Source organism: Pelophylax lessonae (genome assembly GCF_965119305.1).
Source record: "Pelophylax lessonae genome assembly, chromosome: 8".
In the NCBI taxonomy this organism is placed as follows: Eukaryota; Metazoa; Chordata; class Amphibia; order Anura; family Ranidae; genus Pelophylax; species Pelophylax lessonae.
In genome coordinates, this window is record NC_138775.1 from 225,429,006 (window position 1) to 225,717,363 (window position 288,358).

The 288,358-nt window shown below is 42.5% G+C and overlaps 2 protein-coding genes across 2 annotated transcripts; one reads left to right on the forward strand and one right to left on the reverse strand.

The window, feature by feature from the left end:
- The first annotated feature begins 15,150 nt into the window (after positions 1–15,150).
- On the forward strand, positions 15,151–78,237 carry LAMC2 (laminin subunit gamma 2). The gene is made up of 23 exons (XM_082266582.1): positions 15,151–15,340; positions 22,393–22,590; positions 26,515–26,632; positions 27,789–27,890; positions 30,538–30,674; positions 32,775–32,903; positions 35,833–36,022; positions 37,357–37,469; positions 39,318–39,536; positions 39,624–39,806; positions 43,385–43,630; positions 47,699–47,835; positions 48,666–48,819; positions 51,813–52,018; positions 54,788–54,867; positions 57,922–58,047; positions 61,567–61,711; positions 65,413–65,562; positions 67,554–67,668; positions 68,621–68,820; positions 71,008–71,166; positions 75,253–75,352; positions 77,394–78,237. The coding sequence occupies exons 1-23, from the start codon at positions 15,256–15,258 to the stop codon at positions 77,645–77,647; spliced, it is 3,546 nt and encodes a 1,181-aa protein (XP_082122708.1). The 5' UTR covers positions 15,151–15,255; the 3' UTR covers positions 77,648–78,237.
- Positions 78,238–83,569: 5,332 nt separating this feature from the next.
- On the reverse strand, positions 83,570–199,859 carry NMNAT2 (nicotinamide nucleotide adenylyltransferase 2). Its single transcript, XM_082264748.1, has 11 exons — positions 199,586–199,859; positions 137,710–137,798; positions 107,448–107,515; positions 103,948–104,026; positions 102,756–102,882; positions 95,403–95,483; positions 91,486–91,530; positions 91,309–91,385; positions 91,070–91,171; positions 89,697–89,764; positions 83,570–83,947 (listed from the first exon to the last, which is right to left on the reverse strand). Exons 1-11 carry the CDS (start codon positions 199,668–199,670, stop codon positions 83,845–83,847), a joined length of 924 nt encoding a protein of 307 aa, XP_082120874.1. The 5' UTR covers positions 199,671–199,859; the 3' UTR covers positions 83,570–83,844.
- Between the last annotated feature and the right edge of the window lie 88,499 nt (positions 199,860–288,358).

Here is a 288,358-nt window from a genome sequence, read left to right on the forward strand (position 1 = left end):
AATCCCAATGAACACAGATAACAAACAAAGCTCTAGCTGCATATACACTAAACTTGGCGAGGAAAAAAATCCCAAGCTAGTAGAATCGCCCTCTAACCTCCCTTTACACTTACCTGAGTTCTATCTCAATCCAGCGCTGTACCTGTCTGCAGTCGTGCTGCTCTCGCTCTGCTCATGGGCACAAAGACAGCAGCAGGAACCATTGGCTCCTGCTACTGTAAGTTAAATCCTGTTGTGAGGAGTGAGCAGGGGCGGTGCCGAGCCATGCTGTCTGTGTCAATGGATGCACACAGCCCTGTTCGGGAGCAAGTCCACAGGTGCGGCACCATAGGAAGCTACGAAGAAATCAGGAAGGTGGTGGCACTCCACACTGAATAAAATCAAAACTTCTTTACTGATAATGTCCAAGTTAAAATACAGGCAACACATACTTTCCCAGGACAGCCAGTCCTGATTAAGCACTGATGCGTTTTCACACAGAATTACTCAAGTAATGATTAAGCACTTATGTGGGAAACGCATCTACTACTGGCTGTTCTGGGATTTCCTGCATTTTAACTTGGACATTATCAATAAAGAAGTTTTGATTTTATTCAGTTTGAAGTACCGCAACCTTCGTGATATCTTCATGCTGACCACGGCTGCGGACTGGACTGACGATTCTTGACTTGTGGATAGCGCTATGGGGGGTTTTGGAGCAGTGCACACTTGGTGTATTTCTCTTACAATAGAAAGCAAACAAAGAAGAGGAGGAACCAAGAGCACCAGCAGGGGACCCCAGAAACGAAGGTTCGGGCTGCTCTGTGTAATACCATTGCACAGAGCAGGCAAGTAGGTAGAATATGTTTATTATTTTATTATTTTTAAAAATTACTCTTTACAACTGCTTTCATTTGTTATTCGCTTATGTAAAGTCTATCTAAATCTACTAGGCCATCTATTACCCCTCGCCAGACAATGCTTTTGTCCATAAGTGCCCATGCATACAGGAGCCACCCTAAGACAGGGTCTGTATCACTAGACAGATCACCAGATGAAAATAAAGGAAAACAAAATGCCTTAAAAACAGAAAACGAATGCAGCCACCACATCTAAGAATTGATTAGCTGCAATGCATAAAACTTTTATTTTTGGGTTTAGATGCACTTTAGGGCTGGGTCTATACATATTTACTGTACATATTTAAAGAAATTGCTTATATCTATACAGAAAGTGCTTACTTTCTTGTTTCATTTGCCCTCGCTAACCTTGATCTTTTATGAGACAAAAAAACAGACCGGGGCAGAGAGAGGTTTTACATGAACACCAGCAGCAAATCAGGACCTGTAACGGAAGAAGTCTATACAATTTCCCATTCTTTGCAATGCTCAGAATGGCATCATCAAGCAACTGGTGAGCCAGAATCATTACATCATTAATACTGTTATAAATTTAATCTATATTGTAAGCAATCCAAACATGGATGAGTAATATACTACATATTTTCAGTGACAAATACAGCACTGTTCATTCTATTGTATTTTAGATATATACAGCAATATCGAGATAAACTAAGGGTGCACTTGCAGTGCCACTCTGAACCGGTCCTGGGCGTGGTTCAGTCCATTGGGCCAGTTTGTGTAGTGAGTGCTCTGAACCATGCACAGGACCACTTGGAGGAGGTAGTCCTGGGCATAGTTCACTTCTGATCTGGTACAGTTTGCTGCAGTGTGAGATTGTATAGATTACTAGTCTGGTTAGCAGGAAGCACGCCCAGGAACACTTAAGTGTTTCGGAGCCTCTTCCTTACAATCCAGTGTTGGTGCAAAGCAGCAGGGGGGTAGGGATGAGGGACGGTTCACTCAAAATAGTCCCAGTGTGAACACGCCCTAAAGCCTGGTACACACTGTTCGATTTTTTTCCAGTTAACCCAGAGGGTTGAAGGAAAAAAACTGTAAGCTGTGGTCAGAGCCGCTGTACTAACGATCTGAAATTAGTAGAGTGAACTCTCCCACTGAGCTGATGTGCTCTGACAGGGGGGCACCCCTCCAGCCAGAACACTCTGGTCAGCGCTCTCAACCATTGGCTGAGAGCACCGATTGGGAGCTGTTCGGCTGATAGTTTTTCAGCATGCTCGTCCGACAGAAGGCAGCCAAATGGCCAGATTCTGTTGGACTGGCTGGCAAACACATGGGCCAAATCTCGGCCATTTTTTTTAACCTGCCGATGTCGGCCGGCATTCGGTACATGTGTACAGGGCTTAAGGGTGCACTCAAATCAGTCATTATTGAACTAAACTGTGCCTGAGTTCTATTGTTCCACTCCCCTGCTGGCCTGAACTCACAGTGGACCATAAGCAAGTTCTTCAGGGCACACCTACACCATCGCCTCTGCCAACCAGATCATAGTGTTCCCTCCAGGCTCTGTAGTCAGAGAAGCAACTAATTAAGCACAATCTGTGCTTGATTACTTGCAGTGCAGGGCAGAGTTGACACAAGAAAACCCTTGATGTTTCCATAGGAAGAATCTGTCACCTGCCCATGTTATTATCTAGGTGGCTTGTTAGCCCCACATCATAGCAATAAAGTTACATGAAAAAAAAAATATTTTAAAATTGTAAACGCAACCTGCGACCTCATGTAGACACACAACTGCAAACACACATATAGTGCATGCACATGTATGTTCACAGCATTTGTGCTACACCTGTGAGGTATCATCACAAACATCGGAGTAAGAGCAATAATTCTGGACTATAATTCAGTTAACTTTTTTTTTTTATTGTGCAACTGCCACAATTTTATTCTACATGGCATCTGCTTTCAGAAATTATATCATTATTTGAGAGTTTTAAATAATTTTCTAACAAAAATGCAGATTTTTAACGTGTGTGAAAAATGTAAAAAAAAAAAAAAAATGCAGTGGAGTTCAAGTTGTTAAAGAGATTCTTAAAGAACACCACAGGTTGATACATACATTTGCTGCACTCTCCTGAAGATCTGTTCCTCTGTATGGAAATACCTGAGCTTCTGGGTAAGGAGGAATTTGTGACCTCCTCCTAAGATCAGTTCTTGGGCTTGAGTAACCAGTTTCCAGAACTGAATGCTGTCACATGAGGAAGAAGAAATCAATAATGGCTAATTCTGCCTTTTGCAAAAAATAAAAAAAATCACAGAAATTTGCATTTATTAATCATTTATTAATTTTTGCATACGAGTCTGCAAAGCACTGCAATCACAATCAGTGGATTGCTAGGGCCTTCCGCTCTATGTCCGTACTGAGATATGGACTTACAGTAAAGCTGGCTGTACACTAGTAGACTTTTGTTCAAAAGGTTTCGTTTTCAGAATGTTCATCAGATTTCTTTTTTTCAAATTGTTAGTGGAGTCAAATTACCTTTCATTTTTTACTGTAGTGACAAGAAAATTTGAAGAAGGACAGAAAATGGCCTCAATGTAATAATTTCCAGCACAGTATGTGGATTTCATTCAGTAGTCCATTCACTCCAAAATCTAATTTTAAAAGCAAAAATAAATTTTGAAGTACTTTCAATTGGCATTCATCAAGTCATCAAATGTACATATAATTTTTGTATGAATTTTTCCTACGTACGTTCGAAAATCTACCAACGTACGGCCAACTTTAAAGAGCTGAAGGATGTATAAATAGACTACAAGTGTGGTGATCACTGTACCTGTGTTCCATTGAAACCTACAAGTCAATCTGCCTTGGTGGCAGATGGGATTTGTAGTTTATTTATGCATGGATCTCTGTTACTGAATGACGCAGCTGTGTGGACTAAGCCACGCACAGCCATCCCAATTTCAGATCTGACAGCTGCTGCAGGGAGAAGAACTCTCGCACACTTCTGGGGGGGGTGTTCTGTTTTGGTGGTGTGGAGGGTACACATGGCACCGTGTTACATGTTATTTCCTTAATATGGGTATACCATTCAAAATGATGGAGTTATTCCTCGTACACACGCAACGATTATTGGCCGACCGATGGTCCGACTTTTGTCCAGAGTGGTGTTTTGTTGGTTGGAATGTGCTCTAGACTGCACATGAATTTTCTCGGCCAACAAAAATCTACTTCTGAAGTGATGTCATGTGATGGTTTACTTTCCGTGTGTTTTTTCTTCTCTGAGCATGCCCAGTCTTGCTCATCAGATTTTTGTCTGCCGAAATCTGTACTGACTGACGGAAAATCGGGCGTTCTGTTGACGGCCAACAAAAATTTTATAGCCTGCACACCAGATTTTTTTTCGGCCGAAAAGTCGGAGTCGGTTGTCAGAAGCATCATACTAACAAGCCGAAAATTGGCCGATCGGACGTTGGCAGAAAATTCACGCCCAATAAACGTTGCGTGTGTACGAGGCATTAGTCTTTAGTCCATTGTAAGCTAAAACACAGACTCCCAGCTTGACACAGGAATAGAATGGCAAGGGATCACGGCAAAGATTATCAGACGATGGAGTGTTGTTTTTTAGAGAGGACCTGTAACTTTGCCTCAAATTGGAAAAAAAGTCTCTTTATAGAGCCAGCCTATTATAAAATAAATGTTATTTTAGTTACACAGTAACTAGAGCCTGTGGGATTCTTATATGTCTTTGATACTTCAACAGCAAGATCTCCCTGCCATAGTTCCCAGCTCTGTTCCTGTCCACCTAGGAGGTTTGAGTTTTCCTACCATTCTTCTGTTGCTTCCTCAACATTATAAAAATGAATCCAAATATACAGCAAAGGGAGTAGGAACCCCTCCTAGGGCTCATGCACACTGCATCTCAAAGAAGCTGTTCCTTCAGGCTTTGAGCTTTTTTGAGCTCTCGTTTTTTTTCTGCCTGAAAACTCCCCTCCATTTTAGCCAATGTTTTCATGCACACTATGGCTTTTTCAGAATTGTCTCTCTTTTTTGTTTATAGCGCGAAAAATAAAAATCGCAGAGGTGATCAAATACCACCAAAAGAAAGCTACAGTGTCACACGACCGCGCAATTGTCCATTAAAGTAACGCAGTGTCGAATTGCAATAAATGGCCTGGTCATTAACCACTTGCCGACCGCCGCACGACTATCTACGGCGGCGGTCAGCCCCTCACAGGCAAAGTGACGTAGGTCTACGTCACTCGCCTGTGAGGGTTTAGGGAGCGAGCGCGCGCCGCCGGAGGCGCGCTCCCGCTCCCGCGTGGTCACGGACCCCCCCGCGCGTGTGACCGGCGGACCCGATCGCCGCCGGCCACTCTGCGATCGGCGGGGGAGAGGGAGAAAGTCAGGCAGCTTGTGTAAACAAGCTGCCTGTCATTCTCCTCTCTGTATGAGAGATGATCACATGGATCTACTATGTAGATCCATTGATCACTCTGCATACAGTTGAAGCCACAGCCAATCACAGTTAGAATCACGCCCCTAGGGACACACACAGCCCCTCCCTCTCAAATAAAGTTAACCCCTTCACTACCAGTGTATTTTTACAGTAACAGTGCATATATATAGCACTGATTACTGTAGAAATGTCACTGGTAACCCCAAAAGTGTCAAAAATGTCAGTCAAGGGTCCGATCTGTCCGCCGCAATGTCGCAGTACCGCAAAAAAAATCGCAGATCGCCGCCATTACGCGTTAAAAAAAAAAACAACAAAAATGACAAAAATCTTTCCTTTTGTTAGTAAACGCAATAACTTTTGCGCAAACCAATCAAAATACGCTTTTTGCGATTTTTTTTACCAAACATAGGTAGCATAAAACAAATTGGCCGAAAATATTAAAAAATTTTGATTTTTACATTTTTTTTGGGGGGAATTTCATATAAAAAAAAGGGAAAAATATTGCTATTTTTGAAAAATTTACGCTCTTTTTTTGTTTATAGCGCGTGATCAAAAAACCGCACAGGTGATCAAATACCGCCAAAAGAAAGCTCTGTTTGTGGGAAAAAAAGGACGCCAAATTTGTTTAGGTACAGCGTCGCACGACCGCGCAATTGTCCGTTAAAGTCACGCAGTGCCGAATCGCAAAATACCCTCTGGTCGTTTAGCAGCCAAATCCTCCGGGGCTTAAGTGGTTAAGGGGGCAAATTCTTCCAGTCCGGAAGTGATTAAGCTCAATAAAAATGCGCACGAGAGCACAAAAAAAAGAACAACCTTCTTTAAGCTTTTAGGCAAAGAAATAAAAGCTCAAATGCCTGTAAAAGCAGCTTCTTTTTTTTTTTTTTGAACTGCAGTGTGCATGAGCCCTTAAAGTGTAATTCCACCTTAACACTAAAATTGCTACATCTACAGACATCCTCGATCTAACACTAACCTATCTAGCCCTGCAAAAAATAAATCAGTCTACATATCTTTTCTTAAGCCGATCCGACCTGATCCCAAGCTGAGCTGTCAGCGGTGGCTTCGCTGTGTAGGTGGGTGCATAGGACACAGCTGACAACAGAAGCCCCTTAGTAAGTCTATGGGTGATGTCACAACCCATTCATTCCCCAGCCATTGTCTGCTGTGTCCTCTGCAGAGCTTCCACTGCTGGAGACTGGATCGGATAGGCTTAAAAAAGGTATGAATACTAATTTCTTCTTTACAGGGCTAGATAGATTAGTGTTGGATCGTGAAGGTCTATAGATGCAGGGATGTTAGTTTTAGGCTCCATGTACACGGGACGTTAGAAAAAACGTCCTGCAGAGCTATTTCTGACGCCGGGAAAAAGCAGCTGTTAAACGTGCTTTCAGTAGCTTTTTCCATTTGCGTTATTGCACGTTTGGCCACGTTGCTTTTAGCAGCGTTTTTCTGCCTCCATTCAAAATCAATGGTTCCCTATGGGAGCCTATTGATTTGAATGGAAGTCGCACCGCAAGTCGGATCCGACTTGCAGCGCGACCTGCACTGTGAGAATCTTGAGGGGGAACTCCACACCAAAAATGGGAAAAAAAACTGCGTGGGGTTCCCCCCCCAGGTTCCAGACCAGGCCCTTCGGGTCCGGAATGGAATTTGAGGGTAGCCCCACGCCGAAAAAACGGCGTGGGGTCCCCCCCAAAATCCATACCAGACCCTTATCCGAGCATGCAGCCCGGCAGGCCAGGAAAGGGGAGGGGACGAGCGAGCGGCCCCACCCCCCCTGGACCACACCAGGCCACATGCCCTCAACATGGGGGGGTGTTGGTGCTTTGGGGCAGGGGGAGCTCTGCACCCCCCACCTCAAAGCACCCTGCCCCCATGTTGATGAGGACAAGGGCCTCATCCCCACAACCCTGGCCGGTGGTTGTGGGGGTCTGCGGGCAGGGGGCTGATCGGAATCTGGAAGCCCCCTTTAACAAGGGGGCCCCCCAGATCCCGGACCCCCTCCCTATGTGAATGGGTATTGGGGTACACTGTACCCCTACCCATTCACCCCATAAAAGATAGTGTATGTAAATAATGACAGGAGACGTTTTGGAAAGTTTATTAAAAATCTTCATCCGGCTCTTCGGGGTCTTCTCCTCTCCTCTCCGGGGGTCTTCTGCTCTTTTGCTGTCCGCCCTTCTGCTGTCCTCTCTTCTTGTCTTCTCCTCTCCGGGGGTCTTCTGCTGTCTTCTCTCCGTGGGGTCTTCGGCTCTTTTGCTGTCCGCCCTTCTGCTGTCCTCTCCTCTCCGGGGGTCTTCTGCTGACACAAGGGGCGTGGTCTCCCGATGACGTCATCTGGCGGCCACGCCCCTAATGGCTATATAATAAGCTGCAGAGACCAGAGGCCGGCATAATCGCTGGAGACGTCGTCGGAGGAGGACCGGAGGAAGAAGGAGAGCCGACAGCCGACAGCACAAGAGCAGAAGACCGGAGAGGAGAAGACAAGAAGAGAGGACATCAGAAGGGCGGACAGCAAAAGAGCAGAAGACCCCACGAGAGAAGACAGCAGAAGACCCCCGGAGAGGAGAGGACAGCAGAAGGGCGGACAGCAAAAGAGCCGAAGACCCCACGGAGAGAAGACAGCAGAAGACCCCCGGAGAGGAGAAGACAAGAAGAGAGGACAGCAGAAGGGCGGACAGCAAAAGAGCAGAAGACCCCCGGAGAGGAGAGGAGAAGACCCCGAAGAGCCGGATGAAGATTTTTAATAAACTTTCCAAAACGTCTCCTGTCATTATTTACATACACTATCTTTTATGGGGTGAATGGGTAGGGGTACAGTGTACCCCAATACCCATTCACATAGGGAGGGGGTCCGGGATCTGGGGGGCCCCCTTGTTAAAGGGGGCTTCCAGATTCCGATCAGCCCCCTGCCCGCAGACCCCCACAACCACCGGCCAGGGTTGTGGGGATGAGGCCCTTGTCCTCATCAACATGGGGGCAGGGTGCTTTGAGGTGGGGGGTGCAGAGCTCCCCCTGCCCCAAAGCACCAACACCCCCCCATGTTGAGGGCATGTGGCCTGGTGTGGTCCAGGGGGGGTGGGGCCGCTCGCTCGTCCCCTCCCCTTTCCTGGCCTGCCGGGCTGCATGCTCGGATAAGGGTCTGGTATGGATTTTGGGGGGGACCCCACGCCGTTTTTTCGGCGTGGGGCTACCCTCAAATTCCATTCCGGACCCGAAGGGCCTGGTTTGGAACCTGGGGGGGGAACCCCACGCAGTTTTTTTTCCCATTTTTGGCGTGGAGTTCCCCCTCAAGATTCTCACAGTGCAGGTCGCGCCGCAAGTCGGATCCGACTTGCGGTGCGACTTCCATTCAAATCAATAGGCTCCCATAGGGAATCATTGATTTTGAATGGAAGAAAAAAACGTATAACGTGGCTGAACGTAGGTTCACCACGTTCAGTCACGTTTAGTCACGTTCGGCCGCGTTTCTGCGTTTGAAACGTCGGGAAGCACACGTTCGAACGCAATATAATTGCGTTCTAAAAAAAGTCCCTGAACGCAACTGCCTGCAAATGACTGTAAACTACCATGTGTACATGGACAGATAAGATAACATGGAGCTGCGTTCAGGGACTTCTGAAAAAAACGCCCAACTGCTCCTAAACGGCCATTTCCAGCGACCCGTGTACATGGAGCCTAAGGGTGAACTTACACTTTAATGGCCACAGAAGGTATTTAAACTTACAACTCCAGTAAACAAATCTTACAAATAGAGTCCCCAGGTGATAAAATACAATGTAAGGTGCTTTAAAGAGGAACTGCAGTCTGCTCACATAATTTGTAATAAAAACATCTTTGCTATTCTGAAGCTTCCATCCAACCACTTTGCATATTTCTTTATATATACTGTGATTCTCTACTTGCCAAATATGCTGCAGAAATCTCCCTCCACTAAGTCTGGCTGCAGCCATTTTAACAGTGGGCAGCTGAAGCTGCTGCCTGTTCACTTCCTGGATTTACACAGACACACAGAGGCACACATATATATATATATATATATATATATATATATATATATATATATATATATATATATATATTTACATACATATACACACACACACGCAGACACACTCACACCACTGCCTCCCTGCACATTTCTCCTCATGGATGTCTGCAGTCTCCTGTTATCTCCACCCTCATCCAGCCCCCTCCAGCTCTGCAGCTCTCCTTGGCTTTCCTATGACTCACCCTCCCTCCCTTGGCAAAACTCTCACAAGAGTTAGAAAGAAAGCTGTGTATGATGTCATTAGCCTAGGCTAATTACCAGTCAAGAAAGAGGAGGTGGGCCGTATAGAGTATTTAAGGGCAGAAAATTTTTTTTTTACTATCCAAAGTTAAAACAACAAGGGCAGAAGATTAATAGATGGAAAGATGAAAAAATTACTGAAGATCCGCTTTAACTCCCCATCATCTTCCAAAAATTTAATTGTATGGTTTGTTTTTTAAATTGGTATTAAAGTCAAATATGTTTTTTTCCTAACACAGATAAATATAAAAAAACTCAAATGCATTTTTTATTTTTTTTATTTCCTCCTCAGAGCTTCCATATCAATTGTCCCCTGGCAGTGCCACTATATTCTCGTTCTCTCTGTGCCACCAGGACCTATGGAGTCCTATAGATAAAAATTGATTCTAAGACCACTTTAACTTTTGCTTTTAAATAGCTTGTAAATCTGAGTTTACCTTACAGTGTTGCCATGCGACAGGCACATTCTGGCAGGGAAAGTACATTCTATGCTGTAATTGCCTCCCATTTGCTGTTGACTTATTTATTTTGTATTACCCCAGGCAAGTCAGTCTGCGCAGAAAAGGAGTGTCAAGCCGCAGCCCAGTCTCCCTGCCCTGCAGACATGTTCTGTGGCTCAGCCAGGCGTCATTCTCTGACCTCTACACCAATCATTACCTGAGGTGTCTGATTCACAAGAGGCTTCCTGTCTGTAACACACACAGCTCTATCACTCACAATTACATCTGAACTAATAGAGCAATCAGTTTACTTCCCAATAGCTACAGTTCTATTCTGATTCCCTAGAGAGTGTCAAAACATTAGATACAAAATGACAGCCAAGCTTAAAGCTGAAGCTTGCGTATGAATGATTGTGCATAGTTACATCAGTCCTACTTGGACCAATGTAAGTATGTACACTATATTACCAAAAGTATTGGGACACCTGCCTTTACACACACGTGAACTTTAATGGCCGTCCATAGGATTCAATGTTGAGTTGGCCTACGCTTTGCAGCTATTACAGCTCCAACTCTTCTGTGAAGGCCTTCCACAAGGTTTACGAGTGAATCTATGGGAATGTACAGTTTGACCATTCTTCCAGAAGCGCATTTGTGAGGTCAGGCATTGATGTGGACAAGAAGGCCTGGCTCGCAGTCTCTGCACTAATTCATCCCAAAGATGTTCTATCAGGTCGAGGTCAGGACTCTGTGAACGCCAGTCAAGTTCCTCCAACCCAAACTCACTAATCCATGCCTTTATGGACCTTGCTTTTGCTCGCTGTTGCACTTTGGGTGGCACTGCTACTGTTTATGTTGACCTGGGTGTTACATCCAATTTTATGCTTAGCCCTTACTGTTAGCTATTTTGTTTGCTAAACTGTGCTACTGCAATTGCCAATTTATTTGTATTTGCCTGGTTATGAACTTTACTGATTTATAATACATTAAGATTACCTTTGCTAATCGGTTTGGCACCTAATTTTGATATAACGCTATTATTGGGTGATAGAAATTATTTTCCTGTGCTTTACTGTGTTTGCATGCTTTTTCACTCAACCTGGTGTGTCAGAGGGGCTGAGGCCCTTGGGGAGGTTGAGGCCAAGAGCAGAGAACCGGTCTTATTCAAAGTCTGTTGCAGGGGTAGGGCTACAGCTCCATAATCTTACTTTCTAAATTTCCATTTTTCACTTTCTCCGTAATTTTATATTTTCATTTTCCACTTCCACATCAGTCTCCACCACCAAAATGTACCAAGTATTCCATAGAAAAAGTTTGGGGCATTATCTTTTTATTGTTTGCACAGCGTATATGTGCAATATAAACGCTTGAAAAAAACCATGAAATACAAAAAAAGCGAAAAAACCCTCTGATAGGACTTTTAGGGACACTACACTAAGAACCACGGTAGTAATAAAACATAAATTTATTGGTACATGCAAAATAGTATAAAGTAGAAAGAACATCAACATTCACAATTTACATAATAAAAGCATTGCAACTTTATGTGGAAAGTGACCATGTTGGGACATAGTTGTGTGGACAATGTCCCAACATGACCACTTTCCACATAAAGTCACAATCCTTTTATTATGTAAACTGTGAATTTTGATGTTCTTTCTACTTTTTACTATTTTGCATGTACCAATAAATGTATATTTTATTACTACCATAGTTCTTAGTATAGTGTCCCTTAAAGTCGCATCAGAGGGTTTTTCTGCTTTTTTTGGTGTTAAGTTCAGGGATGTGGGCATACATCAAGTTGCTCTTATTTTTGACCTAACTGTTGTCAAAAGCCATGAAATATGGCAAAACATTTTGGGAGCACAGGGGAGTTTATAGCATATTTTTCTTGGAAGCATGTTGTGAATTTTAGTGGTGGAAGCTGATGTGGAAAACAGATGAAAGGGAAAGTGTAAAATAAAAATGAAAAATTAGGGCGGAAGATCAAAAATGGGAATTTAGAGAGGAAGATGATGAAAACATTTTAGTATGCAATGTCAATAAAGGAAAGCATAAATATAAGAAAATACCGCAGATAGGTAAAAAATTAGTGCACATAAAAGATCTAATTGCAAAAAGATTTTTTCTATACAAAATTTGGAAATGTATTTACAATAAAAGGTATGTTTTACATTCAGTTGGTCTATAAACGTGAAAGTGTAATGCACATAACATTGACTAATAATATAAGAAGGCTTTACTGAAAGTAATGTAAAAGTGAGCATAACATTTTTAATACCTTACATAGGTCATTTAAATTTCAGGTGGAGGTAACTCTTCCTCTATAATCTTCTTCATTTTAATTGTAATACATTCCCAGCAGAAGCAACATACCATCATTGAGTTCTTGACGAAGGAAGGATATAGGCGGTCGGACCTCCAATGAAGGCTGCAGAATGTGATGACACCATTGACAAGAAATACCAATAACAAGACATTGCTCTTGTCGATGGTATCATCTCCAAAAACACTCTGTAGCCTTTTGTTAATGTCAGAGACCCTGAACCCCTCCTTTGTCCAGAACTCAATAGCAGCACGTTGCTTCTGCTTGTAATCTATTATTTTCCTGCAATAAAAAAGAAGAAGAGTTACTAAACAGCCATGGCCAAAAGTTTTGAGAATGACACAAATATTAATTTTCACAAAGTCTGCTGTTTCAGTGTTTTTAGATCTCTTAGTCAGATGTTACTATGGTTTACTGAAGTATATTTACAAGCATTTCATGTTCCAAAAGTCTTTTATTGACAATTACATACATTTTATGCAAAGAGTCAATATTTGCAGTGTTGACCTTTATTTTAACAGACCTCAGCAAGTCGCCCCGGCATTCTGTCAATCAACTTCTGGGCCACATCCTGACTGAGGGCAGCCCATTCTTGCATATTGCATAATCAATGATTGGAGTTTTTTGGAATTTGAGGGTTTTTTTTTTTTTTGTTCAACCGCCTCTTGAGGATTGACCACAAGTTCTCAGTGGGATTAAGCCCTAGGAATTTTCCTGGCCATGGACCCAAAATTTCGATGTTTTGTTACTCAAGCAATTTAGTTATCATTTTTGCCTTCTGGCAAGGTGCTCCTTCATGCTGGAAAAGGCATTGTTCATCATTAATCTGTTCTTGGATGTTTGATAGAAGTTGCTCTCGGAGGATGCTTTTGTGACGTTCTTTATTCATGGGAGTAAGCCCCCTCCTTTGACTGAGAAGCAACCCCACACATGAATGGTCTCAGGATGCTTTATTGTTGGTGTGACATAGGACTGATGGTAGCGCTCACCTTTTCTTCTCCAGACAAGCTATTTTCCTGATGCTCTAAACAATCGGAGAGGGGATTCATCAGAGAAAGTGACTTTACCCCAGTCCTCTGCTGTCCATTCCCTGTACTTTTTGCAGAATATCAGTCTGTCACTGATGTTTTTCCTGGAGGGAAGTGGCTTCTTAGCTGCCCTTCTTGACACCAGGCCATCCTCAAAAAGTCTTCTCACAGTGCACCTCCCTGCTGTCATTCCTGATCAAGCTCTGCACTGGTGGTGCCCCGATCCAACAACTGAATCAACTGTAAGAGACGGTCCTGGCGCTTGCTGGACTTTCTTGGGCGCCCTGAAGCCTTCTTCACAAATGCAGTGGAGATGTTTTTTTATGGGATTAAGTTGATTGGCAAAAAGGGACTTTGCAATTAATTTCAATTCATCTGATCACTCTTCATAACATTCTGAAGTATATGCAATTGCCATCATAAAACTGAGGCAACAGACTTTGTGAAAATGAATATTTGTGTCATTGCCAAAACTTGTGGCCACGGCTGTAGAGGAAGAGTTACTCTACCAACATGTGAAATTTGAACGACCTATGTAAATTAATATAATAAAGGTTATACCCACTTTTGCATTACTTTTGGTACAGCCCCCTTATATTCCTACATTTTGATATTCTGTTTTGGTGATATACCTCATATATAATAGTCAGGTGACAATAAATACTAGGAAAAAAATAGAGGGTAAATCTTCCCAGCAAAGACACATATGGCATTAAAACTTGGCAGGGTTGATAACTCTTACCTACTCTATCCAAAATAAAAAAAAAAGTTTTGGTTTTAAATAGACTTAAAGTGTTTGTAAAGCCACTGTAGCATAACCATACAATCCCCTCTGCTAGATAACATTATGTGTCCCAGGGTCTGTGCTATATAAAAATATGCCAATTTCTACCTTATTTCAGAGCACCTCTCGGCGCTCACGGGATCACTTGCCGCTCTCCTCTCCCGGGCTGACAACTACAGCGAGAGGGGCCGAGAACTCCCGCTGACCTCCACCGTGGAGAAGAGAGGGAGGCGGTCATGTGAACGCCGAGAGTCGCTCTAATATAAGGTAGAACTCTGCATATTTTTTGTATAGCACAGACACTGGGATACATAATTTTATCTAACCAAGGGTATGGTATGATTATAATGCAGTTATTATAGCAGCAGAAAGGGAAGGGGCGGGGAGCAGAGCAGCACTGACACAGCTGACAGGTGGGGGTGGGGGGGAGAAAAGAGCTGTGGATGGCAGAGGCATGTAAACTGACCACAGTGTCAGGGCTCAGCAGCCATGATTATCCATGGTCAGTTTACAGAAAGGAGGGCAGAACCAGGCAGGATCAACCAGGTATATTAGATGATAAAAGGGACCAAATTACACAGCACAAGCACTGTGCTGTATAACATGCTTTCAGAGAACAGTATATTTATATATATATATTTTTATTTTTTTAGCGCTACAAACACTTTAAATTCACTTAATATTGAATACATTTGGCAACAAAGATATGAGTTGCAAGTCCAAAATGAAGGTTGTCATGTGTATGTAGGTACATAGTGGCACCTGAGTGGACAGGCCAAATGAACCAGGCACTGATTTCACTCCATATATACAGTACAGTGCTTTGCCCTAACAAGAACTCTGCGGCGAGGCTATGTAGTCTATATATGTGGAAGGATCTTGCATTTGTATGTGAGAAAGAGGGAAGGGTTGGGCTGTTATTCAGAGGGTGAGTCACAACAGAGGATCTTTGTGTCTGCAATGAGTCAGGTTACAGAAAACTCATAAAACACACCTGAGGGAGCCTCGTACAGACAGACAACGAGCACAGAGAGGGAACACCAGGTACCCAACAAACCAACTACAACACAGGTCATCTCCTCCAATTATGACAAGGTTACGTCGGACCTGGTGTCCAGTGCTGCTTCCCTGGCTGTGTGCACTTTCAGTCATTTCAGGATCAGCCATAGATGGTAAGATTTGTGGTTCTACTCAATTTAACTCAATTCTTGTGCGTTACCATTTTAACTACTGTATTTCCTAATCTTTAATGCAATGTATATATTGGTTAGCGGGAACCAGTGACACCAGTTGCTGTATCAGAAAAATCACATTTGTTTCTATTATTTTTATTTTTTATTTTTTGCATTTTCTTTAATGCATTCAAGCAAAAAATAGAAACATTCCTTTTTTATACGTCGTGCTTTAGATTAGTTTACACTTACTGTCTTTTTTTTCTGCTAGGGATCCTTCCCATTATATTAAATGAAACGTTGACAGAAACATTTGCTAAGAGTGGAACACAGAAATTGCCAATAACTGACTTCTCTCTGAAAATGCTAATTGCCTGGCTGTCATACCGATTCTCTTGCCTTGATACTTTGTGGCACTGACCCAAAATAAGGGTACATATATGGAATTCTGATTTTGCTCTGACGTTCCTCATCTGTATACATGTTCCACATAGGAGCTGAATCCAGGTGGTCAACATAACAGTCTACTGGCGATTTTAGAAGGAGGTCAGTAATGGCAGTGTTCTTCTAAGGACAGGCTTAGCTTGCACAGTGTGAGTTAGGAGATGTATTTCCAGTGACAACTTTTGCATTGATGGAGTATGGTATGGGGTTGACGTTTCATGAATTGATTTGTTGCAGATATTTACGATATATGTCAAAAAGTTGACAAATGTATTCCTATGAGATGATTATATCTAGGAGGATCTGTAGCTTATAATGAAAATAAGTTCTGATAACTCTCCATTCTTGATGCAATTGGTAAATACCTATGTTAGCCACATCCACACCTACTACTGAAGTTGCAGATCAAGCCTGGTATGCCAAGTCTGGAATCTGCCAGAAGGCATGGCGTGTCCAAAAGTATTTTTGGGCTGGATTAACTCATGTGGTGAGCTCCACCTGGTAGACCCTATTTTAATAAATAAGAAAAAGTAGCAACAATTTATAAATGTCTTCAACTGTATAATGGTGCCATTATATGCGCTTTTCAATGGTGCTACCCATTTTATATGTTTTGTTACTTCTTTATAGCTTTTTTAAGCTATTTTGTACTCTATTTTAAACCTGTCCCGACACTAATCACCAATACAGGGCATTTAGGTTTTGATTCCTTTGCATCATGTGACATTCCCCTTGTCTACGGGCACCAGACAAAACCCTGATCATGTGATTTTGGAGGAATTAGCGATCACGGTTTTGTATTTTTTCAGCTGATTTTCATTGCTTTTCCTCCAAATAGGCCAAAGGGTTTTTGGCTGTCTCTTGTCTCCTCTTATCTGGAGAATAAATTGAGTCCGAATGTCTTCCCGTGTCTTATATATGGCCAGCTTTACTGTATTTTTGTTTTCATCAAAGACTCCACAAGGGAGAGTTTGCTGTATTTCCTTGAACATGGCAAAAATGTGGATATGCCTATATTGCCAATACAAAAATGAAATCTCAACTGCTCACGCTGATTACTGTGTGGAGTAAGAAGAGGGACTTTAAATGTGCCATAAACTATACACCAAACATGCCTATATTGCTCGGCTTTGAACCAATCTCTTTTACACACGAAATACAGAACTATGGCCTCACAGCTATAAAAGTATTAGCAAGAATTTTGTACATTTACTAATATTATGGAGGGTTCAGTAAAAGGGATTACTGATAAGATAATGGAAAATCCATGAAATAGCACTGGGAGTTTTTGTGGAATAACACATTTCTGTCACTACAGCATGGGTGCTCATCCTGTGGCCCTCCAGCTGTTGCTGAACTACAAGTTCCATCAATCCTCTGTCTTTGAGAGTCATGCTTGTAACATTCAGCATTGAAATGCATCATAGGACTTGTAGTTCCGCAGCAGCTGGAGGGCCACAGTTAAGCACACCTGCTTTTAGAAGAAGGAATATTAATTTTCAGTTACTCTATATCAGGGGTCTCCAAATTGTTGCCCTGGGGTTTTGCTTGCTTTTATCTGGCCCTTGGGGCTCTATTCCATCCACTGACACCAACAATGGAACATCATTCCTTCCACTGACACCAACAGTGTGCCACCAACAGTGGGGCACAATTCCTTCCACTGACACCAACAGTGGGGCACAATTCCTTCCACTGACACCAACAGTGGGGCACAATTCCTTCCACTGACACCAACAGTGGGGCACAATTCCTTCCACTGACACCAACAGTGGGGCACAATTCCTTCCACTGACACAAACAGTGGGGCACAATTCCTTCCACTGACACCAACAGTGGGGCACAATTCCTTCCACTGACACCAACAATGGGGCACAATTCCTTCCACTGACACCAACAGCGGGGCACCATTCCTCCCACTGACACCAACGATGGGGCAGAATTCCTCCCACTGACACCAATTATGGGTCACTATTCCTTCCGCTTACACCAACAAAGAGGTACTATTGCGCCCCCCCCCCCCCCAATTTCAAAGATCGGGCATTGTTTACTCCTATTAAAGCCAGGGCATTTTCTTCTCTGACTTCCCACAGTCTGGCCCCCTAAAGTCTGAAAGACATTTATATGGCCCTTTGTTTAAAAAAGTTTGGAGACCTCTGCTCTGCTTTATGACTACAGAATATAGCTTTCCATGCCTTTAGAATGCAGTCACCCTACAATGTATAATCAGTAGGCATGTTATTAGTACTAGTGTGAATTGTGTGCATTCATCTAAAAGTGCTGTTATCACCTTAAATCGGAGTTCCAGTTTCCCGAGTCAGTTTTTTTTTAATACTCTGCTGTAGTTTGGTCCACTTTATCTGCAACATTTAGATAGTATCTTTTATGTAGTTCTTTTAATCTATGTTTAAATAAAGAAAAAACTACCTGGATCTCAAAAGCTGGCAGGGTCCATGTCCACTGTGGGCATCTTGTATCTATTTCTGTGATTCGGTGCAGCTGGCTACCCAGCATGCACCTCCCGATCTCGCGCCTGCGCAGTAATGCCACCGCGCAGCGCTCCTGATACATTGCCATAGCAACAGACTGGAAATAACGCGAGAGTTCGTCACTAGGCGATTCGCAAACACTCCTGGGATACATGATGCTGCTATCCCAGGAGTCCTTGCTGAGCGCGTTTTGATGTAATCGCCTAGGCAGCCGCAACTGGTGGTGCTGTCAAAAACAGGAAAGAAAAAAAAGGTATTTACTTGCAAAAAAAAAAAAGTTGCCATTTGTGAAAGCATTTGCAAGGCTTTTACCAGATGTTGCAACAGTAAAAAATGGGTGGAACAACGCTTTAATTGCTTGATGATTCATAATCATTATTCCATTTAATACATGTTCAGAAAATGTGCTAATGCACATTAACCTCGCTGTGTGCTACAGGTTAGGAAGAGAGTAAAGGGCCATACACACTATAAGATTTTCTGAAGACTTTTTCCTTCAGATTTACCTTTTCTATGTAGTGCAAGGGCCTGCCGGATTGCATACAAATTGAAAGTGTTTAGGTTTGACCTCATATTATATGGTTTTGGTAAGTCTAAAGGAAAAAGTCTTCAGAAAATCTTATAGTGTGTATGGCCCATAAGACGAGAACTGCTGAAGAAGCACCCATAGAAACTCAGCATTTTCACAGTTATATGCAAAAGTAAGAATGAGAGCTTGAGGTGGAGAGGTTGTGAGACAGGCTTATTCAGTGAGGTGATGCAAATTGTTTGATAATGTACAAAGAGTAGCAACACAGAAATAGGATGGGAAAATCGGATGCAAAATACCACTTTCAAAGCGATCCTGCAATAATCCGACCTTTAGTACACAACGTTTGAGAGCCGATCACAACTGTTATCCGAAGGGACAAGCATGACATTTTTCTCGTATGATACCAGAACTAACGATTTTCGTCTAATTATTCCAGTATTCTTCCAAAAAAAAATTGAGTGATCAAGACTGCGCATACTTTACAATACAATACAAGACATCACTTCCGTAGTTGTACTGTATTCTGTCCTATGACAAACTGTAACATTTTTTATTTAGGGCATGCTTTGAATGTAACTGTTTTTTGAGACTGTTAAATCATTGAGTTTAGTTCTGCTTTATGATTTACTGCTGTTCAGGGAATCTGGGCTTCAGCAAAATGGCAGCCTCCAGCAAGAAGAAACAGAAGCAATACTGGAGGCAATTTACAGCACACGCTAATTTTGGTAGCAGAATTATTAATGTGGAATGTATGTTCTTGGCTAAAGAACATTATTTTTTATTAAATTGTTATGGGTAAAGTTCAACTTTAACACATAAGCTTAACTGTTTCCCAAAACAGTTACATTCTTGGAATGCTGCCGGGATTGCTAACTGTCACATTTGCTTGTGTCCTCAACCAAACTGTCAAACCATAATAACTGATCACATGGCATTTGCAGATCAAACAGAAGCCGTTTCCTTGGCTGTAAAGGATAGGAGAGCTTAATTTTGCTTTAAGGCTGTCAGCAGATCTGCCTCTACTATCTCAGCATAGTCTACAAATGGAGAGAAACTGAGCATGTGCAGAGCAGGGTGAGACAGTGTATTACTGGATTTCAAACAGTATAGGCACTTATTTTTAATGTTTTACATAGGTAAAACGTTTTTTGGTTTAAAAAAGATTGTTTAACATATTTTGCTACCATGGCTAACCTATTTCAGTATTCACATGGATTTTGCTCGGATAGGTGTAAGCTTCACCACTTACAGTACCTTTCCAATGATCAGATGTTATACTTATATTACAGTATATTGCCAGGGTTTTATTTCGAGAGAGTTGTTTAGATAATATGGTGGTTAGCATGCAAAGAAATGAGCATAAAAACATTTCTAATGGCCTGTGTTACCACTCCTAACCTATATGAATTCAGAAGGAGAATTTAATCACTTGTGTCTACAAGGGTGGGACTGGCTATTATTTCATATAATGTGAGAAGAACTGCTCTTATTGGATCACGTCTAATGGGACTGGAATGTTATCATGTTTCAGCTTGAGTCTCACCTCTGCTCAATTACCTCAGAGTCTGGTTTGCAAATGGCTGCTTGTAAGGAAGACTAAACTTGCTTAAAGGAACTCTGTAGTGAGATAGTTTAGCCCTGATTCATAAAGCTACTTTAGCACTTAGGAAAAACTAAATAGTAATAAGGCATTCTAAAATGGACATACAATGCCAATGGTTGAGAATTTAAGCATGCCCTAAGCACCAATTAGCATTTTTTAGTTGATATTGTAGCCAGGCTGTGGACTACAATAATCTGAAGACTGAGATGTTACCTTATTATATCTTTCTTTTCTTTCTGAGATAAGGAAGACATGTTGCACATTCTCCCTCCAGTCAACAGGGGGAGAACTAAAGCTAAGAGAACTCATAAGCCTGTATGTAGGATGCTGGAAATTATGGGAGGTGTAATCCAAAGCAACAGCCATGTACTGTAATATAGTGACTAAGCTTCCTACGTATTCCGGCATGCTTTGGGGGCAGAGGAGGAGCCAGAGGAAGCTTGAGCGAAATAGGATGGGAAAAGCCACTCTCCTGATGACACAGGAGTCTGGGGTAGCCAGAATTAATGGGTGTGCAAGCTCCCTGCTACAAATCACTGGATCAATGCAAACTCCTAGTAGGGCTGAGGGGGCCCCTTCCATTGCCAGAGCAGAACGCTGAGTCCAGGAGTCAGTGAGAGGGCTGTGAGCCCATGTTTTTTGTTGTTGTATACGAGACCTGCTGAAAGCAGGATATCCACACAGCAGAGACCCATGCCTGCTCAATCACCCAGCTATTGACATTGCCCTACACCTGCCTGAAAAGTGTCTGTGCTGCAGGAAATGCTACACTTCCACTGTTACTAACTACAGTGTTGGAGGACTGTACTAAAACAGCTGGTGTTTCCTGCCCACTCTGGCTACTGATAAATTCTCAAAGGAGACCCTTCCCAAGTTCACCAGCATTTAAAGGGCCCCAATGGTAGCCAGTCAATTATCCATGCTATAGACTGTCCCTCCCGATACTATTATTACTTCTCTTTAGTTTCCACTTAGCATTTAGCCATTTCATGGTTCACTACCCTTTAGTCAGCTTAGGCCTAACATAGCCATCATTAGAACACGTTGGCAGCATAGGCTCATCTTTTAGTAGTTCCAACCTGTCCGCTGCTCTTTAAACATCAATATTGGTTGGTGGTTAATGTTCAATCCATGTGGTATCTAACTGGTCATCTATTGCTTGCATTCACAATACAGAACGCTGTGTTTTACTATTTGACTTGATGCCTGTCTTTCTAGTGGAAAATTTTCACTGGGTGCAAATACTGCCTGGCAAGTTTGTGCAGTCATACAGGCCTCCACCCAACCAGGGGTCAGAGCCGTTGAGACATCTGAGGAGTCCAGAGCAAAGAAAAAATAGACCCATTCTATTCAGCAGTTCCTACCGGGGTTTTGCTACTATATTGTAATTTCATTAAGTGCTACATTGATGACCTCTGCATCTGAAATCTCTATCTCTGTCTGTAATGCTGATTATAGGGATTCAGTGCATCTTAAGCACTGCCAGGAAACAAAAATGGAGATCAGTAAACTGAATTCACCTTGATTTTCTGATCTGAATGCTTTTTTGGGGACAAAAACTTAAAAATGTTGAAGCTAGATCAAGTCAGAAAGCTAGCATTTGCAGAAGTAGGTCAGCAATGTAAGCCCTGTATCACAAGTGTGTATTGTGTATGCCCTGGTAGTGGTCATCTAAGACAGAGTTACATTTATTACAAGCACTCCCTATCTGTGCCTAAATGTGTTTCCAAGCAATTCTATATATCTTTTTATATATGGATAATTATTTGCTTATGCTCAAAACTATTTGTATGCATTACTCATAAGAAGCAAAAGCCCCCCTGTTGTCATCAGAAGTATCCTTAGGGTAAATGTACCAGTGGTTGAGAATCAATATTCTGTTTTGCTGACAGATAAATTATGATGGCTGTGGATGACTGCAGATAAAAAAGACTGAAAATCTTTAAATAATAATAAACCATACATTGTTTTTCTTCTTTTTCAGTCCATATCTCAGTCTGCAACTGTAATGGGTGGTCACAGCGCTGTGTGTTCGATACAGATTTGCAGGCCCAGACTGGTTCTGGATTCCGCTGTTTAGACTGTAGTGGGGGAACAGAAGGACCTAACTGTGAGCGATGCAAAGAAGGATATTATCCACAGCCTGGTGGAACCTGTGCACCCTGCCAATGCCATATTACAGGTATGTATCCATTATACCTATGAATGTTATTGTCTATAGATGGAGAGGTTGGGGGTGACTAGTGACTAGACACCCCTAGTGTTTGACCTATGTTGTAAAAAAATGATAGCATTTGGCTGTTAAATATCCCAACCTTCTAGGATGCTTCTTATCACTCCAGAAATGCTTGCTTTTGGATGTTACGGTTACATGGAAGGGTGACCCAGAAAGGAGCACATGATGAATTTCTAGCGTAGGGGAGAAGGAAGACCACTTGACACTACTTGCTTTACTCTCCTTTTTTTTATCCTAGCTGTAAGTTCACTTCTCTGCCCCTTTAAGAACATTAACTATATAAAAACTATATAAAACGAATTTAGAGGGTTGTACCACACCTCGTAATCCTCATATTAATAAACCACTGGAGAAAAAGACAACTCATGGTAACCAATCACAAAACAAATGTCATCAATATGATTAATATTTTTTTTGCTTTGTTCTACGTTCCTGAAGATACATAAATACACATATCATTTAGAATATAAGTAATTAATTTGAACAAAAAACTTTCTGTTCCCTCTTCTTCTGAACCATAATTAAAATAACATTCATGTCTTCCTTAATATTACCAAAGTGACATTACCAGTAGTCTGATATATCATTAGGTCTAATTTTCCTGGATTATGTCTACAAAATAATTCTGCACAAGGACCTGTTGTATGTTTATAGCATGTACTATATGTTTTATTAGTTTATAGACATCTGATTTTATTGTGTGTGTCAAGGCAAAAAAAAAAAAAAAAAACATATATAGTATATCATATCTCTGCAATACATCCAAATTTCCCCCATGTTTTATCCCTTTTCAGACTCTACAGATATAGAAAAATAACTGTTGAAGTGCCAGGAATGCACTCAGCTCCCAAGTCGTGTTTTGGGATGACAACACACAGCATTTTCATAGACTGTGTTGTCAGCCCTTCTAGTTTTCTTTTGCTAAACTACTCAAACTCACCCCTAGGCTATGATGCACAATGTAAAGGCTAATTGATCTGTAGTCCCAAGATAAGAACTGGAAGGGTTATCCAGAATTTTTGGGATAACTTTTTTTTTTTAACATTTCTGACAAAATCAATGGGTATATCTATGCACTTATCAAACAGATATATAACAAAACACTATAAGTGGTAAATTTAACAGACCAAGAGAGAGGAAATAAGAGAAATTAATTATTATGGTTTGCATACACTTTAATAAAGATGCACCAAACATTGATGGTGGCTTTCCAGCCACTCTATTTTTGTCCTGATGATTCCAAAAGCATAGCCAAAATCTGTTTTTTTTTTTTTTTTTTTTTGCTGTGGATAGAGAAGAGAATTTTTAAAAGCCCTGTATGTTTTTTTTTTTTTTTATTTGCCACCTGGGGAGATTTTTCTATATGTCCTACCCAGTAGAAGCAACGGGAAGTGAGAGGAAATCTTTCCAAAATAAGGGAGATCCTGTTTCAAACAATTGTCATTCCAAGTGTCCCCATTTGAACATTCTCCTTTATTCTTGTTCAAATGGAAACTTAACATTTTGGATTTTCTAGCACTTTAGTTTAGATGACAGTAGGCACTAATAAAGTAGAGAGGATGAATCTTTCCAGCAAAGAGACAGAGAGCAATAAAAACTCAACATGATCGCTGACACATCTCTTCCAATAGTGTTGTCTTAATTTCCCTTCATTTACCAGAGAAGCAGCAGAAAGTGGCAAGTAATCTCTTCAAGGTTAGGGAAATGTCTCTTTTAGACAGTTGTTGCTGGAAATGTTATCCTCATTGGAGGATTTCCCTTCACCCCTTGTACAACTCTAACATTTTGGATTTCCCATTACTTTCAGTCTCAATGACTATGGTCAGCAGTACAGATAGAAAGGGTGACTCTACTTAGCAGCAATAAAACCTTGATGAAGATACTAATTATTCCCTCTCTCTCTAGCCAAAGCTATAAAAAATCGTGTCTATGCATAAATATGTGCAAATTGCTTCTGGAACACTGAAGAACTATTACTGTATACCTAATTTATGCCATTAGGTTGCTGTTTTTATGCACAAGGTAATGGATATATGACTAGGTCTTCATTGCAATATATGTTGTGCATACACTTTATTCCAAGAAGAGTGACATCTGAATAGTAGCTGTGATTATTAACATATTTTTTTCTGATGTAGCACCCTCCTAGGTAGGTGCTAGGAAAAGTATATGTGTGGCCCTGTCTGCTTATCAGGGGGGCCTGATCATTTAGTGAAGCTGTCATGTGTTTCCAGGTGTAGTCTTTTGAGTCTGGGGAGTCTCCCCACTGCATCCAATGAGGGCTCTTGTTGGACAGTGGAGGAAGCCTGGCCAATAGCGCACCAGGGTTTATGGCTGTCCCAGTGGGCAGAGTTCACCACAATGCACCCTGGGATTGGGTATAAACCTGGTGGGAGCATGTGACAGGGCGTCTTTGGCGGGAAGCAGAGTCCCAGGAGGAGGGTGACAGCTGTCTCTCCTCCTATCAGAGCAGTGAATGTCCTGGGGGCGGTCAGCCTGAGGGACTGGAGGTTGAGCTGGGCTGCAGAGAGGGATCCAGAGTGTTGCTAACCGAGTGGAGCTGCTGGGCAGAAGTTTCCAGGAAAAACAGTGTCGTGAGTACTCAAAATCTGCCCAGGGGTCTGCCTAGGAGAGGGGGCCACTCCAGAAGGTCAAATGGATCCAGGAGCCAGCTAACCAGTAGTTGTGGCATAGAAAGGGGATGCCAAGTGTTAAACCCTGAAGAAAAGGGAATGAAAGGGGGCGCCAGTGTGGGCCCTGAAGCGGTCAGCAATGCAGCAAAAGTGTACAAGCAGATACCTCAGGAAGGAGTACCTAAGGCAGCTAAGAGAGGGTTTCTTTAGTTGAAGTTAAGCTACAAGAATAGTTCAGTGTTAACCGGCATCCGGCCAGTGTTAACCAGCGTCAAGTCAGCGTTGACCGGCATTCAGCCAGCGTCAAGCCAGCATTAAACAGTATTTCTTAAGTGTCTCTGCCAAATTGTGCATAGTTGAGTTAAAGGACTTTCCCACTCATCCCTTCTCCCATCCAAGTTCCTAAATAAATCAAAAATCCAAAGATATTGGACTGGTCATTGTCTCAGTGCTCACACTTGGAGAAACATGCTTAAATGTGCTGTTGTTGTTAGCGGTAATCTAGGGGGACCCATATCCAGCAAAACGTCTGGGAATTGTGCTACACTTATAATGTAATAAATATGCCTCAATAATTATCAAAGATCTAACTTGGGCTGAAAACTTTTAGATCCTAGCGGTGAACCCTTTCAACCCAGCCATATACTGTATGTTGCAGTCTGACTGTGTAATCTCCATACACTCTCCATTAGATGTGCCAACAATGAAGTTTGTAGCCCTATCTAAACCATATGTTTTGTGTACATTCAAATAAGCATAGACTTTCTGTTGGTAAACCCAAAGCTGGCCATAAACTGGTAGATTTTGTATGAATGTTTGTATGAAAAACCTCACCAGTACACTCAATAATGCCTACAGAGACTTGACAAATGTAATTCAAAAGTGCTTTGAAATTTTATTTGCTTTTAACATTGAATTTTGGAATTAATGTAATTTCCCATACTAAAACCACATCCAGAGTTAGAAATTTGCAATTCCCATCCTGCTCCTTCAAATTTTCTCATAACTGTGTTTGAAAACAAACACTAATTTATATTCTCTAGCAATTAAAAAACCTTCAGAAAACAAAAATGTTCTTATAAGCGTATAGTCAGCTTAAAGGAGAGCACAAACATATAGTAACTTGTGTGGCTAGTTATATTTCTGTTCCAACCACACTGCTGACTACTTACCCTACTAAAAAAAGAGGAGACACATTCATGGTTTTATTGTAACCTCTATTATTCGACCCTTGCAGGTTCCCTCAATACCCAGTGTGATAACTATGGACGATGTAGCTGTAAGCCTGGGGTGATGGGTGAGAAATGTGACCGGTGCCAACCTGGTTTTCATTCCCTTTCTTACAGTGGTTGCAGGTAAGTTTGTAAAACATCAACCTTAGGAATATTTTTGTCAGTCAAGCAGGCAGTAAATCATATAGATAGTTAGATGTCCCAGGTCATATATTTATATTTTTACAAACCAAGAATCAGCAATTTTTGTCCTATTATGATTAGGTTCCTTCTATGCCAGGCATGTCCAAAGTCCGGCCCGCGGGCCAATTGCGGCCCCTAGGCCACTTTAATACGGCCCCAAAATCTGGACGTGCAGGCTATAAAATTTTTATCGTACGTCAACACAACATCCGATTTTCCTTTAATTAGTACAGTTATCGTCCGGAAAATATAGTAAGAGCAAGGCATGCTCAGAAACGAAAGAACACATACAAAACAATTCAACACATGAGATCACTTCTGAAGTAGAATTCTGTCTTACGGAATTTTCGTATGAAAGTAACCTCTTCACTTTCGATATGAGACTAGCATGCAACAAAAATCGGACGCAAGATCGTTCGCTAATCTGATCGTGTGTACGAGGCTTTAGCCGGATAAGGGAGCATTAAAAAACACAAATAAATTTGGCGCTAGTATGACAGGACCAGCGCTCTCTCCATGATAACTGGCATAACACCTGTTTGGATTTGTCATCCATGCGACAAAATGAAAAGTATGCCGTTTGCAATAAACTTTGCATAAAATAGTTAATTTGCATTTAATTTTAATGGTTCAAATAATGCCAGGCAAAATGGTCGGCCCTCACGCATGTTCACTTCATCAAATCTGGCCCTCTTTGAAAAAAGTTTGGACACCCCTGTTCTATGCATTCCCGTTACTAACCACCTAAAATGCTAACCAAAGGTTCTGGGACACTGGATATACCCAGATTTTTCTGTAACCAGGCGGCTGACTCCATTATTATTTATAGATTAGATTTAGAATTGTTTTGTTAGAGCATTTGATCTTGCTATCATTAAAATAGAACTATAGGCAAGGGTTTTGCTTCATAGTAGAAGGGGAGCCTAGGAGGGCCCCTTGAATTTACAAGAGCACAAACTTGAAGTTCAGAAACAATATGGTACTGGGGTCTAGTATCAGTATTTCAATTAACAGGAAAAAAAAATAGTTTCACATCAATGCAGGTTATTAATAAGTCATCTTAATTAATATTAATTCCACTTCTCACTACGTTTAGGCGGCAGGGCTGCTTTTGTGACCCAGCAGGCAGCAGCCAAAGCTGTGACCAGGATGGCAAATGCGTTTGTAAACCTAATGTCTCTGGAGAGAGTTGTGACAGGTACGTGGAGATTTATAGTCTGCTCTGTGCTTATCTGTGATAACGCAATAAAATAAATGTATGGATGATTCGTGGGGTTCATTGATTGATCGGATGGGATAGAATGACACATGAAAACAGGACAGTATGACATAAATGGGGGTCTGCATTTCAGAAAATAGTCAAGCATATATGACGAAAGAACAAAAAGAAAGCCATGGTATTCATATAACTTACGAATTATACATATTAAGTTGGCCACACACATTACAATCCTATTGTAAAATGTATTACCGATAGGTTGAAAGTACAGCAAAAAAAATACTGTAGATGGCTATCGAAATGTGGGAACACTGATTAAAGGAATATTATGTAAAATGTGTATCCAGCTTTACAATTTGATTAGAGGAAATAAAAACCGTCTTTCTTTATTTTTTGATACAACCTCTTCCAAATTTTAGGAAGTCACACACATTTAGATTTCTGAACAATTCTGTCTAAACATACTGTAATGGATTGTGCAAAACGATTGTAAAGTTTGCGTCCAGCTTTATTTGCTTTCAAATATGATGCTGTAAATGGGGTTGAATTTGAGAGCTGTGATATTGCAATGAGAAGGTATGTTAGTATAATCAGAAGTAAGTCTGAGCATAAGATTAATAATGAGGAGCATAATAAACTATATATATTATATCTAAATGATGTATGTGGGACAACATATCCATTCTGTTGTTCCATTTACTGTGTGTATATATACTGTACACAATATTTTCCATGAAAAATAATAACTGCATTACTCTGCCATAAATTGTATATATATATATATATATATATATATATATATATATACACACTATATTGTAAAAAGTATTTGGGACCTTTACACGCACATGAACTTTAATGGCATTCCAGTCTTAGTCCATAGGGTTCTATATTGAGTTGGCCCACCCTTTGCAGCTATAACAGCTTCAACTCTTCTTGGAAGGCTGTCCACAAGGTTTAGGAGTGTGTCTATGGGAATGTTTGACCATTCTTCCAAAAGCTAATTTGTGAGGTCAAGCACTAACGTTGGATGAGAAGGCCTGGCTCGTAGTCTCCGCTTTAATTCATTCCAAAGGTGTTCTATCGGGTTGAGGTCAGGACTTTGTGCAGGCCAGTCAAGTTCCTCCACCCCAAACTCACTCATCCATGTCTTTATGGACCTTGCTTTGTGTACTGGTCCAAATCATTTGGTGGAGGGGAGATTATGGTGTGGGGTAGTTTTTCAGGGGTTGGGCTTGGCCCCTTAGTTCCAGTGAAGGGAACTCCGAAGGCAGCAGCATACCAAGACATTTTGGACAATTTCATACTCCCAACTTTGTGGGAACAGTTTGGGGATGGCCCCTTCCTTCCAACATGACTGCGCACCAGTGCACAAAGCAAGGTCCATAAAAACATGGATGAGGGAGTTTGGGGTGGAGGAACTTGACTGGCCTCCACAGAGTCTCGACCTCAACCTGATAGAACACCTTTGGGATGAATTAGAGCAGAGATTGCGAGCCAGGCCTTCTCGTCCAAAATCGGTGCCTGACCTCACAAATGCGCTTCTGGAAGAATCGTCAAACATTCCCATAGACACACTCCTAAACCTTTTCGACAGCCTTCCTAGAAGATTTGAAGCTGTTATAGCTGCAAAATATGGGCCAACCCAATGTTGAACCCTGCGGACTAAGACTGGGATGCCATTCAAGTTCGTGTGCGTGTAAAGGCAGCCGTACCAATACTTTTGACAATATAGTGTATATATATATATATATATATATATATATATATATATATAATTTATGGCAGAGTAATGCAGTTATTATTTTTTTCATGGAAGATTTGGTGTTACCAGTGTGATGGAAATAGATGTCTCAGACTTTATCCAGGTTACAAATTGGTGATAAACTTCTGTAGGCAAACAAAGACCTATTCAAGTGTTGAAAAAGAATGCCAGGCAAAAAGTGAAAGCCAACAGTGAACTGCTAATTATGTCCAAGGAATACTGCCACTACGCTAAGGCTATTATCAAATTTTTATTTTTTTCTACTCAGACTTTTATATAAACCATTGCAATCAGAATTAGCATTTCTTTAAGCCAGTTTATGGGCAGTACTGCAGCCTCCTGCCATATGACCTTACCCCTTTTATGCCCCAGGGTGTTACTGTACCGTGCATTTTTGCAGTTTCAGATTACAAGAAATTTCAGAAAATTAGGGTAACAATAATTCTGCAGGTCAAGTGTACAAGATGAATGACATGGTGAGCATTAGAGAACCTCAAAAGACAGGCTTCATCCCCTGAATCACTTAAACAAGGTTGACATGTGGATACCCTTGAATATCTCATTAAAATTAATCAACTATATAAATCCATTTAACTTTATTTATGTATTTCAAAAGGTATAATGCAGCAGCTGTTTAGGCAGACAGGAATTGAGCACCTGCAAAGTCCTTTCTACACACAATGGCTAGGGAAGGAGAGCAATATGTGACTTTGAAGCCAAATCAGTGGACCTTCTCTATAGAAGGATCTGGAAGAGATTCCAAACAGTGTCATCAATATTGTGGAATTAATTTGCAAGGCAATCCAACCTATTGATATATTTTCCATTTCATTTGTGTAAATCCATTATGTTCTCCTTCAGATGTAAACCTGGGTATTACGACCTGCAAGCTGGCCGATCAGAAGGATGTTTGCAATGTTTCTGTTATGGTCACTCATCCAATTGCCACAGCTCCACAGATTACAGCATGAACAAGATCACATCTCTCTTTGAGAAAGGTATGTTACCATTTTATGTGTCAGAATACCTAGGAAGAGATTTTCACACACATTTAGGACAGTCATGCAACAGTCTCACTGTGTGCGCAAAACATACACTATTGTGACTGCAAAACAATCCTTCTGACCTGTGTGAGCTTCATATTAGCTTTATGTAAACTTAAGGTGCTGTAAATCTTTTCTCTCAGAACAAGTTACTGCATAAATATGTTATCTATACATTCATAAAGTTGTGAATGAGAAGTAAAAAGAAAGGACTGAAATAATGCTTTATAGGCACTTGATCATGTGACCTCTACGAATGGGCAAGTTCACATACTGTATATACAGTACAAGGAGAGCACCAAATAAATGTCCAAGAATCCAAGGTTTTTGTAATACAATAATTTCATAGGAGAAAAAAAAAAATTTCAGGCGCCAAACAGACTAAGGATCGACCGATATTTTTTTGTTTGTTGCCGATACCGATATTTTGAACCCATCGCATATCGGTATCTGCCCGAGACTAGTCTTCTCCTCCTCCAACCATTAGGTGGTGATGCTCATGTAAATGATGTCACATAGCATAATTCCGTTTACAAATATTATTGAATATGCCATTCACATATGTACAAATAAAGATATAAGCAATTCCAAATTAGCAGATCTGCTGGCAGATCGGTATCTCTCACCCACTTGCCGTAAGTTATACCCGGGTAATACCACTCCGTTCGGCATCCACTCAATACTGCTCTGTCTCTCACCCGATCCATCTCCCACCCACCCAATACCGATCCGTCTCTCACCCACTTGCTGTAAGTGACACCTGGGTGATACCGCTCCGTTCGGCATCCACTCAATACTGCTCTGTCTCTCACCCGCTTCATCTCCCACCCACCCGATACCGCTCCGTCTCTCACCCACTTGCCGTACACCCGAGTGATACCGCTCCTTCCGACATACGATCTCGGAGGCCACGAGAACCCTCAGAAGTTGCATGGACATCATACCTTAATGTTATACAATGCAACTTGTGTGCAATAGTTGTCCATTAAAACTGGTCAAAGCCAAAGGCTTATCCAAGTTGCATTCAAAGTTGCATCCAAAAATGCGTCAAAGTTGCACTCCAGAGTCGGCGCAACTTTGGAGTCGTAGAAGTGTGAAAGGGGCCTTAAGATTGCACATCAGCTTCTGTAGAATACTGCTTGACATAGGATTTTTATATAGTCAGCCTTGTACGGAAAATAGATAATTAAACACGAGGACTGTAGAGGTCCAATGTTATGAAAGTGTCTGATATAAAGCTTCGGAACAATCAAATTCCCTTTGTACAGAAAATCAGGCTGTCTCTGATTTTAAAAACTGAAGCAAAATTGGAGATTATACCTGTAGCAACCAGTCAAATTTCTTGATTATGTTTACTGTAAGATGAAAAGGAACTGCTACAGTGTTAACAACCCATCCACCTCAGCATGAGCTTCACATATACAGCTCTATACCATTGTGAGGTTACTATATTTTAAGTGAATTAACTCAGTGTGAGCCTCCGGTATGGTTGACTATACCATTGTGAGCTTCCAATGTCTTCTATATGTCATTGCTGTGTGAACTTCCTCTAGACATGTTATGTTAGGAAGCGAGTTTCCTATTCACCATACTGATTTAGTGTGAGCTGCTTAGGATATGTTTGTCTCAGTGGGTAGGTCTTTCATTTCATTCTATCCACACTGTAGCAGAGCGCATTTTACTTATCAGAACTGCAGATAATTTGGATAAACCGCATAAGAGTGGAAGTAAACTTATTCCCCAATTAAACGGATATTATTATTAGCTAGTCTCTTCCAAGACTTTGATGTTGTGAAAAAGAAAGTTGTAGGCAACTACTAAAGATAGACTTTTAATAATCTTTGGGAATTGTTTAACATGTTTTTCTGTGATATTTTATCATTGACTCATTCTGTAGGGCATTTAGTGCTTATGTTAGGTTTATGGGTAATTTTTTTGCCTTTCAGTTGGTTAAATGCTCTGTAGGTACCGTATACTCTCCCTGTCGATATTCTCTGCTTCAGGCAATTCTACCCTTCTGTCTGTCTGATATTAAATATCTTCTATTTCCTATAGATGTAGAAGGTTGGACAGCAGTCTTTAAGGATGGTTCTCCAGCATCAGTCCCCATACGGATGTCCCGCCACCAGAAAGAGGTGTATCTTGCATCACGACAGCTGGAGCCCCTCTATTTTAATGCCCCAGGTAGGGTCAAAGTACTTTGTAAAAATGGAGAACAATTTAGGTACTTATTTGTGCTAATGGTAGATTTTCCATATGTTTGGTGCTTTTCTTACATTTGTCTCAGGAGTTCAACCCTGAGAACCCTTCCCCTTATCAGGTCAGGAAGCATTATCTGACCTGATGCAGAGAGAAGAGTTATTGAAATCAAAAGTATGTTTAGATAAATTTGTTCCCTTACATTGTTGATTCAGTGCAGCTCCATGGCTGAATCCACATGGTATCTTGCCGTACCTTGTCTCAAATTTGACAGTTATAATGTTACAGCTAAGGTAATATCTGATATTTTAAAATTAGACCAATCCCCCTAACAATTTATGTTTTGTTTAAAAAAAAAAAAAAAATAAGCCAGTGATGAGTTCCTAAGATTTTGCCACAGTAAGGATGCCAAGATTTTTTTTATTATTTTCCCATTATAATGAATGAAATGGGGGTGCAATCTCTTTTTCTCATCTATTGTCTCTGCAAGTAGGCACAACAGGAAGTAAGAGGAAATCAACCCAAAGTCCTCTTAATCCAGCCATAGTCAGATCAAAATTCAGCCTGTTCCTGCTCAACCACCTGAATGTCGATCCATCTATCGGCAGGCTGCTTGTACTGAAATATCTATCGATCGACTTCAGTACAACCAGCCTGTCCATTTTTTTTTAGTTCGATCACTGCCCACATCTCTAGCCGCCATTAGTAATAATTTAATTCTGATGCCTGGGAAACTTCCAGCCGTCAGAATACAATAGCCCAGTGGGAGGGACTCCCCCCATCAACACTGACTGTGTTGATGGGGGGATCTAGCAATTTTCTTTCCTTCAACTGGTGATTGAAGAAAAAAAATTGCATAATGTATGGCTGGCCTTAGACAGTTGTCACCAGAACAAATGTCCCCATTGACAGATTTCCTCTCTATTCCTGTTCTGGGGGCAACTCCAACTTTTAGATTTTCCTCACTTTCAGTTCTAGAAAGGGGGTGAATCCCCTTAGCAGGAACACAAGCGTCAAACAAAACCCTGACAGGGATTCTAACCCTTCCCACTGTATAAAAAATGTTTTTGCCTTTAGATACACTTTGAGTGTCCCCAGGAAATAGAAGAATGCAACATGATGTTACCAACCATTGGGGTAATATATCAGTTTGGGTGCAGTTGGACTTTAAAGGCTAAGTTCACCTTTTGCATAACAAAGGGTGAACAAGGAAGTTCACACACCAAGGGCAGGGGTTACCTCTAGAGGCTTGACATTAAGGGGTTTATTAACTAAAGGCAAATAGACTGTGCGCTTTACAAATTGCAGTTGCACCAGAGCTTGGTTAATATGCACATGCTCTACTGACTTCCATCATCCAATCATGTGCAAGCAAAAATTTATTATTTTTTTTTATTTTTCCTCGCGCGTGATTGGGTATTCTTTGCAAAGTGAAACTTTACCCCATTTACCAAGCTCTGGAGCAACTACACTTGCAGAGTGCAATTACACTTTGCCTTTAGTAAATTAACCCCTAAGTACCAGAGTATATAAAAAATATAAAAATATAAATATAAAAAATATAAATGTTGTTAGTAGTCACAAGGACACATTTAGCCCCCGTTCACATTAGGTCGCTCCGACTTCGGGGACGACCTGTGAAGTCGCGTGCACCGCGTGACTTGCACAGACTTCATATACTGAATGTCTATGCAAGTCGCCTCCAGGTCGCCACGAAGTAGTACAGGACCCTTTTTTCTAAGTCGGAGCGACTTGTGTCGCTCCTATTAGAATTGGTCCTGTACTACTCAATGGACCCGACGGTGCGCGACTTGCCAGGCTGACCAAGTCGCCTGGCAAGTCGTAATAGTGTGAACCGGCTCTTATGGATGTGTTTTTTTTAAAATCTTTTTGTAGTTGTATAATCATTCATAGGTCGTTGTGACAACTAATAACATTTATATATTTTTTTATACTACAGTAATTATACTCTGGTACTTAATGTCGAACCTCTAGATGTAACCCCCACCCTTGGTGTGTAAACTTCCTTGTTCACCCTTTTTTGTGCATATCCTTTTGGTTATGTGATGATACGCACACTGTGTGTGAATTGATAATAGTTATATATAGCTCCTTTTGTAGTTAATTTAATAATTAAAGTTCGCCTTTTCCAAAAAATGCAGTCCAGGGTCCAGTTATTAAAAACTGAGCAGTTTTGTAAAATGTTCATTACATTTAATGTCATACCTGTAGGCTATTTGGGCTTCCTCAGAAGCTTGGCTGAAAACAGCTAGTAACTCACGCATTCTTTCTTGTTGCTAGGACGTGAAAACTGTTGTGTTGTCACGTCCTAGCAACAGGACAGGATGTGGAGATTGCTAATTCAGAGGTTTTTTTACATTCTTTATTTATAATTTTACAAGTCATACAGGAGTAATCAGGACCTTCATACTCCAAGACAACAAACGGCATGGGCAATGGGTATGTTACACATACAGAAGTGAGGCCAAAGCAGAATAAACAGCATAGTGGATAGTTACAACATGCAGAAAATGCTTGTGTACAGACCACTTTAGCAATAACAGTGCTAATTCTGAGTTTTTCAGTCAGGCTTAAAGGGGTGTCCAAATGGCCTACAAGTATGACAATAAAACGAATAAACATTTTACAAAGCTACAAAGTGTTTTAATAACTACTGGGTCACTTTGAGTGCATAGGTTTTTCTAAAAAAAAAAGGCAAACTTAGCCTTTAAATGTGTGAAGCCACTGAAATACAAATATTAGATCTACTGAGCCAGGTAGAACGTTTATATCTGTTCGTCCTTTGTATCTAAGAGTATGCTGCTTTACTGGCTGAGTAACTGACCTTGTTCTGGGTGAGTAACTGACCCGGTTCTGGGACGTCATCCTCAATCTAAGCCTCGTTTTCTTACAGGAACATTCTTAGGGGACCAATCTTATAGTTATGGTCAAGTGCTGACCATCAGCTTCCGTGTGGATCGAGGCCGTCATAGGGCTGGTGTTGAAGATATTATACTAGAAGGAGGAGGCCTGAGAGTTACTTCCCCTCTTACCTTATCCAAAACTGCCCTTCCCTGCCGATTACCCCAAACCTACACATTCAGGTGAGCTGATAGTATTACCATGATAGCATTATTTCTTCAGCTAGCTGTAACAATCGTATTATGTGTCATTCTATGCATCTTTTAATGTCAACCTGTCTACTCAAGCTTTACAGTGTTATAATTAGTTACATTTCTACTGCTACATTATTAATCTGTGACTACGAACGTTATTCATTTAACATTACATTGTAACCCAGGGATGTGGCTTTACAGAATCAGAGACCTGGAAGGAGTAAGCTGTAAATGAGTGTCAGAAAATGGCCCTATTCCTTGTCTCTATACTCAATCCAGGCCACTGACTCAGAAAGCATTGAAGTCAACAAATTCATATGACAGTCATGGAACTCATTTTCCAAAGTGGATGCTAGCAGTGGTAGACCACAGTTCTCTCTTGACAGGTGCATTTTAATCACCGCCAAGAGAATGAGTGCCAAGCAGATCATCTTAAGACCAGTAAAAGCTCCAGGTGACCTTGGAAGTAGCATTGAAAATTTACACCTTTACTGGTCATATACTGATGAGCTTCCTGTAATTTCTCCTCCACCGTTCAATGAAAATAATCCTTTAAAGCTAGCCGCAGGGCTGGGACAAGGGGTGGGCAGGAGAGGCAGCTGCCCCAGACATTGTGGTATCATGTGAGGTGGGGGGCACCACAAGGAGGTTTGGAGGAGCTGATTTGTGTTTGGAGGAGGAATTTGAGGGGCGGCAGGGGATATTAATTGTTTTAGGAGGGGGAATTTGGGAAGGTGTGCTAGGAGTGTGGATTTGAGGGGATTTGTGTTGGGAGGGGGGATGGGGGAAGAAGATTTGTGCTAGGAGGGGTAATTTTGAGGGGTTGATGCTAGAAAAGGTAATATGGTGGGAAGAGGGGTATTTGTGCTAGGATGGAGGATTTGTACAAAGAAGGGGGAACTTTTTTATTGGGGGGGGGGTAGATTTGTCCTGGGGGCATATAGGAAATTAAAGGATTTGAACCGGGAGGAAACTGGGGGGGGGGGGGCAGAGATTAGTGCTGGGAAGGGGATTTTAGCAGCGGGTGGATTTGTAGTGGCAGGAGGGGGATTTATTTTTAAGGGGTAAGCATGCAGATTAGTGCTCAATTTTTATTTTTTTTAATGGGGGAGGCGATGTGCAATTTGGCATGTCTGCCCTGGGGTCTAGATGAACTTGTCCCGATACTGGCTAGCCAAACAGTATATATTATACAGTCTGTGCAATGAGAGAGGATAAGCAGCAGTGTGTGACAGAGGTAATAAATACTTTGTATGTTGAAGCTGCAACACATTGTGGCATATTGTATTCCTAATTGTCTCATTGATTTGTTGCTGTAACAGATTGGATGAGCTGTCTGTCAGCCCTTGGACTCCTCGAATTAGTCACTTTGAATTCCGGCGCCTTTTAAGCAATGTGACCGCCCTGCATATTCGTGCCACTTATGGAGAATACAGTAAGTAATGAAAACATTTATCATATCATATTTGTCACATAAATGCATTGGGGCTTATTCACACCAGCCAGCATGCTGGAACGCGTGCACACTTGTGTACAGTGAGGGGCAGTGTGATGTGCTGTTACAAAGCATCGCATTGTTTGTTTACTTTTTTCAACTTTATTTATTGTCACAAAATGACACTTCATTTAAGTCTATGCACAATAGCATGGTGTTGATCTATCAGATTTTTAACATATGTGCTTCCATTCACATGCCGTGTTGCATAAAGTAAAATTATTACAGTACACATATACAGTATATTGTATATATACAGTATATAGGTAACTATGCATATGTATATTTATACATGAGACATAGCCATATTTGCCATATTTGTCCATTACATATGCAGGCACTAATTCCTGCTTTATGTAGCTCTATCCAATGGATGCATGTCACTGCTAATCTCTCTCAGTTCAAGCCCATGGGTCAGGAGTAACCTACCTAAAAACACTGTAGGTATAAAAAGACTAAGTCCGGGGTCACACATATGCTGCCACAGGTTCTTGCCTGGGGTCCAGTGCGCCCCTGTTCATTCGTTCAGGTGCGAATCATGTCTGAATTTTTGCCTGAATTGGGCCCAAAGATGCGCAGGATCCTTTTTGAATGCGGACCGCGGCTGCCCCGGACCTGTGTGAACCGGCTTCATTGAGAGTCGGTCACACTTGCCTGTCATGCGAATTGGATGTGGGGAAACATATGTGTGAATCCAGCCTAATTGATCTTCTCAGCAATCCTTAAAAAGAACCTGCGAGTATTGAAATGTTGTTGCTGCCATTGCTGATGTGCTTTTTAAAGGTAAAATGTCCAGGGCTGTCATCTTGATTCTGAATTCACTCTCTAGTAAGTCACTGACCTTCAGTCATTTAACCAGTGAAGCCTTAAAGGATAAGTTCACCTTTTAAAACATGTTACATTCTACACCTGTATTTAGGGTGTAACATGTTACAGCGCCCTTCTAGGTTGTCCCTCCCTGTGACATTGGGCAGGGATTCTTCTCCCCGGCAGCCGCTGTCACATTTTAAATCAGTGCAGCTGTGCAGGGCTCCACCTGCACGGCTGTGTCATTCATTCCCCAGGGATCTGTGAATGCATTAAATACAAGTCCAGTCTGCCACCGCAGTAGATGACTTGTAGTTCTCAATGGATTACGAGTGCACTAATCAGCATGATCATGGTCCACTCACACTTCTTCCAGCTTTCTAACTGAAAGCCTGAGCGGAAGCTTTATGTACTAGTTTGCGCTGCATATTAGCACACACACATATATATATATATATATATATATATATATATATATATATATATATATATTTATATATATATATATATATATATATATATATATATATATAGCACATGCGCGGCTCAGTGTACATTAAGGCTGACAGACAAGGAGAAGTAGTTAAGACAGGAAAGACCAATATAGTCTCTTTTGTCATAAAAATAGTTTTTTTTGGTTTTTTTTTTCTTGTTTAATCCTGCTTTAAATGTCTTAATTTCTGTTGAACTGGTTTATTCCAGACCAGTTACTCACTAGGGAGTAAAGCCAGGATCTGGGTGACACTAAACACTGAAAGAATAGAAAAAGGAAGATATATTTTCAGAATCGTATTCCCTGATGGGAATTGTAGTTCCTGAACAACTGGAGGGCCATAGTTTGAAGACCCCTGTAGGGTAAAAAGATTGAGAAAGACTTATCCATGACCATTGTAGAACCTGGTCCATACTGACTTAAGTGTGCCTATTAGGCACAGAGTACTGTTTCTGTGGTGTAATCTCTGTCCTTCTTACCCTTCACAGGCACTGGGTATCTCCAAAGCGTCACCCTTGTTTCTGCTCGTCCCGGTCCTGGGGAGCCAGCTCCATGGGTGGAGAAATGTGAATGCCCTGTTGGATATAAGGGCCATTTCTGTGAGCAATGCGCCCCAGGATATCGCAGGGATTCTCCTGCACTTGGACCCTTCAGCCCTTGTGTTGCATGCAGATGCCAAGGAGGAGGTCTATGTGACCCAGAAACTGGTAAATATAGAATTGTTTTTTCATCTGCTGACTACTTTAGTTATGTTCACATTTACTCATATGTTTCATCTTGGAAATCTTTATTAGGTGACTGTTACTCCGGAGATGAGAATCAGAATAATGACTGCGCTGACTGTCCTCAAGGGCAGTATAATGACCCCCGTGACCCCCAGAGGTGCCTCCCATGTCCATGCAGCGCTGGGGTTGGTTGCTCGTTGTCTCCAGAAACTCAAGAGCCTGTGTGTGACAGCTGTCCTGTGGGACTGAATGGTAAGAAGGAATACAGTACTTAAGAAATGTTCTTATTTTGTGTTAAAGTGGTAATAAACCCCAAAGCAAACATTTATTATATTGTAGCTTACCAATTTTTTAGATGTGATGGCTGCATTAGTTTTCTTTTTTATGATTTCTTTTTATTGTTGTCACCTGGTGATTCTGCCAGTAGATTTGTTGTTTTCCAACAGAAAATGCGCTTACGCAAATGTATCAGATAAAGTGTTGAGACAAAGCGTTTACCACTGACAGGGGTGCTTACAATGATCAGCTTTTATTTATTTATGTAAAACCTTTATCCCAAACTGAAATACAGTTGTTGTAACCATAGGTGTGCACAGCCTATTGCATTAGGGTGTGCACCTCAAACCTCAAACACATATGCGTGTGTGTGTGCACGCATTTGTATACATACTGACAGTGTCAGTAGGGCAGGGATTGGTGTCAGTATGGGAGTGGATGGTGTCTGTAGTTTTTTATTTTCATTATATTAATTTTTATTACTTTTTCCAATTTTATTTTATTTTTGTTAGGGGGCTTTGGTGAAATATCAGGGGTCCAAACAGGGGGAATCTGTGCCACACAGGGTGATTAGGGTGTCCCCAGGCACACCTGGCACACCCCCTGCGCACGCCTATGGTTGTAACTGCAATGTGATCTGAAGTTTATCTTTAGTTTTTTAGTGTATCTAAATCTGCTAGTCCATCCAACACCCCCCACCCTCCAGATTACCAGTGCTGCTATCCAAAGGTGTTTCTGTTGCTTCTTCATCCAGAGTGGGGGCACTCTATTATTGGAGGTGTGTTACTGGCCAGATCGCCAGATGAAAACAGAGGGAAAAAAGGCTCAAAATAGAAAATGAATGCAGCCATCACACCTAGTGATTGATAAACTGCATATATACACACTCAAATGCATGCATCATTTCACCCTATTAATTGTCTTTTCCAAGCAGTCCAGTCTTTGGGTGAGCTGCAAGTTTGTATTATAGCACACTCTAGTGGGTGAGATAGGAATTACACATAAGCACAAGGGAAGTGATAAGAAACTTGCTCTGAAGGGAATACAGTATGTAGTCTGCCAGGCTGACCCTCTTCTTTAAAAAAGAAAAAAATGCTAGTTTCCTTGCTTCAATGCTTTCTGAATCACAGATCTGAAATTAGTGTGTGGCCGGTAAAATCTTAACATTCCATCTGTAGGAACGGTGACTTACTGTGGTGGTTCACTCAAAAAAAAAAAAAAAAAGAGTAAATCCTGTAGCTACTGACTTTTAATGAAATCAACTTACCTGTCCAGGGGTCCAGCGTCCTCACCTGTGCTAGTTTTTCTCTAGTCTTCAGGGTTTCTGGTATGGGCATCTTAACTGTAGGCAGCCGGCTATGGTGCTTACAGCTTTACAGCCGGCTGCCCACTGCACATGTGCGAGCCGTGCTGCACTTTGTGAATGGTCCCACAGTCTTCTGAGACCTGTGATGTGTCCCAGAAAACTGCAGGGAGGGAGAGGGGAGGAAAACTTCTGCTCAGGGTGGAAGCAGTACCTGCCAACAATCTTTGTATTATCTTCTTTAGATTTACCAACAACTTTGCAGTGCCAAGAACTAATAACTTCAATTTATACTCAGTCAGGTCGTCACTCACATTACATAGTCATTGGTAAAAGTCAAAGGACATTGTACAATCATATTGTAATGTTTGACAAGGGCGTAACTACAGGGGTTGCAATTGCAACTGGGCCATTTACTCCAGGGGGCCTGTGCGGCTCCCCTGTACACCTGGATAGGAGGGGCGGCGCGGGCAGCATGTAGAGAAATCACTATCCTCCTTTTTCCTCCTGTAGCTGCAGGTGGAAAATGGAGGAGATTGGTTCCTCTGTATGCTGCCTCCGCCACTCCTCCTATCCAGTTCACTTGTGTTCTGCTGTCTCTGGGCCCCTGCGTGCTCCCCTGCCCCCCCTCCCCCTGTGCACCCTCCCCTCTCCTGCCGCTGCAGCAGGGGATGTGTCACAATAGAGAACCAGGAAGGGGTCAGTAAATATGTAATTTACCAGCTCCTTCCTTTTCTGAATGGACAGAGTCATAGTCAGTGACATTGTAAAAAAATTAAATAAAATGATAAAAAATAATACAATTAAAATACCAAAAAAATAAAAACTACTGACACCAGGGGTTCGGGGGGCCCTTCATGGTTTCTTGCACCGGGCCCTGAAGGTTCTAGTTAGGCCTCTGATGTGTGACCAACTTATAGTGACAGCAGAACACAAGTGAACTGGATAGGAGGAGTGGCGGAGGCAGCATACAGAGGAACCAATCTCCTCCATTTTCCACCTGCAGCTACAGGAGGAAAAAGGAGGATAGTGATTTCTCTACATGCTGCCCGCGCCGCCCCTCCTATCCAGGTGTACAGGGGAGCCGCACAGGCCCCCTGGAGTAAATGGCCCAGTTGCAATTGCAACCCCTGTAGTTACGCCCTTGTCAAACATTACAATATGATTGTACAATGTCCTTTGACTTTTACCAATGACTATGTAATGTGAGTGACGACCTGACTGAGTATAAATTGAAGTTATTAGTTCTTGGCACTGCAAAGTTGTTGGTAAATCTAAAGAAGATAATACAAAGATTGTTGGCAGGTACTGCTTCCACCCTGAGCAGAAGTTTTCCTCCCCTCTCCCTCCCTGCAGTTTTCTGGGACACATCACAGGTCTCAGAAGACTGTGGGACCATTCACAAAGTGCAGCACGGCTCGCACATGTGCAGTGGGCAGCCGGCTGTAAAGCTGTAAGCACCATAGCCGGCTGCCTACAGTAACCAGGAAGGGGTCAGTAAATATGTAATTTACCAGCTCCTTCCTTTTCTGAATGGACAGAGTCATAGTCAGTGACATTGTAAAAAAATTAAATAAAATGATAAAAAATAATACAATTAAAATACCAAAAAAATAAAAACTACTGACACCAGGGGTTCGGGGGGCCCTTCATGGTTTCTTGCACCGGGCCCTGAAGGTTCTAGTTAGGCCTCTGATGTGTGACCAACTTATAGTGTATCAAAATCCAAATGTAATACAGTATATTGCAGCTTTCCAGTCTGTAGATGTGGTGGCTGCATTTATTTTCTTTTTCTTTTTTCCCTATTTCCACCTGGTAATCCTGCCAATAACACCCTTCCTGTTCTAGGGTGACAATGTTCACTCACTGTATCGTATCTATAGAGGAGCACTGTTGTCACCCCTAGACCAGAAATATGTAAGGGCTACAGAACATCCCCTCATAATTTCTATAACATCGGAGGAGGTGTTCTGTAGTTTCCAGAAGATAGCTGGAAGGTTTGTAAATTTTTGTTGGGAGATTTTGGTTCAGAGCACAGGAAGTGACAGGGCCACAAGATTTCTTGCAAAATCACCAGCCGTTTTTCTGTATTTGCAGCAAATGTACTTAACCTGATAAATAAAAATATACATGGTGACCACATATAAGGAGTGGTAAGCTGCAATACATAACATTTCTCTTCTTAGGTTTAAATATTCTTTAATGTTATGTAATGATGAAAAGCTCTTATAACTGTCCCCTATGTCACTAGGTCCTCGCTGTGAAATATGTGCTGATGGACATTTCGGAGACCCCCAAGGACAAAATGGACCTCCTAGGCCATGCAGACCCTGCGCCTGCAATAACAATATTGATCCCACAGTGGAGGGGAGCTGTGATCGCGTGACTGGAGAGTGCTTGAAATGTCTTTATAACACAGCTGGATTCTACTGCGACAGATGCCAGGAAGGATCCTATGGTAACCCACTGGATCCAAACCCAGAACGCAAGTGCAGAGGTATTCCATTATGTCCCCACTCCAGCTTCTTTACAAGTTTTGTGGTATTCAAAGATGACTCTATCCAAAACTAAGATGATGGTTTGGGTGATACTGGCCAATTAAACCACCTTTCTGTATCTTATTGCTCTTGGGTGCTCCTTTGGTAATAAAAAAAAAAAAAAACCTCGCTAGAGCTTGTGGGACTGCACACCTACTGTGGTCACAATGAGGGCTTCCTGCTCTTTTTGCTGGATTGTTAGAATATGGAGAGTGGAACAGACGACTCTGGAAAATTGAATGTTTTTTTGGGAACAGCCAATGACTCCCAGTTGGCTATGAACATAATTAAACTTTTCAATGGACTAATCCTTTAACTCTTTTTGGGATATACAAATAGCTACAACCAATATAAAATATGTATAGAACTCCAGAAAAATAATTGGAAATGTTGCTGTTACCAGCCAATCAGTTTTAAAGTGGTACTAAAACTCCTGAAAATACCTTCACCTTCCAGTGATGGGGGGATTCCCTCCCTCCCTGACCACAGGCTACTTTCAGGTGCTGAGTTGTTGGCTTTTTGATTGGCCAATGGTTAATGCAATCATCCCATGCATGTGCAGGACAGATATTCATTCCAGCACAGCTGGGGGTGTGCTGGGAATGCACGATGAGTGTGCATGCGCAGCTCAGTGTACTTTCAATAGAGGACTGAGAGCAGGTAGGTGTGTGGTATTGCAGAAGAGAAATAGCATGCTTCTTCTGCAATGAAAGCTGCCTACTCTCAGTTTTCTAAAAGTTAGGTTTAAGTTTTAAGGGATCTGGGTCCACCTAAAGGTGACATTTCCATTTTGCTTGGTTTGCGAACTAAACCCACCAATTTTTTGGTTTCCCAAAACAGTTCAAGTTAGCCTTCACCCTAAATGCCGTCTTGCTACTGCTAGGAGGTCTCACCTACTAGGCTTTGGTATGCAAGAAACTGGCATGTAATTTATGTTTATTTTTATTTTTTTCATAAAAGCATGTAATTTAAACATAGGTGTGAGCACAGGGTGAGCCGGATGTGCCTGGGCACACCCTAGTCACCCCATGCACATTACTATTATCGCTCTGTGTGCAAGCAGGAAGATGGTAAAGATCTCCACCTTCCCGGCTCTGCCATAAGAGAAGTTCTTAGGCACTTCTCTTTCACTGTGCCGGCAGAGTGATTGATCTCAGTGTACTTTCAATAGAGGACTGAGAGCAGGTAGGTGTGTGGTAATGCAGAAGAGAAATAGCATGGTTCTTCTACAATGAAAGCTGCCTACTCTCAGTTTTCTAAAAGTTAGGTTTAAGTTTTAAGGGATCTGGGTCCACCTAAAGGTGACATTTCCATTTTGCTTGGTTTCCGAACTAAACCCACCAATTTTTTGGTTTCCCAAAACAGTTAAAGTTAGCCTTCACCCTAAATGTCATCTTGCTACTGCTAGGAGGTCTCACCTATTAGGCTTTGGTATGCAAAAAACTGGCATGTAATTTATGTTTATTTTTATTTTTTTCATAAAAGCATGTCATTTAAACATAGGTGTGAGCACAGGGTGAGCCGAATGTGCCTGGGCACACCCTAGTCACCTCATGCACATTACTATTATCGCTCTGTGTGCAAGCAGGAAGAGGGTAAAGATCTCCATCTTACCGGCTCTGCCATAAGAAAAGTTCTTAGGCATTTCTCTTTCACTGTGCCGGCAGGGAGATTGATCTCGTGTGCTTGCACTTTATGGTGCACAGCCTGATGCAATAGGCTGCGCAAACCTATGAATTTAACCCAACAAGTCAAAGCTGAAATATCAGATTTAGATACAGCTTGGCTTTAGAAAGTCATAAAAAAGTATTTTTAATGCAGATATGATACAGGAGAGGATAAACTATAACCTCCTCTGTAACACATCTAGGATCGCAATGTTTTTATTGTCAGCCTATTAATACTGGAACATTACAAACTTACATGCTTTACACTCACTCAGCAAATTTTCAGGGAATGTAAAGTGCTGGTGAAGCAGAAAATACATTGGGATTATACATCTAAGTCTATAATGTTCCTGTTTTAATAAGCTAGTAATAAAAGCTGTGTTTTATTGCTGCTATATTCCCACCAGTTGTATGGTGTTACATAAGATTGATCCTTGTTTCTTTACTTTAAAATCTACCAAGGAAAACAAGAAATAGACTCCTGCTGATTGCTGAAAGTAACATAGACATGATCTTTCCTCAAATTTGAATAATCACATCCAAGATAAATGAAATATTCCATTATTTTGTCTAATGCTAACTAACAGAAACTCTACTGGACACAGAGGGGATTTACTAAGATGAACTGAACCTGTATGCATACCTCCCAACTTTTTGAGATGGGAACGAGGGACACCTACAAGCAAACATATTTAGGCATAGGACACACCCTGCCAAGCCTCCTTAAAGGAGAATTATACAAAAAATGTATTAGTTAAACCCACAAGTGCTTTTTGTTACCCCTAATATTCCTTTATATTGGCTTTTGAAATTTACAAATGCAGCAATTTAGAAATTAGATGAAAAGTTTAGCACTGGGAAACACTTTTTGAAAGATTAAATGTGAATTTTATATTTAACTGTATAGATCAGACCACGATTAAACACAAATAAGAGGGACAGAGGGACTTTGTTCCAAATCATGGACATTCCCCCGAAATTGGAGACATTTGGGAGCTATGCTGTATGTGCCGGCTGACCTTTTTATTCATGCTGATCCAATGGCTTTAGAACCTTATGAGATACTGACATGAAATAATTATGCAGATCAGAAGCGCTGATTTCACTTGCTGCATGCTTATTCAGGATCATTGGGTTGAGACTAGGGATTTTCAGGTAGCTAGCATTTTGGGAAGTCTGCAATTTAAAGGGGATCTGTTACTTTGCCTATTCAGGGCAAAGTGGTAGATTCATTTTAGAAGTCTCCCTCCCCCCACCAATATTCACCTTTCCTCTGCTACCCCGTTGCCCTGTTCACCTGCTGAAACTGTGGATATAATCCCTGTGTAAGATCTGTATTGGTCTCTGTTGTTGCCTTGTTAATTGCCTTCTCTTTTCTACCAAATCACAGTGTTGGGACCTGGTGATTTGCAACTCCAGCCTGAGCACTGCATCCTGAGAGGGGGTGGATAAGGTCATATGCTTCCTCTATCTGAAAATATAGGGTATTTCTGGGGACTCCAGCAAACAAACACAGAGAAAGGGGAGCACGGAAAAGCTGATTACCTACAGGGGGGAGTGTTGTTTAAAAAATTGTCATTTTGCCCTGCCCTGGGCCAAGTGACATATTCTCTTAATACAAGGCTATTCTCTGAACGTCTCTATTCAACATTACAATTTCCTAAATTGCCACAAGATGGCGATATTCTATTAGTGTCTTTGGGTGTTTAACAGCTTTCATTAAACTAAGCAGATAGAACTATACTATACTATACTATACTATACTATACTATACTATACTAATGTGCCTAAAGACATAGAAGTAATTTTGCCCTGTCAGGTTGGTTATGGTGGTATTGTATAGACATCCCAGATTTGAGCCTTCTGATGCATTGGGTATTGGCCAGCTGGGTTTTGGATCTTACCAGTAAATTATTAATGTCTTCCCCCAAGAAAGGCTGGTTTAACAGATGTTTACTGAGTGTACCCTACCTTCTCTTGGCAAAAACATGCACATTGCCCTGGCTGTCATTTTAACCCCCTGGTTTTGATACTTTGAGTTGCTGACCCCAAGCAAGAATCAGATGAGGACACATGATTTTCCTCTGACTTTCCTGATCTCCATACTTGTCTCAGATCAGTGACTTGGAAAATTTGAAGCCAGTGGTTCAGCATGACAGCCAGGAAAATAACATTTTCAGAAGTATCTTAGTAATGATATTTCTCACTTCTGTTAAGAAGTCATTTATGTGCTGCAAACATAATATTTATCAACAAATACAGCGTAATGAAGTAGCTTCTATGTAGTTTATGGTTCAGAGGATGCAAATGAAAGTTAGAGTGTAACCTTTGTTGTAACCCTCTGTGTGTTTTCTTTCCTAGAGTGTTACTGTCACCCTGTTGGTTCTCAGCAAGGTTCATGTCAGGATGATGGCTCATGTCTGTGCAAACCAGGATTTAGTGGGGAAAATTGTGATCAGCCGGAGTGCCCCAGCTGCTATGACCAAGTCACTGAGATGGTGAGTTCCTTGCACAGTGGCTCAATGGGTAAAGTGGACCTGCATTCATCAAGCTATGCTAACAATCTGTGCTATTAATCTGGGATAAATAGCGGATTAACAGCAGAGCTGATATACTTACAATGCCAGGGGAACAGGCTACATGTTCCCTTGACTAGAGCTTGTATGTGATCTTTGCTGTAGGAGGTGATCAGAGGGCAGGAGGATTTTCTTCCTTGGCAGAGATTAAAGCTGAACTCCAGCTTTGATCTTAATTGCATTCTTACATCGGTTCAATTTAAGTATGTATTTCTCATACCTGAGGGACTGCAGGGGAAGCTGACAATCACTGTAGTAATCAAAACTACTACAGTCATTGCCATGATCTTCCAGGTCCTATGCCAAGTGGCAACACCACTGCACACTGACTACAGGGGGGCACTCGCTTGGCACTGCCACCATTTACTGCACACCTTGTATTTTTTCAATGGATACAAGGCTTTCTCAGTATAAATGAGGTGGAGATCGTGACATCCATGCCCCTCCTTTTCACCTTGTCCAATCGGAGAATACCTTGTATGCATTGAAAAAATACAAGGTGTTCTGTAAATGGTGGCAGTGCCAAGTGAGCAACCCCCAATGTAAGTATGCAATTGAGCCATTGAGGTCATACCTGGAGTGCAGATACAAGTCACCAAATTCTTTGGTTGTGTAAGCAAGGAGGGATGTTTTCCAGGAAGGGAAATTTTTTCTGCCCTTCGATTACTGTTTATTTACCCAACCATTGAGCACTGAGATATTTCAGGCTGTGCCCCTATTAGCAACTTTGACATTTGTATTTGATTATCCAGATGACATCATACAAGAGACAACTGCACCAGTTGACTAGTTCCATCAATGGCAATGGTCAAATGCACACCCAAGACCACCGTTACCTGGAAGAACAGATGAGGAAGGCAGAGGAGAGATCTAGGAATTTGTTAAGGGAGGCTGAATCTGCTCATGGTGAGATACAACTAACTCTCACTGGAAATTTGTGTCATTTCTAACCTTTTTGTGGAGCTATAATTTATTCATGAGTTAGAAAAATGTACATGAAGAGGTTCTTTAAGAAAACATAACATTCTTTCAATTGACAAATAGGGCGGTGCTTCAGTATTGCTGCTCATCATATTGTAGGGGCCATAAACATAGACTGAAGCTGTACACTGTCATTGAGTTTCATCCAGTATACATCCAGTATACATCCCCCCCCCCCCCAGAAGTGAAGTGTCAATCCACCCATAATAGCATTTCAGTTTTTGGTAAATGCTGAAGGGTTAAATCACTTGACAAATGTTTACACCTCTCAGGGACTCTGTTGGGGAAATTTCTTTGCCGAGTTCCTTGGTCTGTATGTGGCCCTCCCTCCCTATTTGATTTTGCTCTTGAAGTATCCAAGATATATAAGAAACCAAAGGATGACTCAGACCTTTAGAGCCGGTTCACACAACTCCGACTTGTCGGGCGACTGGGTCGCTTGACAAGTAGCGCTCCACGCTGTGCAATGGAACCGTTCTAATCAGAGCGACTCAAGTCGCTCCGACTTAGAAAAAGGTTCCTGCACTACTTTTGGGCGAAGTCGGAGCGACTTGCATTGACTTCTATTATGAGAAGTTGTTTTCAAGCCGCGATGAAGTCGTGCTGCACGGGCGGCTTCAAAGTCGGGGTGGCTTTGAGTCGCCGCGGTGTGAACCGACTCTTAGACTTCACCTGTAACTAAAATATTACTTCGGATGGACTGAGCTTTTTTTTATTGAGTACAGCTGAGCTAACTCCTATTGTTGCAGATTAAAACATTCTTATTGTAATCTACTCTATTATGCCTATATATTTGGTAGGGGGTGACAACTCCAACATGCATCAAAGTCCAAATGGTTTGGATGACAGAGGTTGTGTTTCAGTGGCTACATTTCCATACCCCCCAACTTTTTGAGATGGGAACGAGGGACACCTATTAGCAAAAGTATTTAGGCATAGGACACACCCCCTGTCACATCCCCCTTAAAGGAGAATTATGCAAACCACTACTATTCCTATGGGGAAACATAAAAAGTGCATTATATATACAACTATATAGACCAGACCAAAATGAGGGACTAATGAGGAGGAAAGAGGGACAAAGGGACTTTGTTTCAAATCAGAGACAGTACGGAGCTTTGCATTTCCCTGGGTCTGTGGTCCTTCATTTGTGCTATTGTCATCCCAAAATGTGGATGTTTGGCTGCATATTGAATACTTATATTTGTCAAGTCTTGCCGTACATGTGTATTCCAGTAGCTATCACTTGCCTGGTCAATGGACAACATTGCTTAAATTACAACGAAAGGCTAAACTTTTTTTTTAGTATTGGACAGAGTGGAGAGGGATTAGAACCGTTGTTAGTTTTTATTGCTTTCTGTGTTAACGTTAGGGATATTCACCCTCTCTATTTGTCCTGTTTACCATTCTCTTTGAAACTGAAAGTAAAAGAAAATTCTAAATTTTGAGTTGTCCCCAGAAAAGTAATAGAGAGGGGAAACCTTCCAATGGGGACATTAGTTCTGGTGACAAAAGGTATTCCCTAAATTTGCAGAGATTTCCTCTCACATCCTGTTTTGGCTATAAGACAGGAAATGAAGAGCAATATCCTCAAAGGAAGAGGAAAATAAGAGTTTGGGACTGTAAATGAGGAGGACAACTAACAATGGGTAAAATAAAACCTGGAGACATATGAGTTCGTAAACAAAAGTATGAGTAGTATAAGTCCCCGTTCACACTGGGGCGACCTGTCAGGCGACCTGGTCGCCTGACAGGTCGCCTGCCATACAGAAGCTGTGGACCCGTTCTAATAGGAGCGACACAAGTCGCTCCGACTTAGAAAAAGGGTCCGGAGCTTCTTTGGGGCGACCTGGAGCGACTTGCAATGACTTCAATGATATGAAGTCCGTGCCGGCCGTTCCGAGGTCGCCCCAGCAGGTAGCGTTGCCCCAGTGTGAACGGGGCCTAAAACCAATATTTATTCAATAGTATTTACAAAAGTATACATACAAACAGATACATCAAATGGGCAAAATTGCATCACATGTATATAAAAAAAAAAAAACAGTATTAAAAGTTGGTTACATACAGGTTCTGATGATTATAGATGAATATTAAGCAATAGACAGCAATTGTAGTACAGGCCAGTATATATGAGTACAAATAAGTACTGTATAACATTTTGCATCCTAAATAGCCCAATGCGTATCGTGGGGTACAACTCACTTCTTCAGGGGCCGGAGCAGTCAAATATATCTATAAAAAATATTAAAATTGATAAATAGCAATATAATTGAATTCTCGGCAGAATTTAGTATAATTGGAAATCCATTGGAAAAATAAATAAGTGAATTGAATAAATAAATAAATAAATAAATAATGAAGAGGGGGTAAAGGTAAGGGGAAATCTACTCAATGGGACACAGATGGCAAAAAATAAACTGACAGGGTTTATGAACCTTCCTTACTCTATCCAAAATTTAAAAAAAAAAGTTTTGAATATAGTTCTTCTTTGAGTACGCATCCTACTGATGCAGAAATACTGAATCCATGATATGCTAATCTAATGTGCCATAAACAATCCCATATGTATCTCCCAGTGTTGTACCCAAGTCTGTAACTATAGCCATAGCAGACCACACAACTATAATGGGTGCCAGAATCTCAGGGGGCCCAGAGCTATCCGGCTCTATAATGATTTATGCAGATAGCAGTAGATTTTGGTAAAGAGTGTGTGATCCTCTTTATGATTTCTATTAACTAGTATTTTGTCTGACTAGAGTATTGCCTTGAGACAAGGCTGCTTAATGGTTTTGCTCTGGTGCCACATTATTCATAGTCATGATGCCGACTATATCCATTAATTATGATTCTCCCTATGTTAATTGATTGATGTGTTAAGGAAAAACATATTTAGTAACCATGTTCCTGTCCATTAGCTACAGAACAATCCCTGCAAAGACAGATGTCAGCACTGCAGGGGTTACAGACTGATACCCAGAATGACTTGGTACATGCGCAGGCCAAGATACAGCAAGTACAGACCCAGACCGGAGAGTACCAGAGCCGCCTGCAGGAGACCAAGATGAAGATAGCAGTGGCAAGGCAGCAGCTTGAGGGGGGCCAGGCCGAACTGAACCGAATGGTGAGTTGCATCAGTCGCCTTATAAAAAATCAGGGGATTGCACAGGTTGTGTTTTTAAAAGTGCACAATGATTATTTTTAACCTCTTAATATTCACTTGTTGCTATTATTTTATTGAATTGTATACTTTAAAACTATTGTTTTTTAAAGATGGACTGCATCAAATCCAGTCTTTGGGAAGTGATTGTAAACGATCACCTTGTATAACTACCCATTTAGTTTAAAATAGAAATGAAAGGCAAAACATGTTTGTATAGATATTAAAAAAAAACATTATAAACACCTTTTTCCTTTTTTTTATAAGATATCCTATTCCCTCTGTTCTCAGCTGCATAGGAGCTTGGGTGAGGAGAAGCAGCAGCACACTGAGCTTGTGTGTTCAGATGAAAATAAATCACTTAAGTCCAAATTCAATAAGTCCATTGTGGTCCATTTATTTTCATCTGAAGGATGTACCGTAGTCAGTGCTGTAATTTGGCCTAGGCCGACAAGGCCCAGGCCTAGGGCGGCACTTTGCAGGGGGGCAGCAAAAAAGCCACCCCCTCCACCTGAGACTCTATTGGCCACTGGTTGCTAGAGCTGTCGCTCTCACCCTCTCTCTCTCTTTCACTCACCCACCCATCTCTCACCCTCCCTCTCTCTCACCCCCCTCTCTCTCTCACCTCCCCTCTCTCCCTCACCCCCTTCTCTCTCTCTCACTCACCCCCTCTTTATCTCTCTCTCTCACCCCCTCTCTTTCTCTCACCCCCCCTCTCAATCCCTCCTCTCTCATCCCCTACTCTCTCTCTCCCCCCCTCTCTCTCTTATGCCCCCCCTCTCTCTCTCACCCCCTCTCTCTCTTTCTCTCTCTCTCATCCTCTCTCTCTCTCTCTCTCTCACCCCCCCTCTCTCTCACCCTCCCTCACCCCCTCCTCTCTCTCTCTCCCTTCCCCTCTCACCCCCCCCCTCTCATGAGATCTCAGGGGCTCATGCTGGGACTTGTAGTCCTTCAACTGTGGAGGGAGTCACATCCATTCAAAAGGAAGGAGTGGGACAAATTTACATATGAGGGGGTGCCCAATTTTAGTCTTGCCTAGGGCAGCACAAAACCAAAATACACCACTGACCGTAGTTGCGCTCTACATCTTTGTTTTTTTTTTTTTTTTTTGTTTGCTTGCTAGTCTTATTGCTTTTTTTTTTTTTGATGGATTAAAAGTAGTTTTAAACTCCAAAACAACAATATATTGCAGCCTACCAGTTCTAAGATGTGGTGGCTGAATTAGTTTTCTTTTTCTTTATATCACCTGTGAATCCAGCCAGTAATGCACTGTCTCAGGGCTGGTTCACACCTTCCTGTGCTATTCACATGCAGTTCTGTGTGCTGTGATTTCAGCCAATTAATTTGGAATAGGCTAAAATCGCACAGCACCAAAAGTAGTGCATGCATTACTTTTGGTAATTCACTGCATTCCAGATTGCATGGTACTTCTGGAAGCACAGCACACTTGGCGCATGCTCAGTAGGGAAGCGGCTGTGAGGCACCCGAGAGCCGATTGAAAAAACAGCTGGGGTGCTGACATCGCGGGACCCCTGGACAGATAAGTGTCCTAATATTAAAGGAGTTGTAAAGTCAGGAGGTTTTTTATCTTAATGCATTCTATGCATTAGGAAAAAAAGCCTTCTGTGTGTAGCAGCCTCCCCAGCACCCTCTAATACTTACCTGAGCCCCATCTCTGTCCAGCGATGTCCACAAGTCCCTCGGCCGTCCGGGATTCTCCCTCCTGATTGGCACAGCTGCATTGCCATTGGCTCACGTGCTGTCAATCAAAGTAAGTTAGCCAATCAGGAGATAGAACGGGCAGGGCCGAACTGCAGCTCCGTGTCTGAATGGATAAACGGAGCTGCAGCTCGGCTCTGGTGCCCCCATAGCAAGCTGCTTGCCGTGGGGGCACTCAACAGGAGCGAGGAGCCAAAAAGGACCCGAGAAGAGGAGGATCTGGGCTGCCCTGTGCAAAACCACTGCACAGAGGAGGTAAGTATAACATATTTGTTATTTAAAAAAAATGACTTTACAATCACTTTTAAAAGTCATCAGCTACAATTTTTGTAGCTGCTGACTTTTAATTTTTTTTGGGGGGGGGGGGGGGATGGGTGAACTGGTGGGTGTCTGTATTCTGGATGAAATAGTAAAGCAGATGGCTTTAGGGAGCAGATAGGGAGAGGATAGTGTTAGATGATATAGATGGACTTGACTGACACATTGAAGCTCAACTCCAGCTAACACTTTCTAAGCAGTAACAACAATCGTTTTGTTCCTTTTGGGATAATGGTTTTACATAAATAAATAAAAGATGCTTAATTTAGGCACCCCTGTCAGTGGTAAATGGTTTGCCTCAACCCTCCAACTGTTACATTGTTTGGAAAGCATGTTCTGTTAAAGTAAGTTGAAAAATAACAGACTTACTGGCCAGATCACCAAGTTGAAATAAAGGAAAAAGGCCCAAAAAATAAAACCAATGCAACTGCCACATCTAATTATCGTTAAGCTGCAATTCAATATATTATTAAATTTTGCATTTATTACAACTTGAAGCTAAATGTTCTCTGGAGTTGGTCTATACTTCTACTTGTGCTCCTAAGATTTGGTGTTTGTATGGTACTGGCCCTGCTTTGGTTTGTAATTTTCCATTGTTCTCACTGTGAAATCTTCGTCCCATAAATCCTTATGTTTCAGTGATTTTTGAGATTCAGAAATATATTCTTAAGTAATTATATTGTTTTTGCATAACAGACTTTTCCTTCTGAGAATGCGAACTGGAATTCAAGCAGATTTTCCGCACTTGGTCAAGAAGCGCAGAGAATAGCAACGAGGTAAGATCACATCAGGTACATACGTAGAGAAATATTGGTTTACTTTCCTTGCCTCACTATAGCAGGGCATGCTAGAACCCATTGCGTCCCTTCTCTCTCGTCTCTTTCTTGTTTCAGACAACCAGCCTATGCCAACAGAATAGTATTGTGCAGTAGTAGTAATACTGCTTCCTGAACCCTTAAAACAAAAAAATCTACTTTGTGTGCACCAAATGCATTTACAAACCCCGATATCACCTTATATAGCAGCAGTGACATCATCACTTTGTCACTTTGCTGTACATAGCCTGTGCAGGAAGCAGAGCCATGGGAGGGGCCCAGAAGGCTCCACCCACTACAGTCTGCCTGCAGAAAATGACAGGAAGGGGTGGAGACAAGACCCGTCCCTGCACAAGGAGAGAGCAGCAGTGACCGCCCCTTTTGCAGGATGTTCCTGCTCAGCAGCAAAGTTTCATACTGGATTACTGTACAGAAATTCACAAAGAACACCAAGATTCAAAGAAGAATACAAATGACTCTTGTATTTACACAATATATGCTTATCCTGGAGTTCAGCTTTAACCACTTGCCAACCGTATAACTTACACATACAGCGACAAGGTGGCACTGCTGCACAGGATCAAGTACCTAGTACGTTATCCTGCACTTCCGGGTAGGGGGCGCGCATGTGCACCGCCGGTGGCCTGCTCCCACTGGGATTATACACAGAAGAAGCTGATCAGTGGGTACCGCGGACTCGCTCCTTCACAGGGCTGCTGAAAAGGCAGTACAGCCAGCCGTCCTGTACTGGGTCCGGACCCCATCAGTTCAAAAGGGGGGCCCGGGCACCTGCTGAGCAGAAGGGCCGGCTGTACTGTCTTAATGCAGACTCCAATCCTCTTCAGCCTCCCCCTGCAGTGCTGTACTGCACGGGGATTGGTAATAGCACAAGTGCACCTTCCATCTGCTGTCCAGGCTCCCTAAGTGCCCCTTTCACCCACAGTGCTGCTGGCTTCCTTTCTCTCCTCTCCCGATGGCAGCTGCTAGGGACACATAGGGGAATGTTTCAGGATGAAGAGCAAGGAAAGATAGATACCAATCGATCATATGTTCATTCATCATGGAAGCGTAGTAAACTGTGTTTATTATGCTTTAGTTTGAGCAGGAAGCCTCAGAGCGCTTACTATTCATTCACCTGTACAGCTGAGGCTGCAGAGAAAGGGACTGGTAAATCTATGTCCTCAGTCATTTTCAGCTGGGAGGGCCATTTCCCCCTTTCCCCCCACAGCGCTGCTGGTTCCTTCCTCTCCTCTCCCGATGGCAGCTGCTAGGAACACATAGAGGGATGTTTCAGGATGGAGAGCAGGGGAAGGGGCCATTAAATATGTAATTTACTGGCCCCTTCCTTTCCTGAATGAACACAGTGAGCAATCGATACCAACCTATCATATGTCCATTCATCACCGAAGCGTGGTAAACTGTGTTTACTATGCTTTAGTCTGTGAATGAGCAGGAATAATCAGAGCGCTTACTATTCATTAACCTGTACAGCTGAGGCTGCAGAGAAAGGGACTAGTAAATCTATGTGCTCAGTCATTTTCAGCTGGGAGGCCATGTCAGGTAGACTGTATGGGGCCTTGATTTCCAACAGCAGCCCAGATCCTTCAGTACTGAGGGGAAACGGTGGTCTGTCTATGTAAACAAGCCGGATAGCCGTTCTGTCAGTACAGAAGGCATGGATACTGTGCTCCTGCAAAGCAGGGACATGGATCAGTTCCTTCTCCTGGTAAAAACAACTCCCACACTACACAAAATCACTAGCTAGGCACACAGTTAACCCTTTGATCGCCCCCGATTTATCTCCTTCACAGTCAGTGTCATTTGTACAGTGACCATGCATATCATTTAGCACTGATCACCGTATTCGTGTCACTTGTCCCCAAAGAGTGTCAGTTAGTGTCCGACTAGCCACCGCAATATCGCAGACACGCTATAAGTTGGTGATCGTGGCTGTTACTAAAGAAAAATATCCCATAGTTTGTGGACACTATAACTATAACCGATCAATATACGCTTATTGGGATTTTTATTACAAAAAATACTGTATGTAGCAAAATACATATTGGGCTAAATTGATGAAGAAATAAGATTTTTTTTCAATTTTTTTTACTGAATGTGTTTTATAGCAGAAAGTAATATATATATATATATATATATATATATATATATATATATATATATATATAATTTATTTTTTTTTTTCAAAATTGTGGACTTTTTTTGTTTATAGCGTAAAAAAATAAAAACCACAGAGGTGATCAAATACCACCAAAAGAAAGCTCTATTTATGGGAAAAAAGGGACATCAATTTTATTTGGGTACAGATATCAAAAGTTGTTGTGGATGGTGGCAAGATATTTTTTCATTCTGAATGACACACACTATGCATATTTAGACTGGTAGAGTTGGGAATCCCCGTGCCTAATTATAGGTTTAGGATGATAGGTGTTCTGTAAACAGTAGAGATTCATAACCGAGCATTGCCAAATATGCAGGAAGAGGGGAAATCTGACATGCCCAGATATACAGCTCTAATGCCGCTGCATCTACATGGCTATAATCAGTTGTCTATATATGATGAGGTCAGGGGTGGATGGATGGCTTTACCCTTTTACAGCAGGAAGTTTTGTCTCTAATATTAATGAATCCTGACTTTTTTTGTTGTTTAGATGAACACATAGAACACTGTGTATATTCAATCAATGTATCCATGACGACAGATGGAACCAATCCATGTGCTTTGTGGCAGAGAGCAAGCCATACCCCATCAATAATGACATAATGTACAAACTGTTATGGCAGCTAATTAATGGTGGGAGTTTGGAGGATGTTAGAGATAATTCGGTTTTACTGTGTTTGATTGCCAACAATGTGATCACGTCTCATTTTTTAACTGAATTTCTATAAAAGAACATAAAAAGAAAGATTAGTCCAACTGTAAGCACCATTTCCATCCTGATATTTCTTCATGCTTCCTTTGTATCTAATGGAATCCTTTCCTCTTACTGAACTCAGACTGGAACAGGAGGCTCAGATGGTAGCACAGAGCTCAGGAGACGCCCTGGCGGATACACAAAGATCGATGCAGATTCTACGCTCAGGAGACGCAGACCTGGATGCTGCCGAGAAACTGAGATCAAGGTATAGGGTTCTATAATGAGATGTAGAAGACACAATGGGGCAGATGTATCTAGGGGTTGAGTTACATGACACTTTACACTGTAAAATGCACTTATACTCAAAACTTTACACATCTACATCCTGCGCTGTTCATTGAGGACAGTCACATGGTCACAGTAGAGCTATGCTTTCATCAGATAGGAAATCTTAGTTGATATTCAAGAAATATTTCAAACATCTCATTCTTATGGTGTTCCGTTTGCCTGAGGCTGACATTTGGGATAACTACAGAATTATCATCCCTACCTCCTTTTTTAGAAATAGAAATAGTTCCTATATTTGTTCCTTATTTTAGACATGTTGGAAATTCTTTTACATCTGCCAATCACTGTAATATTAATGGACATGGCTTAGCAGATATAGGATGGGCTACACCTGTACCATTAAAACCATAGGTATTAAAGCAGAAATTAAATTTTATAAGGTAAGGGAGAGTTAAAAGTAACCCCTGTCAGGGTTTTTTTTTTTTTCCATTGATGTCCCATTGGGGAGATTCATCCTCACTTTCTTTCCCATAGCCAAAACATAAAGTGAGAGGACATCCATCCATCCAAAGGAATGGAATTCCTGGTTGTCACCAAAACTAGTGTCCCCATTGGAAGATTCCTCTTCTATTCCTGTTCTGGGGACAACCCAAAATTTGGGGTTTCCTTGCACTTTCAATTTCAATGATAATCGTAAATAGTACAAACAGAGATGGTGAATCTCCCTAACAGGGGCACGATTTCTACGATATAGGGTATACTTCTATCCCATGCATTTCCTCTACCCCTGTATTCCATCAGAGACTGGGGGAGAGAATTGAGTCATATAATTACTGCAGAAGAATGGAATTAATCTTTCTTGCTAACTTTCAAATCTAGTTTCTCAACTTATATACAAGAGAAGAACTGTCAAATACTAACTAGATGTATAGATGTCCAGTGAGGTTGCATAGAATATCTTTATTCTACCCTGATAAGATATGGTGCTGCGGGAGAGAAGTAGGCACAATGATCCACATATGGCGAACCTGCCGCCGGATTAAAGCATTTTGGGAGTCTGTTTTTAAAATTTGCTCCTCTGTCACTGGCATGCCGTTTCAGAAGTCTCCAGAATTAGCTTTACTTTCTATTTATCTGGACCTCATGCGAGAGATTAAATAAGGACTACTTCCCTTCCTCCTCTCCGCATGCACAAATACTTTTACATAGAGACTGGAGTACACGAGCTGCTCCCACTAACGAGTGGGTAGTTGAATTGAACCATTTGAAAAGAATGGAGGAAATAATGGAAAGTAAACAGGAATGCTACCCCAAGTTTTTGGCTGTGTAGTCATCCCGGATTAAATTCTCAAGCTCTGACATGCTGAGATCTTATCTGTGAATAGCTTCTTTTTTTTTTAAAGCGTGGCGTGGACCTAGGCTGGTAGCTTGATTGGACTATCTTTGGCCAGGAATGGGCTCCCCAAATGTCTGTGTTGTTGTTTGTTTTTTTCTTTTTCTTCTTTTTTACCTTTTTGGGGGCAGTTCCTTGCCCACAGGGAAAACTTGAAAGCACAGTATTGACGTTATGGAAGAACAGGTAGAAATACACATTTATAATTTCTAGCTTGTATAAATTGTTATATAGGATTGATATATAGCACTGTCCCCGTAGGTCTTGCTGTATGATCATGGGCCTCCTCTGATTACCTGCAGACAGGCACTTAGGGACAGTTCACTCATCCATCCTTACTCCTAATTGCTTGTTACTCAATAAACAGTCCAGGGGTTTTGACTTTATATTTATTGTGGAACTTGGATGGGAGAAAGGAATAGTGGGATATTCCAACTTGAACTATTTACAGTTGATAAGGACAACTCTCACTTGGCCTCACTAGTTTTTTTTGTGGAAGCAGTCACACTGCTTTAACCATACTGCCACTTGTATGGAAGAATTAAATCTTCTTGTTCTCTCTAGCAGCAAACTTGTTGCAACTTCTTTATCTTCAGGACAATCTCTAGCATCCCCTTGACTGACACCTGTCCACTGACTCTTCAGGCCCCACAACACAGATCTGTACTCACTGTAGGCAGAATCAGATCCTCTCCAGTGTCTCCCTTCCAGTCAGCTCTGCAGGACATCTGGGTTCAGCTCCTCTCTGACTCTCCGACCCTCAGGTTGACCACCTGAGGCCGCATGGCAGCTTCTATAGAGAAGGGGCAGCCGCCCTCTCCCTCCGGGACCCCTCTCTCCAGCTAAAAGACCACGAGCACATGTGCCCTTGGCATTTTTACAGTATCCCAGGATGCACCGAAGAACTTTCCTCTGCCAATCACCAGGGCTGTACTAAATGCCTGTGCACTCATTTGTCAGGTTTCCTCCAACTGTCCAATATTCCTCCCTATTGGACCAGTGTGAAACACTTCAGGCAAACTGAGCTGCACCTGAGCACCATGAGCAGGCCTCACTGGTAGGCAGAGAGCAATATAAATTAATCTGCCAATCTCTCTGATAAGCACAAAAGATCCAAAAAACTATATCCTAGAAGGGTGCTACAGATATAATCCCTGTTCTAATAATATAATGGTATGTGGGAAAATGTTGTCCCTGGCTCTGTGTTTTGAGTGTAACCCTTGGCAAAATATTTAATACAATTTAATAGTTAAAAAAAAAAACAGGGGCACAGACTGCAAAAAAAAAAAAAAAAAAAAACCTGACAGGTGTTCTACTGTTTGCACTCTAATTGGATATATAGTATCAACAGCTCAAAGGCACATGCTGCAGCTGTAAAGCAAAGCATCATGGCTGCAGCATGTATACGCTCCCAGGCACTGCCCTTGCAGTTAAAGGGGGTAGTCCTCCAACATGTCCCCTCCCAGAGGTCATCATTTAACCACACCTACTTTTTAACCACACCCACTTTTCACCGTGACATGCTAAGCATGCGGCAGGATGTTGTCCCCCCGAAGTGTCCCTCATTCTCAAAAGTTGGGAGGTATACTTACATTAGGAGGACTTACAGCAGAACTAGGTAATAAGAGTAAATCATTGTTTGCAGCAGCTGTCCACAGATACCATGGAAGGTAGGTTTCAGTGCAATGTTGTATGGGCTGTGAGGAACACTTGCATTGTTTATGCATTGAATATAAAGGCTTTTACCAGAGTTCTCCCTTAGTGTACCTATAGGCCAGAAGAGGCAGCTGACCATACAGCTGGAAGTAGGAAATCACTTACAGTACACTGCGTTGGGTTGAGTGACACTGCTAACTGACCTTTGAGCCAAATGTAATCTGCAATATAAGGGGTGGGGGTATTTTTGGATAGTAAATAAGGCAACCACTCAATTTATAACTAATAGTTTATAATATTTTTGTGTCAGAGTGTGTTGAAGAATTTTTGTGATAGCTCTAAAGATTTTTGGATAACCTAAGGCCATATTCTGTAGCTGCCTTGCTCCAGCCAAATCAATAATTTGCTTATTCTGAAATTGTCTTTTGATGTATTTTGTCTTTACAGACTATATGATGTCCGGACTCAGGTTAGCACATTGGAGACTGAGGCCATCCAGGCTGCTGCCTCTGCAGAGAGATCCTACCAAAAGAGCTCTCAGACTGCTCGGGAGCTAGCACAAGCTTCCCTTGGGCTTCCTATACAGTTCCAGGTAATGACAGGACTCACGTCACTTGATGGATGCTGCTGGTACTCCTATGACACCGATAACACTTATTTGTGAATGCCGCTGGAAATGTGATACGACCCTGAAAATTGCTTGTTGTGCACTGATGAATGGATTAGTATTCCTGGAAATCTGAAAGACGACCAAGAGCAGCTTCATCAGACTTCCAGGAATTCACTTCTAGAAAACAGAACTAACGAGTCCTAACTGTGTACGGTCTTCTATAGTTTACATATAGACAGCCATATATTCTCATATCAGTTTTGTTACATATATTGTTTATGTATAGCATTTGGGACTTTTTTGTTTATTTTATTTATTTTTTTTATAACTTTTGCTGCAACCACTTTAATATTTATAAAAAAAAAAAATGTTCAGGGCTATTTATCCTGGGACACTGCATGTATATTTGTTCAGGTGCGAACAGAGGCAAAATTGAATGTTATTTGGCAATTTTTTCATCACGGTATACAGAATAAATCAGGAAAATACCACATTATGGTCACTTGATAAAGGTAATGAAAATAGGAAATAAATACTTATTTCCTATAATCATCAACTCCATCTAGTGAGTGGGATTAATGCAGTATTTCAGTATTTTTCTAATTCTCTCTATGCAGAACATTTGATTAATATCAGATTAAGGGGTCTATTTATAAAAAAAAAAAAAGATTTGCTTTTCAAGTGTCTTTGCATTTTGGCAAAAAGCCACAAATATTACCAATAATGTTTGCAATATGTGTTAAATGTCAATTCCTATTTGCTGCCTTTTGCTGGGCAAATGTAACATTCCCTAACATTTGATCCTAAGAGGAAGAAGCCTTAGGCTGGGTTCACATATGTCTGGCTATGGTTTGGAGTCCAAAGCCCAGTGCAGTTTTGTTCACCGGTTCAGGTTCGATTCAGATGCAAATTTTTACTTCTTCGCATCTAACCGGACCCAACATTGCACAGAATCCTTTTTAGAAATGGACCGGACATGTGTGAACCGACTCCATTGAAAGCCGGTCCAATTCACATGTTATGCAAATTGGATGCAGTTAAAAACGCATCCAATTCGCATACGTGTGAACCGAGCCCTAAAAGCGGACAACGGAGTTCTGTCTTTGCAACACTGCATTAATTCCGTATAGCTGTTCAGTCTCTACAATAGCTGATTCATTACACATTCAGTGTGGGGTACACAGGCCCTGGGATGGAGGGGCCCATTGTGCTTGCAGACATTGCACAACATGCGAAAACGTCGCTCCATTCTGTATCTTTGCTGCAGTTGTGATTTTCACCCACAGCTGCAGCAAAGATCTATCCAGTGCTTGCTAGATGATCAGGTGCCAGTACTCTGCGCCACCTATTCCTGAACCCTGCGTCACTTACTATTGGCTAGGGATCGACAGATTATCGGCAAAGCCGATATATCGAGGGCCGATATGCACTTTCCCCAATATATCGGAATTTCCCCCCGGAGGTTACCGATATTGCCAATATTTAGGGAAAGTGCTGTAGCGGAGTGATGCCTACAGCTAATGGCATCACCCCGGTACCGGTGACCATAGCTGACGGTTGGCTGTCTTGTAATGACAACCAATGCGGCTGAGAAGCCGCTCGGCTGTCATTACAAGGAGCGGGAGGGGATGCCCCCCCTCCCGCCGCATCCCGTGGCTCGCCCGGGTCTCCCGTCCCTGCACGGCCGCCGAAGACCCGATCAAAGCCGCATTTGGCTCTGATCGGGTCTCCATGCAAAAACCCGGAAGTGATGTCATAAGTGACATCACTTCCGGGTACTGTCTGATGCCAGATTTAAAAAAATTACAGCATTCAAAACAGCCAAACTTGGTGTTTTGAATGCTTTTAAGTGCAGAGGAGGGGTTTGGGGTCTTTTAGACCCCCAGATCCCTCCACAAAAGTACCTGTCAAAAAAAAAAAAAAAAAAATACAAAAAATATCGGCCAATATCGGCCGGTACCGATATGCATTGGCCAAAATATCGGTATCGTTATCTGCAACGAAAAACCAATATCGGTTGATCACTACTACTGGCCCCTAAATTCTACGTCACTTATTCCTGACCCCTGAACTCTGCGTCACATACTACTGACCTCTGAACTCTGCGTCACTTCCTACTGAACCCCTGCACTCTGTGTCCCTTTAACCGCTTGCCGACTGTATACTGTATATATACGGCGCAAAGGCGGTTCTCCTGTGCAAAATCACGTACCAGTATGTGATTCTGCACTCCTGGGTCTGGGGTGCGCAAGCACTCCATCGGTGACCTGCTCCCGTTGTGGTTGGACACAGCACAAACCAATCAGCTGATCCAGCGGACGCGATGTCTGCCGGGACCCACCAATCGCTCGGGACACAGGCAGAATTGTGCAGCGCCGCACGACTGCGCAATTGTCAGTTAAAGTAACGCAGTGCCGTATCACAAAAAAACGTCCTGGTCATGAAGGGGGGTAAACCTTTCGGAGGGCAAGTGGTTAAGCCACAGGCAGTGTTCAGCACAATAAAAACTACAGCCAGTTTTGCCGTGGCGTATTGCATTCACTGCACTTTCTTTATCTTAGACAGGAGGGCCCAACTTAACCTACTGCACACAGGCCCACTGCTTTCAGAAAACACCCCAAGTTTATGGTGATCACAGGAATCTTCATATGCTTTAAAGAGGTTTCCTTCATATTATTTCCTCTTCTGGCCACATGTTTTCAGCCTGTAGTGTTAGTCTCTTTCTCTGTTGGTCGAATGTTCTTTACCTCTTCTAGTTGAAAATTCTTAGGATCAAATGTTAGGGAATGTTTCATTTGCCCTGTAAAAAAGCAACACATAGAAACTGACATTTCACACTTATTACAAACATTACTTATTCGTAACTTTTGGTAAATGCTGAAACATTCATACAGCATTTTTTTTTTTTTTTTATAAATAGTCTCCTAAATGACTCTTCCTCCTCTCCAGCCCATGCAGCAGGAACACTTAGCTGACACAAAGCAACACAATTTAAATACAGATTTCAGGGTATTAGACTGGCTGAACCTATAATTTTGTGACTGTAAAGGATTACATGAAAAAGAGTGGACGATTTAAAAGCAGTAGTAAAGTCCAAAAAAAAAAATTGGCCCCTGCGTGGTATAAGTCATAATGTGCTAGTATACACCACATACTAGCACATTGTAATAGACTTACCCTAAAGCGAAGCGCTTTGTCACCACTGTCGGCGCATCTATCTTTACCTGGTCTTCCTTCTGTGTTCACGGGCTCTGGTCATTTGAATGGCTGAGCTTTGATGACATCAGTCGCTGCACATTGCTCCCAATGGACGCCATACTCTAATATGCCATCCATTCAGAGCGCAGTGCGCATGCGCCGGTGGTATCACCAACCTACGTACACGTACACGTTTAGGAGATATTCATTGTCCCTACAGGTAAGCCTTATCATAGACTTACCTTTAGATACAAGTCATAAAGCAGACTTTACTACTGCTTCAAGTATTTGCCTTCAGTTCATTCTAAATAGTGACAGTTGGCTGTTTCCGCTTGTTAGGTTTTTTTTAAAAAGAAGTCGACTGCATGTTGAAAAATATCACTCAGTATTAAAGCATTCAGTTTCAGCAACATCACATGAGAGCAGAACATATTCTGCATGTGGGAAAGTTAAGGCCGCCACTGATGCATCTTTTTAATTATCAGGAAGAGATGGAGCGTCTTAGACGAGAATCTTCATCCTTGAGAACTTCAGTAGAAGCAGAAATATCTCAGAGCAAAAATTTACAGAATAAGTTCAACGTCTGGGAGCAGAGTGCCGAGCAGCAACTTTATGAAGGGCAAAAGTACAAACAGGTGAGAACATAAAATAAATTAAAACCACCCAATATCTGATTCACTGACAGTCTGGGAATATAAATCAATATTGTTTGTGTGTGAGTCACAGTCTCTCAAAGGGATACAATCGCTGTACAATCTCCTTTAGATTTACCAAAACATTGTATATAGGAGGACACACCTAATCCATTCAATTTGTATCAAATCAGGTTGACCACTGTACTACAGTTGATGGTATATCTAAAGTAGATTGTACAATAAGATTGTATAATGCAGTGGTCTCCAAACTACACTCTGTGGGCCAAGTGTGGCCCTTTCCTAGCCTTTTTTCAGCCCTTGGAGCAATATTCTTCCCACTGACACCAAGAGTGGAGCATAATTCCAGCCACCAAAACCAACGATGGAGCACTATTCCTTCAACATATAGATGGGGCATTATTCCTTCTACTGGCTTTGGCACTATGTCATTTCTATACTTCCACTGACCTCAAAGTCTGTGGCATTATTTATTCCCATTGAATCCATGATATTTTCTCTCCCACTGACCATAATCCGGCCCCCCTAAAGAAGGACAGTTAACTGGCCCTTTGTTTAGAACATTTGGAGGCCTCTAGTATAATGTATGGTCACCTTTGATAAACCTAGTGGGTAAGTATATTGTATATGAACTGCCAAAACACTTTACCGTATTTATGTATTGTATAACCTACAGACAACTTTGCAGGTTATACATTATGCAATATTCTTGTACACTTTTCCTTTAGATTTACCAAAACCATCAAGCCTAAATACTTTCAATGTGTATGCAATCAGTCAGGCCCTTGCTCTTCATAGTTGAAGGTAAATCTAAAGGAAATTGAACAAGAAAATTGTATAATGTATCGCCAGCTTTAGAGACGTTCGTAAAAAGGTGCCACATGGTACACATGTTGAATTGTTTTGACATTCAGAGTCCATCTATGAAAATTATAAGTACATTTTGGTAATTTTTTACTGATATTTAGGCTTTTTTAGATTTAATCTCAATTTAATTTGTACTATCCAATTGTAATCTGGTTTACCTAGAGACAATTATAATACACACACAACTGTTGGAAGAAAGTATTTGCAAATTCAATTGAAAATTTAAATCAGATCTAAAAACCTGATGTGTGTGGCGAGGGTAAGACTGAGAGTAATAAACCACACCAATCCGGAGATTATCTTCCCTACAACAGCCTGTCTAGTTTCTGGACCTGATCTGACTACATGACATATTTCATATATAATTGGACGTTTTTTTTAATAATACAAATATCTGGACACCAAGATTCCTCTGTCTTTGATGTGAAGTCACCATACTTCACATGGAAATATACATATACTGTATAAAGTCTGATTGGCTGCTTTGGGTATTCATGCTTTGTACACAATCATTTTGCTTTGCTGTTTTATTAAAGCAAACCAAATCTGACACATAGTAGTCTTCCCTCACATCCCATTAGCGAGGTGTGCAATATAGAGTGCCAGAATGTCAATTTTAGTGGTGGTTGTGAAAATCACATTAGAATTACTGGTTTTCTTTTTAATATATTATTTATATATTATATTATTAATTATATTATCTTTATTTAATTAAAATGTATAATAAAAAAAAAAATATATATATATACAGTATATATATATATATATATATATATATATATATATATATATATATACTGTATATACACACATATATATATATATATATAGTGTATATATTATAATAGTATAATAATCTTTAAATATTTTCCTTGTTATTTAAAGACGCTTTCTTAGTTTTGTTCGAAAATAATTTTTTGGGGGCATGTATGATCTAACTAATAATAATCTGTTAAATTAGAGAAAAAGAGTCCTTTATATTTCATAATAAGTTATTATAAGAGAAAAGCTGTTTCAGACAGATGTAATGGCTTGAATATTCATGAGCGTGGAAATACTGATAATAAGTAGTATGTGATGTCTTGATGTCATCTATTGTCTTGCAGGTGGGGGATCAGCTGTTGTCACGGGCAAATGCTGCAAAGACTAAAGCCAATCAGGCCATGCTGTCGGGGAACGCCACATACTATGAGATCGAGGGGATGCTCAGTAGCCTGAAGGGTGGGTATGGTTTCAATTGTCTAACAGTTTTAGCAAAAATACTACAGAATATTTGTAAGACTTATTCAGAGTACTTGTTCGTTCTATCATAGGCCAATTTCTACACTGTAAGGTGTTTTTGGCAGAGTTTCCATTCCTAGTGTTTCCTCTATTTGGGTATGATATAGTATATAATACTGTAAACAGCTGCGTGTTGGTGCCATATAATATAATAAGGGATGGCACCTTTAGAGAAGGGCTTCTTGAGCTGTTGCTTTGGCACACGAATGTTTATGCTTTAAGTAGAACTATAGGCAAAATTTTATTTTCCATTTGGATAGAGCAAGGTAGGGTTATAAATTAATCCCTGTCAGGTTTTTTTTTTTTCATTCTGTATCCTATTACAGAGATTTCCCTTTACTTCCTGTCCCATAGTCAAAAAGTTAATTGAAAATCCCTGCAAATTAAAGGAATTCCCAGGTCACCAGAACTAGTGCCACCATTGGAAGATTTCACCTTTATTCCTTTGTTTGGGGACAATTGAAAATTCAAGATTTTCTTTTACTTTCACTTTTATTGATATATGTAAACAGGAAAGTTTGAGAGGGTGAATCTCCCTAACAGGGGTACAGATGGCAATAAAACCTGACAGGTGTTCTAATCCCTCTTGACTCTATCCAAAACTAAAATGTTTTGCTTTCTTTAGTTATACTTTCATATACTCTTATATTTTTTTTTGCTTACTTTAGTCAGTCCCTTCTGGAGTTCAAGTGTTAGTTGTACGGCTTAACACATTAATGTATTTATTAGCTGTCTAGGTACGAGGACGTATACTTTCTACATAGTGTTTAGAGTTTGTGTGGCATTTTGGGTACTGGAGGGGACATGTGAAGGGTACCCTGGTTTAGGTTTTACATTAGGTTTAAAGAAACCAAGCTCCACCTTTGCTAATAACTATATTTCTAAAATGTAGGGTCTGGAAACCAGGTGGGAGATCGACGCAGAGCAGCAGAAGAGGCGATGAGGCTCCTCCCCGAGATCCAGCTACGTGTACTGGGAGCCACAAGTACCACCGAAAGAGCAAGTACAGCACTCATGGGTGCAGAGAAGGATGCTGATATGGCTGTAGAGAATTCTGAAGAAGCTCAGAGTATCACAACTACAATACAACAGGTAAGTGTTCTGATTGCCAAGAATGATAAAGCTTCCTGAAGTCTGAAAATTGTTAACGCATACAAAATCTGCCACAGGCCTGCTAAAATGATCTCATTGAAGGTTATTCCTCACAGCACCAGTATTTAATATGGGTTTTAGATGCTGGGCTGAATCATCCTCCAGCTTTTTATAGCATATTGGACCTTCACACTAGAGATCCAGCTATATTGACTTTACTATGAGTGCCATGGAGCACCTCTTCTGTTGCAAAGTGCACAATGCAAAGTCTGTCATGGAAGTTTGGGAAATATTGTGATGGCCACAACTAGAGGGTCTAGGTAGAAGACCGTGTAAAAAGATATTGCTGGGGGTTCCCAAATACATATGTAGTCTGAAAGTGTTTGAACCTGCCAGTATCTACCTAAAATGAAGTATACATTTTGGCATGGTGAAGTTATGGTTTCCATACATTTCCAAATTCTGTTCAGATTTGACAGCTTGTTGTGAGGTTCAGGCTGAGAAGTTGTGATGGATCCGATCCTTCCATTATGAGCCGCTTGCACTCCCTAACTAAGCCACAAGTTAAAGAAAATAGAAAATACTGTATAGTTTATAAATAATGAGTATATGTTTCAGTTATTATTACAATGTTTACCTTTTAGAGTACATTTTTAAAAAATGTTAAAATTTTTACACACGTAGTTTTTTTTTAAATTATAGTAATTTTAGAATTCGCCACTAGAATGGCTCAGTGCATTTACTCGCTCTGTATAGCATAGTCATCATATATCACTGCAAAGCAGGAAAAAGAGCCTTAGTATATAATAAGCAAATATGTCTGTCTCTTGTTATATATAAAATTTTGCATTATAGCAAGTTTTCTTACAATATTACCGTAAAGTGTTTTGATTGGAACAAAGTATCCTCATTGGATTATTTCCCCTCTATTCCTGTGTTGTGGACATCTCAACCTTTTGGATTTTCCTTTTACTTTCAGTCATAGTGGCTCTGGTCCAGTGGCGTAGCGTGGGGGGTGCAGGGGGGGCAAGCCGCACCGGGCGCAACATCTGGGGGGGCGCATCCACAGTGTCACTCTGTCTGTCTGACTCTGACGTACGCCCCGAACCCACCCATTGTGTGACAATAGCGAATTAAAATTCGCTATTGTCACACGGATCCTCCTCCTGGCCAATCAGGAAGCAGGTCTGAGACCCTCTTCCTGATTGGCTGAAAGGCAAACTCATGCCATTGGCCGAGGAGGAGGCGGGAGGACTCGAGGAGACGAGGAGGACTCGAGAAGATGTGGGGAACTGAGGAGAAGCCGCCACTGCAGGTAAGTCTCTCTGCAATGAAATGGGGCACGCTGGTCTCTCTGCATTGAAGGGGGGCACGCTGGTCTCTCTGCATTGAAGGGGGGCACGCTGGTCTCTCTGCATTGAAAGTGGGAACGATGATCTCTCTGCATTGAAGGGGGGCACGCTGGTCTCTCTGCATTGAAAGGGGGCACGATGATCTCTCTGCATTGAAAGGGGGCACGCTGGTCTCTCTGCATTGAAGGGGGGCACGCTGGTCTCTCTGCATTGAAAGGGGGCACGCTGGTCTCTCTGCATTGAAAGGGGGCACGCTGGTCTCTCTGTATTGAAGGGGGGCACGCTGGTCTCTCTGCATTGAAAGGAGGCGTTGGTCATTCAAACTTGTATTTAGATGCATTTTACTTTAATTACATCAGTATTTTCATAACAAACAATACATGTGCTTACGGGGTAAGGGTTTCTTTAACTAATCTAGTGGAAGAGACTCGAGTGCTAAAATCCTGCGGGTTAGGGGGCGCAAATTACTTGCCTTGCCCCGGGTGCTGACAACCCACGCTACGCCACTGCTCTGGTCACCAGGACAAAAACATAAAGTGCAAATGGCCTTAATAAAGACAAACACAGCAATAAAAACCTGGCATGGATTCTAACCGCTCAACGTTTGATCCAAACTGCCATTACTGTTCTCTCCTTCAAAAAATGCAAATAGTTTGGCTTTAATGCTGATCCAATGGTGTGATTACTTTCTGAGTCACTGACCTGCATCAGGTTTGCAGGTTTCCCATTGCAGCACATTCACAGTTTTTTGTGGTCTGTCTGTGTTTCTGTCTGTCTTTTGGACACAACCCTTGGACCTTAATAGCTGGTTAACTCCTTGTACTGTGCTTCCCAGGACATGCTGCGAATGAGCCAAGATGCAAACCGTTCAGCTCAACTGGCCTTGACACTGGAGAATGAGTTTGCCGAACTGCAGAAAATGGCTAGAAACACAGCTGGAGAACTGGACGAGAAAGCAAAGAAAGCAGCAGAAGACAGTGCAGCTACACAGTTGGTAAGAAACATGTGTCTATAGGCAATAAAAGTCCTTAAAGCGGTATCAAAGCGGGTCAAACCCAAACACAAAAATATACAATATATTGCAGCTTACCCATCCTTAAATGTGGTGACTTCAGCAGTTTTATTTTTTTTAACTTTTTTCCTTTATTTTTACCTGGTGACCAGTAACATGCTTCCTGTCTTAGGGTGTCTCCAATCTGGATAGAGGAGAAGCAATGTAGACACCTTTGCACAGCAGCATTGTCTATCTGGGGAGAGGGTTGTGTTATATGCACTAGTTGATTTAGATGGACTTGACTAACAAATTAAAGTCAAACTCTCGCCAAAATTTTTTAAGTCTTTATAGCAACATTTTTTTTGTTTTACATAATTAAATAAAAACTGACCATAGTAAGCACCCTTGTCAGTGTAAGATGTTTTATCTCAACCCTCTAACTGCCACTGGACAGCATGGTCTGGTAAAGGAAGTTGACAAATAACAGACTTATTGACAGGATCACCACATATAAATAAAGGAAATTAAAACAAAAAAAACTTTCTTTTAAAAAACAAAAAGAAAACGAATGCAGCCACCACTTCTAAGAATTGGTACGCTACAATATAATACATTTTTGTTTTAGGGTCATTTGCGCATTAAAGAGTAACTGCACATATTTAGGAAAAAAGCCATTCTGTCTGTGTAATCAATGTACATTGCAGAGATTTTAGCAAGCTTTGTAGTAGATTTCTTCAATATGTTGCCCTGAAGAAATAGCAGTTTGTTTCACCATTTCCTTTTTTGACGGATTCTGAATGAGAATGACTGTTTCATTATAACTAGCCGGTGCATTCTCAGGGTTCTAATGAGGAAAGCTGCAGTGTTTGCATCTCATTAGAAGTATTTAACCTGATCTGACACATACTCAAAAGAATAGATTGAATGTATAATAAACGTTAAGGTAGTACGGGACTTTGAAGGTGCTGGAATAACACAATTACATACACATATTCGGTAAGAACGTTTATCAACAGTTTTTATAAAAAAAAGTCATTAAAATCAAAGTTAAGTAGCATTCAATGTATAAATCCATTTGGATTCATATTGTATTAGGAGTTTATCAATTTTACCTTCTCTCTCTTGTGTGGAGATGTGTTCTAGAACGGCAAATTTAATTTTACTAAAACTAAACATATGATGAAGTCCTATACAACGGCTTATGGGAATCTCCATTTTTGTTGAAATGAGTGACACATGGTCCTTCATACGATGGAAAAATGCCTAAAGTCACGAGGACGCCATTAATTTTGCCTGTACTTATCAATTTTACAAATCTCTCACAAAGGCAAGATTTCTATGTGTAGCACTGCCCCCTTGAAGACCACTGGAGTATTCACCTTGGGATCCCCCTGGGTTACCGTTAGCAACGGCAGCATGCACAATAACTCTTTACTCTCTGGCTCAGTCAATGAACAGTCTGAGGAGGGGATGTAGTTGTTTTTGTGGTTTATTTAAATTAGGGATGGGAGAAGGGAAGAGTGGGATACTCCAACTGGAACTATTCACAAGACTCCTGTCTGAGGATGCAGCCAGGCTGCAGATTCACCTTGCCACTTAGATGAATTCAGGAATAAGTCTCTATTGCAGATGACTTGTTAGGATAAATTATCTTCGGGATACACACCTAGTACCCCCTTTCACTCCACCTGCTGACATCCATCCTCTGACTATCCTACAACGGGATGCCCCCCCCTGGTCAGGCCTCTAGACATGATCCCCTGTACTCACGATACTGTGTTTTGAGGGTCTCCAGTGTCTCTACCCCCTTCAGTCAGCTCTCATGGACCTCTGGGTTCAGCTCCTTTCTCCGGGACTCTGCTCTCCAGCCAAAGACCCCGCAGCACATGTGCTCCTGGCTTTTATACCACACCCCACAATGCACCGAGACAATCAGTCTGTGCCAATCACTGGGGCTGTATCAAAGCCTACGTATCCATTGGTCAGATTTCCTCCACTTTCCAATATGCCTCCCTATTGGACCAGTGTGAAACACTCCCTAGACCAGATGAATCACACACTGAGCACTATGAGCAGACCTAACTCACAGATCCTGCTCTCTGGTAAGCAGAAAGCAATGTAGATTTGCCTGCTGGCAGCCAGAGCCAAAAACGATTCTCTCTCACTAGCACCTACCTAGGAGAGTGCTACATATGTGTGGCGCCCTCTGATAATTTTCCATATATATGATCTTTTTTCCAGGACCTTCTATTCCCCCTCTGGTCACCATCATGCCCATTTACTCATTTCTTTACCTCATGGGCTTAAACATCTAAATATATAGAAGCTAGTGGTTTCCTTTGAAAAAAGTTTGAGGTATTTCTTGGATAGTCTTTATGATACGGTAACTCCTGATGAATCCACATACACGGTGAAACATGTTGAGAATGTAACATCACTGTAACATGAAAAAGGTTGACCCAACTATTTTCTGGAAAACAAGACCATGATATGGTTATGTGTTTTTAACTATGATTTTAAATAAAAGTTGTTGGTAAACTTTGTTACTGAATATGTGTATGTAACTATTCTTTTATTGGGATTATTATTAGGAACCAGTATTCTAGCACCATGAAAGTTCCGTACTACCTTAGAGTTTATTATTAATCTACTGGGATGTGGCACATGAAATAACTCATCTTCCACCTAAATCAAACATTATAATAGATTGGATGTGTTTAATAAGACCTGGTTTTACTGGCATTAGTTAAGGGGCCTTCTAGCATGGCCTTTCCTCATCCCCTCCCTCCCCAACTTTTTTTTCTCTTCTTTCATAGCCCCTGAGGACTGGTCCAATAGATCGTTATCTCTGCCCATTACATCTCCTCTCTTCCCTCACTAATAGAGAAACTATTTAGTCAACCTGGTGACAAATCCTAGGACCCTCCCAAATCACTTTGCTGTATGCAACATCCCCATATTCTTCCCCTCCTTATCTTTATCCTTTTGTTTTATTCATAATGGTAAACCCACACAATACAGTTGAAGAGATTTCCAGCGCTTAGGCCTTAGCCTACTTTCAAATGTCTACTCCTGTACAAAGAATGGTTTATATTGGAATACCTTACCTTAATGTGATACAAAATTTATATTCATTTATCTTCATTAGTCACTTTTTCCACTTTTTGTCTCCACTGAGGCTATGATAATGATGTAATGCCTTTTGAATAAGTGGTCTTTACCTCTCCTGTACTGTACGCATGGTAACAAATAAAGAATTAAAGGGTTTAGTTTACCTATTCAGAAAATATGAAAAGGTGAACTAACACTGTCCCTCCTCCCCAACCCTCCTCCCAGTCCCTGCTGTACTTACCTTCGTAGGTGATGAGTTGTCAGTGCCCATGCAGCTGGTGCAGCTACCCGGGGATTGAAATCCCCACTCTTCTTTCTGCAGCACTTCTGGGATGGAGGGATGCTCTGTGTCAGCACTGACCAATCAGAATTCTTCTGATCTGTCCTGGAACCGCTGCAGAAAGTAAAGGGAGAAGAGCAGGGATTTCAAATCCCTGGAGTGCTACACTGGCTGGATGGACACTGATAGCTCATCACTGATGGAAGTCAAAGACTGGGGGGGGGGGGGGGGGGGGGATGGGTGGACAGTGTTTGTTCACATTTTCATTTTTTCTAAAAAGATAAACTTACATATTAAATTACATCATGGCTTGTACACCAATTGCATATGCTATTTTTTTTTCCCCACAAAAGTTGAGTTTCCCTTTAGGTAATCTTTGAGCATCCAGCTTCTGCTATGTCTCTGACCAACGTATCCTATACTTTGTGAGCCAACGGTGTCTCATATGTTGCTTGAAATTTCTGGAATGTATTCATTGTACAACCTGTGTTTATAAAACAGGGCAACCAATCAGATATCGGTTTAGAGGTAGCAAGACCAACTAGGAGACCATTTCTGAAATATACCTGGTTGCATTATGATTACTCACTACATGCCTTGACTTATATATCAGCTCAATAATGTTTACGTGCATTGGAGAAGAGTCCTAAAATGCTCCTTATCCTGTAATTTACATGCCTGCTTTCTGCCTTCAGATTGTTGATAGTGCATCAGAAGCTGAATCTCATGCCGGTGATACCCTTAATGCTGTCACAGCTACACTGAACGCCCTTGATCGTGTTCTCGGCTTATTAGGTAAGCATCTGGCATAATCGATTCACACAGGGTGCTAGTTCTTGTATTATAATGCACTGATTGAATTACAGACCTATTAGGTGTTCAACACAGGCAGAATCTTTGCATCCATTACCACCATAAGTGACATCATTTATAGATCGCAGATGTAAGCTTAGCTGAGGTTACATGGATGGATCATGCCTCCAGCTGTGGCTTATGGCTGAGTGTTTAATGGTCACAACATTGTCTTATCTCAAGTTCTACCATCTTCTTCTATATACATACATACTGTACATATTTTTTCTGCACACATTAAATACATAGTTCACATGTCTTCTCTGTCACAGCACGGAGAGATTTCACATATGTCTGCACTAGAATAAAAACCTACACAGGAACAATATTTCCTGGATAAATGTAAAGATTTGTTGAAGATGGCAAAATGTTTTAGTCGTATTTCCCAAAAATGTTGGAACGATCCTATTGTACTTTATATACAGATCTGGAAATTCTTCTAAACACACTAATATCTATGAGATGATAAAGGCCCTGTTTACAGCTTCAACCTTTCTTTTAAATGAAGGAGAAAACTTCTCTTGGCTGTCACTGGAATAGGTGTCTCCATTGGAAGTTTCCCTCCTGTACTGCTGACTACTGTAAAATTTTTGATTTTTCATCACTTTTTGTCCTAGAGACTGCTGTCATGTCAGTAGGCAGGTAAAATCTCCTCAGCAGGTATACAGACCTAAGCCTTCTCCAGTCTTTTCAAAACTTTTTAGATATTCTTTAACTGGAGTTTTCTCTTAAAGCGAAACTAAACCCTTCTATCCTTACAGCCAAGGAAGCTGCCATCTTAGCCTATGTTTCATCCCAAGGTTGCCATAGTGCTGTACATGTGAGCAGTTATTATATCAGCTATTTAATGGCTCGACATAGAGCAAGAGCAACTATGACAGTTATCATTCATGGCATGCCTTGAACGAAAGGCTGGGTACACACATAAAGTTTATTTCATTCAACCCAGCCAGCTAAACAAAATAAACTGACAGATTGCCATTAGATTAGTTAGTACAGCAATCTCTTCCGCTCTGCCTTTGTGTTCTGACATGGGGACTACCCCCCCCCCCCCCCCGCCAGAACATTGCCCATTGGCTACCAGTGCTGATCGGATGCTGGTTTTCCAGCATGTCCCTTTGACAAAAAACGGTTGTTAGCATGGCTTCCGTGGGAGGGCAGCTGTACACACTGACTGAATGTTGGTCGGTTCCTGTTGAATTGGCAGGTACCGGCCAATATTCATCCCGTATTTTGCAAAACAGTTGAATCAATGGCTTTGGTTCCGCTTTAAAATGGAATTAAACCTCCTATCTTGCCCAAGATGGTGCCATCTTAACCTTTATTAAATTTGCAGTTGCTATGGTGCAGCATACATGATTAGCTATAACACTAGCCATTTGAAGGCTTGACATAACCACACAGGCAACAGTGACAGTTATCCCTAAAGGCGTGCCTTTAATGTAGCATACGCTGCACATGCTTTAGCAGGCAGAATGTAAATAAATCCTGCTGCAGTGACAACATTGGTAGGTTTGATTAAGCGCCATTCACACTGGCGCGACACGACTTGCTGGCGCGACCTCGGCGCGACTTGAAGGGACTTCATATCATTGAAGTCAATGCAAGTCGCCTCCAGGTCGCCCCAAAGTAGTACAGGACCCTTTTTCTAAGTCGGAGCGACTTGTGTCGCTCCTATTAGAACGGGTCCTGTACTAATCAATGGCGGGTGACCCACCGCGACTTGTCAGGCGACCAAGTCGCCTGACAAGTCGCGCTAGTGTGAATGGGGTCTTAGGCATTAAATATCAATTTTTAAACGTTTCTAGCTTTCTTCTCAGAAACTGAAATTGGTGGGTTTAGTTCTGCTTTACCCCTTACACTAATATAAAACATACCTACACAAGCCATCATCTTTTATCTTTTTTTTGACTGTGTACCTTTTTACTAGCAAATGTTAGAATGCTTCAACTGTATGACTGAACTGTCACTGTGTTCTATGCAGACCAACCCATTGAAGGAAATGAAGAGGCGTTACAAGCTCTAGGGAGCAGCATGGAGACGGCTCGCAAACAGGTCACTCAGCGCCTCAGGCCAGCTTTACAAGAGCTGGAGTTGTCATTTAAAGTTCAAAAACAGAGGATTCTAAGTCTGGATAAAGAGATTCAGCAAACAATGATTGACATCCAAAACCTGAGGGATATCAACAACAGCCTTCCACCAGGGTGCTACAATACAGCACCTATTGAAAGACCCTGAAACCAAAAAGGACAGAATAGACTCCACAAAGCCAATAACTATTCACTTTTACTTGTGCCGTGCATAAGATCTGCATGATGTATGTGAAAAAAAGATCTCATTTGGACTTGTAATCGGACTCACGGCTGACGGGTGCTAAATAGAACCATGAAATTTATCTGTCTTAAAAACTGTACCATATTTTGTCTTTGTACCTTTTGTATTTATTTATTAATAAATATATCATTGAACATTACTATTTTATTTTCTGGTGACATTCATGCCTGACACAGCCATTTTCTAGCAAAGCAAAATCTTTATTGGTAAAACAGCAACAACAGAATGAATAAAACCCAATACACTAGTCTAGGAATGGTTTACTCAACCCCCTCCTGATCAGCAAAGACCCAGCATTATGTTATATTAACATTGTTACGTGTTTGATGTTATGTCATCTCTTAACACTAGCTGGTTTCTTCTGATGTTTAACAGATGCTTCTTTATAATGCGCTTAGAAATTGCTAGTCCTACGGTTGTCTTCTAAAAGTGGGCCAAAAATATTACATTATATAGACTGGTTTTAACTAAAATTAATAATAGGGTTTCAGATCAATTAACTATTTATTGATTAAATGTTGAAAATGCATTAAAAGGAGACTGTAACCTGCCCATTCAGGGGAAAATAATGGTGTCTCCTGATAGCACCACAACAAGGTATACTCATCAATTCTGACTACCGCCATGACTACCTTCTGCAGGAATCCATCAAGTAAACCCCAGTGTCAGATGGTGTGTCAGGTGGATGGAACAATGTGACAGTGTTTAGGGCTGGTGATTGGCCACCTGAATACACAGGGAGGTCATATTGCTTCCCGTACCCTGCTTTGGTATAGCAACGGAGTGAAGACTCTAACAGGGATATTCGGCGAGGGAGCAAGGATGGGTGAATATACTTTACTGAGGGTGGGCTATCAGGAGACACTGAATAGGAAAAGTGATTGTGTCTCTTTAACTGCTGTGAAAACGCATGTCAAAACAATTATTAGATTCAAAGATGTAGGCAACTAAATATGCAAGTTTCCTCCAAGCACCACTATTTCTTCTTTAATACAACATCCAGATGACAGGGGTGTGGCCAAGATTAGCTTTAACAGGAAAAAGGTTAAAATTTGCATATTATTTTAATTGCCTATATCTCTTTATCAGCTTGAATTGCCCACATTTATGACAGGTTTACTTAAAAGTGTTGCTTACTCTTTGAGCAATGAATACTGTTCACTATAATGCAACCTATCAGTATGACTGGAAAGGTTATATTTGTATAGGCAAAAAGTACTTTCATGCCTGTTTGATAATATTAGCACCTAGAAAAATGGAGACCTGGCACAATGTCTATATAAGGTATCAGCCCAGAAAAAAACTTTGATAACACAATCTGTATTTGTTCGGTTTTCATTGTTTGTGTCTTCTGCCCACCATATGATCTATAGGACTTGAAAAATAGACATTATTGTTATCAAGATAACTTGTTTTTTTTTGTTTTATAAGCCATGTAGTTTATTTTTTTCTTAAAAAGCTACATCTCTACAGAGTGGTTAGAGGAACAGCTTGAATTGGTGCAACACTACTTGTCTTCACAGCTGCATAAGTCACTGGGGGATTTAGCCAACAAACTCTTCAATGCTCAATTTCCTTCTAGGTCTGAATATTGCTTTTTTTTTTCTGTAGCAAAACCTTTATGTTATGTACAGAGTGATGAATGTGAATTTAATACAATAAAATCTTTGCTATAAGAATGTTACATGCTGTACAGCAAGCTAAGGTAGCATGGTATATTGGACGGGGTTGATGGAAGCATGGTTATCAATGAGCAAGCTTTATATAAAAGTTCATTCTTGCATTTTAAAGCAGATATTATAGAATCAGGTATAGTTTATGTGGTTCTCTGCAACTGAACATGAACACCAGGAGTCAAAAAGATATACAATAAACTCCACAGACAGGTTTAAGGGAAACTTGTTATGAGGGAAATATTTTGAAAATGCTAGCTGCCTGGTTATTGAGCTTACCTTCAAAAGCTGGAGTCAACAAGCTGATACATATAGTATTTCCTGACTTTACTCTGACTTTCTTGAATTGAAAACTTGTACCAGGTGAGTGTTTCAGAAAGTGCTAAAGCTGGAGAGTCTGCATTAAAGTGAGCAAGCGTGCATTTTCAGAAGCAGATCATCATTGGCAACCCCCTATTTCTTTTATTAACCTAAATGCTAGGGGGTGATATAACCCATTGTTGGCAACCAGCTACTTAGTTGCATCTTCAACTGCTTCAAATGATGTGACTACCAGTGGGTGATCTTAGCGCTACAGCATGAGATTAAAGTCATCTATGTACCTTAACTCTGTTTCCATCTACAAGATTAGGATGAAAAACTGCATCTAGTCAATGGCTAGTGGTTTTACATACCAGAACAACAAATTCATTTTGAAGGGTAAAAAGAAACATAATAGTAAATGAATGTTTGTGGCATCCAAGATCCATGCTCAGCATTAGCCCTTTGTAAACTCATAGTATACTACGTACATTGTAGCACAACTGGCCTTAAAGTAACCCTGTAATTTCTCAAAAATAATCCATTCAGCTCTACCCTGTAACACAGGTTGCTGAATATGTTCCTCTCCATCGAAGAAATCTTTGTCCTCCTTCAGAGCTAGTAGCACCACTACTATTCAATATGTGGTTATGTTGCATTGCGTGTCCCTCTCTGAGTGCTGTGATTCCTCCTGCCAGTTATGTACTGATGTAGTGGCAGATGGGAGGAACTATGGTGCCCATGGGGGATATGCTATCCAGCACACCCTGCAGTGTCAGATAGAAGCAGTGCTGCTACCTCTACGTAAGAGTGAATATTTCTCTTGCAGAGAGAAATAGAGGTAAGTATTCAGTCTCTTATATTACAGGGTTCTGCTAAACATTTATCCAGCTAGAGTTATCATTTAAAAACTTTTTTCTTTCTCAAGAGAGATATGGAGGCTGCTATTGCTAATCTCCTTCTGAAAATCCTAACTGCCTGTGCTATGTTCACCCATTAGCTACAGTATTTTCTGAGCCACTGACCTGGAACAGTTGTGCAGATCTAGAATGGCAGAGTTAACCTGGAAGTCCTTATCTGCATATTTGCTCTGTTTAAATGACTCAAATTAATAAAGCAAGAGACAACCAGCACTTGCAGAATGAAAATTGCAGCCTCCAAGTTTAAGTCCAAGCTCCTTCAAGTGAATATACAACCTTCTTTTACATCCCATAACATAGAAAAATACTAGACTCAAGCATGTTCTAATCATGTGACAAAGACCTAAACTGTTTGGATCGAACACAGTGTGGGACTCATGTAGTGCAACGGAGGACTGCACCCACTGTACATAAAACATATTATTAAACATTATAAATACACCTTTAGTATTAGTTTATTGGTACTTGAGGCTACAACTGAATTTTTATAACAGTGCTTGCATCGTTTTCAACTAAGAAAATTTGGTACGATGGCAACATCAACTTCACCTAAAACCACTAAAATCACAGCAAAAACTACTAAGATTTTATTATAGATGCTCTACAAAATTGTATAAGGCTGTGAAAATATACCGAATTAAAGAAAAATGTCTGACCAAAACTACTGATTTTATATTGGAGAAAAGGTAATGGGGGACCTAATTCAAAGTTTTGCTATCATTAAAGCTCTGGTCCAAGAATGATCACCTCCACTTATCTACTGCTCTAACCTGTCAGAATCTGGCTTCCAACAAGAGTTAGTATAAAGTGAGGGTCTGGATCTATGCAGACATTAAAAAGCGAGTTTACACGTAACCTCGTCCTAAAGCCATCTGTGCAAAGTATGATTTTCACTGGATAATGCATCAAATTTATTAGGTCTGTAATAGGTGCTCCAATAATAAATAACCCATTTGGATGAAAGCAGTAGGATAATAAACATTAGATACCTACATCAGCCTAGACACTTATAAATGAACACTGGTTATTCCTGCTACCAATGACGAAAACAAGGAAATTTTAGGCGCCCATCTCCTGCTGCTTCCTAATAAATGTACAACTAAGCGGCTTCATCCGTAGCTGTGTTTTATTTTTACCCTATCCCACTTCTTGCAGGTCAGTGGTGCAGGTATACAGATACTTACTGGGGTTATTTTAATAAATGCAAATAGCAAGTTCAGTTGCACTCATTTCTCCCAGAGTTTAGTGAATGTTGAATAGCTTCACTTTGTAAAGAATACCCAATTAGGTGCAAAGAATGTAACAAAAAACAAAATTTTCCCATCACATGATTGGATGGTAGAAACTAGCAGAGCTTCACTACATTTACTAAGCTCTGAGGAAAATGAGTGCAACTGCACTTGCAAAGTGCATACTCTATTTGCCTTTAGTAAATCAACCCCACGGTCTCTACCTCCCATTACATACTTGTTGGTAAAATTAAGCAATTCAACTTAAACTGTGTTTGGTTAGTGTTTGCCTCCTCCCAAAATATATTAGAATAAAAAGAGAAGTTGGGACTTTGAATGAGAGACATTGCAAGGCTGATTGGACCAAAATGAACACATTTATTAGTACATATAGATATGCCGACATGACAAAATAGTGTATAAATACAAAGTAGTTTGAGAGCTGGTAAGTAATCCCCAGATCCAGATACAATACAACCAACAAGGCAAAAAATTCCGAAGAGTACAGTACTCTACGAGTAGAGTTCATGATGTCATGATTTGTATTTCAATACTTTTATACTCTTCGGAATTTTTTGCCTTGTTGGTTGTATTGTATCTGGATCTGGGGATTACTTACCAGCTCTCAAACTAATTTGTATTTATACACTATTTTGTCATGTCGGCATATCTGTATGTACTAATAAATGTGTTCATTTTGGTCCAATCAGCCTTGCAATGTCTCTCATTCAAAGTCCCAACTTCTCTTTTTATTCTCATTGAATTAGGGATGGAGGTGCATGATACAATCCCCCCGTGCGCCTCATACAAAGTCCCACACCTCCCTCCTCTCTTCCCAAAATATATTAATCACTAATAAATTCATAGCTTGAGTGGAAATGTTCTTTAAAGCAGAAATGCCTAAAACGAAGGGGCCATGTGTTGCCCTCATTACTGAGCCCCATGCTGACATGTCTTGATTCAATGAGTATATATGTATAAGTGAACAACTAGCATCATCTATCTACCTAAATAATTGTTGATTGACAAAATATATTGTTCATGTGTTTAATTAGAAAGCAGTTATTCTGAAAGCTACACCCTTGCTTTTAAGTATTCCCTGTAAGACTGTGGATAATCACATGCCTTGTCCTCCTGGATAGAAGTTTAATAAAGAATATGATAACACCATGAAATAGAAGCACAGGAAGGCATGCTAACTGTGGGCACAATGCTTATGTAAGTGATGCAGAAATGTTTCCTAGTTCCTGGTAACCACTACCCTCTAAAAATTGAGATGGACAGAAGACAGGGATGAGGTCTTTATCCCAGTTGAAAAAGAGGTACTGCGGATTGCTAAATAATAATACATGATTTATAAATAACACCCTCAACCAATAAACGAACCGGTAGGTGGGGAATGAATAAATACCCATTTAGTGTAGCACGATGAGCAAGGCACCCAATGGGTTAACGGATATCCCAAAAAATCCCCCCTTCCCCCAGAAGAGTAGGTATACAACCTCTTTTATGTTTAAACACTCCAGAAAACAACACTGCCCCAAGCATTTTTTTCACTAGTACAGCGAGTGCCCTCTCATCTTGGGCTTTGAAGTGAGAATGTCTTAAAGTATATCTGTCACTCATATTCAGTGATGGAAGCCATTCTGTAGACTGAACCAATATTCAGTAGGAACCAGGGACATCACCTTAGCACTTTGTACCTTCTGTCATGGTAATATCACAACGTACTAGTGAACTGGGAAGCTGCATTCTTTGAAATGTTGATGCCAGAAACAGATGGCTGCCTTCATATTAAAACGGTGACAAGTACCCTTTAAGAGAATGAGTAAGGCAGAGAGGTGAGTAGGGCTGTAATGAGTGGGGTAACAGAGATATCATGATCTGTGGAGAGATTGTGGTGAGTAGTGAGTAATAACACATTTTATTGTGATGATGAAGGTAGCAGATAGCTACACCCCATGCTGAAACACACAAAGTCAACCGGATGTATTGATATAAAGCTGACTTTTCAGGACATAGTCAATGACAGGTTGTGTTAGGTAATCCACCACATGTCCATCTCCATGCTGCAAGGCCAGTCTGAGGAAAAACAAAGATCTCATCAGCTCATGTCATTTAAATTCACATTTAACAAAAAAAAAACAGAACCTATAGCAATTATTATGTATTGTTGACACCGTCCTCTTACCGAAAGTCTACATCATTGATAGGATATAACATATACACTTCTAAATCTACCATTAAACAAGTGCTGTCCCAAGTAAAAATGCAGAAACTGCCACTGCTCACTTGCTTTTGATTTCAGGGCCGTCAAATTTTCCTTGTTTCACTTTTTGAAGAGTCACTGATCCAGAACAAGCATGCAGCTAGTAAAGTGTTGGAGCACCTAACATGCTCATGCTCATGCTTGCTCTGGGTGGGCAACTCATCAAGTAGAAAAGTAAGGATCAAGCTTCTAAATGTACACTTTCAATATCAGCTGTCACTGCCCATGTACAAACCTGGCAGATTGCTTTCAAGCCGCATAGAGGTGTAGGTGGAAGACTGTTCTATTTTGCACCAATTAATTATTTGCCTTTAGAGAATAAAGATAATTGCAGTAATAATAATAAAAATAGTAAATGGAGAGTTAGGCTGGCCATACATTATGCAATTTTCTTTTATAGTTTTCTTTAGATTTACCAAAACCATATAATATGAGGTCAAACGTAAACATTTTCAATTCATATGCAATCAGGCAGGCCCTTTCACTATATAGTTGATGGTAAATCTAGAGGAAATTGAAAAAGAAAATTGTATAATGTATGACCAGCCTAAGAATGAGATTTCTAGGGAAATGTGAGCTTTTTAAGGTACCTGTAATGATTAGAAGAACACCACCAAATTCCTGCTAATTTCAAAGTCGTTAATCACCCTCAGCCTACTGATCTTGGAGAAAAACACCACCTATACTCCATTGATTAATCCTCTAGGACAGGGGTAATGAATTAAAATTCAAGGAGGTCCGGCTGCTAAAACTTTCTTTGGGCCGAGGTCCGAATCTGAAGTCTGTGCTATGACTCAGCAAGATAGGCAAAACAAAACGTATCCATCAGCATTGCTCGCTTAACATAAAATATGCCCATTAGAGTGCCCCTTAACATAAAATTTGCCCATCAGCGTGACCCTTAGCATAAAATTTGCCCATCAGCGTGACCCTTAACATAAAATAAGGGGCACGCTGATGGGCACATTTTATGTTAGGGGGCACTCAGATGGGCATATTTTATGTTAGGGGGCACTCTGATGGGCACATTTTATGTTAAGGGGCACGCTGACGATGGGCAAAACAAAAGGTGTAAATCAGTGTTGCTCTTAACATAAAATATGCCCATTTGATTGCCCCTTAACATAAAATGTGCCCATCAGCGTGCCCCTTAACATAAAATATGCCCATTAGAGTGCCCCTTAACATAAAATATGCCCATCAGCGTGACCCCTAACATAAAATATGCCCATCAGCGTGCCCCTTAGCATAACATTTGCCCATCAGCGTGACCCTTAACATAAAATAAGGGTCATGCTGATGGGCACATTTTATGTTAGGGGGCACTCTGATGGGCAAAACAAAACGTGTAAATCAGCGTAGCTCTTAACATAGAATATGCCCATTAGAGTGCCCCTTAACACAAAATATGCCCATCAGCGTGCCCCTTAGCATAAAATATGACCATCAGAGTGCCCCTAACATAAAATATGCCCATCAGAGTGCCCCTTAGGATAAAATATGCCCATCAGCGTGACCCTTAACATAAAATAAGGGGCACGCTGATGGGCATATTTTATGTTAGGGGGCACTCTGATGGGCACATTTGGGCAAAACAAAACGTGTAAATCAGCGTTGCGCTTAACATTAAATATGCCCATTAGAGTGCCCCTCAACATTAAATATGCCCATTAGAGTGCCCCTTAACATAAAATAAGGGGCACGCTGATGGGCACATTTTATGTTAGGGGGCACTCTGATGGGCACATTTTTTTTTTTTTATGGGGCACTCTAATGACCACTGCAAAATATGCCCATCAATCCTCACACTTTAAAAACCTCCCATCAGCTTTAAGTGCCTTTTTGAAGTTGGGGACCACATTGCTTTCTCTCCTTGTGCTCCACATACCTGGAGCCAGGAGCCGAGCCAGAAGCCGCGAGCAAGGGCTGAAAGTCACGCCCCGACTCGCTGCCTGGCTGAACGGGAGCCGCAGTCAGAAGCAGGGGGCGGGGCGCGCGCTTGACGTCACACCCCTACTCGCTGCCCGACAGGACACCGGCCGGGAGCCACAGTAAGGAGGGGGCGTGGCGCACACACAGAATGTCACTGGTTGCTGGGACACCCGCGGTCCCAGCAAACCAATGACTTAATACAGGAGGCGGCCTCACGGTCCGGGCGAAAGCACCGTGTGGTCCGCCAATGGACCGCTGGCCACCATTTAGTGACGGCTGCTCTAGGAGAACATCAGAGTCCAAGCTGAATCATGTATAGAAATAAAGCTGAGTCAAGCATGCTTATGCAACATGAGACTGCAGACATATGTACTGCGCTGATGTGCTTGCATCTTTGGCTTTTACAGCCAGCTATGGTTTCTATATGACAGTGCTGTAATTAAAATAATCTATTATGTTTTCTGGGTGTTTTTTACATTTTTAAAATAACAGATGTAGCCAGGTCGCACGGCTGGTATTGTTTACATTGTTATTGTTATTAAAGTTCTGCAAGACAGTGACTTCGGCATTATGGGAGATGTAGTCTGGGAGGAGCCAGGATCAGAGACTGCTGAGACAGAGAGACCCTTCTCCCAGGGAGCAACAGGACGAGCAGAGCTTGCTGGGAGTGGTTATATAAAGGGAGACGGGACTTTGCTTCGCTCTCTTGCCTCGAGGACAGCGCACTGGACAGAAGGGGAAGAGCTGCTGCGGATCGCAGGAACTTAGGCCGAGGCCTAGTGGAGGATACCGGAGTGAAGCCGGCAGTGTGAGTGTGCGGAGGAGTCTCGGTGGTGTGACTGAGCGGAATTTTGCTGACAGGCGCACGAAGACGCTGAGCAGAGCGGATCCTGGTCGCAGAGGGAAGCGGATCTCTCGGTTTGGTTGACAGACATCCAGTATCTACATCTCTATTAAATACAGACCTAGGATGATTCCAGTGAAGGGCAAATAGACTGTGTACTTTATAAAGGCCATATCGACATTTAGTTGAACCACTGGACACTGCAGATACAAATATAGTGCGAGGTGGGTGAACTAGGCCTTAGGCCTAAATCCAGTCCCAGGCTGTTAATCTGTCATGAGCATAGGATTTGCTACAGTTGTTTCTTTGTTGATTACAACTACTGATTGCCTTGGGGAATATAATTCATCATCCCTTCCTTTGTTGGATTACAAATACTTTCCTCGGATTGTTGGGATTTCTTTGCCGGTGAAGACAGTAAGGCCTCACTCTCCAGGAGACTCTTGCAGTTCCTACTAAGGGAGCCCCCCGTTAGTACACAGAGTGCACTCTGCTAGTTGTTTTAATATCATTATAGTGTTTATTTCGCAATTAAGTCAATGAGTGTAGTCATTCTTATCTGAGGTCACTCTCAAACCACATATGACTAGTTAAAGTATTGTTGATTGTTGCTGAACGCAATCCTCTGGCATACATACACATTTATTTGTGTATGTATGTGTGGCCTGTGTTCCGGATCCTGAGTGCTAAACTAAAAGGCCTAAATCCTTGGTTGGGAATTCAGGATCCATCTCCTTTGCAACAACTGTGTTATTCCTGGTTTTGTTTGCATATTGTGATTTTACTTTAAAAGCCAAAAGAGCAGTAAACTGTTTATTCACTGCAACACTTGTGGTCTCAGTTATTCACAATGACAGAAATAATAGTGTTAGATGGGTTGGAGCAGGTTCAGGGTGCAAGAGTTGAAGAGGACACCCATGCAACAAGCCACCCCCAAGGGGGCAGGGCTACACATGATATATATGAAAAAATATCCCCAGAGCACTATACAGTGCCTTGCGAAAGTATTCGGCCCCCTTGAACTTTTCGACCTTTTGCCACATTTCAGGCTTCAAACATAAAGATATAAAACTGTAGTGGAACGAAATTTATTGGATATTTCAAACTTTAACAAATAAAAAACTGAAAAATTGGGCGTGCAAAATTATTCAGCCCCTTTACTTTCAGTGCAGCAAACTCTCTCCAGAAGTTCAGTGAGGATCTCTGAATGATCCAATGTTGACCTAAATGACTAATGATGATAAATAGAATCCACCTGTGTGTAATCAATAAATGCACCTGCACTGTGATAGTCTCAGAGGTCCATTTAAAGCGCAGAGAGCATCATGAAGAACAAGGGACACACCAGGCAGGTCCAAGATACTGTTGTGGAGAAGTTTAAAGTCGGATTTGGATACAAAAAGATTTCCCAAGCTTTAAACATCCCAAGGAGCACTGTGCAAGCGATAATATTGAAATGGAAGGAGTATCAGACCACTGCAAATCTACGAAGACCTGGCCGTCCCTCTAAACTTTCAGTTCATATAAGGAGAAGACTGATCAGAGATGCAGCCAAGAGGCCCATGATCACTCTGGATGAACTGCAGAGATCTACAGCTGAGGTGGGAGACTCTGTCCATAGGGACAACAATCAGTCGTATACTGCACAAATCTGGCCTTTATGGAAGAGTGGCAAGAAGAAAGCCATTTCTTAAAGATATCCATAAAAAGTGTTGTTTAAAGTTTGCCACAAGCCACCTGGGAGACACACCAAACATGTGGAAGAAGGTGCTCTGGTCAGATAAAACCAAAATCGAACTTTTTGGCAACAATGCAAAACGTTATGTTTGGTGTAAAAGCAACACAGCTCATCACCCTGAACACACCATCCCCACTGTCAAACATGGTGGTGGCAGCATCATGGTTTGGGCCTGCTTTTCTTCAGCAGGGACAGGGAAGATGGTTAAAATTGATGGGAAGATGGATGGAGCCAAATACAGGACCATTCTGGAAGAAAACCTGATGGAGTCTGCAAAAGACCTGATACTGGGGCGGAGATTTGTCTTCAAACAAGACAATGATCCAAAACATAAAGCAAAATCTACAATGGGATGGTTCACAAATAAACATATCCAGGTGTTAGAATGGCCAAGTCAAAGTCCAGACCTGAATCCAATCGAGAATCTGTGGAAAGAACTGAAAACTGCTGTTCACAAACGCTCTCCATCCAACCTCACTGAGCTCAAGCGTTTTTGCAAGGAGGAATGGGCCAAAATTTCAGTCTCTCAATGTGCAAAACTGATAGAGACATACCCCAAGCGGCTTACAGCTGTAATCGCAGCATAAGGTGGCGCTACAAAGTATTAACTTAAGAGGGCTGAATAATTTTGCACGCCCAATTTTTCAGTTTTTTATTTGTTAAAAAAGTTTGAAATATCCAATAAATTTCGTTCCACTTCATGATTGTGTCCCACTTGTGGTTGATTCTTCACAAAAATTACAGTTTTATATCTTTATGTTTGAAGCCTGAAATGTGGCAAAAGGTCGAAAAGTTCAAGGGGGCCGAATACTTTCGCAAGGCACTGTAGATAATCAAAAAGACAGCCCCACACAGCTTTCAGATATGCAATCTGAAGATGGAGCCATATTTACTCTCCATTATAATATATTAGGAATATATGTACAAAACCAATATATATTCACTCGGACAAGTATTACTGCAAACATTTTCTAAAATAAATATATATATATTTCTAGCTACAGGAAAACATATACATAAATGATCACAATACAGTACTGTCCATTACCTGCTTTTAGTGGAGCTCACGTTGGACATAGGATGGTTGGTATCATCTTTAATCACAATGATGTTATTCTGAAGGAATAGAGAACCCTAGGTTAACACACACAGTTGTGAATGATATACCTGCTGATATATTTTTATCCAGAGGGGTTCCCCTTTGGTGCGGCAGGGAAGGGGGAAAATGATGTTTGAACCCCTTCTGGGGGCGACTGGTCTTACTTAACCACCTACAACTAATAATGCAATTATATATTTTGTTACAGGCCCATTACACACTATCTAGGCTCTTTAACATGGGTATTCTCTTAGAACCCACATGTAGCAGGTGCCAAAGGGAGCACAGGGATCTCATTCACCTCTTATGGCATTGTTCCAAATTGCATTCACTGTATATTGAACTGGGGTGGTTAATACTTTGAATAGTGCGTTTACTGTTAGTCTATCGATAAATCCTAAACAATGTCTTGTAGGGATCTTAGACTCCCTAGATCTCCAGGATTTCACAAAAGAAGCCATTTTGTGGGCGCTGTTTCCGGCTCGTAGACTCATTCTTTGTCATTGGAAGTCTAATATACCGCCCACCATTAATGAATGGATTAAACAGATGGGTGACACTTTACGGCTGAAACATATTATTTACCAACATAGGGGCCGCCCAGCTAAGTTCGAAAAAAAATTTGATTGGCCTGGTTAGATACCTCTGGGCTTTGCCCACTGGACTTGGTAGTCGGAAGGCTAGGCATCCCTGAGTAGTCCCTATGTAAAATGTATTTTCTACCCTGCTGCTTTACTCTCAGAACCCTCCTAGATTGGCACCAGAGGACGATATACAGAGGCTCCCACTGCTGATTTTATATAGAGGGAGTATACATTTGATCTGCATTCCATTTTTGTTTCTTTTGCTGCATAGTGCAGATGATATTGCTGAATCACGATGGTCTATAGATGGTGCCTGTATGTTTATTATTGTTTTTCCTGTATGTTGTTGCATGCATGCATACATTTTCTAAAAAAAACATTTTCTTATTAAAAAAAATGATATACCTCAAATTTTATTACCGCTAAAACATTGTCAAGACCAGATTAATATTCTGGCAATTATATCATTTGTCAGCTTATTTTTTTGGTCAGATTGGTTTATGTTTTTAGGCATTTACAGGGGTTAGTGAGGAATACTGTATAATATCATTAGGGATTTTCTGAGCATAACCCCAAAGCTATTGCTAATTTGCATGGGCTGCTCCTGTTTTCCAGTGTAGTTTCTAATAATAAATTAATTTCTGTGGACTGCTATGTAACAGTTCATCGCTGCCTGAAGGCTCAGTCTAGTTATCAATGAATGTCTCACCTCAGTTACCTGATAAAGTAAGAACACACCTTGTATTTACGGAGCAGAGACGAGTGACTCATGATTTGCTCAGTGTCTGTTGCATCACGTGGCACAACTACAATGCCAAAGTCACCCACAATCACCTCCATCTGCAGGAAGAAAAACAGACTGCCATGAGGAACAAATAGGGTGCAGCAAACACATGACATAACTTAGGATGCCAGTCACACCAGGGAGAAGAATGATAATAGAAGGGAACCTTGACTACAAAAGGAACAATACTCACATCGGACTCATTCCAGAGGCCAGGGATACAAAATGACTCAAGCAGGTCACTACCACACAGGAGCAAGATCCGTAGCTCTGGGTAGGAAGGACAGTAAGTGTATGAGCAAGAGGACAAATCAAAGTAGAATATTAGCGATAGTGTGTTACCGCAACACTGCCTCCTGATGGCACTTACCTATTTCTTCATACCTCATCACCGTACCCAAATTAGCATTCTCATCTGCAATAAATCAATACATCAATCAATCAACCAATTGATCAATCATACAGTTCGGAAAATGACACGACCGCAACATTTCTATAATTGGTAGCTAGTAAATCAACCACGGTACTAGTTCACCAGAGAATATCCACCCCTACAACCATGATGACCCTTACACATTAGTAGCATTTCTTTCTGGCAGTGCCTGTTAAGTTGTCTAATAAATAAATCGTGAAGAAGAGGCCATTTTAACCTTCTTAAATGAGTTGGAATGTTATAACGGGATATTTAAGCAAATAAAAAAGACACATTTGGAATAGTTTGTCTTTAGACCTTTATCATTGGGTTCTCCTACACTTTCACCTACCCAGGCTTAAATTCTGAGACGACCAACCGATTATACAAGCTGGCCCAGGAAAAATATGACTCTCTATCAGCTTTGTAAAACAAAATGTATTGTCTACATTTCAAACAAATTTCACTTTCTTAGGATTTTTAACATTTTATATTTTTGAAAAAAATGTGAGCAATAAAATCAAGATTAAGCAAGAATTATTGAGAGCTCGAAGGGAAAATAAAATGCACTTTTAGTTCATACATATTTTGAGGTAATATTGCAATGCTTTTAGCTTGATGTAATTTTTATGTGACTTTCGTACTTCTGTTACTGTATTAAATTTAGCTATTAGCTACTAGAAAGAGCAAACGTTCAGTTTGTAATCTGTCTCTCTTCCTTTTTAAAGAAGAAGTATCGCCAGAAGTTGAAAACCATTTTTGAATCCCCAAGGGGACCCAGTGCACATAGTACTTGGTCCTGTTTAGATCTGTAAAGTGATCTTGAAATAAAATTCCATTTGTTTTTTGCGCGACTTTAGGGTGAAGCCCAAATTATCAGCATTCCCAAGGGGGAGTTACACACAGCACTAAAGCATCCTCTCTCACTTCGTTCTGTAGCCTTAAACTCAATCTTGCAGTCCTGTGCCCCATCTGTTACCTTTCTGTACCTTAAATACTTCATGGTATTGAAAGGAAAAAAAATAGCCCTGATTCAGGCGCCAGCCATTCAGGGGAGAGAAACCACAGTAGTAGCTGTCGGTTTGTGTTGTTGTGAATGAGAAGCGTCATTATTCACAAAAACACAAGCTAGCTACTGCTATAGACAGTGACTGCATCTAAAGTAGGGTACACACTAGTAGAAAATCTGCTGAAAATTCCTGTCTGAGGTAAAATCGTACGATTTTCGGCTAGTGTGAACACAACTTTCAGCAGCCAATGCCGACATTTTCAACTATAAAAAACGGAGGGACAAACACCAAAATTTTTATCGTCTGTCCCCAGACGACCAATTTTCGTTTAATGTGTATGCAGTATGTCCGTGAAAAATCGGATACGAAAGACCGCGCATGATCTGAAGTTGCTGACGACCTGGAAGCTTAGGAACAAATGTCCCAAAAAAAAATAAAAAAATTGGACGAGAAATTTTGTGAACATTATACAATGTCAACTAAAAACGGTTATGACCACTGAGCATGAGAGAGAAAAATCTGAGGATATTTCGTCCGATTTTCGTCAAGTGTGTACGAGCCTTAAGGCAGGGAATAGACAGTGCAAAGTTCTTTCCTGCAACCTGTGCAATTTTCACGATTCCAGCATAAACACACACAGTGTTGACAGAGGAATCCCTCCTGCTGATCAATTGTCTTCACCTGGCGAGGGAGGGTGGGAGTGGGCAGGGGAAGCCGTCCCCGCCGGGAGAAGACCGTGATAATTGCAAGGCTATCTGGCAGGCTGGTTGTACCCAAGTTGATTGATCGATCAACTTGGTACATTCAGCCTTCCCACTAATGGTTTGAATCTCAGCCAGTTCCTGCTGAACCAGCCATAATTCGAACCATGTATGGTTGGCCTAAGAGGATACAGTTATTGTTCAGCAAATAGCTTTCCACCCGGCTCAGTCAATTTTTAAATCGACTTTTGTTGAACTGGGTGCTGCTGACAGGGCCATCCATGGCTTGAGTTTCAGACAATTCAGCAGGCCAAATCGGTCGAACTTTGAATTGAATATGACCTATAGTAAACCTAAAATATAATTTAGGCATTGTACTGTGACTTTATTTGCACAAGGACAGCCAAAGTACATCTGTCTTTAAAAAACAATATGAAGGCTGCCACTGCCCACCTCTTTCTGAAAATGCTAGTTGCCTGGCTGTGTTTGGAAACTAGTATGCAATAACTGAAAGATGGGCAAAAGTAAAAATTCTTTATCTTTACTCTAGTTCTAAATCCATTGTGTAGAAAGTCAACAGTCATCTTCATATTCCTTTATTGGCAGCTTAACTTTACGGACATACTGATGTTATACACCACATGTGTCAAACCATTTCATGTTGCCCTCGCACGTCCTCTGCAGATATGGCACCCCCCTTGTCTTCGTCCTCATCTCCATCCCCCCATGTTTCAGCAGTTAGCAGCAGGGAGGATGACAGAACTCCTCCTACAGATCCTGCACCTCTCTGGGCACTTGCAGCATCCCCTGGTCTCATCATTCAGCAGACCCTGGCAACTGACTTCAGCCCTCCTCTGGTCCTGCTCCAGACCCTGCACTTTCTGCTTCCCAGCTTCCTTCTGCCAGCTTGCTATGGTGTAAGGGAGGATGAAGGACTCTTTACTTCTGATGTTTGGGGGGGGGGGGGGGGGCTTTTGACATCTGCTTATAATTATAATGAGAGTAATACAATTCTATGTCAGTTGAAAAGGAGGGTCGCACACCACTGGTATCATCCATAAGGAATTTTTGTTGGAGACTGCTCAGACAGAATACCTTGGCAGGATCGGATTCTTGTGGATGACACCAGTGGTGTGCAACCCTCCTTTTCAAACTTGCATCACCTGCTACAGGAGTGTGAGTGGACACCTTGCCGGTCTGCTCCTGTCCTTCACAGCTTAAGTCTTCAATTATTAATAAAAGCAGTAATAATTGAACAGAGGCAATTATTTAATGTAATACAGAGTAAATACATTTATATAGTCTTACAGATACAAACAGCCCTTAGAGGGAAACCATAATGCTGATGCGGCCTGTGATTAAATTGAGCTTGACACCCTTGTTATACACTGAATAAATAATATTCTGTTTAAGAAAAAGCAGTTGATCCACTAAAACTGGAGAGTCTAGTGTAGCTCCACCAACCAACCATTTAGCTTCCAGTCTTTTTTGTCAAAACTTAATTGATCAAGCTGAAGTTAGAAGCTGATTGGCCAGTTTCAGGAAATCAATCCCGCAGAATACATTTGCTTTCTAGAGTTCCAAGGTGCTGAGATCTGAGTTCCTTCACAGACTCCCAATACATTATCCATTGCTTCCAAGTATTTTGGTGAGCACCCCCACCTTGGTGGGCCTGGAGCAAATACACCTTTAATCTTTTTTTTTGAGCATCATTTGCATCTTTGCATCATTCAAGGACAGGTTACTAATGTTCTCAGGCAACTATCTGCTCATTTAGGTCTAGACCAAGATTTCTTCCTGAATAAACAATTCTTTATAGAACAGTTAATTACTGACACGTTTCATTTACAAATGTGTAATTGTAACAACAGTGAACTCTATGAGTCATATTTAGATACCACAACATGGATATGAAATAAGATATTTTAAAAATGAAATACTTTTATACAAAATAACCGTACGTTGTGAAATACTTTACATTTTAGGTTAAGAATACATACCTGTATAGATTTATTACATTTTAAATCCAAGCTTAGTGTCACTTTAAATACCTTCATTACAATCAATTTAAGACCCTTGCTTATTTTGGAAATGATAAAGTTTTATATTTAGCCAGGCACTAGATCCAGTTGCATTTTTGATTGTGTAAAATTGAGATTCTTACCTACAAATGTAACACGCTGCAGATTGGGGCGGACACAACACATGCGACTCAGTCCTTCACCAACTTTCCCCAAGATCCTTACTAAGAAAGGAAACCAACAAATGATAAAATAAGAGTTTTGGCATTAGATGGGCTTCATTTATTCTTTGTATGAGCTTGTGTGTTAACAAAGTATCTTAGGCACATTTTATTATTTAGAAGGACCGCATTCAACTGATTTGAACAGTAAGATGCATTTAAATGGAGCAAAAATACAACATGTATTATTGTTTTAAAGCACACTAAGGGCTCTTTCACACAGGCGGACCATTCAGATCCACCTGTCCATTTTTTTGGCGGATCTGAACGGTCCCCCCATGCATCTCTATGGGGCATCGGATGCCAGCGGAGACATGTCCGCTGACATCCGATCCGATCCGTCAAATCTGGATGGATTGAAACCCTATTTTCCATCCGTCCAGCAGATCAGATCGGATGGGATCGGATGAGAACAGACCGACGGTCCGTTCCCATCCGATTTTTCCCATAGAGATGCATAGGGAACTGACAGCTGTGTCTCCACACACAGCGCGGAGACACAGCTGTCATCCTCCTGCTCAGCGGGGGATCGGCGGATCGATCCCACGCTGAGAAAAACGGACTCCGTCTGACGGACTGACGGGCGGAGTGTGTGAAAGGGGCCTAACACCTGGTATGAACAAGACAAATGAACAAGACAAAGAGCATTGTTTTTGACATGACCTGCAGTTTACTATACTGGAAAGTGCAGTAAAAGGTTATTAGCATGATCTCTCTAGCCTATCAAGAGATACACATCAGATAATACAATTTAAAAAAAGCATATTCAAAATTACTTAATGGATGACAGCGATCAAAACCTATACGGGCAGAATTGCATCTTCACATCCAGGCTTTTGAGAGATATATTTAGCTAGTTGTACCAAAACACAGGCTTCCAACCAGACCGTCTGATATGTCTCCACATGCTCGCTGTTCCTGTTATTTTCAGTCCCGGATGCTTAACTTACAGTTAAAGTATTCGGCCCCCTTGAACTTTTCGACCTTTTGCCACATTTCAGGCTTCAAACATAAAGATATAAAACTGTAATTTTTTGTGAAGAATCAACAAGTGGGACACAATCATGAACTGGAACGAAATTTATTGGATATTTCAAACTTTTTTAACAAATAAAAAACTGAAAAATTGGGCGTGCAAAATTATTCAGCCCCCTTAAGTTATTACATTGTAGCGCCAGCTTTTGCTGCAATTACAGCTGTATGTCGCTTGGGGTATGTCTCTATCAGTTTTGCACAACGAGAGACTGAAATTTTTGCCCATTCCTCCTTGCAAAACAGCTTGAGCTCAGTGAGGTTGGATGGAGAGCATTTGTGAACAGCAGTTTTCAGTTCTTTCCACAGATTCTCGATTGGATTCAGGTCTGGACTTTGACTTGGCCATTCTAACACCTGGATATGTTTATTGGTGAACCATTCCATTGTAGATTTTGCTTTACGTTTTCGATCATTGTCTTGTTGGAAGACAAATCTCAGTCCCAGTCTCAGGTCTTTTGCAGACTCCATCAAATTTTCTTCCAGAATGGTCCTGTATTTGGCTCCATCCATCTTCCCATCAATTTTAACCATCTTCCCTGTCCCTGCTGAAGAAAAGCAGGCCCAAACCATGATGCTGCCACCAACATGTTTGACAGTGGGGATGGTGTGTTCAGGGTGATGAGCTGTGTTGCTTTTAATCCAAACATAACGTTTTGCATTGTTGCCAAAAAGTTTGATTTTGGTTTCATCTGACCAGAGCACCTTCTTCCACATGTTTGGTGTGTCTCCCAGGTGGCTTGTGACAAACTTTAAACGACACTTTTTATGGATATCTTTAAGAAATGGCTTTCTTCTTCCATCCATAAAGGCCAGATTTGTGCTGTATACGACTGATTGTTGTCCTATGGACAGAGTCTCCCACCTCAGCTGTAGATCTCTGCAGTTCATCCAGAGTGATCATGGGCCTCTTGGCTGCATCTCTGATCAGTCTTCTCCTTGTATGAGCTGAATGTTTAGATGGACGGCCAGGTCTTCATAGATTTGCAGTGGTCTGATACTCCTTCCATTTCAATATCATCGCTTGCACAGTGCTCCATGGGATGTTATAAGCTTGGGAAATATTTTGTATCCAAATCAGGCTTTAAAATTCTCCACAACATTATCTCGGACCTGCCTGGTGTGTTCCTTGTTCTTCATGATGCTCTCTGCGCTTTAAACGGACCTCTGAGACTATCACAGTGCAGGTGCATTTATACGGAGACTTGATTACACACAGGTGGATTCTATTTATCATCATTAGTCACTTAGGTCAACATTGGATCATTCAGAGATCCTCGCTGAACTTCTGGAGAGAGTTTGCTGCACTAAAAGTAAAGGGGCTGAAGAATTTTGCACGCCCAATTTTTCAGTTTTTTATTTGTTAACAAAGTTTGAAATATCCAATAAATTTCGTTCCACTTCATGATTGTGTCCCACTTGTTGATTCTTCACATAAAATTACAGTTTTATATCTTTATGTTTGAAGCCTGAAATGTGGCAAAAGGTTGCAAAGTTCAAGGGGGCCGAATACTTTTGCAAGGCACTGTATATATTGTGGAAAAATCAGTGCTAATTTTGATGTCAAATTTCTTTTTTATTTTAATCATAGTCTTTTGACTAAAATGCCATTTTAGTTTTAGTTGCATTTTAGCCATCTGAATTGTTTTAGTTTTAGTCATATTTTAGTGGACTAGAATCGCCTACATTTTAGTCAACTAAAATCTACAGTACTTTTTATTCTACTAAAATCTACTACATTGTAGTCAACTAAACCCTCCAGTACATTTTAGTCTACTAAAATCGAATGGGTTTATTTCAATTGTGATGCATTATTTAAGCATTTCTACTAACATGGTATTATTTATGGTATTAAGGTTTGACCATGCATTACAGACACAGATTTAGCCGTTGCGATATAACCAGGGTTAATTTTGATGTCAAATTTCGATTTAGTTTTAGTCATAGTCTTTTGACTAAAATGCCATTTTAGTTTTAGTCGTATTTAAGTCATCTGAATTACTTTAGTTTTAGTCATATTTTAGTCACACAAAATAGTGTTAATTTAGTTGATGAAAATATTTTCGTCTATGAAATTAACACTGGGAATAATAACATCTACAAATGGGGCCGGGTTGAAGGGTAGGCAGAAGAGACAGCCACCCTGAGCACTTCAGCAGAAAGAAGGTACAAGAAGGGCCAGACCTGAAATCAGTGCTTCTAAAGTACAGTAGTTCACAACTTCTGTACTGTGCACTTTGGCCTTTTCCCCTTGGGTGCTAAAGGTCCTTGTCCTGGCACTGCCCCAACATAGGGTTAAATCATCTTCGAGTCCTTTCACATAGACGTCATCAATACAGTAACATTTTTTGCTAAGAACAAACTGATAAAGGGCCCTTTCAGATGGGCGCCCAGATTGGCTCTGTCTATTAGTGTTTCAGATAGATTCAAACTGAACCGCAATGTTTGTCAATGGGCAGCCAGATTTAAATGGACGTTCTTGTTACACCCACTTACATGATCTGAGTCAGTTTGTGTTTGCAGGCAAAATAGAGAACCTCTGCATCCTTTTTTCTTTTTTGTAGGCAGAAAATAAATGTAAACAGATATAAACTGATGTTGTCCATTTATGTCTGTTACATTCATGAGAGTTCCATTTATGTCCAGTTTTAGACAAAAACATATGCAGCACCCTCCTAGGTAGGTGCTAGGAAAAAGCATCTATTTGCTCCTTCTGCTTATCAGGGGAGCCTGATCTGTTAGTTTGCCTGTCACATGTTTCCAGGTGTGATTCACTGGGTCTGAGGGAGTGTCCCCACTGTATCCAATAAGGAAGCTTGTTGGACAGTGGAGGAAACCTAGCCAGTGACACATCATGTTTTATGGCAGTCCCAGTGGGAGGGCATTCGTGCAATGCATCCTGGGATTTACCATAAATACGGAGGGGACATGTGACAGGGCGTCTTTGGCGGTAAGAAGAGTCCCAGGAGGAGGCAGATGGCTGGTCTCTCAGGGAGGGCCCTGAATTGTACAGTGTGTGCCAGTTGGAATGTACAGTTTGACAGGATTCTACAACATACTACCTCGAGCCAAAGCAAGGTAGGAGGGAAGTATTCAGTGACTTGTTGCAGTATAACAGTGTCGTTGGTTCTACAATTTCACAGTCCTGGATCTTCTGGACTACAAATCGAGGATTCAGCACTTCTCTTAAGTTACAGAGTGTTCTCAGAGATAGTGGGTGTTGGCTGGTGTCGGCTGGCGTCAAGGAAGCGCCAACATTTTTCAGGAACAAAGTCCCAAGTGTATATAGTTGAAGCCTAAAGGAGTATCCCACTCAATCCCTTCTCCCATCCCCTTTTATCTACAATAAAACAACAACACAAAGATGCCGGAGTGGTTCATGTCTCAGTCTTCACACCTAGGGCCACAGCTCACATGGGCTGGAAAGGTAACCGGTAACAATGGCAGACCCACATCAGGCCATAGGCCTGGAAAACCTGCTATATATATAAGTTGGAGTATCCCACTCATTCCCTTCTCCCATCCAAGTTCTCAATAAAAACACAAAAACCACAGCTCCTGGACTGTTTCCTGACTAAGCCAAAAATCACTTGTAAAATGTTGAACTGTTGTGCTGTTGCTAATGGTAACTCAGGGGAACCCGTAGTCAGCAGCTCCCAAGGAAGTAGTGCTACACATATTTTTCTGTTATACTTTCGTTATCTGTCGCAAACTGATGTAAACTGCCTCAAGGTACATAGTAATCTACAAACCCGATTCCAAAAAAGTTGGGACACTGTACAAATTGTGAATAAAAACAGAATGCAATGATGTGGAAGTTTGAAATTTCAATATTTTATTCAGAATACAACATAGATGATGACATATCAAATGTTCAAACTGAGAAAATGTATAATTTTATGGGAAAAATAAAATGATTTGAAATTTTATGGCATCAACACATCTCAAAAAAGTTGGGACAAGGCCATGTTTACCACTGTGTGGCATCCCCTCTTCATTTTATAACAGTCTGCAAACATCTGGGGACTGAGGAGACAAGTTGCCCAAGTTTAGGAATAGGAATGTTGTCCCATTCTTGTCTAATACAGGCTTTTAGTTGCTCAACTGTCTTAGGTCTTCTTTGTTGCATCTTCCTCCATTTTTCTATGGGTGAAAGATCTTGACTGCAGGCTGGCCATTTCCGTACCCGGATCCTTCTTCTACGCAGCCATGATGTTGTAATCGATGAAGTATGTGGTCTGGCATTGTCATGTTGGAAAATGCAAGGTCTTCCCTGAAAGAGACAACTTCTGGATGGGAGCATATGTTGTTCTAGAACTTGGATATACCTTTCAGCATTGATGGTGCTTTTCCAGATGTGTAAGCTGCCCATGCCACATGCACTTATGCCACCCCATACCATCAGAGATGCAGGCTTCTGAACTGAGGCCTGATAACAACTTGGGTTGTCCTTGTCCTCTTTAGTTCGGATTACATGGCTTCCTAGTTTTTCAAAAAGAACTTCAAATTTTGATTCGTCTAATCACAGAACAGTTTTCCACTTTGCCACAGTCCATTTTAAATGAGCCTTGGCCCAGAGAAAACGCCTGCGCTTCTGGATCATGTTTAGATTTGGCTTCTTTTTTGGCCTATGGAGTTTTAGCCGGCAACGGTGAATGGCACGGTGGATTGTGTTCTCCGACAATGCTTTCTGGAAGTATTCCTGAGCCCATGTTGTGATTTCCATTACAGTAGCATTCCTGTATGTGATGCAGTGCCGTCTAAGGGCCCGAAGATCACAGACATCCAGTATGGTTTTCCGGCCTTGACCCTTACGCACAGAGATTGTTCAAGATTCTCTGAATCTTTGGATGATATTATGTACTGTAGATGATGATAACTCCAAACTCTTTCAAATTTTTCTCTGAGAAACTCCTTTCTGATATTGCTCCACTATTTTTCGCAGCAGCATTGGGGAAATTGGTGATCCTCTGCCCATCTTGACTTCTGAGAGACACTGCCACTCTGAGAGGCTCTTTTTATACCCAATCGTAAAAGAAATAAAGGATCCTGATCCAGGCACCCAAGGAGGGTGGCAGGATACTGGTTCCTCAAGATAAAATTATGGATATGTTGAGGAGGGCTCCTGATGGGTGAGCGTAAGTCAAAAAGATCAATCACATGTTTCAAAAAATACAATTCATTTTATTAAACATTAAAACAGACAAACAGATAAAAGAGAAAACAATTGTTTTCTCTTTTATCTGTTTGTCTGTTTTAATGTTTAAAAAAATGAATTGTATTTTTTGAAACATGTGATTGATCTTTTTGACTTACGCTCACCCATCAGGAGCCCTCCTCAACATATCCATAATTTTATCTTGAGGAACCAGTATCCTGCCACCCTCCTTGGGTGCCTGGATCAGGATCCTTTATTTCTTTTACTGTATAATTAAACCGGATTGGAGGGCTCCTGATTGTACATGTCACACCCATTAAGGCACTCCTTTTTTGATACTTATACCCAATCATGTTGCCAATTGACCTAATAAGTTGCAAATTGGTCCTCCAGCTGTTCCTTTTATGTACATTTAACTTTTCCTGGCCTCTTATTGCTACCTGTCCCAACTTTTTGGAATGTGTAGCTCTCATGAAATCCAAAATGAGCCAATATTTGGCATGACATTTCAAAATGTCTCACTTTCAACATTTGATATGTTATCTATATTATATTGTGAATAAAATATAAGATTATGAGATTTGTAAATTAGTCCATTCCTTTTTTACTCACAATTTGTACAGTGTCCCAACTTTTTGGGATTTGGGTTTGCATATTTCTGGATGCCCCTAAAACTGATCCTGTAGGTATAGCCAGCCAATGTTCTCTGGGCCCTATGACAACCTTTCTTTGAGCCAACTGTGTAACCTTGTCCACAAGAACAGGAGGCTTCATGGCAAAGAATCACATCCGCTGCAAGTGTGTACGTTTGTGGATCTTCCATAACACTTCACACCAAGCGTGCATGTTTTTGGTTCTCCCATAGTGTTTTACAGAAAGGGTTTATGTTGCAAGATTTTAAAAACTGCTGTAAGCAAGTGAGTACAATCCTGACCTCCCATATTTTTGAAAAAAAAAGTTAATTAATAATAATTGCTTACTGCAACCTGTCAATTCTTATTTCTATTTTTTGTGCATCAGGCTGTTCTTCTGTTAAAAACTTTATTACATTGGGCCCAGCATGAAAATGCTTAGCATGCACTTACCTGCAGTGGGCTTGTTGGCAAGATTATTGTTCTGGTAGACAGGCTGTGTTGATTGGTTCAGAGACTGTCCAATCACAGGTGTGACAGAAGGTGTGTTCACATTAGACAGGATACAGCCAGTTACTCTCTGAAAAATATTTTAAAGGTTATACTTTCACAAAATACATTAACATATATACAGACACAACTCACTAGGAAATTTATTGGACATTCTATTCGTATCTCTTTTTTTTTTTAATTTTACATAAACTGAATATAGCACATCCACTATGTTCACTTCAATGAGCAGAATGAGGCTTGTTTATAAATCAAGACAATGTGAACCTATATTTTTTAGCCTGCACTATGAAGATGACACCTAGTCAGTTATTGTGGGTAACGTTTCTACTATTAATGTATGGAAAACTTTTATAAATGTTGTCAATGTTCCATCTCAGCCTCATTAGCCTGATAGCTTGATTTGATACACTATATTGCCAAAAGTATTGGGACTTTCACATAACATTTAATGGCATCCCAGTCTTAGCCCGTAGGGTTCAATATTGAGTTGGCCCATCCTTTGCAGCTATTAAAGCTTCAACTCTTCTGGGAAGGCATTCCACAAGGTTTAGCAGTGTGTCTATGGGAATGTTTGACCATTCTTCCAGAAGTGCATTTGTGAGGTCAGGTACTTATGTTGGACGAGAAGGCCTGGCTCACAATCTCCGCTCAAATTCATCCCAAGGATGTTCTATTAGGTTGAGGTCAGGCCTCTGTGCAGGCCAGTCAAGTTGCTCCACACCAAACTTGCTCATCCATGTAAACTCAATATTGAACCCTATGGGCAAAGACTGGGATGCCATTAAAGTTCATGTGCGTGTAAAGGCAAGAGTCTTAATACTTTTGGCAATAGAGTGTATATATAAATATTGAAATTATTCAATATAGAGCAATGTGTATCAGCCCAGCACAAGATGAAGACGAACTGGCTACTAAGACATTTTTACTTTGTATTATTGCAACATGTTCTTATTGATGCATGAACATGTTTTCTTTTTTCAGAACTGAAGATATTCTCCACAGCCATTTTATACATTTTGACCTTTCAGAGAGATCTGCTTGGCGGCTAAGAGGAACTAACTTTAATTCTTGATACATGAAGTCTTTTTTAACTTGGCTTTTGCTATATTGAAGAACCCTGAGAGTGTCTTACCTTCATGAGGTCTCTGTGATGCTCCAACACACTGCATGTTGTTTGCCAAGTATCTTGGTAGCACTCCCAAGGGTCTACCCTGCATTACAAAATAACCTGTTAGCCTCCAGAGTTCCTTCACATATAGATATCCTGTCATCCAGAATTCTTGTACAGCAGATAGCCTATCCTCCTCCAGAATTATTTTACTACAAATGACGATCTGTCACCCTCCAGAAATCCTGCACCTACAGAAAACGAATTCTCTTCTAAAATTCCTGAACTACAAAGAACCTGTCATCTTCCAGAATTCCTGTACTACAGATAACGCATCTTCCTCCAGAATTCGTGCACCTAAAGATAACCTGTCTTTCTCCAGGAATTATGTGCTAGAATAATATGGTGGTGATTTACTAGAACTGGAGAGTGCAAAATCTGGTGCAGCTCTGCATAGAAAGCAACCAGCATCCAGGTTTTATTTCCAAAGCCTAACTGTTATACTTAATTGCTCTATAAAGTGGTTTTGCACAGAGCAGCCCAGATCCTTCTCTTCTCGGGTCCCTCTTTGTCACCCCACAGCAAGCGGCTTAATATGGGGGCACATGAGCCAAGCCACAGATCCCTGTGTCCATTCAGACACACAGCTGCAGCCCGGCCCAGGCCTGGCCCCGCCCCCTTTCTCTTCTCTTTCTCTGGCTGACTTTGATTGACAGAATCGGGAGCCAATGGCACCATGCTGCTGTCTGAGCCAATCAGCAGGGGAGCCCAGGCAGCCAAGACACTGCTGCAACATCGCTGGTTTGAAAGGGGGCTAAGGTAAATATTAGGGGGGCTGATGCACACAGATTTTTTATCTTAATGCAAAAAATACATTAAGATAAAAAACCTTCTGCCTTTACAATCACTTTAACCGCACAAGCTGAAATTAGAAGCTGATTAGCTACCATGCGCAACTGCACCAGATTTGGCACTCTCCCGTTTTAGTAAATTAACCCCTTTGTCATCATCCAGGACTCTTTTACCTACAAATAACCTTTCCTCTTCCAGAATTCCTGTACCTATATATAACCTGTCCTCCTTCAGAATTCCTGTACCTATATATAACCTGTCCTCCTTCAGAATTCCTGTACCTATATATAACCTGTCCTCCTTCAGAATTCCTGTACCTATATATAACCTGTCCTCCTTCAGAATCCCTGTACCTATATATACCCTGTCCTCCTTCAGAACTCCTGTATCTACTTTGTACATAGAACCTTTACTCTTCTTGAATTTCTGCATTACATATAACCTGTCCCAAAGAATATTGTCCTCTTATAGAACTCCTGTACTTAGAAATACCTGTCCTACTACAGAATTTCTCTGCTTACATATACTCTGTCATGCTCCAGAATTCCGGCACCTGCAGATATCCTGTCCTCTTCCAGAATTCCTGCACTAGAGATAATCTCTCCTCCATGAGCATTTCTGTACCTGTATGTAGGCAAATTGTAATATGACTGCTTTAGGAAGTTAGCGGCGGGCTCAGGCCAGGGGAAAGGCTTATTTGTGCTCAGTTCCCGGGCTTTTTGGTCTCAGCCAACCCATCTGTAGGATAAAAAAGGGAAAGGCTGAGGTCGTTATTTGGCTCTTTCCTTAGTAGTTGGTTTCCAATAACAACCAGAACTGAACCCCGCTAGGGAGATCCATGGCCTGGTTACATAGGTACCATAAGTGAAGGAGCTATTATCGAGCACACGAGACCCACGCTAGTACTCGGCAGCACCCCATTGTGTTACTGGGAGTGAGGTAACAGAGAAACGCTGGAATGGTGGGGTGGGTGCAGGCTCAGCTCATTCCTACTAATGCAACATACATCAGATACAGTGTGAAGTGACATGGGACAGCAAATTTCAGAGGAACTCTGTATTTTTACTGCACAGAGTGTAAAGTCTCATATCTAAGTAAGGGAACTGCCTTAATGTTATATTCTTCACATGATCGCAAGCTCCGCCTGGTCCCGGACATTGATGAGTGCACCCCACGCGAAAGGCACTTCCCCTTACAGGGCAAGTAGACCCCGCCCCCACGTATTAAAACCTGTCCTCTGCAAGAATTCCTGCTCTACAGATAACCTGTCCCCCTTATGATTTTTAGCCTAAAATAACCTGTTCTCTTCCAGAATTTCTGTATCTACATATAACCTGTCCTCTTACAGAATTCCTATATCTACAGATAGCCTATCCTAGTTTAGAATTTCTAAAGTTACAAGTAACTTGTCTACATCCTGAATTGCTACTCCTAAAGATTAAATGTATACCTCCTGAATCCTTGCACTAGAGGTATACTGCCCTCTCTATAATTCCTATACCTAGAGATAACTATATCTAAAGTCCTCTTGGTTATAGTAGAAGCAGCATTTTCATGGTGCCACCAATAAACCAAACATTTGCGCAAGCTAAAATTACAATCTTTTTATTACATCACATGGTAAAATCTAGCATGGAAGCTGAATTTTCCAGACATAGAAAAGCATGGTAAACAATACAATTCCAAATCAATATTCTTGGGCTAAACCACCTTAGGTACTTGCTTCTACATTTTTTGCCTGGTTTGGCTTTGCCAGGAAGTTTATAGTACCAGGGAAATATATAGAATATAAAATAGTTTGCCCCTCATACTATAAACTTCCTGACTAATGCCTCGTACACACGCATCGATAGTTGGCCCTGAATTTTCGGCCAACGTCCGATCGGCCGATTTTCGGCTTGTTAGTATGATGCTTTCGACAACCGTCTCCGACTTTTCGGTCGATCAAAATCTGGTGTGCAGGCTATAAAATTTTTGTTGGCCGTCAACAGAACGGCCACTTTTCCGTCAGTCAGTACAGATTTCGGCAGACAAAAATCTGATGAGCAAGACTGGGCATGCTCAGAGAAGAAAAAACACACGGAAAGTAAACCAGCACATGACATCACTTCTGAAGTTGGTTTTTGTTGGCCGAGAAAATTTGTGTGCAGTCTAGAGCACATTTCAACCAACACAACAACACTGGACAAAAGACGGCCGATCGGTCTGCCGATAATCGTTGCATGTGTACGAGGCATAAGCCAATCCAAAAAAAACATGTAGAAGATTGTCATTTTAACTTGGTTGGTTCATTGGTGGCACCATGAACATCCTGCTTCTACTATAACCAAAAGTTTTCTATATATTTGGGATGTGGTGCCTTTTGAGGTGCCTCTTGAAGATGTATATTCCCTCTACTCAGTTCTACTTTATATAAATTTAATTTATATAAAGTCCTGCGCCCCGCACCCCCAACAGATAACCTGTCCTATTCTAGAATGCTTACACCTACAAACAAATTTTCTTTCCCCAGAATTGCTACACCTACAGATTACCTCTCAAACCTGAAAGAAGCTTAAGTTAGGTAAATCTAAAACAACAGTAAATGTATAGGGCAAAACACAACAACATCACTCTAACCTACTCTCTACATATCTAGATTCTAATTCCCTCATTACATGACCCCTGCTTACCGAATCCAGTCTGAGTTCTGCACAGCCAGTTGACACATGCTGAGACGATGCCGACTTGAAACCAGGCCCTAAAGAGTAGACAGGGTTTGAAATTATGATGTGTAAAATAGCTTGAAAACAATTTATTTTATCCTTGTATTCTAGGGCTGTTAGAAGCTGTTGGCAGGAAAGAAATGAGGATCACAGAAATTCATCTCTTTTCAGTAGGGTAAAGCTTTGAAGATAGAATAAGCAGCATTTACAGCATTTGCTAATATACATAGCAGCTTAGATAAAGGAAATCAATTTCCGAAGAGTTGCATGTCTCCATATATTTAACCCAGTTTTGTACAAATCAGAAGTACAGAATACCATTAGAGACCAGATACAATTTTAAATACCATTTCTTAATTTGTTAGCCAATACACCAAAACTAGGACATAACAGAAGAAATAGGAAGATGGAGAAAACGTACAAAGGATGGTTAAAGCAAACCCTGCAGTGTAATGCATGGTCCACATACCTTGTCCAGGCTTCCTCCCTTGAATAAATTACTTTCTAATACTAGGCCAAAAAATTACCTATAAAGAAAAAAAAGGTAGATTTATATTTACTTTAGTCCATCTTTCACATTGCTGGGTATGACAGCACCATCATTACAGGAAGATTCCTGTGAAAAGCAGGGAAGGCCACTCCAGTATTTCCTGATGGGATTTGGACTGCTCTATATTCCCCAGGATCTCATCCGAAGTAGTATGACATCATTCTCATCTAGCACAGTGGGTAGAAGACAGGTGTAAGGTAGGTAAAAAAATCTAAGTTGTTTGCAGGTAGCTTTTGGACCTACTATCAGCAGGCAGTTTACTGTATATAGGGGGAGGGAGCCCAGACAATATATGTGGCTCTTGCACTGCACTGCAAGGTCTGCTTTAACCAATGCTTGCGCCTTTTGTCTATCTTCTTGTTTCTTCTAATATCTTCTAGTTCTGGCATATTGGCTAACATATTAAAAGATGGCATTTGATCTTTTACCTGATCTCTAATAGCATTCTGTACTTTTGTTTTGTATTGCAAGGTCTGATTTAATGAAAACTTGAGAAATAATTGAATTCGTTTCCATAGCTGGCAATCATTTTTCTTTTCTGCACAAAAATTAAAAATGGGTCCTGATTGGGATGAGCTGAGTAATTTTGCCAAAATTTGCTCTGCTGCAGAACTGTCAACTAGTCTGCGGAAATTTATTTTGTAAATTAGTGGACTGCTTTTGCAAAAAATGCTTGAAAAAATGAGCACATGCTTTTGTTTTCTAAGAAATTATGTAATCACCATGACAGCACTAATGTTCTGCTTCGTGTTATTGAACTGTTGTATAACACTAGTCAGACAGCTTAACAATAATTCAGAAGTCAAGAAACGTGAGACATCAAATCTGTATGTATTCTTTTTTCTGAATAACTTTGTAAAACTACAACATAAGCATAAACAAAACATATGTGTCAGTACATTAAACATTATACAGCAGCCTCACTCCATCAGTGGATGTACTTACAGACAATTCTCTCATTAGTCCTGGAATAGATAAGAGCTCTTCTGAATGCTGTCAGGAATAGTTATGAAATGGAGGAAATACAGTTCCAGGTTAAAGGTTACTGCCCTTCCCTCTGAGGGGAATACCTTTTCCTGTCAAGCTCTAACAAATACACTTCCAGGTTAAAGGTTACAACCTCTTCCTATGATGGAAAACATTACTTCCTATAAGCTCTGGCAAATAACTAACTCTGACCACTAGATGGCAGCAACATCAACAACATTGCAGTATAATCTGTAACAGCACTGACCAATATGGGCAGAACACTCCCTGTCTGGCATAATATATTATGTCACTACCCAAACAATTACTGCTATGCAGAAAAAACATAAACAGGTAAATGGAATCCTAGTTAGTCTGAAATCAAAACTATAATGTCTGCTATAGGTCTGAGATAAATTCTGGCAGTCTCATTTTTTACAATCTTGACCTCAACCTTTCTAACCTTGCCATCCCTGCTAGGTAGAACATTGACAATAAGTCCTACGGGCCACTCGTTTCTGCTCTCTTGGCTGTCCTTCAACAGAACAACATCACCCACTTTTACATTTGGGCGATCCTCAGTCCATTTCCTGCGGCGTTGCAGGTTCGAGAGATACTCTCTCTTCCATCTTTTCCAAAAGGTGTCTGCCAAGCATTGTACTTGCTTCCATTGTTTTGCATGGACTTGGATTGTACTTATGGTTCCAGATGGAGCAGACAAAGAGTTCACCTTTTGAGTCAACAACATTACTGGCGTAAGGACCATAGGTGTATCTGGGTCCGAGGACACAGGAACTATAGGCCTGGCATTCATAATAGCTGTCACTTCTGCCATAAAGGTGCTTAAAGTCTCATGGGTCAAGTTAGCAGGTTTGGTTTGTAGCAACATAGCGTCCAAGATTCGCCTGGCAATACCTATAAGTCTCTCCCAGACACCACCCATGTGTGAGGAGTGTGGAGGATTAAAGACCCATGTACATCCTCTGTTTTGGAGAAAGTCTTGCAATTGTGATTCATTGTCACAAATGTTAAGTTCTTTGCAGGCTCCCACAAAGTTTGTTCCTCTGTCAGAACGGAGCAGTTTAGCTGGGCCACGAATTGAGAAGAATCTCCTCAAGGCATTAATAAAGCTTGATGTTGACATGGCTTCAAGTAGCTCTATGTGTACAGCTCGGGTAGACAAACAAGTGAAAAGGACTGCCCATCGTTTACTGTCCGCGCTGCCTCCTCTAGTGCGACGGGTTAAAACAGACCACGGACCAAATACATCTAAGCCCACCCTTGTGAATGGTGGTTGAGTAATTACTCTGTCTTCTGGCAGCTCTGCCATCTTTTGACTTTGTAATCTTCCTCGCAGCTTGCGACAGATGACACATTTGTGTATAACAGCTGATACCAAGCGTTTGCCACCAAGAATCCAGAAACCTGCGGATCTAATTGCACCTTCTGTGATGTGTCGCCCTTGGTGAACTACTTGTTCATGATAGTACCTAACAAGCAGTGTTGCAATGTGGTGATCATAAGGTATAATGACAGGCTGTTTCTCTTCCTCTGAAAGTTCAGCAAGAGACAAACGTCCACCTACTCTCAACAACCCATTCTTGTCTAAAAAGGGGCTAAGCCTCCCAAGACGGCTTTGTTTTGGGAATGTCTTTTGTTTTTTGATGCAGTCAATTTCCTTCTGGAAATGCTTGTATTGAACAGAAGAAATTATAACAGACTTTGCCTGAGCAAGTTCTACTAGATTGACCTGTTCATGGAAACCTTCCCACCTTCTGACCTGATCGCTATTGGTTTCTCTCCGGAAGGATTTAGCGACATGGATGAGTCTGGCTAGGGTCTTAACTAATATCTTCCAGCAAGAAAATCTCTCAAAACAATGTGAGTGAAGTGTGGTTTCAGAAGCTTTGGTGCTGAAACTCGTAATTTCCGATCTGATTTCAGGGTCAGCTTCGGGCTCTATGAGTGGATAAACATTAGCAGTGTCTATCTGCTCACAGTGTGGTTGGTACAGAAAGGATGGACCTGAGAACCATATAGAGTTCTGAAGGCATGCTGCTTGAGTAGGTCTAGTGGCATAATCTGCAGGGTTTTGCTCTGTAGATACAAAGAACCACTGATCTGGGTGTGTAGATTGCCTGATTCTATTCACTCTGTTGGAGACATACAGATAGAACCTCCTAGTGGTGTTGCAAATGTACCCTAGGACAGTCTTGCTATCAGTGAAGAATTTCACAGCATCAAAGTCAGTGTCTAGTTCATCTTTGATTAGCTCAGAGATTTCGACTGCAAGTACAGCAGCACACAACTCTAAACGAGGAATAGTGTGGGCTGGTTTAGGGCTTAATTTGGACTTTCCCATGACAAATCCAACATGACACACATTTTCTGCATCAATTACCTTCAAGTAAGCTACTGCACCTATAGCTGTGGTGGATGCGTCTGAAAAGATACACAGTTCCTTCCTGCAAGCTGATTATAGAGATACAGGCACATAGCATCTGGCTATCTTTAGGTGCTCTAACGTTTGCAAGGATTCTGTCCATTGAACCCACTCACTTAGTCTCTCCTGTGGAAGCAATGCATCCCATTCACTTTTCCCAGATGACAGTTCCCGAACTAGGACCTTACCTCTTATTGTCACAGGCGATACAAATCCTAGGGGATCATAGAGGCTATTTACAGTAGATAGAATGCCTCTACGTGTAAAAGGCTTTTCCTCTGAGGAAACTGAAAACAAAACTATCTGATTCTAGATCCCAACTTAGGCCTAGGCTTTTCTGCAGGGGAAGAGTGTCTGTACCCAGGCAAAGATCTTTTAGGTCCTTAGCTCTGTCTGCTACAGGGAAGGCTTCCATTACTTCTTGGCTGTTGGAAGCAATTTTATGAAGACACAGGTTGGATTCTGCCACCATTTGCTTTGCTTTACTGAGGATGGAAATTGCATCTTCAGGTGTGCTAGCAGAAGCGAGTCCATCATCTACATAGAAATGTCTCAATACAAAGTGTTTGGCTTCTTGTCCATAGCGCTCTGCATCTTTCTGGGCAGCTTTTTGCATGCAGTATATAGCGACAGAAGGAGATGGGCTATTGCCAAATACGTGCACTTTCATTCTGTACTCGACAATTTCTTTGTCTATATCATTGTCTTTGTACCAGAGAAAACGTAGAAAGTCTCTGTGGTCTTCTCTGACAAGAAAACAATAAAACATTTGTTGCACATCTGCTGTGAAAGCAACAGGCTCTTTTCTGAAGCGCATGAGGACACCTAGGAAAGTATTGTTTAGGTCAGGGCCACTCAAAAGTACGTCATTTAAAGAGACTCCTTTATACTCTGCACTGGAATCAAAAACTATTCTGATTTGGTTAGGTTTGTGTGGATGGTAGACACCAAACATTGGTAGATACCAGTGTTCCCTGTCTGTCTCAAGTGGTTCTGCGACTTCAGCGTGATCGTTGTCTAGCATCCCTTTAATGAATTCAATGAAATCTTTTTTCACCTCTGGCTTTCTCTGCAGTGTTTTGCTGAGTGAATGCAAACGCTTCATGGCTTGTTCCCTGTTACTAGGCAAAACACGTCTGGGTGTGCGAAAGGGGAGAGGGGCCACCCAACTGTGATTGTCATCTTGGTAAGCCTCTCTATCCATAATCTGCAAGAAGGTCTGATCCTCTATAGAGAGGGCCTGTTTGTCATCATCTTTAGTTTTCTGGAACACTGTAATCCCTAGATTGTCTGTTTCAATGTTGGAATTGACTTCTTCTTTACCATATAGTGTAAAAGAGTCACAGTGTTGTGTTGACCTGCCAAAGCTTTCCTTGACAACGAAGCTGTTGTGACAGGGACTGAGAAGGGATGTGCGTCCATTTGTTAACACAGACGTCTTCAGAGTGCTAATGTTGTCAGGCTGGTGCACTGTCCCCAGGCAAACTTCTCCTACAATGACCCACCCCAGGTCCAGTCTCTGTGCATAGGGGGCATTATAAGGTCCATTTATTTGCTGGCGCACCTTGTGTACCTGAAGGATGTCTCTCCCAAGAAGTAGAAGGATAGAAACATCTGGCTCAACAGCTGGGATAAGGTGAGCAATTGAGCGGAGGTGAGGGTGGTGATGGGCTACTTCTGGAGAGGGAATCTCAGTTTTGTCGTCAGGTATCATGCCACACTCTATTAGGGTAGGAAGCGGGAACTGCACTTTCCTATTGAAGGATTCAATGGTAAAGTCAGTAGCTCTTCTCCCTGTGGTTTCAATTGTCCCCGCACATGTCCTTAGAGTGTATGGAACTGCACTTGCCTTAAGGTTAAAGATATCAAAGAAATCTGACTTTGCAAGGGATCTGTTGCTCTGTTCATCTAGCACTGCATACATTTTCACTGCTCTTTCCCTCTTGCCAGTAGGATACACGGTCACTAAACAGATTTTTGAGCATGATCGTGCACTCTTGCCTTGTCCACATACTTCAGTGCAATTAGACATTACTGAGGAGAGTGGGGTCTCTTGTTGCTCCCTGCCCTGATCTTTCCTGGGTTCTACAGTCTCTAGTGGAGCAGGAGCAGGGCCAGGGTGTAAAGCTGCAATATGTCTCTCACTGCCACATTCTGTACATTCTACTGGTATTTTGCAGTCTTTGGCAATGTGATAAGTAGACCCGCAGCACTTGAAGCAGATGCCGTTTTGTTTAAGGAAGGACATCCGCTCTGCAATGGGTTTGCTTCTAAAGCCTTTGCATTTCTTTAGTGGATGTGGTTTTTTGTGTATTGGGCAATGTCTATCAGGGTTTTCTATGGTGTGTACCTTGTGGGTGCTTTGGTAGTCTGTGACTTCTGAAGGTACAGCTGTTTTGTGTGTGGATACAGAGGTCCTACCGTGAGGTCTGTGAGGTCTCTCAGGTCTGTGCGATTGATTGCTGCTGGTGGTGAAGGCGAAACTGGGATCACTTCGGATTTTCGCTTGTTGTCGGACAAACCTAGAAAACACAGAGAAAGGGGGAAAAGCGACTCCATAATCTTCTTTGAATTTACCTCCCACAGACATCCACTTGTCTTGCAGATTTGAGGGCAGTTTCTCTACTATGGGATTAGTGCCTCTAGCTGTATCTAGATATGAAAGTCCTGGCAAGTAGCCATCCTCTTTGGCATATTCTATCTCTAGTAGAAGATCACTTAGTTCTTGTAGCCGCACGTTGTCTCTGTAGCCCACCTTGGGAAAGACTTCAAGTTTTCTCAACAGTGCTCCTTCTATTACCTCTGGGGATCCATACGTTTCTTCTAGCCTTTTCCAGGTCATGTTGAGTCCTGCTTCAGGATTGAACAGGTTTGCTCTTCTCATCCTCTTCGCATGCTCTACTGACTCGGTACCAAGCCATTTTATCATTAAATTAAGCATTTCTGCTGGTGATAAGTTCAGGCCTTCAGTGGCATTCAGAAAGGAAGATTTCCATGCCCAATAGTTTTCAGGACAGTCATCGAATTGGAGAAAGCCTGAGCTAACCATTTCTTTGCGGATGAGATATTTGGTGACGTCCACTGCACATTGTTGTTCACGCATGTAATCTATAGGTTGAGGCGATGGGAACACTTGTTTTTTGTTCTTAGGGGTTTCTGGTGCTTCATTCTTGATTTGCTGGCAGCCGCTGACCTCATGTGGTTGATTGGGACTGCTCAGGGGGTCTGTTGATCTCGGCCTGACTTCCTTTGCTTCAGGTTTAAGAGACTGTTCCTTTGTATGTGCATCAGTAAGGTTCTGGATGTACTCACTTGTACGATCTGCAGAGAATAGAGGTTTTTCTGGAACCTCTGCGCCTTTATATGATTTTTCACTTCCTGATCGACTTGTTCCCATGTAGGCATCGGCCTCTGCTTGAGCAACTGCAACTGCAGCTTGTCGCTGCAGGATGAGCAATTTTGATTCTAATTCTGCATCTTCTTGTGCCATGACAGCTTTCTTTGCTGCTAACTCCTGCATCATCTTTGCTTCTTTTTGTGCTGTGACAGCTTTCTTTGCTGCTAACTCCTGCATCATCTTGGCTTCTTCTTGTGCTGTGACAGCTTTCTTTGCTGCTAACTCCTGCATCATCTTTGCTTCTTTTTCTGCGTACTGTAGCTGGACACGGGCAGCTTCTGCCTTGGCATGAGCTCTAGCCGCTGAGGAACTTGCTGAGGACATCTTGCTAGCCCATGAATATCTGGATGCATGCGATTGTGCATCATCTTGCTGGGCGCCGGGAATGTTCTCCCTGCCTTGCTGTGTCGGCGGTGTCGTGACATCAGCCTTGTACTTTGTTCCTGATCTTAGACTCATGCTGCAGTAATGGCGTCTCAGTTTATTCCAGACCGGATGTAGTTGTCTTTTTACTGTTGTGCTTCGTGTTATTGAACTGTTGTATAACACTAGTCAGACAGCTTAACAATAATTCAGAAGTCAAGAAACGTGAGACATCAAATCTGTATGTATTCTTTTTTCTGAATAACTTTGTAAAACTACAACATAAGCATAAACAAAACATATGTGTCAGTACATTAAACATTATACAGCAGCCTCACTCCATCAGTGGATGTACTTACAGACAATTCTCTCATTAGTCCTGGAATAGATAAGAGCTCTTCTGAATGCTGTCAGGAATAGTTATGAAATGGAGGAAATACAGTTCCAGGTTAAAGGTTACTGCCCTTCCCTCTGAGGGGAATACCTTTTCCTGTCAAGCTCTAACAAATACACTTCCAGGTTAAAGGTTACAACCTCTTCCTATGATGGAAAACATTACTTCCTATAAGCTCTGGCAAATAACTAACTCTGACCACTAGATGGCAGCAACATCAACAACATTGCAGTATAATCTGTAACAGCACTGACCAATATGGGCAGAACAACTAATATGGTGATCAATAGCTTTGTTAAAAAAAAAAAAAAAAAAATCTAATGCTAACCTAACCCTTTGTTTATAAACCCTGTCATGTGAATGCCATATCAGAGCTGACATGGAGATCACATGACTTTGTTACCAAACAAAGATTTAGGCTGGCTACACAATTTACCATTTTTATTGTTTCATTTCTTTTAGATTTACCTTCAACTATGTAGTGCAAGAGCCTGCCTGATTGCATACAATTTAAAAGTGTTTAGGTTTGACCTCATATTATATATGAATTTGGTAAATCTAAAGGAAAGTTATACAAGAAAATTGTATAATGTGTAGCCAGCTTTAGAGTAAGCATAAAGGTTCCTCTCTTCTTCTTCAGTATCTAACATCATGTTCCCTACTAATTAGGGGCTATTTTTGGCACCTGTACCTAACCCTCAGACCCTTAAAAACCACCAAAAACTACCTATATTCCACCTTCCCAATTGTTTTCAATGCATATCACTAAAACTGCATATTTTTTGAGAAAACTTCTGATTTCCAGTAAACTTTCACAAAAGCAAAAACTCATAGTTACGATCATCCCTAATATTTATTGCATATAAATTCATTGTTGAACTCTCTTCATAAAAATGCTACTGTCTGGTTATTATGAGGATCCAATGGCTTTCATAAGCTTCATTAGCTTCTTCAGGCTTAAGATCAGAGGCAATTGGGCTGCTGGCTTTTTTAGGAGTTCAACAATGGCAATGTCACAGAGAGTTGTCCGTATCCACCCAGACAAGGAGTGGCCACATGGTGCAGAAGCATATCAGAGGTAATACAGGATGCTCAGAGGTGCACTTGGAGTCACTGGTGTGCACTAAATTCAATAGATAACACAGGATGCTCTGAGGTGCTTTGGAGTCACAGAGCACATGGGGTGCACTTGGGTCACTGGATGACACAGGATGCTCAGTGGTACATTTGGAGTCACTGGGGTACACTGGAGTCATTTAATGACACAGGATTCTCAAAGGTGCACTGGAGCCATTGAGCAAACAGTCTTGCACATGAGTCAGCAGAGGAAAGTTGGATACTCAGGGGTTCAACGGAGTAAGGGAGCTTATTAAGAACAAAAGGAATCAAAGGGTTCTCAGAGGCTTGAACGGAGGACAGAGGACTCATGAGGATACAGGTAGTGCTTGCAGCAGGGGGGCTTGCCTGTAGCGTGGTGATGCATTGCTTGAATGCTGAGTCACACATCAACTCACAATTTTATGAGTCACACATCAACTCACCTGGCGCCAATCAGAAGAGGGCGAGCTGTCTACTGATTAGTCATGGCACTAATAAGAAGATCTGTTTCCTGATTGGTTACAGCGCCAGCAATCTGAGTGAGAACCAGAACTGCCAGCGGTCGCATGTAGAAGAGGAGACCCTTTGCTTGATCCCTAGTGAAGTGAGTGCCTCTGCATCCGTTGAAGTCCTTGTTTTAATGGAAAGCTGAAATTGATTTTTTAACTGGAGGGGAGCCAACCCAACTGATACAGGGACCTAAGATCTTTCTTCTGGCCCAAGCCCTTCCAGTCAATTAGGTTCTTAAAGGAGTATTAAAACCTCAGAATTATTTAGCTTAACATATTGAGCACAATAAAATTAACTTTCCCTAGTAAACTATTTGTTAAAATTCTTAGCTGAGCACTTGCAGTTTACAACTTTCAATGTTGATGGCTCTTGCTCTTGCAGTACTGCTTTCCTACACTTCCATTCTTCACAGGAAAGGCTAACAGTGGACAGTGCAGTCTGTAGCTAGTCTTTTGGCTTACAATGGGAAGGGGAGGGGAGGATAAGGGAGTAGCAGGGGAGTACCTTGCCATCCTAGGCTAGGGGGTTGTGTGTTTCTATTAATGCACAGAGTGTAGGGAGACACAACTCTAGACCCTGCATGCAAGGGTAGCAAGAGAAAGGAACTGCAAGAGAAAGGCAATGCCCTAAACAGGAAACCTTTGACAGTGTTAACGAAACTAGCGTAAACTGGAACATAGGCAAGTATTTAAAAGTAAAAAAGATGCATACTTAGTAAGTATGTAAAGTAAAATATATGTGGGTTTAACATCACTTTAACCACTTTACAACCGGAGGATTTTGCTGTCTTCCGTCCAGGCCACTTTTTGCGATTCGGCGCTGTGCGACTTCAACTGACAATTGCGCGGTCGTGCGACGCCGTACCCAAACGAAATTTACGTCCTTTTTTTCCCACAAACAGAGCTTTCTTTTGGTGGTATTTGATCACCTGTGCGATTTTTACTTTTTGCGCTATAAACAAAAAAAGAGCGTTTATTTTGAAAAAATAACAATATTTTTCACATTTTTTTATATGAAATTCCCCCCAAAAAAGATGTAAAAACCAATTTTTTTAAAAGTTTTTGGCCAATTTGTTTTATGCTACATATGTTTGGTAAAAAAAATCGCAATAAGCGTATTTTGATTGGTTTGCGCAAAAGTTATTGCGTTTACTAACAAAGGGAAAGATTTCTGTCATTTTTGGTGTTTTTTTTTAACGCGTAATGGCGGCGATCTGCGATTTTTTTTGCGGGACTGCGACATTGCGGCGGACAGACCGGACCCCTGACTGACATTTTTGACACTTTTGGGGGTACCAGTGACATTACTGCAGTAATCAGTGCTATATATATGCACTGTTACTGTAAAAATGACACTGGCAGGGAAGGGGTTAATTTTATTGGAGAGGGAGGGGTTAATGTATGCCTGGTGCTTACTGACGTGTAGGGGGGGAGGTGACTGTGTGATTCATGGACAGATCGGATGTCCAGCTATGCTGAACAGTCCGATCTGTCACTCCCTGTCACTATGGAGATCCGCCCGCTGTGTTTACACACAGCGGGCGGATCTCCAGACTCGATCCCCGACGATCGGGTAAGAGCAGCGGCAATCGCCGCTGCTCCTCCCCTGGCCCGACTCCCGCTGTGAATGAAAACAGCGGGAGCGAGCCTCCGGCGGCGCGCAAGCGCCGCCCAGAAGGGGAGGAGTCCAGTCACGTTAATACTACGTGACTGGACGGGAACGAGCCACTCTGCCGCAGTAGTATTTCTGTGAGCGGTAGTAGAGTGGTTAAGTTTTCCACAAGAAAGATTGGAGTCTAGGATTTGGTAAAGTTTGTATTCTTGAGATGAATCAGCTGGGGGAGTAGCTACAGATCAAGGACAAGAGAATGTATTCATGGTCACAGGTTTCAGCAGTGAAATATGGAAAGAAAGAAAGTAACTTGAGATGTTGAGGCAGACAAAGTTTGTAGCAGACTGAATTGATCTTTGTGGTGATTACATAAGATCTGATATAACATGAGGCAAAATTCACAGAAGGAACCTTGAGATGAATGTTTTGGTGACATACTAAACCTCATCCCTGGGTTTGATAAAGCTCTTCAATGGTGCCGTTCTGCAAATGTCTTGTGTCTTAGGGAGCTGGAATTGAGTTTAAAGTCTGGAACCAAATTTGTGTAAACTCTTTATGCATAGCAAAGAGTGTGTGAATCACCAGGGAAGAGGGTAATGGCAAAAAAGATGTGAATTCTTGACTCCTTAAAGCTAGCATTAGAATGGTTATTGTGAGCAAATTCTGCCCGAAGCTGCAGGGAGACTCAATCATTGTTATTGGCAGATAATATTGCATGAAGATATTGTTCCAAGGATTGATTACCCTTTTTAGTTTGTTCATTAGTCTGAGAGGAAAACTGCAAAGAGATATTCAGAATTGGAATCAAAAACCACAGTCAGAGATAATTTGGGCTGGCATGCCATGAGGCCTGATGATTTCCCATATAAAGATGGGCACTAAGGCTGCTGTTGAGGGCAGCAAGGGAAGGGGTACCATCTTTGAAAAATGGTCTACCACTATCCAAGTAACCATACAACAATCGGAAGTAGGGAGGTCCGTAATAAAGTTTATAAAGAGGTGGTGCACCTACAGCCCTTTGCCACTTGGGCCTTTATGCGGCCCTTGGGGTCCCTGCAGAGGGTAGCCTTTTTTGTCTTGCCTAGGTGCTTGCTTAGGCCAGTGAATGAAAAATATTTTTTAGACTGGCTTCTAGTAGTTAAATGGCTTGTTTTATTTGTTTTCCACTCTCTTATGTTCAGTCATCTTGCTGAGAGATATATCAAATGTGGTAAAAGTCACTTTTAAGGGCTCTGTATAGATATATATATATATATATATATATATAGATATATATTTTGGAAGTGATCTTTAGCAGTCTCATATAATGTCTCTCCAGCCTATATGTGTCCCCGTGTCTCCAACAATCTCTATAGCATGGTCACAGTCTTTGACCATCTCTGCCATAGATGACACTTGGATGCTTAGGGTTGCACTGAGGTCACAGGTTGCACTAAGCACACTAGGGGCCCTGTGCCAGAAACACTTGCCTGTAAGTGTAAGATGTTTATTTTCTCATCTGTGGCAATTTTAGTTAACAAATGTTGCTATGTATTAGTATGGTATACGTTGTTGTGTATGACTAACATTTAGTTATCTTTGTTTTTTTGCCTGCAGCAGATGTTTCAGCATTCAGGAGCAATTATTTAAACAGATACAAATTCCTATCGCATTGCACATTTTTCTAAATACCAAGTTGTTGCTAAAAAAAAATACAGTCGGTACATTTTATTGAATCTCTGGTAAGGTTGTCAATAAATAAGAAAGGCCAGTATCTATTAGATAAAATCATAGCTGGAGGGTGAGCAATTCATTTCTTAATACTATATGTTCTCTGATACTTGCAGAAGAAATAAGTGCAGAAGAAATGGTGCAGAAGAAATAAGTCATAATAATTATCCACATGAAAGAAGATATCCAATAAACATTCTACGCTAACAAACACTATTGTAACTCAAATGTAATCCAAAAATACATTTCTGTTAAATCCATATTGTTTTTGGGTCTCCAACTCTCCATACACATTGCTTTTTTGGGTTCCCATAGTTCTAGATTTATGATATATATTGATGAATGAAACAGTAGGATATGTGTGTAATTGTTATGCACATATGGAAGCCACTGTACTCCTCAGATACCATACATTCTACAATGGGTCACTTACAGAAAGAGAGTCTAATTGGCTGCCAAGAACAGGTCTTACTATAGGAGGATAAGTAGACATCTCTCCAACACATTGACATTTTTCCTGTATCCCATTTTCTCAATGTGCTCACTACTTACTGGCCAGAAATGGTCTCCTGCTCTTCTACGCACAGCCATAATCATGAAGAGGCCTCAGGACTTTTCCAGAACAATATGGACCCCCACACATACAATCCAATGGAATAAATCCATGAAGACACCCTATTTAATGACCATGTCCTTTCCTCATCATGTCATAGTTAATACACTTAGAACCATGGGAAAAAAAGCTCTGCTACTATGATGTAATCTTGGTTTCCCTATTTTTACTTTGATGTTATTTTTGAGAAATAGTATGTTAATTTTCAGGATCTCTATATGAATTACTTGTGGTCTGGCCTAGCTGTAAGTCATAATATTAGACAGTAGGGATGGGCCGAACACCCCCTGTTCGGTTCGCACCAGAACATCTCGAACAGGAAAAAAGTTCAAGCGAACATGCAAACTCTATTAAAGTCTATGGGAAACGAACACGAAAAATCAAAAGTCCTAATTTTGAAGGCTTATATGCAAGTCATTGCCATAAAAAGTGTATGGGGACCTGGGTACTGCCCTGGGGGACATGTATCAATGCAAAATATATTTTTTTAAAACTATAGTTTTTAAAGGAGCAGTGATTTTAATGATGCTTAAAGTGAAACAGTAAAAAGGAAAAATTCCTTTAAATATCATGTCCCCTTATTGTGCCTGTAAAGTGGCGCATCTGTACAATATATGATGGAGCCTGCTGCGGCAATACTGACATTTCTAAAGGAAAAAATGCCATTTAAACTTACTTGTGGCTGTAATGTATTGCCCAGACATGGGAGTAAGTCACACATGTGCAAGTCACAAGCAAGTCTCAAGTCTTAACCTTCAGGTCTTAAGCAAGTCCCAAGTTACTGTGGCGAAAAGCAAGCAAGTCAAGTCGAGTCCCTGCTAGAAGTCAAGCAAGTCAAGTCATTTATTTTGGTCAAGTCTCAAATCAAGTCAAAATACTGATCTACCCCAATTTTCACCTTTAAATCAGTTAAAAGTCAGTGGTTAGGAAAGGTTTTGTTTTATTTTCAACATTAACAAAACTGGTTAGTGCTTTTTTCTTGGCATATTAAAGAAACACTTTGAATGCCCAAACAGCTCAAAATCCTTCATCCGGTCATGTTTTAACACCACAGTCACTAAAAACATGTTAAGTATGTCCACTGTTAAACAGCCAGTGTCCTAAAAAACAGAACACACTGAGGTGTTTTAAGTGACTGTGGTGTCAGAAACATAACAGGCACATTCATTTTGCTTTAACACATCTTGAGAAAATGCAAATATTTTAATAACTTAAAAAAGTAAAGTCATTTCGAGTCATATGTCTCAAGTGAAAGTCAAGTCTCAAGTCATGAATCCCAAGTCAAAGTCAAGTCGAGTCTTTTATTAATTTTAGTCAAGCAAGTCTCAAGTCCTCAAACTGGTGACTTAAGTCTGACTTAAGTCAAGTCATGTGACTCAAGTCCCCCATCTCTGGTATTGCCGGCATACCAAAATTAAAAAAAAAAAACACACTTGGGTCCCCCCCAAAATCCGTACCAGACCTTTATCTGAGCATGCAGCCTGGCAGGTCAGGAAAGGGGGGGGAGCAAGAAGCCCCCCCTCCTGAACCATACCAGGCCATATGCCCTCAACATGGGGGGATTTGGGGAAGGGGGGGCTTTGCCCCCCACCCCAAAGCGCCTTGTCCCTATGATGATGGGGACAAGGGACTCTCCCGATAACCCTGGGCTGTGGTTGTCGGGTGCTTATCAGAATATGGAAGCCCCCTTTAACAAGGGGGCCCCCAGATCCCGGGAACCCCCTCCATGTGAATGGGTATCAAGAACATCGTACCCCTACCCATTCGCCACAGAAAGTAAGAACCACAGGAAACAGTTTTTGACAAGTCCTATTAAAAAAATAAAAAATAAATGTGCCTCGATGTAAATCCATCATCAATCACGATGCCTTCCGGACTCGAAAAAAAAAAAAAAGAAATAAACTTACTCTCACAGTACATTGTGATGTGATTGGCCAAAGCATACAAAGCATGCTTTGGCCAATCATCAAGAGCAAGAGCCCAGTGCATTATAGGGCGCTCATCGGCAGGCGAACCTCCCGCTCCCCCCCCCCTATTTGTTTGACTTGAACAGCTGATGTTAGAGTCAAACTTACGTTCGACTCGAACACACAGCCCATCCTTATTGAACAGAAATATTTCACAAGCAACACATACTTTACATGTAGTCAGTAGCTTAAAAATAAGGTTATTTATGAAAAAAATGTGAACCTTTAGACCAACAGCAGCTTGAAAAAAGGGTAATAGGAGTTGGGAATTGAGGTCAGTACAGAACTGCTGAATAAAAACATACACAAGTCTGGCACACACTTCACTGCAGAACATTTGAAGTGTAATAAGGCCCAATCAGAAGAGATTTCAAAGGACCTCAGAGACAATGTGTGTTGTAGGAAGTTATCATGTAGGCACTTACTGCTCTTCATAATTAATATTGCTCATTTCAAGCTTGGCTCAATCAGAGGAGATTACAATTTGGGTACACACTCTGCACAGCAGAACTTCTGAAGTGCAGTATGGCCTGATCAGAAGAGATTTCAAAGGACCTCAAAGGAAACGTCTGATGTAGGAAGTTACCATGCGGGCACCCACTGATCTTCAAAAAATGTTTCTCATTTTTTCTAAATCACACTGCAAAAGCCCCTTCCCTTTCCAACCTAAAAGGGAACCTGGCAGCAGAGAACGGTAGGCTGTACAAACTAAGTGTCAAAGTTTTAGGTCCTCTTCAGCCCAACTGCTACATATACAGTACTATGCAAAAGTTTTAGGCAGGTGTAAAAAATGCTGTAAAGAATGCTTTCAGAAATATAATTGTTAATAGTTTATTTAATCATTTAACAAAATGGAAAATAAATAAACAAAAGAGAAATCCAAATCAAATAAATTTTTGGTGGGACCATCCTTTGCCCTAAAAACAGCATCAATCCTTCTAGGTACACTTGCACACAGTTTTTGAAGGAACTTGGCAGGTAGGTTGTTCCAAACATCCTGGGGAACTAACCACAGATTTTCTATATATGTAGGATGACTCAGATCCTTCTGAAATCTATTTTTCAAGAAATAATTTCTTACTGTGTTTTTCTGCCTTCTTGTAATGTTCTCTGTGAGCTCCTGAACCTCCCCTTTTTCCCCGCACTTCCGTTCGTTAAAATAACCAATGCACATCAGTTGTGATTATGTGCACTGCACTATGTACACTGCATATCCCATGATTCATAGTTTTTAGTCCATCTCGGGTGTAAGAAAAAGGGTGGCTATTTTTTACATACAGTGGGACCATGGAAAGAAAACATAGCCAACGTCTAACAGGAAGTCAGATCACAGCAAAAAAAAAAAAAAAGGAATTTAGAGATTTAAAGGAGGCTGAGAGCAACAAAATGTACTTTTTGAGTTGAGAATACATACTTGAGTAGTTTTTTTTTTTTTTTTTCCATCCAAAGTTTAGTGTCACTTTAATTTATTCAGTGGTATATATGGTCCAACATTGAGGCTTTCATAGAAAAAGTTGGGATTGCTCTATACAGAAGAGCCTTGATAAGGCAGTGTGACTTTCACATATATTTGGAAATGTTGTGTGACTAAAACCTTTTGTTTTCTCAAATATTTAAATTGAAAATTTGCAATCTACAAGCCTCAAACAGAAACAGAAAGGGTTGGATTTAGATAGCTTGTATCCAACCCATTACCAATATTGTACTGCATTGATATCATGCAATTTTAATCACATTAACATATATGTAAACAGGTAACTATTACCAAATTATTTATTTATAGTGGAAGCATGTATGAGTAATTTGGATTTAACTGTTAATATATTTAATTAATCTGTATAGAAGATCTACAATTAAATATAGAACAAGAAAAAAAAAACAATTAATGAAAACAGAAAAAAATAAAATAACATAAATCCTTTATTTTTAATGCACATTTTTAGAAAGTGGATTTTTTTCCCTGCCTAGTGTACTGGAAATTGTATCCACTTTACCACCGGAGGATTTTGCTGTCTTACGTCCAGGCCACTTTTTGCGATTCAGCACTGTGCAACTTTAACTGACAATTGCGCGGTCGTGCGAGGCCGTACCCAAACAAAATTGACGTCCTTTTTTTCCCACAAACAGAGCTTTCTTTTGGTGGTATTTGATCACCTGTGCAATTTTTACTTGTTGCGCTATAAACAAAAAAAGAGCGTAAATTTTGAAAAAATAACAATATTTTTCAAATTTTTTTATATGAAATTCCCCCCCCCCCCCAAAAAAAAATGTAAAAATCTAAATTTTTTTAAAATTTTGGCCAATTTGTTTTCTGCTACATATGTTTGGTAATAAAAATCACAATAAGCGAATTTTGATTGGTTTGCGCAAAAGTTATTGCGTTTACTAACTAAGGGAAAGATTTCTGTCATTTTTGGTGTTTTTTTTTTTAACGAGTAATGGCGGCGATCTGCGATTTTTTTTGCGGACTGCGACATTGCGGCGGACAGATCGGACCCTTGAATGACATTTTGACACTTTTGGGGGTACCGGTGACATTACTATAGTAATCAGTGCTATACATATGCACTGTTACTGTAAAAATGACACTGGCAGGGAAGGGGTTAATTTTATTGGAGAGGGAGGGGTTAATGTATGCCTGGTGTTTACTAACGTGTGTGGGGGGAGGTGACTGAGTGACACAGGGACAGATCGCAGGTTAAGCTATGCTGAACCCTGCAATCTGACCCTGTCTGTAACTTAGGAGATCCGCCCGCTTTGTTTACACAAGCAGGCGGATCTCCAAACTCAATTCCCCGACGATCGGGGAAGAGCAGCGGTGATCACCGCCGCTCCTCCCCTGGCCCGACTCCCGCTGTGACTGAATACAAGGGGCCCACTAGAGGAGGAGTCCAGCGACGTAGGTCTACGCTGCTCAACGGGAATGAGCCACTTTGCCGCAGTACAGTCACTGTGACTGGTCGGCAAGTGGGTATATATATATTTTTTCCATGCAAAACCCTTTCATGCGCTCCTCACTTAAAAGCTAGTTATCAATGGGGGCGCTTGACATTTTTGTTTAACACGAATACCCTTTCCTGACATCACTCTGCGATGGAAAATATCCATATTCCCACGTAGCCACACAAAAATAATACAGGAAACCTGGAAATTGAGTGGTTACAATAGGAAATAGAAACATTTTTCTTACCACCAGTCCTATTTAAATCAGTAAATACTGTAACCAGTAAGAACTAAAATAGGGGAAATGCTAAACACAAATAGAAAAGGAGATGATGATAGAAAGAGCTGAAGAGCAGAAATTGTGCAGCATTAGAAATGAAAGATAATCAATATGGAGTTGCACACTGACGATATCCAGCAGGAGGACCGATACGCATTAAAGAGAGCTAAAAGCATGATGGCAGAAGAAAGGGAGGTGAACTGGGTGCTCTCACAGTGAATGCAGCTAAAAGGTGAAAGGAATAAGAATGATAGACTGGTGCCTCAAAGAATGGGAGAATGTATACGAAGCCTGATCTGAGTCTGGAATTTAAAAAAAGCACAAGAAAAAGACAATTCAAAAGAATTTTTAGATCATTGCTCAGGGGATGGAGTCTTTACTGCTGGAAACTGCACCAGTATAATTGTCATATGGTAAAACCTGCATGAAGCAAGGTGTACATGGAGCAAATCATTTCTATTCCATTTAATTTTTATGAATTGTTATGTTAATGAGAGCAAATTTTTCCATTCAAGCATTGAAGCAATGAAATACATGACGCAGCTTGCAGCCTGGGCTATTTTAATACGAATATACGGCAACCAGATCTTTACACTTTACACTTATATTCTTCTGATACTGTAAAAAATTGCTGCACTGTTCCTTTAATTTTTAAAAAACAAATGCCTAATGCATAATTAAGTGTAAATGTAAGGCAAATTATACATACACCTACACTGAAATATGCACATAACAGTGCAAAACCAACAAATTAAAAAAAAATATGTGACAACACCTGGGAATGAATTAAAACGTATAAATGTATGTATGAAAAAGTACAAGGGCAAATAAACCAATACGCAATACTTTATAATGTGCAATATCATGCCTGTGTGGAAAGTGGCTCTTTAAATTCTAGAGGTGGTTTTTTCCAATCCCTTGTGTAGCACTACTTCCTTGGGAGCTGCTGGTGACAGGTTCCCCTGGGTTACCAATAGCAACAGCACAATAGTTTAGCGACTTTAAAGTGCTTGGCTCAGTCAAGAAACAGTCTAGGGGTTTTGGTTTTGTGGTTTTATTGAGAACCTGGATAGGAGAAGGGAATGAGTGGGATACTCCAACTTGAATAAATTATGCACAATTTGCTGGGACAACTGAATTTTGCTAAATGCGGCTAGGCCTCTGCTTCACCTTGTCAGTAGCGGTGAAGAAGTAGTTAATGAACTATTGAGATAAACTTAACTGTTCTGCAGAACACTCTTTAGGGCCCTTCCTGGCACCCCCTTGTCTCTATTCTTTAGGGTTATCTATACGGCACCCCCTTTTCTGTAATACTCTCTGTGTGAGCTAGCTCCTTGATCCCCTGACTTCACTGGAGTGGTCCCCCTTCCTGGGCAGACCCTTTGGCAAATCCCTGAGTACTCACGGACACTGTTTTTCCTGAGAGACTCTGCCAGCAACTCCATCGTCAGCTTCACTGGATCCTCTGCAGCTCAGCTCCACAACTGGTTCACTAGGCCGACTGCCTAAGACCACCTTCCTCATACACAGCAGGAGGAGAGACCAGTTGTCTGCCTCCTCCTGGGACTCTGCTTCCCCCAAATATGCCCTATCACATGTCCCCTCAGTATTTATGATCAATCCCAGGATGCATTGCAGGAATGCCCTCCCACTGGGACTCTGTCATAAAACCTGATGTGTCACTAGCTGGGTTTCCTCCACTGTCCAACAAGCCCCCTCATTGGATGCAGCGGGGACACTTCCTCAGACCCATTGAATTACACCTGGAAACATGTGACAGGCAAACTAATAGATCAGGCTCCCCTGAAAAGCAGCAGGAGCAATAGATGCTTTTTCCTAGCACCTACCTAGGAGGGTGCTACACTTGCCATAGAAATAGCCCACTGGGGAGATGAAGTTTGTGCATGTTTAAATCTCTGTTATTTATGATCTACTTCATCCGGTAAGGCTTCATGTACACATAGCCTAATATGACCACCGGCCACAGGAAAAACGCAAAACACGGCAAAATCGCATCGCAAGTTTACAGTGATTTGCAGGCTGGCAGTCAAAATGTTCCTATCCTGAACTTTATTCTTCAGCCTTTAGTAGAGGGAGGCTGAACCTTCCCTAACTGCAGCAGCTCCTAAACGATCCTAAAAACCTATGTGTACATTGATGCATAGGTTTTTATGGAGTTGAGTTTAGGAGCTTTGGCGCAAAAAAAACACCAAGAACTCCTAAACTCCAGTTTAGGAACTGTAGTGTACAGGAAGCCTTAGAGGCCTTCCTTTCAATATACAAAGCACTTTGAGCACAGAAGCACTTTGGAATGGAATTTTCCATAGGCACTAAGCACTTTGTCACTGTTTATTTCAACAGACATGTTTTTTGATGGACTCTAATATTTAGTTTACATGATATTGTGCATTATAAAAAATTTGATTATTTGCACTTGTACTTTTCATACATGACTCATAAGTTTTAATTCATTCACAGGTGTTGTCACATTTTTTTATTTAGAATTTGTTGGTTTTGCACTTTTATATGCATATTTTCAATGTGGGTGTATGTATAATTTGTCTTACATTTACACTTATTTATGGATTACGCATTTGCTTTTGAGATGTAAAGGAACAGTGTACCAATTGATTCACATTATTTATTGGCCTAGTATTCAGGATATTTGAGTTGCAGCATTTAGAATTTATTTTTTTCATATTCCTCTGATAACATTCTAAGTAGGTGCTAGGATTAGATAGATAGAACTAGTGTGTGTCTCAAGGTAAATTTAGTTGCCACCTTGTAGGCAGTGTGGCTGTGATTGTTTGTTAGGTAAAAGCATATTTTGCTCACTGTATTCAGTGCAGCTGCATTCTGCTAGTAAGGTCTGCTCAGTATGCTCAGCTGCTGGCAGTCTCATCGCTCCCTCTGCAGAGAGCTTGAGAAGTTTCTGGATGATAGGTGTTGAGCTATGCAGATGAAAACAGGAATATTGATACAGCCCTGGCCAACTCCAGAGAGGCAGGCTCTAAAGGCATGCTGGGAGACTGTATATATATATATATATATATATATATATATATTCTGTAAGCACACTGGACTCTGGGTCTTTTCCTGAAGATAATTAGTCTACCCTAGGGGATACGCTGCCCTTCCAGGCAATGTTGCTAGGTTTGCTGTCATGAGGCCTCAGGTGTGTGACCTGAGGGCCTGAGATGCTGAGACTCTAGAGCTAGAAAGAGAGCTGACTGAGGGGGGCTGTATGCTGAATACTCTGAATCGAGCACATGCAAAAAATGTGATTGACAGATATAAGTGCTTTAAACACAAAGAAATTGTGAATGCAGGGTTAGCCTCAAAGTAACCCTCAAACATAGGAAATGGGTAAAGGAACCTCAGTGTAGAAAAATATATATAGTGACTATACTATAAGTGATGTGTAAGATACACACATGGATAAATAAAATAGTTAGATAAAGTGCAGGGGCTAAGCTATAAATGTTCCATAAATACATATAAAGTTGATATATATACACCACTATTATTAATTATAAGCCAGTTCCTACAATTAGGCCATTAGGTCACATGCCGACCAAAAGGTCTGTGCGTACAGCCAATTTGTGTCATCTTCATATGTATATAAACCATACCTCTCAACTTTTGAACTTGACAATAAGGGACACCAAAGGAGGTGAGTGACCTGCAGCGTATAAGTGTAGCAAGGCAAAACATTTGGCGTGGTCAAACTATTAACAGTAAGAGGGGCTTAGGGGCAGGGCCACCTCTGGCAGGGAAGAGGACAGTGGTCATTGCTGGCGAGAAAGAGGATAGGAGTTACCACTGGAAGGAGAGAGGACAGGAGTCACCACTGGAAGTATTGAAGACAGGGGTCACCACTGGAAGGAGAGAGGAGAGGGGTCACCGCTTGCAGGAGAGAGGACAGGGGTCACTGCTGGCTGGAGAGAGGACAGGGGTCACCCCTGGCAGCGGGGAGGACAGGGGTCACCACTGGCAGGGGGGAGGTCAGGGGTCACCACTGGCAGGAGAGAGGACAGAGGTCACTGCTGGAAGGATAGAAGAAAGGGATCCCCACAGGCAGGGCAGAGCACAGGGGTCCCTGCTGACAGGAGAGAGGGCAGGGGTCACTGCTGGCAAGAAAGAGGGCAGGAGTTACCGTTGGAAGGAGAGAGGACAGGGGTCACCACTGGAAGGATAGAAGACAGGGGTCACCGCTGGCAGAGCAGAGCACAGGGGTCAATCCTGGCAGGAGAATAAAGGGGTCACAGCTGGAAGGAAAGAGGACAGGGATCCTCTCTGGAAGAAGGAAGGACAGGGGTCACCGCTGGAAGGATAGAAGACGGGGTCACCACTGGAAGGAAAGAGGAGAGAGGACAGGGGTCACTGCTTGAAGGATAGAATACAGGGGTCACTGCTGAGAGGATAGAAGACAGAGGTTACCGCTGAAAGAAGGGAGGACAGGGGTTACCACTGGAAGGAGAGAGGACAGGGGTCACCGCTGGAAGGATAGAAGACAGGGGTCACCGCTGGCAGGGCAGAGTACAGGGGTCAAGGCTGGCAGGAGAGAGGGCAGGGATCACTGCTGGCAGGGAAGATGGCAGGGGTCATCACTGGAAGAAGAGAGGACAGGGTCACAACTGGAAGGTTAGGGGTCAGGGGTCACCATTGACAGGGCAGAGCACAGAGGTCAATGCTGGCAGGAGACATGGCAGGGGTCACCGCTGGCAGAAAAGAGGACAGGGGTCACTGCTGGCAGGAGAGAGAAAATGGGTCACCACTGGCAGGATAGTGGACAGGGGTGGCTGCTGGCAGGGCACTCAGCGTAGCTCCCATTTCTGCACTGTACATACACAGCCTGAGCACAGGCAGCAAGATCTCTTTCTTGGCTCCTCCCCACATAACGCAGAGATGAAATCTGATTCTCTCTCACACAGCTACGGTCTGCACTGGGTGTAGCTGGCGATTATGTTGGAATTTTGGCATGTGGAATTCTCTGGTCAGAATGGCAGTGTGACTGTAATCAGCAGCTACACACAGTGCAGAGCACGTAGCTATGTGAGAGAGAATTGGATTTCAGCTGTGGGGGAAGAGCCAAGAAGGAGATCTTGCTGCCTGTGCTTAGGCTGTGCATGCACAGTGCAGGGATGGAAGATAGCCAGGCACACCGGCAGGTGTGGAGTGGGATGCTTTCAGGGGAGAGGTTGCCACAACTTACTGTAAATCTGGAGGGGGTGCAGCCCCCACACCAGCAACCCCCTAGATCTGGCCACAGTACAGCAGCAGGCAAGAAAATGCCCCCCCCCCCCAATGAGATTACTCTACCTGGCAGGAGCCGCTGGGAGCCAGGAAGCAGGAGCCAGGGTCAGGGGGCAAAGTAGCGCTGCAGACAGGAAAGAGGGCAGAGCTTCAAAGCCCATCATTGGTTGCTGGGATGCACTCCTAGCAACCAATGGCTGTAGAGGGGAGATGATTGGGGAGAAATTAGAGGCAGAACAGTTGACAATAATCCTCACTGGGTGCAGTGTGTGATAGCATACATTGCACCCATTGAGTGTACACTACTGATTAAAGCCCAGTGCCAGAACTTGTTTCGGTACTGGCTCCGGGACTCCAGCCCTGACCTGTAAAACCTGGGACAGTTGGGAGGTATGTATAAACTTTTTGAGTAATAAACTAGAACAGCTTTTACATCACTCCAAGCTCCTGCATGTCTGTCTGTTCTCCCTGCTGCAGCAGCTAATCTGTTGACAATGGGGAAACAAGTGATCAATTCTCATTACTGAACCTTAAATGTATTTTAAAAAGGTTTGCATACAAAAGAGAACAGTTAACAGACATCAGGGAGAAAAGTGGTAGGTATCATAAGACCAGATCTTCCACACCACTATCAAATAGGCCCATCCACAACCAAGAAAATAGTAACAAAGTTAGGGTGCCAATATAATATTACATTCCACTAGAGAGACGAGTAAAGGTATGACTCCCAGCAATCAAACACCTAGGGAATAGGCAATACAGAAACCCAAAGTTTCATAGAACGCAACAAATAAAGTAATCAAAACAGCACCTGGGGTTGACCAGTGTGTATGTAATACGAGCAATAGGGCCGGGACAAGATTCAATGGAGCTATCACAAGAACCCTCCTATGCAGTATTCAACGTTAGGCCTGCCCAGGGGTAGAGAAGGTGGCACAAATGAAATTAAGCACACCAGGAAAACCAAGAGGCAATAGGTTGGCCCACCATCTATGAAGCATACATTTCTATGACAAAAATGACCATGTATTTTGCCTATGCAGGGCAATGCAAAAGAGGTGCTTTGATATCCCCTTTCCAATTCCTTCCTTCCTTTCCTGCTCCATTCAGCCATCAAAAATTAAAGAAGACATTCCTGTGTAAGTTCCAGAACAACTTTATACAAGGCTGAGTACTGATGCCCCCCCCCCCCCCCCCCCCATGTAAAAGCATCCAGCCAATTAACAGGCACCACTATACTTTCAGCACATGAATGGAGGGTCGGGAAGCAAAAGTAAGGTGAGTAGCCAGGGAGGGGGAAGTGTAGGTGACCCTGTTGCTTTGTCTTGTGTGGACAGGGAAATTGTTCACATTTGGCATTCTCAAAGCTAATTAAAGAGGGTGTAGCACTAGTTATGTGCTTACTGTAGTGGTCATGCATACTGGGCACACGAAAAGCCATGTGTGTTGCAGTCATTTTGTTCAGTCACAAGTCTCTTATGCCATTTTGTCATAAGAAGACACAGCTGCTGTGACCTTCCCCCCTCCCTTCTCCTTCAATTTATACAATTCACAACCTCTTAGTTGCATGCCAGAATCTCCTTATCAGATCAGGACAGAGGCAGACCCTCTCATGCCTATTAGCCAAATCCACATTTCCGTCTGGAAACTCTAATAAAAATGTCAGACTGAAAGTCCAGAGAAGGGCAACAAAGTTAATAAAGGGAATGGAGGACTTCAGCTATGAGGAAAGGCTACAAGCACTGAACATATTCTCTCTGGAGAAGAGACGATTGAGAGGGGATATGATATCAATGTACAAATACCGTACTGGTGACCCTAGCATAGGGAACAAACTTTTCAGTGTAAGGGAATATAAAAGGACTCAAGACCATTCAGTAAAACTAGAAGAGAAGCAGTTTAACCTTAAACTGCGTAAAGTATTCTATACCATCAGAGCGGTAAGGATGTGGAATTCTTTTCCTTAAGCAGTGGTATCAGCAAGGAGCATCAGTTTAAAAAAACTATTAGATGGGCACCTTAGAGACCACAACATACAGGGGTATACAATGTACAATTGACACAAACAATTATACACACACTCATCATAGGTTGAACTGGATAGACTGGTGTCTTTTCTCAACCTCACTAACTATGTAACTATGTAACTCAACAGGCCTGGGTACTTGTTATGAGTACGAGTTATAACAGATACCCTGTCGTAAATAACTCAGCTGGGGGGGAATGGCCAATACACTTTCCTGATTAACTGGTTATTAGCAAAGACTCTAAACCTTCAGTATATGTCACAACAATGAAATAATAACAGTACAGCCATAATAAGGACATACTTTCCTCAGTAATTTGTAATGTTTCAAATCCAAACACCCCTATGTCAGAACATATAGGAAACCAATGAAACCTATTAGCCTCCTAGGTAAAGTAGAAATATGAAACCTGTCATATTTATATTAATTCCAAAGCAAATTTCATGCTGAACAATAATATGCACGTTAGCAGAATGTGTCCTGTAGGTATTCAGAGATATTAATACCTATAGAAAACTGTATCTGGGACTTGGTCATAAACGTGGTGATATCTTATCAACCACCCTCTTATACCGGAGGATTGGCCAAATGGTCTCTGTCAACAGCCCCCTTGATGTTAAGAAAAGTGGAATGCAACCACATTTTGTGAGCTCTCATGTACCATCAAACCAAGGAACATCTGTTAAGTTATTACAGCCAATATATCACCTTGCTCATTGACTGAAGTAATCTGAACCCAGGTTTTGCAAGTATTCTTCATTTTCAACTCCTTTTTATTTCTCTGTTGCATTATTGTCTGTTTCTTTGTAACACTCTTTTTCTGTAAATATTTTATTTGCACCTTTTTTTTACCTTTTAATCATTAACTACCTCAATACTGGGCACTTAAACCCCCTTCCTTCCCAGGCCAATTTTCAGCTTTTATCGCTGTTGCATTTTGAATGACAATTGCGCGGTCATGCAACACTGTACCTAAACCAAATCTGTGTAATTTTTTCCCCACAAATAGAGCTTTCTTTTGGTGGTATTTGATCACCGCAAGTTTTTTTCTTTTTTGGTGCACAAATAAAAAAAGACCGAAAAGTTTGAAAAAAAAAAAAAAAGTTTTTTTGTTTTATGTTATAAAATTTTGTAAATAGATATGATTTTTCCTGCACTGATGAGGCCGCACTGACAGGCACTGATGAGGAGGCACTGATGGGGTGGCACTGATGGGGTGGCATTGATGGGGTGGCACTGATATGCAGCACTGATATGTGGCACTGATAGGTAGCACTGATATGCAGCATTGGTGGGCACTGATAGGCAGCGCTGATGGGCACTGATAGGCAGCACTGATGGGCACTGGTCGGTGGCACTGATGGGCACTGATCGGCAGCACTGATCGGCGGCACTGATAGGTGGCACTGATGGGCGGCATTGATGGGCACTGATAGGCAGCACTGGTGGGCAATAATGGGCACTGGTGGGTGGCACTGATAGATGGCAATAATGGGCACTGGTGGGCAGCACTGATAGATTGCCATCCCTGGTGGCCATGGTGGGCATCCCTGGTGGTCATGGGTGGGCATCCCTGGTGGCTCTAGTGGCACTCCCCCCCCCCCCCCCAGGCTGCACTGGTAATCAATGTTCTGATTACCAGCACAGACCCCCCCTGTGATCAGTGAGTAATTAGTAAAACTCACTGATCCCCTGGCTGCAGTACAGATCGTCTTCTTCTCCTCACTGACAGGATCTGTGTGAGGAGAAGAAGAGATCAAAGCCGTTACAACGGCTGTATTTACATTACATGACGGCTGTGATTGGACACAGCCGTCATGTAATCAGGAGGGCCAATCACAGGGCCCTCCTGCCAAAACTTGTTGCTCTGTGTCCGAGGGACACAGGCACATCGAGATTGTGCCGCTGTGCATGCCCGCGGCGGCGCAATCTCGCTCCTTCTGCAGGACGTTCGGGAACGTCCGATCAGAAGGACGAGACTCCCACCCGGCCGTATATGTACAGTGGCCGGGTTGGAGGTGGTTAAACAATATTTTGAAATTATCTGAATATACTGAATATACTGAACCTGTCTGTGGTGACAGTGTGTGTACAGATGTTAATTTTAAAATCATAATTGTACTGCTAATCTTGTGAAAGTTTCCAACTCTTTCAGTAAAAGCCAGTAAGGGCTAATTGCTTAGGTACCTTAACCCAGTGACAATCGCTCTCAGTCTGTTGACACTTAGATTGTGGTACCGCAAGCTGGAAAATCTTTGTGCAGGGTGAGCCTGAGAGTGTCATTGTTGCATAATCAGTGACAGCGTGCTGTGAGGTCGACCAGTCCTTTGTCACAAGTTGGTGAGAAGGGCAGGGGTTTGACACCACATTCATCACCCTTACTATGTTATTTATATAGTTATTTATAAAATTCTAAAAACCAAGGCAATGGTGTGTTGTTGCTGTTTATTAATCATTAGGCATACATAGATAATAAACAAATATATTTATCAAAAGTTAGTTGGCCTCAATGTAATGACAGTCTGTTATATAAAACAATAAAGTAGTATTAAACCCTCAATGTTTTTTTTTTTTTTAAAACATTGAGCAAAATAAAACAAACATTCCCCATGTGTTAAATGTCCTCGTCCAGCACTTGCAGTTTCCAATTTTATTGCTGCTGGCTCCTGATATTTCAGTGCTGCTTCCCTAAATTTCCGGTCTTCACAGGAAAGAGGTAGGAGTGGACAGTGCAGTGAGGGGGAAGAGGAGGGAGGAGCAGAGGAGTGCTTTGCCAGTCTAGGCCAGGGGTTCCCAAACTTTTCAGACCGCGACCCCCAATATTAGATTGCTGACGACCCGCGACCCCGACCCCTCCCCCTCCCCCTCCCCCTCGTATGTAAGATTTGCGATTTGGTTACATACTGACAGAGCTAAAACAAAAAGGAACACAATCTCTAAGCCAGGCTATTTTATTAACAAATTATGGACAAAAACAAATACATCCATAACTGTGAAATGCTTACAGACAGAATACGAACAAGCTGCCGACCAGAAATGAAGTATTTTCTGTTTCTGTTGTTTCCACTGTTGATAGGAAAATGCGAGTGATGGCAGCGGCGCCTCTATCCATGTCATATAGTGCGCGCTCCACTCCGCACAAACACTTGGATATGCGCTTCATAAAAGCTAACATTTATCTGGTTAACGTTAGAGTGAGCGGCCTCTTTCTTTAAACAAATTAGTTTAGGCTTTACAATAAATATTGTTTATGGGCTAATTAATGCCACAATAATTTGTTTATTTTATTGGCTAATTGTATTTTTCATTTTTGTTTTGCACTGAATACCATTGAATATTTTCATTGAATGCATTAAATATTTGCCGTGCACCGCTATGCCAGAAAAACGTTAAGAGCCACCTATTTTTTTTATAATAAAGGGTTTCTATTTCCTATTTACGCGAAATCTACAGACGCAAACAGACAAATTGTAATAAAATAAAGACCTAAATGTGTATTTCAGGCTTTTTTTTTCACCACAGTCTGAAAGAAGACATGTTATTGAAGACAAATATCCAAAAATCTCAAAATTGACCAGTAAAAAAAAAAACAATGTTTTTGCCTGCCGTGTCTCGCATTAACTCGCATTAAAAATAATAAAAAAAAGTTTCTGTAAATCATCTCGCGACCCCCCGCTCCCCACTCCGCGACCCCCACTTTGGGAACCACTGGTCTAGGCTACTGGGCTGTGTGTTATCTACTGATGCACACAGTGTAGGAAGACACAACTCTAGGCCCTGCATGCAGGGGGTGGTTTCATAGGATGCTGCAAGAGGAATGAGCCACCTTAAAACAGGAATCCTAGGGCAGCGGTTTTGACACCAGCTTAGACTGAAGCATAGGCAAGGATGAAATGATACTCAGTAAATGAATAAATCAGTAGCTGAAAGTGCTTAAAAAACTGAGGGCTTAATTGCACTTCAATCATTAAATTAAGAATGCTAAATTACTGGGTAAAACATATATATATGTTTATATATATCATACTATCAAAATCCCAAAAATTCCTGATGACAATAGTCATATATTTTTTTAACATGCAGAAAAAAATCAGACTGTACCTGCTTGCCATAGGAGTCGTGCACAGGAGAGATAATTCCTCCAATTACAATAAACTTTCCAGTCTTGTGCAGGTAATCTCGCGCTCTCTCTGTGAACAGTAAATAGATCATTATCAAAACAAAATCTAAGACAAATTTTCTGAGTGGTAGATAAATAATTGCGCTAAGTATTATTAATTACATAAAAGTATTAAAACACATAAAACAGCAGCTACACTAATCATATACTGACAATATGTGGGTAAAATAAAAAATGTAAATATGTAGCACTAAAACATAATATTAAAAAGTCCATAAATAGTCCATATAAAAGTTTCCAGAGATCCCAGTGAGAGAAATGCACAGCAACCAATACTGAGTAAACCAGTGACGTAGATCCGCCACCAAGTAAAGTGCCAAAACACGCTTACCAGATGAATGTAATAGACAGGCATTCAAGCTATAATTTGTCAAAGTTGCAGACCACTGTCACAGGGTCTTCATCCCAATCCACTTCTCAGAGGGAAATCTCATGTATATATACCAAACGTCACATCAGATCAGGAACCGCTCATAGAAAGAAGATATAACTCCTCATAGTGTAGTATGTAATCAATGTACATTTATTCAGGTAAATAAGAATACAACTCACAATGAACAGGGGGTATCGGATCATGTATACGCCGACCTGCGTGGTTCCGGATCTAACTGACAAGATGGCCGCGGTTGTCCTCTACTGCGCATGAGCGTCCAGGCATCCAATCGGGAGCGGCCCAACGCGTTTCGTCATACGCAAATGACGTCTTCTGGGGCGCCCCTGAAGAGGTCATTTGCTCCGATACCCCCTGTTCATTGTGAGTTGTATTCTTATTTACCTGAATAAATGTTCATTGATTACATACTACACTATGAGGAGTTATATCTTCTTTCTATGAGCGGTTCCTGATCTGATGTGATGTTTGGTATATATACATGAGATTTCCCTCTGAGAAGTGGATTGGGATGAAGACCCTGTGACAGTGGTCTGCAGCTCTGCCAAATTATAGCTTGAATGCCTGTCTATTACATCCATCTGGTAAGCGTGTTTTGGCACTTTACTTGGTGGCGGATCTACTTCACTGATTTACTCAGTATTGGTTGCTGTGCATTTCTCTCACTGGGATCTCTGGAAACTTTTATATGGACTATTTATGGACTTTTTAATATTATGTTTTAGCGCTACATATTTACATCTTTTAAATATGTAGCGCTAAATATTACACTTTTTAGGAGTTAGCCCTTGACAGAGATTATGTAAAGATGCCAAGTTATTTTTAAATATAAGCTGTTCTATGGGTATGGATTCTACCGGTATTAGGTAATGTAGCTCAGTGAAATGCATTAGGAGCTGAAGAAGAAAATGGGCTTGATATATCAGTATGTGACTGATGAAAACAAAACATTACTAGAACATAGCTGTGGTCAGCCTCTGGATCTTTCTAGTCAAGTTTGTGAAAGGAAACTGGTCTTTTTTTGATTAAATTGTTTAATCAAAGTTTTATATATATATATATATATATATATATTTCAAACAAAACATAAACTAACAAATATAGTTGGTAGCAATTTATAGAATAAGGGAGTAGGAAGTGTAAAATAGCTCGGTTTCTACAAACCAGTGTTGCCAACCATCAGTATTTTTGCTGGCAGCCGGTAAAAAACAGGCACTTTTCTCCTGCCAGTAAATGCCAGTGACCAGTAAAATATATGGCTGTGATGCTTGGTCAAGACTGGCGGGAGGCGGGTCTGTTTGAGGCCATGCCTGAGGGTGTCGAATGATGTCATCGTGCAAGGGAGCTGAGCGGAGCAGCCGGAGTCTCATGTGCGGGTCTGTGTAACGCTCCTGCGTTTTACGTATGATGTGGATTTTCAGCTGCAGAAATATTCCACTTCAGTAGTCATGTAGAGAAACGCTGAGACACCAATTCCAACTCTCAATGACTCATCATGTGTGGATGATCTCAATTCAGCAAGTAAATACACACACTCAATAAGATGTTTCCTAGAGTGACTTATGTATATAGTAACACAGTGATGATAGGCTGAAGAGACAGGTTGGGTAGAGATGGTAGATGACAGACACTTGAAAGGAAATGTTCTTGAAAGTAAGATAGTAGCAGATGGGATGCAGATAGGTTTAGCAATCATGTATGGTAGTAGATGACAGAGTAGCAGGTGGACATACAAGAGAGATCAACCCAGTGCAAGAACAGGTGGTAGTAGACTCAAAAACTAGCAATCTTAGATAATGCAGATGTAGTAATAGTCCTTAGTATGCAGAGCTAGATAGTGTAAGCTTTAGTATAAAGGTTATAGAGGTTTCCCCTGTGGGGTACTTATCACTAATAGCAATGTAGCAGAGGAGAGGTTCGGCAAGAGCGGATGATCCGGTAGCGGGATACAGGGATCAGCGCAGCATGGTTCCGACAGCGAGGTATGCTTGCAAGCATGAGAGCTTCAAGACAGGTTAGCATCAAGGCACAAAGCAGTTTGAACGAACACATGTGAGTGAGAGCCGGCGATCTAAATAGCCATCCAGTCCGGCGCTCAGTGATGACAGCATCAGTCTTAAAGGTGTATGCGCACCTTACCAAAAGAGAATGGTGGGGCGCATACACTTATGAAAGAGTAATTAGGGTACCCAAAGGTACCAGAACATTACAGTACCCCCCCTTAAGGCCGGCTCCTGAAGGCCTCTGGAGCTGGTTTGTCTGGGTACTTCGCATGAAAATTGCGAATTAATCTAGAGTCATGTATGTCAGAGGTGTTTAGCCAGGTGTCGTCTTGGGGCCCATAGTTCTTCCATCGAACCAAGTACTGAAGTCTTCCTCTGTGAATACGAGAATCCAGAATCTCTTTTATCTCATATTCTTCTCCACCTTCAACTTGTACAGGAGGAGGAGGTGGGATAGTAGGCCTTATTCCTTGGTCAGGAACATGGGGCTTCAGTAGTGACACATGGAAAATGGGATGTATTTTGAGGTCTATTGGCAATGTAAGCTGTACTGCAGCTTTTCCAATAAGTTTCTTGATTGGGAAAGGTCCCAAGAACAGAGGTCCAAGCTTTTTGCTAGGGATTTTCAGTCTTAAATTTTTTGTTGAGAGCCAAACGAGGTCCCCGATAGCGTACTGAGGAGAAGGTCTTCTGCGAAGATCATAGTACTTCTTTTGTTGACTATGAGCGTGTGCAATGGTAGTATTAAGCAAACCCAGAGAGTCCTTTATTTGGGTAAGATAGTCTGAAGCTACTGGGTTATTTGAAGGAAGGATGCGTGGTGGAAGAATAGAGGGATGAAACCCATAGTTCAAGTAGAACGGACTCTGCTTGGTCGTACTGTGGGTTGCGTTGTTGTAGGCAAATTCTGCCAGAGGGAGAAGATCCACCCAATCATCCTGTTGGTAAGAAGTGTAACAACGTAAATATTGCTCGATGCATTGGTTGACTCTTTCAGTCTGTCCGTTGGTCTGCGGATGGTAAGGAGAAGTGAGCTTCCGCTCGATCTGTAGTATGTGACATAGTTCTTGCCAGAACTTGGAAATAAATTGTGATCCACGGTCAGACAGAAGAGTTTTTGGGATACCATGTAACTTAAAGACATGTTTCATCAGGAGTTCTGCCGTTTGTTTAGACGAAGGTAGTCTGCGAATAGCAATGAAATGTGCCATTTTTGTCAGATGGTCCACTGACACTAAGATGGTATTAAATCCTTTGGAAGGAGGCAATTCCACTATAAAGTCCAAGGACACAACTTCCCATGGAGTTTGGGGTATTGGTAGACTGCATAGTAGACCGGATGGTCTCGTAGTGTCAATTTTGGACCTGGCACAGACATTGCATGAAGAGACGAATTTTTGTATAGATGTTTTCATGTCAGGCCACCAGAATTGCCTGGTAATCAGATTAAGAGTCTTTGTCATACCCATATGTCCTGCCATAGGCACATCATGCGATAATTCCAAGATCTTGGTGCGTATGGTAGGTGGTATGTAAAGTTTGTCATTGTAGTAGAGGAAGCCTTCTGCATCAGTATTTAGTTGTGGTGGGGGTGAATCCAAACTTATACCATGCAAAACCTCTTCCTTCAAGGAACGAACAACTCCAATAATGCGTTTGTGAGGTATTGTAGGAACGGAAGGGATTTCGAAGTAGTTTTCTTCAGTTAGTCGTGATAGTGCATCCGCCTTTTTGTTCTTATCTGCAGGTGTGTAGGTCACTAGGAAGTTAAACCTTAGAAAGAATAGTGACCATCGTACCTGTCGGTGTGAGAGAGTTTTGTTAGTCTGAAGATATTGGAGATTTTTATGGTCCGTGTATATAAGTATTGGTAATTGGGTGCCTTCGAGTAGATGTCGCCAATTCTCCAGAGCCAATTTTATAGCAAGCAGTTCCTTTTCACCCACGGGGTAATTTATCTCTGGACTGCTTAGGGATTTAGAAAAAAAGGCGACTGGATGAAGTGGTGAAGTGTGAGTTGGTCGTTGGGAGAGTATTGCTCCTACTGCCATGTTTGACGCATCTACTTCCAAGAATGTATTGGAGGGATGGGTCTGGATGGCGTAGTATGGGAGCAGAAGTAAACCTTGTCTTTAACAGGTGAAAAGCTTTATTTGCTTCATCTGACCATTTGAATGGTTTTTTAATGCTAGTGAGCTGTGTGAGGGGTCTCACAATGGCAGAGAAGTTTCTAATGAACTTCCTGTAGAAATTCGAAAATCCAAGGAATCGCTGTAGCGCCTTGCGTGTGGTTGGTGTAGGCCAATCCTGAATGCAGGATATCTTACTCATGTCCATCTCGATTCCTGTTTTGGATATGATGTAGCCTAGAAACAGTACCTCTTCTTTATGAAACAAGCATTTTTTCAGTTTCACATAAAGGTTGTGTGCAAGCAATCTCGATAATACTAGTCTTACATGTCTTATGTGTTCAGACAGGGATCGTGAATATATAAGTATATCGTCCAGATATACCACAACACAGACATCTAGTAAGTCTCTGAAAATATCGTTTATAAATCGTTGAAAAACTGCAGGGGCGTTGCATAGCCCGAATGGCATTACAAGATATTCGAACAATCCGTATCTGGTTCTGAATGCAGTCTTCCACTCGTGTCCATCACGGATTCGAATGAGATTGTATGCTCCTTTCAGGTCCAATTTTGAAAAATAGGTAGCTCCACGCATCTGCTCAATGAGCTCAGGGATAAGCGGTAGAGAATAGCGATCTTTTATTGTAATAGCATTCAATTGCCTATAGTCAATGATAGGCCTGAGACTTGAGTCCTTATTGCGGACAAAAAAGAGTCCTGCTGCTGTGGAAGAAGTGGAAGGTCTAATAAAACCTTTTTCCAAATTCTCATCCAAATAGTCTTTGAGATGGGAAAGTTCATCCTGTGAAAGAGGATAAACATGACCGAACGGCAATTTGCTATTTGGGAGTAGATCAATGCTACAATCATAGTCTCGATGGGGAGGTAGTGCTTGAGCATTTTTCTCAAGAAAAACCTCAGAGAGATCCTGATAACATAGTGGTGCAATCTCATCTGTCACCACAGACAGGATCTTCCCGAAAAACGGGAGGTTACACGTACCCTCGCAATAGCAAGAGAGGAAGGTCAGGGTCCGTTCCTTCCAATCTATGGTTGGTTGATGTGTGTGCAACCAGGGAAGTCCCAAAACAATGGGAAAGTGGGATGAAGGTATTAGATCGAAGGTAGTGGTCTCCATATGAGACCCGTTAGTAGTGACTAGGAGTGCCTGTGTCTGATCAGTGATCGGACCAGAGGATAAAGGAACACCGTTAATAAGACTCACTGAGACAGGTTTAAGTTTAGAAATAATAGGAACTTTATTTAAAGCAGCAAAACGTATGTCAATATAATTTCCACAAGATCCTGTGTCAATCATGGCCTTAGTAGTAATCCTGTTCTGGTCCCACTGTAATGTTAAGCAAACAGAAAGATAAGGGTTAGTGATTGAAGTTGTCAATCCCCCTAGGAGGACATGTGAACACTCACCCTTCTTTTTGTAGACTAGGGGACAGACGTTTATCTTGTGATCTGGGGATGCACAGTACAAGCAGAGATTACCAGATCGTCTTCTGGCTCTTTCCATAATTGATAGAGGTTGGCGTATGGTTCCTACCTTCATAGGAACTAGGTCAACGGCCGAAATCCGAGAAGAACTGGATAATGGCATTCCCATTTTCTCAGCCTTTCTTTCTCGTAGTCTTCTATCTATGGTGATACTGAGTTGTATCAATGCATCCAGGGTTTTTGGCAGATCCGCTCGGGCGAGCTCGTCTTTAACGGCCTCTGATAGGCCAAGCCTAAATTGGGTTTTCAGAGATGCATCATTCCATTCTGAATCAAGGGTCCATCTCTTGAATTCTGCGACAAAGTCTTCTACAGGTCTCCCACCTTGTTTCAAGGATCTTAATTGAAGATCGGCAGTACTCTGCCTATTGGGATCATCATATAGGCTAGTGAGTTCTGCTAGGAACAAGGCATAGGAGGTGAGAAGCTGATCGCTTTTCTCAAAAAGAGAGTCTGCCCAGGCCCGAGGATCGCCTGTTAGGTAAGAAATAATAGTACAAACCTTAATGTGATCAGTAAGGTAGGTACGGGGTTTTAGCAAGAAAAGTAACTCACATGCGTTTTTAAATTCGCGAAATTTTTTGCGATCGCCTGTAAATACCAAAGGAGGATTTATTTTGGGTTCAGGGGACTGAGCAGTGGTAAGTTGTGTCAGTCTAATTACCTGCTGCGACAGAGCCTGATTGTCTTCTTTTAATTCAGCAAGTGCGTGTATTAACGCAGTTACTTGCTGTTTTAATTGTGTCATCTGAGTGGTTATTTCTGCTGAATCCATTTGAGGTTCGTTCAATCTGTAACGCTCCTGCGTTTTACGTATGATGTGGATTTTCAGCTGCAGAAATATTCCACTTCAGTAGTCATGTAGAGAAACGCTGAGACACCAATCCCAACTCTCAATGACTAATCATGTGTGGATGATCTCAATTCAGCAAGTAAATACACACACTCAATAAGATGTTTCCTAGAGTGACTTATGTATATAGTAACACAGTGATGATAGGCTGAAGAGACAGGTTGGGTAGAGATGGTAGATGACAGACACTTGAAAGGAAATGTTCTTGAAAGTAAGATAGTAGCAGATGGGATGCAGATAGGTTTAGCAATCATGTATGGTAGTAGATGACAGAGTAGCAGGTGGACATACAAGAGAGATCAACCCAGTGCAAGAACAGGTGGTAGTAGACTCAAGAGCTAGCAATCTTAGATAATGCAGATGTAGTAATAGTCCTTAGTATGCATAGCTAGATAGTGTAAGCTTTAGTATAAAGGTTATAGAGGTTTCCCCTGTGGGGTACTTATCACTAATAGCAATGTAGCAGAGGAGAGGTTCAGCAAGAGCGGATGATCCGGTAGCGGGATACAGGGATCAGCGCAGCGTGGTTCCAACAGCGAGGTATGCTTGCAAGCATGAGAGCTTTAAGACAGGTTAGCATCAAGGCACAAAGCAGTTTGAACGAACACATGTGAGTGAGAGCCGGCGATCTAAATAGCCATCCAGTCCGGCGCTCAGTGATGACAGCATCAGTCTTAAAGGTGTATGCGCACCTTACCAAAAGAGAATGGTGGGGCGCATACACTTATGAAAGAGTAATTAGGGTACCCAAAGGTACCAGAACATTACAGTCTGCAGGCCGGGAGCGGGACTATCAGTGCTGTTTGGACTGGAGTGGACTGAAGGGATCACCTGGCGCAGAGAGAGACTATCACTATGACTGACTCAGGAGGGGACCTGTCATGTTGGTGAGGTGCCATCATCATCTGTGAGTCAATTTTATGTGTGTGTGCCGCCCGTTCTAATTTCTTGCTCTCCTGTCCCTGAGCAACTTACTTAAAATATAAAAACTAAAGTAAGAAATATGTTTTTTTTGCCTTAAAATCTACCTTTAATCACATTGCTAATTGCATATTATACTTGTATGTATCCTAAATACTGAAATTTGCATTTAAAACTGTAATTTTGTACCTTTTTTAAAAATGCCAGTAAAAGCTTGGCCATGCCAATACATTTTGGGTGTCATGTCAGTAAATCCCAATTTGGTAGGTTGTCATTGGCAACATTGCTACAAGCAACAAGGATAGGTATCAATTTCAACAATGATAAAAGGCCTATATTGTTAAATTATAAAATACTAAAAAGATCACATTCACAATTTCTCAATAATACTAAACTGGCAAGGACAGTAAATATAGTAATAAAACATTTCATTATGATAGAAATGACTGATGTCTATGTTAGCCTGAACATACTGCAGCTTAAAATGACACTAAACAATATCCTTATTCTCCAAAAATAATCCATACACATTCACTACTTGATGGCCCACTCTTTTTCATTAAATTTTTTCTTACTGTGTTTTTCTACCTCTTTGTAACATCATCCATGAGCTCCCAAACGTCCCCCTTTTCCCCCTCACTTCCATTAATTTGAAACAAGCAGTTGCTGTAAGGTGCACTCCTCTAAGCGAAGAGTAAAATTTGTCCAAACCAAGTACCATCACCCCAATAAGATATATGCAAAAATTGTTATTCCTTTTACTTCTATTGAAATCACAACTACATGTAAGTAATATTCCATGATCTAAATATTGATGATTGATAGGAATTTAATATGAGAAAGGTTTTACAAAAATGGATACAAATGATTATTGATATGAACACATTACCTAAATGTATCTATTATTATTATTTTTCTTTTTTTGTAGTAAATTGATATTGTGAACCCTCTTCACCCAATACCCCTGAGGAAGCCTAAAAGGCGAAACACGTCAGAATAACCTTGCCCTCTGACATACACATGAGCACACGGATCTTTGTGTGTATCTATGAGAGGTCAAGCCTGGGTTTTTGAGGAAAGGGTCATTCTATTATGTATGTTTTTTATGTATTATTGTTTGTGACATATGAACCAATCATATGTCGGATAGTATTTTATCTTTTTGATATAATAAAATTGATGCTTTTTACAAACTTGTGGATGGTGTTGTACTGAGTGGGGTAGTCTAGCACCAGGATAGGTCTGTCTTCTTTCACAATTTTTGCACTGCACTCCTCTATGCACACTACACATCCCATAGTCCATAGACACTAGTCCACTTCGAAAGCGAGAAAGAGAGGGTGGCTATGTTTCTACATACAGTGTGACAATGGAGAAGGAATGTAGCCACCATCTAAAAGGATATCAAATTAAATCAGCAAACAAAAAGGAAATTAAAGATTTGGAGATGGCTGAGAAGTTATTTTCTTAACTAAGAATACATACCATATATACTCGAGTATAAGCCGAGATTTTCAGCATGTTTTTTCATGCTGAAAATGCCCGCCTCGGCTTATACTCGAGTCACTGTCTTTTTAAAAATGGCGCCGCCCGGCGCCAACGTGTCACCGCGCATGTGCCACATGCCCGGGAATAGACAAGCATGTACGGGCTTTCCCGAGCATCAGCGGCACATTCGCGGTGACGTATTGGCGCCGGGCGACGCGATTTTTAAATCGAAGGGGCCTCACCGAAAGGTAAGTGAGACTCCTCCGCAGCCCCTGCACTTCCTCATGCAGTGCTGCGGGCATGGTACAGGACATTCTCCTGTACCATGCCTGCAGCACTGCATCTCCTATGCCATGCCTGTACATACTGTGCCATGCCTATACCTACTGTGCCATGCCTGTACCTACTGTGCCATTCCTATACCTACTGTGCCATGCCTGTACATACTGTGCCATGCCTATACCTACTGTGCCATGCCTGTACATACTGTGTAATGCCTGTACCTACTGTGCCATGCCTATACCATCACCTGTGCTATGCCTATACCATCTCCTGTACCATGACCTGTGCCATGCCTGTACCATCACCTGTGCCATGCCTGTACCATCACCTGTGCCATGACCTGTGCCATGCCCTTACCATAACCTGTGCCATGCTTTTACTATGACCTGCGCCATCTCCTGTACCATGCCCCTGTTTTGTGTCTCGTGGTGGTCCAGTTGGGTCCAGTAGCTGCTGCATTTCCCACCCTAGGCTTATACTCGAGTCAATAAGTTTTCCCACTTTTTTGTGGTAAAATTAGGGGCCTCGGCTTATATTCGGGTCGATTTATATTCGAGTATATACGGTACTTCAATAGACTTTTTCACTAAACCAGAATTTAGTGTTATTTCAATCTTGATAAACAGACCATAACCCCATGTAGAACAAAGATGAGTTTTTTAGCAGACAGTTGAACTTGTCATCAGCAAAGACAATCATAAGATCCAGAGATAAAGGTATCTGACATTATATGCATATGGTGATTCTTTCTGTGAAAGTTGAGCTTGTCTATACCATCTCTCACCTACTGAGCCTCCCTATTAGCCACTTATTAGCCATTAGGAGGCGGTGCATCCCAAGGATAAATACAGACACTTGAGGTTCTAGAGGCCTGAGTCAAGCTCAATCTACTTGATGTTTTGACATACAGTATGTTTTTTTTAAATGTCTATATAAGTGAAGAAAAATCTACCCATTGGCAGTAAAAACAGCCTAACCGAGGTTTCAACTTTCCCTTACTTTAAAACGAAAAATATGTTTTGGCTTTAGAAGCACTTTAATTTGTGAAACCATTCATGCCTGACTGGTGAAACTGACTTTATAGTTCAAGTTTAATTTGCAAGACCTGATATGCATGCCATTGTGACAGCGGTCTTGGGAGACAAAATGGTTGGACACATTACAAAACGTTGCTCTATCACAATTTGATGCCGGCCATATTTCCATTGCCATATATAGAAGCTGACCGAAATGACATCCAGATGTGGTTGGGTCAGGTCCAACTATTAATTGGCATTCATAGCCAGCGTAATATTTTTAAATAAAAGCTAGACAGTCAAGATTTTTCAGCCAGCGACAATCCTAACTGCTATCCAAGTTAAAACATTTTCCTTTGAGAAGGATATGTGCTGGAGAGAAAATCCTGACTGCTGGAAGGCATGAGTTGTGTATTCTGGCAGGCTAGAATGTCTACAATATACCATAATGAGGCTGGCGTCACACAAGAAGAACCTGCAGGCTCTTTCAGCACTAGCACACTGGACAGCTCTCAGCTGAATATTAATAGCACCCATTAAACAGTTTTCAGTGACTTGGAGTGCAGATAATACCATGTTGGAATATGTCACCCATATCTAAAAGCATACTCTGTAAGAAAAATATTTTGGGAGAAAAAAATGAGAAAGATGTCTTGAGAAAGATGTACTGAGCTTCATCAAAACGTTGATAAAACTGCTGTTTTTGATCTTCCTCCTCTGCAAGTCCCATGAGTGCCTCTAAACTAGTTTTGGATTTCTATGGAGAAAATAATTGTGTTGTTCACAGCAACTTTTAAGCAACTCTTTACAATAAGGCCATCTATTATTTACTAGGGGGGCAGTCAATGGTTCACCACAATGTCTGGCTTTGAGCCTTTGAGCTTTCAGGTGAGGCATCTTTGATGTCTACTATAACTGGCGGTAAAGAAAGGCTGCATTATGCATCTACATTTATTGAACAATGCATTTGGAATGAAGTTTAATGCTGTAAAGGGGATGCATTATTAAAACAGGAGAAAAATAGCAGGAGGTGTAGCCAACAGAAACTACTCTGCACCAGTGCAGACTATAAAATAAAACCTAAAACTTGGGACACTATGCATATTGGTTGCTCAAATCTTAATAATTTAGCCATACATATATGTTCAAATACTCCTGATAGGTACTTGTAGATGGGCTCTTTCCTTGTAATTTCAGTCTAACTTTATCAAAGTATATTTAAAAGGATGGCTATCCCCTCCACCCTGTCCCTTACCCACCTACCCCCCCCCCCCCAATTTTTCCTCCGTCCTCTCCTCTCTCCCTTTATTTCTTTTTAAGCTTGCATTTTTCTTATTGTCCATCCCATATACCAGGGGTCGGGAACCTTTTTGGCCGAGAGAGCCATGAACAACACATATTTTCAAATGTAATTCCATGAGAGCCATACCCTATATTTCAGGGGTCGGGAACCTTTATTTAATATTCATATTCATGGGCCGCAGCTATACAGTGAGTAGATGGAGCCGTGTGAAAGTGCCTGGAGTTTGGTTGGGAAGAGAGCAGAGCAGGCAGGTATGCAATGAGGCCGGAGTGGTGAAGCGCCTGCAGGCCTGCTAGGCCCTGAGAAAATGGCAGCCGGCCGCTGAAGGCCTCAGAAGTGGATGTGAGAGGCAGCTTCCGCAGGTCCCCGGATGTCAGAGGGGAATGATATCATGTATGTCGGGGCACAGGGTGCGGATGACAGGTCTCCTTATCGGGCGGTGATTGCCAAGGCCTTCAGATGCACAGCACATGAGCCGGCGGTGGTACCGCGAGTAGGCCGTGGGGTCTGTAGCGCAGCAATCCGGTCACCCAGAGACGAATTGAGGGTAGCAGTGGGTAGCCCACAAAGTGTACCGTCGATGGGTGCAGAAATCTCCTTGGCACCGGGCACAGCTACGCGGATGGCACTGGATTGAGTGGTAGACGCGGTGGAGCTCTGGGACTACACGTCCAGCGCGGCTCACGTATGGACACACCTCCCTTTATTAAAGATTTGTCTGCGAGCCAGATGCAGCCATCGAAAAAGCCACATCTTGCTTGAAAGCCATAGGTTCCCTACCCCTGCCATATACCCTTCCACACTGCATTGGGGTTCATGATTGGCTATTAATTAACAAACTATCTAGTCTCTTGAAGTCTGTTAGGCTATGCTTTTTGCCCAAGGTGGGTTTATGTTGTACCTACTGTATGTTGAATATTCAAGACCTAGACTTATGAGGGTATCCTAATGGTACCATTTCTGAATTTGTACGTGAATGGTTAGGTCTATGTTTCTTGGGTATTTCTATGTTTTTCTGCTTTAGCCTCCGTTCAGATTAGGTCGCTCCGATTTAGGGGGCGACCTGTGAAGTCGCGTGCAGCGCGACTTCAGCGCGACTTGCACAAACTTCACATAATAGAAGTCAATGCAAGTCGCCTCCAGGTCGTCCCGAAGTAGTACAGGAACCTTTTTCTAAGTCGGAGCGACTTGTGTCGCTCCTATTAGAACGGCTCCTGTACTACACAATGGGAGCGTGAGGACCGCGACTTGTCAGCCTGACAAGTCGCGGTCCAGGTCATACCAGTGTGAATGCAGTCTTATTGTAATTGTGAAAACCTTCTATAACCACTTGACCTCCGGATGATTTACCCCTCTTCATGACCAGGCAATTTTTTTTGCGATACGGCACTGCAATACTTTAACTGACATATGCACTGTCATGCAGCGCTGTACCCAAATAAAATTTATGTCATTTTTTCCCCACAAATAGAGTTTTATTTTAGTGGTATTCGATCATCACTGTGTTTTTTATTTTTTGCGCTATACAAAAAAAAGCAGATAATTTTGAAAAAAAAAAAATATTTTTTACTTTCTGCTAAAAAAACTGATCCAAAATTTTTTTTTTAAAAATGTAATTTCTTTATAGATTTAGGCCAATATGTATTCTGTTACATGTTTTTAGTAAAAAGAAAACAAATCACAATAATCATCTATTGATTGGTTTACGTGAATGTTATAGCATCTACAAACTATGGTATATATATTTATGGATTTTTTTATATATTTTTTTATACTAGTAATGGCATCGTTTAGCAACTTATAGCGGGAGTACAATATTGTGGCGGTCAATCTGACACTAACTGACACTTTGCAGGAGTCAGTGGCACTAATACAGTGATCAGTGCTAAAAATATGTACTGTCACTGAAATGATGACACTGGTTAAACATCTAGGGTGGTCAAAGGGTTAACTGTGTGCCTAGCCAGTGTTTTTGTGTACTGTATGTGCTGCTTTTACTAGGGAAGAGAAGGATTTTAGTCCCTGCTTTGAAGGAACACAGAATTCATCCCTTCCCACCCTGTCAGAACAGCGATCTGCCTTGTTCACACATGCAGATTCCCGTTTTGTGTTGTTTACCGGTGATTGGCTGATGTTAGAGGACATTAAGCGCCCGGCACCCGCAGATCACCTTCTGCTGTGAAAAATTGTGTGCGCCCCCTGCAGCCATGAGTGCAGGATCACGTATATATACATTATCTTGCACAGAGCTGCCACCCTGTAGCAGTGAAACTGCTATAGCTATGTCGGCAAGTGGATAAATAAAGAATGCATTAAAAAAAAAATGGATGATTATAATTTCTGCCAGTACTCCTGATTACTGAAACAACAAAAACCTGATTGGCTGATTTACTAAAGGAGAGAGAAAAAGAGAGAGAGATTGTGTGTGTTGCAGAGTACATGAGTAGAGAAGCATGCACATAATGGCTGACACCTGAGGAGCTTACAATCTATACTGGTTCCAGTGTACCATACAAGACAAAAGCTAGCCATAGATGAGTAGTTTTTTTCATTCAGCCAGTGGGCAGATTTCTTCATCCACACAAGCAAGTTTTCAAACATGTAGCTTCAACAGAATTTGATCCAACGATTGACTGTCAAGCAGAGATGGCCATATGCTGATGAAATTGTATCTAGTCCCTCTAAACCAGACTCATTTTGATCTGTATATGGCCTGCTTACGTATAAGGTAAATGCAGTAAACTTTTTGACTATGGTCCTTCCTAGATAGCATAAGAGCCAATTCACACAATATGCAGTGACAGACATTTACCACATGGTAAAACGTTTATCACCACAGGAACACACGGGTAACAATTGTTTCCTACGTGTCCTGTGAACACTTCAACGTAGCCTAGCGCTGCATTGCAGTTTGCTGCAATAAAATGCAGACATGCTACATTTTATCGCAGTGCACTGGCCCGAATCGCACTGCAATGTCAGGCAGAGCAGTGCACTTCCCGACAGTGCAGTGAATGAAGTGTACGTTTTATACACTGCAACTAAAGCTTGTATAAAAGCAAAAAAATTACAAAAGGGGAAGGTGCGGTGCGCTGAATCATGCATCACACTGCCCCCTAACCAGCCAGCATTGTAGAGTGGCCAGAACGCTGAATGGCTCCGGCTGCTCTGTGATCTGACTGAGGGCATGTATGATTTCGCTCTAACAGTTCACTCATTGATTGACTTGTGATAAACAAAACTGGGTATACCTGCGCTATGGGGTGTGTATATAACACAATTACATGCACGTGGGTAAAGAGGTGTGTATGGAGCGGGGATTGCTCTGCCTCCAACCTACCACTAGGGTAAGGAATGAATGGGGTTTAAAAAATGTTGGTGTATGGCGCTACCACCATGCACAAAAACTATTTTGTGCAAAAACTATAAATTATTTAAATATAGGATATGACCTATAGTAAAGTATAAAAAGTGCACTGTGCTCAAAAAGATAAGCCCTTGGGCTAACGTGTGCTGAAAGAACAGAAAGTGCAATGTGCTGCAGAATGTGATCTGCTTGCTGGATCAAACAAATAAAGTGCACTTGTGCTGATACGGTACAAATCAATTGATGTGCCAGCTATCTGGAAGAACCAGCTGGTTAACTTAATGAAGTGCCGAAGTGCTAAAATAAATAAGTGAAAATTGCTGTAAATACATTTATTGTGATGTCCCAATTTGGGGGTGAAAACAATATAATTATAGCCGTTAAAGTGATAAGATTTGTGCATAAGTGGCACCCACTGGGCCGTGCTGGGAGTGCAAGTGCTAATACCCGTGGTAAAGCACTTACCAGGCTTACTCCCTTGTTCCAAGTAGGGCTTGGTTGGTAGTTTCCCACTGTTTCACTCTGCCTCTAGTGATATGCTGCACATATGGAGCCGCTGTGTGAAGCTCGGCTATTAGCAATTTGTTAGGAAGTTCACGATCAGCTCCTCAGGTGTTCGGCCGTCTGGCGCTTCCGCGTTCCACGGACCGAAACCACCTAACCGTAAGTGACGAATGACGTTGTGTTGCCGTTCTACGCGTTTCGTCACTGTGGTCCGCCCAGATGACGTTGCAGTGACGAAACGCATAGAGCGGCAACACAACGTCATTCGTCACTAAAGCGCACCTGTAAAATGCAAGTCAGCACAGACACATAAAAAAACAATAGTTTCCTGTTCAAACCACAACATTGACCTGTGTTGTGTTAAAATGCAACATGCCTATATATCAATGGATCAAAGACCTGCTTAAAGTTTATGTAAACCTTTGAAATGAACTTCCATAAATTTGCTTTATTTTGATATTTAAAAAAAAAAACATTAAAACCATTTGTTTAATTAAAAAAAAAAAAAAAATCTGATGGTCCTGCCAGAAATCCATTGAGTTTGTGACGTCTTGTTCTTGTACTCTCTATCACTGCTGCACTTTTTAGCCCATCAGTTATTAGCCATGAGCAGCTAATTTTTGAGAACTATAATCTCTCCTCTATTTTGTGAAGATGAGGCAAAAGAGAAGTGTCCTGTAGTTCTATCACATTTCATTTCCTAGGTTGACAAAACTGCTCCTCCATTGATACAGTACAGTGAGCATTATTACCTTATGAAAGGAAGAGTGTTATTTGCAGGATCACCAGGTAAAGTAAAGAAAATATGTCCGAGATAAAAAAATAAAAAAAACAAATGCAGCCAATACAAGTACTGGTAAGCTGCAATGTTTTACATTTTCAGTTTAGATGCCCAAAAATGCAGCAATACACTAATGTTTGTCAAGGATAAATATAGCAAAAAAAAAAAAAACTATTGATTTAAACATAAAACTTTCAAGTTTTTCAGAAGCTTTTACTAACATGATATAAGACAATTAACAAAGTGCTAACTATAGTACACCACAAATCACTTTTTTTTTTTTCTTTTTGCTTTAACTGCTTTTACCCCGATGAAATGTAAAATTAGAATAATGTGTTATCAGTTAATGCACTTCACATATCATCATTATTATTTGCAGGCGAACTACAACTTTACCTACAGTCTTGCACAGTTGTACAGACTCCTTTCCTGCTCCAAAATAGCTTACTCTGACTTAATTGCACATGGTAAGCAGGGCCAGTGTTACCTATAGGCAAGGTAGGCGCCCACCTAGAGTGCACATCTCTCTACATTATGACTTGAGTCGCAATTGTATACGCTATATTATTTTTATTTTTATTTTTTTTGCTAATTTTTTCCCCATGAAAGTGGTGCTACCCTTTAACCCCATACTGCCCGCCCACCGTCAACTGACGGCAGAGCGGTGCAGCTATTGTTCTGGGACGCCGTCATATGACAGCGTACCAGAACTGTCTCTCTCGTGCATCCGCGGGGGCACGCAGTGCGGCATGAGTGGCTGCAGTGGGTAGGAAAGTGCGCTGATTCAATATAGGGTGTGCTGCTACCTTAGAGTGTATGTTGTAGAATATGTAAAGAAATCAGGTGCGCTGCCCTAGTGCATATAGGAGGATGCCCTATCTAAGTGGATGCCCTATCGGGAGAAACGCGTCAGGGAGCAGGCGCCGCGTCATCACATCTAGACCAGGCAGCGGTCCGCACTGCAGGCAGACCCCGCCATACAGCTCCTCCGTGAGGGAACTCGCTATTATTGTCTTCACAACTGTAAGTGCAACCATTTGTTTTTAATAAATATCTACTGTTGGTAATGCACTATTGCGGTCCCCTCTGTTGTGTCCCCTATTATTGAGGTCAACCAGACTAAGGAGTTACAGCAGCCAATCAGAGTCTAGTCACCTTTGGCAGGATCTCCTTTCGTCAGGCTTTCTGACTGGGTATGTTCCTCTTGGACACAAGCAACTACATCAGCCATCCTAGAGTCCAGTAACCCCCGGCAGGACCACTCATCACCATAGAACCAGGCTTCTTGTTTGGCTTTTGTCCGGTAAGAGTCTAGGGAGCACGAGTGTGTCAGAGTGCCTTCTGTATTTCTGGGAACTTTTCTACCTGGCTGCATGACCTTTGGAGCGGTCATATTCATATATGCCCTTAACGTTTAACTTCTGGTAAGAGGCCAAGCTGGTGGTGGGACTTTGCACCTTCCAATCACAGTTCACCTTTCCCCAAGCTGGAAGTTTATGTCACCATTTTTTGCACTTTATTTATGGACTTATAACATGGACCTTTATTGCACATTGGTGTATCACTAGTCACCTTCTGGACATTTTTTGTTTTACACGTATTGCATACGTTTTCATTTTTTGCATTATTATTGCATTTTTGGTTTATTTGTTTGCATCATTTTGTATGTTGCACATATGAGTGGCTGCACCGTGTCGCCAGGACACGCTGCGAAGCCGATCTCGTCAATGACATGACTCTTTACCCATGTGATCGGCTGTGTCCAATCACAGCCGGTCACATGTAAATGAGGAAGTGTCGTTATTCGGCTTTCCTCGCCTCACACTGTCAGAGTGTGAGGCGAGGAGAGCCGATCAGCGGCTCCTCCTCACAGGGGAGACTAGGAGAGGTAATCAGCGCACTGATCATCAGTGCCCTGATTATAGAAACGTAAAAAACAGTGCCAATCAGTGTCCCCCATCAGTGCCCATAGTGCCCACCATCAGTGCCCACAATCAGTGCCCATAGTGCTGCCAGTCAGTTCCCATCAGTGCCTGCTCATCTGTGCTGCCCATCAGTGTCCATCTGTGCTGCCCGTCAGTGCCCATCAGTGCCGACCGTCAGTGCTCATCAGTGCCGCCCGTCAGTGCACATCAGTGCCGTCCATCAGTGACCATCAGTGCCACCTCTCAGTGCCGCCTTTCAGTGGCCATCAGTGCCTCAAATCAGTGCTCATCAGTGCCGCAAATCAGTTCTCATCCATGCCGCCTATCAGTGCCCATCAGTGCGGCATATTGGTACCTCCTCATCAGTGCCCATAAGTGCTACCTCATCAGTGCCCATAAGTGCCACCTCATCAGTGCCCATCAGTGCAGCCTATCAGTGCCCATCAGTGCCGCCTCATCAGCGCACATTAGTGAAGGAGAAAAATTATTTATTTTTAAAATTTACTCACAGAAAATAAGAAAACATTTTTTTTTCTTTTTTTTAATTTTCTGTCTTTTTTCTTCTTTTTTTGTAAGAAATAAAAAACCCAGCGGTTATTAAATGCTACCAAAAGAAAGCTCTATTTGTGTGAAAAAAATGATAATTGTTATATGGGTACAGTGTAGCATGACCGCCAATTGTCATTCAAAAGGTTGCAGCGCTGAAAGCTGAAAATTGGCCTGGGCAGGAAGGGGGGGGGGGATGAAGTGCCCGGTATTGAAGTGGTTAAATATGCCCATTCTCATGCTACCACACCTGTCCATGGAAGTGTCAGCCGTGCAAGAAATGTTGTAACATTGGAAGTTACATCTGGCATCTAACTAGCTCAAATACCGACATGATACTAACACGGGTCAAATAAATCATCCCCAGCATGGGCTTCCCATAGAATGTTCAGGTGAGGCTTTTTGGCGAGTGCATACAGTATGGCCTTTTAAAATGCTTGTTACTGCAGGCATAGCGGTTTTCTCTTTGCTTTGGGCCTATCTTGTGGTATAGTACTTCCTTCCCTTTCACTGAAAAGATAAAAGTGTTATACCACATCTGCGCCTTTAGACAAAGCTATGCTGAACAGAATGTTCTGATACAATAAAAGAAAGAAAAAAGATAAAAAAACAGAAGCAACTCACAAAATCGCTGGCTTTTAGACACAAAAATCAGTTTATGAACAGTATATTCTGATAATTAATAGCTTGATAGTAATAAATACAAGGTAAATAATGTACCATTCACACAACTGGGTAATATGTGATAGAAAATGTTAAATATCTGCTAACAGGTGCTCATTTTCTTTCTTACATGTAAAGCCTGAATAAAAATGTTACTCTCTGATTGATTACTTAATGACATTGTTACAAAACTTTTCATTTTGAACAAAGCAGAAAGTACAGTACATCATTCCAATAGGCACGCATTAACAGCCATGCATAGTTACATCGTAGATATACATTAAAGCAACCCCAATGCTCCTCTTCTGAGGTCCCCCACTGGTGCTCTGGACACCTACCCCTTGCTGAGTCCCCTCATAGCAAGCCGCTTGCTGTGGGGGCACTCGTGTGTGCTAGCTCCCCAGCCAGGTCTCTGCGTCCAAAAGGAGCAGAGAGCACGGCTCAGCCCTGCCGCCCACTCCTGCCTTACTGGCTGTGATTGACAGCAACAGGAGCCAATGGCTCTTGCTGCTGCATCTCAGCCAATCAGGAGGGAGAGACCCAAGAGAGCCTGGAGTCTTGTGCACATTTCTGGATCGGGATTAGGTAAGTATTAGGGGGGCTGAACAGGGAGCTGCACGCTGAGGGTTTTTTACCTTCTTGCATAGAATGGATGAAGGTATAACAACCATCAGCCTTTACAACCACTTTAACCAGTTGCCGACCGCCCCGCAAAGGTGGCTCGGTTGCACGAACCGACGTAACTGTACATCGGTCGTGCGCGGGGCTAGGAGGCGTGCGCGCGTGCGCCCCTGTTATCCACGCGATGTTCTAATTCGGGTTCAGGACCGATCAATCATAAGGTCCAGGCCAATGATTTTTGATCGGTTCTGACCAATTGCAGAATGTCCCGTGCCTGTGTAATGTAAACACAGGCACAGGATATTATGCAATCTTTTCTCCTGGAGCCCTTTTCGATTCCAGCGTGAGAAGAGAGAACATCAACTGAGTACACAAGCACTACACTGACACCAGTACACATAGGCACACATTTAACCCCCTTATCACCCCCAGTTAACCATTTAACTCCCTGCCACAGTGTACAATATATACAGTAGACAGATAATTTTTCTGTTTACTGTATTAGTGACACTTGTGACTTCAGTTAGTGTGAGAGACAGTTAGTGGCAGTTAGAGGTAGTCCCAGATAGGTTTAGGGTACCCGCCATATATCCCCTAATAAAGATTTAACCCCCTGATCACCTCCAGTTAACCCCTTCATTTCCCTCTCACCGTGTCACTATTATAGTATACAGATCTTTTTTCTGATCACTGTATTAGTGTCACAGGTGACATCAGTTAGCATTAACGTTAGTAGCATTAATACAGGACAACGTCAGATTGCCCGCTGCATATTTAGTAATACATTTTAACCCTTTGATTGCCAACGACACACAGACACACTACTACTACTAAACACCTTCATTACTAGTATAGTGTCTGAACAGATCAATATCTTTGATCTGATCAGAACTATACTAGCGTCCCCAATAGTTTAATATAGTGTTCCCAAAATGTAGCGTTAGCAGAATCAGCCCTGACACCTGCCAGAAAATGTGTTTAGCCCCTCTGGTCCCCCCCCCCCCCAAGAAGTGCAGAATCAGAAGATTACTGTCACTTCCAATACACAGCAAACTAAACCGCAGCGTTAGCAGAGTCAGGCCTGATCTCTGTTAGCACTAGCAGTTACGTTTTTGGTAGCGGTTCAACCAGGCCTTGACAACCAGGTGCTTTTTTACCTGGGAGTCACACTAGGTACCTATAAATTTATTGGCCAAAATCTCCAAACAGAGGTACACTAGTAAAGAGGCCTACATGATGCTGAGCATGACAGATGAGAGCGATGGGGAAGCCTCACTGTCAGAATCAGGCTCAGTATTCGAACCTGTAGAGAGCAGCGGCACCCTGACACATAGCTCTAACGACTGAGTAGTGATCCCTGCTATGGTCAGGCATACCCGACCTTGTTCTTCTGTTGCTGAGGTGCAACAACCACAGGGTTCTCGTATGCAGCAGAGTTTCAGTACTAGAGCCGCTCAACCTTCTGGTGAACTGGCCAGTACCAGCGGCCAAGTGCATCCTGGTCATAGTCAAACCATGACACATGACATCGTGGAGGGAAAACTTAGGGGTGTACTCACTTTTGTTGCCAGCGGTTTAGACATTAATGGCTGTGTGTTGAGTTATTTTGAGGGGACAGCAAATTTACACTGTTATACAAACTGTACACTCACTACATTACATTGTAGCAAAATGTAATTTCTTTAGTGTTGTCACATGAAAAGATATAATAAAATATTTACAAAAATGTGAGGGATGTACTCCCCTATGCTTCGCCATATATTTTTAAAAACATTTCTTAGCAGAGATTTCTTCATCCACATCGATCATGTCAAATGGAGGAATCTGCCATGTTCTTTTCTATTCGTTCAGCCAATGAAATAAAAGAACATTGCATGTATGCCCATCATTAGAAGTGGGTGGATGCTGGGAAGTCTAATAGAAGACATACCACACACTTTCTGGTATCGTTTTTTTACAGCCAGCGGTCTCCTTTAGTGTAAATGCAATCCTAGCAGATAATTAGCTGCTAGACTGCTTTTGCAAGCAGTGGGAGGGGACCCCCCACCCTCCTGCTGCCTTCCAAGGTTTTCTCCGGCTCTAATGTCCCAACGGGTAACACGAGACTGCAGCCGGTGGTTCCGTCAGCTGATTATAGAGCTGATTTGAGACCAGAATGGCTCCAATCATCTCTATGGCCTAAGATACCGGAAGCTATGAACATTTCATGACTTTGGTTTCGCCAGATATAAACAATGCCATTGGGAAATTGGGAAAGCATCTTATCACACCAAACTTGGTGTGGTCAGTTGCTTTAGGGCAGAGGAGAGATCTAGAGTCTAATAGATCACAATTTTTTTTAAAAAGAGTACCTGTCACTACAGATTGCTATCATAGGGGATATTTAAATTCACTGTGATAACAATAAAAATGATTAAAAAAGGAAATAACAAAAAAATGAAAGGGAAGGTTTTAAAATAAAATAAAAAAGCAAAAAAAAATAATAATTAAAAAAAAAAAATTCAAGCACCCCTGGCAAAGGCAAGCATTGGTCTGGTGTCAACAGCAATTGCAGCATGCATGTGAGGAATCACCGCGAACGTCAGATCGAGGCAGTAATTCTTACAGTAGACCTCCTCTGTAAATCTATAGTGGTAACCTGTCAATGCTTTTAAAATTGTACGTAGCTTGTTACCGCTGCACGGGCGTGCGCATTTTTAAAACATCATGTTTGGTATTTATATACTTGGCATAAGATCATCTTTTATATTTTACCAACCAATTGGGCAATATATAGTGTATTTGTGCAAAATTTAAAGAAAGTGTTCTTTTTCCCAAAACATTGCGCTTGGAAAATCTCTGCACAAATACTGTGTGACAAAAAAAAATTGCAACACCCACCATTTTTTTCTGTAGGGCCTCTGCTTTAAGAAATATATAATGTTTGGGGGTTCAAAGTAATTTTCTAGTAAAAAAAAAAAATTTAATGGAAACAAAAAAGTGTCGGAAAAGGCTTGGTCTTCAAGTGGTTAGAAGAGTGGGTGATGTGTGGCATAAGCTTCTAATATTGGGCATAAAATGCCAGGACAGTTCAGACACCCCCCAAATTACCCCTTTGTGGAAAGTAGACACCCCAAGCTATTTGCTGATAGGCATGTTGAGTTCATGGAATATTTTCTATTTTGCCACAAGTTTCAGGAAAATTATTATTATTTTTTTTTTGCACAAAGTCGTCACTAAATGATATACAGTATTGCTCACACATGCCATAGGTATATGTGCAATGAAACCCCAAAATACATTCTGCTGCTTCTCCTGAGTACAGGGATACTATATGTGTGAGACTTTGTGGGAGCCTAGCTGTGTACAGGACCCCGAAACCAATCACAGCCTTCAGGTTTTCTAAGGGTGTAAATTGCTTATTTTACTTCTTCACTACCTATCACAGCTTTGGAGGCCCCCTTAAAATGGCAAATAACACAACCCCCCCCCCCTTCCCAAATAACCCCATTTTGGAAACTAGACACTCCAAGCTATTTGCTAAGAGGCATGTTGAGTTTTTTTTTACACAAAGTTGTCACCTAAATGATATATTGCTTAACCATGCCATAGCTATATGTGAAATGACACCCCAAAATACATTCTGCTGCTTCTCCTGAGTACAAGGATACCACATGTGTGAGACTTTTTGCCAGTCTAGCTGCGTACAGGACCCGGAAAACCAATCATTGCATTCAGGCTTTCTGAGAGCGTAAATTGTTGATTTCACTCCTCACTACCGATCACAGTTTCAGAGGCCATGAAATGCCAAGACAGCACAAAACCCCCCAAAATTACCCCTTTTCTGAAAGTAGACACCATAGGCTATTTGCTGAGAGGTATTTTGAGTATTTTGCAGATCTTTCTTTTTAGTACAAAGTTTTGAAAATTGAAAAAAGAAAAAAAAATTCCTTTTCTTCTGAGAATTTTGCAGCTCTCATTTGTTTTTGAAAAATGTAGAAAAAAAAAAGGTAATAAATTTTTTTTTTCTTTTTTCAATTTTCAAAACTTTGTGACATACATTATATAATTTCATATTATATCTCCCAGTACTGTATTAACAGGCTCCCCTGAAGAAGCTACAAGCGAAAATGCGTAGCGATCTTGTGATTCTTTGATATACCCGTAGGACCAAGATACCCTCAACACTAATAACACGATATATGTATATAGCACGGGTATTTCAATAGGCCTCCCCTGCGTATTTTGGGAGAGAACCTGTTTCACAATAGGGGACACTGTGTATATATATGTATTGAGTTTAATATGACTTTTTAATTATGTCGAAGTTCTTCCATGGGGTTATGAGTGGCTACCTTTAAAGTCCCATTCTCCTTTCCCTTTTTTTTGCCAATATTATATGGGGATGTGGAGCCACAACAAATTGAGTCCTGTCTCATACTTTCTTTCCCAAATCTTACTCCAAAAGTCATTGGCTAAGCATCATGAAGAAGTTTGTATTAGTCTGTAATTATATGTGGCTGTGAAGGATGTGTGAACACAGGGTTTTACTTTTAAATGTTGTAGCATGTTACAATGTGAGATTGAGGAGGCTAAATTGCAGATAAAAATGCCTGTCATTTTAAAAGAAGTGTTATTTTGTAATAAACGTCATATTTTTAACAATAATTTTGATTGTGCCGTAAAAATCCCACTATTTCTTTGGGTCTAGACCCTTTTAGAATTCAATATACTAGACATATAATGTTTAAATTGCAGATAAAAATAGAACAAATGCTTTGGAAGGTCATGTTTAATACTTGATTCTTCAAAGGTACTAAGCCGGTGGGAGACCAAACGGGTTACATTCCTAAACTGGAACAGTCCAACCTGTGCCCAAGGCTCTGTGATTGTTGTCATTCTGTGCCGACAAAGGTATAGCTTTTATACAGTTATATTGGCATATGGAACAATTATTTCATGAGAGACGTTGACCTGTGATATTACTGTCCCTTTACATCCTTTATAACATCAATAAATAATGAAATTGAGATTGCACTCAGTTTCTCCTAGAAAGGCTCATTATTCATTAATGACAAGGCGATACTGATGTTCAGATCTCTGCTCTAATACATCTGACATGTCTTCCTGCTGTGACTGCTGTTATCTGCCATCAAGAGCTTTTAACAAACAGTTATCATTAAGAACTTGGATAAAAGCACCTAAAGGCATTGGATCCCCCAAGTTTAGTTATTGCAGTTTGGACAGCACTGGATGGCTACTGGGGTACCAATCACTGATAACTGAGGCAGGCAAATCAATTTAGAATTTATGAATAATTCAAAATAACTCAACATACATCCATTAATTTCTAAACCGCTGGCAACAAAAGTGAATACACCTCTAACTGAAAATTGGGCCGAAAGAGTCAATATTTTGTGTGGCCACCATTACTTTCCAGCACTGCCTTCACCCTCCTAGGCATGGAGTTCACCAGAGATTCACAGGTTGCCACTGGAGCCCTTTACCTTCCGTTTGAGGATGCCCCACAGATGCTCAATAGGGTTTAGGTCTGGAGACATGCTTGGCCAGTCCATAACCTTTACCTTCAGTTTCTTTAGCAAGGCGGTGGTCGTCTTGGAGGTGTGTTTGGGGTCGTTATGTTGGAATACTGCCTGCGGCCCAGTCTCTGAAGGGAGGGGATCATGCTCTGCTTCAGTATGTCACAGTACATGTTGGCATTCATGGTTCCCTTAATGAACTGTAGCTCCCCAGTGCCGGCAGCACTCATGCAACCCCAGACCATGACACTCCCACCACCATGCTTGACTGTAGGCAAGACACACTTGTCTTTGTACTCCTCATCTGGTTGCCACCACACACGCTTGACACCATCTGAACCAAATAAGTTTATCTCGGTCTGATCAGACCACAGGTTATGGTTCCAGTAATCCATGTCCTTAGTCTGCTTGTCTTCAGCAAACTGTTTTTCGGGCTTTCTTGTGCATCATCTTTAGAAGAGGCTTTTATCTGGGATGACAACAATGTAGACCAATTTGATGCAGTGTGTGGCGTATGGTCTGAGCACTGACAGGCTGACCCCCCACCCCTTCAACCTCTGTAGCAATGCTGGCAGCACTCATATGTCTATATCCCAAAGACAACCTCTGGATATGACGTTGAGCACGTGCACCGAACTTCTTTGGTTAACATGGCGAGGCCTGTTCTGAGTGGAACCTGTCCTGTTAAACCCCTGTTTGAGGGTCTTGGCAATCTTCTTATAGCCTAGGCCATCTTTATGTAGAGCAACAATTCTTTTTTTCAGATGCTCAGAGAGTTCTTGCCATGAGGTGCCATGTTGAACTTCCAGTGACCAGTATGAGAGAGTGAGAGCGATAACACCAAATTAAATACACCTGTTGGCACTCCCCATTCACACCGGGCCCAATTTGGGCATTTTCACTTAGGGGTGTACTCACTTTTGTTGCCAGCAGTTTAGACATTAATGGCTGTGTGTTGAGTTATTTTGAGGGGACAACAAATTTACACTGTTATACAGCTGTACACTCACTATTTTACATTGTAGCAAAGTTTAATTTCTTCAGTGTTATCACATCAAAAGATATAATAAAATATTTACAAAAAATTGAGGGGGTGTACTCACTTTTGTGAAATACTGTATACACTATTTTGTCAATAGTATTGGGATGCCTGCCTTTACACACACATGAACTTTAATGGCATCCTAGTCTTAGTCAGAAGGGCATTTGTGAGGTGAGGACTCGGTTCTATTGGGTTGAGGTCAGAACTCTGTGGAGGCCAGTCAAGTTCCTCCACCCCAAACTCACTCATCCATGTCTTTATGGACCTTGCTTTGTGCACTGGTCCAAATCATTTGGTGGAGGGGAGATTATAGTGAGGGGTTTTCAGGGGTTGGGTTTGGTTGCTTAGGTTTGGTTTGCTTAGTTCCAGTGATGGGAACTATTAAGGCGTCAGCATACCAAGACATTTTGGACAATGTCATGCTCCCAACTTTGTGGGAGCAGTTTTAACATGACTGTGCACCAGTGCACAAAGCAAGGTCCATAAAGACATGGATGAATGAATTTGGGGTGGAGGAACTTGGCTGACCTGCACATAGTCCTCACCTCCAAACGACAGAACACCTCTGAGATGAATTAGAGTGGAGACTGCAAGCCAGGCTTTTTTGTCCAACATCAGAGCCTGACCTCACAAATGCATATCTGGAAGAATGGTCAAACATTCCAATAGACACACTCCTAAACTTTGTGGGAAGCCTTCCCAGAAGATTTGAAGGTATTATGGGCCAATGCCATATTGAACCCTACAGACTAAGACTGGGATGCCATTAAAGTTCCAGTGCATGTAAAGGCAAGCATTCGAATACTTTAGACAATATAGTGTATCTTGTATTTCAGCCTAGAATTTTGATCAACGTTGCATATTGTGCTGCTGCTCGATTGCCTCCACAGACCCCCAGTATCAGCGCCAGTCTTTAAGACCCTGCATGTCTCATTAAAGAGAACCTGTCACCTAAAAATCATCACATAAAAAAAAGTAAAAAAAAAAAAATGTTTTTTTGCAAAAAATAAAGTTCCCCAAAACATATAAAATCCCACCCCCAAAAAAACATTTGAAGCCCCCCCACCCCCACATAAACCCATGTACGAACCTAAACGCATGTGTCAGGGGCGCCTACGCGTATAAATGTAAATTGCGATACACCTTACACACCGGAGTGATCGCAATAATTGCCAGCACCAGACCTCCTCCGTAACACTAAATTGATGACCTATAGGGGGCTTTTGAAACATTGCCTATAGAAAATAAAGGGTACTGAAGTTTAAGGTGCCCAAACAAATTTACATTGAGATTTTGGTATCTATTTACTCGGTGCAACCATGGCTTTTATATTTTACCAATTTGTCATTTTTTTTGCCCTAAAATTCACTTTAGTGTAATTTTTTAACTGAAATTTTTAGTTTATTAGATCTTTGTGGTAATATCTTGTGACATAAAATGTTGGAAGTACCACTATTTTATTCTCTAGGGTCATGGTGTCTTCTTTCAGAAAATATATAATGTTTGGGGGTTTTGTGTAATCTTCAGGCGTAAATTTTTTTTTAACATACTGTATGTGCAAATAAAATCAAAAATGGCTCTGGCAGTGAAAAGGTTGGCATTTCCAAATTGTGGAGATTTGAAATATTGAAAAATTTTACATGTGTCAGGTCCACTTAACAAATAATTTCTGAGTTCCAGTGGGAATTAGGTCTCCAACCAGGAACTTTAGCTAGGCCTCTTAAGGAAATGGGAATCAAATCCTGTTCTAACTTTAAACATTGTTTAGTGGTGTTGTGAAAATGCCAGTATAGGATTCTTGCCAGGCGACCTGCTGGCTAGAACCTAACTTCTGGCAATCCTATACATCCTTGGGTTTCCTGGTTTACTACAATGTTAAAATTATGATCTACTTTGTGTTATTTGTGCCCTGACCTTACACATGAGGATGTCATTAAGTTTATCTGAAAGAATCTTTTAGCAGACTATAGATGTGTCCATCACAGGTGTAACAAAAGAAAATCGCTTGATTCCACCATCATCACAGCCAGTGTTGATGAAGAAACAAAAGAGAAAACAGGCGCCTCTAAGTTAAGACTGCGATTTAATATGGCAAACAAGTAATAAAAACTTACATCAAGGTAAGTATAAGCAGACAAGATGGGTCCTTCCGGTGTCCATGTGGAGGCTGGGGCTTGGAGTCATCACTGTGGGTCTGTAATCATCTCCTCTCTTCCTCTTCCTGTCCAGCAGGAAGTGGAGGGTGTCACAGCAGTGAGATGGAGGCTTGGACAGCAGGGTGAAACCGCAGTGAGATGGAGGCTTGGGCCGCACAGTGGCTGTGATGCTTGTCCACAGGATCTTCCGGCGTAATGACTGACGCGTTTCCGAGCATGCGCACTGTGGTGGGAAACCAGCGCGCGCTCCTTTTTCAAAGTCAAATCTGTTGCAGTGTTGATGAAGAAACTGATCCTGTAGCACTATTGTGTTTTACCAGGGGGAGCCTTCCCGGCCGGCAGAACAGAATGAATACTGCTATAGCCGCCGGCAGTAATCGCAAATAAAAATTCCGACAGGCTGGTTGTACCCAAGTTGATCAATGAAACAACCTGGATACAACCAGCTTGCCCATAGATGGATCGAAACGTGGCCAGTCCTTGCTGAACCCGCTTCAAGAGACTAGATTAATCTTATGGTTGATTTTAGTTCGAAACCACTATTATCATATTTGTTTGTTTACATGCTCTCTCCAATTACTTAATTTTATCTAACGGGGTGTGTATTTGAGTAATGTTAGCCTTTTTTCATAGAGAACACATTCGAATGAGTGTGCCCCTAATGTAGCAATTGTGAATTTCCTGCAGGCTCAAAGAGTTTGATTCCTCCTGGGCTATTTATCAAGGAAGTGTTCATGATCTTTCTGGATGACATCTCTGAGCCCAGGATCAGCAATGTTAGATTCATTAAGTTTCCAGAAATATAAATAGTTCAAAAATGATATAGTGTTTGCACAGCTGAGGTCTAAATTCCCCTCTCATTCCTATCTCTTTGCACCCTTGTGATTCCCTTCGCAAAATTAAAAACTAAATAAAACAAAATAATGTGCAGTGCTTATCTACCATAAATCAGATACTAAACCATATAGAGTAATTATATGTGAAAATAATGTGGCATATTGTATCATACAAAATATACAGAAATATTATGGTTGCAATTGTTTACCTAATTGGAGGGTACATGAAGAGAAGGTTTGGTCAGATTAACAGATGATCATTATAGAGAAAATGATGTAGAATAGGGGGAGGTGCGATTGTTGGAAAAATGGACGATCAATATAAAATACGATCCGACACTGAAGAAAAGTACATGAAGCCTGTCGTCAGGATGGCGATTTCTTTAGATGTTTATCAAGCACAAATTTTGAATTTTTGGATTTGGCTCTGAGTATAGAGTAGGAGAAATAAGAAGCACCTCTGCATGTATTCTGAAGCAGATCTAGAGCTATATTAAGGTCACCTGTTCAGCCTAAAAAGCCTTCATAGTGAAGTGTTTTAATTTTTCAAAGAAGGGCTCAAGAGTAGTTACTTGGAGATACATATTGACAGGGGGCAAGTCAGGAAATAATGACACTAGTACCCTTGAATTTCATTGAGGGAGAATGACAATGATAGGAAATCATAAATTTGTGGATACGTTAAGAATTTTGTGGGACTGAAAGTGAGTTTCCTGAATGAATGTTTCACGTGATCTAATTTTCCAAAGGTCAAGGAGCAGTCTAGATCTTTTTTCTGGGCGGTATTTAAACCTTTTCCATTGTAGGAGGTAAAACTGAGTTCAGGTATGTTGGGTTGCAAGGGATAAAGAAGATGGATTGTTTAGGCATATTTGCCAATTAATGTTAGGGTTGCGGTTGGATCACCAGCTGCAGGGCGGATTACGTAGTAGAGGAAATTAGAGGTAGGAAATAGAAGAAGGACAGAAGCAGTGAGAAAGTTGTACAGTAGGGCACTTTGTGGGTGAAACTGAGCACTAAATCCTAAAGAACCAACTCAGTCCAACTGAAATCCACATGGAATAAAATACGGGGGCAGTAGTAGAAGTCTCTTAAGAGACCCTAAGTGGAGAATGTGAAAGGCAATGAGATAAATGTGTGAGGGGCAGGCATCTCATTTATTCCCACATAAAGTGGCATTAAGAATTAGTTGGGAGGAACCTGAAGAATGGCAAAATCCTTCCATGAAAGTTACAAACTCATAGGAAAACCAAAAAAAGGTAAACGGTATATCAATATAAGGAATAAAACTATACTTGACTCTTGGAAAGCAGAGAAGGTGGTTGCTGAATCTGAGGAAACATAAAACGAATAGTACTGCTGACATGTTTCATGCACACAGGTTTCTGTGTGCACCTTTGTGCATGAAACCCATCCGAGGTCCCCATTCATCTTGTGCTTACCCCTCTTTTATCTATTAACAAACAAGCTTTTTGGATTATGCCAGTGTGTGGTAATTACTGTAATTTCCACAAATTTTTTGATTGTCCGAAACAAGCTGGACTATCATCTGGCTGCAGACAGAGGGCAAGCATGGACCAACCTGGAGCAACATTCTGAATGAGTGTTACTTGCATGTCAGTAATGGGTCACTACTAGTGTTGAGCGAACACGGACTGTATTATTCGTGTTCGTACCGAATAATTGGATTTTTTTTACCCGAACACGGACACGGACACTTTACTGTATGTTCGGGTAAAAATCCGTGTTCGGTCGTTTTATTTCCGGGTTTTGCATGCTTTGGCGCTCTTTTCATGGCGGGCTTTCAACAGCCAATCAACAATCGTTTAACTGGTGTGCCTTAAGCCATCCCAGCCATGCCTGCAAATGTCTTAGTAGCTGTGATTGGCCGTCTGAAGCATGTGACCAAGTCTTTATAAGTTCGAGGCAGCCGCCGCAGCAGCGTCATTCTGCTGCTTAGCTAAGGGACAGAGCACACATCAATGTGCTGGCTGCTGATTAGGGAAAGATAGGCAGGAAAAAACCATTTGTGTCCGGATAGAATTGAGGGACAGATCGGAGTGTTTAGGCAGGGCGAGTTGTAGGCATTTTAGGGATAGAGTCTGCTGAATTATAGGGTCAGTGTCTTCTACAAACTACAATCGATATTGCTGTGTGGGGGGTGGGGTGAATCTGCACTCAATCCTGATCTACGATCTCTTCTCAATCCTGTTAGGGACAGAGTCTGCTGAATTTTAGGGAAACTGTGTTCTACAAACTACAATCGATATTGCTGTGTGGTGTGGGATTGGAGATAGGCAGGTGTCAGTGATCCACATCCATTTTTCTGTGTGTGAGCTGCAGTGAACACAATCTTTTTGGGCTGCAGTGAACACAATCTTTTTGGGCTGCAGTGAACACAATCTTTTTGGGCTGCAGTGAACACAATCTTTTTGGGGTGCAGTGAACAAAATCTTTTTGGGGTGCAGTGAACACAATCCTTTTTGGTGTGCAGTGAACACAATCTTTGTGGGGTGCAGTGAACAAAATCCTTTGTGGGGTGCAGTGAACACAATCTTTTTGGGGTGCAGTGAACAAAATCCTTTTTGGGGTGCAGTGAACAACATCCTTTTTGGGGTGCAGTGAACACAATCTTTTTGGGGTGCAGTGAACAAAATCCTTTGTGGGGTGCAGTGGACACAATCTTTTTGGGGTGCAGTGAACACAATCTTTTTGGGGTGGAGTGAACAACATCCTTTTTGGGGTGCAGTGAACAAAATCCTTTTTGGGGTGCAGTGAACAAAATCATTTTTGGGGTGCAGTGAACACAATCTTTTTGGGGTGCAGTGAACACAATCTTTGTGGGGTGCAGTGAACACAATCTTTTTGGGGTGGAGTGAACAACATCCTTTTTGGGGTGCAGTGAACAACATCCTTTTTGGGGTGCAGTGAACACAATCTTTTTGGGGTGCAGTGAACACAATCTTTGTGGGGTACAGTGAACAGAATCTTTGTGGGGTGCAGTGAACACAATCTTTGGGGGGTACAGTGAACACAATCTTTTTGGGGTGCAGTGAACACAATCTTTGTGGGGTGCAGTGAACACAATCTTTTTGGGGTGGAGTGAACAAAATCATTTTTGGGGTGCAGTGAACAACATCCTTTTTGGGGTGCAGTGATCAAAATCCTTTTTGGGGTGCAGTGAACACAATCTTTTTGGGGTGCAGTGAACAAAATCCTTTGTGGGGTGCAGTGAACAGAATCTTTGTGGGGTGCAGTGAACACAATCTTTGGGGGGGTACAGTGAACACAATCTTTTTGGGGTGCAGTGAACACAATCTTTGTGGGGTACAGTGAACAGAATCTTTGTGGGGTGCAGTGAACACAATCTTTGGGGGGTACAGTGAACACAATCTTTTTGGGGTGCAGTGAACACAATCTTTGGGGGGTACAGTGAACACAATCTTTTTGGGGTGCAGTGAACACAATCTTTGTGGGGTGCAGTGAACACAATCTTTGGGGGGGTACAGTGAACACAATCTTTTTGGGGTGCAGTGAACAACATCCTTTTAGGGTGCAGTGAACACAATCTTTGTGGGGTGCAGTGAACAACATCCTTTTAGGGTGCAGTGAACACAATCTTTGTGGGGTACAGTGAACAGAATCTTTGTGGGGTGCAGTGAACACAATCTTTGGGGGGTACAGTGAACACAATCTTTGTGAGGTGCAGTGAACACAATCTTTGTGGGGTGCAGTGAACACAATCATTGTGGGGTGCAGTGAACTCAATCTTTGTGGGGTACAGTGAACACAATCTCATACTTCTGAAGATTTGAGGGTGCTGCCTGTTCCATACTCCCCCTACTCCTCATCTAGCCTTTTAGGGGTACAAACAATAGTAATTGGGGCCTAGTGTGGTTGTGTACGTGTGATATACATACACTTTTTTTGGATCATATTTTCTATTCCGCTATTTAATCAAAAACCTTTGGGGATCAGTTAAATTGGGGGATAGTCTGTGTTGGTACGTGTGAGAGAGATCCACCTTTCCAAGTTGTTGGGGTTCATCTCATACTTCTGAAGGTTTGAGGGTGCTGCCTGTTCCATACTCCCCCTACTCCTAGCCTTTTAGGGGTACAAACAATAGTAATTGGGGCCTAGTGTGGTTGTGTACGTGTGATATACATACACTTTTTTTGGATCATATTTTCTATTCTGCTATTTAATCAAAAACCTTTGGGGATCAGTTAAATTGGGGGATAGTCTGTGTTGGTACGTGTGAGAGAGATCCACCTTTCCAAGTTGTTGGGGTTCATCTCATACTTCTGAAGGTTTGAGGGTGCTGCCTGTTCCATACTCCCCCTACTCCTCATCTAGCCTTTTAGGGGTACAAACAATAGTAATTGGGGCCCAGTGTGGTTGTGTACGTGTGATATACATACACTTTTTTTGGATCATATTTTCTATTCCGCTATTTAATTTAACTGGGCCTCCATGCGAGACCTGTGTGCCTTGTTGCGCTGTTTTGAGTACTCCACCAACATGGCCAGTGGCAATGACGCCGTTCTCAGCTTAACTATCCCACTTCTATGCCTCCTTGAAAAAACAATTCGGGCGATGATGGAAGAGGATGTGGCACAGGATGAGGAGGAGGAGGAGGATGAAGAGGTAACATTTCCAAGGCTTTCAGGGCAGTCATTCGCAAGGGGCTCCGAGGGTGGGTTCCTGCACACGCAAACGCCAGGGACGCAATTGTCCAGCAGGGGCACAGTTCTGGAGGATGAGGAGGATGAGGAGGAGGAGGAGCTGGAGGAGGAGATGGAACCATGTTCACAGCAGGGTGGCACCCAGGCCAGCTCATGGCCATCACTGGTGCGTGGCTGGGGGGATACAGAGGACACGGACGATACACCTCCCACAGAGGACAGCCTTTCGTTGCCTCTGGGCAGCCTGGCACACATGAGCGATTACATGCTGCAGTGTCTCCACAACGACCGCCGAGTTGCCCACATTCTAACTTGTGCTGATTACTGGGTGGCCACGCTGCTGGATCCCCGTTACAAGGACAACGTACCGTCCTTAATTCACTCACTGGAGCGCGATCGCAAGATGCGCGAGTACAAGCGCACGCTGGTAGACGCCATGCTGCTGGCATTCCCATCTGACAGCGGGGCCACAGTGGAAGCACAAGGCAGAGGAGGAGGAGGAGGAGGTCGCCAACGCAACCAGGGCACCGCCAGCACCTCAGAAGGCAGGGTTAGCATGGCCGAAATGTGGAAAAGCTTTGTCAGCACGCCACAACAAACAGCAGCACCAGCAGCTCAGATGGAACGTCTTAGCAGGAGGCAGCATTTTACCAACATGGTGGAGCAGTATGTGTGCACACGCCTACATGTAGTGAATGACGGGTCTGCCCCCTTCAACTTCTGGGTCTCCAAATTGGGCACATGGCCTGAGCTTGCCCTTTACGCCTTGGAGGTGCTGGCGTGCCCTGCAGCCAGTGTATTATCTGAACGGGTATTTAGCACGGCTGGGGGCGTTATAACAGACAAGCGCAGCCGCCTGTCCAGAGACAATGTGGACAAGCTCACGTTCATTAAAATGAACCAGGCATGGATCCCACGGGACTTTTCCGTACCTTATGCAGAATAGCAATGGATACCGACCTTACCCACCCATTGTTCCATTTTTGCTCTTTCTCACTCTTTTGGGGTGTACCCTCATTTAAAATTTTTGAAAAGAAGCAGTGTTGGCTACCTCGTCCTCCTCCTCAGGGCCAGATTAATGTAGGGGCTATTGGAGCTGCAGCTCCAGGCCCCTACCTTTTATATAGGCCCCGGGTTGGCCATATTCACTGTTACCGCTCTTCTGTCACTTGTAAACACAGAAGTCTGGCTTCTATGCTCGCTTCCCCAGGCAGCACCCTCAGAACCTCCCCACACAGCGTGAAGGCCGGACAAGGAGGGACAGTTGGCGATGCATGGATGTGTTTATGGGCTTCAGAGACAGCATCCCATGTTGAATTAGGCATGCATGGCTGCACCCTTCCTCCTCTGGGTGCATGGCAAGGCACGGCCCTTAAGGCCCTTCAAAATCCTCAGCACCAAGCCCATGATGCTGTTAATCCGGCCCTGGTCCTCCTCCACCGCCGCTTCCACCTACACCGCCCATAGGTGTGCGCAGCCTATTGCATTAAGGTGTGCACCCCAAAGTTGAAATACACATGCATGTGTTTGCCAGCAGGGAGAGTAATGTATCGGGGCCATGTACCTGTAGGCAAGGAGAAATAGAGCAGAGCAGGTCCCAGGGAGATCTTTCCCATCTCCTCACTGGCAATGCTATGTGCCCTAGGTGATTAGGGTGTGCCCAGGCACACCCAGCACACCCTGTGCGCACGCCTATGTCACCGCCACATCCACCACCACCTCAACCTCCCTCCTACTCCATATGGGCCTCGTCCTTCAGAGATGAAGAAGAACATTGTTTTATTTTTCTGTTTTTTTTTGTTGTTTTAAGTTATTTCCCTATCCACATTTGTTTGCAGAGCACTTGCCATGCTCTTAATTACGTTTTGCTGCCATTTGCAGCACTCTAGCCCTTTCCTTTGGTGTTTTAGAGCCATTTTAGTGCCTTAAAGTTCGGGTCCCCATTGACTTCAATGGGGTTCGGTGTCCGGGAAAAGTTCGGTAAAAGTCCGGGACACGGACCCGGACTTTTTTTTAAAGTTCGGCCGAACCCGTCGAACACGGACATCTAGGTGTCCGCTCAACCCTAGTCACTACTATGAAATAATTTTGAGGGTTCAATGTTATTGTATTATTTTTTTTTTAAGTTTCTGTTTCATCTATTTTTTGCTATATTCACACACATTCAGATACATATATAATATATGATAAAGAATGTTTAAAGCACTAACTGCTGGCTAAAAATACAGCACAGTAGTAATCATCTCCATTCAAACACAGTTATCTGTCATTAATATTTAGAAGAAGCCATATGGCAAGGGATGGGTAATGGTGATAAGTAGTTTAATTCTGTCTGTAGTTTTCAGCTTCAGCTATGGCTCTCTGTACATCAAAGGGTTTTTGCTGTACATGCTAGAGAAAAAATGTGAACAGGATCTGAGAGCATCAACTGCTGGCTGACCAAATTAATACACCATAATGCCCTCCTTTCCCCAAAACATGCAGACTATGCAGCACTGTCATTAATATGCAAATGTTGACATTTCCTCAAAAGTCAGCAGCTAAACTAAATATGCACTTGCTAGTAAGCTGAATAGTTCATATTTCACAGTGATTTCACAGTGATTTCTGTAAGCAATAGAATAAGAGAGGGTTGCTCCAATAAGCCAAGCAGCTTAAGCTGTCCCTGTCAACAATGAATGCTTTGTTTTGTTACTGTAGGTGTATTGCCCGATATTTGCAACCCCCCACCCCTTTCCTCAGAATGGCATTGTTTTTGAACCAAGTTGGAATTATTGGATGAACAATGAAGAGAAATAACACCGCTCAGGCCAGTCAAAGTCCACCATTCAAGGTGGGTGCTGAACCTTGGCTCGCCACCAGGAGAAGCCTAAAAGAAGAAAATGGTCGCACACCACAACAGAATCCAATGAAGAAAAGTTCCTTTATTCACATACCTAGTGAACAAGCACGTAGCAGTCGTGTGAAACGCATCTACTGTCCTACCCTGCTGTACCTTGTACCACTTATGTGAATAAAGGAACTTTTCTTCATTGGATTCCGTGGTGGTGTGCGACCATTTTCTTCTTTTATGGAATTGTTGGATAACAGTCTATTGGTCTCTAGAGGCAATGAATAAATAAATCTGATTTTCAGCTCACTGCATATAGCCTGTACATAGCATGAATGTTAACTTGGCAAAGGTGAAAACAAACATTCTTACCTATATTATATCCTAATTGCATAGCAATTGGGAATATATGTCATATAATATCTGTGATGACCAGATCAAATTTCCTGGTCCTGGAAATGACATCTCTTTTTTTTTCCAGTTTTTTTTCTCCAGTTGTTTTTTTTAAACATATCCCTAATGTCCATAAACCGTTTGACGTGCACTTATTATTATTATTATTATACAGGATTTATATAGCGCCAACAGTTTGCGCAGCGCTTTACAATGTGAGGGAAGACAGTACAGTTACAATACAATACAATTAGGTCTTTAAGACAGAAACAAAGATCCCTATTACCTTGGCTGGCTCACTTTCAGGCCACTTAAGCCCATCTTAGTTTTTGGGAAATCTCAAGAGCCAGGTTCATCTCCTGGCTCCTCAGCTTCCTTTTGCTACTATAGCCATTATGGAAACAAGCATAAAAATGTGCCTTCATGGACTAGGTTAGGTGCCAATGTTGTGAAACGACCCTGTTTTAATTATAAAAGAACATCTGGTTGTAACCACTTCATTACAGGACACTTTCACTCCTTTCCTGCCTAGGCCAATTTTCAGCTTTCAGTGCTGTCACACTTTTAATGATAATTGCACGGTCATGCAACACTGTACCCATATGACATTTTTATAAATTTTTTTCACACAAGCTTTCTTTTGGTTGTATTTTATTACCACTGGGTTTTTTTTTTTTTTTTGCTAAATAAACAAACAAAAAAAATTTTGAAAAAAAACATGTTTCTGTTCTGTTAATAAATTTAGGCCAACATGTATTCTGCTACATTTCTTTAGTAAAAATAACCCAAATCAGTATTTATTATTTAGTCTGTAGGAAAGTTATGGAGTCCACAAACTATAAAATATATACAGTATCGTATGTCTGGAGATTGATCAATCCTGATGTACTGACGGCCTTTTTTTATTTTTTGAGGTTTGAAAATGCCGGAACAGTACAAATATCCCCCAAATTACAAGTTTTTGGGAACTAGGCAGTCCAAGGTATTTAGTAAGAGGCATGGCGAGTTTTTCAAAGTTGTACATTTTTGTCACAGTTTTTTAGAATATGAAGAAAGTCAAATAAATATTTTTTTTTTTACATTTATTTTACATACTGTCACCAGTGCGGTACAGTGTCCTCATATAACTGCTGTGAAAGTGATCAGGGACAATGACTGGTGACAGTAGTTTTTAATACTTTTTTCTTTTTCATTATATTTTTCTTCTTTTCTTATTTTTACCATAGTAATACTGTACTACTCTGGAGAAGTGATCAGGATTATCCGGTCACAGATCGTACTGCAGCCTTGGTCCGTGGGGCACATGAAAGGCATGTCCTGCTGGGAGGAAGTCATATTATTTCCACTCGGAATGAAGAATGTCCCTGGTTAGGGAAACTGTTCAAAGAAATCTGACCATCACCATAACCATCTTGGACAATCACATGACATATTACATGGTTTAAGGTGACTGGGTTACCCATGTGTCTTAAAAGTTTAGGCATTTCCCTGACACTCATGGGAACTAAAGGGACTTGGATAAGCTGCAAAACCTCTTTAACATTACAGTACAATTTCAATTGAATGTGACAGACAAACTACTACTAGCTATACCATGAACTGGATAAATGAGAACCTTCGCAGATGTAACTCTAGTTACACTTCATTTGCCATTTTATATAGAATATGCGGTGCCCTTTTCCCTATTCTGTAAAACACATGAAGCTAAATACAAATGTAACATGTCTCATGGATAAGTCAACATTTTGTGTAAAGACAAGTATACATATATTTTCTATGAACTGCGTTTCAATAGTCTGTTTTTCAAGCATTTTCCATGGACATGCAGATGTGGTCAAGAAATCATTTTAGCAGCTCAGTAAGCATTTACATTTGAATTGCTTATTTTTTCATCTATTTAACCTGATCCTTTCACAGAAGAAATCACTGAATTTGCAGTATTAAATTTAGAATTTGCAGAGGACTGACATTGAATATTTCTATGTTATGTGGATCACATTGCACAATGAAAAGGTAGAAAGCCGGGATTGTTAGGATCAAATATACCAATACATCAGAGAAACACTTTATCAAGTGAATATATAGTGTTTAGGTACATATTGTGATTATTTTTGGTTAAGATGTAGACTAAAATTCACAGTTTTTTTTTTTTTTTTTTGTTTTGTTTGGGAAATACATTACATATGAATATTTCAGATTTAAAAACTGAAGCCAGCAAGTAGTCTACTCTGCAACAACGTTTTTACTGATTAATTTTGCTACTATGCTGTGAAGGGCATTTTGTAATGTGATCTTCTGCTATACAGGTACACTTTGAATAAACACAGATGAGTAAAGTCTCGTACACACGATCAGATTATCAGACAAATTTTCATCTGTGTTTTTGTTGCATGCTAGTCTCATATCAAAAGTGAAGAGGTTATTTTCATATGAAAATTCTCATACAACAGAATTCAACTTCAGAAGTGATGTAATGTGTTGAATTGTTTTGTATGTATTCTTTAGTTTCCGAGCATGCGTAGTCTTGCTCTTATAATTTTTTTTTTTTTGGACGAAAACTGTATTAATTAAACGTAAATTGGATGTTGTGTTCACTTACGATAAAAATGTTATAGCCTGCACATTCAGGTTTTGTCTGAAAATTCGTAATCGGCTGTCGAAAGCACCATACTAACGATCTGAAAATCGTCAGGTCGGACTATATTTTACTTCCTATTTTCTTATCATGTGTATGGGTCTTAAGTCAGAGGAGAACCATGCTCCCACGCTGCCTCCCCCCCCCCCCCCCCCTTAGTTTTTCAGTTAGAAGCAACCATAAAATAAACGGGCTCTTTTGTCTATTGTTTTTTATTTTAGAATGATCAGTAAGCTCTAGACTCAAATGTTATTTTGTAACATAGGTATAGTATTTTGTATAGGTATTTAGTATTGAAAAAGTATACCCTGCAAACTTTATAAAATGTTAATAAAATGTACAAAAAAATTTTATTTCCTAAATATAGATTGCTTTGATTTTTCCCTATAGCCGCCAATCATACAAAAGCAAAATGACCCTGTCGATAAACAGTTCTGTTTTGTCCCAGAAGAGTGAGGAGAAGACACATGACTGCTAAGGTATCGAACATCTCAGTTTTCCCAACAGGACCAAACGTCAATTGGATTGGGAGGTACTTATCACATGGGACCGTGTGTCCTGATGCCCCATATCTCCAAGTCTTCCAACTTACTAGGGGTAAGTTTTACAGATATTTGCCATAAAAGTCCAGATACAGTAAAGTCAATTGTGTCCTCCTATCCAGCGGAGTCTTGGTGTAGACTCCTTCTACTGGGATGGGAACTATCGGCAAGGGACCCACTAGCTGTTCTGGAAACTTGGATGTAGGCTTGGCGGTCCGGACTTGCACTTTCCTAAAGCTTTGTTTCTGCTCCCCTTACTGTGTTATGCCAGCCCTGCAGAAATGGTGTGCATTGGCATTCTCTGCCTGTTTGCCAGAAGGCATAGAGTGTGAGCTGGGTTTTGAATCAGGAATCACAGAAGAAGTCTGTCTTGATGCTTTTGGCCCATGTGAGGGCATCTTGACTTCTTTCGGTTCAGAGTTCCCTGTATTGGATTGGCCCCCAGTTGGCTCCTTCACTGAAGCCACTTGGAATTTCCCTCAGGCTTTCCAAAAAATAGCTTGAATAGTGCCTTCATAACCTTAACAGTTAAGTCAGTTACAACCTCTCCCTTTGGGGATTGTGCCTTAAAGTGGTGTTAAAAGTTCAGCTTTTTACCTGCTCTGTGTAATGGTTTTGCGCAGAGCAGCCCCAATCCGCCTTTTCTCGAGTCCCCCACTGGCGCTCTTGGCTCCTCTTTCATGACCTGTGCCCCAATAGCAAGCTGTATGCTATGGGGACACTGGTGCATGCTCACTCCTGAGCCCAGCTTCATGCGCCAATGAGAAACATAGAGCTCAGCCCCGCTATCCACTCTCTCCTCATTGGTTTACTGGCTGTGATTGACAGCAATAGGAGCCAATGGCTGAGCCAATGAGGAGAGAGAGTCCCAGGACAGCAGAGGCTTTCGTGTACAACACTGGATTGAGAGGGGGTTTAGGTGGCAGCACAAAACCTTCAGCCTTTACAACCACTTTAAGATGTCAGATTTCAATACAGTGGAAACACCTTCTACTGGGAGAGAACAACATCTCCCCTCTCTCTAAAGTTAGTGTAGACATAGTCTGTTTCATGCCTGTCAAGGACATTTGCATGGTCATGTGAGCCTCTATTACTTGTCCAATCAACTTCTTGACTTCACAGAATGTTTGTTGCAAAGTAGCCTGTGACTAGACATTTGAGTTATGGCTTGAGTCAAAGCCTCGACATCCAGGGAGGCCTAGCCTCTTCCTTAGTCTCTGGGCTAGCTTGGGTTATATAGGCTGTCACACCTGGTTTGTGCGCTTTACTGACTTCTGGCTTCTAGGTCTTACCAGGAATTCAAGTTTCTTCATATCGAATTGTCTTCATTATTTTTTAATAGGTCAGCAGGTTTGCTCTGGTCCCTTGCCCTCAGTCTAAGTGTAATGTGATCCAAACCTTGTGCTCCTTTTTGGACTTGAATTAATAGGGCTTCTGTCTCCATTCCAACCTTTATAATGACCTGTATGGGATTGAGGTGATTAAACTCAAGCAGTAGGTGCATTTGCAATGAGGTGCGCCAGTCCAAAACTGTATTTTAGGGTATGGCAGCCCACTTTTATTCAATAAACAGAAAGTACATGTACTGTACACAGTTAAAGTACACATGTACTGTACATCAGTTGTCCATGCAGGGGTTTCTTCCACACACTGTGCACAAATGAAAATACCGAGCCACCTGGCTCACTTGTTGGCAGCACTGCTGCTCCTCTTATCAGTCCCTTTGACTGTGTTGTCCAGCTTTCCCAGAACACTTGGCTCTTTAGCCTTTAGTCGCAGTGCCCTGCTGCATGGCCAATTTCTGCCGTATGGATTGTGGTTCTCTTGACACCCCCGATAGGAGCTGACTCCTAGAACTGAGACTGGTTGTCTCGTAGCTTCTGGCTGGGGTCCCCTGACCCCAGATGAGACCTTCCTTTCCCACACTGGGAACTTGGTCCCACTAATTGGGTCTCCAAACAGGGAGCTGTCTCCAAACCGGAAGCTCTGAGATATCTTCAGCCCTGAGTATATAATGACCCTGCATACCTGTGTACTCACACAGATTGCAGGCACCCAGTAAACTTCGGACACAGGATTGAAAGTTCCAAACCAAAACTAAAGAATCTGGAGAAAGCCAGAAATAAAGCTTTCTCCATTCAGAAATGATAGTTCTGAACCTTGCATTAACCCTAAATGTCACTGTGTCACATTTTCCTATATTCTTACAGGGACAGAGCCTCCCTCGGTCACACTTGATAAAAGATCTTATCTAGGAAGGTAACATACGCTGACAATTTTTCACCCTCCCACTGATAGGTATAATCGAAAATGTATAATAATTCTGCAAAGTTCTCCACCCTACCATATACTCTAAGCATTCCGTGGCTGTGCATCCTAGTTTGTCTCATTTCAAGTTTTGGATTACATCTGAAGCTGGTGCCCACAGTCTCTCAACTATTCTCTGCCTCTTTATCACATTGGCTACTTCCCATTCTTCGACTGCTTGTACAGCTTGATCAATCCAGGTGTCAAAGTGGTCCTTTCCCAGGGGGTTGGAGGTCTTCCCAGAAGGGAACTTTAGCTTCCTGTACCCTTAATTGACCCACAGAGAGGCATTCTTCATAAGGCTTTTTATTAATTCTCAATGCAAATAGAGGTAGAAGGAACCGTTGGCAGCGCCATAGATGCTGAGGCAGCCATCTTGGGTTCTAGGGGAGCTCTCTGGATTTGCATCTCTAATATTCTCACCTGAATCAGGTGAGCTTCAACTTCATTTGTAAGCTGAAGGTTAACTCCCTGGAAACTGTAAGGGATCCATTTTTCCACCCTATCAGTGCATGAGTGAAGGAGGTGCTTCACATTGAAGATAAACACCTATTGCCAGGACTTTAGTACCTATCTGAACTGTTTTTCCATCCACTCATTCCCTGGATAGTCAATCACTACACACAGCTCTGGTTCACCATTTTGCATTTGGCACCATTTGTCAGCTTTGTCACCATTTGTCAGATTCCCCACAACCCTGGGCGGTGGTTGTTGTGGTCTGCGGGCAGGGGGTCTATTGTAATATGGAAGCCTCCTTTACCAAGGGGCCCCCAGATACCGACCCCCCCCCCATGTGAATGAGTTTAAAAAGTGAGTAAAGACACAACATGAGTTTTTGACAATTCCTTTATTAAAAAAAAAATAATATATTCGTCCCCCAGTGTAGTCCATCATCAATCATGATGCCCACAACACCGCCAGAACAAATTTTTTTTTTTCGGGTCTGAGGGTGCAGCGGGTGTCGTGATTGACAACTGATCTACACTTGGGGGGGGGGGGGACTTTAAAAAAAAAAAAAGGAATTGTCAAAAACTCGTGTTGTGTCTTTACTCACTATTAACACTTTTATGATGAATGTGTAGGGGTAGTGTAGGAACCCAAAGGACAGTCCTGCTGCTACATGTGATCTCAGCCATACTTCCCTGATGGTTAAGGGGTTTTTACCTGGTAAACCCTAATGGAACTGACGCCTGTAATTTTGAAAACAGGACTCCCTCTTCATAGGTTCTTTATCTGTGTCATCTACTTCAGCTCCACTGGGTGGGGTAAGGCCTCCCCCTAGTTCACTAGGAACTTTATAGCTGTTTGTACCCATCTACTGGATCATCAGTCCATAGGGGACTCATAGAAGTGCACTCCTGTGCTATCCTTTTAAAAATGTATCCCTGACCCTTCTGTAACTGTGAGTCAAACCAGTTTTGCATCCCCTGTTGTAATTTCTAAAGCAGAATCAGAACTCCATCAGTTGTGAGAAGCTGCTTTTGAGTCACCACAGACTCCCGCAGTTGACTCTCATATACAATGGTTGTTTCAAGCCTTGCGGAAGCAGTGCATATCACCTTGCATTTGGAGGATCAGCCCGCTGTTAAAGGTCTTGTGTATTTTAGTGCAGTGATCAGTCCCAAGAGGCCAATCACCAGGCTCTTATACTGTTACCTGATAAGGAAGTGTGAGAAGCTAACCCTGTGTAAGCTCTTACACAATCTAGCACAGAAGTTACACAGGGCTTGGAGTACCCATTCCTATGGAGGAACAGAACCGAAAGGGAAGGTGAGTATTACTAAGTAGGAGTTTGTATTTCAGGTGAACCAGTCACTTTGAATGAGCATTGTGACCGAGTCTCTTTAAACACACAATTCATTAAAATCAGGGGTAAAGAAATGTCTGTGTTGTCAACAACGACTATTAACATCCCTACTTTCCCAGTGCTTCACCTTGGAAGAAAGACAGCTTAATTATTCTAACTTTTTATTATTAATTTACGCAAGACAGAAGCCATCGACAAGCAAGACATATTTCACACAGACATGCATACATTTCTATACAATCTCCCAGGCAAGCTGGCAATGGGGGTTTCATGCTTTTAATTCCTGTGATGAATGCTTTCAGTGGGCTCTAACTTTCTCACATCAGCAGACAATATGTTCCTTGTTATTCTCTAACAAAGAACTTTGATAGAAGCAAAGTTTATACAGAATGAACCAGTTATAATAAATGTTGGCGAGTTTTAACCTAAACTATAAAAAGTTACTCATCTAAGAATAATATCATGCTAATGCCTCTAAAAATCACTCATAATTAGCTAACAGTTAGGCAAGAGCATACAGTCAAAGAAGAGCAAATGTTTTTTGCCTTTTATAAATAGGGGAGCAAGAAATCAACAGTGATCCAGAAAGGTAGCATGCAGAAGAAGGAATAATACAACTCTCAATACATAGTTGTGCGGTTGCCAGCCGCATTACATTTATTCAGTTGATTACTGTTCTATTTCTAATTTAATGCAGTGAAGGGAAGGGAAGGTTGGTCATCACTAGAAGAAAGAGCAGAAGTATTCTGAGAGTCTGCTCTGAACTCCATTAGATCTTTTATTTGACACTGTATCTTCTATCTAAAACTGTCTGTGCGTAGAAACGGTTGTAGGCTCAGTATTGCCCCCTCTTATGCAGAGATGTATAGTAACTAAGTAGAACTACTTCGCTACTGTACTTAAGTACTGAAAGGCGGTATCTGTACTTTCCTAGAGTAGAATTTTTTTCTCCTACTTCCACTTTTACTTCACTACATTTTTTCGATGATTTCAATACTTCTACTCTGATATTTTTTTTTTTTATTGCTGCATAGTTACTCGTTACAATTATAAAAATTACAGCTGCCAGAACAGTAGATGGCAGGTTTCATGAAGCTCAAAAAAATGTGTATAATGTCATGTGTACTTTTGACTTCTTTTGACTTCTTTCTTTAATAACTTTAACTTTAATAAACTTTTTGACTTCTTTCTTTAATAACTACATAACACAGTACTTGTACTTTTACTTTCAGTACTTGAGTAGCACATTTTTTTTTAAAACTACTGGTACTTTTACTTTCAGTACTTGAGTAGCAAAATGTTTAAAAAAACTACTTGCAATACTTAAAGCGGAGTTCCGGGCACCAAAAAAGATTTTTTTTTTTGTGCCCCTCCGCTAGGTATGCCGCACCTGAAAAGGAATTGGATAGTTATTTTTTTTTTTTTTGTTTACTCACCTTTTTATTGAAGATCGTAAATACTCACCTATGACAGCTTCCTCCTCCAGCGCCGAGGCTCACCCCGTCACTTCCTGCCTCGCGATGATTCCTGGGAGCTAAACGTCATAGCTCCCAGGAATCAATGCGCCGCACCGGGAAAAAACGTTTCTCTGCCCGGAACTCCACTTTAAGTACATAAAATGTTGAATACTTTAGTACTTCTACTGAAGTCACTTTTTGATCTAGCACTTCCACTTCTACTCAAGTCACTTTTTGATCGAGCACTTGTACTTTTACTCAAGTTTGGGTTTCGAGTGCTTTATACAACTCTGCTCTTATGTTACAATTATCTAGTGTAGGGACCCTGCCCTATGCTGATGTGTCCCTAACAAAATATGGAGAGTGTTTTTGCTACACTATAGCCAGCCTGCCTTGTCCTTTACCTTTTTCTAAGCTGTGTACTTTTTCCCTAAGCTCATCACAGCAGTGTTAATTTTGGCAGCAAATTTCAATTTAGTTTTATTCTTGGTCTTAGGACTAAAATGGCATTTTAGTTTTAGTCCCATTTTAGTCTTCTGCAAGTGTTTTAGTTTTAGTTGTATTTAGTCGACTAAAACTCCAGTACATTTTAGTCGACTAAAACTCATTTTAGTCATCTAAATGGTCATGGTCAGGTCAGAGAGGAGGCCTGTAATGCTGCTGCCTGCAGTCAGTGCAGTGAGTGCACACAGTGCTGCTCAGAGTGCTGGATGGGGGTCTCAGGTTTAAGGGTGGTCTTTGGTCTGACTCTGAACTGAAGTTGTTGAACAGGATGGGCTGGGCGGGCCTCAGCGGCCTACAGTATATGCACGCACACAGTCCTGGATGGATGGCGGAATCAGATGCCAATTGTGACTGGTGAGTGGTCTAAGGGGACTCAGGGAGACAGTAATGGCTGGCCTGGCTGTTAACTTACAGTGGGTGCTCTGCTCTGGATGTGGTGGTGGCCGGGTGCCAGTGCCGTGTGATGAGTCGGGCCTGGCGCGTCTGGCTGTAGTGCTGCAGCTGCAGTGCTCTGGTGAGGTCAGGTGACTGGTCTCGAGTCGACTCTCTTGTAGTAGTCCACTCCTCACGTCGGACGTCACGGGGAACGCCACGCCAGACGCCACACAGGCGGAGCTCCGTGAAAACCGGAAGTTGGGTAAACGTCCCTGCCTCACATTCTCGTTTAGTTTTCGTTCATTAACTAAAACGGATTTGATTTTCATCATAGTTGTTGTCATTTGACAAAAATGTGCTATACTTTGCGTCTCGTTTTCGTCAGTTGAAAAATGCCGGTGACAAAAGCAGTGAGGAAAACGTTTTCATTGACGAAATTAACACTGCTGTAAACTCCATTGGCTGTAATGTCATTGCACATATTACCTGAATATATTACCAACATTAAATATTAGGGAAAAATATAAGAAAAGCCTTTTTCTTAATTGTTTAATTTTCAGCAGCTTAGTAGATGCTCCTTACTTCTGCGTATGCAGTGGTGCAATACATGTTTAAACTTTAATGTGCTATTATTACATGCTCTGGATGGAATTGTGTTACCGATATAGCAGAGGAGTGTTAATTTTGATGATGTCAATTTTTTATTTACTTTTAGTTATAGTCTTATGACTAAAATGCCATTTTAGTTTTAGTCGTATTTTAGTCTTAAGACTAAAATGCCATTTTAGTTTTAGTCGTATTTTAGTCATCTGAATTGTTTTAGTTTTAGTCGTATTTTAGTCAACTAAAATTGTGTTAATTTAGTCGACGAAAACGTTTTAGTGGACGAAATTAACACTGCATCACAGACCAGACCCTGAGGGGAAGGAGTGCTACACTAGTAATACCTAGATAGCAGCTGTGAAAACTCTGTGTAGAAATCCACTTTACTTTACTAAAAGTCTACCTGCCTGGATAATCACATCATCTCTGTTCTATTCTGATTAACTGGAGTAAAAACAAATCCAGAAAAAAAAAGGAGAGATGAAAAAAGTAGGTAAACACAGTCTTTTTTTCAGTTTTCATAGTTGTTATCTAGGGATTGCTAGAGAGTTTCATCACAAGAGAGGCAATAATACATTATTAAATTAAATTACAACACCTTGTATACTGTACTCAGGTACTGCTAGATGAAATTACATGAGTCACTTTAAAGTCCAACTCTATTATACATATATATATATATATATATATATATATATATATATATATATTTTTTTTTTTTTTTTTTTTCAAGTTTTGGACAAAAGGCTTAGAACGTATGTCATGTTTAAATACAATGTACCCATTGAGATTTTTCCTAACTCCATTCAAGATGATAATTTGTCACAGGGAAAAAAAGGAATAATAATCTCTCCAATGAGGACGCAGAATACTTATTTTTTGCAAAAAGACAAGGGTCAGGACCTCTGCAGGTTTTACATTTTGTCAGTGCTTTCCTATTCTACTGTCATCCTGTAATTTCTTGTCCTGGTGTCACAGGGATAGGAAGTGAGGGTAAATCTCCCAAGTGGGGTACAGACATTGGTAAAAAAAAAAAAACTGAATGAGGTTCTAATCTTTTTTCCTCTCCATGCAAGTCCTCAAAAAAAAAAAAAAAAAAAAAAAAAAAAAACGTTCTGTCTGGAGTTGACCTTTTAATAGGCAATGGATGGTGAAATACATATTTCACAGCGGATTGATAGCGCATGGTCTACAGTCTAAAATACATTGCATATCAAATAGAATATTTTTTTCTTTCTTTGCATAAAAACAGTACATTTTGTGGCCAGTGGTGCTTTGTTTAAAGACCAATATACATTTAATGGCTGCTATTATACAGTACTGTGAAAATCAAACATATTAATAATAATTTTTAAAAATGCTATAGTTCCTGTAAACTTATATTAACACATCAGAGAGTCTGTCATCATAACAATAGCACCCTATACTGCCAGTGATTTACAGTTTAATACAAGACAGAAGTAGTGTAAAAGAAAAAAAAACAGATCTTACCTAAATTGCTAGTCCTCTCTGATTTGCAAATTATGTTTTTCTGTTTTATATACATAAGAAACAAAATAATCTAGAGTGTATATATCTATATCTATATATATATATATATATATATATATATATATATATATATATATATATATATATATATATATATAAAGAGAGAGAGAGAGAGAGAGAGATAGATATTTTATATATATATATATATATATATATATATATATATATATATATATAGATATAGATAGATATATGTATATATATATATATATATTATATATATATTAGTATCTATGTATATATACTGTATATATATATAGATATATTCAGTATACAGTATATAATATCTAAATACATGCCTTAGTACATAAAATTAAGACTTGTTCAGGCTAAACGAGTATATCTAAAGAGCCTGAAGCCATATATATCAGGCTAACAATAATTACCGCTCAAGGCCATCCTGCATTCAAATCAATATGTATTACTACAAGCCATGTGGTAATTGTCTATACAGAGGCAAAGAAGTAAATTTCACTGAAAGTGACTGGATAATTTAGCAACTTGGGATATATTCTGTCCCAATATTTTGTTGATTGAGAAGACCAAGTTATTATTTTTTAAAATATGGAATAAACTATGCTTTTTGTGCTGAGTACTAATAACTGGCTAAATATTCATCTGTCTTACAATGACGTAGCAAAATGTGTTTTCAGCAACCCTTTAGCAAGGGCAGCCTGAACAGAAATGATTCACATAGGATTATATGCAGCCACAAACAGAGAGTAAGCTTTGCTCCCTCATTGAGAATGGTGCTGGCGCACTATAATTTCCTGTAATCATTTCCTAAAAAGGTGTTAGTAGCTATAATACCTATTATGCTTAATTTACCCAATAAAACATACATCCTAAGAAACACACTTTTTGTTACAGTTCATTTCAATAAACACACTTGGAATAACTTTCATTTGATAGCGGATAGATCTGGAAACTCAACAGGCCTAAAAAGAACTTGATCTGTGAAACAAGTGCTGGAGTCTGCCAACCAAACTTTGCTGCAGAAACAAGACCAGTTGATGTAGCTAGTAATGTCACTCATGCCATCTTACATATCAAAGCATTACCTATAAAACTTGGGGTGGATATCAAGGACCCTACTAGCCGACGATAAAGGGGTACAGTATTGCATGTGATTAATACAAGTGTAGCCCTGCCCTCTTGAGGGTGGCTGGATTTCTCACCTTTTCCGGTCCCCTGGGTTACCAATAGCAACTGCATGCATAATCTTTACACTTTACTTTCCTGGCTCAGTCAATGAACAGTCTAGGGGTTGTTGTTTTTGTTGTTTTATTTTAGATGGGGATGGGAGAAGGGATGAGTGGGATACTCCCAACACTTGAACTATTCACAATGCTGAGGACTTCTATCTGAGAATGCGGCAAGGCCACAGCTTCATCCTGCCACTAGATGAATCTGAGGTAATGTTCTTTAGCACTTATCTTCAGGGCACTCGCCTAGTACCCCCTTTCTATCCTTCAGCTGACACCCTTCCTCTGACTACTCTACTCCGGAGTGGCCCCCCTTCCTGGTCAGCCCCTTAGACACGATCCCCTGTACTCACGATACTGCTTTTCAAGTTCTCCAGTGTCTCAACTCCTCCTAGTCAGCTCTTCTGGACCTCCGGGTTCAGCTCCTTGCATCTGGCTCACCAGGCAGACTGCCTGTGACCATACACCAACCACTGCAAAAGAGGAGGCAGCTGCCACTCTCCTTCCAGGACTCTGCTCACCAGCCAAAGACCTTGAGCACATGTGCGTCTGGCTTTTTATACCACACCCCACAATACACCAAGACAGTAGTCTGTGCCAATCACTGGGGCTGTATCAAAGCCTTTGTGCCCATTGGTCAGGTTTCCTCCACTGTCCAATGTGCCTCCCCATTGGACCAGTGGGGACATTCCCCCAGACCACATGAATCACACACTGAGCACATCAAGCAGACCTAACTCACAGATCCTGCTCCCTGTTAAGCAGAGAGAAATATAGAATTTACCTGCTGCTCCTCTGATAGGCAGACAGAGCCAAAACTATACTCACTCTCTAGCACCTACTGTACCTAGGAGGGTGCTACACAAGCACAGAGAAGTAGGGGACTGATGGTTGTTTTTAGGCTCCTTCTGGCCTATTATAATAATAAATACAAATTATAAGTGGAACGTCTCTGAGGGAATAACTCTCCCCACAACTCATGCGAATGTAACAGATTAGGGCATCACAATAGCTATCACCTAAGCTAATAATGCAGAGCCTGCATCTGCCTCAAAATCTCTTGACACACATTGCCGTCAATAATTATTCTGGTTTTTCCTGTCTTCTAATTACAGTGGTGACTGACACTTGATTCTCTATAGATTCTGCCACAGCTGAGGCCTTCCAATTTCCGAAGCCGTGTTTTAATAATACAGAACACTTATCCAGAGCAGAATCTCCTTTGTAAACTTTATAGCTTGTTATTTTTATGTGTGTAAAGATTTTTGCAGGACAGAAAAAGCCAATTAAATATTACCAGCTAGATTATTTTTTTTACAGGTTGGCAAGTTATTTCTGGTTCTTTATTACATACATTACCGTAAGGTAAATGAAGAGTCATTCTGTCGCTAACAACATCTATGCCAACTAGGGATGAGCGCATCTGCCCCAAGTGATTTGCAGGGGGTTTGAAGAATCCTGTTAGAAATTTTCAAAACCTAAACTCAAAGTGGAACACTGCATCTGAGCATCACAAAATGAAAACACTATTTAATTTGTTTTTAATATTCAAAGCAAACTCATCCATGTCTCCATGCTTTTTTTTTTTTTGCTAAGGATTCACTTTGAAAAACACCCTGTAGCATTTCTGGTCGTGGCCATCTTGAGTAAGGGCAAATGATTCTTGTAGCATTTATTTCCTGGAAACCATCTGTCCTTAGCTCAGGTATGCATGCAGTAGGGTGTTCATAGCTGAGAAAACCCTTTCTCCCCACTTCCCTCCCGGAAGACTCCTGGGATGTATTGCTTAATTTGTCTAGGCATAGAAATCAGGAAGTAACTGAAGAAATGCAAAGAAAAAAAGTTTAAAACAACTAAATATATTATACTTTCCTATCTATTTACTAATGCTAGCAGCATATGAATTAAAAATAATCAAAGTTGATTAAGAGAGTGAAGTTCCACTTTAAAGAAGGACTAAAGTCCTGGTGTTACCCACTGTGAGCAGGAAGGCTTTTAACCAATTGACGACAAGCTCCTGTATATTTACTGCGGCAGGCTGGCTCGTACAGGCAAAACAACGTAGATCTACGTTGCTCACCTAGGAGGAGCTAGGGGGGCGAGCATGCACCGCCGCCGGTGTGCTTCTGCCCCCACTCGGCAGCGGGGAAGCTGAGGCATGGGTCAGGCGGCTCCGACGATTGCCGCCTGACACCCGCGATCGCTTCCCGCTGAGAGAGAAGGACGGTCGGCTGTTGTAAACACAGCCGACCATTCTTCTCCCTGAAATGATCATAGAGCCCATGTGATCCTTCTATATAGGATCACAGGTCTCTATGGTCTTTTTACAAGTCACGCCCCCCCACAGTTAGAATCACTCTCCTAGGCTCACATTTAACCCATGGATCACCCATAGGGTTAACTCCTTCCCTGCCAGTGTCATTATTACAGTAACAGTGCATATTTTTAGCACTGATTACTGTAGTAATGTCACTGGTACCCCCAAAAGTGTCAAAAAATGTCAGTTAGGGGTCCGATCTGTCTGCCGCAATGTCGCAGTCCTGCAAAACATCGCAGATCACCGCCATTACTAGTAAAATAAATAAATAAAAATGACATAAATCTTTGCCGTAGTTAGTAGATGCAATAACTTTTGCGATTTTTTTTTTTACCAAAAATATGTAGCAGAAAACAAATTGGCCTAAAATGTTAAAAAAAATTAGATTTTTAAATTATTTATTTTTTGAGAATGTCATCTATTGTAGCAGAATGTGAAAAAATTATTATTTTTTTTTTTTAAATGTTGCTCTTTTTTTGTTTATAGCGCAAAAAATAAAAATCGCACAGGTCATCAAATACCACCAAAAGAAAGCTCTATTTGTGGTAAAAAAAGGACACCAATTTTATTTGGGTACAGCGTCGCACCACCGTGCAATTGTCCATTAAAGTAACGCAGTGCCGAATCGCAAAATAGAGCCTGGTCATTAAGGAGGCAAATCTTTCCGGTCTTAAAATGGGTAATTGCAGCAGGAGAGGCATGCAAAGTCTGCAATATGTTACACCTAACTGCCTGTTCTCAGAATTCCCTGGAATGTAAACTGAGCTGCGCATGTGTAATTCAGATTACAGTAGCTGGCCCGATCCCTGTGTGCTGGGATGACTAACTCCTGTGCATGCACAGGAACGATGTCACCCCACATTAGCCAATTAAGATAGCCGAAAACGAACACACAGAAGAAGATCCTGGAGCCAGCAAGGGAATGATTTCTTCCCACACTTCAAAGACATGCTGTCTCCTGTGTAAATTGGCCCGAATATGTGTATATAATCATTTGAGGCAGAGACCTTGGACTGCAAGCTCCTTGAGAACAGGGACTGATGTGCATACTGTCAATGCACAAATATAGTCAAACACTGCCAGCGCTCAGAGGACTTCTACATAATCTCAATAATATATAATCCTTCAGAGTCAGTAAAGAATCTTCTACTAGATTGCTCCTTCTCAGACAGGGGAATCTAGCAAAGAGCTGTAGGAATATATTGAATATATGTTATGTTTGTCACTTATTAAGTTTTTTGGATGTAACCTCTGACCTTTTCTGTTATTGTGATACCGCCCCCAGTTAACCCTGGGGGTGGACCATTAGTGTGCCTATTTATGAGGATGTGTTTGGTTTAGCTCTGAGGAAGGGGGCAGGTCCCCTGAAACGCATCAGATTGCCGACATTGTGGAGCATTGGATCGAGTGACACTTCACCAACACTGGATCTGACATTGTTGTGATACAATGCTTACACTTTTTCCTCTTTTGTGAGTATGCATTTGGCTTTTACTGTTTATTCATCAATTAAGCCTTTGATGATGATCTTTTGGTTTCTTTTAATTACATCCTGGAGACATGCCTTTAGGCAGTACGTGAGGTTGCAGAACACTACAATTTTCACAGATGGTATCAATGACACCATAATAGGACATCACATATTTAGAATAAGTAATGTATTTTTATACTTTACATTTTATTTTTTTAACTGAAACATTTTTATTTATCAATAAAGCAAAACAGCCTCAATCGTCCTCAATCATCCAGGACATCCAGGAGTGCAGTAGTATCAAACAGAATATTCCACAGCACATAGCACAAAGAATGGTCAAAAAGTGTACAATAGACCAGGATGTAAGATGGTATCCAAACAGGGTTACATTAGCAATATGTGGTTCCATACAGTATATCAGAGCAAGTGATAGAAACTCTAAAACCATGAGTTATCAGGGCAATAGTAAGATAGTGCACATAGCTCTCCATAAAGGGAGGGTAGGGGGGTGAGGGGAGAAAGGAGGTGGGAAGCCATCTCAGGAGAGAAGGAAGGTTATAAAGAGGGGTCCTAAACTTTACATTTTGTTTGTATTATTTTACTTTTACAATAAAGACTATTTTAGATATTTTTGACTGTGGCCCAAGATTTTTTTATTAATTGATTGGTAAGAGTAGCAGCCACAACAGATTTAAAAGCTATAGTATAGCCCTCAACTTTGCACAAATTGGCCTGTGGAAAAACACTTTAATAGTATAGCTTGTGAGCTTATTTTTTTCACAGTGCCACACTGCATTGTCCAAAAAAGTAATACCAATTCAAAATAGAGTGCACAAAAACACTTCAAAACCACAACCCCACATTCCATGAGCCCCCTCTCATCCCTGTATCCTCAATTATTCCATATAGATTTCAGGTATGTGTTTGAAGAATCTGGCTGGTGCCAGGGCTGTATGCAAACAGGCAGCAATTAGAAAGAGACAATGCAGGTTTTATCTTGCACAAAATTTAGAGTGCATCATTTAAAGGAAAATAGCCATACATATTTTTCAGTAACCTGACAGTATGTAAGCAGCTTGGTTAGGCTGCAATATAAAAGGGAGAGATAAGGCAGGTTTTATCTTAAAATAAACATTATAGTTTATTATCTGAGAGACAATAGACAAAAATATTTTTAAATGTGGGAGCACCGGAATAGGCACCAAACTTAGAGGGTGCAACACTATTTTCCCTGCAGCAAGTAACAGAACTTTGACAGCTGAGGTGCAGCTTCAGAAACATTGTGTGGCATTGGAGCACCTAAACAGGCCAGGAGAGGTGGCAAGAGCTTGTAATGGTGGACGGTATCATTTTTTTGTTTGGGGCTGGTTTTAATGACAATTAAAAAGTTAATCTGTAGCACCAGCAGCAGGTTTTTTGCATTCATTGATAATCCAATATTGATTTGTTTTAATGAATGTGAGCTAATCCGTGTTGTTAGGGAAAAGGCAGATTTGGCATTCCGATCTCCTTTCACAGTTAGAAATGGTGGTGAGGAAGGACAATGTAATCATCATAGGGGACTTTAATTTCCAGATATTGACGGGGCAGATGGAACCGCTCACTCTTCTAAGGCTTGGAACTTCATAAATGTCTTCAAGAGTTTTATGTGTCAGTTGGTGGATGTTCCAACTAGAAAGAAGGCTCTGCTAGACCTACTAATCACAAACAACCCATAGCTGATAGCGGATGTGGAAGTAAGGGATAACTTAGGAAACAGCGATCATGGGGCTATTGGGTTAACTGTAAAGCACAGGAAAATTAGACGGGGTAGGACAAGTAAATTCAATTTCAAGAGCGCAAACTTTACCAAACTGCGCTCCATACTTCATGACATTAAGCAGGAAGATATTCTAGAAACAAAAAGCACAGAAGAAAAGTGCTTTAAGAACATTTTGGGCAATGACATTAGTTGTTGTTATCCAATGGGCAACAAATAAAAGAACTCAGGCTAAACTTGAGTGGCTAAATGCAAGTGTAAAAAAGGCACATTAAAGAGAAAAAAACTGTCCTTTAAAGGTCAAGGGGACACCGTCAACGTTCCACTACATAGAATGCAATAAGAAATGTAAGAGTACTAAGAGCGCGATCAGAGCAGCAAAAACAGACAATGACAGATGCATAGCAGAGGAGAGTAAAAATAATCCCAAGCATTTTTTAAAATATATAAATAGTAAAAAAGCAAAGTCAGAGCATATTGGCCCCATAAAGGGTGATCAAGAGAAATTTGTTGCAAGTGACAAGGAGAAGGCAACCATATTAAATATATTCTTCCACTATGGAAAAGGAAGAGCAATATAATCAAGACCATATTGTTGGCTAGTTTTCTAAAAAAGACTGGAAAAACCTAATGTGAACAAATCACCAGGACCAGATAGCTTGCACCCAAGATTCCTCAAAGAACTTAGCCAGGTCATTGCTAGACCAGTTCCTATTCCAAATCTTTAAAGAAAGATTACTGACTGGAATGGTACTAGTGGACTGACGTAAAGCTGAAGTGGTACCAGTATTCAAGAATGGGCTGAGATACATACCTGGAAACTACAGGCCAGTCATCCTAACATCAACAGTTTGTAAACTATTGGAGGGGGTAAAAAGGTAACATATCCAAGAATTTAAAGATGAGAATAGTATCTCTAGTAGTAAGCAGCTTGGATTTATAAAAGATCATTCTTGCCAGACCAACCTATTAACATTATATGAGGAAGTGAGCTGTAATCTGGATAAAGGAAAGGCAATGGATGTAGTGTATCTAGACTTTACCAAAGCTTTTAACAAGGTCTCCCATAAACGCTTAATCTGCAAATTGAGGTCTGTTGGCGTTGATGCTACTGTATGTACCTGGATCAAAAACTGTTTACAGGGGCGCATCCAGAGGGTGGCGATACATTTTTGAATGGTCTGTAGTTATAAGTGAAGTACCCCAGGGCTCTGTCCTGGGACCAATCCTGTTTTACTTGTTCATAAATACAATAGAAGTTGGAATAAATAGTTCAATCTCAGTGTTTGCTGATGATACAAAGCTAAGCAGGACAATAACCTTACAATAAGACACAGCAACTCAGAAAGTCCTGGATAAAATAGAGGGGTGGGCAAACACATAGCAAATGAGGTTCAATTTAGGGCAATGTAAAGTAATGCATTTAGGAGCTAATGTTACATACTAGGGGGAGAAACTCTGGGGGAATTGAGGATGGAAAAAGAACTGGAGGTCCTAGTAGATCACAGACTCAGCAATATCATGCAATGCCAAGCTGCAGCAAGCAAGGCCAGTAGAATATTAGCATGCATTGAAAAAAGGGCAATTACTCAAGAGATAAAACTATAGTTCTACCACTTTAAAAAACTCTGGTTCAGCCACACCTTGATTATGCTGTCCAGTTCTGTTCTCCAGCCCTCAGAAGGGATGTGCTGGAACTAGAAGAGTCCAGAGAAGAGCAACAAAACTAACAAGAGGGCTGGAGAATCTCAGTTGTGAGGACTGTTTACAAAAATTAAATGTACTCTCCCTGGAGAAAGTAACCACTTAGCCACTCGCTTAACCACTTCCGGACCACCTGCCGCAGGTGGCCCGGCTGCGCAAAATCACGTACACGTACTTGATTTTGTGCAGGAGATGTCAGGGCGCGTGCGTGCCACTTGAGCGCCGCTCCCGCTGTGATTGGACAGAGCGGGAGCCAATCAGTGGATCCCGCCAAACTTTCAGCAGAATGACAGAACAAGGCAAATCGCCATTCTGTCACACAGGAAGGGAGATCTTGTTTTTCAGCTAAACTGAAACACAGATCTCTCTTTTCCTCTAGTGCAGTGATGGTGAACCTTCGCACCCCAGATGTTTTGGAACTACATTTCCCATGATACTCCACTACACTGCAGAGTGTATGAGCATCATGGGAAATGTAGTTCAAAACATCTGGGGTGCCAAGGTTTGCCATCACTGCTCTAGTGCATCCGTAGGAGCACACTTAACCCCTTGATCACCCATGGTGTTAACCCCTTCCCTGCCAGTGTCATTTATACAGGAACAGTGCGGTTTTTTTTAGCACTGATCACTGTATTGGTGTCACTGGTCCCCAAAAAGTGTCAGATTGGCCTGCCGCAATGTCGCAGTCCCGCTAAAAATCTCTGATCACCACCATTACTAGTAAAAAACAATAAAAAAAAGAAAAAGTCTATAAATCTATTCCATAGTTTGTAGACGCTAAAACTTTTGCGCAAACCATTCATATACCAAATCATCAATACACACTTATTAGGATTTTTTTCACCAAAAATATGTAGCAGAATACATATTGGCCTAAATTGATGAAAAAATTTGATTCTTAAAGTTTTTTTTATTGGGTATGTTTTATAGCAGAAAGTAAATAATATTGTTTTTTTTTTTTTGTTTTTTTCAAAATTGTGGTTCTATTTTTATTTATAGCTCAAAAAATAAAAATCGCAGAAGTGATCAAATAACACCAAAAGAAAGCTCTATTTGTGGTAAAAAAAAAAAAAAGGCATCAAGTTTATTTGGGTACAGCGTCGCTGTCAGTTGCCAGGCAAAAAAATGGCCTGGTCATTAAGGAGTTAAAACCTTCCGGAGATGAAGTGGTTAGGAGGGGATATGTTAGCCATATACACATATCTTAGTGGTGATTCCACAACCGGGAGGAAACTATTCAGTCTCAGGTTACTTAAGAAGACATGTGGCCCCTCAATGTAGTTGGACGAGAAGTGGTTCAACTTTAAACTGCGTAAGGGGATTTATACTGTTAGAGCTGTAAGGATGTGGAACTCCTTTCCACAATCAGTGGTTTCAGTGGGTAATGTCACTAATTTTAAAAAAAACTCTTAGATGGGCATCTTATTGAACACAGTATACAGGGATATGGGAAGTGGTAGAGACATAACATGCACACACATCCACACCCACACAGGTTGAACTGGATGGACTGGTGTCTTTATTCAACCTTACCAACTATACAACTATGTAAAATTTCCATCTGTGCTATAGGCCTTGGCTGCAGAGCAAGCTCCAGTGCATCCTGTAGGTGTGTAGCACAGCCACTCTGAGACAGAAAAGACTGACATGCACTGACTCTAGATGGTACAGCCTGACCAATCCTATTCCCTGCAGAACCTGGTCACCCCCTACTTCCTTCACGTGCAAAACTCTGCCTTTCATTTAAGGCTGCCTGGCTACTTTAAAAAAAGGCTTTGCCTAAATTTAATAGCAGTTATAGCAACAGCAGGAATAAATATGTGTTAATTTAATGTACACTACATTACCACACAAGTTTGCAAACAAAGAGTACATTTTCCTGCGTCAGCAAAAAGTGTAGTTGCAGACCCTAAACCAAAAAAAAAAGGCTGAAACACTAAACCATCACCCAATTATTTTACTCATTTAACCAGGCAGAAAACAGAAAAAATATGGGTCCCCGAACTGTGAACATGGGGTGTAGGGGTATATGTAGCCCACCACACTGCAATCCACAGTAAGTTAATGAAGTATAGCACTGCATGGCAACTAACTCTTTCAACACAGACTGTCAGATGGCTGCTGGGAACCCACCCTTTTATAGTGAGTGGGCTGGCACATAACACAGCCCGTCCCCTATTGGCCATTCTAAGTCAGATGAATTAGGTTCAAAAGCCAGACAGTGGATTATGGTTACAAGGAATTTGGTCTAGTGAATTTCCACATTAATTAGTTATAACTGCAAATTTTGAACAAACTGGATCTGCAAACCCGTGGTAAAAGCAAAGCTAATGCCTCGTACACACGCATTGTCCGATTGGCCGATTTTCAGCTTGTTAGTATGATGCTTTCGACAACGGACTCTGACTTTTCAGCCGAAAAAAATCTGGCGTGCAGGCTATAAAAATTTTGTTGGCCGTCAACACAACGGCCGATTTTCCGTCAGTCAGTACAGTTTTCGGCAGACAAAAATCTGATGAGCAAGACTGGGCATGCTCAGAGAAGAAAAAACACACGGAAAGTAAACCAGCACATGACATCACTTCTGAAGTTGATTTTTGTTGGCCGAGAAAATTCGTGTGCAGTCTAGGCACATTCCAACCAAATAAACACAACTCTGGACAAAAGTCGGACGATCGGTCGGCCGATAATCGGTGCGTGTGTACGAGGCATAAGTCTCATTCCCAATCCCAACATTTTAAAATAATTTCCATAAACAATCTTCAGGTATTTCTAAGCCCAAACCCAATGCTGAGATGCACTTGGTGCCCTGTTTCTGAGTGGGGTATGTTTACAAAACTGTTTTTACATTTTATGTGTTGCACTTCATGTAAACAGTCACCAAAGAAAATTAAAAAATGAGATTTTAAGGTGCAGCTTGTCAGTATTGAAACCCAGGGCACAACATTTCCCAGGACATCTCCTAAATATTATTCAGCGGCAGTCATTCACGATATGCAGCAACCATGACTACAGTCCAACACATATCAAGCAGTGGCTTTTGGAATGTTAAACAAACTAAACACTTTATTTTAAACCCAAAGGACATTTCATTGCAAAAAGGTAGGTATATAGCCCATTGTTATGGTATAATAGAATCATTAAAATTACAACAGCATTGCTGAAATGATATAAAATTAGATACACATTGAAAGCCATCAGTCCATCAAAAAATCAGTGAATAATCTAACAATTCTCACCCTCCTGAAGTCTCCCCCTCCCTCAGCTATGAGACCTCTTTGTTGTGAATGGTAATTATGCATAAATTTATCACAGCACAGAATAGCTTCCTTTACATCATGTCTACCTTGGAAACACAGACACAGCTGTTAATGCTTACATGATTGATTTAAAAAAAATGTTTTTTCTTTTAACACAACCGTAAAAAGTATATTATTGCCATGACAGACAAAATAATCAATATAATATATGTTTGCAAAGCCCTTCTTATAATCTTAACAGTTACTTTCTAGTACAGTCCCCTTTTCTATGGCATGTGGGGAGGGGGGTCTTTAACTGCATTCTCCATTATGGAGCAATGCCAACAAGACAAACGCAATGAAAAAAATTGTATCGGCAGGGCTGATGGATAGAAGAGATGGAAATCTAACAGGAAGAAGGGAGGATGAGATGAGCTAGAGGAGGACAGAATGGGAGGATGGGGATGGGAGATCCTATCATGGATCAAAAAGAGGGATTTCCAGGATACACATTAGGATAAACAAACAGGTAAAGGTGTCAGTGAGTTGACTCACCAAACATCTGGATATGTCCTTTTGTGATGGGATTGAAGCTGCCGCAGGCCAGCAGGATAACATGGGTTTTGGTGGTCTCAGCCATGCTGGTAGGATCAGAGGAAAAGGCAGAATAAGGGTGGATGAGGAATAGGGGTAGACTGTGGGTGGGGGAAAATTATGAGTTTAGATAAGGATTTTCTCTAAGTGGGTGGGTATCCTTTGCCACTGCAGAGAAAAGAGATGAGACTGGCTGCTGAACAGTCAGAGAAGAGAATGCTAGAGGCAGCACGTCATAGCTCTGGCTCCCTCCCCCATCATCCCTGCGCTCTCCTTCTACAGCCTCCCCCTTTAACTACTACACAACCACACATCCACCTGCTCTCTCCTACAGACTGGATCTAAACAAACAACAGAGCCACATCATTATTAAAGAGATGCCAGTCTGCAAGATGTGTCCGCAATGACAAATTATACCTGAAGAGAAATTGTAAAACTGGTATTGTCGTAATGCTGTTGATCTATATATTCAGCAACTCAAAGGCAATGTAAACAGGATTGATAATATCTTTAGTTTAGCAATCCATGGAAAAAAATCGTATTTACTAAATCTTCAAAGATATATATACTTGTCTTCCAGATTTTTCGCCTTTCTGTTGCCTCTATTTTTTGTACTGCATTCATATTTAAAAAATGAAAATGTCATTTAAATTTAATACAATCCACAATTTGACATTCAATCTGATTTCCCTTTCATCAAAAGAATTAGGAAGCAAAATGTAGACCTAGCCATTTGTAAGTTTGGAAGAAAAAAATTAACCCCTCATTGTGAACTAATCTGTAACACAATGTTTTCACAGTGTTGAAAATAAGGCAGCTGTCAGAAAAAGGGTTAATCTTCAATGGCTAAAGGTTTCAAGTCGTAGTACTAAGGCAGAAAAATAAATTGACTGTCCAGTGTCCAGCATAGACAGCTGTATCTAGTGATTGATTCAATCCAGTTTTATTGATGGATGCGCTGTTTTTGCATCCTCCCCTCCTGATGCCTGCCCCAACTAAGTACAAGATGACAGATGCTAAAAGTGTTTATCAGATCACTGCAACTTTGGAAGATTCTAGGAATGACTATAATGATTAAGAAAGTAATGGGCCATGTATTGGTTTTCAAGGGGTTAAAACATTTTCCTTTGATGGCCTAAAGCAGTATTTCCCAACCTTTGTGCCCCAGAGTAACCCCTAAAATAATTTCCAGGTCTCAGGGAACCCTTACTCAAACCAATTCATCGGGGGCTCAATGGTAAAAAAAAAATGTCCCCTACATTGGTGTTCAATAGTAAGAATGTAATCATTATAGCAGTGGTCAGAATGCCACCCTTACAGACAGCTAGAAAGATAATTGGTGTCATGCTACTGGCTCTGCCAAGTGGCATTGGTCCTGGAACTGGGCAGGCACCATCAATATGGGGGGGGGGTTGAGTAGAACAGCCTACATTTCAAGAAAGTCTTGTTGACAATAGCTACTTTAAGGTCCTTTTTCTTAGGTAGAGTAATTTCACAACTTCATGGAAAGTCTCTGGATTGTTTTTTGAAAGATGAAAAGGTAACGTGACTGGCAATGCATACATGTCCTGCCTTATCCATAGGTTTAAGGGTAAGTCCACTTTCATTGATAAATGCACCCATCTTGACCAGATAACATAATACATAAAGAAATCTCAGATAAAGACTGGATTCTATACCTATCATGAAAACCTTCTATGTTGTAAGCCACCAGGAAGTTCGACACCTCAGCAACAAGCACTGCCCGAGTGCCCCCCCCCCCCCCACACACAATAGAAGACAACGTATCTTTAAAGGGCACCGTCCTAGGTAGGTAGGTGCTAGGCAAAAGCATCTATTGCTCCTTCTGCTTATCAGGGGAGCCTGAGCTTGTTGGACAGTGGAGGAAACCCAGACAGTGACACATTGGCTTTTGTGGGAGTCCCAGTGGGAGGGCATTCTTGCAATGCATCCTGGGATTGCTCATAAAAGCTGAGGGGACATGTGACAGGGCGTCTTTGGCAGGAAGAGTCCCAGGGGGAGGCAGATGGCTGTCTCTCCTCCTGTTGTGTATGAGGCAGTCGGCCTAGTGAACCAGGTATGGAGCTGAGCTGCAGAGGATCCAGTGAAGCTGACGGTGGAGCTGCTGGCAGAGTCTCTCAGGAAAAACAGTGTCCGTGAGTACTAAGGGACTTGCCAAAGGGTCTGCCCAGGAAGGAAGACCACTCCAGTGAAGTCAAGGGATTAAGGGGCCAGCTCACACAGAGTGTTACAGAAAAGGGGGTGCTGTGTAGAGCCCTGAAGAGTAGGGACAAAGGTGGTGCCAAGTAGGACCCTGAAGAGTAATTCACAGTGCAGTACAGTTCAACAAATTCTTCTTCACTTTAATGGCAAGGTGAAGCCGCGGCCTTGCCACTTTCAGCTAAACAGAAAGTCCCAGCAATTGTGCATAGTTTATTCAGTTGGAGTATCCCACTCATCACTTCTCCTATCCAAGTTCTCAAATAAAACTACAAAAAACCAAAACCCCTAGACTGTTTACTGACTGACCCAAGTACTTTGAACATGCTTTATTGTCAAGTTGTTGCTAAGGGTAACCCAGAGGAATCCGTAACCAGTAGCTCCCAAGGGAGTAGTACTACAGGCATTTTCCTGCATAAATACTGTATGTAAGAAGTAAAGGTTTTAACTGCCTTGTTTTTTACCAAATATGCTTTCTCAGGCCAGTTTTCCATGACTTTTAATTGTCATTTTTATTATATTGTAAGTCATATCACCTTCTATTGTTCATATTAGCAGTTTTACCTGGTAATCCTGTTTTTTAACACACTAGTCAGTACATTTATATGATATGATTTTATTGCTAATGAATTTTCCATCATACACTATGTAGATAATCAACTTCCTTGATGCATTCTGCAATAAACTTTGTGACTGAAGCATGTTAGTCTAACATGTCTACTCATGACATAGTCTAACATGTCAGTAGTATAAAATTAGAGTGTGCATCAAGATTACTATAATATATTTTGCAGTTAGCAACAATGTGGACAGTTCGGTCAAGAAATGGGTTAATACTAAAACTTTGACATAGCAGTAAAGGCCAGGTAATTACCAAAAAAATATTAGGAGTAAACCATCATGTTCTTCATTTACCTGGAGGGCTGAACAGAGAACATGCTAATTAAACTGACCCTCTCAGTGGAGCAGATAATGTAAAGCCAGGAAAAACACTGAAATTGTTGTTAGATGGTACACTTTAACAATTGTATTAATAATCACCATATCTAAATGTAGCACCCTACAGGTAGGTGATAGGTAAATATATAGTGGGCCTTGTCTGCCTAACAGCAGGGCTGTGAGTTGTTAGGTAGGGTGTCAGGGCTTCCAGATGTGCCTGCTGAGGGGAGAAGTAGAAGTATCCCCACTGGCTCCTGTGAGAGACTTCTCATAGGGCAGTGTGGGAAGCTCAATCAGGGGACACAGCCCAACTTGTAACTACCCCAATGGCGGCGGTTCCCCATCCGGAGAGGACGTTCATGGACACCTGCTCAGAGCATATATAAGTGCTTACCCCATGGGCTCATACGGGAGTCCTTTAGCGGCACTGACTTGACTGATGTCAGCCAGGCATATACCACTCCTTGGCGGCTACACGTCCAAGGTTATTCCTACCCTTCAAGGTATCAAGCTCTGACAAATCCATGACTTCCTCTCCGTTAACTACAAAAGTTTGCTGAGATATCTGTCTTGGTTCACAACAATCGTACAGAGTTTATTCATATATAAGCTCCAGATGAAGCTTTGAAAAAGGCGAAACATGTTGAGCAATTGAACATATACATAAATACAACATCAGCTGACCTAGCTGGACGGTCATTGTTTCCTCTGCAATCCGTCAGCAGGATTCTCATGTTGCCAAATATCCTCACTCCTTTAAGGATTTGTATAATATTTTTCTATCTTTCTATGAAATTGAGTCTTCAAGAACTGCTGTATAACCTGTATATGGTTGTGAGCTTGCTCGCAAGCCACAATCTTTTTATATATATATATATATATATATATATATATGCAGAGATGTATAGTAACGAAGTAGAACTACTTAAGTACTGTACTTAAGTACCGAAATGCGGTATCTGTACTTTCCTAGAGTAGAATTTTTTTCTCCTACTTCTACTTTTACTTCACTACATTTTTTCGATGATTTCGATACTTCTACTCAAGTATTTTTTTTTTGTGCTGCATAGTTACTCGTTACTTTTAAAAAAATTACCACTGCCAGAACAGTAGATGGCAGGTTGCATAAAGCTCAAAAAAATGTGTATAATGTCATTTGTAAATCAGCTCATACGAAAATAAAGGCTGTGTATAATAAAAGCTGCTATACCAAATCTTTCCAATAAAAAGAAAATATGAAACAAACAAATAAATGGTGCTACAGCGCTTAAAGTGCATCAAGAAACTACTAACAAACACAGGTTAATCATTTGAATAAATCATTTGAAATAATAAAAAACAATATGATGTTCAAACTTTTGACTTCTTTCTTTAACCGCTTCCATACAGAGCAGTTTGACACCCTTCCTGCCCAGACCAATTTTCAGCTTTCAGCACTCTCACACTTTGAATGACAATTGCTCAGTCATGCTACACTATAACCAAACAAAATTTTTATCATTTTTTTCACACAAATAGAGCTTTCTTTTGGTGGTATTTGATCACAACTGGGGTTTTTTTTTTTCGTGATATATGCAAAAAAAGAGCAAAAATTTTGAAAAAAAAACACTTTTTTTTAGTTTCAATTATGAAATTTTGCAGAAAATAAATTTTTCTTCATACATTTGGGCCAAAATGTATACTGCTACATGTCTCTGGTAAAATTAACCCAAATTAGTGTACATTATTTAGTCTGTGTGAAAGTTATTGAGTCTAGAAGCTATGGTACCAATTACTGAAAATTGATCACACCAGATGTACTGACTGCCTATCTCCTTTCTTGAGGCCCTGAAATGTCAGGACAGTACAAATACCGACCAAATGACCCCTTTTTGTAAAGTAGACAGTCCAAGGTATTTAGTAAGAGGCATGGTGAGTTTTTTGAAGTTGTAATTTTTTCCCACAATTCTTGGGAAAATGAAGAAAAAAATTTTTTTTTCTTTTTTTTCCCACAAAGTTGTCAATTTATAAGCTATTTCTAACACATAGAATGTACACAGCAAAAATTACACCCAAAAATACATTCTGCTACTCCTTCTGAGTATGGCGATACCACATGTGTGAGACTTTTACACAGCCTGGCCACAAAAAGAGACTCCACGTCCAAGAAGCACATTCAGGCGTTCTAGGAGCATAAATACACATAAAACTTTCTTACTACCTATCACACTTTTCAAGGCCCTAGAGCACCAATACAATGGAAAAGTCCACAAAATGACCCCATTTTGGAAAGCAAACACTCCAACGTATATTCTATGAGGCATTATGGGTCGTTTGAACATATCATTTTTTTCCACAGGTTTTTGGAAAATGTGGGAAAAAAATGAAAACTTTTTTTTTTTACACAAAGTTGTCAATTTATAGGATATTCCTAACACATAGCATGTACACAGCAAAAATGACACCCCAAAATACATTCTGCCACTCCTCCTGAGTATGGCAATACCACATGTGTGAGACTTTTTCACAGCCTAGCCATATAGAGGGGCCTAACATCCAAGGAGCATCATCATGCATCCTAGCCACTTGCCTAGGCCTATTTTTGACATTTGGTGTTTATAAGCTAAAATCAGTTGTTTTGCTAGAAAACTGCTTAGAACCCCCAAACATTATATATTTTTTTTTAGCAGAGACCCTAGAGAATAAAATGGAGATTATTGCAATATTTTTTATCACACCGTATTTGCGTAGCGGTCTTCCAAACGCAATTTTTTTGGAAAAAATTCACTTTTTTTCATTAAAAAATAAGAAACCAGTAAAGTTAGCCCAATTTTTTTCCATAATGTGAAAGATAATGTTAAGCCGAGTAAATAGATACCCAACATGTCATGTTTCAAAATTGCGCACGCTCACGGAATGGTGACAAACTTTGGTACTTAAAAATCCCCATAGGCGACAATTTAAAAATTTCTACAGGTTGCCATCTTTGAGTTACAGAGGAGGTCTAGGGCTCAAATTATTCCCCTTGCTCTAACGATCGCGGCGATACCTCACATGTGTGGTTTGAACACCGTTTACATATGTGGGCGGGGTTTCTGTATGCGTTCGCTTCTGCGCGCGAGCTAACGGGGACAGGGCGCTTTAATTTTTTTTTTTTTTTTTTTTTACTATTTATTTTATTTATTATTTTTTATTTTTACACCGTTTAAAAAAAAAAAAAAAAAATTGATCATTTTTATTTCTATTAAAAGAAATGTAAATATTCCTCGTAATAGAAATAGGCACGACAGGACCTCTTTTTTGTGAGATCTGGGGTCAAAAAGTCCTCAGATCTCACAAGTACACTAAAAGATAGAAAAAAAAAAAAAAAAAAAAATTATAATATAAAATGAAAAAAAAAAAAAAAAAGGACCTTTAAACCGGTTGCTAGGCAACAACATTTTCCGTAGCTCCGGTCCTCCAAGACCATAGAGTCAAGTGAGGGCAAGCTTGCCCTCACTCGACATCCTGTCTGTGAGGATTCGGGACCGGATCGTTTTCCCCTCTGCCGGCGGGTCCGGTAAGCGGGGAAAGGACCGGAACGCGTCGGGAGGGGGGGGGGGGCGCCTCTTCCGCCATCCCGGAAGGGTGATCCCACGGCGAATCCGCCGCTGGGACCACCCTTATCGGAAAGCCAACCGTCCACCGTTTAAAAAAATACCAGGGTTATGGCAGCTATCTGCTGCCATAACACCGGTATTTAGGTTTAAACGGACGACGTATATAAACCTTTTTGGACTTGGACATGGTGGCTGTATGAAGGGTGACAGGTACTCGGGTACTTTGCTGGGCAGGTGACAGGTACTCTGGTACTGATGAGCAGGTGGCAGGTACTCGGGTACTCCGATAGGCAGGTGACAGGTACTCGGGTACTCTGATGGGCAGGTGACAGGCAGGTGATAGGTACTGATGAGTAGTACTCACTGACTGATAGGTGATAGGTGATACTGTACTGATGGGTACTGATGATCAGTACTGATACGTGATAGGTACTGATGAGTACTGATGAGTAGTGATGGGTACTGATGAGCAGGCGGCAAGTACTTGGGTACTTCAGGCGTCAGGTACTCTGATGAGCAGGTGGAAGGTACTCGGGTACTCTGATGGGTAGGTGACAGGTACTCAGGTACTCTGATGACGGGTACTCCGTTGACAGGTACTCAAAGTACCTGAGTACCTGTCATCAGAGTACCCGAGTACCTGTCATCAGAGTACCCGAGTACCTGTCATCAGAGTACCCGAGTACCTGTCATCAGAGTACCCGAGTACCGTCATCAGAGTACCCGAGTACCTGTCATCAGAGTACCCGAGTACCCGTCATCAGAGTACCCGAGTACCTGTCATCAGAGTACCCGAGTACCCGTCATCAGAGTACCCGAGTACCTGTCATCAGAGTACCCGAGTACCTGTCATCAGAGTACCTGCGTACCCGTCATCAGAGTACCCGAGTACCTGTCATCAGAGTACCCGAGTACCCGTCATCAGAGTACCCGAGTACCCGTCAGAGTACCCGAGTACCTGTCATCAGAGTACCCGAGTACCTGTCATCAGAGTATCCGTCATCAGAGTACCTGAGTACCTGTCATCAGAGTACCCGAATACCTGTCACCAGCCCATCAGAGTACCCGAGTACCTGTCATCTGAGTACCTGATGACAGGTACTCGGGTACTTTGATGGGCTAGTGACAGGTGCTCTTTATTGGGGGGGGGGGGGGCAATCAGTGTGTTTAGGGTGCACTGTAGTTGGTAACTAGCTGTTACCACAATCTCCTCCTCACACAGGATCAGTGTGTGAGGAGGAGAACACGGTGACAGCTAGTTACCGTGTTCTCTGTTGACATTTGTGACCGGCTGTGATTGGACACAGCCGGTCACGTGGTAAAGAGCCAATTTCATTGGCTCTTTACCTAGATCGGGGATCGACTCTGTCCGAGGGACGAGCCTCGTCCCCGATCGCTGCTCTGCGCGCCCCCGGGGGCGCGCATTGCAGAGAGAACGAGCGGCTCGTGCTGGAGCCGCTCATGTGATCGGCTGTGATTGACACAGCCGATCACGTGGTAAACAGCCAATTTCTATTGGCTGTTTACCTTGATCAGTGATGGGCTATGTCCGAGGGACGAGCCTCATCCCTGATCGCGCCGCTGCGCGCCGCCGGGGGCGCGCAGTAGCAGCTAGAACGGGCCGACGTCATATGACGGCGGCCCGGATCTAGACAACCACTTTGCCGACGTCATTTTACATGACTCGGTATGGAAGTGGTTAATAACTACATAACACAGTACTTGTACTTCTACTTTCAGTACTTGAGTAGAATTTTGTTTTCAAAACTACTGGTACTTTTTACTTTTAGTACTTAAGTAGCAAATTTTTTGAAAAAACTACTTGCAATACTTAAGTAAAAAAAATGTTGAATACTTTAGTACTTCTACTTAAGTAACTTTTTCTGCGAGCACTTCCACTTCTACTCAAGTCACTTTTTGATCGAGCACTTGTACTTTTACTCAAGTAGAAATTTCGAGTACTTTATACAAGTCTGTATATATGTAATATGTCCTTTTTCTTTTTCTGTTTTTATGTGAATTGAAATAAATGACATTTTAACTACCTCGAGTGCCAACAAAATCCTTGCTTCCCAACCTTCCGTGTTCTACCGAAGAAGGCAGATTATGCTGCAAAGGATTCTGGGAGTGGGTATAAGTTTGGGGGAAGTGCGTGACAGGTTGTCTTTGGCGGGAGCAGAGTGCCAGGAAGGAGAGTGCGGCTGTCTCTCCTCCTGTCTGAGGAAGGTGGATGTCTTGGGGTGTCGCCTGAGTATCCAGAGAGTGCTGCGTTGAGCTGAGGGGATCCGGTGTGCCGAGAGCCTGCAGAGAGAGGGAGGGGTCCAGTCCCAGGAAAGCCTACACAGGTCGTGAGTACTGAGGATTGCCCCTGGGGGTTTGCCTGAAGTTAGAGGGAACCGCTCCGGAAGAGGTTCTGGAATCCAGTGTCAGCTAGCTGTAAAGGGGGTACCTAGGTTGAGGACTCTGAAGTTGTAAAGGGGGCACCGGCAGTCTGGGCCCTGAATTGTACATAGAGTGTCAGTAAAGGAACAGTTACACAGAGTTCTACAAGATACTACATCAAGCTGTACCAAGCGGGGGAAAGTATTTAGTGACTTCCACAGCACAGCAGTGTCAGGAGTTCTACAGTTCTCAGTCTTGGATCTACAGGACTATAGGTCGGGGATTCAACACTTCTTCGGTTATACAGAGTATTCTCAGAGTCAGTGAGCGTTGGCTGGCGCCGGCTGGTGTCAAGTAAGCGCCAACGGGCATTTTTCAGTAATAAAGTCCCACATTTAATTAGTTCATGCCTCAAGGAGTATCCCACTCATTCCCTTCTCCCATCCCCTTTAAATTAAATAAAAACCACAAACAAAGATGCTGGAGTTGTCGCTGCTTCAGTTATCACACCCAGGGCCACAGCTCACATGGGCTGGAGAGAGTACCGGTTCTAATGGCAGACCCACATCAGGCCACAGGCCTGGAAACCTTGCTACATAAATAAAAGGCTACTCTTGTCAACAGGGCCGGATTAAGAGCATCATGGGCTTGGTGCTGAGGATTTTGAAGGGCCTTAAGGGCCGTGCCTTGGCATGCACCCAGAGGAGGAAGGGTGCAGCCATGCATGCCAAAATTAAACATGAGATGCTGTCTCTGAAGCCCATAAACACATCCATGCATCAGCAACTGTCCCTCCTTGTCCGGCCTTCGCGCTGTGTGGGGAGGTTCTGAGGGTGCTGCCTGGGGAAGCGAGCATAGAAGCCAGACTTCTGTGTTTACAAGTGACAGAAGAGCGGTAACAGTGAATATGGCCAACCCGGGGCCTATATAAAAGGTAGGGGCCTGGAGCTGCAGCTCCAATAGCCCCTACGTTAATCTGGCCCTGCTTGTCAACATGTTAGATATTACATACAGCTAAAGTAGGGACATTTTTTTGCCCTAGTTGGTAATAACTAGCTTGGGTATACACAAGGCCTGATTTATATCTTTCTCAATTTTTGGCCAACTACCTTGACTCCCCCAGCTAACACAAGCACACACAGGACATATGGATTGTACCACATAAACAAGAGGGAATAATCACAGACACCATCAATTAAACATTCGTTTTAGGAAAAACAGAACTTCTCAAAAATAATGAGATAAATAATCACATAAAAAAACTTCTCCGTAAAATAATATTAATAAATACTGTATGTCCACAGAAACACAGCCATTATTTTACTAACATACCAAAAAGCACACACATGCTCTGCTCTCCAACAGAAGTAGCTGGAGATGAATTGCTGTTCTTTGTGGGTCAGTGACAAGTATGGGAGCTGCATATGTACATGAAAGTTTGTAGGTGGAATGGGAAAATGGTTTGGTTGAAATAAGCTTATGTAAGCTTCAAATGGTGGTGGGCAACTATCCTGTATTTGGTGAAAGCTAAGTCAACAACAAGACTTCCTATACACCTCTTGTCCAATACCCCCGGGAATTGGTGAAATAGCATATTAGACGAAGGAGTGGCACTTATATCAGGATAGCAGAATGCAGGTTAGGTCATGGGACAGAGGAGCTGTCAACTATAAAGCAACTCTCCTAAAGTTGAGCTTTAAATAGGCTGATTGGTGCCAAAGCCAGTGCCAGATGTGCATGCTTATTCATGATCACTCGCATCAGCACACACATGTGCAGGCGTGTGCACAGCCTACACCCTAAACATTAGAACACAGGCTGCAATATCCGATATTATAAATTTTAAGCTAGGCTAGGTACGGCCTCTGGCAGTCATGCCAACCCAGGCCATGGCCTTTGGCCTATGTGACCTAGTGAGAAATCTGGATTTGGGGACATGGAAAAGCTGAAAAAACTGATATATTGCCAATGCTTTATCATTATGTATGTTGGGAGTTAGCACACAAGGGTGTAATGGTTTTGCTGTTCTATATTCATTTGCAGATTCTGCATCCCAAAACTTCAATGACCTTCTATGGCTCCTTTTACTTTTTTGTTTTTATTAATCTTACTAATTTATTCTTCATGCTCTTTTTACTCATATGATTATCTTTTTTTACTCACTGGAGACCTGGGTATATCTTAAGTTTGGGGGGGGGGGGGGGGGTTAAATCTTGACTTGTGTGCTGCACAAGTGGCATTATTCTTAAGCAGCAAGGAAATATGGGCAGGAAAGCAAGTGTAGTTAAAACATTTATTAGGCTACCATCTTGCTGAGTCATGGTTACATAATACTACTAAATGTGTTTCAGTAACAGAATGCTATAGCAAAGAAGGCAGAGGTAGAGAAGGCAGATTTATTGTTCTGACAGACTTTCAAGATTGTAACTCAAATGCTGTAGTGATATCTGTCCAAAGTTAAATACAGTTGTAGGGATTCACTGCCCTCTACTGTCAGCTGCTAGTATCACACTGTAAAGTAAAATTATGTATGTCACTTCCTGACTCAAGAGTTGTTGGAAACAGATCCTGGAAGGAGGAAGTGGAGAGAGTGAATTGGGGAAAGAAAAAGTCTCAGTCAGGTGCTACTTATACCAGATCAGAAGTGATAATTATTCCCAGATAACTAGGACTGTGTTCCAGACTGGTTGGATAGGCTGGAGGGTCTCCTCATCACCACAGATCTTGTCTTCAGGTTTCTGACACAAAGACAAGATGCTGCATTATCCTTAGGGGCCCCTGTAATGGGACTTTGCTTCGATCATTTATCTAGAGGTATCTATATAAATAACTATATACAGTATCTCGCAAAAGTGAGTACACCCCTCACATTTTTGTAAATATTTTATTATACCTTTACATGTGACAGCACTGAAGAAGTTACACTTTGCTACAATGTAAAGTAGTGAGTGTACAGCTTGTATAACAGTGTAAATTTGCTGTCCCCCTCAAAATAACTCAACACACAGCCATTAATGCCTGAACCGCTGGTAACAAAAGTGAGTACACCCCTAAGTCAGAATGTCCAAATTGGGCCCATAGTGTCAATATTTTGTGTGGCCACCATTATTTTCCAGCACTGCCCTAACCCTCTTGGGCATGGAGTTCACCAGAGCTTCACAGGTTGCCTCTTCCTCTTCCACTCCTCCATGATGACATCACGGAGCTGGTGGATGTTAGAGATTTTGCGCTCCTCTAACTTCCGTTTGAGGATGCCCCACAGAGGCTCAATAGGGTTTAGGTCTGGAGACATGCTTGGCCAGTCCATCCCCTTTACCCTGAGCTTCTTTAGCAAGGCAATGGCCATCTTGGAGGTGTGTTTGGGGTCGTTATCATGTTGGAATACTGCCTGCGGCCCAGTCTCTGAAGGGACAGGATCATGCTCTGCTTCAGTATGTCACAGTACATGTTGGCATTCATGGTTCATTCAATGAATTGTAGCTCCCCAGTGCTGGCAGCAGTCATGCAGCCCCAGACCATGACACTCCCACCACCATGCTTGACTGTAGTCAGGACACACTTGTCTTTGTACTCCTCACCTGGTTGTGGCCACACACGCTTGACGCCATCTGAACCAAATACATTTATCTTGGTCTCATCAGACCACAGGATATAGCTCCAGTAATCCATGTCCTTAGTCTGCTTGTCTTCAGCAAACTGTTTGCTGGCTTTCTTGTGCATCATCTTTAGAAGAGGCTTCCTTCTGGGACGACAGTGATGCTGACCAATTTGATGCAGTGTGTGGCGTATGGTCTGAGCACTGACAGGCTGATCCCCCACCCCTTCAACATCTGCAGCAATGATGGCAGCACTCATACATCTGTTTCCCAAAGACAACCTCTGGATATGATGCTGAGCACGTGCACTCAACTTCTTTGGTGGACCATGGTGAGGCCTGTTCTGAGTGGAAATATGTAAATCAAAAGTAATCAGCGCAAGCCCGCATTAAACAGAAAAAAAGAATCAATCAAAGTTCTTGTGCACAAGGCTGCAAACAATCAGTGCCAAACACAAAAACACTTGTGAAAACTTAAAGAAAATAATATTGCTGCGCCAAGTCTTTCATTGGAGATAAATAAATAAATAAATATGTTTGGTGTACAAAATGTTATCACACTAACTCTAAATCAGTCCATCAACTGTGATAATAAAGTGATAACTCAATTTCTGAGCCGTGATTATAAAATCAATAATATTAACCACTTCCATACCGAGTCATAGTAATATGACGTCGGCATGGTGGTTGTACGGATCCGGGCGGGCGTCATATGACGTCCGCCCGCTCTAGCTGCTACTGCGCGCCCCCGGGGGCGCGCAGCGCGGCGATCGGGGGTGAGGCTCGTCCCTCGGACATAGCCCATCCCCGATCAAGGTAAACAGCCAATAGAAATTGGCTGTTTATCACGTGATCGGCTGTGTCAATCACAGCCGATCACATGAGCGGCTCCAGCACGAGCCGCTCGTTCTCTCTGCAATGCGCGCCCCCGGGGGCGCGCAGAGCAGCGATCGGGGACGAGGCTCGTCCCTCGGACAGAGTCGATCCCCGATCTAGGTAAAGAGCCAATGAAATTGGCTCTTTACCACGTGACCGGCTGTGTCCAATCACAGCCGGTCACAAATGTCAACAGAGAACACGGTAACTAGCTGTCACCGTGTTCTCCTCCTCACACACTGATCCTGTGTGAGGAAGAGAGTGTGGTAACAGCTAGTTACCAAGTACAGTGCACCCCAAACACACTGATTGCACCCCCCCAATAAAGAGCACCTGTCACTAGCCCATCAAAGTACCCGAGTACCTGTCACCAGCCCATCAGGTACTCAGATGACAGGTACTCGGGTACTCTGATGGGCTGATGACAGGTATTCAGGTACTCTGATGACAGGTACTCGGGTACTCTGATGACAGGTATTCAGGTACTCTGATGACAGGTACTCGGGTACTCTGATGACGGGTACTCGGGTACTCTGATGACAGGTACTCGGGTACTCTGATGACAGGTACTCGGGTACTCTGATGACAGGTACTCGGGTACTCTGATGACGGGTACTCGGGTACTCTGATGACAGGTACTCGGGTACTCTGATGACGGGTACCCGGGTACTCTGATGACGGGTACTCGGGTACTCTGATGACAGGTACCCGGGTACTCTGATGACAGGTACCCGGGTACTCTGATGACAGGTACTTGGGTACTCTGATGACAGGTACTCGGGTACTCTGATGACAGGTACGCAGGTACTCTGATGACAGGTACTCGGGTACTCTGATGACAGGTACCTGAGTACCTGTCACCTACCCATCAGAGTACCCGAGTACCTTCCACCTGCTCATCAGAGTACCTGACGCCTGAAGTACCCGAGTACTTGCCGCCTGCTCATCAGTACCCATCACTACTCATCAGTACTCATCAGTACCTATCACGTATCAGTATCACCTATCAGTATCAGTACTACTCATCAGTACCTATCAGTACCTATCACCTGCCTGTCACCTGCCCATCAGAGTACCCGAGTACCTGTCACCTGCCTATCGGAGTACCCGAGTACCTGCCACCTGCTCATCAGTACCAGAGTACCTGTCACCTGCCCAGCAAAGTACCCGAGTACCTGTCGCCCTTCATACAGCCACCATGTCCAAGTCCAAAAAGGTTTTTCCTGACAGACTCCATGGCAGCATACGTTTGGGTAGCCCCGCCTCCACTCCTACCCTATAGGACCCCACTCCCATAAATCCTTGCTCCCTTTCAGCATCCGTGTTCTTTTTTTGTCCTCCTCCTGCACCTGTTTGGTGCTGAATTCCTACATTTTTTCAATCGTTTTTCTAAGAAGACAGAGACGCAGGGACAATGAAGTCAGCAATATCTTGAGTCCCCGATAAGCCCTTGCTGCTGCGGGGTATGGGGTGGGCAGACTGAAGAGGAGCCTTAGATGCCTGACTAAGCAGGCCATATGGCATGGCCGATTAGCCCTGCTGCTGCGGGTGGCCGTTTGTGTTGCCCCAACGATGGATTCTGTGTCCTGGTGGCTGACTGATATCTTCCCTGGTGTCTAGTGGTAAGCGCCTGGAGGGGTAAGTGCCTTATTGTTATTATTCCCCTGTGTCTTACCTCTTAGTGGGGCAGTCTCCCTAGTGGTCTAGTGTGCGGCTGCTCTTTCCACGGGCTTCCTGGTGGTCCGGGAGGCTCACTGGTCGCTGTGGAACGCTATGCGTTCCATCCTCGGTGATTCTCGGCCGCTCTGCGCATGCGCGCCGACCGCACGGGAACGAGGCTTGGTTCGCGCATGCGCAGTAGCGGCAATTGCCGTGATTCGCGCATGCGCAGTTGACGCGGCCGTGACGTCACGGCCGGCGCCAAATTTAAAGAGCTGTCAGTCCCACAATCGGTGGGACTGACTGTAGAATCGGCGTTCCCACGTCTGACTGACTGTTTACACAGGTATGTGAGTCTGCACAATAGGGGGGCTTGCCTTATACGTATACAGTGTATTGTGCTGGCTATTAGCATGTCTTTGCTCGCTCTCTTCCAGTGTTTCTGCTGTTTGTCAATGGACACTGCACCGCTCCCCTGCGACCAGCCCTCTCTTAGGTAAGCACAGGGCTGGAATGGGGGGGAGCAGGACATTTGTTAGTGTATGCTGTATTCCCTATATGTTTTTCTTTGCAGCTCCTCCTCTAGGTCCGAACAACCTCAGGGCACGCGGGAAGATCGCCATGCTAAATCGCATCATCGCTTTTCCTCCAGACATGGCTCATCCAAGTCCAGATACCGTAGTAAAGACCGGTCACCTCCTAGGTCTTCACGCCAATCCAGCGAGACAAAGTGCTGGGGCTGTGGTATCCGATTACTGGACGGAAAATCGCTATGCGACTCCTGTTATTCCCGGGCAGCGGGTGAAAGAGGAAGTTCTGACCAGCATCTTGAATCTATGGTCAAACGCATAGTCAAAGACTCCCTGGCTGATCTTAATAAGCGACAGTCTCCAACACCAGACCCACCCGCCTCTCCTATCAGGGAGTCCACTGGCGGACGGGCCCTGGAATCGTCTGAGCCTAGCCATCCCCCTGTATTTGAGTCTGACAGCGATTCGGACCAAGACGAGCCTAGCTTGGGATTTTCGTTCAATCTGGTTCCGCCATTAGTGAAGGCCGTCAGAGAAACCTTAAATTGGGAAGACCCAGCGGTTTCCGCCCCAAAGCAGAGAAAGTATTTTAAGCAGCTGAGCAAGGAGCGGCTGAATTTTCCATTTATTCCCGAATTGGGGGAAATTATAATGGAAGAATGGAGCAAGGTGGAGAGAAAGAACTCCATGGTCTCAAAATTGGCTAAACTCTATCCGTTCAAAGAAGAGGAAGTCAAACACCTGGAATCTCCTCCGCTCGTGGACGCGGCTGTTATGAGGCTAGTAAAGCATGTCACTTTGCCTCTTGAGGATACTGTTTCCTTTAAGGATCCCCTTGACAGAAAAATTGACACGGATCTGAAGCGTGTCTATCTTTCAGTGGGTGCTGCTTGCAAGCCGGCCCTAGCCTTGGCATCCCTGTCCAAAGCCATGGAAGTATGGGTGGACAATGTCGATGACTCCCTCAGAAGTTTCTCTGAAGATGCAGCCAAGAGTTCTCCTATCCAGGAGTTGAAACTGGCATGAGCCTTCCTGGGGGAGGCGTCTATCGATATGATCCGCCTGTTGGCTCGAGGGATGCTATCATCAGTTACGGCAAAGCGTGCACTTTGGCTACGCCCTTGGTTAGCTGATCCTGCTTCTAAGCAGGTATGGTGCCGCATTCCCTTTGAGGGTTCTTCCCTCTTTGGGAATAAGTTGGATAGCGCCATCTCTAAGGCTACTGGTGGTAAGTCGGGCTTCCTTCCCCAGGATAGGCGCCTTCTTGGTCAGAAAAGACTTCCTCCTAGAAAACAAAGTACTGACCGTGCCAGGGAGGCACGAAGTTATAGGCCAGGAAGGGAGTTTGGAAGAAATTGGAAGTCCAGGCAGTCTTCCTTTCGGAAAGGCCCCAAGAGCAATCCGTCTGGGGATAGAGACACCACAAAGTCCTTTTGAGTTTGGGCCCGCTCAGGCCAGTCAGGTGGGAGGTCGTCTCTTTCACTTTCGGCAGGTCTGGGCGGCCTCAATCCGGGATGCTTGGGTCGTCAACACGGTCTCTGCAGGTCATTCTTGGACCTTCACCAGTATTCCCGGAGACAGATTTGTTCCTACCTCCCTTCCGCGGTCAGGAGACAAGAGAGAGATTCTCTTATCCTACGTAGACTCGCTAATCACTCAAGGAGCAGTGGTTCCAGTGCCAGAATCAGAAAGAAGACTCGGAGTGTACTCCCCTCTGTTCATGGTGCGCAAGAAGAGCGGCGCCTGGAGGCCAGTGATAGATCTGACTCACTTGAATCGCTTCATCAAAGGAGAGAAATTCAAGATGGAAACCTTGTTCTCCATTCAGCAAGCTGTTCAACCGGGAGATTGGATGGTCTCAGTAGACCTGAAGGATGCATATTTCCACGTGCCAGTGGCAAGAGAGTTTCAGCAATTTCTAAGATTCTCGGTCGGCCAGCGTCATCTGCAATTTGTATGTCTCCCCTTCGGGCTTTCCACGTCGCCTCGTACCTTTTCGAAGGTCTTGTTAGCGGTGGTAGCTTTGGTGAGACTGAAAGAGGTCCGTCTTTATCACTACCTGGACGACCTCCTTCTTCTGGCTCAAGAGAAGTCTGTCATCCTGGAGCATCTAGCTCTGGTCATCTCGTCTCTAGAGAGGTTCGGTTGGATCCTGAACAGGGAAAAAAGTCATCTGATTCCTACCCAGTCTCTGGTCTTTTTGGGCGCTCTGTTCAACACCAAGAACAGTACCATCTCGCTGCCAGAAGAAAAGATTCCGGTAATCAGGGACAGAGTGTCTCTGGCTTTGTCGGCATCCCGTCTCACAGCCAAACAATGCCTAAGAGTAATTGGCACCATGGAGTCAACAGCCCCTATGGTGAAGTGGGCTCTCTGGAAGATGAGGCCTTTTCAGAGGGGTTTTCTTCAGCAGTGGAATGGAGTCAGCAATTCTCAGCGAATAGTAATAACCGCAACCATGAAGAGCTGGCTTCCATGGTGGCTACAGCTGAAGAATTTGCACAATTGTCACTCCATAGCCCCCATATCTTGGGTGATAGTGACATCAGACGCCAGCAGCACCGGCTGGGCGGTCATTGCGGAAGAGAGATGGCCCAAGGGAAATGGGACTTTTGGTCTCGCCAGACTGTGTCCAACATCTTAGAACTACGAGCAGCCTTTCAAGTGTTACTAGCCTTCGGCCACCTCATTCGGGGCACCTCAGTCATGCTGAGGTTAGACAACACGACTGCAGTAGCCTATGTGAGGAGACAAGGCGGAACTCGCAGTGCATCCCTGCTTCGGGAAGTAGAGCCAATAATGACCTGGGCTCAGGAAAACCTGGTCAATCTGTCGGCAGTTTACATACCAGGGGCTCAGAACACACAGGCGGATTTCCTCTCGAGAACACAACTCAACAACAACGAGTGGTCTCTCCACTAGGATGTGTTCAACTGGATCCTGTCCTTGGGGTTCATCCCAGAAGTAGATCTATTTGCCTCCTTCAACAACAGGAAGTTGCAGAAGTTTTACTCGAGGAACAGAGATCCCAGAGCATTCGGGGTGGATGCCCTGACAGATTGTTGGAAGTTTCACGAGGCTTATGCCTTTCCCCCAGTACCAGTCATCTTTCAATTTCTGCGGAGAGTCCAGATGGAGTCAGTAAAAGTGGTTGCAGTAATCCCGTTCTGGCCCAACAGACCGTGGTTTCCCCTATTATTCCAGCTGAGCTACCGCGATCCAGTCCCTCTTCCTCTCAGGGCAGATCTGCTGTCCCAGGGCTCCATCCTTCACCCATGCCCAGCCCGCCTGCACCTTCGGGTCTGGTTTTTGAGAGGGGAAGGCTGGAAGCGTTAGGATGTCCTGAAGTAGCCATACCAACTCTTTTGAGTGCTAGAAGACAAAGCACAAATAAAACCTATGAAAGAATTTGGGCTAGGTTTACTTCCTTTCTGGAATCTATGGGAAAGTCCTGGTCATCTCCTTCCGTGCAAGATATTCTGTCTTTTCTTCAATCGGGATTGGAGTTGCCTCTTTCAGTGAGCGCCCTGTGAGTGCAGGTTTCAGCCATCTCCGCTTTCACAGGCATTTCCTGGGCTGCACATCCTTTGATCAGGCAATTCTTCAAAGGGGCAGTAAGGCTAAGGCCACAAAAGAAGCTGAGATTCCCCAAGTGGGACATGCCTTTGGTCCTTGATTTCTTATCCTCAGTTGGCTCAAGTCTTGAAGATCCTATGTCTGTGAAGCATCTCACCCTCAAGACAGTCTTTCTGGTGGCTATCACATCTGCAAAAAGGGTGTCAGAGATTCAAAGTCTGGGAAGTAAGGAACCCTTTCTGACTTTCTTCCCGGATAGAGTTGTACTTATTCCAATGCTAGGAGCAAGGCCTAAAGTCACGTCGGTCTTTCATGAGAACCAATAAATTGTTCTCCCTACTTTCAATTCATCGGCCGAACCTCCGGAAGTCCATCCTCTGGATGTGGGCAACACGCTCAGACAGTACTTGGAAGCTACAGCCTCTTTCCGGAAGACAGATTATCTCTTTGTCCTATTGTCTGGGAAGAACAAAGGTATGCGTGCTTCTTCAAGATCAGTTGCCTCCTGGATAGTAGAGGCGATTCAGTGGGCTTATAGAGAGAAGGGCCTGGTTCCTCCTAAAGCGGTGACTGCACATTCTACGTGTGGTGTCGCTACTTCATTGGCAGCTTCAAGACATGTCGCTCCGGATGTGGTCTGCAGAGCAGCGTCTTGGTCGTCCATTCATACATTTATGTCACATTATTGTGTTGAGCCTTCTGTTGGTTTTGGTACTCAAGTGTTATCTGTTGCAGGTGTTAATTAAAATTTATCAGCATCTGCCCACCCAATTGTGTTTTGGCGAGTTATTTCCCAAACGTATGCTGCCATGGAGTCTGTCAGGAAAACGGAAAATTTATATCAAATACTTACCGAAATTTTCCTTTCCTGATGGACTCCATGGCAGCAGGAGTCCCCTCCCAGTTCCTGAGTAGGCTAGTTACAGAACACGGATGCTGAAAGGGAGCAAGGATTCATGGGAGTGGGGTCCTATAGGGTAGGAGTGGAGGCGGGGCTACCCAAACGTATGCTGCCATGGAGTCCATCAGGAAAGGAAAATTACGGTAAGTATTTGATATAAATTTTCCGTTATATACGTCCTCGTTTAAACCTAAATACCGGTGTTATGGCAGCAGATAGCTGCCAAAACCCTGGTATTTTTTTAAACGGTGGACGGTTGGCTTTCCGATAAGGGTGGTCCCAGCGGCGGATTCGCCGTGGGATCACCCTTCTGGGATGGCGGAAGAGGTGCCCCCCCCCCCTCCCTCCGCGTCCGGTCCTTTTCCCCGCTTACCGGACCCGCCGACAGCGGGGAAAACGATCCGGTCCCGGATCCTCACAGACAGGATGTCGAGTGAGGGCAAGCTTGCCCTCACTTGACTCTATGGTCTTGGAGGACCGGAGCTACGGAAAATGTTGTTGCCTAGCAACCGGTTTAAAGGTCCTTTTTTTTTTTCTTCATTTTATATAATAATTTCTTTTTTTTTTTTTTTTTTTTTTCTATCTTTTAGTGTACTTGTGAGATCTGAGGACTTTTTGACCCCAGATATCACAAAAAAGAGGTCCTGTCGTGCCTTTTTCTATTACAAGTAATGTTTACATTTCTTGTAATAGAAATAAAAATGATCCTTTTTTTTTTTTTTTTGTTAAACGGTGTAAAAAAAAAAATAATAAATAAAATAAATAGTAAAAAAAAAAAAAAAAAAAATTAAAGCACCCTGTCCCCGTTAGCTCGCGCGCAGAAGCGACGCATACGGAAACCCCGCCCACATATGTAAACGGTGTTCAAACCACACATGTGAGGTATCGCCGCGATCGTTAGAGCAAGGGGAATAATTTGAGCCCTAGACCTCCTCTGTATCTTAAAGATGGCAACCTGTAGAAATTTTTAAATTTTCGCCTATGGGGATTTTTAAGTACCAAAGTTTGTCGCCATTCCGTGAGCGTGCGCAATTTTGAAACATGACATTTTGGGTATCTATTTACTCGGCGTAACATTATCTTTCACATTATGGAAAAAAATTGGGCTAACTTTACTGGTTTCTTATTTTTTAATTTAAAAAAGTGAATTTTTTCCAAATAAATTGCGTTTGGAAGACCGCTGCGCAAATACGGTGTGATAAAAAATATTGCAATAATCTCCATTTTAATCTCTAGGGTCTCTGCTAAAAAAAAATATATAATGTTTGGGGGTTCTAAGCAGTTTTCTAGCAAAACAACTGATTTTAGCTTGTAAACACCAAATGTCAAAAATAGGCCTAGGCAAGTGGCTAGGATGCATGATGATGCTCCTTGGATGTTGGGCCCCTCTATATGGCTAGGCTGTGAAAAAGTCTCACACATGTGGTATTGCCATACTCAGGAGGAGTGGCAGAATGTATTTTGGGGTGTCATTTTTGCTGTGTACATGCTATGTGTTAGGAATATCCTATAAATTGACAACTTTGTGTAAAAAAAAAAAGTTTTCATTTTTTTCCCACATTTTCCAAAAACCTGTGGAAAAAAATGACATGTTTAAAGGACCCATAATGCCTCATAGAATATACGTTGGAGTGTTTGCTTTCCAAAATGGGGTCATTTTGTGGACTTTTCCATTGTATTGGTGCTCTAGGGCCTTGAAAAGTGTGATAGGTAGTAAGAAAGTTTTATGTGTATTTATGCTCCTAGAACGCCTGAAGGTGCTTCTTGGACGTGGAGTATCTTTTTGTGGCCAGGCTGTGTAAAAGTCTCACACATGTGGTATCGCCATACTCGGAAGGAGTAGCAGAATGTATTTTTGGGTGTAATTTTTGCTGTGTACATGCTATGTGTTAGAAATAGCTTATAAATTGACAACTTTGTGGGAAAAAAAAGAAAAAAAAATTTTTTTCTTCATGTTCCCAAGAATTGTGGGAAAAAATTACAACTTCAAAAAACCCACCATGCCTCTTACTAAATACCTTGGACTGTCTACTTTACAAAAAGGGGTCATTTGGGGGGTATTTGTACTGTCCTGACATTTCAGGGCCTCAAGAAAGGAGATAGGCAGTCAGTACATCTGGTGTGATCAATTTTCAGTAATTGGTACCATAGCTTCTAGACTCAATAACTTTCACACAGACCAATATACACTAATTTGGGTTAATTTTACCAGAGACATGTAGCAGTATACATTTTGGCCCAAATGTATGAAGAAAAATTAATTTTTTGCAAAATTTTATAATTGAAACTAAAAAAAAGTGTTTTTTTTTCAAAATTTTTGCTCTTTTTTTGCATATATCACGAAAAAAAAAAAACCCAGTTGTGATCAAATACCACCAAAAGAAAGCTCTATTTGTGTGAAAAAAATGATAAAAATTTTGTTTGGTTACAGTGTAGCATGACTGAGCAATTGTCATTCAAAGTGTGAGAGTGCTGAAAGCTGAAAATTGGTCTGGGCAGGAAGGGTGTCAAACTGCTCTGTATGGAAGTGGTTAATAGTCCCAATCCTCAGTGAAAATAGTGACTGAAAGAAAATCAAAAAATCTTCATCCACAAACGTGATCAAAAGTGCTGCATGCTTCACTCCAGGTGCTCCTAGTGACTAGTGACAGATTAGCAGCTTACCTTAGGAACAGACTCCTGAGAGTCAATACACACTCTGGGATAATCACTGCAGATGCCGCTGACGAAGTCTATGACGCAACGCGTTCGGGGGAGGAGCCTGCACGTCATCACGTCGATTCCCGGAGACCACAGGCAGCGTTTGATGCTATGATAAGTCCGCACTGCTGAAGTGCTTTTAAATGTAAGTGCGATTTTACCATTTATGATTTAATAAGTAGCCTTAAAATCAGAGAGCACTAGATCTTGCTTTTATTTTTCCACACCGATGCCATATAAACCTGGAGGGACTATCAGGAGGCAGTGATGGGAAGGTAAACCAGACTGCAGTGATTATCCCAGAGTGCTGCAGCTCAGTTTCAGGGTCTTGGTAATCGTTTTATAGCCTAGGCTATCTTTATGTAGAGCAAAAGTTCTTTTTTTCTGATTCTCAGAGAGTTATTTGCCATGAGGTGGCATGTTGAACTTCCAGTGACCAGTATGAGAGAGTGAGAGCAATAACACCAAATTTATCACACCTGCTCCCCATTCACACCTGAGACCTTGTAACCAGTGGCGGCCGGCCAATAGGGGGTGCAGGGGAAACCCCCCCAAAAAAAAGATTTAAAAAAAAACCTCTATTTTTAGCCCGCTAGGGGCGCCGTACTCATTGGTGGCTATGGGGGGGGGGTGGGGTTTTCCACCCGGCAGAGGCGCCAATTGGCTGCCTTCTGGGGGGTCACCAGGGCGCAGAGCACTGCGCTACGACACTCCCCCTTTTGTGATGTCCTGGATCATGATTGGTCCAGACTCCAGCCTGGACCAATCATGATTCAGGACATCCCTGCTGACCTCGTTGGGGCGGTGCCGGTGCATGCATCAGTCACTCACCGTCACCGCCCGGTCACCTTCCGGCGCAGAAGAGGACAGAGTCTCGAGGAGGGGAGAAGCCGCCGCCGGGAGCCGAGCCGCCGCCAGGTAAGTGCATTGGTCTCAGCCTCTCAGGGGAACCCACACTGCATTGAAGGAAGCACGCACGCTGGTCTCTGTATTGATTGGGGGGCATGCTGTGGTGCTCTGAAATGATTGGAGGGTATGCTGTGGCGCTCTGCAATGATTGGGGACAATGCTGTGGCGCTCTGCAATGATTGGGGACAATGCTGTGGCGCTCTGCATTGATTGGGGGGCATGCTATGGCGCTCTGCAATGATTGGGGACAATGCTGTGGTGCTCCGCAATGATTGGGGACAATGCTGTGGCGCTCTGCAATGATTGAGGACAATGCTGTGGCGCTCAGCAATGATTGGGGACAATGCTGTGGCGCTCTGCAATGATTGGGGACAATGCTGTGGTGCTCTGCATTGATTGGGGACAATGCTGTGGCGCTCTGCAATGATTGGGGACAATGCTGTGGCGCTCTGCAGTGATTGGGGACAATGCTGCGGCGCTCTGCATTGATTGGGGACAATGCTGTGGCGCTCTGCAATGATTGGGGACAATGCTGTGGCGCACTGCAATGATTGGGGACAATGCTGTGGCACTCTGCAATGATTGGGGACAATGCTGTGGCGCTCTGAAATGATTGGGGACAATGCTGTGGCGCTCTGTAATGATTGGGGACAATGCTGTGGCACTCTGCATTGATTGGGGACAATGCTGGGGCGCTCTGCAATGATTGGGACAATGCTGTGGTGCTCTGCAATGATTGGGGACAATGCTGTGGCGCTCTGCAATGATTGGGACAATGCTGTGGCGCTCTGCATTGTTTGGGGACAATGCTGTGGCGCTCTGCATTGAAAGGGGCATGCACGCTGAACTCTGCATTGATGGGGGCATGGCACAATGTTCATTGCATTGAAGGGGGTACAGCACAGTGTTATTGCATTGAAGGGGGCACAGCACAGTGTTTATTGCATTGAAGGGGGCACAGCACAGTGTTTATTGCATTGAAGGGGGCACAGCACAGTGTTCATTGCATTGAAGGGGGCACAGCGCAGTGTTCATTGTATTGAAGGGGCACAGCACAGTGTTATTGCATTGAAGGGGGCACAGCACAGTGTTCATTGCATTGAAGGGGGCACAGCACAGTGTTTATTGCATTGCAGGGGGCACAGCACAGTGTTCATTGCATTGAAGGGGGCACAGCACAGTGTTCATTGCATTGAAGGGGGCACGCACGCTGATCTCTGCATTGAAGGGGGCACGCATGCTGGTCACTACATTGAAGGGGGCATGTACGCTGGTCTCTGCATTGAAAGGGGGCATGTACACTGGTCTCTGCATTAAAAGGGGGCATGTACGCTGGTCACTGCATTGAAAGGGGGCATGTACGCTGGTCACTGCATTGAAAGGGGGCATATACCATCTCCTGTACCATGACCTGTGACATGCCTGTACCATGACCTGTGCCATGCCTATACTATATCTCTGCCATGCCTATACCTTCACCTGTGCCATGACCTGTGCCATGCCCTTACCATGACCTGTGCCATGACTATACCATCTCCTGTACCATCACCTGTGCCATGCCTGTACCATCACCTGTGTCATGCTAATACCATCACCTGTGCCATGCCTGTACCATGACCTCAAAGTCATGAAATTTTTTACCGCGTTTTTTGACGCGAAGCAATACCTATTACATTTTTCTTTTTGCGCCTCCCCCCAAAATTTTGAGCACCAGCCGCCACTGCTTGTAACACTAACGAGTCACATGACACTGGGGAGGGAAAATGGCTAATTGGGCCCAATTTGGACATTTTCACTTAGGGGTTTACTCACTTTTGTTGTCAGCAGTTTAGACATTAATGGCTGTGTGTTGAGTTATTTTGAGGGGCCAGCAAATTTACACTGTTATAGTGAGATACTGTAGGTAAACATAGAGGTGCTTTTGCAGCCTGCACAGAAAAACTCCAAATGCCTGTAAAAGAGGCATTTTTAAACCCTGTGTGAATGAGGCCTAAAACATAAAATAACAAAATCTGGTTTTGCTGCAATATTCAGCATCAATTCAGAGATTTTTTCCCGCAGTACTCTGATGCAAGATATCCTCATCTAGCACCATTCAATCCACTTCCCCTGAGCCCATCCTGGACTTGCCCCAATCCTTGACAGGGCAATGAATAGAAAGGCAGCACAGTGATTCTGCTTTCTCCTCCTATGCTTATTGTCAGTACATGAAATGATTGGCTCCTTGTACTGCTTCTTCCTCTCATTCTCCAGCCCTTCAGTATAAGCGCAGTAAAGGGCTGATACCTGGTCAAATTCTTATGGTGCTTGCATGTAAATTTAAATTTTCCTAAACCTGAGCATGCCGAAACCCATTATTTATAATTGTCCCTGTTCACATTGTAAGCTCAGTCACACTATGCTCTAACCCAGCAGTCCCCCACCTTTTTGGCACTGGGCACCGACTTTGCAGGCGATTTGTCGGGGCAATGGCTGGTGTTAGCTTTTCAATCAACATGACATCATGGTTGATATGGTGTCAGGATGATTGAAGCACATTATTTCTATTATTACATTGAAATATGAAGTACAATAAATAAAATCAACCTAATGCAAAATCAGTGGGAGCCTTATGTGTGTCCCTACCCCATCGCCTGCCACCAGATGCAGCTACTCACTTGCCACATTGCCTGCCTTCAGATGTAGCTTGTCACTTGCCACAGCGCCTGCCTTCAGATGCATCTTGTCACTTACCACATCGCCTGCCACCAGATGCAGCTTGTCACTTGCCACATTGCCTGCCACCAGATGCAGTGTGTCACTTGTCACTTCGCCTGCCTTCAGATGTGGATTGTCACTTGCCCTGTCACCTGCCACCAGATATGGAGTGTCACTTGCCATGTCGCCTTCCTTCAGATGCAGATTGTTACGTGCCACATCGCCTGGTACCAGTTGCAGCTTGTCCCTTGCCATTCCTCCTGCCACCAGATTCAGCTTGTCTTTTGCCGTATTGTCTGCCATCAGATGTAGATCTAGATTTTCACTTACCACGTCGCCTGCCTTCAGATACAAATTGTCACTTGCCATGTTGCCTGCCACCAGATGCAGCTTCTCACTTGCCACGTTGCCTGCCTTCAGATGTAGCTTGTCACTTGACACGGCACCTCCCTTCAGATGCAGCTTGTCAATTTGCCATGTCACCTGCCACCAGATGCAGTGTGTCAATTGTCACGATGCCTGCCTTCAGATGCAGATTGTCACTTGCGGTGTTAGCTGCCACCAGATGTGGGATGTCACTTGTCATGTTGCCTGCTACCAGATGCAGCATGTCACTTTCCACATTGCCCGGCACCAGATGCAGAGTGTCACTTGCCACATTGCCTGATACCAGATGCAGCTTGTCCCTTGCCACGCCTCCTGCCACCAGATTCAGCTTGTCACTTTCCATGTTGTCTGCTACCAGATGCAGATAGTCACTTGCCACGTCGCCTGCCTTCAAATGCGGATTGTCACTTGCAACGTTGCCTGCCACCAGATTCAGTGTGTCACTTGCCACGTCCCCTGCCACCAGATGCAGCTTGTCACTTGCCACATTTGCCTGCCACCAGATGCAGATTGTCACTTGCCACCGTCATCTGCCACCAGATGCCGATTGTCACTGCATTGGTGGCAGCACAGATGTGCACATTGGTCCATTGAGCACAGAGACAGGCCTCATTGCAGTGGTGGGTTCTGTCCTATCCTAGAGTGAGGGCGGAACATCGGTGTTATGGGGCGGGTGGTGAGAGATGTCAGCTCTCTGCTCACCCGTCACACCTCTGACAGTATAGTGTTCGCAGCTCGGCTGTGAGGTCGGAACAGCGGTAAAGTGAGGCAGGCCGTGAGAGATTATGTAATCTCTCTGCTCACCCGCCGCCACACCTCTGACAGTGCAGCCGACTGCAAACAGGCTGGGCCCAGGGGTTGGGGACCCCCGCTCTACGCCCTACTTTCAAAAAAGTACATAGTTTTTTTTTAAGTGCATTCAGACATTTTTAATTCCATAGATACACTTACAGAACTTCTCTCCTACTATAGAACTGCTCTCCTTTTGTCCAGTCCAGGAATGAAATTCCTGAAGCTTGATACACCTGCTCGCTAAATACCCCCAAAATTGCTTCAAAATCACCAGTAATACCTCTGTTTACCCACTGATCTGGTGTATTATTGATAACAGAACTGAATTAACTTTGATCCTTCGTACATATTTACTTAGAGTTCAGCTTTAACAGTCCCCAGGTTTCTGCTCACAGAAGGCTAAGAGCTGAGAGATCAGCAGTCTTTGATTACTCAGTTCTCAGAGCCGGCAGAAGACCAATGCTGCATCCACCTAGGTGAGTATAATTTTTTTATTTTTTGTGAAAGTCAATACTTCGCTTTTAAGGCACTTCCTAGGGTGAAAACCCTCTGTTCTTGTCTCCCAATTGTGCACCTGCATTGTCTTCCTGTCACACAAGCTTCTAATGGAGAGTACAAGTGGTCATTTCAAATCGCATTATGCAGCCATGGCTCATTGTTGTTACTGTAGCACTGCCCCCTTGGGGGTCGCTGTTTTTTTAACACTTTTGGATTCTCCGTAGCAACTACATGCAGAAATCTTAACACCTTATGTCACGGTTCTAGTCGTACCCTCCAGATGGCTAGTCGTGGCCACCCCACTGGTGCCTTTCAGAGGTATTGAACCTGTGTCCTTCTGGCTTCCCAGTCTGCAAACTAGCCTCTGAGCCACTTCAGGACTTTGGACAACTCCTGTTTATTCCTGTATTGCCTGCAGCACTAGGGGGCTGGACTTCACCAGAGGCTCAGACCTGTCAGTAACTCTCCAGCTGTATTTGATACCTAATTAACAAGGTATAAGACACTGCCCCTCCCTAAGGGCAGTGTCAGTTCATTGACTCTGGTTTCCTGGTTTGGTTCCTGTTGTTTGAGTTCCTGCATTCCTGTTTGTTTCCAGCATCTGACCTCTGGCTTCACCTGACGGTTCTCCTGCTCTTGTCCTTGCTAGAGGTGTACCGAACTGTTCGCCGGCGGACAGTTCCCGGCGAACTTAGCATGTTCGCGTTCGCCGCTGCGGGCGAACATATGCGATGTTCGGTCCGCCCCCTATAATACATCATTGAGGCAAACTTTGACCCTGAACTTCACAGTCAGCAGGCACATTTCCAGCCAATCAGCATACCTCCCTCCCACCTCCTATAAATAAGCAAGGGCAGCATCCATCTTAGATCATTCTGAAGCAGTGTGTGTTAGTGAGAGCAGGGAGAGCTGCTGCTGCTGCTGTTAAGCTAGGGACAGTTGTTAGTCATTGTTCCTGGTCTTGCTAGTCAGTGTTCTTGGTCCACTACTGCTGTAAGGACAGCATCCTGACAGCACCCCAAAAAGCCCTTCTAAGGGCTGGTATTTGTGTAATTTTTTTTTATATATATATATATATATCTAGTGTCCCCAAAAGCCCTTTTAAGGGCTGGTAATTGAGTTTTTTCTTTTTATATATATATATATATATCTATTGTACACTGCAGTTGCCTGCCCGCTGTGTGTGAGAGGCCACAGACCCACCACAGACTGTACTGTGTGCACACCACACTCATTTCGGGTGGCACAGTACCTGGCATTTTAAAAAATATTTTTTTTTTTCCTCTGTCATAATTGCAGTGAGTGCTGTGTCAGGTCCACAGAGTGCACTGTACCCACTGCAGTGCACTGCCCACCACTGATATATATACGGTGGCACAGCATCTTGTTGCAAATTGAAAAAATATATATATTTTTTATTATTGCAGTTGCCTGGGTGCCAGTGACTGTCAGGTCCACAGAGTGTACTGTGCCCACTGTAGTGCCACAGCGTGCCCACCCACCACTGATATATATATATACGGTGGCACAGCAGCTTGCAAAGTAAAAATATATATATTTTTTTTATAATTGCAGTTGCCTGGGTGCCAGTGACTGTCAGGTCCACAGAGTGTACTGTGCCCACTGTAGTGCCACTGCGTGCCCACTCACCACTGATATATATACGGTGGCACAGCAGCTTGCAAAGTAAAAATATATATATATATTTTATAATTGCAGTTGCCTGGGTGCCAGTGACTGACAGGTCCACAGAGTGTACTGTGCCCACTGCAATGCCACTGCCCACCCACCACTGATATATACAGTGACAGGCATGACTTTTTTTGGATTAGTGTCTGGGGGGGGTCTAAAAAGCGTACCTGTCAAGTTTCAGCTCTGTAGCATGTCCAGAACCAGAAAAAAAAGATCATATAGGTGTAAAAGGGGTTCCCACCATCCCTACTCTACTGAAAAATTATCTTTTTTTCCGGTTCTGGACATGCTACAGAGCTGAAACTTGACAGGTACACTTTTTAGACCCCCTAGACACCAAATCACACAAAAAAAGTTCTTAAAAATTGTCATTTTTGATAGAGAGCCAATTATTGGAAAAATTAAAAAAAAAAAAAAAAAACCTTAAAAAAAAACAATTTCTTTGGATTTATTGTCTGGGGGGGGGGGGGGGGGTCTAAAACGTGTACCTGTGAAGTTTCAGCTCTGTAGCATGTCCAGAACCAGAAAAAAAATAGAATTAGGGTTAGGGCTAGGGTTAGGGTCAGGGCTAAGGTTAGGGTTATTTTTAGTGCTTAGGGTTAGAGGGTTAGAGTTAGAGGGGTAGGGGTAGGGCTACTAACTCTAACCCTAAGTATCTCACCGTAACCCTAACCCTAGCCCCTAACACTAAACCTAACCCTAACCCTCTAACCATAACCCTAACCCTCTAACCTTAACCCTAACCCTCTAAGCCTAGCCATAAAAATAACCCTAACCCTAGCCCTAACCCTAACCCTAGCCCTAAGCCTAACCCTAGCCCTAACCCTAATTCGTATTTTTTTCTGGTTCTGGACATGCTACAGAGCTGAAACTTCACAGGTACACTTTTTAGACCCCCCAGATGCTAAATCCAAAGAAATTTATTATTTTTATTTATTTTTTTAATTTTTCCAATAATTGGCTCTCTATCAAAAAATTACAATTTTTAAGAACTTTTTTTTTTGTGTGATTCAGCGTCTGGGGGTCTAAAAAGTGTACCTGTGAAGTTTCAGCTCTGTAGCATGTCCAGAACCAGAAAAAAAAATAGAATTAGGGTTAGGGCTAGGGTTAGGGTCAGGGCTAGGGTTAGGGTTATTTTTAGTGCTTAGGGTTAGACGGTTAGGGTTAGAGGCGTAGGGGTAGGTTTACTAACTCTAACCCTAAGTATCTCACCGTAAACCCTAACCCTAGCCCCTAACACTAAACCTAACCCTAACCCTTAAAGCCCAGTTCCTGTCCCATTTTGGTCGGTTCTGGTCTGTTTGCGGTTGTTTGCGGTGCGTTAAATGGGGAGTTTGGTCTGTCACTGTGAAGCGGGCGTAACCCTTACACTACCTGATCGATACAACATCATACCTGATCGTATTCACACACTGGATGTTTTAAAGCAAGTTATTCCAAACAATTTAGGAATGTTAGGTGATTTATGCCCTTTATGGAATAAAACCCGACTCTGCGTCAACTACGTAATTTTCCATGGGAGTTTTGCCATGGACCCCCCTCCGGCATGCCACAGTCCAGGTGTTTGTCCCCTTGAAACAACTTTTCCATTACTATTGTGGCCAGAAAGAGTCCCTGTGGGTTTTAAAATTCGCCTGCCTATTAAAGTCTATGGCGGTTCGCAATGTTCGCCGGTTCGCGAACATTCGCCGATGTTCGCGTTCGCCGTTCGCAAACGGCAAATTTTATGTTCGCGACATCACTAGTCCTTGCCTGTATTTGGACCTGGTTATCCTGAACAGCCCCCGTGCACAAACTCACAGGCCAGGTGGCTTCTTATCTGGTCACCCTGGTCTGTGTTTGTTTGCAAGGGTGAGCATAAATCTCTGCCTGAAGGACTCCCAACAAAGGTAAGCCTTGACACCTTACATTCAGCTCAGTCAATGATCAGTCTAGGGGTTGATGTTTTTGTTGTTTTTTATTTTATATGGGGATGGGAGAAGGGATGAGTGGGATTCACTTAAACTATTCACAATTCTGAGGACTTCTAACTTGAGAAGGCCACTACTTCATCCGGCCCTTGATGAATCTGAGGTAAATGTTACTTCTGGTATTTCTCTTCAGGGCACTCACCTAGTACCCCCTTTCCTCCACCAGCTGACACCCATCCACTGACTACACTACTCCGGAGTGGTCCCCTTCCTGGGCAGATCCTTAGGCAAGATCCTCTGTACTCACGATACTGCTTTCCAGATTCTCACAGTGCCTCAACTCCTCCAGTCAGTTTTCCTGGACCTCTGGGCTCAGCTCCACTCCTCTGGCTCAACAGGCTAACTGCCTGTGACTACACACCAACTACTTCAGAAGAGGAGGCAGCCGCCAACCTCTTTCTGGGACTCTGCTTCCCGCCCAAGACCATGTGCACCTGTGCCCCTGTCTTTATATACTACACCCTACAATGCACAGAGACAGCAGTCTGTGCCAATCCCTGGGGCTGTATCAAAGCCTGTGTCCTCATTAACCAGGTTTCCTCCACTGTCCAATGTGCCTCCTCATTTGGCACAGTGGGGGCATCCTTCAGATCATATGAATCACACACTGGGCACATTGAGCAGACCTAACTCACAGATCCTGCTCCCTGTTAAGCAGAGTGCAATATAGAATTTACCTGCTGCTCCTCTAATAGGCAGACAGAGCCAAGACTATACTCACTCTCTAGCACCTACACCTAGGAGGGTGCTACATTACCATCAGAAAACTTGCTTTAAACATGCAATGCAGCCAATGCTGAAATGCATACACATAAGGCAGGAAATGGCAACAAAAGGCTGAAGGATATCAGCAGTATTGAAATGAAAAAAGAAACATAAAAAGGTGAAATTAGTATTTTTAATTTTTTTAAAGGCAGTGGATTATGATATTAAATACATTCGTAAAGCACTCCCCAAGCAACCCCAAAAACCTCCAATCAAATGAATAGTAATCAATCAAACTCAAATAAAAACCTATAAATCTACATAGAAAAATTTAGAAAATGTGAATTATCAAACCAAATTATTTACATATACAATGCAAATTCATGTAATGTAAACTTTATACCATAATATTAAATTGATTTAACCAATTGCAAAACTGTACACCGTAACAGTGTCCATTTAATAAATTCCACATATTTAACACATTTACAGGTTTCCACTTTCAGTGAAATAACGTGTTTGTGCTCCACAACCTTCCAGATGCTCAAATCGCTCAACAAAATTTATATGAGCACTTTTGGTGATACAGTACAGCCAATTCCTACTCTATTATCAAACTAGTTTGGTGTGATAATTCACATTTTTATGAATTTGCACTTTATGGGGAACTATATGTTTTTATGTAGCACTACCCCCTTGAGGACTGCTGGATAACACACTTTTGGGTCCCCCTGGGTTACCGTTATCAACATTGGCATTCACAAATTAACTTTACTTCTTTGACTCAGTCAATGATCAGTCCAGGGGTATGTAGTTGTTTTTGGTGTTTTATTTTAAATAGGGATGGGAGAAGGGAATAAATTACGTGAAAAAAAATATATATCTCTGCTGTACAAATATTCACAAGGTTTTTTACACACAGTAGGTGCATTTAAATCAATGCACCCCCCACCAAACAAAAATCTGCTTGGACAGGTAACAAAAAAAACCCATTATCCTGTCTAGCTGTAATGTTCTGGTACCTTTGGTATCCTAATTCCACTTTCCTTAGTGTATGCGCCCCACCATTCTCTTTTGGTAAGGTGCGCATACACCTTTAAGACCGATGCTGTCATCATTGAGCGCCGCAGGAGCAGCTAGTTCAACCGCCGGCGGTCTCACTAACATTGTTCGTTCAACGTCGCATAACCTGCCTTGAAGCTCACATGCTTGCAAGCATACCTCGCTGTCGGAACCTCGCTGCTGATCCCTGTATCCCGCTACCGGATCACCCGCTCATACCGAACCTCTCTACTACTGCTTGCTACTAGTGATAAGTACCCCGCAGGTGAATCCTCCATAAACCTTCATACTAAAGCTTACACTATCTAGCTCTGCATACAAAGGACTGTTACTATCATCTGCACTATCTAGATTGCTAGCTCTTGAGCCTACTAACATCTATCCTTGCACTGGGTTAGTCTCTCCTGTATGTCATCTGCTATCCTATCATCTACTACCACACATGATTGCTAACCTATCTGCATCCTTCCTGTTACCATCTCATTCTCAAGAACATTCCTCTCAAGTGTCTGTCAACTATTGTCCCTACTTAAACCTGTCTCTTCAGCCTATCACCACTATACTACTATATACATAGATCACTCCAGGAACATCTTATTGAGTGTGTATATTTGTATGCTGAATCAGAGACTATCCACAGTGATGAGTCTAGGGAGTTGGGATTGGTATCTCAGCGTTTCTCTACATGACTACTGAGTGGAGTATTTCTGCAGCTGCAAATCCACATTGTTCAGAAAACGCAGGAGCGTTACAGATTGAACGAACCTTAAAATGGATTCAGCAGAGTAAACCACTCAGGTGACACAATTAAGGTGACACAATTAAAACAACAAGTAACTGTGTTAATACACGCACTTACTGAATTAAAAGAAGACAATCAGGCTCTGACGCAGCAGGTAACCAGGCTGTCACAACTTGCCGCTGCTCAGCACCCTGAACCCAAAATAAATCCTCCTTTAGTATTTACAGGCGATCGCAAAAAATTTTGTGAATTCAAAAACGCATGTGAGTTACTTTTCTTGCTAAAACCTCGTACCTACCTTACTGATCATATCAAGGTTTGCACTATTATTTCTTACCTAACAGGCGATCCACGGGCCTGGGCAGACTCTCTCTTTGAGAAAAACGATCAGCTTTTCAACTCCTACGCTTTATTTCTAGCGGAACTTGCTAGTCTATATGATGACCCCAATAGGCAGAGTACTGCCGATCTTCAATTGAGGTCCTTAAAACAAGGTAGGAGACCTGTGGAAGACTTTGTGGCGGAGTTCAAGAGATGGACCCTTGATTCAGGGTGGAATGATGCATCTCTGAGAACTCAATTTAGACTTGGCCTATCAGAGGCCGTTAAAGACGAGCTCGCCCGAGCGGATTTGCCGAAAACCCTGGATGCTTTGATACAACTCAGTATTACCATAGATAGAAGGCTACGAGAAAGAAAGGCTGAAAAAATGGGAATGCCATTATCCAGTTCTTCTCGGATTTCGGCCGTTGACCCTACTCCTATGGAGGTAGGAACCATACGCCCACCTCTATCAACTACTGAAAGAGCCAGGAGACGATCTAGTAATCTCTGCTTGTACTGTGCATCCCCGGATCACATGATAAACGTCTGTCCCCTTGTTTACAAAAAAAAGGGTGAGTGTTCATATGTCCTCCTAGGGGGATTGACAACTTCAATTACTTACCCTTACCTTTTTGTTCGCTTGACATTGCAGTGGGACCAGACCAGGATTACTACTAAGGCCATGATCGACACAGGATCTTGTGGAAATTATATCGACATACGTTTTGCTGTTTTAAATAAAGTCCCTATTATTTCTAAACCTAAACCTGTCTCAGTGAGTCTTATTAACGGTATTCCTTTATCTTCTGGCCCGATCACTGATCAGACACAAGCACTCCTAGTCACCACTAACGAGTCTCATATGGAGACCACCACCTTCGACCTAATACCTTCACCCCACTTTCCCATTGTTTTGGGACTTCCCTGGTTACACACACATCAACCAACCATAGATTGGAAGAAACTGACCCTGGCCTTTCTCTCTTGCTATTGCGAGGGTACGTGTAACCTCCCGTCTTATGGAAAGATCCTGTCTGTGGTGTCAGATGAGATTGCACCACTATGCTATCAGGATCTGTCCGAGGTATTTCTTGAGAAAAATGCTCAAGTACTGCCTCCCCATAGGGATTATGATTGTACTATTGATCTACTCCCAAATAGCAAATTGCCGTTTGGTCATGTTTATCCTCTTTCGCAGGATGAACTTTCCCATCTCAAGGAATACTTGGATGAGAATTTGACAAAAGGTTTTATTAGACCTTCCACTTCTTCCACAGCAGCAGGACTCTTTTTTGTCCGCAATAAGGACTCAAGTCTCAGGCCTATTATCGACTATAGGCAATTGAACGCCATTACAATAAAAGATCGCTATCCTCTACCGCTTATCCCTGAGCTCATTGAGCAAGTGCGTGGAGCTACCTATTTTTCAAAATTGGACCTGAAAGGGGCATACAATCTAATCCGAATCCGTGATGGAGATGAGTGGAAGACAGCATTCAGAACCAGATACGGATTGTTCGAATATCTTGTAATGCCATTCGGGCTATGTAACGCTCCCGCAGCCTTCCAACGATTTATAAACGATATCTTTAGAGACTTACTTGATGTCTGTGTTGTGGTATATCTGGACGATATACTTATTTATTCACGATCCTTGTCTGAACATATAAAACATGTAAGACTTGTGTTATCCAGATTGCTTGCACACAACCTATACGTGAAACTAAAAAAATGCTTATTTCATAAAGAAGAAGTACTATTCCTAGGATACATCATATCCAAAACAGGAATCAAGATGGATATGAGTAAGATATCCTGTATTCAGGATTGGTCTATACCAACCACCCGCAAAGCACTACAGCGATTCCTTGGATTTTCAAACTTCTATAGGAAGTTCATCAAGAACTTCTCTGCCATTGTGAGACCCCTCACACAACTCACGAGTATTAAGAGACCATTCAAATGGTCAGATGAAGCAAATGAAGCTTTTCACTTGTTAAAGGCAAGTTTTACCTCTGCTCCCATACTACGCCATCCAGACCCATCCCTCCAATACATTCTGGAAGTAGATGCGTCAAACATGGCAGTAGGAGCAATACTCTCCCAACGACCAACTAATAATTCACCACTCCATCCAGTCGCCTTCTTCTCTAAATCTTTAAGCAGTCCAGAGGTAAATTACCCAGTGGGTGAAAAGGAACTGCTTGCTATAAAACTGGCTCTGGAGAATTGGCGACATCTACTTGAAGGCACCCGATTACCAATACTCATATATACAGATCATAAAAATCTTCAATATCTTCAGACTAACAAAACCCTCTCCCACCGGCAGGTACGATGGTCACTATTCTTCCTAAGGTTTAACTTTCTAGTGACCTATACACCTGCAGACAAGAATAAAAAAGTGGATGCGCTATCACGACTAACTGAAGATAATTACTTCGAAATCCCTTCCGTTCCTATAATACCCTACAAGCGTATTATTGGGGTTGTCCGTTCCTTGAAGGAAGAGGTTCTGCACAGTATAAGTTTGGATTCACCCCCACCACAACTAAGTACTGATGCAGAAGGCTTCCTCTACTACAACGACAAACTTTACATACCCCCTACCATGCGCACCAAGATCTTGGAATTGTCGCATGATGTGCCTATGGCAGGACATATGGGTATGACAAAGACTCTTAATTTGCTTACCAGGCAGTTCTGGTGGCCTGACATGAAGACATCTATACAGAAATTCGTCTCTTCATGCAACGTCTGTACCAGGTCCAAAATAGACACTACAAAACCATCCGGTCTACTATGCAGTCTACCAATACCCCAGACTCCATGGGAAGTTGTGTCCTTGGACTTTATAGTAGAACTACCTCCTTCCAAAGGATTTAATACCATCTTGGTGTCAGTGGACCATCTGACAAAAATGGCACATTTCGTTGCTATTCGCAGACTACCTTCGTCCAAACAAACAGCGGAACTACTGATGAAACATGTCTTTAAGTTACATGGTATTCCGAAAACTCTTTTGTCTGACCGTGGATCGCAATTCATCTCCAAGTTCTGGCAAGAACTATGTCACATACTACGAATTGAGCGGAAGCTCACTTCTCCCTACCATCCTCAGACCAACGGACAGACTGAAAGAGTCAACCAGTGCATCGAGCAATATTTACGTTGTTACACATCATACCAACAGGATGATTGGGTGGATCTCCTCCCTCTGGCAGAATTTGCCTACAACAACACAACCCACAGTACGACCAAACAGAGTCCGTTCTACTTGAACTATGGGTTTCATCCCACTATTCTTCCACCACGCATCCTTCCTTCAAATAACCCAGTAGCCTCAGATTATCTTACCCAAATAAAGGACTCTCTGGGTTTACTTAATACTACCATCTCACACGCTCATAGTCAACAAAAGAAGTACTATGATCTTCGTAGAAGACCTTCTCCTCAGTATGCTATTGGGGACCTCGTTTGGCTCTCAACAAAAAACTTAGGATTAAAGATCCCTAGCAAAAAGCTTGGGCCTCTGTTCTTGGGACCTTTCCCAATCAGGAAACTTGTTGGAAAAGCTGCAGTACAGCTCACATTACCAACAGACCTCAAAATACATCCAATCTTCCATGTGTCGCTACTGAAGCCCCATGTTCCTGACCAAGGAATAAGGCCTACTATCCCACCTCCACCTCCTGTACAAGTTGAAGGTGGAGAAGAATATGAGATAAAAGAGATTCTGGATTCTCGTATCCACAGAAGAAGACTCCAATATCTAGTCCGATGGAAGAACTATGGGCCCCAAGACGACACCTGGCTAAATACCTCTGACATACATGCCCCTAGACTAATTCGCAATTTTCAGGCAAAATACCCGGAAAAACCAGCTCCAGAGGCCTTCAGGAGCCGGCCTTAAGGGGGGGTACTGTAATGTTCTGGTACCTTTGGTACCCTAATTCCACTTTCCTTAGTGTATGCGCCCCACCATTCTCTTTTGGTAAGGTGCGCATACACGTTTAAGACCGATGCTGTCATCATTAAGCGCCGCAGGAGCGGCTATTTCAACCGCCGGCGGTCTCACTAACATTGTTCGTTCAACGCCGCATAACCTGCCTTGAAGCTCACATGCTTGCAAGCATACCTTGCTGTCGGAACCTCGCTGCTGATCCCTGTATCCCGCTACCGGATCACCCGCTCATACCGAACCTCTCTATTACTGCTTGCTACTAGTGATAAGTACCCCGCAGGGGAATCCTCCATAAACCTTCATACTAAAGCTTACACTATCTAGCTCTGCATACTAAGGACTGTTACTATCATCTGCACTATCTAGATTGCTAGCTCTTGAGCCTACTAACATCTATCCTTGCACTGGGTTAGTCTCTCCTGTATGTCATCTGCTATCCTATCATCTACTACCATACATGATTGCTAACCTATCTGCATCCTTCCTGTTACCATCTCATTCTCAAGAACATTCCTCTCAAGTGTCTGTCAACTATTGTCTCTACTTAAACCTGTCTCTTCAGCCTATCACCACTATACTACTATATACATAGATCACTCCAGGAACATCTTATTGAGTGTGTATATTTGTATGCTGAATCAGAGACTATCCACAGTGATGAGTCTTGGGAGTTGGGATTGGTATCTCAGCGTTTCTCTACATGACTACTGAGTGGAGTATTTCTGCAGCTGCAAATCCACATTGTTCAGAAAACGCAGGAGCGTTACACTAGCTAACTAGATACAATATGTACATTGCATAAAATGATGGAGGGCCTAGCCAGACCCGGAAATCCAAAGCAAGCCTGCAAAGGAATTTGGGCTAAGCTTGGATTAATGCATAACTACTTACACTAGTGAGACTGTCCTCTCCTCAAAGGAGATTTTCTCACCACATTGTTCCTAACTGCACATACACATAGAGATCTTCTTCCACTCCTGTCCTCTTTCGGACACACTTGACTCGGCGTTTCACAGTTACTCCTGCAATAGGTAGCAATTAATCCCTGCCAACTGACTATCTAAACTCTATGTAGCATTTTTGGTGACTAGATGGCAGGCACAGACCCTTTTCAGCACTGGGGCACTGACTCTGCTCCTGTCACAGTCAGACTCACAAGTTCAGAACCAAGACATGCGGAGCCCACCCGACTGGTGTTCACAGTGTCATTTCCTTCTGTAACACAGAGGCAACATGTCTTTCTTCTGTGACAAGCTATTTTGCTGGAGCCTGAGCAAACTTGTCTAACTGGTAAGTGTTATGATTTTCTTCAAGGGGCCCCACACTCTGGCATCCCCTTCTCGGAAGAGACTTCAAGCCACTACCCACTCTCCTGAGGTAGTAACTTGCACAAGGTGTCTCCAACTGGCCCACTGGTCCAACAGGATCTTCGCAAAGTGTCCTTTGAACAAAGTATCCTCGTGAAGGGATTCTCTTCTTCTGTACTCTTTTCCGTGGCCCGATGGCCCAGATCTCACTGCAAAGTGTCCATTAACTTGTTCCATTAATTGATCTTGGCAGGATGGCCCAAAGGATCTTGATAGAGCTTGTAGTAAAACTGACTTCTGATGATGACTGAAGCATGACTTTAAGTAACTACTTACAAAAATAAAAAACAATTGCCCGGGTGGGACTTTAAATGAGGTGGATACAATAGTCACTTATAATCAGTAAAAAAGAGGGGAAAATGTTTGTTGAAAACCGACTGAACATTAACAAAAACGCTGGACTTTCAAAGGAACATCATAAGATAGTGTCACAAACCTGGTTGGAGGCTGAGGTGACGAGAGGGCTCCCCTTGCGGCTGAGTGCAGAGCACCCCTGGAGATGGTGACAGAGGGTGCTGTGCCCAAAGGTGCACGGGTTGCCTGCAGGTGAAGCTGTGTCAGGACTCGGATCTGCAGTAGGAAAGACAGTCACTTGGATCACTGGAAGTGCAGGCAGGTTAGTGCAAATCAAGGTCAGAAGCCAGGCCGAGGGTCAAACACGAGTAGTCAATCAGGAGCAGGCAGGGAGAAGTCCGTGAGGCAAGCCGGGTTCAGAGAAGGAGAAAGCCAGAGCAGGTCAAGGATAGCCGGGTCGGTAACAGGTAGTCAATCAAGCAGGAGTTTCAAGGCACAAGGCAAACAGGTACTAGCTGAAGATAATCCAGCAATGAATGGCAGCCAGTGCTGAGTTTATATAGGAAGTGGGTGTTGATAATTGGCCCTAATTAGGACGTCCCACATGGCTGTTTTGGAATTAGCATATATGTCATTTCCTGACAGTCCTGCGCGGCCATTTTGGAAATTGGAAACTTTGCCATTCTTTATCAAGTTCTTCCCTGACAGATAGACTAAATACACATATTTGTTAAAAAAGAGCTTTTATTACACATATTCTTTTAAAATTACAGAGCAGGAGATAGAGCGCCTCCATGCTCCATAAAAAAAGTTGTTTTTAACACATCATAAAACACAACAAACAAAAAAAGCCACATAACATGTTATAACATCAATATGGAGATATATGAATATTCAAAAAATGGTCTGATTGGAAATACACCAATACTTGACTTTATGAAGTCTGTCTGATTAGAGGTCAACGCGTTTCGCGGCAAGCTTCATCAGGACCCACAATAATCAATACATTTCTTAAAATAAAGAGATAGCAAAAGTTAATGGTGGACCATATAGGTAAGTAAAAATCAAAGCAGGATCAACATACAGTTAACCAAGAACATTTCTTGCTTTTATATGTAGGTTTTAATGAGTGGACAAACCTTCTCCATATGAGTGCGGCACATAAGGCTTTTGGGCGGACACAGTGGACTGGCAAGGAGCAAAAAACCAAGAGCAGGTGGTGTAATCAATAGAGTGTGATCTGCATACTGAAATGTATTCTAGTTAGTAAAGAGATTTTAATTCACATTGGCTACAATAGTCCACAAAAAGTAATAATATTAACATTACCCTGATTGACTTGCAAAGCAGAGAATGAGGCAACAAAGTGGTGTGTCCAAAGGGGCGACAGCACACAACCAAATAGTTGGTCGGTAATTTGGTTCACCAGAGTAGAGAACTTGGGCTGATGTTTCTAAAAGGGGTAAACAGAGACACTAAGGAAACATAGAAGCAAGGAAACCTCTTTCTAAGTTTCTTAAAGTAGGAACATAAATAGAATAAAGTAAATATCTCAAGGGAAAAGAGTATTTATAACTTACCCTGAAAGGTATTGTAACCCTAATAGAGTTACACAGGCTGTATTATCTGAAATGCCCAGTAGATGGCAGATGGACTCAGTATGCAGTTAATAAAACATTGAGCATTGAACACAGGACTTGGCCTTTTCAGTCACATGATTGTGGCATCATCACAGTGTGACCAGGAAGTGGTGTGTGAGGAAAGACTGAGGGAGATAGACACCAGCTCTGGATGACTTCTTATCCTTCTGCTCAGGTTTTATCACCTATTAAGGTCCTGGGAGGACTTCCTGCACAGCTCTGAGGAAGGAGGTCATGGAAGACTTCTAGAAATTACCACATGCTCAGCCAGAGACAGGACATGTGACTAGCTGTGAAAGACTGCAGCACAGAGATAGAACCCTGCTGAGAGAACTTACTTCACCCAAGACCACACCAGCTGAGAGAGGGACCCCTGGCAAAGATAAGCACTGAGTCCAGACGTCTGGTGAATCCAGTGAGAGGAGACTGCAGCAGACTGATCTGGTAAATTGCATTGTGAGGGTAAGCCAAGCCTCTCCCTGTATCACCCCAGGGCACCTGTCTCCTCACTCACAGTAAAGACTCTGAGGTCCAGAGTGGACATTGCACAGCTCAGGCTGCTTCAGTGACCCTGCGGAGCAGGACTTATAAGGGCCCCAACTCTCCTATGTGCACCAACGGCCATTAGGGTGAAGATAAGGGGGTGGGACGCAGGTGTGCTAGTGGGTGGGTGAGGAAAATCCACATTGCATTGTTATCCGTGTTACCGTGTTTTCCCATGTATGTTGATTAATTTGCTACTTACTATATAAAGTTAGTTTCAGTTATGCTGTGTCAGTCTCATTGCACCAAGTATGTTCCCAGTGGGACCCCACATCCCTACCCCGGATGCCCCACTGGGTGGAGGCACTGCCGCAGACATGTACCCCAGGTCCCAGATAGCGGAGGCTCAGGATCCGCCTGTCAGGCATAGTGAGTTAACTAGGGTTAGGGACCCCAAAGACACTAGGGGGTGCCCTCAAAACCCCGTTACATATGGAGGCACTGCTGAGATCTATTGGGGTACAACCAGTGAGAATAGGTTAAGTCCTCAGGCCACTCCCTCCTTTGCAAAAGAGTGGGCCCAGCAAAGAAATGTACCATTACAGCAAGCTGTGATGTTATGCAAAGTCCCCTCCTGCTGTGAGATGAATCACGTCATCTTGTGTATAGAAATTCGACTGGGAATAGAAATGGTGACCATCAGGGATATCCTGCAGGATTCTGAAGGCCAAACTTACATGTTAATATATTGTCATACAGACTTGGGAGACCATGAGATGCCTACCAACGTTCATTTATATGGAGCCCCGGATGAAGGATGCTCCTTAGTGTACGCTCTCCTTGATAAGAAAGAAAGGGTCTCACTGCAACCACCCTTTAAATTAGAACAGAAAGACTATGTCACAGAAAAATATTCTAAGCTCCTGACTCCCATCTCAGGAAAGGCCGGAGCCATTCCTAAACAAGCTGCCCATCCTATTACAGGACAGGGGATGATTACTCCTAAAGCAGAGTCTCATCCATCTACAGCATTACTGAAACCAGATAACCCTGAAGTACGCACCCTGCCTACAGGAGGTAGTGATGTATCAGACATACTACAGAAACTCTCAGAAGCCATAGTGACGGCAAACCACACCCATAGTTACCGCAAACTAAAGGTGTTTTCTGGGAATCAGCCTGTTCCTGCAGGAGAAGAGCCTTTTGAGGTCTGGAAGGATAATGCTATGCCGTTGTTGGAGGAATGGTCTTGTACGGATACCATAAAGAAACAGCGGTTGGTAGAGAGTCTTCGTTTTCCCGCTACAGACATGATAAGACTGTACAAGGGAGTAAATGGGCAAGCTACTGTGCACGACTATCTACAAGTCTTACAGGATGCTTATGGGAAATCAGAAGATTTGGATGATCTGTTGGTTAAGTTCCTAGCCACTAAGCATGAAAAAGCCACTGACTATATCAACCGGTTACAGCTATCGCTAGGAAAGTTATTCCATAAAGGAGCAGTCACTGCCTCTGAGTTGGATGCTCGGCTATCTAAGCAAATTCAGAGAGGTGGTTTGACCAATAATCCAGTTATGATTCTGCTGAGAGCCAAGTTGGATGATAAAGTTCTGCCTTATTCCACCTTAATAAATACAGCCAGGAGATTGGAAGACCAGATGTGTCCACCCCTACAGAAGGAGAAAGAGGATACAGAACTGTCAGCTCTTAGGAAGAAGGTGGCTGAATTGGAGCTCTTATGCAAATCACCACCAGAGAGAGCAGATCCTCCCCCTGGAAGTGGGGGGCAACACAGGAAGACTCAGAAAAAGCTGTTTCCTGAGGATTCACCCCGCCGAGGGGACTGCTTTAAATGTGGAAAGTCAGGGCATTTTCAGCGGGAGTGCCCTGTGAATTCCATGGATGTGGAGATGCTGGCAACCGAGCTCGAGGAGACTCAAATGACCAGGTCTTACAAGCAGAGGAAGACCCGGCCTACATATAGTCCATCTGTTGGGGCCAAGATTGGGCCTAAATCTTTGATACACGTACAAGTAGAAGGAATTCATGCTTCAGCATTGCTAGATACAGGTTCTCAAGTCACCATTATCTACAGAGACTTCTATGAACGTCATTTGAAACACATTCCTATGGAACCTGCAGGAGAGTTTCAACTATGGGGTGTTAAGTGTCTCAAGCTCAACCTGTGGATGGATGCATAAAAGTGACCATAACTATTCCCCAGTTAAACACCGGGATGATATATCCTATGGAGCTGGAAGCTTTGATATGCCCTGCAGCCAAGAAAGTTTGTGCCCCAATAATATTGGGTACTAATGCAAAGATGGTACAGGATGTATTCAGGGCCTATCTGACAGAAGTGGGAGATGTCTCTTTAGACCGATTGATGGAGGTCAGCCCTGTCCTAGGAAAAGAGTGTCAACGACTAGCCCTTGAAACAAAACCAGGGTTGTGCCACTATTCAGGAACAGAACCTGCATTTGTGAAGCCTGGTGAGACCAAAACTTTACGAGCCATAGCCTCAATGCACCATGAAATGTTGGGGGGAACTGGACAATACCTTATTGAGTCTCTGCCTGAAGAGGATCAAAAGAAGGGCTGGACTCTCATACCTGAGGTAAAAGATTGGCGAAAAAGGTGGTGTCGGAGCTTTCCTGTGATGGTACAGAATTTAACCCCCACAGAAATCCGGATTGATCGTCATCAGAAGATTGGTGTGATACACCTTTTAGATCAAGTTTTGTCCATCATGTCTGTGAGTGCAGAACAGAAGGATCATGTGAAAACACCTTTAGATTTTGATCTAGAAGATTCTCCTCTACCACAGCAGTGGAAAGACAGCCTTCGTTCAAAACTGGCCACCCGAGAGGGAGTGTTCTCCAGAGCAGAGATGGACGTGGGGTGTTCTAAGAGTGCCACCCATGCTATAAGACTTGCTGATTCTACTCCTTTCAGAGAAAGGTCAAGAAGAATACCCCCTCGAGATGTGGAAGATGTCCGGGACATACTCCAGCAGATGAAAGGAGCAGGCATCATCACAGAGTCCCGGAGCCCCTATGCCTCACCTATTGTGGTAGTGAGGAAAAAGAATGGTTCAGTTCGGCTATGTGTGGACTACCGTACTCTGAACAAGAGGACTGTGCCAGATCAGTACACTTTGCCACGGATAGAGGATCTCCTGAACGCCCTATCTGGCAGCCAGTGGTTCAGTGTGCTTGACTTGAGGTCTGGATATTATCAGGTACCCATGAAGGAGGATCAGGAAAAGACAGCTTTCATCTGCCCTTTGGGGTTCTTCCAGTTTACCAGAATGCCACAGGGAGTCACAGGAGCTCCTGCTACTTTTCAGAGGCTGATGGAGAAAACTGTGGGGGATATGAATCCCAAAGAGTGTCTAGTGTATCTAGATGATCTAATTGTTTTCGGGAAGACGCCAGAGGAGCATGAACAAAGGTTGCTAAAGGTGTTGGATCGACTTCAAGCTGAAGGCCTGAAGCTATCAGTGGACAAATGCCGATTTGCCCAAAACTCTGTCACTTATGTGGGGCACATAGTCTCCGCTGAAGGAGTAGCCACAGATCCTGCTAAAATTGAAGCAGTGTTGAATTGGCCAAGACCAAATAACATCAGTGAGTTGCGGTCCTTTCTCGGGTTCTGTGGTTACTACCGAAGGTTCGTGAAAGACTACTCAAAGATTGCTCGAGAGTTACATGACCTGCTGAAGATTACCTCTGACGTAAGGGGTGCTAAGGCACCATATCCTAAAGACCCCTTTGGAGAAAAATGGACTTCAGGATGTGAAGACGCCTTTCTGACATTGAAGAAGAGACTTACAGAAGCCCCTGTCTTAGCCTATGCAGACCCTGAGAAACCATATATCCTCCATGTGGATGCCAGTATGGAAGGCCTAGGGGTTGTACTGCACCAAAGTTATCCAGAAGGATTGAGGCTGGTGGCTTACATAAGTAGAAGTCTTACAGGTGCAGAGAAGAACTATCCAGTTCATAAATTGGAATTTCTGGCACTCAAGTGGGCCATCGTGGATAAGCTGCATGACTAATTGTATGGAGCAACATTCGAAGTAAGGACTGACAACAATCCACTTACCTACATACAGACTACAGCTAAGCTGGATGCCACAGGACATAGGTGGTTGGCTGCCTTGTCAAGCTACAGTTTCAGCCTGAAGTACAAGCCTGGGCCCAAGAATGTCAGCGCAGATGCCCTGTCCTGCAGACCTAGACTCCCTCCTCACCGAGAAGAAGAGGAGTGGGAAGAGATCCCTGGGCCGGGGGTAGGAGCCTTTTGTCAGATGTATGTGGTGGCCGAGAGTCAAGAAGGATTTGCCGAGCTAAGAGGGATAGACTCCATTAGCCACTCTCCGGAAGCTGTGCCTGAGGTGTTCCATGCTCCAGTCATGCTTCAACAGTGGTCCAGTATAACCACAGAAGACAAGAGGAAGGCTCAAGCGCAGGACTGGTATATTGGGATAGTTATCAGAGCAATAAAGACAAAGAATCCTAAATTGCTGACTTCTCTACCTGTGAGTCAAAGAGAATTATACCGAAGAGAATGGAGCCGACTACATCTCGAAGATGGAGTACTCTATAGGGTCGTGAAGTATCATGATCACCCTGACAGAAAACAATTGGTACTACCGCACAGATACCGTGGCATGGTCCTGAGAGCTCTCCACGATCAACATGGGCATCTCGGGGTGGACAAGATCTATGGCCTAGTACAAGATCGGTTCTATTGGCCTCGCATGAGGGAACATGTCGAGCAACATGTAAAGACATGCAGGAGGTGTATCCAGAGGAAGACCCTGCCTGTGAGAGCTGCCCCTATGGGTCATCTGAAAAGTACGGGACCCATGGATCTTGTGTGCATAGACTATCTCTGCATTGAGAACGATACAGCAGGAATTGGAAATGTGCTGGTGGTAACGGACCACTTCACCATATATGCTCAAGCCTTCCCCACTAAAGATCAAAAGGCTGTGACTGTAGCCAAAGTCCTTTGGCAGAAGTATTTTATTCACTATGGACTACCCAATCGGATACACTCTGATCAAGGTAGAGACTTTGAGAGTAAGTTGATCAAGGAGCTGTTGGACATGTTGCAGGTGCAAAAGTGCAGAACCACACCTTATCATCCGGAGGGCGACGCACAGCCAGAACGGTTCAATAGGACCCTCCTAGATATGCTAGGGACTCTGAAGCAAGTCGAGACGCGGTCTTGGAGTAAACATGTGGAAGCCATGGTCCACGCATACAACTATACAAGGCATGAATCTACAGGGTTTTCACCCTATTTCTTAATGTTCGGAAGAGAAGCTCGATTGCCGATAGATGTCCGTTTGGGAGTGTCTCCTGATGGAACAGATTCAACTTCACACTTTCAATATGTGAGGAACCTCAAACAAAACCTTCATCGGGCCTATGAGTTGGCCACCCAAGCTGCAGCAAAAATGGAAGAACGTAACAAAAGAAGGTATGATGCTAAGGTGAGATATCGGGAGATTCAAGCAGGGGATAAAGTTCTTCTCCAGAATCTAGGTGTGCCTGGAAAACACAAACTGGCTGACAGATGGAAAGATACCCTGTTTGAGGTTGTGTCCAAGCTGGAAGGACTGCCAGTGTACAACATTAGGGGCCCGGAGGGCCGATTAAAAGCTTGGCATAGAAACCATCTGCTTCCAGTTGTGTATGCTGATGAAGAGGAGCAGAGTGGTGAAGAACTGAGGGAAAATCCAGCAGAGTCCTGGAAATGGGGCAGAGGAGACCCCGGAACTCCCAGTGCAGAGGATCAGTGGTGGTCATCACCCGCTGAAGAAACACAGCAATTGCCTCCTTTAACTCCTGTGGGTTCACAAAGTTCTCCAAGGTTGAATCCAGAAAGTCCATGTTTTGTGCCTGGAACTTCCCTTAGAGACTCTAGTTCGAGGGCAGGAGTCGAAGTTCCATAGTTGATGTCCCAAGATCCTCTCCCACACCGAGAACTGAGACACAGCACCAGAGTGCGGCAACCCCCTAGGGCCCTAGTTTATGATAATATAGGAGAGCCCAGTTATGCCCCGCTGACACAAGCGGCATCTAAAATGGCCACTTTCCTACATGCACTAGCTGAAGTGGTAAATGTTAGTGACTCTTTACCCTAGATAACTAGCTAGCTAGGATGTTACTGTGCTAACTGTACTATTTGTATGCTAAACCTTTTTCTGTTGAATTTTCGTTAAGCCCCCTGGCTAGGACTTGCCAGTGGAAGGCAAGTATTTTCAAGGGGGGGGCATGTAACCCTAATAGAGTTACACAGGCTGTATTATCTGAAATGCCCAGTAGATGGCAGATGGACTCAGTATGCAGTTAATAAAACATTGAGCATTGAACACAGGACTTGGCCTTTTCAGTCACATGATTGTGGCATCATCACAGTGTGACCAGGAAGTGGTGTGTGAGGAAAGACTGAGGGAGATAGACACCAGCTCTGGATGACTTCTTATCCTTCTGCTCAGGTTTTATCACCTATTAAGGTCCTGGGAGGACTTCCTGCACAGCTCTGAGGAAGGAGGTCATGGAAGACTTCTAGAAATTACCACATGCTCAGCCAGAGACAGGACATGTGACTAGCTGTGAATAGTGATGTCGCGAACCTAAAATTCGCCGTTCGCGAACGGCGAACGCGAACATCGGCAAATGTTCGCGAACCGGCGAACCGGACGAACCGCCATAGACTTCAATAGGCAGGCGAATTTTAAAACACACAGGGACTCTTTCTGGCCACAATAGTGATGGAAAAGTTGTTTCAAGGGGACTAACACCTGGACTGTGGCATGCCGGAGAGGGATCACGCAAAAAAAAGTTCTTAAAAATTATAATTTTTTGATAGAGAGCCAATTATTGGAAAAATTAAAAAAAAAATAAAAATAAAAAATTTCTTTGGATTTAGCATCTGGGGGGTCTAAAAAGTGTACCTGTGAAGTTTCAGCTCTGTAGCATGTCCAGAACCCCTAAAAAACAGCATTTTTCTTATATTTTCAGGAATATGGCTTCTCTGCGGCTGGCTTTTTCTCTTGCAGGCATTTAGCGGGCATTTTTTTAGGCAGGCATGTCATTTTTTGTATTTAGTGTCTGGGGGGTCTAAAAAGTGTACCTGTGAAGTTTCAGCTCTGTAGCATGTCCAGAACCCCTAAAAAACAGCATTTTTCTTATATTTTCAGGAATATGGCTTCTCTGCGGCTGGCTTTTTCTCTTGCAGGCATTTAGCGGGCATTTTTTTAGGCAGGCATGTCATTTTTTGTATTTAGTGTCTGGGGGGTCACAAAAGTGTACCTGTCAAGTTTCAGCTCTGTAGCATGTCCAGAACCCCTAAAATACAGCTTTTTTCTTATATTTTCAGGAATATGGCTTCTCTGCGGCTGGCTTTTTCTCTTGCAGGCATTTAGCGGGCATTTTTTTAGGCAGGCATGTCATTTTTTGTATTTAGTGTCTGGGGGGTCACAAAAGTGTACCTGTCAAGTTTCAGCTCTGTAGCATGTCCAGAACCCCTAAAAAACAGCATTTTTCTTATATTTTCAGGAATATGGCTTCTCTGCGGCTGGCTTTTTCTCTTGCAGGCATTTAGCGGGCATTTTTTTAGGCAGGCATGTCATTTTTTGTATTTAGTGTCTGGGGGGTCTAAAAAGTGTACCTGTGAAGTTTCAGCTCTGTAGCATGTCCAGAACCCCTAAAAAACAGCATTTTTCTTATATTTTCAGGAATATGGCTTCTCTGCGGCTGGCTTTTTCTCTTGCAGGCATTTAGCGGGCATTTTTTTAGGCAGGCATGTCATTTTTTGTATTTAGTGTCTGGGGGGGTCACAAAAGTGTACCTGTCAAGTTTCAGCTCTGTAGCATGTCCAGAACCCCTAAAATACAGCTTTTTTCTTATATTTCCAGGAATATGGCTTCTCTGCGGCTGGCTTTTTCTCTTGCAGGCATTTAGCGGGCATTTTTTTAGGCAGGCATGTCATTTTTTGTATTTAGTGTCTGGGGGGTCACAAAAGTGTACCTGTCAAGTTTCAGCTCTGTAGCATGTCCAGAACCCCTAAAAAACAGCATTTTTCTTATATTTTCAGGAATATGGCTTCTCTGCGGCTGGCTTTTTCTCTTGCAGGCATTTAGCGGGCATTTTTTTAGGCAGGCATGTCATTTTTTGTATTTAGTGTCTGGGGGGTCTAAAAAGTGTACCTGTCAAGTTTCAGCTCTGTAGCATGTCCAGAACCCCTAAAAAACAGCATTTTTCTTATATTTTCAGGAATATGGCTTCTCTGCGGCTGGCTTTTTCTCTTGCAGGCATTTAGCGGGCATTTTTTTAGGCAGGCATGTCATTTTTTGTATTTAGTGTCTGGGGGGTCACAAAAGTGTACCTGTCAAGTTTCAGCTCTGTAGCATGTCCAGAACCCCTAAAAAACAGCATTTTTCTTATATTTTCAGGAATATGGCTTCTCTGCGGCTGGCTTTTTCTCTTGCAGGCATTTAGCGGGCATTTTTTTAGGCAGGCATGTCATTTTTTGTATTTAGTGTCTGGGGGGTCTAAAAAGTGTACCTGTCAAGTTTCAGCTCTGTAGCATGTCCAGAACCCCTAAAAAACAGCATTTTTCTTATATTTTCAGGAATACGGCTTCTCTGCGGCTGTCTTTTTCTCTTGCAGGCATTTATCGGGCATTTTTTTAGGCAGGCATGTCATTTTTTGTATTTAGTGTCTGGGGGGTCACAAAAGTGTACCTGTCAAGTTTCAGCTCTGTAGCATGTCCAGAACCCCTAAAAAACAGCATTTTTCTTATATTTTCAGGAATACGGCTTCTCTGCGGCTGTCTTTTTCTCTTGCAGGCATTTATCGGGCATTTTTTTAGGCAGGCATGTCATTTTTTGTATTTAGTGTCTGGGGGGTCACAAAAGTGTACCTGTCAAGTTTCAGCTCTGTAGCATGTCCAGAACCCCTAAAAAACAGCATTTTTCTTATATTTTCAGGAATACGGCTTCTCTGCGGCTGTCTTTTTCTCTTGCAGGCATTTATCGGGCATTTTTTTAGGCAGGCATGTCATTTTTTGTATTTAGTGTCTGGGGGGTCACAAAAGTGTACCTGTCAAGTTTCAGCTCTGTAGCATGTCCACAACCCAAAAAAAACAGCATTTTTCTTATATTTTCAGGAATACGGCTTCTCTGCGGCTGGCTTTTTCTCTTGCAGGCATTTATCGGGCATTTTTTTAGGCAGGCATGTCATTTTTTGTATTTAGTGTCTGGGGGGTCACAAAAGTGTACCTGTCAAGTTTCAGCTCTGTAGCATGTCCAGAACCCCTAAAAAACAGCATTTTTCTTATATTTTCAGGAATACGGCTTCTCTGCGGCTGGCTTTTTCTCTTGCAGGCATTTAGCGGGCATTTTTTTAGGCAGGCATGTCATTTTTTGTATTTAGTGTCTGGGGGGTCACAAAAGTGTACCTGTCAAGTTTCAGCTCTGTAGCATGTCCAGAACCCCTAAAAAACAGCATTTTTCTTATATTTTCAGGAATACGGCTTCTCTGCGGCTGTCTTTTTCTCTTGCAGGCATTTATCGGGCATTTTTTTAGGCAGGCATGTCATTTTTTGTATTTAGTGTCTGGGGGGTCTAAAAAGTGTACCTGTCAAGTTTCAGCTCTGTAGTATGTCCACAACCCAAAAAAAACAGCATTTTTCTTATGATTTTTAGTAGAAAACTAATGCAGTGTCTTTCCAGCTGTCTTTTTTTCTTTCTGGCAAGCTGAAATATGATATGCCAAGGCAAACATGCCTATCAGTTGAGCTATGACACAGACAACACTGCACACATGGGGAAATATGTAAAACAAAAAACAGGAAAAGGAAATTAGGTGACGGTCACAAAACATGATATTGTGATTGGCCAAATAAAAAGTCACCTCGCGATGAGGTCGCGCCAAAGTCGCGCTAAGTCGCGCCAAAGTCGCACTGGAAGCGACGCTACTTTAGTGGTTTTATCGGTCAAGTAGTGTAAGGGTTACGCCCGTCGCCCGCTTCACAGTGACAGACCAAACTCTGACAGACCAAACTCCCCGTTTAACAGTCAGTCAGTCCATTTGCACAACCGCAAACTCCCAATTTGCACAAGGTTGGATACCAAGCTAGCCATGTCCCGTTCCTTGTCCTCACTGACATCATTGAAGGTCTCTTCCTCCACCCAGCCACATACAACACCAAGGGTCCCCGAAAGGTGAGAACAAGCCCCCTGGGACGCCTGCTGTGGCTGGTATTCCACCTCCTCAAAGCCACCTTCCTCCTCTGACTTCTTTTCTTCAGACTCCTCTCTCTGCGTTGCCACAGGTCCAGCAATTGACAACGACAAGGCTGCTTCTGGTGGTGATGAGGACCACAACTCTTCCTCTTCATGCTCATCTACAGCCTGATCCAGTACTCTTCGCAGGGCACGCTCCAGAAAAAACGCATATGGGATGAGGTCGATGATGTTGCCTTGGGTTCGACTGACCACCAGGGTTGTCATCTCCGCAAAAGGACGCATGAGCCTACAGCCATTGTTCATGAGCATTCAGTAACGCGGCCAAAAAATACCCAGCTCCGCAGAAAGAATGAAAGAAAATGAATGTTTTTTTTTATGAAAAATTATCCTGCGGATCGCTTTTGGTCTGTACACAATGAAGCAACGACCTTATCATCTGGGGTGTGCCAACACAATCCTAGAGGTGATCGCTTCATTGTGATACGCAAGCCCCTTCACCACGACAAGGTAACGATCACGAAGGGGAATTGACACATGTATGTGCCTTTTTTTTTGTTTTTTGTTTTTTTGCAGCCACAGTGTAGCACCAGAGGCCAGAAAAATTAGGCATGTACACATGCATGAAAAAGTAGGCATTGTTGCAGCCGCTGCTGTAGCAGCGGCCTGAAAAATTGAGGTTTTAAGGCAGAAAGTGCACTAAAACATTGCGGCTTGAACCGTAGTTGGTGGCGGAGACGTCACGTAAGTCATCCGGCATGCAGAGAATGATTATATACAGCAGCGTGTGGACCATTTTTAGGCCAAGGCATCTCAGTCATCACCAGGCCTTTTTTAGTCAAATGCATCCCCCACTGTCAGTCCCTTCGGGATCCATGCCTCATTCATCTTAATAAACGTGAGGTAATCAAGACTTTTTTGACCTAGGCGACTTCTCTTCTCAGTGACAATACCTCCTGCTGCGCTGAAGGTCCTTTCTGACAGCACACTTGAAGCGGGGCAGGCCAGAAGTTCAATGGCAAACTGGGATAGCTCAGGCCACAGGTCAAGCCTGCACACCCAGTAGTCAAGGGGTTCATCGCTCCTCAGAGTGTCGATATCTGCAGTTAAGGCAAGGTAGTCTGCTACCTGTCGGTCGAGTCGTTCTCTGAGGGTGGACCCCGAAGGGCTGTGGCGATGCATAGGACTAAAAAAGCTCCGCATGTCCTCCATCAACAAGACGTCTGTAAAGCGTCCTGTCCTTGCCGGCGTGGTTGTGGTGGTAGGAGGAGGATTACTTTCACCTCTTCCCCTGTTGGATTCCCGTTGTGCTGTGACATCACCCTTATATGCTGTGTAGAGCATAGTTTTTAACTTATTTTGTAGCTGCTGCATCCTTTGCGACTGCCGGTAATTGGGTAACATATCACAGACTTTCTGCTTATACCGGGGGTCTAGTAGCGTGGCCACCCAGTACAGGTCGTTCTCCTTCAGCCTTTTTATACGAGGGTCTCTCAACAGGCATGACAGCATGAAAGACCCCATTTGCACAAGGTTGGATGCCGAGCTACTCATGTCCAATTCCTCGTCCTCACTGATGTCATTGAAGGTGTGTTCTTCCCCCCAGCCACGTACAACACCACGGGTACCAGATAGGTGACAACGAGCACCCTGGGATGCCTGCTGTGGTTGGTGTTCCTCCTCCTCAAAGCCACATTCCTCCTCTGACTCCTCTTCCTCACACTCCTCTTCCAGTGTTGCCGCAGGTCCAGCAATCGATGGTAAGGCTGTTTCTGGTGGTGGTGATGGTGACCACAACTCTTCCTCTTCCTCTTCACGCTCATCTACGGCCTGATCCAGCACTCTTCGCAGGGCACGCTCCAGGAAAAAAACATATGGGATGATGTCGCTGATGGTGCCTTCAGTGCGACTCACTAGGTTTGTCACCTCCTCAAACGGACGCATGAGCCTACAGGCATTGCGCATGAGCGTCCAGTAGCGTGGCAAACAAATACCCAGCTCCGCAGAGGCTGTCCTAGCACCCCGGTCATACAAATACTCGTTGACCGCTTTTTCTTGTTGGAGCAGGCGGTCGAACATTAGCAGTGTTGAATTCCAACGTGTCGGGCTGTCGCAAATCAAGCGCCTCACTGGCATGTTGTTTCGCCGCTGAATATCTGCAAAGTGCGCCATGGCCGTGTAGGAACGCCTGAAATGGCCACACACCTTCCTGGCCTGCTTGAGGACGTCCTGTAAGCCTGGGTACTTCTGCACAAAACGTTGCACAATCAGATTCAACACATGTGCCATGCACGGCACATGTGTCAACTTGCCCAAATTCAATGCCGCCAACAAATTGCTCCCGTTGTCACACACCACTTTGCCGATCTCCAGTTGGTGCGGGGTCAGCCACTGATCCACCTGTGCATTCAGGGCGGACAGTAGTGCTGGTCCGGTGTGACTCTCTGCTTTCAGGCAAGTCAACCCCAAGACAGCGTGACACTGTCGTATCCGGCATGTGGAATAGCCCCTGGGGAGCTGGGGGGGTGCAGTTGGTGTGGAGCAAGACGCAACAGCAGAAGAGGACTCAGCCGAGGAGGTTAGCAAAGAGGATGGAGTAGGAGGAGTAGAGGAGGTGGCAGCAGGCCTGCCTGCAAGTCGTGGCGGTGTCACCAACTCCTCTGCAGCAGAGCCACGCATTCCATGCTTGGCAGCCGCCAGCAGGTTTACCCAATGCGCAGTGTACGTTATATACCTGCCCTGACCGTGCTTTGCAGACCAGCTATCAGTGGTCAGATGGACCCTTGCCCCAACACTGTGTGCCAGACGGGACACGATTTCCTTTTCCACAATAGAGTACAGGTTGGGGATTGCCTTTTGTGAAAAATAATTTCGGCCGGGTACCTTCCACTGCGGTGTCCCAATAGCGACAAATTTTTTGAAGGCCTCAGACTCCACCAGCTTGTATGGTAAAAGCTGGCGGGCTAAGAGTTCCGACAAGCCAGCTGTCAGACGCCGGGCAAGGGGGTGACTCTGCGAGATTGGCTTTTTGCGCTCAAACATTTCCTTCACAGACACCTGACTGTGGGCAGGTGACGAGCAGGAACTGCTGAAGGTGAGAGGCGGAGGGGCGGGTTGTTGATAGGGGGCATGGAGGACAGCAGTGGTTGACGTGGCTGAAGATGCTGGACCAGGAGGAGGATGGTGGCTTTCAGTTTGTGTGCTGCTTTTACTCATGTGTTGATCCCATAGGCGTTTGTGATGTGAGATCATGTGCCTTCGCAAAGCAGTTGTACCTAGGTGGGTGTTGGACTTCCCACGACTCAGTTTCTTTTGGCACAGGTTACAAATGGCATCGCTGATATCAGAGGCAAACACACAAAAAAAATGCCACACTGCTGAGCTTTGCAAGGACGGCATTCTGGTGGTGGCAACAGCTTGCGTTGATTGGCGTGCTGTCTGGCTGACCCCGGGTGCCGAATCTACATGCTGTCTGACTGCGCCACTAGCTCCTTGCGATGACCTCCTCCCCCTGCTTCCAACTCGTCTCCTCCTCCTCTCTGTCTCCCCATCTGAACTTTCCCCCTCTTCTTCTGCTCTTCGAGCAGGCACCCAGGTGACATCCACAGACACATCGTCATCATCAGCCGCTTCACTTGACAACTCAGCAAAGGCAGCAGCAGCAGGTACAACATCATCATCATCACAATGTACGTCCATGTGTATAATGTTGCCTGACTGAGACATATCCCCGTTATCTACATCCTCTGGCACTAATAGTTGCGCATCACTTATTTCTTCAAACTGATGTGAAAATAACTCCTCTGACGGATCAAGTGAAGCAGCTGTGGTGCTAGTGTTGGTGGTGGTGCCAGCGGGCTGGCGAGTGGTAAATTGAGAGGTGCCCGAAGCTGAGCTGGAGGAGGATGGTGCATTAAGGTTCCGAGCGGAAGCTGTAGACGATTGGGTGTCCTGTGTAAGCCAGTCAACTATGGCCTCAGAATTTTTTGAGTTCAGGGTCTGTGGTGGCCTCTGAACACTGGGCATTATTCTAGGGCCTAAGGAAATCACAGCACCACGACCACGACGGCCCTTGCGGGGCGGCCTGCCTCTGCCTGTCATTTTTTTTAATGTGTTGTTACTGTTGTACTATGAGTGCAAGCTGCTGTGCCACCTTATATATCAGTGGTGGGTGGGCAGTGGCACAGTACACTCTCTGTGGACCTGACAGCAGTCACTGGCACCCAGGCAACTGCAATTTAAAAAATATATATATTTTTTTTTACTTTGCAAGCTGCTGTGCCACCTTATATATCAGTGGTGGGTGGGCAGTGGCACAGTACACTCTCTGTGGACCTGACAGCAGTCACTGGCACCCAGGCAACTGCAATTTAAAAAATATATATATATTTTTTTACTTTGCAAGCTGCTGTGCCACCTTATATATCAGTGGTGGGTGTGCAGTGGCACAGTACACTCTCTGTGGACCTGACAGCAGTCACTGGCACCCAGGCAACTGCAATTTAAAAAAATATATATATATTTTTTACTTTGCAAGCTGCTGTGCCACCTTATATATCAGTGGTGGGTGGGCAGTGGCACAGTACACTCTCTGTGGACCTGACAGCAGTCACTGGCACCCAGGCAACTGCAATTTAAAAAAATATATATATTTTTTTTACTTTGCAAGCTGCTGTGCCACCTTATATATCAGTGGTGGGTGGGCAGTGGCACAGTACACTCTCTGTGGACCTGACAGCAGTCACTGGCACCCAGGCAACTGCAATTTAAAAAAATATATATATTTTTTTTACTTTGCAAGCTGCTGTGCCACCTTATATATCAGTGGTGGGTGGGCACACAGTGGCACTGCAGTGGGCACAGTACACTCTGTGGACCTGACAGTCACTGGCAGCCCAGGCAACTGCAATAATAAAAAATATTTTTTTTTTCAATTTATTGCAACAAGATGCTGTGCCACCGTATATATATCAGTGGTGGGCAGTGCACTGCAGTGGGTACAGTGCACTCTGTGGACCTGACACAGCACTCACTGCAATTATGACAGAGGAAAAAAAAATATTTTTTAAAATGCCAGGTACTGTGCCTGTGCCACCCGAAATGAGTGTGGTGTGCACACAGTACAGTCTGTGGTGGGTCTGTGGCCTCTCACACACAGCGGGCAGGCAACTGCAGTGTACAATAGATATATATATATATATATATATAAAGAAAAAAATCTATTACCTTACCAGCCCTTAAAAGGGCTTTTGGGGACACTATATATATATATATATATGTATATATATAAATAAAAAAATCCTCAATTACCAGCCCTTAAAAGGGCTTTTGGGGACACTAGATAGATATATATATATATGAAGAAACAACTCAATTACCAGCCCTTAAAAGGGCTTTTGGGGACGCTAGGTATATATATATATATATATATATAAAAAAAAAACCACAAATACCAGCCCTTAGAAGGGCTTTTTGGGGTGCTGATATTACAGCAGTAGTGGACCAAGAACACTGCAAGACCAGGAACACTGACTAACTGTCCCTAGCTTAACAGCAGCAGCAGCAGCAGCAGCTCTCCCTACTCTCACTACACACACTGCTTCAGAATGATCTAAGATGGATGCTGCCCTTGCTTATTTATAGGAGGTGGGAGGGTGTGGGAGGGAGGTACGCTGATTGGCTGGAAATGTGTCTGCTGACTGTAAAGTTCAGGGTCAAAGTTTGCCTCAATGATGTCTTATGGGGGGCGGACCGAACATCGCATATGTTCGCCGGCAGCGGCGAACGCGAACATGCTAAGTTCGCCGGGAACTGTTCGCCGGCGAACAGTTCTATACATCTCTAGCTGTGAAAGACTGCAGCACAGAGATAGAACCCTGCTGAGAGAACTTACTTCACCCAAGACCACACCAGCAGAGAGAGGGACCCCTGGCAAAGATAAGCACTGAGTCCAGACGTCTGGTGAATCCAGTGAGAGGAGACTGCAGCGGACTGATCTGGTAAATTGCATTGTGAGGGTAAGCCAAGCCTCTCCCTGTATCACCCCAGGGCACCTGTCTCCTCACTCACAGTAAAGACTCTGAGGTCCAGAGTGGACATTGCACAGCTCAGGCTGCTTCAGTGACCCTGCGGAGCAGGACTTATAAGGGCCCCAACTTTCCTATGTGCACCAACGGCCATTAGGGTGAAGATAAGGGGGTGGGACGCAGGTGTGCTAGTGGGTGGGTGAGGAAAATCCACATTGCATTGTTATCTGTGTTACCGTGTTTTCCCATGTATGTTGATTCATTTGCTACTTACTATATAAAGTTAGTTTCAGTTCGGCTGTGTCAGTCTCATTGCACCAAGTATGTTCCCAGTGGGACCCCACATCCCTACCCCGGATGCCCCACTGGGTGGAGGCACTGCCGCAGACATGTACCCCAGCTCCCAGATAGCGGAGGCTCAGGATCCGCCTGTCAGGCATAGTGAGTTAACTAGGGTTAGGGACCCCAAAGACACTAGGGGGTGCCCTCAAAACCCCATTACAGTATAATTATGTTATATAAGTGGCACAGATGTAGATCGGTGAATGGACCTTATGGTTGGAAGAGTGGCATATCACAACCTACCAGGTTGGAGGGAAGGGGAGAGAGGACCTTTTCTGTGCCTGTGTTTACATTGCACAGGCACAGCTAGGTCTAGGATTGGTCAGGACCGATCAGCAGTTTCAGGTCAAAAATTATTGGCCTGGACCTGATGACTGATTGGTTCTGTCCCGAATCAGACCATCGGCGGGGCCGGGAGCGAGCGCCGACTATTTACATGATTTTGCCTGTAGGTGCCACTTTGCACAGCAAGTAGTTAATACTTACTTTACCTAAGCCTTTTTTCAATCCAGTGCTATGCCTGTATGCTAAAACGCTGGTCTCTGTTCCTATTCTCATATAACACTTTAAAAGCAGCAAAAACCAAATCTCTTTTGGATGGAGCAGGGGGCTGCGCTGTGTGTGTCTATGGACAGTGGTGTATTTTGGTTTTGAGCTGCCCTAGGCAAGAATAAAATTGGGCCTCCCCCTCATCTAAATTTGTCCCACCCCAGCCTCGGTATACCATTCTTGTTTTAGGGTTTGATGAGGAAGCTGCAGCCATTCACAGTGAACCGCTTCCTTATCAGACCCTGAGGCATGATTCATCCAAGTCCCACATATGTGGTCAGTAGGGCAGACGATGGGATCAGTGGGACATAGGATGGGGACAGCAGGGCAGAAGATGGGGTCAGCAGGGCAGAGGATGAAGCAGCACAGGTGGGAACTGATGAGGAGGCACAGATGAAGCTGCGCTGATGGGCACTGATTGGCAGCACTGATTCCCAGAACTAGACAACCGCCCTGTAGCTGTCATTCGGCTACAGCGCGGTCACCTGGGGGGACCGCCCCCCTAAAAATTGCCGACCGAGGCAAATGCCTTGTTTGCTACATATGCCCTACATATGCCCCTGTCTATAGATGCACACAGGCTGGCTCAAGAGTGGCTTGCAATGGGGACACATAGTAAAAGATGAGTGAACAGCACTGGTGGGGACCCTATTACAGGAGGTAATGGGCCACTTTGTGCAATATCCTTGAAAAGAACAAGTAAGTATAAACCTCTTTTTTCTTGCAGGAAAAAAAAATAGGGTTTAGAACCACTTTTATATAAACAATCAGGTTAGAAATGGTAGTCAGTGGATGTATGAGAGAACTGTTCCTTATTTACACAGAACGTTCTTGGTTTTGAAGACATTCTCCTGGGGATGTCTCTGGTTTTTAATATTGATAGATGGTATCGTAACATCCTCTTTTTTGCATTGGTTAATTATTATATGAATGGGACAATTTATGATGTGCTGAATGGTACACCGAGAGGTCCATTGCTTTTTGAATGGGAACAATCGGGATACATCTTCAGAGGATATGACAGTAAGCTGGCTGCGTGGGGAGCGTGAACTCTCCTGACCGTTGAGCTGTTGCTAGGTGCTTACTGTTTATATCTAATGCCATCCAGAGAGCAATGCTTTGATATTTATTACCATGGACACAGCCTATCTGCAGATGGGTTCTATTTATTTTTTTTTTAAAGTTTATCTTGTGCAACTGGCTATCATCTTCTGATGTTCATGAAACTACATTTTTATAAACCATCTCAGTGCCACAATATCATATACCAGCTCAGTTTCTCATATTTATAAACCAGATCATTTCCAATGTAGTATATACCAGATCAGTGTCACAATATCATATGCCTGCTCAGTGTCATATTAATATATTCCAGAACAGTCACATATTACAATAAATAAGCTCAGAGTGACACAGCAGTCCTTATGAAGAATTTTATCTTTCTGCCCTACCCCCAACACATTTCTATAGTCTTTCTTGAAAACCTAAAAATATTCTATTTGCTGTAGTTCCAGTATATGTGCTACATGGCCTCACTCTCTAGTTGGTTTATTCCAAATTAGAAGGTGGGACTACACAGTATTCTTGCAATATTTGAAGAATATTGTAATGCCCAGCCTTTAACCTTCACTATCTGTTGGTTGGTACTAGGGCTGAACGATATTCGATTTTAACATTGACATCGCGCTGTGAGTGTGCGCGATAGTCACATCGCCGGAACAGCGATGGTGTAGGGAATAGGGAAGTATCACAGGTTAAGAACAGTGTGGAAGGCAGAGAAGTCGGGACTCACAGTGAGTAGAAGAACACAGCCTGACATCCGTCCCCTCCCCTGACATGTTCAGTCTGCCCTGGAGCTAGCGGTGAGCGCCGTGAGCAGGCACGCGTGATTCGTTCGCTGTGCCGCTGCTCACGGCGCAGGCACGCGTGATTGGTCCACTGCTCACGGCGCTCACCGCTCAGTCAGGAGAACTAGCTCCAGGGCAGACTGAACATGTCAGGGGACGGATGTTCTACTCACTGTGAGTCCCGACTTCTCTGCCTTCCACAGAATCCACACTTAACCTGTGATACTTCCCAATCCCTACATTAACCCTGTATGGTACAATCAGAACTTGAAGGCTGCACTACTTCCCTACATTAACATTAACCCTGTATGGTACTACAATCAGAAGGCTGCACTACTTCCCTACATTAACATTAACCCTGTATGGTACACAATCCGAAGGCTGCAGTACTGCCCTACATTAACATTAACCCTGTATGGTCAGAAGGCTGCACGTTCCGCGTGCCTGCACACGTGATTGGTTTGCTGTGCCGCTGCTCACGGCGCTCACTGCTCAGTCACAGCCAACATTCACAACAATCATCACTACTAAAAATGCGCAACGAAGAGGATCTGCCGCAAAAAACTTGTTGGGAAAAAAAATATTGCAATGTAATTTTTTTTCAATATCGTGCAGCCCTAGTTGGTACTGTGCACTGCAGCAAGGCCACAATGAAGCTAACACCTGAGACTTATCAACTAACAATATAGGCAAGGCTGCATTAACTATTAAGCAAAATAAGCAAGTGCATACCACTTGAGCTCCAGAAGATTTTACCCAATTCATGACCAGGCCATTTGTTGCTATTCAGTACTGTGCTACTTTAACTGGTAATTGCATGGTCATGCATTGCTGTATATCATTTTTTTCACACAAATAGAGCTTTCTTTCGGAGGTATTTGATCACCACTGGGTTTTTATTTGAAGCCAGGATCAGACTACTCAAATATATTTACAGTAGCTCACAAAAGTGAGTACACCCCTCACATTTTTGTAAATAATTTATTATATCTTTTCATGTGACAACACTGAAGAAATGACAATTTGCTACAATGTAAAGTAGTGAGTGTGCAGCTTGTATAACAGTGTAAATTTACTGTCCCCTCAAAATAACTTAACATACAACCATTAATGTCTAAACCCTTGGCAACAAAAGTGAGTACAACCCTAAGTGAAAATACCCAAATTGAGCCCAATTAGTCATTTTCCCTCCCCGGTGTCATAGGACTCGTTACTGTTACAAGGTCTCAGGTGTAAATAGGGAGCAAGTGTGTTACATTTGGAGTTATCACCTCACTCTCTCATACTGGTCACTGGAATTTCAACATGGCCCCTCATGGCAAAGAACTCTCTGAGGATCTGAAAAAAAGAATTGTTGCCCAAATAAAGATAGCCTAGGCTATAAGAAGATTGCCAAGACCCTAAAACTGAGCTGCAGCATGGTGCAGCTCAGACCATACAGCGGTTTTACAAGACAGGTTTTACTCAGAACAGGCCTCGCCATGGTCGACCAAAGAAGTTTAATGCACTTGCTCAGCATCATATCCAGAGGTTGTCTTTGGGAAATAGGTGTATGAGTGCTTGCTAAAGAAGTTGAATCAGTGCTCAGACCATATGCCGCACACTGCATCAAATTAGTCTGCATGGTTGTAATCCCAGAAGGAAGCCTCTTCTAAAGATGATGCACAAGAAAGCCCGCAAATAGTTTGCTAAAGACAAGCAGACTAAGGACATGGATTACTGGAACCATATCCTGTGGTCTGAGGAGACCAAGATAAACTTATTTGGTTCAGATGGTGTCAATCGTGTGTGGCGGCAACGAGGTGAGGGGTACGAAAACAAGTGTGTCTTGCTTAAAGTCAAGAATGGTGGTGGGAGTGTCATGGTCTGGGGCTGCATGAGTGCTGCCAGCACTGGGGAGCTACAGTTCATTGAGTGTACCATGAATGGCAGCATGTACTGTGACATACTGAAACAGAGCATGAGTCCCTCCCTTCAGGGACTGGGCCACAGGGCAGTATTCCAACATGATAACGACCCCAAACACACATCCAAGATGACCACTGCCTCACTAAAGAAGCTAAGGGTAAAGGTGATGGACTGGCCAAGCATGTCTCTAGACCTAACCCCTATTGAGTATCTGTGGGGTATCCCCAAATGGAAGGTGGAGGACTGCAAGGTCTCTAACATCCACCAGCTCCGTGATGTCATCATGGAGAAGTGGAAGAGGACTCCAGTGGCAACCTGTCAAGCTCTGGTGAACTCCATGTCCAAGAGGATTAAGGCAGTGCTGGGAAATAATGGTGGCCACACAAAATATTGACACTTTGGGCCCAATTTGGACATTTGCACTTAGGGGTGTACTTTTTTTGTTGCCAGCGGTTTAGAGGGTATGTGTTGAGTTATTTTGAGGGGGCAGCAAACTTATACTGTTATACAAGCTGTACACTCACTACTTTACAAGATATAATGAAATATTTTAAAAAATGTGAGGGGTGTACTCACTTTTGTGAGATACTATTCATTTATATGCATATCGTTAAGGTTGGAGTTGTCTGAGTGCCCCTTTCAGGCGGAGATCGGCCTCTCACAGGAAGTGGAAGAACTGGATTGTGGGAGATATACTGTAGTTCTGTATCGAGAACAGACTGTCATCTGTATTGCTGAGGGAACTATTCTCCCCGGGAGCAATGGGGAAGTGAAGAACCATGGGAGAGGCTATAAACCTATCTGCTCCACAGTGTGAACGCTCTCTTGCCTCCGGGACCCAGTGAGAGCGGAAGTGGGAGTGGGTACCTATCAAAACTAGGTACCTGCTCCCCCCCCCCCCCCAAAGAAAAATGACATGCCAAATGTGCAGTGGCGTAGCTTGTGGGGGCAGCGGGTACTTTTGCCCCGGGCGCAAATTTCGAGGGGTGCAGAAATTTGTCCCATGGCGGTGCCGTCCCTGGTTCCGATGCCCCTACCAGCCGCGAGAGTTTAGTGTCTGACAGCACTGTCTGCACTGAACAGTGAGGGGATCGCTGCAGCGGAGAACAATCACAGGAACCATGACTCCCTCCTCTCTCTCCCTCTCTCTGTCCTCTCTCTCCCTCCGTCCTCTCTCTCTCTCCCTCCCTCCATCTGTCCTCTCTCCCCCCTCCCTCCCTCTGTCCTCTCCCTCCCTCCCTCTGTCCTCTCTCCCCCTCCCTCCCTCTGTCCTCTCTCCCCTTCCCTCCCTCCCTCCCTCTGTCCTCTCCCCCCCCTCTGTCCTCTCTCCCCCCTCTTTCCTCTCCCCCCTCCCTCCCCCCTCTGTCCTCTCTCCCTCCCTCTGTCCTCTCTCCCCCTCCCCCCATCCTCTCTTACCCCCTCCCTCTGTCCTCTCTCCCCCCTCCCCCCATCCTCTCTTACCCCCTCCCTCTGTCCTCTCTCCCTCCCTCCCTCTTTCCTCTCTCCCTTTGTCATCCCCCTTTGTCATCTCTCACCCCCTCCCCTTGTCATCTCTCCCCCCTCTCTCCCCTCTCTCCCCCCCCCCCAGTCCCCTCTCCTCCCATTCTCTCTTTCTCACGCTCTCTGTCCTCTCCTCCTCCCTCTGTCTCCTCTCTCACCCCCTCCCTCTGTCTCCTCTCTCATCCCTTCCCTTTGTCTCCTCTCTTACCCCTTTCTGTCTCCTCTCTCACCCCCCTCTCTGTCTCCTTTCACCCCCCCCCTGTCTCTTACCTCACCCTCCCGTCTCTTCTTACCCCCCTCTGTCTCCTCTCTCACCCCCCCCTCTGTCTCCCTTCTCACCCCCCTCTGTCTCCTCTCTCACCCTATCCCTCTGTCTCTTCTCTTGCCCCCCTCTATCTCCTCTCTCACCCCCCGTCTCCTCTCTCACCCACCCTCTGTCTCCTTTCTCACCCCCCTCTGTCTCCTCTCTCACCTGCCCCCCCATCTGTCTCCTCTCTCACCCCCCATCTGTCTCCTCTCTCACCCCCCCTGTCTCCTCTCTCACCCCCCCCCGTCTCCTCTCTCAACCCCCCTGTCTGTCTCCCCTCTCCCCCCCCCTCCCTCTGTCTCCTCTCTCACCCCCTCCCTCTGTATCCTCTTTCACCCCCTCCCTCTGTCCTCTTCCTCTCTCCAACTCTCCCTCTCTCTGTCCTCCCCCCACCCCCACCCTGTTCTCTCCTGCCTCCCCTCTTTCCCCTTCCACCATCCTCTCTACTCCCCTTCCTCTGCCCCCCCCCTTCCCTCTCCTTTCTGTTCTATTGTCATGTATAGTGTAAAGTTGAAAAACTGTGAAGTTTTTAAGCCTTCCAAACTAACTCAGGGCATGAAAAGAGGGTCTGTAGGTGCTGCATTCCACGTACCTACCTGGTGGAAAATTCCCCCCCAAGAACGCTATCATGTACAGATCTAGACCAGCCAGAGGAAGTGGTCAGGCTCCAATGGTTGTTATTGGGTCATAACTTTAATGGATGGCCTCCCTTACAATTAGGGTGGGGAAGGAGGGCATTCTACAACAGTGGCTGGTCAAGATTTGCATAATGGAACACCCAAGGTTTAGGGGTTTCGAGGTATGTGACCATACAACCGGCAACAACAGATAGGACATGGGAACCTGTGGATGATGTCCCCGCTTCAGGCTTTACTGGCCATTGTCAAGCGCTTTCTCCTCTCCCCTGCAGCCACCGCTGACTGACACAGGGGATCATGTGGCCAGGCCAGAGCTAAAGGTCCACAGGTTAGGGGGCACATATCATTTGCCTTGCCCTGGGTGCCAACAACCAACGCTGCACCACTGCAAATGTGGCATGTCAGGGGGTCAGGACCACTTAAAGCGGAAGTTCCACTTTTGAGTGAAACTCTGCTTTAAACAGTGCTCCATGGGGATAGAAGGAATCCAACTGCACCTTCTTTCTGTCCTCTGGGTCTGGGTGGGTGAGTGCAGTGGAGACCATCATGGGAGAGGCAGGGTCAGATTTTTGAAGCAAGGTTTCAGTAATGGCCAGTATGTTAAAAGAATGGACGATAAGAAGTACAGTTCAAATTCCTATCGCACACCTTCCTGGTTTGTAGGCACCTGTATACTGGGTACTGAAGCGATCACCAGCTGGCTACTGGATCAGTTACAAGTAAATACATATTCGCCAGCACACCAAGGATCTTGCAAAAGCAGTCCAAAAACGTTATTCCAGAGAAGATCACATCAAAAAAAATATATAGTGCAACGTTTCGGAGCCACGCAGGACCCATTCATCAGGCATGTGATGATCATCACATGCCTGATGAATGGGTCCTGCGTGGCTCCGAAACGTTGCACTATATATTTTTTTTGATGTGATCTTCTCTGGAATAAAGTTTTTGGACGATAAGGTCATGCACAGATGTGAGCTTGTTACAGACAGAGTGGGCATTCCAGAGGACACATAAAATGGGGAAGGCTGGTTTTTAGAAGCAGGGGCATAGAAATTAAACTGAGTGCATTATTGCTGTTGCCAGAGGAGAAAGGGTGCCGGATATGGGGGTAGCAGCTGGAGAATGGGGGGCCAGGATTCTGGGAAATGTCCCCACAGATTAGGAGAAGGAGGAGGGTGAGGAAAGTAAGATAGGAGTGGGATGTATATGAGTGCACACATCTTACCGCCCTGATGTTTAGGTCAGCATGTGGATTCAGGAGGTTATGAATGCAGTAATAGAAATAGGGTAGGAGTGATGGTGTTATATATAAGATGTGAAGCGGAGCGGAAGGGGTAAAGTAAAGAATTTGCATACGATTGACCTTCTTCCGCATCTCCCCCCTCCCCCCCCCTCCCAGAAGACCAGAAGAACACAATGGCTCTGACTGTTTTGATGGGGGAATTGAGCGATTTTATTTACTGCAACCCGTGATTGCAAGAAAGAAAATAGCTCCATCTATGGCCAGCTTAAAGAGAGTTTGAGGACAGAGGACACTAATGTGAGAAGGAAGAAAAGAGGGGAAATAGCATAGGAATCAGACTTCATAAGAAATTACTTACAAAATATTAGTTTGCTTGCAGTCTTTCCAGAGTGGAGCATATTTATTTTGTTGTTTGTTGCAATATTTTGTGGGTGCTGTAGCACCCCTGGTCCTGCCCCTAGTGACAGGGAGGCTGCATGGGCCCCCGGCAGCATGGTCGGGGGTCGCAATTGACCCCTGAATCTCCGCCAGTGAAGCATTATACAGTGGGTGGTGGGGGAGCAAAGAGCAGTATACGGGGGGGGGGGAGAAGTGAGCAGTATACGGGGGGAGGAGCAGGGAGCTGTATATGGGGGGGTGTCAGTGGGCAGTATACAGTAGGAAGGGGCAGTGAGCAGCATACAGTGGGAGGGGCACAGTATACAGTCGGGGGCAAAGACCAGTATATGGGGGGAGGAGCAGTGAGCAGTAGAGAGGCAGGGGAAGCAGCGAGCAGTATACAGTAGAGGAAGCAGTATGCAATGGGGGAGGGGAGCAGTATATGGGAGAGAGGAGCAGGGAGCTGTATGGGGGGGGGGGTCAGTGGGCAGTTTATGTTGGAGGGGCAGTGAACAGTATACAGTAGGAGGGGGCAATGAGCAGCATACAGGGGAGCAGTGAGAAACATACAGGGGGGGGGAGCAGTGAGCAGTATACAGGGGAGAGGGACAGAGCGCTGTATACAGGGGGGGTTAGTGGGCAGTATACAGTGGGGGTGGGCAATGAGCAGTATAGGGGGGGAGCAGTAAGAGAAATGGGGGGAGCAGTGAGCAGTATACAGTAGGGGGGAACAGTCAGCAGTATACAGGGGAGAGGAGCAGGAAGCTGTATACGGGGGAGTCAGTGGGCAGTATACAGTGGAGGGGGGCAATGAGCAATATGCGGGGGGAGCAGTGAGCAGTATACAGTGTGGAAGCAGTGAGCAGTATACGGGGAGGAGCAGTGACCAGCATACAGTGGGGAGATGCAGTGGGCAGTATACAGGGGGGAGGGAGGCAGTATACAGTGGTGGAGGGCAATTAGCGGTATACGGGGGGAAGCAGTATACACTGGGGGAGGGGCAGTGAGCAGTAAACAGTGGAGGGGGGCAGTGACCAGTATGCAGTGGGGGGAGCAGTGACCAGTATACAGGGGGAAGGGGGAGCAGTGGGCAGTATACAGTGGGGGGATGCAGTGAGAAGTATACAGGGGGCAGTGGTGGAGGGGTGGGGGGCATTGAGAAGTATACGGGGGAGCAGTATACAGTGTGGGAGGGGCAGTGACCAGTATACAGTGTGGGAGGGGCAGAGACCAGTATACAGTGGGGGATGGGCAGTGACCAGTAAACAGTGGGGTGGGCAGTGACCAGTATACAGGGGGAATGGGGAGCAGTGGGCAGTATACAGTGGGGGGATACAGTGGGCAGTATAAGTGGGGCAGTGACCATGTCAGGAAGGACATTCCAATAGACAGAATGGCTCTTCTAGACAGCTTCCTGTGCATAAGCTAACGCCTGTTGCTCACGTGCACGCAACCCTTTGCTCGTATTGGCACCAAGGGGGCTATTTAAACTGAGCCTGTGCTGTGCTTCAGTGTTGTATTGTCTACAGCATTCCCATTTATACCTGCTACCTGTAAATCTGCATCTGACTACTGTTACCGACCCGGCTTGCCTTGACTTCTCCTGAACTCTGCCTGCATTGAGCCCAGCTTGCCTTTGACCATGCTTCTGCCTACACATCTGCACCTGATCCGTCTGCCAGTGTATGACCCGGTTTGTCTGACCCTGCCTACTACCCTGCTGGACTGCCTGCTGCTAGTCTCTGCCTACTTGCCACTGGTTACCAGCCGGCATTCCTGCTCCGCTGCAACCTACTAACGGCCTGCTCCTGTCTCCTGCTCAGTGGTGTCCATACAGCACTCCTGCTCTGCTGCAGTCCACTGACGGTCTTCCCCTGCTTGATCCTGGCAGCTCGTCTGGCTCAGCTACTATCAAGACCAACAGGCACTCGTGCCACTCTGCACTCCTGTAGTACCTGTCTGCTCTATCAGGGGCCCCGAGTCAGAGGTGTAAGAGAGGCCTTCATCATCATGTCAGGCTCTTCTACCAGGTACATGACAGACCAGTATAAAGTGGGGGGGGGGGACAGTAGGCAGTATACAGTGGGGGGGGTGCAGTGAGCAGTATACGGGGGCAGTGACCAGTATACAGTGGGGGGATGCAGTGAACAGTATACGGGGGGCAGTGACCAGTATACAGTGGTGGGGGGCAGTGGGCAGTATACAGTAGGGGGATGCAGTGATTAGTATACAGGGGACGGTGACCAGTATACAGGTTTGGAAGTGACCAGTATACAGTAGGGGGGAGCAGTGAGCAGTTTACAGAGCAGGGCCAGTGAGCAGCATAATGTTTACTAACCACAGTAGGGATCTGAAGCATTGCAGATGGAGAGAATTGCTGCAGGAGACCCTTATCATACACTGTAGATGCAGGTGATGACTCCCAGGGTCACCATCTATGCTGCTCCTTCCAGTCCTCTACCATTTTCAGCAAGAGCAGCGATTTGTGCAGGTAAGTGAAGATGGCCACACACTAGCTCGGTAAGCCTGTGTAGAAGCTGCCAGCTAGGAGAGAGACCATCGGGTCTGTCAGCCACAGGAGGCTACATGCCAGGCACAAAAGCTGCACTGCACCCCGTGGAGAAACCAGAGGTATCCTGTAGCTCCCTATGGGCTCCATGGTTGCATAGATAGAAATGCCAGCACAGGCCCCCTCCAACCTGGCTGCTTATAGAGGAACCAATCTGTCCATTTCGCAGGAAGAGAAGTGGGCATTCAGCAGCAGCAGGAGAGAAATGGACAGTTTGGTTCATCTATGTGCCGCCCCTCCAACCCAGGCAGCCCGAACCACCGGGCTGTTGCCCGGTGTGCCCTATGGCCAGTCCAGGCCTGCTGTCAGTAAATTTCACTTTGGGGGGGGGGTTGGCAAAACTGGTGTGAATGGGCCCTAATAGTGCTTTTCTTGTTCTATATGCTGGGTGTAGATCTCAGAATCTGTTCTTTTGTCTGTATTAGTTAAATTGCCATTATGTCTGCCAGTGTCCGTTTACCGGTATTCGCTATGCACAGCGAATATGGCTTTAACTGGCATTGAGGAAAGACCTGCAGTTGTGGAAACCTTCCATTAACTGGAGACTGAACGCTACTTGCCTGACCATCCCTACCCGCGGGCGCTACAAGCGGCTACTGCTGGAGCAAACGCCGGTCCGGATCTATGGCAGTGCGATGCGAAGTCCGCTGCGCAAATGTAAATCAGCCAGCTGGAGCCCTAGTATTCACTGGTGAAGATATGTTTGATGTGGAATTATTATCATTTTAATAAGTACAGTATCTGCCCTTTAGCTGGAATAATGACTGGTAGTTTTTTGTTATGCTCGATCCGCATGATTGAAACACTGCTGCTATTTCCTTTGCAGATATAGTCTCATCTACTGGAACAGTAGCATAATCACCATCAAATATGGTTTTTATGAACTATATTATATAGGATTCACTCTAACAGGTTATGACGGGGGTGCATGTATATGTATTAGCACGGCTGCATTCATGAGATCACGCTACTTCCATTGCATAGTATTTGGTGGGCATTTTACTACACGTATGTCCCATTGTTAGCAATAGTGCATAGTTGCTCGTGCACCCAATAGCAGGAAACTCATGCACATGGCTCGGCTCTTTCATGAACATACACTCCCCTTTCTATTGAACTTTTGAATGTATACATGTGTGTGTGTGATTGGTTGTGTTGTATAGTCATCACCTCCCACTGTAAACCATTGTTTCCTGACTTTAAATAAACAAGAGCCTCGTGTTGGAGCAGGACTTGATCTTTTGGCAACAACCGTGACACAGCTTGTGCCTGTTTTACTCTTTGCTGCCGAGCATGCCAGGATTTCTTTATACAAAAGAGCTGCAAATTGTACTTTCAGTACAAGTAGTTAATAGCGCTTGCCGCGTATTAGTATCCGCAAATGCGCTTTTAAGCACAGCGAAGTGCCCTGCAGTTTTATTAGAAGTGAATTTCTATGTGCCAAGCACAATCATTTCCACGACAGTTAATGGCGAGTCAGGCAGTTCAAACCGAAGGTTTCTGTCTTCACAGCAGAAAGAGAGAAGGGAGTGCAACAAAGACCGGCTGTTTGTGGTAAGACACACTTCATTTCATTTTTTGAAGTTTTTGTTGTTTTAGACCAAAGCTTACTTTCTTGTACCTTCTTTTTGAAACTTTCGTTCTTTTGTATAATGAAGGGTTATTTTGTACTAATATTTGTGGTTAGGGATCGGTCTATTAAATTAAGGGAGAAACCTATACTGCAGTCCTCTCCTCTCTAGGTTCCCAGTTAATACAACCTAAAGGGGTTTTATATGGGGTTGTGATATAAGCGTTAACTTTTCCCTGTCAGCATCTCTATTCTAGTATTAGTTTCGGTGTGTGTATAGTGAGGTTTGGTAGGATAGCAATAGATTATCAGTCGGTGTTGGTTTTGGCAGCCAATACTGCATTTTAGTATAGCAATCGACTTGTGTATGTGCTAAAATTGGTTTTTCGCAACAGACTCCGTTTTGAGACAGTTTTGCTAATCAATAAGAGATTTGGGCTTTTTACACTGTAATTCAACTCCGGTCCTTTCTGTTTATAGCGTAACTTGTTTATTAGTGAAACTGGTGAGTGTTTTAGACGCTGAAGTTGGAGTTCAGCATAGATATCCTGGTTTTGTACCGAGTTTCTGTTTTACGTGGCAAATTGTGCTAAGCAAATGGAAATCAGTATTCCGTGAGGATAGTTATTGTCTACACTGTATTTTGAATCCGGTTCATCATAAATCCATTCTTTTTTTTTCTGTTCTTAGTGTCATCTTTTTGTTCTTACACCAAGGTTCATGTGTTTGCTCTACCTTTTTGTTTTTACCTATTTCTATTGTGGCTGATGGTTCCCAGTGCCACCATTTTGTTACAACCACGTGTTTGGCTGCCATCTTGTCTTGGCATTGAGCCCCACATGGTTTTAACACCATTTTGGATCCCCCATTTTGTTTGGTGGTGTTGAAACCCACGTGGCTGAGACGGCTTTTGACTTTTATCACACCACTATTTTTGTTTGCCTTTTTAGTTTTCGCCTTTCTACATTTTTGTTTAAAAGGGGCAACTTGTTATAGAACTAATACGTGTTATTTTTTATACTGAATTTCAGTTTTAAGTGGGGTTTCTTCATTTTTAATTAAAATCCAGCAATTAGGGATGTTCTACAGGATTATTGCAGTTGTTTTTAGCTAGCTTTGTTAGTCTTTTTGTTCAAATTTAACGTTTATAGCCAATCAATCTGTTTTTTGTTTGTTTGTGTTTTAACTCTGTTTTTAGGTTTTTGTCCCATTTTTGTTGTATAACCATAAGTTTTTCAGATACACTTTTAGGGTGGCACATGATTTTGGTCCCATCTGGAAGGCAAGAGGGTTCTTAACTAGTTTGGGGAAGCTGGTGAAAGATGCAGAATTATTAGACAGACTGTTCGTTGCACACTGCTTGCCACACGAGATAGCCATTCTGAAGGTAAAGGCTCATACTACTGAGACGACTATGGTAGCCAATGGAAATGCCTTGGCAGATAGAGTTGCTAAGGAAGGTGCTCTGAGCCCTGTGGCAGAGACCCTAATGCTAGCCATCCCCTCTGACGTGTCACTAAGAAACTGCAATCCCAAGCAGAAATGCAGGAAAAGAGGAGATGGATGGTTTTGGGGGCCATACAGGGTCCAGATGACATCTGGGGTCTTGATGGTAAATGGCCTTTACCCAGATCACTTTTTCCAATGATGGCCCACTCGGCTCATTACCCTGGGCATCAATCAAAGATGGTTGTGTGCACAAGTGGAGGAGCATTGAATTGCCCCTGGCTTCACTACAACAACTTTACCGCTACCTGTTAAGTTTGAGAACGGTACAATGTAGGTAAAACAGTAATGGTACCGAGAAGGCACTAGCCCAAACCAGAATATCCCTTTCAGCGCATTCAGATACAATATATCACTTTGCCAAGGAGCGAAATGCACGAGCATGTCTTGGTCTGTGTAGATATGTTTTCTGAGTGGCCAGAGGCTTTGTCTGTTCACAGTGCCAAAGCCACTACCACCGCAAAAAAGATCCTGTCTGAGATAGTTTGTTGCTGGGGGCTCCCTGAAACGACTGAGTCGGATCGCGGATCACACTTCACCAGTCAGATCTTTGCAGAGGTATGTGCTTCACATTAGAAAAATGGTATAAGGTGCGCTTGATATAAATATGTACTGTCTGAAGGTACAAAATAAAATAGGGCGTATATCCACAAACATAAACACAATTAATCACACAACCAAATGTGGCATGTGCAGTACACAAATATGTTAAAGTCTCTATTGAAAGGAACAGGAAGTTGACAAATGCAAAAACTTCCAAATAAAATCCAAAAAATTGGTGCAAATAAATGTTCTTAATGATGAAGTGTTCAGAAATCAGGTTGCAGGTGCTGAATAGGGATGATCGAACGGTTCGGGTCCACCATCGGTTCGGCCGAACATTGGGTGTTCGAGGTTCGGCCGAATTTAGAACTTTTTGCCCAAAAAGTTCGGAATTCGGCAACCAGAACCGCCCAAAATGCAATGCTTCAGGAAATGGGCTTTAAAAGCCCGTGATTGGACCAGAACCATTAGCAAAAGCCAATTGAGGGGGCAGGAGAATGCTAGAAATGTGATTGGAGTGACTAGGGGGTCCCTAGACCAATCATTAGTGAATACGCCCCCCAGTATATAAGATCGCCCCCGCCATATTCCCAGCATTGTTATACTGGACATGGAAGAGAGTGGAAGCAGTTCTGTTAATTTTACTTTAAAAGTGTCATTTAGCTATTTTTAGTGTGAGGAAAGGGATATCTAGTGTAGTTAGAGTGCTCCTTTACACTTAAGTTAGCTTCAAAAATTTAGTTTCTGTAGGGAAAGTGTTAAGTGTCAGGGGACCGTAGTGTAGTGTAGGGTTAACTGACAGTGACTGCTATGGCAGGGTGACAAAACCTTTCCATAGCAGGGTGACCGCTATAGAGAAATGATCATTTCTCTGTGTTGCTTCGGGACAGGCATGTGGCTTCTCACCAGCAAGCATTTTTTAATGCTGCAGGGGCTGCCACTGCCAGTGCTTTTTTGAGGACATGTTTGATGTCAGACATGACATCTGAATATGTGTATAGGGGGAATATATAGACATATATGTCTGAATATATACCCCTAGACATATATAGGTGTGATAGTAGCAGAAATAAATGCTTGCGCTAATGAAATCATTTACAGTAATATATTTCTGCTACTATCACACCTATATATGTCTAGGGGGGTTAAGTTCTTAAAAATTGTCATTTTTGATAAAAAAGCCAATTATTGAAAAATTAAAAAAAAAAAAAGAGATTTTTTGATTTTTACTTTGGATTTAGTATCTGGGGGGTCTAAAAAGTGTACATGTGAAGTTTCAGCTCTGTAGCATGTCCAGAACCATAAAAAAAAAGATCGTTTGTATTAGAAAACTTTAAGCACAGGAATATGGCTTCTCTGCTGTAACACCTTGCCGGTTTAATAGCAGGCATTTTTTTGGGTTCTTTGCAGTCAGGAAAAACATCTGAACTTGTGTATAGTAGTACTGTGCACAAGTTCTGATGTTTTGCCTGCCTCCAAAATTCCCCAAAAAATGCCAGCAAAAACACACCTGGGCATTTTTTTTTTTGACGCTAGCGTTTTTTTTGGCATTTTTTGGGGTTCTTTTGAGGCAGGCAAAACATCTGAACTTGTGTATAGTGGTACTGTGCACAAGTTCTGATGTTTTGCCTGCCTCCAAAACCCCCCAAAAAATGCCAGCAAAAACACACCTGGGCATTTTTTTTTTTTTGACGCTAGCGTTTTTTTGGCATTTTTTGGGGTTCTTTTGAGGCAGGCAAAACATCTGAACATGTGTATAGGTTGTATATATAGGCATATATGTCTGAATATATACCCCTAGACATATATAGGTGTGATAGTAGCAGAAATATATTACTGTAAATGATTTCATTAGCGCAAGCATTTATTTCTGCTACTATCACACCTATATATGTCTAGGGGTATATATTCAGACATATATGTCTATATATCCCCCCTATACACATGTTCAGATGTTTTGCCTGCCTCAAAAGAACCCCAAAAAATGCCAAAAAAACGCTAGCGTCAAAAAAAAAAAAATGCCCAGGTGTGTTTTTGCTGGCATTTTTTGGAGGGTTTTGGAGGCAGGCAAAACATCAGAACTTGTGCACAGTACCACTTTACACAAGTTCAGATGTTTTTCCTGACTGCAAAGAACCCAAAAAAATGCCTGCTATTAAACCGGCAAGGTGTTACAGCAGAGAAGCCATATTCCTGTGCTTAAAGTTTTCTAATACAAACGATCTTTTTTTTTCTGGTTCTGGACATGCTACAGACCTGAAACTTCACATGTACACTTTTTAGACCCCCCAGATACTAAATCCAAAGTAAAAATCAAAAAATCTCTTTTTTTTAATTTTTCAATAATAGTTACATAGTTACATAGTTACATAGTAGGTGAGGTTGAATAAGGACAATAGTCCATCCAGTTCAACCTGTGTAGGTGTGTGTGACTGTAATCATCTAACATAGCCCTCAATCTCCTGATCCTTGAGATGTAAGTCTAAGAGTCTTTTGAAAGTCACCATACTACCCGCAGAAACCACCTCTTGTGGTAGACAATTCCACAATCTTGTAGCCCTAACAGTAAAGAACCCCCCACGTTGCCTGAGGTTAAAACGCTTCTCCTCTAATCGCATTGTATGTCCTCGAGTCCTCATGCAATTCCTTCAAATGAACAGCTTTTCTTCTAAGCTGAGATCCCCATTAAGATATTTATAAATTGCTATCATGTCCCCTCTCAGACGTCTTTTCTCCAGGGAAAATAAATCGAGCGATTGCAGCCGCTCTTCATAGGTAAGGTCCTCCAACCCCCTAATCAGTTTAGTTGCCCTTCTCTGGACTTTCTCCAGCTCCAACACATCCCTCCTGAGGACTGGCGACCAGAACTGGACAGAATACTCCAGATGCGGTCGGACCAGAGTTTTATAAAGTGGAAGGATTATAGTCTTATCTCTGGAATACATCCCTTTCTTTATGCATGCTAATATTCTGTTGGCTTTGGAAGCTGCCGCTTGGCATTGCATGCTGTTGCCTAATCTTTCATCAACTAAGACTCCCAGATCTTTCTCCATTTTTGATTCCCCCAAGGGTTCCCCTCCTAACGTGTATTGTGTTTTTATGTTTTTGGTCCCCAAGTGCAAAACCTTACACTTCTCCACATTAAACCTCATTTGCCATGTCGTTGCCCACTCCGTAATTTTGTCCAGGTCATTCTGTAGGATATCTGCTTCATGCTGTGCAGTTATTGCCCTGGCCAATTTTGTGTCATCTGCAAAAACTGATAACGAACTACTGATCCCTTCCTCAATGCTGTTTATGAATAAATTGAACAAGGTTGGTCCCAGGACTGAGCCCTGGGGCACCCCGCTTACTACCTCAGACCAGTCTGAGTATGCGCTGTTTATTACTACCCTTTGGACACGGCCTTTTAGCCAATTCCGTATCCAAGAGCAAACCCTGCTGTCGATACCTGCAGACCTTATTTTATAAATTAAGCGCTTGTGGGGAACTGTATCAAACGCCTTAGCGAAATCCAAGTACACCACATCCACTGGTCTCCCCCTATCTAGCTCACAGCTCACTTCCTCGTAGAATGCTAAGAGATTGGTTTGACAAGATCGCCCATTTGTAAACCCGTGCTGGTTACTACTGATGATGTTGTTGTCTTTAGCATACTCTACGATATAGTCCCTTATCATCCCCTCCAAAAGTTTACATATTATTGGCTTTTTTATCAAAAATGACAATTTTTAAGAACTTTTTTTTGTGTGATTTTGTGTCTGGGGGGTCTAAAAGGTGTACCTGTGAAGTTTCAGCTCTGTAGCATGTCCAGAACCAGAAAAAAAGATCATATAGGTGTTAAAGTTAAAGGAGGGTCCCGACCCACATCCCTGTTCTACTGAAAAATTATCTTTTTTTTTTCATGGTTCTGGACATGCTACAGAGTTGAAACTTCACATGCACACCTTTTAGACCCCCCAGATACTAAATCCAAAGTAAAAATCAAAAAAATCTCTCTTTTTTTTTTTTTTAATTTTTCAATAATTGGCTTTTTTATCAAAAATGACAATTTTTAAGAACTTTTTTTTGTGTGATTAATAGTTAATGGGGCATGACCCAGAACCCTAGGCACTTTTTAGGGGCATTTATTGGGTTTTAGGGCTTAAAAATGGTGTTTTTTGATTACAGAAGTTTGGGTCCCATTGATTTCAATGGGGTTCTGAAATCCGGGCCGAACTTTCGTGAAGTTCGGGTGTTCTGGTCGAACCGAACTTTTCAAAAGTTCGATCATCCCTAGTGCTGAATACACAGGTCCCTCGTGTCACCAAATTATGAAGGAGGAAAAGGTACCCTTACCGACTAATGACTTGAGCATGCATGATGTTAAAAAACCCATTTATTTATATCAAGCGCACCTTATACCATTTTTCCATTTCACATCACTCCATCTAGGTTGGAGTATCGGTAGCAGCTGATAACCCCATCTTTAGTATTGCGCACCTTTTTTCTTTATTTTCATGTGCTTCAAATTAACCAGGGATTACATACTCCTTATCATTCTCAAAGTAGCGGTAAGGTTGAACGGCTGAATGGAACTCTTAAAAATAAGATCTCTAAAATCATGGCTGATACTAAAAAAACATGGCCCAATGTCTTCCCGTTGCTCTTTATTCCATCAGGAATACCCCTAGACAACCTCATGGATTATCACCCTCAGAGGTGTTAATCTTTGATATTTATTCACTATCAACTTTATCCAATTTTTATTGGAATCACTTTACCATTTAATCTATCAACCTTGTTGATACTTTTGAATATATCTTTTTCTTCACGTATATTCTGGCCCATTTATTATGACCGATACATAGTCTTTTTTGACACTTTTTTCACTCCATTTGGTCACTCTTTGCTTACTAAGCACTTTATATTTATATTTATCCAGTCACTCACCGTTTACATCATTGCACTTTTATTTGCACTTTATATTTATAGTACTTTATACATGGTTTATTATTTCTGTATTTTATTGTACTGCATTTTATTGTGATATCAAGAATTCATTATAGAATCATACTCTTAGGCAGCGCCAATTACCTCACCACCCCCACTATATACTGAATATTGACCTTACAGTCTATATTTTTGAGGTAGGCTGCAGCCAATCTATTCCTCCATAAGCGCGGAAATCTCCACCTTATATACTTTCAGACACTCTTTGAGTGTTCTTCTCTGCAGCTATGGAGATTTTTAGCTACATTGCAAATAGAGACATCAACAGAGAAGACGTTTTCAACCATGAAAGGGCCACAACCAATCATGACCTCAATGGCTTATTTAAACAATTGAGGCATGATTTGGAAAAACAACTAAGAGTATGGTGGGACATCTCCACCTTGGAGATGTACATCAAAGAAAGGATGACCCCAAGTAAACTTAGATGGGAAGTCCACCCAAATGATGGTCTGATCGACCAAAGGCTTATGGAAGAATGGTACACATTCTTCAATAGATGTGAGATGGAACTACCTAGACAAATTATTGGAAGAAGGAAATTTAAATTAGAGGTGGAAACTAACATCATCCGCCTCAAAAACCTTCTAACACTGTTCTCGCAAAGTAACGAATACAAAGAGAAAGAAAGAGAGTTACAATCACTCATAGCTAAATATGACAAGGAAGTACAATTCAAAAAAACAGAAAAAATTCAATAGGGACATCCTAGACTATAAAAACAACAAAGTGTACAAATGGCAGAATTCTATAAGAGAAGAGAATATGGAGGTATCAGACCCTACATTATTACTTGGGTCAAGGGAGACCCCACCAGAAGAAGACGAACAAGGAGAAGAGCCTGAGACTCCTACCCGCAGGACACCTAGGAATTTTACATTCAGGCCTATGAGAAACAACAGAGATATAGAGAATCAAACACCCAGAAGGGATAGGAATAACAATGAGTATCCACAAAGAACTCCCCATGAGAATGGACAAGGAAGACCTTTTTTCCAGAGATACGAATCCCCCAGATATCAAGTCAACACCTCAAATAGATTCTCCCCACTCAGAGGAAGGAGACCTTACACACATTATAAGAAATGAAAGATATCATTATGACCAAGGGGATTTTTTTCAAGGGGGGAATCCCCACCGAGAGGATATGGTTGGAGAGGACCCCCAAGACCTACCGACAATCGGAGACCAACAGGATACACCTACAATCAGGGTATACCTTATCACAGGGGATGGAGGAATCCCGTTCCCCACAACCAGAATACTGGGAGGCCGAATGTATGGAACAACCACTGGGAAGGAGGACGCGGACCAGAAGTAATCGCGGGCGGCGGGAGAAAGAAAAAGAAGGAGAGAATTTTAAGCACCGGCATTTTTAATCTTAGCGGAGACAGTTTTACTAAGGAGGAATTAACCATTTTAGATCAAGGCCTCAAATACGCTCCCAGTAAAAACCTAGACAAATTTGGAACCTATATAGATGTTCAGAAGTTTTTAAGGAAATTGAATATTAAAAGGTTTGATTTGAAAGGAGAATACAAGACCACAACCAATATACACTTTAAACATACTGAATTGAAGAATCGGTCCACTTTTAATCCCAAGGTCCCTAATAATGAATGTTTACATGCTTTTAAGAAGATGGCGGAACATGATATCAAACAATTAAATATACACAATAAAAAAGATAAGAAAACTTGGGAAGCAATCAAAACCATAGAAGAGAAAAAAGAAGTAGTGATACGCCCTGCTGACAAAGGCGGAGGTATTGTTATCCTAAGGAAACAAGACTATGATGAGGAAATGAAGAATCTTCTACAAATCCCAGACACATATAAAAAACGAATGGGGAATCCAGCCAAAGAATACCGGAAAAAATTAGAACTATACCGAAAAGGAGGCAAAATACTTACTCCCCAAATCCGCAAAGACACCAGTAATATACCATCTCCCCAAAATACATAAAAAACTAGACAAACCTCCGGGGAGACCCATAATTAGCGGAATTGACTCCCTCTTCTCCAGATTTGGGGAATATTTGGATAAATTCCTCCAACCCCTAGTCTGTAAGGGCAAATCATACTTGACCACTTTACGACTGCTCACAGTAATATTACTGCGGCAGAGTGGCTCGTTATCGTCTGACGACGTAGTACTACGTCGTCAGACACTCCCCCTTCTGGGCGGCGCTTGCGCGCCGCCGGAGGCTCGCTCCCGCTGCTTTCATTCACAGCGGGAGTCGGGCCAGGGGAGGAGCCGCTGCTCTTACCCGATCGTCGGGGATCGAGTCTGGAGATCCGCCCGCTGTGTGTAAACACAGCGGGCGGATCTCCATAGTGACAGGGAGTGACAGATCGGACTGTTCAGCATAGCTGGACATCTGATCTGTCCATGACTCACTCAGTCACCTCCCCCCCCCCTACACGTCAGTAAGCACCAGGCATACATTAACCCCTCCCTCTCCAATAAAATTAACCCCTTCCCTGCCAGTGTCATTTTTACAGTAACAGTGCATATATATAGCACTGATTACTGCAGTAATGTCACTGGTACCCCCAAAAGTGTCAAAAATGTCAGTCAAGGGTCCGATCTGTCCGCCGCAATGTCGCAGTCCCGCAAAAAAAATCGCAGATCGCCGCCATTACGCGTTAAAAAAAAAAACACCAAAAATGACAGAAATCTTTCCCTTTGTTAGTAAACGCAATAACTTTTGCGCAAACCAATCAAAATACGCTTATTGCGATTTTTTTTACCAAACATATGTAGCATAAAACAAATTGGCCAAAAATTTTTAAAAAAATTGGTTTTTACATCTTTTTTGGGGGGAATTTCATATAAAAAAATGTTAAAAATATTGTTATTTTTTCAAAATAAACGCTCTTTTTTTGTTTATAGCGCAAAAAGTAAAAATCGCACAGGTGTTCAAATACCACCAAAAGAAAGCTATGTTTGTGGGAAAAAAAGGACGTAAATTTCGTTTGGGTACGGCGTCGCACGACCGCGCAATTGTCAGTTGAAGTCGCACAGCGCCGAATCGCAAAAAGTGGCCTGGACGGAAGACAGCAAAATCCTCCGGTGGTAAAGTGGTTAAAGGACAGCACCCAATTAATAAGAGAGATACGACACCTTAAAATAGAGGGCTCTTGGATTCTTGTAACCATTGACGCCAACTCATTATATGCAAGCATTAACCAGAAGGGTGGCCTGGAAGGGGTCAAGAAAGCTCTATTTGAGGAAACGGATTTAAAACTTGCTCAAATTAATTATATACTTGAAGGTTTGAAATTAGCAATGGCCAGTAATTATTTTTGGTACGATAATACTTTTTTCGTACAAACTAAAGGCGTTGCGATGGGGGCTCGTTATGCCCCCAGTGTCGCAAATGTCTTCATGAACATGCTGGAGGAACAAATGATTTATGGTACTAATAGACCACACCTTCGATTCTACTGTCGCTATATAGACAATATAGTCATGATTTGGGACGGTACACAGAATTCTTTGGACTCTTTTATAGAAGAACTCAAAAACAACAAATACGGCATAAAATTTACGGGAAATTGCAATAGAGAGCAGATTGATTTTTTGGACCTCCAAATATTTAAGGAAAACAATTTTTTACAAACAAAAACCTACTTCAAACCCACTGATAAAAATGGGTATATCCCCATGTCAAGCTGTCACCATCCCAAATGGAAACAAAATATACCTAAGGGACAATACATGAGGATTAGACGTAATTGCACAATATTGGAAGACTTTGAATTTCAAGCAGAAAAACGTACACACTAGATTTGAAGAAAAGGGATACCAGAGATCCACTTTGGAGGCTACTAAGAACAAAATCAAGAACATGGTAAGGGATGACCTACTCATTAACAAAACGAGAACAAATGAAGGGAACTTCGACTGTGCTTTTATTACAGAGTTCAACAATCAGTATAAGACAGTTGAAAGAATTTTTAAGAGATACTGGCCAATTTTAAAATCCTACAAAACTTTTTCTAAAATTTTACCTAATAAACTGAGATTCATATATAGAAGGGCCCCCACGCTGAGGAACAAATTGGTCCACAATGTGATAGACCCACCAAAAAAGGTAGAAATCTTTCCAGATATGAAAGGTTTCATTTGATGTCGGAGATGTTTGGCCTGCAAAAATAACCCCGCACAAAAGAAAAAAACCATGGAGTTCAAATCTAATATGAACAAACAAACCTTTCAGATCAAGGATCTGATCTCCTGCCACACCACACACGTAACTTACGTTATTGAATGCCCTTGGGGGCTGCAAAACGTGGGCAGGAACACTAGGCCACTTCTAGTTCGCATCAGAGAGCACATAAATAATATCAAAAAGGGCTTTCCAAAACACAGCCAGTCAAAACATTTTTTGGATGTACATAATCGTAACCCAAAAGGCTTGGTGTTCTATGGAATAGACACAATAAAAGAACATTGGCGAGGAGAGAATAAAACTAAAAAGATATCACAAAACGAGACTAAATGGATTTACCAACTTGAGTCGCTCCAGCCCAGAGGACTCAACTGTTTTAAAAGCCCCTGATTTGATACTGTCTTTTTTATTATAACATTGGCCTTTTAATACCACACATTAGTCCCTTCATACAACTTAATTTGTTAATCCTCTACTTTTTAATTTCCAATTTTTTAATTTTTATCATTTTCTCTACTATTGCACCCCTAAAGTTGATCTATACTGTATGTATTTATTTACTGTATTTTAGCTTATGGTGGTTTTGTACTAATACTCTTACCACCATATTCACAGTAGGTCATATACAGGTATTATTATAGTCTCACCCTATGGGCTATTATGTATATGTACACATTAATATATATGTATGTACATTTATATATGTATATTATTTAGTTTATTCAACTAGCATGTTTGTATATTGATGGCTATTATATGCACTATGTGGTTATTGGTCCACAGGAATGACTCCCTCTTTGAATTAATTAATTTTTATTATTTTTAATATTTGTAATATTTTTATTTCATATTTTTATATGTTTATTCCCCATATCAATTCTTACCATGTCAATATGGTTTTAGAATTTACATATAATTTATCTATTTTATACACTATTTATCTCCTCTTAAATTCCGATATATTTTTTACCTAATATATTTCCTTAATCTATATATTTTTCATATATTTACTGGACACCATAAATTGGAATAATATTTAAAACTATTTATTATTCTTAACATCAACTATTATATTCCATCAAATATATTTATATACATTCTTTTCGTTATTTTTATCCATTTGGCCACTCAGAGAATGGCGATTGTGTTATTTTCTCACATAAACATTCACTTAGCAACAGATGACTTATACAAGATTTTCTCTATTGGCGACTCTATTTTTTCTTTCCACAATTTACATATCCGTTTTTTACCTAGCAACACCCGACTAATTCACCGTAATTTTCCATTGGTTTCTGCCACTGGTCATTTAGTCTGGTTTTTCTATAATTTACATACTTGATTTCTGCCTAGCAACAGCTGATTTATCCATAAGAAATTTACCTATTGGCTTACATACTGAGCCGCTTCTGGTTGCCTAGTAACCATGTAGTATTTTAACCTTGCGGAGATGGTGTGACTTACGCTCCTGAAGACGGCATTGATGACGAAACGCGTAGGGCGTAATTACGTCATTTCCGCATCACTGGAACGCAGATCCGGTGGTTGGCTCGCATAGCGTCCCAGAAGTCACCGCTAAAGAGGGTCTTGCGGTCCCTAGCACATTGCTCGCCTATTTACCTGTATTGAATGTGAGTACTATTCTTATTTTTTAAAGGAAGATATTGTTAATCAGTACTTCACTATATGAGGCTCTTTTCTCCTGTACATGACCCTGGATTTGTTTTTGATGGATATGATGGATATGCACCGCACTTGAGGCTTACTGACCCCATTTGTTTATACTATATATATGGGAAAGATGATTCATGATTTACCACTGAAGTGATCGGCACGTAGGATATACTCCTTACTGAGGGGATACCTTGTTACCAACATGCTGGCTACCCCTGCAGGGGTGCCGAATTCTGGTGAGTGTGGGAGAAATTGAAAGGGGAGCACTGTTTCCTCACCTGGCACCCAACACCTGGATCACCTCAAGAGTCACCCATCACTTTAAGAACATTATGGACTTTTCTGCCCACTTTTTATGATTTTTTATATATTTAAATACATTTTTGGTTAATTGTTTGCACTTTTTGTACTTTCTACTGGTCCTTCTATCAATTTTATATTTGGTAGGACCTAATAAAGCACTTGTTCACTTTTTTCCTTGATACATTTATTCACAACCACTAATAGGTTTTGGCCATTTTTTCAATTTTTCTCAGTTTCACTGGTCCATTTCAGGACCTTTTTGCACTTGATCACTCTCTTTGATATTTATTCACTATCAACTTTATCCAATTTTTATTGGAATCACTTTACCATTTAATCTATCAACCTTGTTGATACTTTTGAATATATCTTTTTCTTCACGTATATTCTGGCCCATTTATTATGACCAATACATAGTCTTTTTGACACTTTTTTTCACTCAATTTGGTCACTCTTTGCTTACTAAGCATTTTATATTTATATAGTCACTCACCGTTTACATCATTGCACTTTTATTTGCATTTTAGATTTATAGTACTTTATATATGGTTTATTATTTCTGTATTTTATTACACTGCATTTTATTGTGATATCAAGAATTCATTATACAATCATACTCTTAGGCAGCGCCAATTACCTCACCACCCCCACTAGGTAGTCCACAGATGTTTATTTAACCTTAGTTTTGGCACTGGAAATAGAGTTATAGGGTCTAAAACCTGTGGGACAGGTATAACAGTCAATCTTGCCAATGAAACTCCAGGTTTTTTTAATGACACCACCTGACAGGATTATATCTGCTGGAAGGACGGTTGTGACATTCAGACTGAGGGAGCGATCCCCCAGTCTAATATGTTACTGCTTAGTGCCCGTGACCGTCAGGAAAATTCTCCATGTGCGATTTTGACCAGTCCCTAATATTTCTTATGTGGTTCTGCTGCTTATAAGGTAATTCCCCCTAATGCAAAAGGTTCATGTGCTCTAATGAAGCTTGTACCGGCATCCTACGTTGCAGTCGATCGTGAGGATCTGATGGTGCAAAGGAAGGCGGGGACGCCAGGGAGAGATAGCAGGGAACTGTTCTCCAGCCATGATCAGGCCTGGGGATGGTTCCCAGCTTTGACCGGCTGGGGGATTGAACTTATGAAGCTATTGAACAATATCTCATCAATTGTGGATGAGATGTTCAATGAGACCATTGAAGCAGTAAGGAAGATTACTCAGGAACAATGACCAATGAAGACCTTAGTACTGCAGGAGAAAATGGCACAGTATTATCTTTTAGCTTCCAAGTGGGGTTTTTGTGAATTGATACGAGAAGACTGTTGTACCTGGATAGCAGACACCAATGATAAGGTCCAGGCCAATATGGATAAGGTAACTTCACTGCAAGGCAGAGCCAGAGCTATAGCCAGCGAGGGTTGGAATCCTTTTAAGGCTCTGGGGGGGTTTCTGGGACTTTTTGTTTTCCCTTGGATACTGGTTAAAGGAAATAGGAGTATATATACTTATGATGTTCTTGTTTCTATTCCTCCTATATGCCGTGGTGAAATTATCCTGTTGTCTGGTCGACCAAGTCACCCAAGCCCGAGCAGATGACCACATCCTTATCGCTGAGACAGGACGCCCTGAAACCCTACCCCTGCATCAGATGCTAAGGATCCCAGCCCGACCAATGATCAATGCCTCCCATCATCTCCTGTCCTCCCGAAGAACGGAACCTATGTGTCAACATTTGTTTTCTTTTGAGTCTACATGTCAACACTGATTTCTTTTTCACCTTTTGAAATGTAATTGTTTTTATGTATGAGAAGAGCTGTTCTGTTTATTTGGAAGAAGAAAATCAAGATTCATCAAGGGACACATGGGGGCATATGACAATGAGGAGGGGCTGTTGTGGAAATTTTTTTAGGATTAATGTAGACATTTTTCAGGATGTATGTCAGTTAAATTATTATTATCATTATGTCTCTCAGTGTCAGTTTACCGGTATTCGCTATGAACAGCGAATAGGGCTTTAACTGGCATTGAGGAAAGACTTATAGTTGAGGAAACCTTCCATTAACTGGAGACTGCACGCTACTTGCCTGATCAGCCCTACCGGCGGGTGCTCTAAGCGGCTACCACTGGAGCGAACGCCGGTCTGCATCTATGGCAGTGTGAAGTCTGTGGCGCAAATGTATATCAGCCAGCCGGGTCCCAGTATTTACTGGCAAAGATAAGTTTGTGATGTGGATTTATTATTGTTTTGATAATGTATCTGCCCTTTAGCTGGAATAATGGCTGATAGCTTTCTGTTATGCTCGATCCAAATGATTGAAACACTGTTGCTATTTCCTTTGCAGATATAGTCTCATTTACTGAAACAGTAGAATAATCACTATCAAATATGTTTTTTATGAATATATTATATGGGATTCACTCTAACAGGTTATGACTCGAGTGCATGCGTATGTATTAGCACAGCTGCGTTCATGAGATCACTCTAGTTCCATTGTATAGTGTTTGGCAGGCATTTTACTACACGTGGGTCCCGTTGTTAGCAATAGTGCATAGTTGCTCATGCACACGGCTCAGCTCATTCATGAACATGCACTCCCCTTTCTATTGAACTTTTGAATGTATACATTGTGTGTGATTGGTTGTGTTGAATAGCCATCACCTCCCACTGTTAGCCATTGTTTCCTGACTATAAATAAACAAGAGCTCTGTGTTGGAGCAGGACTTGATCTTTTGACAACGACCGTGACACAGCTTGTGCATGTTTTACTCTTTGTCGTCGAGCATGCCGGGATTTCTTTATACAAAAGAGCTGCATATTGTACTTTCAGTACAAGGAGTTAATGGCGCTTGGCGCATATTAATATCCACAAATGTGCTAGGGATTGACCGAGTAGGGATCGACCGATTATCGACAAAGCCGACATATCAAGGGCCGATATGCACTTTTTCCGATATATCGGAATCTGCTTACCTATATTGCCAATATTTCGGGAAAGTGCATGTACTGGAGTGATGCCTGCAGCTAAAGGCATCACCCCGGTACAGGCGTCCATACCTGACGATCGGCTGTCTTGTATTGACAACCGATGCGCCTGAGAAACCGCTCGGGCTGTCATTACAAGGAGTGGGAGGGGACATCCCCCCCTCCCGCCGCCTTCCGTGGCTCGTCTGGGTCTCCCGTCCCATCAGGAGACCCGGGCAACCAGCCTGCATGGCTGCCGAAGACCCGATCAAAGCCGCATTCGGCTCTGATCAGGTCTCCATGCAAAAACCCAGAAGTGATGTCATGAGTGACATCACTTTCGGGTACTGTCTGGCGCCAGATTAAAAAAAATTACAGCATTCAAAACAGCCAAACTTGGTGTTTTTGAATGCTTTTAAGTGCAGAGGAGGGGTTTGGGGTCTTTTAGACCCCCAGATCCCTCCACCAAAATGCCTGTCAAAAAAAAAAAATATATATATTTTTTTTAAATGTACAAAAATATCGATATGCATTGGCCAAAATATCGGTATCGGCAACAAAAAAACGATATCGGTCAATCACTACTTTTAAGTGCAGTGAAGTTCTCTGCACTCCGCAGTTTTATTAGAAGCGAATTTCTATGCGCCAAGCACAAGAATTTCCATGCCACAATGTACACTGCACAACCTCCTATGTCTGCTCAATACACAGTATTTTGAAGTGGTTGTAAATAGAGTTGAGCGGACACCTGGATGTCCGGGTTCGGCGGGTCCGGCCGAACTTGAAAAAAAAGTCCGGGTTCGTGACCCGGACTAAACCCGAACTTGACCCCGATCCCAAACCCCATTGAAGTCAATGGTGACCCAAACTTTTGAGTACTAAAATGGCTCTAAAAAAAACATGGAAAGGGCTAGAGGGCTGAAAATGGCAGCAAAATCTTGT

Excerpts from the sequence above, each read along its gene's own strand:
- LAMC2 (XM_082266582.1), top strand. The coding sequence starts at position 15,256 with ATGACAAGGTTACGTCGGACCTGGTGTCCAGTGCTGCTTCCCTGGCTG. Across the intron at positions 48,820-51,812 it reads GGAGGCTGAATCTGCTCATG|CTACAGAACAATCCCTGCAA; the intron begins GTGAGATACAAC and ends CCTGTCCATTAG. Across the intron at positions 67,669-68,620 it reads GATGCTCAGTAGCCTGAAGG|GGTCTGGAAACCAGGTGGGA; the intron begins GTGGGTATGGTT and ends TCTAAAATGTAG.
- NMNAT2 (XM_082264748.1), bottom strand. The coding sequence starts at position 199,670 with ATGGCTGAGACCACCAAAACCCATGTTATCCTGCTGGCCTGCGGCAGC. Across the intron at positions 137,799-199,585 it reads AGGACATATCCAGATGTTTG|AGAGAGCGCGAGATTACCTG; the intron begins GTGAGTCAACTC and ends TACTGTTCACAG. Across the intron at positions 107,516-137,709 it reads ACGACTCCTATGGCAAGCAG|GGCCTGGTTTCAAGTCGGCA; the intron begins GTACAGTCTGAT and ends TCTACTCTTTAG.